The 285,199-nt window shown below is 44.6% G+C and overlaps 10 protein-coding genes, 2 long non-coding RNA genes and 3 pseudogenes across 19 annotated transcripts; 6 read left to right on the forward strand and 9 right to left on the reverse strand.

Annotated features, from left to right (window-relative positions):
* Positions 1–932: 932 nt before the first annotated feature.
* Nup43 (nucleoporin 43) lies at positions 933–11,480 on the reverse strand. Its single transcript, XM_005065877.4, has 8 exons — positions 11,308–11,480; positions 10,863–10,985; positions 9,828–9,905; positions 8,441–8,621; positions 7,099–7,234; positions 5,617–5,768; positions 3,793–3,915; positions 933–1,258 (listed from the first exon to the last, which is right to left on the reverse strand). Exons 1-8 carry the CDS (start codon positions 11,425–11,427, stop codon positions 1,032–1,034), a joined length of 1,140 nt encoding a protein of 379 aa, XP_005065934.1. The 5' UTR covers positions 11,428–11,480; the 3' UTR covers positions 933–1,031.
* Positions 11,481–16,211: 4,731 nt separating this feature from the next.
* On the forward strand, positions 16,212–45,136 carry Pcmt1 (protein-L-isoaspartate (D-aspartate) O-methyltransferase). Of its 4 annotated transcripts, none has more exons than XM_040758195.1 (8): positions 16,212–16,461; positions 26,361–26,465; positions 27,877–27,908; positions 33,248–33,352; positions 35,381–35,501; positions 36,139–36,224; positions 37,873–38,042; positions 43,532–43,683. In XM_040758195.1, the coding sequence occupies exons 1-8, from the start codon at positions 16,227–16,229 to the stop codon at positions 43,542–43,544; spliced, it is 867 nt and encodes a 288-aa protein (XP_040614129.1). In that variant the 5' UTR covers positions 16,212–16,226; the 3' UTR covers positions 43,545–43,683. The 4 variants fall into 4 exon arrangements, with proteins under 4 accessions (XP_040614129.1, XP_040614130.1, XP_040614132.1 ...); XM_040758196.1 differs by having other exon boundaries at positions 37,873–38,089; positions 43,532–43,669; XM_040758198.1 differs by lacking the exon at positions 37,873–38,042 and having other exon boundaries at positions 43,532–43,674.
* Positions 45,137–48,069: 2,933 nt separating this feature from the next.
* Lrp11 (LDL receptor related protein 11) lies at positions 48,070–73,014 on the reverse strand. 2 transcript variants are annotated; one of them, XM_005065878.4, is made up of 7 exons: positions 72,203–73,010; positions 66,804–66,961; positions 64,796–64,937; positions 61,267–61,392; positions 59,417–59,626; positions 54,990–55,085; positions 48,070–50,000 (listed from the first exon to the last, which is right to left on the reverse strand). In XM_005065878.4, exons 1-7 carry the CDS (start codon positions 72,759–72,761, stop codon positions 49,846–49,848), a joined length of 1,446 nt encoding a protein of 481 aa, XP_005065935.1. In that variant the 5' UTR covers positions 72,762–73,010; the 3' UTR covers positions 48,070–49,845. The 2 variants fall into 2 exon arrangements, with proteins under 2 accessions (XP_005065935.1, XP_040584072.1); XM_040728138.1 differs by lacking the exons at positions 59,417–59,626; positions 61,267–61,392 and having other exon boundaries at positions 72,203–73,014.
* Positions 73,015–81,263: 8,249 nt separating this feature from the next.
* Positions 81,264–128,928, forward strand: LOC121144489. Its single transcript, XR_005881855.1, has 3 exons — positions 81,264–82,097; positions 126,492–126,704; positions 127,596–128,928. It is a non-coding gene; the product is annotated as an uncharacterized LOC121144489 (long non-coding RNA).
* On the reverse strand, positions 92,635–98,356 carry LOC121144486 (UL16-binding protein 1-like). Its single transcript, XM_040758284.1, has 5 exons — positions 98,106–98,356; positions 96,972–97,316; positions 95,581–95,883; positions 94,919–95,052; positions 92,635–93,811 (listed from the first exon to the last, which is right to left on the reverse strand). The coding sequence occupies exons 1-4, from the start codon at positions 98,197–98,199 to the stop codon at positions 94,940–94,942; spliced, it is 855 nt and encodes a 284-aa protein (XP_040614218.1). The 5' UTR covers positions 98,200–98,356; the 3' UTR covers positions 92,635–93,811; positions 94,919–94,939.
* Positions 119,048–125,466, reverse strand: LOC101833380 (retinoic acid early-inducible protein 1-epsilon). The gene is made up of 6 exons (XM_040758283.1): positions 125,327–125,466; positions 124,147–124,380; positions 123,606–123,881; positions 122,727–122,969; positions 120,783–120,920; positions 119,048–120,335 (listed from the first exon to the last, which is right to left on the reverse strand). The coding sequence occupies exons 1-6, from the start codon at positions 125,418–125,420 to the stop codon at positions 120,292–120,294; spliced, it is 1,029 nt and encodes a 342-aa protein (XP_040614217.1). The 5' UTR covers positions 125,421–125,466; the 3' UTR covers positions 119,048–120,291.
* On the forward strand, positions 120,775–120,916 carry LOC121132935 (annotated as a pseudogene).
* Positions 128,929–170,704: 41,776 nt separating the features above from the next.
* Positions 170,705–174,202, reverse strand: LOC121132896 (retinoic acid early-inducible protein 1-epsilon-like). Its single transcript, XM_040728380.1, has 4 exons — positions 173,939–174,202; positions 173,107–173,307; positions 171,186–171,323; positions 170,705–170,748 (listed from the first exon to the last, which is right to left on the reverse strand). Exons 1-4 carry the CDS (start codon positions 174,189–174,191, stop codon positions 170,705–170,707), a joined length of 636 nt encoding a protein of 211 aa, XP_040584314.1. The 5' UTR covers positions 174,192–174,202.
* LOC121132936 lies at positions 171,178–171,324 on the forward strand (annotated as a pseudogene).
* A 21,138-nt stretch (positions 174,203–195,340) lies between the features above and the next one.
* On the reverse strand, positions 195,341–203,447 carry LOC121144488 (UL16-binding protein 1-like). The gene is made up of 5 exons (XM_040758288.1): positions 203,344–203,447; positions 199,214–199,447; positions 198,674–198,949; positions 198,052–198,186; positions 195,341–196,959 (listed from the first exon to the last, which is right to left on the reverse strand). Exons 2-4 carry the CDS (start codon positions 199,356–199,358, stop codon positions 198,074–198,076), a joined length of 534 nt encoding a protein of 177 aa, XP_040614222.1. The 5' UTR covers positions 199,359–199,447; positions 203,344–203,447; the 3' UTR covers positions 195,341–196,959; positions 198,052–198,073.
* Positions 203,448–215,084: 11,637 nt separating this feature from the next.
* LOC101833648 (UL16-binding protein 1) lies at positions 215,085–216,122 on the reverse strand (the record flags this gene model as incomplete). The annotated part of the gene is made up of 2 exons (XM_040728381.1): positions 215,795–216,122; positions 215,085–215,395 (listed from the first exon to the last, which is right to left on the reverse strand). Coding segments are annotated over exons 1-2 (639 nt in total), but the record flags the coding sequence as incomplete, so codon positions are not given.
* Positions 216,123–227,133: 11,011 nt separating this feature from the next.
* Positions 227,134–236,901, reverse strand: LOC121144485 (retinoic acid early-inducible protein 1-epsilon-like). 2 transcript variants are annotated; one of them, XM_040758281.1, is made up of 6 exons: positions 236,428–236,901; positions 232,264–232,497; positions 231,724–231,999; positions 230,853–231,095; positions 228,405–228,542; positions 227,134–227,906 (listed from the first exon to the last, which is right to left on the reverse strand). In XM_040758281.1, exons 1-6 carry the CDS (start codon positions 236,585–236,587, stop codon positions 227,863–227,865), a joined length of 1,095 nt encoding a protein of 364 aa, XP_040614215.1. In that variant the 5' UTR covers positions 236,588–236,901; the 3' UTR covers positions 227,134–227,862. The 2 variants fall into 2 exon arrangements, with proteins under 2 accessions (XP_040614215.1, XP_040614216.1); XM_040758282.1 differs by lacking the exon at positions 232,264–232,497 and having other exon boundaries at positions 236,428–236,900.
* LOC121132937 lies at positions 228,397–228,532 on the forward strand (annotated as a pseudogene).
* A 9,096-nt stretch (positions 236,902–245,997) lies between the features above and the next one.
* Positions 245,998–256,475, reverse strand: LOC106023027 (UL16-binding protein 1). 3 transcript variants are annotated; one of them, XM_040758286.1, is made up of 7 exons: positions 256,374–256,475; positions 255,688–255,821; positions 249,906–250,154; positions 249,431–249,562; positions 248,916–249,038; positions 247,834–247,968; positions 245,998–246,741 (listed from the first exon to the last, which is right to left on the reverse strand). In XM_040758286.1, the coding sequence occupies exons 2-6, from the start codon at positions 255,785–255,787 to the stop codon at positions 247,856–247,858; spliced, it is 717 nt and encodes a 238-aa protein (XP_040614220.1). In that variant the 5' UTR covers positions 255,788–255,821; positions 256,374–256,475; the 3' UTR covers positions 245,998–246,741; positions 247,834–247,855. The 3 variants fall into 3 exon arrangements, with proteins under 3 accessions (XP_040614220.1, XP_040614219.1, XP_040614221.1); XM_040758285.1 differs by lacking the exon at positions 256,374–256,475 and having other exon boundaries at positions 255,688–255,947; XM_040758287.1 differs by lacking the exon at positions 256,374–256,475 and having other exon boundaries at positions 248,916–249,035; positions 255,688–255,945.
* On the forward strand, positions 256,335–261,704 carry LOC110340097. The gene is made up of 2 exons (XR_002381871.2): positions 256,335–256,466; positions 257,644–261,704. It is a non-coding gene; the product is annotated as an uncharacterized LOC110340097 (long non-coding RNA).
* Positions 261,705–285,199: the final 23,495 nt, after the last annotated feature.

Here is a 285,199-nt window from a genome sequence, read left to right on the forward strand (position 1 = left end):
GATGTGCAAATTCTGGAAATAAACTTGACTCATGTAACCATGTATTGATGAGCTGGGGAATCTTGGTGTGTGATGATGCTAGTTTTCAAGGGGAATGTGATGGGTATATCCTAATGAATGCTGTGAATGTTTCTCTTATTGGCTGGTGAACAAATGCTGATTGGCCATTAACCAGGCCAGAGGTATAGGTGGAGTTACCAGGAGAATGCTGGGAAGAGAAAGGCAGAGAAAGCAGCCATGTAGATGCTGGAAAGATAGGACACCAGGAATTCTCCAGTAAGCCAAGACTACGTGGAGTTACTTATAAACCCATTTCTATAAATGTATGTAAGAGATAGCTGGCCAATGAGAAGCTTAAGCCATCAGCCAAACAGATTACAATTAACATAAGCCTCTTTGTGTCTAGAGCTAAACGTCTGTGGGCCCAGGCAGAAACAGGAAAGGTCAACAGGTAATATCCTTTGAAATAGCTGAATCCCACGCTACCCTGTGTGCATAGCAACCCACCGTATGCTTGTTTCTGTTGGCTAGTTGGTTGTTCTGTTTTGTTTTTAAGATAGTCTTTGAGTGTTTTCCTTGAACATGTATGTGCCTTCAGAAGTCAAAAGATGACTGATCTCCTGGAACTGCAGTTACAGATAGCTGTGAGTCACCTCGTGGGTGCTGGGAACTGAACCTGGGTCCTCTACAAGAGTAGCAAGTGCTCTTAACCACTGAGCCATCTCTAGCCCCTGGCTACATAGTTTAATTCATATAATTCTGCTTGGATTCTACATTGTTCTGTTTTGTAGAATTGTTAAGTTAAATGAAGGCATGTGTTGAACAGCACTGGAACACCCGATGTCTATAATCTGAAGATCTTTTGCCACCAATCATTGATGAGATTCTAATCTTATTGGGGAGGAGTCAGCCAACAAGCCAAAACTGGGCACTGACATTAGCAACAGTTTACTGTTTCCTTGCAAATACGACACTTCCTTATGACTGGACTTTGCACATGATGGAGTGGATAACTTTGGGTTCTTATACTTTCATGAAAATAGTTGTCTGGTAACATAAATAGCTTCTGCATCAGTCCCACAAACAAGACAGGGACCTAAAACATCCAAACTGTTTACAGATAGAGTCCTGCTGGGAAGCAAGCTTGTGATTTCAATGCGGTCTTTGGCAGGATCTGTGCTGAGCCAGGAACTTATTAGAGACTGGTGAACACTGGCCTGGTTACTTATGCTATGAGACAGGAAAGTACTTCTTCCTCCTGTGGGAAGAAAAGAGAGGGGGAAAGATGTTAAGACCATCTTATGATACACCAAGTTGCAAGGCAACTCATAATATAAAAATATTTACTGGGGCTCAGGGTTAGAGTCCATGACTATAGTGAGAAAGCAGGACAGTAGGCAGGCAGAAGTAGCCCCGAAGCAGTAGCTGAGTTTCCGTCCTGATCCACAGGCAGACACAATTGGGAATGGCCTTTGCTTTTGAAATCTCTGAGTCCACCACCAGCGACACACCTGCCCAACCAGGCCACAGCTCCTAAACCTTCCCAAACATTTCCACCAACCGAAGGCCAGTCATTCAAGTATATGAGCCATTCTCATTCAACCCACAAAGACTAACTTCCTACCACTAAACATAAAGCTTCTGTTGATTTCTTTTTTCTTTTCTTGTTTGTTTTTCAAGACAGGGTTTCTCTGTATTGTTTTGGAGCCTGTCCTGGAACTCGCTCTGTAGACCAGGCTGGCCTTCAACTCACAGAGATCTGCCTGCCTCTTCCTCCCGGGTGCTGGGATTAAAGGCATGCGCCACCACTGCCCAGCTTAAAAGGCAATAATTCTAATTTATTTAACTCTATTAAATCAGGCTTATGTGGGGAATGAATAAGCACAAGATGAAAAATAAATTCTATTATGTTATCTTTTTATTTTATTTTTGTTTTGTTCTTTGAAACAGGGTCTCTCTATGTAGTCCTGGCTGTTCTGAACTACTTATGTAGACTAGACTGGTCTCAATTCAAGAGATTTGCCTACCTCTGCCTCCTGAGTGCTGGGATTAAAGCAGTATATCACCATACCCAGTTTCTATCATGTCATCCTAAAATTTTTCATTACACCGCGTGTGTACATGCATGCGTGCGTGCGTGCATGCGTGCATGCAACCCCAGTATTTGGGAGGCAAAGGCAAGTGGATGTCTGTGAGTTTGAGGCCAGCCTGGTCTACTGAGCAAGTTCCAGGACAGCCTCCAAAGCTAGATAGAAACACTGTCAAAAAAAAAAAAAAAAAACCCAAAAACAAACAAACAGTGTGCATGTATGATGCCACAACCAAAGGGGAAAGAAAAAGATTCATTTTATTTTTAATCATAGGTTGTCTGTGTTTATACTTGTGTGTTCACGTATGGATCGAGGAGATGAGAAGGCATTTTGTAGGAATCAGTTATCTCCTCCACATGGGTTCTGGGACTCAAACTCCTAACCCACTGAGCCATCTCATTTGCCATATGTCACCTTTTGAACTAAAAACTTATTCAGTGTTAGCAAATACTCCAACATTTGAAGAGAAAGTATGGATACCAAATTTGTGGTCTTAAGGAAAAACAGAAATTTAGTTGTTCCCTATTTTTCTGTTTATAGTTTTACTCTAACCCTGAAAATCTCAGAGAGGTACCAAAAACAAACAAAAATAAGGAAAAAAGCATCCAAAATGTACATAGAAATATAAGTTCCTCGCTTGGGAGGCAGAACTCTGAATTCAAGGCCAGCCTGGTCTACATGGTGAGTTTCAAGACAGCCAGGGCTACATAGAGAGGACCTGTCTCAAAACAAAGCCAAATAAAAGAAATATAAGTTCCTAGTTTATATGAATGAATTTATAGGGGTCCAAGAGACGGCTCAGCTGTTAAGAACACATACTGTTTTGCAGAGGGCGTGGGTTCAGTTCCCAGCACTGAAGATAAGTGATTCACAACCACCTGTAACTCCAGCATCAGGGGATTTGACTTCCTCTTCTGGTCTCTACTGCCAAGTACGCTCATACACACACACACATGTAAACACACAGCACATAGTAAAAATAAATGCATCTTTGCTTTTGCTTTCCCCTTTGGTTATTTTATGTGTATGGGTGTTTTGCCTGCATGTATGTCTGTACACCATGTATGTGCCTGGTACATGGAGACCAGAAGAAAGCATTGGATCCCCTGGAATTACAGATGGTTGTGAGCTGCCAAGTTGATAATGGGAATCGAAACCAGGTCTTCTCGACTTTTAACTGAACCCTCTGTCCAGCCCCTCCTCTTCGTTTTGCTGTATTGTGTTTGTTTTGAGACAAGGTCTCATGTAGCCCAGGCTGGCCTCAAACTCAACTCTGTAGCTTAGGATGGACTTAAACTGATTATCCCGTCTCCACCTTTCAACTAATGGGAGGTTCCACTAAGGCCTGTCTTGCCCTTTCTCTTTACCCTGCTAATGATCCTCTACACGGTAATTTTGTATATTTTTGCAGCTATTTCCTGTTTTATTCTACTGTGGCCAATGCTTTTAACCACTGAGATGTGTGCACTAAAGACATGGGCTCTGTGGGCACTGCACATATTGGATCCCTGGAACTGGAATTACAGACATACATGCAGGCAAAACACTCATACATGTGAAATAAGTGAATCTAAGGTAAATAAGAAAATGTGGGTCAGTTTGGTGGTATAGACCTTTATCCCAGCACTGGGGAGGTAGAGGCAGGCAGATCCTGACTCAACTTGAGATTTAAAAGATCCTGAAGCAGCACCAGGAACTTTACCTTGATGAAAGAGAGAAGACTTTTCTGGTCCATTTGTGGAGGCATCCCAATGCCAAAGGGACCCATCTTCAGAACAAGTAAACAGATGCTCCGGGTTGGATGGGTGGAAGTGAACCTCCCACACTAAAAGACAGAGGGAATCAAGGTTAAACAACAGTTACTGACTTTCTAACTCACTCCACAAGTAGTAGTTTTTTTCTATTTGCACATCATAGTCACCAAAAGGATACATTCTGTCATTTCTTTACTTTTGAAGCCTTTGATTTTCGACTGACTTACAGTTTATAGGTTCCCCAGATCATCTGTACATTGTTATCTAGTAGTGTGATCCCAGCAGCAGGGCGACAGAAGTTGGGCTTGAACTCCTATATATACCCTGCCTCTGTCTCCTAGTTGCTAGGATCATAGATGCCTGGCTGAACATTTCTTAAACTGGGTCAAGCTGCAGCACTGCTTTCTTGTATTTCTATTAGAGCAAGGGCCACAAGAGGGCATCAGATCCCCTGGAACTAGACTTATCATTAGAAGTTATAAGCCAGCGCTGGGCGTTGGTGGCACACGCCTTTAATCCCAGCACTCGGGAGGCAGAGGCAGGCAGATCTCTGTGAGTTCAAGACCAGCCTGGACTACCAAGCAAGTTCCAGGACAGCCTCCAAAGCCACAGAGAAACCCTGTCTCGGAAAAAAAAAAACCAAAAAAAAAAAAAAAAAAAAGAAGTTATAAGCCAGCATGTGGGTGTTGAGAATATGGGTTCTCTGGAGACCCATCTTTCCAGCCCCTTGGGTGGGTTTGTTTGTTTTAAAGAATTAAATGATAAACAGAGTTCCTATCCCAAAAAAGCAAACATCAAACAAAAGCATCATTGGAGCTTGCGCTAATGCTCGGGGCAGAGCACTTCCTGGGGCCCTAGCTCATTCCCCGAATGGGGAATGGGAATCTATTTCATCAGAGTGGTGACTCATGAAGCTGAGGCAGGAGGACTTGGTAGGGTAGAGTCCAGTTTGGGCTACACAGTAAGTCCCAGGCTAATCTGGGTTACCTATCTCAAAACTCCACAAAATTAATTAGCTAATGAGCAAATTGGCAAATAGTAAGTGACATTTTTATACAGAACAATCAGTAACCTAACAACACATACTATAACAGCTTGCCCCACTGATTGTATTTCTAAAAAGGAAAAAAAAACCTAAGAATATCAGCTCAGGCCGGGCGTTGGTGGCGCACGCCTTTAATCCCAACACTTGGGAGGCAGAGGCAGGTGGATCTCTGTGAGTTCGAGGCCAGCATGGTCTACAAGAGCTAGTTCCAAGACAGCCTCCAAAGCCATAGAGAAACCCTGTCTCGAAAAACCAAAAAAAAAAAAAAAAAAAAAAAAAATCAGCTCAGTAAGATAATCGTACAGTAGCTGGGTGGTAGTCTTGGTGGTACATGCCTTTAGTCACAGCACTTGGGAGGCAGAGGCAGAGGCAGACAGATCTCTGTGATTTCAAGGCCAGCCTGGTCTATATAGTTAGCCAAGGCTACACAAAGAAATCTTGTCTGGGAGTGGGAGAGCATATACTTCTAGATACGATGAAACATTAAAGAACTTAAACACAAAAAAAGGATTATGTAGCTTACACTATATAGATATTAAGAGCTTTGATGTGCAGCCTGGTCTACAGAGCGAGTTCCAGGACAGCCTCCAAAGCCACAGAGAAACCCTGTCTCGAAAAACCAAAAAAAAAAAAAAAAAAAGCTTTGATGTGAAATGATCCCTATGTAGCAGTATATAAACGCTGTTAGTAACCCAACAGAAACTTTCCGCATTGCCACAATACTTACTTTCAGCCTCATGAGCCTTAAGTAAAGACACGGGCATGGTCCCTTGTCTAACATCCCAGATACTCAACATCCCGTCCTGGCCACCAGTAGCTACAACATGCTGCTGGTTGGGATGTCTGTCAACACAGTGAAGTGGTACTCGGTCACCAGTCCTTTTAAAGAAAATGGGACAATATCAAAGATGTGGGAAAGGACAATTGATCTTTGCATAACAAGAAACATTTCATTTTACTAACCAAATGATAAACTTATGTGGAAAGAGATACTAAATCTTAGTGATGCCAAAAAAATTTAACTAAATTAAATATATTTATAAACAATAAAATTTTAGAATTAAAGGCTACAATTACTCATTGTTCAATTTGGAAACACAGGAAACAAAGTAACAGTGGTAAGATATGTAAGAGAGATTTCCTTTTTTTTTTTTTTTTGGTTTTTCGAGACAGGGTTTCTCTGTGGCTTTGGAGGCTGTCCTGGAACTAGCTCTTGTAGACCAGGCTGGTCTCGAACTCAAAAAGATCCGCCTGCCTCTGCCTCCAGGGTGCTGGGATTAAAGGCGTGCCTCTGCCTCCAGGGTGCTGGGATTAAAGGCGTGCGCCACCAACGCCCGGCCTAGAGAGATTTCCTTTAAAAAGTATGTGCCAAGCTGAAGAGCTGACTTAGCAGTTACTTGGCAGGTGCTATTCCAGAGCCCCGAGTTCAATTCACTGCACCCAGTATTTGCAATCATGTGCACATAGCCACACAGACACAACAGAATAGCTAAAAAAAATTTTAAATAAAAATATGTATCAATTACACCAACTGTTTTCTATGCCTATGTTCTTAATTTGTTTTTTTGTTTTTGTTTTTGTTTTTGTTTTTAAGTCTGATACTACATTCTAGTTTCTTGAGAAAGTAACAAAGGTTACACATCTACAACGGGTGATTTCTGCTCCAAAAAGCTATTTTGAATTGCATTTTTTCCTACCATCCCATCTACAGTGTATTTTACTAACTACCAATACAATTATTTGATAAAGAGCAACAAGTTCTCTTAAACAATATATACTTCAAACACATAAAGGCTCTGAATCAATACAACAAATACTTCTAAATTTAGGATGGTAGAATCAACTCCATCATGTTATCCTTGCTTTATCAGTTTAATCAGGGATCAGTGTCTCTGAAATGCAAAGCTGGGGGACTGCAACGAAATGGCTCATCAATTAAGAGCATAGATTGTTCTTCCAGAGGACTTGGGTTCAATGCCAGCACCCACAAGGCAGCTCACAACAGTCTGTAACTTCAGTCCCAGGACTCCAATGCCCTCTTCTGGCCACTAGGGGTACTACATGCATGTGGTATACATATATGCAAGCAGGCAAAACACACACACACACACACACACACAAACACACAAATAAAAATACAAAGTTGATTGCAATAACCAATCAAACATAACTTTGTATCACACTACTGAAATGACAAATTGAAACTTACAGTGACAATATCTGACAGGGCTCACTTCCTTGTTGTCTGAAATCCCATATTTTTAACTGTCCAATTGAGTTTACTGTAACAATCTCAGGAGTTCGAAGGAAGGTTACAGCATGGAGTGTACTGCTGTCGGCATTATCTGCAAGTTTTAAAAATGGTAGTGTGTGTTAACAGGATCCTTTTAGAACACATCCCCCTGCTGGTTGAAGTATCATTCTAATGACAGCATACTTTATTCATGGAGAAATGTATAGTAAAATACATATCTAGATGCTTTCCTCTTCTCTCTGGTAGAGAGCACCACTCACAGAACAGCTGTTTTCTGAATTTAGGGCTGATTTACCATTTTCTTTTTTCTATTTTCTTAAAATTGCTACACTTATGTTTGCCCCTTGGTTTTACAAGACGGGGTTTCACTGTATAACCCGGCTGTCCTGAACTCGCTCTGTAAACCTGGGTAGCCTTGAACTCACAGACATCTGCCTGTCTCTGCCTCCTGGGTGCTGGGATTGGAAATGTGAGCTACAACTGTTTTGCTTTTTATAATGCCCACCCCTTGGATTTTCTGCAGTGTTTAGATTTGAGGCACATGATACGTACTTCCAAACTTAACCTGTGCCATTTCTGTACATTGTCAGCAGGCAATAGCCCTTAGCAATAAAGTGATATAACTCATAAATTAAACAATTAGACCAAAGGACACAGGAAACTGATGCCTGTGTGCAGTCTTTAGGATTCTAATCCAAGAGGTTTGGGTGGGGACTAGGACTCTCCTCAGACAAGTCTAAGGGAAGCACAGTGAGTACCATTTCACTAGCACAGTGAACAGAACACCACTGGAGTCCATCAGACCCCGCTCAAAGGCTTCCAAGAGCTACTTGTTTGCCACCTGAAGACACCCAACCTCAAGTTACCCTGCAACTCAGGTACTCTGCAGTCTGATCCCAATTTTCTTTCCTAGCTTCACCTTTCATCTCTGCACTGACAAATCTAATGTCAGCTCACCATATACTTGGTCATCTGCCATCTGGTTTTACCCTGGCTCCATGATGTTCCCGCTTTTCTGGAGTATATTTTAGATTATTTATGGTACAGAACCAAGAATATGTTAACTGCCACTTGTTTCATAATTATGTGATAATCCCTTCTAGTTAAAACTAAAACTCCACCACTTACTATATCTTTCTGCTCTTGTAGCAATTATTTACACAGTCCTTATCCACACGCTATCTTATAAAGGGGCCCTGCCATGTATAGTTTCCCACTCTTCAAAAACTTAAAAATCACATTTACTTAGTTCAATTACTATGTGATGGACAGACAGAAGAAATAGGATTTCTCTCACCTATAGTTCTTACAGCCTCCTTATGATCAACTCTGAAGAGATTTATTCGACCATCCTCTCCAACAGTAACAATTTCTGGGTTGTCGCACACAATCCCTGTACATGGTGCCCTGCTATAGGAAGGGCTGCCAGGACCCGAGTGGTGGTGAGCTGCGGGCCACTGCTGATGGACTGACAGAGTCTAGGCATCAGAAATGAGCATATCATCAGTCGGAGCGAAGTTCTAAAGGATGAGCCCTTCTTCCCAGGGTTTTTTTTTTGAGACAGGACTTCCAAGTGTTTGGGATTATAAGTGAGCCGCCATGTCTGCCCAATAGTAGTATTTTTCAATTGTATGTCTTGTCCTTGTAGAAGAACAAAGTTATGAGCATGTGTGTGTGCCTGCCTGAGTTTATGGGCACCACACCTATGCTGGTGCCTGCTCAGGCTAGAAGAGCACATCAGATCCTCTAGAGTTGGAGTTATAAGCTATTGTGAGGTACCTAGTGTGGGTGCTAGGGATGGAACCAGGCTCCTCTCCAAGAGCAGTACACACTCTTAACTGCTGAGCCGCCTCCCCAGCCCCAAGAGAAAGGCCTTTAGGTCATGGGTCCTCTGAAGACCTGGCTTCTACCCATTAGAAACAAAACAGCTGTTCTGCCCTCCTTTTGATATTGGAGCCAGAAGCTGAGCATGCGTGCAAGCCTGTGTGCTCACTTTCTCCTTTCAGCTCTATGGAAGACTATGAAAGGAGCTGACAAAATACTATAGGGGAATTACCACCAGCAGATGTTACTGCTAGAGCTAATAAACAGCTTACTTAAAGGATGTCCAGTTTCCATAGACACGTACATAAGCATGATGTAGACTTTATCAAAAAGCACTATGGGGCTAGGGCTGTAGCTCAGTCAAGAATGCACACTTTGACCCTCGTCAGCCTCTAAAAATGGGCAGCATCCTCTCCTATCATGACTTCTCTTTTTTATCGTGTGTGTGTGTGTGTGTGTGTGTGTGTGTGTGTGTGTGTGTGTGTGACAGGGTTTCTCTGTATTGCTTTGGACGCAGTCCTGGAACTCACTCTGTATACCAGGCTGCCTGGAACTCAGAGATCTGCCTGCCTCTGCCTCCAGACTACTGGGATTAAAGGCGTGCACCACCAATGTCCATCATGACTTCTCTGTAAGCTAGGGTTGTGTTGTGTTGCCCAGGCTAGTCTTGAGCTACTGTGATCAAACATTCTTTTTTTCTCAACCTCTGGAAATATGGGAGTTCCAAGAACGTGCCCATGATCGACTCTCTTCATGTTTAAACACTGTAAAACACTGTGAACTCATTACATACAATCTTCTGTAAGCCTCCTCATCAATAATTAAGATACAAGTTCACTTTCCCAGTGAAAGCTCTTTACCTGGTTATTTGGATGGTGAAGAAACACTGTTACACACCCTGTTGACGAAGCAGCTACAATTCTTTCCTGGTCAAAAAACTGCACAGAAAAACTCTGCTTATTATTATAGATTTGGAAATATTAACCAGAAAAAAGTCCATTACTTCAACTTGACTAATAGTAAATCCTGTAAGGATTTAAAGAAGCAAGCAGCCTGAAAAAAATAAAATGGGTTAACATCTGAAAGTAAGAAATTGTTATATAAACTAGGAATATTTTCATGAAGGATAAATAGGAAGCTTAAAATTTTACTCTACAATTTTAATTTGGGGCTGCAATGATAAAAGTATGGAAATGTGTCATTTGTAAGAGTAGGCAGCTTTTTACTGAGTAAAATGCATGGCATCTGAATGAGGGAGGGAGGCTCTCTGGTGCCCAAACTCATCTAATTTCCACTAAGTTGTTAGAGAAACCATAGAAGAACAATCCTGCACAATATTTTCCATTCATGGTCAAAAGGTAGCAGTCTCATCTGTGTGATTAGTGAAGTAGTGAACAGAACTTGAGGGCTGGGATACATACACTCAAAGGTAGAGAGTACTTCCCTAGCTCATCCCCATCACAACGTACGATAAACCCTGACTCACAGACGTGCAATGCAAATTAACATACCTGTATAACACTCGCCAAACAGCATTTGGCAAGTAGATGGGCAAATATTGGGGTTTTTTTTTTGTTTGTTGGTTTGTTTGTTTTTTTAAGATAAGGTCTTACTTTATGGCCCAGGGTGGCCCTGTGATCCCTCCTGCCTCTGCCTTCCATGGGCTGGAATTAGAGGCTTGCACCCCCATACCGGTTTGGGCAATTAATTTTAAAACTGGTTGACACGAATTCACTTTCCCAACGCCATTTCTGTCACTGCGTGCCTAAACAACGATGTGGCAAATTACAATTCAGATCGTGTCCTGTAAGCCAGGGATGAGAGTAGACAAGCTATACGGTGCTAAATGTATGCTCAAATTTCCAAAGCTGGCTTTGGGGTCAACTCAGATTCACCTGCAAATCCATGACATCACCATGATGTCTGATATCGCACAGTAATTGATGGTCTCCTTCGAACCCTCCGTCAGGATCCAGATTTCCAAAATCTCCAATAGACCACAGTGAAACGCAGTTTTCCTGCAAAGCAGAAAGTTTTATCTTGGGGTGGCGCAAACGTCAACTCCAGGAAAGCAAAATTAAGACTGCCTTTCGGGCGACCTTGCTCCAAAAGCATCTCAGACAAACGATATGCTAAGATCTGAAAAGATGTGGCTCGTTTCGGACGGTATGTCTACAGACTTGGTGAAGGTTTAAAGCCAGACACGAGGCTCAAATACACCACCAGGGCTCTCAGGTAGCGGGCAGCCAAGCAGGAGACTGGCAAGCCAGAAGCTGCTTTCGTGCGCTGGCGCGAGGGGCGTGGAGCAGAGCAGCCGGGGACCCGCCCGGGACCGGGTACCTCATTGTCCCAGGAGCCCGTAGCGAAGGTCTCTGCGGTCTGCAGGCTCCCAGAAGGCACTGGTCGCCAGCGAGTTTTGCTAATTTTCTGAGACACGAACTTAGCATAAATTTCCTCCATGCTGAAATCTAGAAGAAGCTTCAGCAGAAAGCACACTGCGCGCTCCTCAGGCCCGCCCCTTCCTGCGCGGTTCTGATTGGATGAGACCCCACGGGAAAGACGGTGGCTGCAGACAGCCAATTCTCTACAGCAGGAGGACGCGCCAGCCTCTGAACTGAAGTGATGCTCACTCTTGGAAGTACCTCTGAACAAAGAAAGACCCGGCTCCTAAAACTTTCAGTAAAAATGACACACTCCTAAGGCGAAGTCAATCTAAGAACACTGACAATATATTATTTGTGCAATAATCGTGTAACGTCAGAAGAATTTTTTAACATTTAGTTTTTTGTGTTCATTATAAAAACTTTATTATGAAAATGTTGCAAGTAAAAAAATCATCACACACCAATTGTTTTTTTTTTTTTTTTTGAGACAGGGTTTCTCTGTGGCTTTGGAGGCTGTCCTGGAACTAGCTCTTGTAGACCAGGCTGGTCTCCAACTCACAGAGATCCACCTACCTTTGCCTCCGGAGTGCTGGGATTAAAGGCGTGCGCCACCACCGCTTGGTTCACACACCAAAATTAACCTGACCCAAAGACTATACAATCCAATGAACTTCCATACATTAGCTCAGCCACACAGAAGCTGTAGAGCTTCACATTGGATTTTATGCTTTCACAAATATATATTTAACTTTATTATCGAATATATTTTATGCACTATCCACCTCCAATCTCCCCCCCCCAAAAAAAACATGACAGATTTAGAGCTAGGAAAACAATTACACTTATTATTCTTTTGATACATCTTTAAAAATATTTTTTAACTTTTTGAAGATTTTTAAATTGTGTGTGTGTGAATATTTTGTTTGCATGTATGTTTGTGTGTATTGCATGTGTTCATGCCTGGTGGTAAGGACAGAAGAGGGGGTTGGAGTCCCTGGAACTGGAGTTCCAGAAGGTTATGGGTACTGGGAAATGAACTCAGGTCCTCTGGAAGAGCAGCATGTGCTTCTAACTGCTGATCTACCTCTCCCGCCCTTAAAATAACTTTATTGCTACTTTAAGTTATCTATATGTAACTGTCTGCATGTGTGTATATGCATGTTAGGGCAGGTGCCTGAAGAGGCTCTGGACATCCTGGAGCTGGAGAGATAGGCAGGTGTAAGCAATACCCATGCGGGAGCTGAGAAGCCAACTCTAGCCTTTTAACTGCTGAGTTATCTCTCCAGACTTGTCAAAGAAAAATCTAAGAGTAAAGTTTTGTTTTTTTTTAATGCAGGAGGAAATATCTTGTACTGGCCATGAGCACTTAGTTGAACTTCATTGCACATGGAAAACGTTTTTAAACCTTAGGACTGGAGAGATTGCTCAGTCACTAGCAACACTTGCTCTCGAAGAGGCCTGGGTTCAGTTCCCAGAACCTACATTGTTGCTTCATTGGTACACACATGGTGCACGGGCATGCACGCATGCAGGCAAAAACATGGCCAGGCATGCTGGCACAAGTTCAATCCCAGCAAGCAGGAGACAAAAGCAGGCAGATCCCTGTCAGCCAGCCTGGTCTACATAAGGAGTTCCAGAACAGCCAGAGCTATATATATATAAAACACACACACACACACACACACACACACACACACACACACACACACACAAAATTAACCTTGAAAGAATGTTTAATCCCCTAAATTAGGACTGAGTGTACAGTTCAGGATGAGGATTCCAGATCCTGGATCAGAACTACAGCAACAGGAAAAGCAATCCTTCCTTAAATTATCCTGAAAGTATCTTCACTAAGGTAGCAACTTAATATCTTTTTTTCTATCTTTCTTTCTTGAGACAGGGTTTCTCTGTGTAATAGCCCTGGCTGTCCTGGAACTCACTTTGTAGACCAGGTTGGCCTCTGCCTCCCAGGTGCTGGGATTAAAGGCTAGTGCCACCACTGCTCAGCCCAACTTAGTATCTCACCAGCACAATTTAGTATCCTAACTTCTTCTGCCTCTGAACTTAGTATCTTAACTTCTTAAGCCTCTGATTCAAAATTGACACACCCAGGAGAGCCTGGAATTAGAATCTAGAACTGTAGTTTTAGTTCTTTTCTTTTCTTTTTCTTTTCTTTTTTCTTTCTTTCTTTCTTTTTTTTTTTTTTTTTTTTTGGTTTTTCGAGACAGGGTTTCTCTGAGGCTTTGGAGGCTGTCCTGGAACTCACTCTGTAGACAGACCAGGATGGTCTCCAACTTACAGAGATCCCCTTGCCTCTGCCTCCTGAGTGCTGGGATTAAAGGCGTGCGCCACCACCACCCAGCGTTTTAGTTTATCTTTATGTGTATGGATGTTTGCCTCTGTGTGAGTATGTGCACCATGTGTGTGCCTGGAGCTCAAGGAGGTCAGAAGAGAACGCAGGATGCCCTTGCAACTGGAATTACAAAAGGTTCTCAGCCACCATGTGGTTGCTGGGAATTGAACCCAGGTCCTCTGGCAGAGCAACCAGTGCTCTTAACTGCTTCCTCATCTCTCTAGGCCCTCTGGTTTTGGTATATATTTTTCTTGCTCTATAAACCTGGTCAAATTACTTATACATGTCATTAATAATGTGTTTTCTGAGAACTGTGTCACCAGGCCATGAATACCCATTCTATGTTATCTCTGTGCTGTGCCTAACACCTATAATATCCCACCACTCCACACTACTGCTCATAACCCTGTCCACTCTTCAAGGATCAATGCCTTTGTGTACTTTTTTTTTTTTCTCCAGCCCACGTTAACTGGCCCAGCACAACTATCTAGAGATTCTAGACCATTAATGACACTTATAATTCCCCTCTGTTGTTTGTTGTTGATGATGGTGCTGGGGATGGAACCTGGCAAGTCCTCTACCATATCCCCAGCCCATTGGTGTTCTTCCAGCTGTAGATTTCATGACTAGACTGTAAGTCCTGTAAGCATTTTGCCAGATCCGATAGGATGGACAGGGATGGATTCTGGCACTTCGGAGCCAAAGAATACTGAGTGTTACAGTTTGGATGGAAAGGTATTTTGGCACTCACGAGTCACAGAATACTGAGTGTAACAGCTCGGGTGGAAAGGTATTATGGCAATCAGGAGCCAAGGAATGTCACAGATCACAGTAAGCATAGCAGCTTACAGCCCTGGTTCAGGGAGAGGCTTCCCCAGTGTATCAGCTCTGTTCCAGCAAGAAAGGGTTTCACCGGCAAAGTTGTTTTTTTGTTTTGTTTTTTGTTTGTTTTTTTACGAGACAGGGTTTCTCTGTATTGTTTTGGAGGGGTCTGTCCAGCCCTGCCTCGAACTCACAGAGATCCGCCTGCCTTTGCCTCCCGAGTGCTGGGATTAAAGGCGTGTGCCACCACCGCCAGGCTCACCGGCAAAGTTGTTACAGTTCCACTCCAGTCCCCCAGAGAGCGGAGTGTAACAACTTCAAAACTGCGTTGGCAGTTTTTAAAAAGGTGCTGTGATATCAGAGTTATAGATTCTAAAGAAGTCGAGTTTCTGCTCTCATACAATATGCCAGTCACCAAAACGATGGGTTTTGCAAGAGACAGTTTATGAGGTGTCCAATCATTCACAAATGGAAAAATCAAGTCTCCTAACAGCCTCACTTAACCAGAGATTGGGTGTTAAGTCTGGGGTGTGGGAAAAGATGACTGGATTAAACTCATCTGTAGCCATCATGATCCACACAGGAAAGCAGTGTCAGATGAAAGTACCTAACAGTAAGGAGGTTCTAGACTGAACTTTTACTCAGACAGGAAGATGGTACTGGATAGGAAAAAAAACGAAGACTCATTGCTTTATTCTTAACATTGAAGAACACTGACATAGTTACAGGATCCATAAAAATTATGAACATTTCAGATGGTAAGCAGGGTAAGTGTTGCATTTGACGAAGTTTGGTAAGAACAGTAATTTGGAAATTGCTCCTGACGGCACAGCACAGCACCGATGTCTTAACAATATTTACTTCCTGAAAGTTTACAGGAGTGATGGCTATGTCTCAGTTTTAGTTAGCAGTATTTTCTGTCAACTTCTCAAAACCTAGCAGAGATGCAAAGAATAAAATTAGGGTCCAGCCTAAGGGTGTCATTTGTGAGGCTTGGTCAGTTGAAACTCACACTTGGGTAGGAAGAACACTTTCACTATAGGATACTGTAGTGTTTTGTAACCAATTTTAACTTTCTGCTAGTCTTGTTTCGAACCAGAAAAACATCCCTGCCCCCAAGCCTGGGTCACGATATTCTCCCACCTTGATTTTGCGCTTTCGGAGCTGAAAACAAACCAGCCTCTGCCTCACCAGCACCGTCCTTGTGACTTGGGGCTGGAGAGGGCCTCTGCCCTTGGGCTCTGTTAAAATGATAATTCTGGCCCCATCACCAGAAGCCTTGACTCTACCAGCCTAAATGTTAGTGCACAGGGTTGGATGAGGCAGGACGGAGTTGGCCCACTATCTAGCAATCTGGACAGCCATAGGAGCAGACCCGCCGCTCGCAACAGCTGACCGAGCGGCGACTGCGGAGCCCGAAGCGGCGGCACACGTCGGACCCGCCACCCCGCCGCCGAGCTGGGTCAGCGGGAGCCGCAGCCAGGAACGAGTCCCACGGCGCAGGGCGCCACCCCGCCGGCAGCAGGAGCAAGCCTCGGCAAGGGGAACCCAGCAGCGTTGACTCGCCCGACCTCGCCACGGTCACCGAGCGCTGGCCGCCACCCACCGGCTACCCCTCTCCAAGGGCTCCCCCGCCCCCGGCCCCGCCCGGCCGCACCCCGGGCTGCGCGGCGTCACAGAGCGCATGCGTGCCGCGGGGCATGCCGGGAGCGCGCAGTGGCGGCAGCGGCAGCGGCAGCGACGGCAGTAACAGCGGCCGCTCGAGCGGGGACAGCAGCGGGGCGGTGACCGTGTGGGAGGTGGTCTCACTCCTGGGGAAACTGCTGGGGACCGTCGCCGCGCTGAAGGTGGTCCTGTACCTGCTCCGGGTGTGCTTCGCGATGGCCTGGAAATCCGGCGGCGCCAGCCACTCGGAGCTAATCCACAACCTCCGCAGTAAGTGCCACCCCCGCCCGGCGTGGGCCACGGAGAAGGGCCGGGCCTGGACGCTGTGTCCCCCCACCCCCCCTGACCGTCCGGAACGTTCGGTCTGCACCCCTGCGCCTGCTGGAGGGCGTCTGTGAGCGGTTGCACCGGGAGTCCCGGCCGGCGTACGTGTGCGGTCTCCTCCCCCGGGACCTGTCACTCGGCGCCGCCGTGGACGGCGAGGGGAGAGAAGCCAAACGGGGGCTGCTGCGGGTGGGACGGGGCAGTGGCCTCCTGGCGGGCTTGCGGGGACGGGGTGCGGCTGCGGCACAGGTGGCGGGGCTGTCGCCGGAGTTTGCCCTCCGCCCGGCGAGGGGCGTGACTTCGCGATGGGGAAGTGCGGGCTTGTATTCCTGGCGACGGGGCTGGCACCCCGAGGGGTCACCACTCTCACTCAGCTGGCGGGTTCTCTCCCTGCCCTCCCCGGTGGATTCCCTGCCAGCTTTCTTCTGCCTCCCCCGCCCTCTGATTTTTCCTTTGGAGGGAGATGCGGCTGTCTGATACCAGCCGGGGGAGGGGGAGGGCGCTCGGGGTACTGCGGTTACGGGTGCGTGCTGGGAGCCATTCCTCAGGCTGCTGTCCCGAGCGTGGGCTCTCTGCGGGGGGCCGAGGGAATTGTCTGTTAGGGCGTGCTGCTCCTCAGAGACTTTGTTTGGAGCCTTTGGAAGTCCTAAATCCAGCAGACCATTGTGTACATAAAATGTGCTTTTTTTTCAGGACCGTCCATTGGGTACTTAAAAGCGTGTATGGAATGGAAAGGTTTTTTGTTTTGTTTTTAAGAATAGCATTCTCTGTTGTTATTGTATTCCTTCCTTTGATGATAGTTTTAGGGTAGAATGAGTGCTGTGTCACGTACCTTTTTAAATTGAAAAAAATAGTGTCGTCTGGTTTAGAGACCAAGGCAAACTACAAGTTCATAATCTCACTGCGATCAGAATTCACAGATCCTTTTGCCACCTCTTTTGAAATGATAATCATAGTCTGCCAGATGATGTTCTTAATTTTCCTGTACTTTTTTTTTTAAAGAAAAGCCTTTCATGTATTTGTCCTACCTTTTAACTACTCATGCTCACCTCGAGGGGTGGAACCATAAAAAAAATAATAATTTCTCAGAGTCAGTACTTATTCCCTCCCCCCAGGAATGCAAATTCATTGTCCATTATATGCCAGAATCTCTGTAGGAAACAAAAGGGTGAATGAGAGAAATAACTGGGACTGTCTGGCACTTAATATATTCATCATTGCATTATAAAAATAATAGCTAAATGGAAATTAGATACTTAGTGCTTTGTGATGCTTGAGTTTAAACCTGGGCTTTTAGACAAGTGCTCTCCCATGAGTATCCTGCCAGCCTCCAAAATTAAGAGCTTCTAGTTGAAGCCTTAGAAATGTGATCATACTGATACTGAAGTAAAGGGATCAGCAAATTGGAAGTCGGGGTTACAGTTTTAGGTTTTACTTTTGTTTTTTCTTACAAAAATGTGTTCATGGTTTGCTTAGTTTTAACGTTGTAATTTATTGAAAGTGCTTACTTTTTCTTTTGTATTTGAAGACAGAAATACCATTTGATAGTTGAAACATCATTTGTACACTTTGAGACTGGTGATACATTTCTTGTCATTCATTGGCTTATGTTGTGGTAACTGTTCTTTGGTAAGTTTGAACAGTTCTCCAAAGCTTGAGCATGCCTTCCAGTCCCGGGTCATTTGCAGAGCTTGTTCAAATACTGGGACTGGAGACTGTGTAACTAACAACAACAACAACAAAATTATTTTTTTGTTTTGTTTTTTAGAGACAGGGTTTCTTTCTCTGTCCTGGAACTGGCTTTGTAGGCCTCAAACTCAAAGATCCACCTGCGTCTGCCACCTGAGTGCTTGGAGTGCAGCTGTAAACCCAGGGATTACATAGAGGCAGAGAACTGAAAATTACAAAGCTAAATTGTGCCACTGTTTCAGCTTTGTCAGTTACATATTTTAAAGTAAAGCTCTAGAAAGTCTGTAGTTGAGCTTTTTAGAATCCTTTCATGGCTGACTCAGTGCTCCTGGGTAGATGGTGGCAAACTTTTCCTCCTGCAGGCACTCTGGCCAGGGCAATTGGGCTGCCACCAGAGCCCTAGAATGTTGGGCGGCCAGAAGGCAGTGATCCTTTTGTGACTGGACCCCTTCCAGCGCTGCCTTGTTGGCTTGCAGAGTCTTCCTTTTGCTTTGGTTTAAGAGGGGCATTCTCTTCTTGTTTGGATTTCAGTGTCCTTCTTTTGTTTGCTTGTTTGTTTTGATTTTGGACACAGGGTCTCTCTATATAACAGTTCTGGCTGTCCTGGAACTCGCTTTGTAGGCCAGGCTGGCCTCGAACTCACAGAGATCTTTCTACCTCTGTTTCCTGAGTGCTGAGATGAAAGGTGTATACCACCACCCAATGTTATCTTTTAGCATTTAAAATGCTACACTGGTCACTTAAAACAAGATGAGCAACACCTCTGCTCAACTTGTTTTTGTTTGTAAAAAGAAAACAAAAAACCCTCAATGCTATTCCTTAATGTATAGGTTATTTCTACCTATGTTTTTTTTGTATTCTTGCCTGTTTCATTTTGCAAATACAATATTTGTATGATTGTCAATCAGCCAATGAATACTTGAGTGCTTCCTCTTTATTTTTATTTTTGATAATTTATTTTTATTTTATGTGCATTGGAGTTTTTCCTGCTTGTGTGTCTGTGTGAGGATATTCGAAGTCCTGGAACTGGAGTTTCAGACAGTTGTGAGCTGCCATGGGAATGTTGGGAATTGAACCTGACTCTTCTAGAAGAACAGCCATTGCTTTTAACCCTGAACCATTTCATGAGCCCCATGCTTCCTCTTTATTCATTTAGTTATAAATTGTTTCAGGACGCGGTCTCCTTATGTTGCCCATGCTAGCCATAAATCTTTGGGCTTGATCATCCTTCAACCTGCATGCTTTGGGATACCTTCTATGTGCCAATCACTAGGGACAAAGGGAAGAGCAAAACAAATAGACATCCTTCTTGTAGCTTTCTTCTACAGCAAGCAGCTAAGTAAATAGTACCTCCTAGGCTGACCTTTGTAAAGCATGGGGCAGTGGTTTGTAGTTGCAGGAGAGGATGCCTCACTCGTATATCCTTTGAGCAAAGGTGAAGTGGTGAACCAGCCATGAGGATGGAGCTGCGGTGTGAACAGCTCAGACAGAGTTGCAAGTGCTAGGTTTGGATATGTGTGGGAAAAGACTGGGGCCAGGTCCACTATATGACCCCCGAGTTGTCGGCTTGGCTGCTGGGATGCTTTGCTATTTTCTGAGTTGGAGTGACTGACTGACTGACTGACTGACTGACTGAGCGAGCGAGCGAGCAAGTGAGTAAACAGCAGATTTTATTTTGGTTTGGCTTTGCAGAGAGAGGAGCAGATCAGGAATTTTGGCTGGGGGGAGAACAGATTTGATTGGTATTTGAATATATAAGATTGTGATAATTTATAATTGTTGGGTCCTAAAAACATTTACTTTCTGTTGTTGTTATTGGTTTTTTTTTTTTTTGGTGTTTTGAAACAGTCTCATGTAGCCTAGATTGTCCTCAAACCTGCTGTGTAGTTGGCAGTGACATTGCTTTTCCAATATCCTGTCTGTACTTCTGAAGTGTCAGGTCCATCCCCCACCCCCATCCCCAGGGTAAGGTTGACTCTAGGGCCCCGTTCATGCTAAGCAAGTGCTGTACTACTGTGCTCTTACACGATATTTAAGATGAAATTAAGCTGTAGAAAGAGAAAGTTACATTGTATTGTTATGCGTATTTGTACTAGTAATTGTGTTTGCTGACTGAGGTGCTTTAGTGGTGACAGTGTAAACTAAGGATCCTCAAACAAGAGTATGGAGAGCAAAAGAGTTGGCATGTTAGATGATACTTTCATGGAACTGAAGGGTCCAGTTTAGCATAGGGATTAGCTGGGAATAATAAAATACTTGAAGAAATATGTAGAAGAGGGTAAAGCGGGTGGTAGATTTGGACTCGTTATAAGGAAGAACTGAACAGAGCTACCCTAACCATCAAAAGTTTGCTTTGAAGCCAGGTGTTGGTAGGACATGCCATTAATCCCAGCACTTGAGAGGCAGAGGCAGGCAGATCTTCGAGTTCATGTCCAACCTAGTCTACAGAGAAACCCTGTCTCAAAAAAGAAGAAAAAAAGTTTGTTTTGAACAATGATACTTTCTGTCACTGGGTGTACTGAAGCAGAGGATGACTGACCACTTCACTGTAAGGGACCCTACATAGGACTGTGTTGCCAGATTTGAATATACACCAGTTCTAAGAGGAACATTCCAAACCCAAGATTGCGTGGTTTTAAAAGAACATTAACAATTGCATAATACTTGTGGAGTATGTATGTTTCAGGAGCCAGGCAAAGAAGTAAACATTTTAACCCTAACTGCCCATTTACCTACTTTTATATATAGATGAAAAGCGGCTGAAGACACTTAGCCTTCTCCTTTGGGAAGCAATGTTGAAACAGTTTACTTTTACAGACCAACTGAAGCCGACAGGTACAGAGAAAAACAGTGTAGGTTTGAATAGCATCTGGCACTTAGATAACACACTTTGTCTTGCTTGCTGTTACATAAGCTTTGATTAGAGTGCAGTTTTACATCCAGTATCTTCCAGACTATATCCTCAGTGTGTCCTGAATCTACCTCATTTATCATTCTGGATAAGAAGTACAAGTTGAAAATCCTGTTTGCTTGTTGATACTTGAGAAGAAATGCAAGTGGCTATTAACTCTTATAAACTAATAAAATGGGATAGTAGTTCTTTTATTGAGACCCCACCTGCCTTGATCTTTTAGTGCTGGGACTCAAATTCAAGGCTTTCACATACTAGGCAAGTACTCTACCATTGAGCTACATCCTCAGCCCTTGAGGTGAAACTTTGTAATAAGCAAGAAAAGTTTTACCAGGTTTGAAATCTGTATAATTCACATCTACACTGGTCCTCCTCATTTCTCCAAGGTTTACTTGTACCTCATTAAAAAAAAGTTTCTATTGCACCCTCCCACGCCCAGCAGTCCTTCAGATGCCTTTCTTAGTCACCCCTTTGCTGTAGTGTCAATGTTGGGCTTCCAGTACTGTTAACGGTTCCTTGATAATCAGTTACAAGGAGGAAAGGTTTATTTGGGGTTTGTTTTTGGGGGGTCTCAGTCCATGCCTCTGTTTGGCCCTGTTGTTTTGGATTTGTGTTAAGACAGCACCTCATGGCCAAATAGAGCCCTCAGTTCATAGCCAGGGAGAGAGAGAAAGAGAATTTGAGAGGGAGAGAGGAGAGAGAAAGAGACCAGGGTTCCACCATTCTTCAAGTACCAATGACCTGAAGACTTGCCACTGATCACCACTTCTGAGGTTACAACCACTTCCCACTGTTGCCAAGCTGGGACCAAGATTTTGGGGGAAATTGCGGACCCAAACTGTGGCATTCTGCCCCTGGCTTCTCAAGGCCCATGTCTACCTCATAAAACAAAATACATTTAGTGTTTCCAATCTTCACTGTTCTGGCAATGCTCAGAGTCCAAAGTCTCTGAGACCAAAAGCAAACTTAGCTGTGATTCCTTGTCAGAAATTGAAAATGCATGTCATGGTCTTCTAAAATACATTAGTAGGACAAGCAAAGGCATATACTTACATTCCAAGGGAGTAATTGGGGCACAGAAAGATGGGATGGGATCAGACAAACCCAAGGGCAGCGCCCCAGCAGGGCAAACATAATGTATCTGGTGTTCAGGAAGTTTCCTAACAAGATGTGGACACCCAAGGATTTGGGTAGCCCCACCTACAGGTTTTTGTTTCCTCCCTCTTTCAGCCTCTTGCAAGTATATGCACTGCCTGTAGTTTTTGGCAGGTGAGGTGATCCATGTTCGTAGCAATTCTGACTTTCCAGAATCTTCACTGCAGCCTATACTTCACTTCCTCAGTTTCATTATTTTTACATAGTTGAGGTCTCCTTGCAGGGACCCCCAACTCTGCCACAGATTGTCTGGCTTCCTAGTTTTCTTTTGTATTCTTAGAGGAGATCTCTACCATTACATACTTTTAATTCTTTAAAAAAGACTTATTTATTTAGTGTCTGAGTGTTTTGTGTGCATATATGTATGGGCACCGTAGTGTGCCTTGTACTTATGCAATCTGGAAGAGAGTTTAAGATCTTCTGTTACAAGAGTTACAGACATTGTAAGATGCCGCTGGGCTGGGACCCACACCTCTGTCCTCTGCAAGAGCAGTAAGTGCTACTGAGAAACTACCGAGTCATTTCTCCAGGACCATAACTTGGAATTCTCAGTGCCTGGAAAACGATCATAACCATAATGCCAAGGTCTGCCTCAATGTACAATGGAACCAACTGATGTCCATCCATGGGTGGTCTTGCCACAGGTCCAAACAATAGGGCAAATCAAATGTGGATTGAATTCTTAAACACTGTGAACCAAAATATACCTGTCCATAAATTAGCTTAGGTACTGACTGAAACACTAGAAAGCTGGCAAATAGAAAACGGTATTGCATTCACTGTAGGGCAACTGACTACAGCTAGAAAACGGTATTGCATTCACTGTAGGGCAACTGACTACAGCTCTGCCTGAAGTAATGCAATACAGTCCTGGAAACTTGCTCATGGGAAGAACTGGAAAAGATGGAAGAAGCAAACTAGAAAAAGCTTAAGATGCTGAAAGCACAGTTTAGCAGGTGATTCCGGTAGAGGCTCAGAGGACTAGACTACTGATTACATTGCAGACAGTAAATGCTATGCAGATGAGGTTCCTATGGAAACAATTCTATTGGCAGTTGGGCTAAAGTCACCCTTGTTAACCTGTGGGAAGCAGACTACATTTTGCCCTTGCCCTGAGACTGGGACCCTGAGCTTAATCAACAGACCAGTTTATCTTTTATAGGAAATTTCAGAGCAAAAACAGCTTTTAGCCAAATTTACAGCAAGATGTAGGAGAAAAAGAACAGAGCAGAATGATTTGAGGAACTTGTAGTTTGACCAGAGGAAATACCTATAAAAGTATACCTGTAAGAGAAATACCTACAAAGGTTGCTTTAAAAAAAAAAGAACACCATTAAAACTAAACCAAATGCTTTACATCAGAACAGTATGCATCTCAGGAGTCAGTAAGACCCTACCCATTACAGTGGAAATTTTATTTCAAAAACTGTCCGTGCAGGGCTGAAACAAAAAGAAAACAATTTAAGCCGGGTGTTGGTGGCGCACGCCTTTAATCCCAGCACTTGGGAGGCAGAGGCAGGCAGATCTCTGTGAGTTCGAGACCCGCCTGGACTACCAAGCGAGTTCCAGGACAGCCTCCAAAGCCACAGAGAAACCCTGTCTCGAAACACCAAAAAAAAAAAAAAAAACAAAAAAAAAAAACAAAAACAAAAAAAAACCCAAAAGAAAACAATTTAAGGGGGGGAAAATCCCACAAAAAATATTTCACAAGAGGCTGGGATTTTAATCCCAGCACTAAGGAAGCAGAGGCAGGCTGATCTCTCTGAGTTTGAGGATAACCTGTTCTTAGGGCAACATAGTTGCAATTCGTTTTGCTAAAGTTGATAGTATAGTTTATCCTGAAAAGTGAGTCTGTTCCACCAACTTTAAAGAGAGACCAGAGGACCACCCTTGGTGTTCCTTAGATACTATTCGCCTTTTTTCTGAGACAGAGTCTATCCATTACTGACCTAGAAGTCACCAAGTGGGCTAGACCGGCTGGGCAATGAGTCACTGGGATCCATCCACCTCTCTCTGCCTTCCTGTGGATTATAAATATTGTTTCCCATCAAATCAGTGGTCTTCTATCAGTTGTGAAGCGTTTGAAACAATTATTTATTGCTTTTTAGTTTTGATGCCTTTATTGTGCTAAGAATCCATTGTCAAATCTGAAGTTTTGAAGACATAGCAAATATTTCTTTTTAAACATTTTACTTTAGATGTATTTTGAGTATTTACCTGCATGTATGCACTCCATGTGCATGCCTGCTGCTTACAGAGGTGAGGAGAGGGCATCAGATCCCCATGGAATCCAATCATGTGGGTGCCAGGAATAGAACTGGTTTTCTGCAAGAGCAGCCAGTGCTATGAGCCACCGAAGCATCTCTGGCTCCTCATCGTCTTTTCTTCAATGAAGGTTATACTTAGGTGCGGGTTTTATTTTGTTGTTGTTTTTTGTTTTTCCTGAGACAGGGGTTCTCTGCATAGTCTTAGCTGTCCTGGAACTCACTCTGCATACCAAGCTGGCCTCGAACTCAGAGATCTGCCTGCCTTTGTCCCTCGAGTGTTAAAGGGTTAAAGGCATGTGCCACCACCTTAGGCATATTTAAGTTTTCTTTTATCATTGAATTGTCTTGGAACTCTAGACCTAATGACTTGTAAGATGTTTGTTGAAGCGAGTGCTGTGATCTTCCAAACACTAGACACATGTTGATAGGTTATATAGATTGACTGAGAAAAGCAGGCTTACCTTAAGGGTCTGGAGGCGGGTCAGGTGCCAGAAAAGTCTCTGGCCACACAGACAGTTGTCATTTTTAAAAAGTGGCATGTGAGAGACAGATATGCGACAGAGCTTGGGTGGAGGGTTTTTTTTTTTTTTAATTGGGGGAAAGTGAATGGGAAAAGGAGGGAGGGGAGAGGAGACCAGCCTCTGGGGACAGGAATGGCAGAAGAGGAGAGAGACGGACACACACACACACACACACACACACACACACACATACACACACACACACACGGAGACAGAGAAGCAGAGAGAGAAAGAGAAAGGGACAGACAGAGGTGGGGAGAGAGATAAAGAAGGGAGGCGGCGGGCTCTTTAAAAGGAAAGGTAGTGAATGTGCACTGGTGGTGCTCTTAGTGGCTGCAGCTGAGGGCGGATCCTGTTAGAACTCCAGGGGCAGATCAGTACAGGTGCCTGAGTACTGACAGTCACCAGGCTAGAGAAGGCATGTGGCTGCAGCTTTCTGGGAGGTTAGCAGGTTAGGGTCCTTCCCTTGGAGGAAGGACTGTGCTAATCTTCCAGGTCCCCGGTGCTGTCTGTGAGCACAAGGCGCCGTGCCTCCCGCAGTACCTACACTGTGCTTCTTTGGGGAACGATTTCGCAGTGCTTAGTGTGTGTCTTTTGCCTCCTTTTTCTTTGGTATTCTTTCTGGTAGGATGATGCTGTAGGTTATGTTGGTTTTGTTTCTCCCCTTCTTGATCTCAGGTTTAGGGTTTTATTGTGTTGGCTTTTTTAAACAGTTGTATAACCAACATTGACTTTCCAAAATTGAAAGTTCTACAGTTGATGAGTAAATGACATTAGTTTGCATAAATAGTTAAGCTACACATGATGCTTTAAATGAAGTCTCATTTTAGAGGAGCTATTTATAGGCTGAGCAGTAGTGGTGCATGCCTTTGATCCCAGCACTCAGGAGGCAGAGGCAGGAGGATCTCTGTTAGTTCTAGGCCAGCCTGGTCTACAGAGCAAGTTCCAGGTCAGCCATGGCTACACTCAGAAGGGGGTGAAAAAAAGCTACTTATAGTTTCTAACCCAGGACTCTGCTGAACCTCAGCTTCCGGTGTCTTGACTGCTGAATACTCCTGCTGTGTGACCCACAGTCATCAAGTGACTGTCACCTCACCTGTTCTGTCATTGAGTCAGCCCGTATACATTACTGAAACCCTTCTCATTTTCTCCACCTGACTGCTGTCATTGGCACCAAGTGGCCAGTGCCTGCATCATGGCAGACTTCTGGTCTTGCCTGCTTTGTCTGTACTCTGCAGTGCAGCCAGACGGAAATGCATCTGATATCACATCTGCTTAAAACACCTGTCTCATTCATTTCAGAAAATGGAATCATCAAGACAGATAAAGTATTTGAAGTGATGCTGTCTACAGACCGCTCCCACTATGCAAAATCTAACCCTTACATGGATTCTCCACAGTCAATAGGTAAGCTTTAGTAGTTATGAAAAGTTATATTTTCTTCAGTTCTTCTGTGATTTTATGAGTAGGAAAAGAACAGTGTACAGCTATGAATTATAACCCCAGTAACTGAAAGCTCTATTTTATAATACTAACCTACCCTTTGTGACAAAATGCATCTTTTTCTATGTCTTTAAAAATGTGTTGTGTGAGTCGGGAAGTTTGGGAATTTTTTTTTTAAGGAAAAACAAAACTTTAATGAAAACTTAAGAGTTCTAACTAAGTGCTGAGTTTAACTGAGGATCCTTATTTTGAAATTGCCTATTAGCATTGATTTTTAACATCAGTCATTATTGACTTTTCTGCTTCACTGGCCCCGATGCTGTGGCTTTCCTTTGTCTCTAGAAAGTTCCGTACTTAACTCCTTGTCCTGAAGCAGGTTTTGCTGAGCTGCTGAGCCTTGGCAGTGGGCGCCTTTGAGGCTTAGAAGTGCCTCAGGGTTCTGTGGGCCATCTGCCATGTCTTCTTTTGAAGCACTGTGACAGTCAGCAAGAAGATCCTGGGGAGCTTCTGAACCCCAAGGCACCTGCTACCACCGCTCAGTGAAGATTGCTTCAGAAGCAGAAGCAGGTAAATCACCCTCGAGACGCTAACACCGGAAGGAAGAAAAACATGGACTAAACACAAACACAAGACAGGAGTTAACCTCTGGACAGCAGTATAGGACACCCTGAAGTGCTTCACTAGTCTCTGAGCTAGTTGTCTGACTTTTAAAGTGCTGTCCGGAGTGTGCAACTAATTCTGCTAAGATATCACATACTTACTATACTTACAAAAGTTTTTCTTTTCATAAACCTGAAGAAAATAAGAGAGAAGAAATCTGTCAATTCTCAGTGTATGGAAACCCTTCCTGGTACAAGCCTGTAATCCCAGCTCCTTGGGAGGCTGAGGCAATATGAGGCTGAGCTCAGGGCTTGCCTGGGCTCATTCAGAACCTTTTAAACAGAGAGGAAGAAAGGAGAAAGGGCCCAAGCTGGCACGATGGCAGGTGCTTGTAAACTGGACCTTTGGGAGGTGAAGGCAGGAGGATCAGCTGTTGAGGGCTGGTCCAGACGCAACTCGGCTCTGGGAAACCTTGTCTCAAGCAGCAGCGGTGGTGCTGGTGGGCTGTCTCTCCTTTGTCAGCCAACCACTCAGAAGACATCTTTAGAAGTAGAGGGGCTGGTTTACTAGCCGAGCACGTTTGCCTTTGATGGGAATGTGTTTTCTAACAAACTTTGCTTTGCTTTAAGCTCATAAAAAGTGAACAAGATTGTGAAAAACTGTGGCTGCTAGAAAAGGAGCTACATGCATTGGATGGCTTGTGTGTGTAGCTGAGTGTGTCAATCCTCTTCTTGTGTGTGTAGCTGAGTGTGTCAATCCTCTTCTTGTTTTGTAGGTTTCCAAGCTACAATCAGCGCTCCTCACATGGTGAGTTAACTTTGTTCACTTGGTCATCACAGGTCACATTTTACCTGGGTGACAAACTTCATTTTTTTTCTTTCTTTTTTTGAGACAGTGTCTCACTGTGTATCAGCCTGGCCTCAAACTTACAAAGAGCTAACTGCCTCTGCTGTAACTCCCAAGGGCTGGGATTAAAGGTGTGTACTATTATGCCTGGCTGAACATCTTTATACTTGGTACTTAGAAGAACTTTTCTTGTTAGAAGCTGCCATTATTAAAGGTTTCAGTATCTGTTGTCAGCACCTATAACAAAACAAGTGAACCTAGCAAAAAGCTAAGTAGGGAGTGTTTTCCATGATTCGCAGGCTTTGCCCTGTGTGGTTCTTCCTGGAATGATGTGGGCAAATGTCTGTTCACTGCAGTCGGGCATCGGCAGCAGACCAAGAAACAATTTCAGCCAGCCCACTTGGTAAGCCAGTGAGCTTACTGGGTTTATGTAGAGACTTAGAGGATCTTGGTGACTCCAAGGCCACTGTGTCACTGCAAGAGCCACCCCAGGATGGGTTGTAATGCTCAAAAGCCACATGTAGAAACCCTTCGTGATCTTCCCAGAGCTTTCAGAGCCCTCCCTTCCCCTCCAGAGGGAGTGTTCCCACTCAGAGGAAGTAGCTACAGCACCATCGTGTGGGGATCTCCAGTTTCACCGTTGATTTGGAAGTCTTTAGGGAGGAGTGATGGACAGCAGGTGTAAAGACACTTGACTTTGGAAAGACCTGTTTAAGATCTGGTGTTTTTGATCTGTTGAAAATTTTGTTGGGTTTTATATATCAGTTTCTTGGATTGGTACTACATTGGATTTTGGTAAAGAAAATAGTAGCATTTTGATTCTTTTCAAGTATTTGGGTAGGAAAAGCTCATGTGTAAGTTTATTCCTAAATAAATTCTGGTAATACGTATGTATTTATACTGTACTGAAAATACTAGAAGGAAAATACTTATAAAAATTGAATATAAACATTACAAAAATACAGAAGACAAACAAAATTATATATCTTTATAAAAATTTTTATTGCATTATTTCTCTTCGGTGTGTGGAAGGGCATGTTGGGAGGGGTCAAGGACAACTTTCATAGATCTTATCTGTCTTTCCACCATGTAGGTTTTGGGGATTGAATTAAGGCTGTCAGGCTTGGCAGCAAGCTCCTTTACCTGCTGAGCCATCTTGCCTACCCTAAATATGTCTTGTAATTCAAGAGTATAGAGCTTTTAGAGTTGGATATGGTAGTCCATGCCCTTGGGAGGTTGAGGCAGGAGGATTAAGTTTGAAGCCAGCCTTTGCCACATAGTGACAAGGTATCTTAGAGTTTCTATTGCAGTGAAGAAACACCATGACCATGGCAACTCTTTTGTTGTTGTTGTTGGGTTTTTTTGTTTGTTTTTTTGAGACAGGATTTCTCTGTGTAGCCCTGGCTGTTCTGAAACTCACACTGTAGACCAGGCTGACCTGGAACTCACAGAGTTCCTGTCTCTGCCTCCCCAGTCCTGGGACTAAAAGCTTGAGTCACCACCATCTAGTCCATGGCAACTCTTACAAAGAAAACCTTTAATGGGGTGTCAGAGTTTCGGTCCATTATCACCATGGTGGGGAACATGACAGCTGGAAGTATGGTGACATGCAGGCAGGCACGGTACTGGCAAATTCTTGGATCTTGATAGGTAGGCAACAGGAAGTGGTCTGCCTCACTGAGTGTGGCTTGAGCATATGAGACCTCAAAGTCACTTCCTTCAACAAGACCACACCTACTCCAACCACTCTATACCTCCTCATAGTGCCACTTCTTTTGGGGACCATTTTCCTTCAAATCACTACACAAGGTCATCCTGAACTGTGTAGCATGACTAACTCAAAAAAGGGGGGAAGGTTGTAGAGAAAATGTTAGAAACTAAGCTAAAAGGAGAAAAACTGAGAAATATTTACAATACATATGACAAAATAGGAAGAATTTCAATAAATATAACAAATACATGTTTTTATGTGTATCCTTGAAATTAATTAGTAAAAGACCAGTAAGTCCCACAGAAAAATAAAGGACAAGATTGATATTTTTTTTTGTGAAAGAAATACAGTATTATTGACTAATAAATAAAGGAAACATCATCTTCATGGAAATTTAGTGTATTTCAAATTAGTGCTAGTAAAGGATCATATTTCATCAGTCAGGTTGCTGGAGATCAAAAATTTTAATACTTTACATTGGAAAAAGGAAAGTGTGTGTGTGTGTGTGTGTGTGTGTGTGTGTGTGTGTGTGTGTACAGTAAAATTGTGTTTGGAAGGCTGTATGGCTGTAATACATATTTGTCTTAGTTACTTTAAAAATATTTTTTTATTTTATTGTATGTGTAAGTGTGTGCATGTAGTTGTACTATGTGCATACCTGGTACCCTCTGAGGGCAGAACTGGACTCTGAGGCGGCCATGAACCACCATGTGGGGTACTAGGAACTGAACCCAGGTCTCCTGTAGGAGCAGCAAGTGCTCAAGCTCTGAGCCATCTCTCTAGCTCCTTAGTTACTTCTCCATTGCTGTGACAAAGCACCACGACCCAGGCTATTTATAAAGGAAAGCATTTGCTTTGAGGCTCATGGTTTCAAAGGGTTAGTCTATGATTCGTAGTTGGGAGCTTGGCCACAACTGTATAGGGAGGGATGGTGCTGGAGCCATAGCTGAGAGCTTACATCTAAGCCACAAGAATGATGGGGGCAGGGGGGCACTTGATGGGGTTAACTGGCAATGGCCTGGGCTTTTGAACTTGAGAGCCTATCTAGTGACACAGCTGCTCTGCTCTCACAAGGCTGTGCCTCCTGATTCTTCCCAGATAGCTCCAGCAACTGGGAGCATTATCCTTCACACCACCACAGTACTATAACAAAAACATGATTTTATTCATTTAACTTTACTTTTAGGAATTGAACTTACAAAAGTAAAAAATAAACATAAAAAAATAATTCAACTTACAGCTAGGCAGTGGTGGCACCCGCCTTTAATCCCAACACTCAGGAGGCAGAGGCAGGAGGATTTATGAGTTCAAGACCAGCCTGGGCTACAAGAACTAGTTCTAGGAAGCTACAAAGCTACACAGAAAAACCCTGTCTCGAAAACCTTAAAAAAAAAAAAAAAAAAGAAGAATTTAACTTACAGATAATTCTTTTTTTTCTTTTGTTTTTTAGTTTGTTTTGTTTGAGTTAGGGTTTCTCTGTGTAACAATCCTGGCTGTCCTGGAACTTGCTTTGTAGACCAGACTGGCCTTAAACTCACAGAGATCTCCTGCCTCTGCCTCGTAAGTACAGGGATTAAAGGCATTAGCCACTACCAAGCGTCCAGATAATTCTTTAGAAGATTTGTTTGTTTGTTTTTGAGGTAGGGTAACCTAAGAACCATGTTACTTCTTTGGGGAACAGGGTCTGAGAATAGCATTAACAAGCTCTCCTTGTAGCAAGGCCCTGGAGACCCTGACCCATTTTGCAAAGCCTGTAGACAGTTGGTTGCATAATTCTGAGCATGACTCCAGGAACATATGTGCTGCCTGCTCTCTTGCTTTCACTATGCCAGTCATATTGCTGGCTATCTTTACTTACACTTTCTCAGATAAAATAGCTATTGCAAAAGGATAACATCCCCCTTATGACTCTCCTCTGAGTGAGCCAGAGGGAATGTTGTTAAAAATACAGTGTCCTGATTCAGCCCCTAAAGCCTCCTGATGCTTCAAGTGTGATAATGAATCCAGGTTTTTTACAAACTGGATGTTGTCTTTCCAACATACCCTGTAACTAGCCTGAAAGAGTCCCAGTATTTCATGAAGTTTAGCATTACAAATGTGCGTAACTGTTCTAGAAAGAATAGAATGATTTTTGCCACAAGAGTGTAGGAGAAATGCAAATAAAATAGATGATACCAAGAGTTAATGGGAACAGTCTAGAGGCAGGGATTGAAGCAGAAACATAGAATCCCACAGTTCTCTCACAGCTGCCAGTACCCTGAGAAGTTGAGAAGAGAACATGAGAACAAGATATAAACAATGCCAACTGTTAAGAGTAAGTTTCTAAGTTATGTTGCTTGTAGGATAAAAGGAAAAACCTGGTATGTCCCCAAAGGAGATGGAGTGGTACAGAGTGTAGAATGAATTGATCCAGCTTCGGCTGGTGAGGTGACCCTACCAAATGTAAATATTAACCACTAGAGACAAAATTGTCTCTCATCCGGCATGACACTTTAGCCGCAAATGCTGCCAACTGGGCACACTGTTCACCTGTAGGTGTGCCTAGTTAGGAAGCTTCCTTTGTAGCTTGCAACATTGCTTATGCTTCTAACATTAGAGCTAGAGATCAAATGGGTAATGGTTGCCTGGTGGGAATGTTGGGAGATGGAAGGGAAAAGAAGCAAAGGAATAAACTGGTAATTACTATAACCATTTTTAGAAAATTAAAGAAATCTGATTGTAAAAAAAAAAGAAAGAAATCTGATTGCAAAACTGTTCATGTAAACCATTGCAATTGTATAAATAAAAACAGTCCATGCTGTCCAGGGGCCACTTGTTTGTAACAGGTGGTCACAGTTCCTTTGTTTGGCCAACTTCACACATCTGTCCCAGGTCATCAGACCATTTTGGAGGTGTGGTTCCAGAAACAGGGTTTTGCCAGGTAGCCCTGGCTAGCCTGGCCTGGAACTCACTATGTAAACTAGGTTGGCATTCTGCCTCCTGAATGCTAGGATTAAAGGCATGCAACACCATAACCAGCACTTTATATGAAGTTTATAAAGCGTGTTATATTACAGCCAAGTCTGATGGCATCATTACATTTTTTTGCTATAGACGATTGCAACTAAAATCTCTTCAGTATTGATATTTGTTATAATGCATTAATACCTGAATATAGTCTAAGCTATAAAAAGAACATGCTCTTTAAGTATTGAATTTTCCTTCAAAAGCAAAATAATATTTGCTTGTTCATGCACGGAATGAATATTTTTCCAGAAAAATTACAAGAAACTGCCAATGTTGGTTGTCTCCAGGGAACAAAACTGGACAGTTGGGAAGGGGTTGAGGGCTTTTTCCTGAAAATCCCTTTTTTCAGTCTTTTGACTTTGAATTTTAATTTATATAGCAGTCATCTAAAGTTACAGGAAAACTATAAATGTAGGAGGTCTATTGCAACAGAACTCTCTTAGGTAATCACTGTAGTGGTAGAAAGCTCCCGTGTCTTTATAGATGATAAATAGAAACTTGGGTAGAAAGTTAACAACTGCTTATGGAAGTGGTGTGTGGACTTGAAGAAGAAATGACGATTTGGCTAATTTCCTTTTGGCAGCATGCGTATGCACTAGAACTTCTGTTTGACCAGCTCCACGAAGGCGCGAAAGCCCTCGATGTAGGATCTGGAAGCGGAATCCTCACCGCATGTTTTGCACGGATGGTAAGAACTTTAATCTTCCTTGTGAACCTAATAGCAATATATTAAGTGATTTAGCTGTGGTTCCTTCTTACTAGCAGTTTTAATTTTTGTTTTTGTTCTGTTAATACGCTAGTTTTAGCCAGGTGGTAGTGGTGGTGGTGGTGGTATGCACCTTTAGTGCCAGTACCCCGGAGGCAGAGGCAGGCAGATGTCTCAGTTCAAGACCAGCCTGGACTACAGAGTAAGTTCCAGAACAAACAAACATACAAAAAGATGATAATTTAAATTTAGGATTATATTTGCAAGTGACAGAACATTTAAACCCAAAACTGTAGAACCCAAAGACAGTTTATTTAGCTTGTCTAATGGAAAAGCCTAGGGGCTTCCCTGGCTTTTTATGTAGCTAGATTTAGAAAGCTAGGCTTTATTTTATTTATTTATTTTGCTTTTGAGGAAAGGGTCTCTACATAGCCCTGGCTGTCCTGGAACTCACAGAGAACCGATGCTTGTGCCTCCTGGGATTAAAGGTGTGGCCACCATGCCAGGCCAGGCTAGGCTTTGTTACTGGTTGGTTTCTCTCTGGGTGTTGATTTATCTTTACATCTTTTTACATGTCAGCTTCATAATTTCACAGCCTCTATGTGATTTCAATATGGCAGCCCAGTGACTCAAACTATGTTCTGCTAAGGTCTCATCTGACAGGAAAGAATGGAGCAGCCCTGGTTTTCAGTCCTCTTGGATGTTTCTTAAGGTTGCAGGAAGAACTTTTCCCATAGGCAAGATGCTGGCAAATGCCGTGTTCACTGTACTTGAATGCTGGGATTAAAGGCGTATACTGCTGCACCTGGCTTCTGTACATACATATTTTCATAAATAGCAGTAGAATTGGATATAGAAATTCCATGTCACCATTTTATTAAATTTTTTTTTTGAAACAAGACCTCACAATACAACCCAGACTTGCCTCAAATTCACTATGTAGTCAGACTGGCCATCTCCTGTCTCAGTCCCCCAAGTTATGGGATGATTGGCGAGTATCATAGTGCCTGACTTTTAAAAACTTTTTATATAATACCTGATTCTTAAAAATGTAATTTATTTTATCTTTTGGAGACAAGATCTAGCTGTATAGCCTGGCTCAGTATTTAAATAGTTTTTAAATTACCCCTTTCAACTAGAGTTCATACAAATTAAATATTGTTAGCTAAATCCTACCTCAAAGTTCTGGTTTGTTTTTTTCAAGATAAGGTTTCACTGTGTAGTTTTGACTGTTCTGGAACTCACTATGTAGACCAGACCAGGCTTGAACTCAGAGATCTGCCTGTCTCTGCCTCCCAGGTGCTGAGATTAAAGGTGTGTGCCACCACTGCCCAGCAATAATATATTATTTTTTTTTGAGACAGGATCTCACCACATAATTGTGATCAGAATTCACTGTGTAGAACTCACTGATCTCCCTGCCTCTGCTTCTCAAGTGTGAGGACTAAAGGCATTTGAATTGAATAAGAAGATCTAGATTTAAAAATTAGAAATCTAGCCTGGTGGCATATGCCTTTAAACCCAGCACTCAGGAGGCAGAGGCAGGCAGATCCGATCTCTAAGTGTACAGAGCAAGTTCTGAGACAGCCAGGGCTATACAGAGAAACCCTTGTTTCAAAAAAAAAAAAAGGAAAAAAGAAATCTAAAAAGGATGCAGTTTTCTTAGTATTATAAGGTTTTGTAATTTATTTTTAACTGTGTATGTGAGGGGGGGTGTTTCCAGACAAGGTTTCTTTGTATAGCTTCGAACTCACAGAGATCCTCCTGCCTCTGCCTCTGCTCTTTATTTTAACTTTATAGTTGCTTAAATAAAATTATTTAAAAAGTTGCATATAATAATTATGATAAACAGAGTTTAAATTAATGACTTAAACTTTATTTTTTGGCTTAAACTGTTTATTTTTTTATTTCTTGTTGCAGAATAGGATTTTAATTAAGAAAACATTTTAAAGGCACCCTAGAAAAGCAACTTTAGCCCTGCAAACTCTTGAACTACCTTTTGTTTTCCAGGTTGGACAAAGTGGAAAAGTCATAGGAATCGATCACATTAAAGAACTAGTAGATGACTCAATAAATAATGTCAAAAAGGACGACCCAATGCTTCTGTCCTCGGGGCGAGTACGACTGGTTGGTGAGTAGCAGAAAACTTAGTGTTTCTTTTTCAAGTGGATGCAAGCTGAGCAATGCTTAAAGCTAGAGCTGTTACCCTATTGAAATATGGAGTATAAAGAACAGCTTATTTTTGTCCATTTTAATGAATACAAAGCATTGCATTGCTTTATGATCTTCACTTGGTGTTTTCCTTCTCATCATTGGGGTTGACTTCGTTTTCATGTTTACCCATTTGCATTTCCCTCGTCAGATGTCTGTTCACATAGGCAGTTGTGTATATTTCCTTTGATACAGGTGTTCTAGTAGTTGGTCGTTTGTTACTTTACATATATTTCTTTCCCACTTGGTGGTATGCATTTTCATTTTATTGCCACCTTACTTGTTTTTTGTCCCTGCTCTTGATCAAACCCATGGCCTTCCACGTGCTAGGTAGGGTTCAGTATCACTGCGCTACTCTAACCCCCAGCCTTTGTGCTAACAGAAATTCTCAGTTGTAATGTAGGTAGGCTAACCATTCTTCCCCCAGTGCCTTCTATCTTAAGGATATATGAGGTCATGAAAGTCTCTTCCCCGACTCAGTTTTCAGCCTCCTCTGTTAGAATTGTCCACACCAAGTGTGACTTGTCCTGGTTTTCAGAGTGTCACTTCTTTTCCAGTGGGTGATGGAAGAATGGGATATGCCGAAGAAGCCCCTTACGATGCCATTCACGTAGGAGCTGCAGCCCCAGTTGTGCCCCAGGCAGTGAGTTGGGATTCTTTTTAATTTGTGTGTTTTAGTCCTAAAACGTAAAATATTTATGTAGCAATGTAGTGATGAGTTCCAGATGAGGTTCAGAATATGCTTAGACCGTCATACATCTGAGTTAAAGCTAAGTCCTAGTAGTTTCTTAGGTAGAAAAGAAAATGTCTGTGAGAGTATTTTGCCGAGTAGTCAAGGAGGCATATGTGATGGAAACTGGGTCTGAGAGTCATCAGAGCCTCCTGCTCAGAACTCAGGCTGTCTTCATGCATCCTAGTGTCATGCAGTTCAGTACAAATGGGACAGCAGGAATCTGGATATTAAGAGCTCAGTCCTTATTTAGACTTGAAGAATACAAGTGATGCTAAGAAGATGTAGATAAGCCAGGCATTGGTGGTGCTCACTTTGATCTCAGCACTCGGGAGGCAGAGGCAGGCGGATCTCCGTGAGTTCGAGGCCAGCCTGGTCTACAGAGCGAGTTCCAGGACAGCCTCCAAAACAATACAGAGAAACCCTGTCTCGAAAAAACCGAAGAAGAAGAAGATGATGATGATGATGATGATGTAGATGAAAGGATTGTTTGGGTTTGGAGCAAGCCTGGGAGTGGAGGAAGAAGTTTGTTATTCTTCATTGTAACTGTTAGAACTCAGAAAAACAGTATTCAGGCGTTCCTTAAAAAAATTAAAATGGAAAAAATAAGATCTGGTGACCATATTTTAACTGAAAGCAACCTTCTCTATCCCATCCAAACTCAGGCTTCTTGCTGGTTTTGAATAGCATAAGGTTGTATTATTCAAAGGGTAACATGTGACTTAACCATTTTCAGACCGGAAGGTGTCTGGTTCTACGTTCATAGGATTATCCTCATGATGACACCAAAGGAGCCCAGCCCTACCTTCCCACTCTGCTGGTGCCAGGAATCCTAAATGCAGTCATGACATTAGGATTCCCTTACCATTGTTCTCAGTAATGCCCTAGATTCCACAGTAATAGGATAGCAGTTCCTTGTTAATTTTCTGTACTTTTCCCTTCTCCGTCTCCCCTTCCACAAAGATCTGGAACACACTACACTGGCATTAGAATTCTCTGTTGCAGTTGGTTCTGCCCAAGCATATTGGGCTCTTTACTTATGCCAGGTGCTCTGTCGGGCTCAGTGAGAACAAAGATGAATGCAACATAGACTACCATCAAATAGCTTGTAACTTAGTAGGGGAGGCTAAGAGATAAATGGTTAAGAGGGGAGTTGGTTACTATGTTCAACAAACAGGGAATGAAAAGTGCTGTTTTGGATGAAGGGAGGTGCAGAAAGTTGAAAGAGCAGCATTTAAGTTTGCTGTCACTGAGTGCTACTGAATCCATGCAACGAAGGGAAGCACAGGCCCTGTGATGGGATGCTCAGATGTGGGTGGGGTGCAGTGTGTCATAGATGCCAGCACTGTGCCACTTGTAAGAGACTTGAGGCACTGTGGCTTTTGTTATGCTGGAGGGATCCTGGAATCAACCCCCAGGGACACTGGGAAGTGACTACATGAAGCATGTCTCCACTTCTGTCCCCGGGTGTTGAACATTGTTTACAGTGCTGTCGCATGACTGTGGCTGTTGCACGTCTGTAACTTGGTGTGTATGTGGGGGTTTTCTTTTTTTCTTCTAGCTAATAGACCAGTTAAAGCCTGGTGGAAGATTGATATTGCCCGTCGGTCCTGCAGGAGGGAACCAAATGTTGGAGCAGTATGATAAGCTACAAGATGGCAGTGTCAAAATGAAGCCTCTGATGGGGGTGATATACGTGCCTTTAACAGATAAAGAAAAGCAGTGGTCCAGGTGGAAGTGATTTTCTCTTCTGCTCTTTCTTCTTCCGCACATTCAAGGTGAAAGGGTGTGGACTTTAAGACTTTAGACTGCAAGGGCTCATTTTGGTGGCTTCCTTCATGCTACTCCATTAAAGCATCAGAAACTCATCACATGAAATGTGTGACAAGTGGTGCATGGTCTGTTCTTTCAGTTTGACTGGTACCCTTAGAAAAGGGAGGGTGAAAAGCTGGGGAGGGGGGGTGCACACCTTTAATCCCAGCACTCGGGAGGCAGAGACATTTGGGTCTTTGTGAGTTCAAGGCCAGTCTGGTCTATGCAGCGTTCCAGAGCAGCCAGAGCTACACAGAGAAACCCTGTCTTGAAAAACCAAAAAAAAAAAAAAAAAGGAAGGGGCACTTTTCCTGCATATTTGTAAGTCATGTTTATAACTGCTCTAATAGGTATTGAAGTAAATGCTTTGATCTGGGAAGAGGCCACCATTTCTCACCTTGTTAACTCTCTAATACCACTGGGACAGGGAGAAAGGAAGAGTTGGAAAGGGAAAAGATGTTTGTCCTTGTTTTCAAAGAATGTCAGAGCCCTGGAGAGGACGCTCTAGCGTTTGGGTTGATTTCTTTGGGTCAGTTCCTAGATGTGCAGCATGGTTGCAGAGCCACCATAAGAAGTAAATGTGTCAGCATGCTCTAGATTAGGCCAGACAGCTGAGCTCTTTCTGCTACGTTTGGGGAGAAGAGAGACTGCAGAAGCTGTGCAGTGAGTTCCCAGGCTCAGCCTGCCTGGAGGACATGCAGACAGCCCCGTTCTCACAGCTCTGTTCTCACGCTGCATTGCACGGCTCATTAGAAAGCTACTGCCTGCCTCTGCTCAGTGTCACAGCATCAGCTGAATGTGTCCTTGGACTGTGTCTCCCCATGGAGAGACGCGAGGACAGGGTATTGGAGTGCTGTGGCTACATGCTGGAAACTGATGCCCAAGTGAGGGTGGTTGGACGCTGTCTTTGCCATAGAGCCTTTCTAGTCGACAAGCTTCTTATTTCAAGAGGGGTTTTTGGTTTGATTTTGCTTTTTAAATAAGTAGCAATTGTAAGAACAACAGAACTCTTAATTTTGCTTTCTGTAATGAGGACAGGCTTCTTTTTTTTAATATCATTTTTTATTTTAATTTTAAATAGCTTGTTTTACATGTCAATCCCAGTTCCCTCTCCCTCCCCTCCTCCCGCACTCCCCTCCCCCCCCCTCCTACCCTATTGCCAAATCCTTCCACATAGGGGATATCTAGAGTCTGTCATTTTACTCTGGGTAGGGTCCAGGCACTCCCCTAAGAGTCCAGGCTGAGAGAGCATCCCTCTTTGTGCTATAGGCACACGAAGACAGTTTGTATACCAGGGATAGACACTGATCCACAGCTCAGGTTGCCCAGGCCTTTTCGCTGACACTCACATTTGGGGGGTCCAGATCAGTCCCATGCTGGCCTCCCCACTGTCGGTCTGGGGTCCAAGAGCTCTCCCCTGTTCAGATCAGCTGTCTCTGCTGGTTTTGCCAGCCCATTCTTTGCCAATTTGCTCATCACTCCTCTCTCTCTGTCACTGGGTTCCTTGGGTTCAGTTCAGTGATTAATTGTGTGTTTGCCTCTGTTTCCATCAGTCACAGGATGAAGGCTCCCGGATGGTTATAGACATCAAGTTCATTACCAGGAATGGGCATTCGAGGTGGTCTCTCCACTATTGCTTAGCTTGCCAATTGGTGTTATCCCTTTAGATCACTCGAGGTCACTCTGGTGCCTGATCTGTATTCGATCCTGTGATTCCCTCTTCCCCCTATTCTACCCTCACCCCCTCAACTTCCTGTTCCCCCATGACCAACTCTCTTCCTCTTCACCCCCTCTCTTCTTCCCAGGTCCCACTCCCCCCCCATCCCTCGCCGTGTTCCCCATCCATTCAGAGGATCTTGTCTCAATCCTCTTCTCTTGGGTACTATGCATATATGCATATCTTTTAGGTTCTTTCCTGTTTCCCAGACTTTCTATCAGTGGAAGTGCAGACTGGCACTATCCTGATCAATGTCTAAAATCCATATATGAGTGAGTACATACCATGTTTGTCTTTTTGCGACTGGGTTACCTCACTCAGGATGGTTTCTTCCAGTGCTATCCATTTCCCTGCGAATTTCAAGATTCCATTGGTTTTTTCTGCTGAGTAATACTCCATTGTGTAAATGTACCCCCTTTTCTCTATCCACTCTTCAGTTGAGGGGCATCTAGGTTGCTTCCAGGTTCTGGCTATTACAAATAATGCTGCTATGAACATAGTGGAGCAGATGCCCTTGTTGTATGAACTTGTCTCATTTGGATATATGCCTAAGAGTGGAATTGCTGGGTCTAGTGGTAGATTAATTCCCATTTTCCTGAGGAATCTCCATACTGATTTCCAAAGAGGCTGTATGAGTCTGCACTCCCACCAGCAGTGGAGGAGTGTTCCTCTCTCTCCACATCCTCTCCAGCATAAATTGTCTTCGGTGTTTTTGATTCTAGCCATTCTGACAGGAGTAAGATGGTATCTCAGAGTTGTTAATGCCAGGGTGAGTTCCCCATGTGCTATAGCTCAAGTGTATGATGCCTTCAGGAATAGGATTTTACTGACAGTTTCTGGAAAAGGATGAAGAGTCATGGCAACAACCCTTAGCAAGCAACCCCCCCCCACTTCTTCATAAAGAGATTCCCTTCTTTCCAATTACATATGCTTTAGAATCCCCCTACCAACAAAACAAAAACCCTGCATCTTCCTGGTTCAAATTATTGTGTATTTACAATATTAGAAAGTCTATTAAAATGTTAGGAAACAGAAACATTTGTGGATTTGAGTTATTTCCTTGTAGTACCTCTCATTTGTTCTTTTTTATTTTAATTTTTATTGCTTATGTTTGAGTGTTATGTATGTATGTATGTATGTATGTATGTATGTATGTATGTATGTATGTATAACACATGTGTTCCTAATGCCAAGAGGCCAGAAGAGAGCATCAGATCCTCTGGAACTAGAGTTACAAAGGGTTGTGAGCCTCCATGTGTGGGTTCTGGGGATCCTCTGCAAGTGTTCTTGGCCAATGAGCCATCTCTCCAATCCTCATTTGTTCTTTTTTTTTCCCCAAGACAGGGTTTCTCTGAGTAACTTTGTAGACTGGGCTGGCCTCGAACTCACAGAGATCTGCCTGCCTTTGCCTCCCAAGTGCTGGGATTAAAGGTGTGTATCACCACTGCCCGGCTCCTCATTTGTTCTTATATAACAATATGTATGATTCAGTATTACTAACATGGAGCTATTAAAACTTAATATAACAGCCGGGTGGTGGTGGCGCATGCCTTTAATCCCAGCACTCGGGAGGCAGAGGCAGGCGGATCTCTGTGAGTTTGAGGCCAGGCTGGACCGACAGCCTCCAAAACAATACAGAGAAACCCTGTCTCATAAAACCAAAAAAAAAAAAAAAAAAAGTTAATACAACAAGCTTACATGGTTGTAACCTACTTACTATATTTAACATAGATAGCCATTTTACAGAACAAGTTTGGGCATACTGCTTTTTATTGTAAGTGATCTGCTCTGTATGCATCAGATAAGAATAAGCAGAATTTTGAACACTGGGGAAAATTTAGTAACTAAAAGTTTAATGGATTTGAGAAAATTATGATGCATGGATGTTGTCTATGTATTCGCAGCAAATGTTAGTACCCTAAAATTTAAAATTCCAGTCTATGAGACTAATTTCTTTATTGGGCAAATGTGAGCAAACTCCAAATGTGCCCCAGTAGTAGATCACTTACCTAGCATGCGCAAGGCCTTAAGTTTGATCCCCAGTATGTCCCCAAAAGTAAAAACTCAATGAAGAGGATGTTTGGAAATGTATTATGTTGTTGATGGGCATTAGGATTTACTTACTAATTATTTAATGCCTTGCAAGAAGTAAACACAAGTTTTATACTTTAGTATCCTAATACATGACTTAAAAGGCACAGGTGTGAATAAAACAAGTGAATCCTCTATAGACTCTAATCTTAACATTTGCATGAATTGTGGTAAAGATTGTTTTGTGCTAATTATAATAGTGTTATAGATGACTGTATTAGGAGGGAAGAGAGTGGATAATTATCATGTAAAAGATAATCCAGGGGCTGGAGAGGCGACTTGACTTATAAAGTGCTTGCTGTGCAAGAATAAGGGCTTGAGTTCAGATCCCTGGCACTACATCAAGCTGGCTGCGGTGGCATGTCTGAAACTCTGGCACTAAGTGGATAGGGGAATGGAGAAACTGGGAGTCCTGTGGACTTACTGGCAGGCCAGTGTTGACACTCTAGATTCAGAAGTAGATTCCACATAAAAACTAAAGTGAGAGTGACCGAGGGAGACACCAGGCACCAGCCTCTGTGTACACCATATACTCACCCTCATATACACTCCAGTAATGTAACAAAAAGGAGGCTTATTAGAGAATTTTTTTTCTTGCACCATTTATAAAAGACAGCTTGAAAGGCACACTATTTGGTAAGCCCTGAACACAGCACCTCCTTGGGACATGAGCGTTCTCACTCCATGTCTCTTCCATGCCCACAGCCTTTACAAAGCACTCGTCTTCGGTGTCAGAGGAGTGCAGAGCTGAGCTTCTGCCCATCGCCAGTTACCGGCTCCCCGTTCGCTGTCACACGTCTCTCTACACGTGTCATACGTTCCCCCGAGCCATTTGAGAATTAGCTGCAAAAATCACACTTCTTTATCCCTGACATACTGAGTGTTAGCGATGCTTTTGTCACCCAAGGTGCCGTCAGATGACACATTTGGGCTTTCTGATGCTTTTACTTATTTTTCCACACTCAGTGGCTTCATTGAGGTAGAATTTGAGTGCCATACAGTTTCCTTTAGATGGCATTTTTATTTCTTCCCTCCCCTCATGGCAGTTGCTAACCCAGTGCTGCACATGGCTGAGCGAATGATTTCTTTGGAACTGATGAAGCTGCCTTATGGAATCAGCTGACAGGTATAAGGTGCCACAGACCGGCTTTTCTCCAGAGAGGTGGGGCCGCTGTTGGCCAACTCTACAAGTGCTAACAGACTCTTGAAGCAAAACTCTATCCCATGTTGTGACTCGAACACTTAAAAATTTGAACTCTAAATGTTTAAGCTGTCATCTTAGAATAAATAAGTAGATTAAGCAAGATGATCCTAGACAGAAGCCATGGTTTTTTCTGAATTTTTGTTGCCTCAAAGAAAGAAGTGTTACCATTAAGTTTAATCGGTTTAGGCTTTGTGGTTTCCTGCTGTGTTGCGGAGTAGCATGAAAGATGCCTGGGGTGGCTGATAGGCAGTTTTGCTTTGGCTTGGAGTTGTATGCGCTTTCTTCCTCTGACTGTGCCGCTTGGGATCTGCATATTCCACTGACTTGAGTGTTAAATGGTTCGGGTGCCAGTTCTCAGCACGTAACTCCTAATTACACTTTCCTCTTTCTCCCCAGGGATGAACTGTAACAGCAACGTGAGCTTGGCCAGTCTGTACCATTGCAGTGGATTGCTCGTCTCGGTCCTTACAGCCTCTGAAAATCAACAGCATCACAGCTTGTTTTGGACTTTGTTAGACTCTTATTTTCAGCATGAAAATGTGTGGTTTTGTAGGACTTCCTAATTCAAAGAGGCGCAGAGCCAGGCTGGTAGAGGAGAGCTGTCTGCAAAGTATAACTTTGTGTGTTAATTTAACATGCCCATGTTTTACTTTAAAAGAATTGAAGGAAAGGGTTCTCCACATGCAAAGCTTGGTTTTCGAATTAGTTTTGAAGAGTGGCTTTGCTTTTCTTGACACTTAATTCTGTTCCAATATTAATTTATCAGACTTCTTTTGTGCATCAGATAACACCACCATTCACAAGTTTAGATTTCTTGGTAGCTGAGTCTGTTAGATGCTACCAAGAAAATAGAGATGAGCTTTCTTTTTAAAGCCTTTGATGTGGTGTCATAGGATAGCATGTTGTAGATACAATCAGCTGCTGTTACCTTAAAACTAGGTGTTTGTAAATACTGAAACTTAAGACGACGGCAGGTGGTGTCCCGTAAACACTCAGCTGTTGAGATTGGACATCTCTGATGTAATTTTCCTCTCTTTAAAACTGATAGGAGGTTGTAGCTTAATAGTGTTTTCTGTTTCTAGTTTGCTGCTGATACTGTATCTGCACCTAACACTCTGTGTAAGCTGTTGCTAGTATCTGCACAGTTTACACAGCGCTGCTTTGCCAAATAAAATTAAAAGCAAAAGAAGCGTTGATGGCGTTTGAATCTAGAAGAACAGAGGTCTGCTAGGTCCAGATGCTGCCCACAATCATGGGGCAACTCTCCTGCTGCTGCGCTTTGTGAGCTCCTGGGAGGTAAATATGGATAGCATTAGTCCGTGGACATGGTTGTATTCCTTCAGGACACAGACTGTGTGTTCACTGTTCCTCACTGCCTTCCCAGCCCAGGGCTCGCTATGTGATAGCTCTGTGGTAAGTGCCCAAGGAGTGAGTGGCTGAGTTTAGTATCAAGAAAGAACGTGGTTGAGAGTACACATACCAAAATCTATGTTTCATCTATAAATAGACTCATTTAATAACTGCAGAGTGTGGATCTGTGAAGCAATGGCACTTTGAGGCTCTTATTTAAATGCAGTTTTATATTTTCTAAGAAGATATTAGTTTTTTGTGAAGATTCTTGAACTTGAGGGACGATTACCAGCTTCTGATGAGGGGGCCTGGCGTCCCCAGCAGAGCCTTCCCTCCCATGTGACGGGCACGTGGTTCTGGTACATGATGCTTAGTATGAGAGAAACCCTTCCACACTCTTCAAGTCTTACTTATTTAAGTCAAGCAGACGTCATCTCACAAGTGTCTTCTTGGCTGAGGTCTCAGTCACAAGAAACTAGCATTTTTTGTGGTTCCACAGACTTGAAAATCTTACCCAGCTTCAGTTTGCTACTGGTTGTGGCTTTGGAATCCTGGCAGTGAACTCTGGTGCCCGGGATGCATGGTCATTTGAAGTATGTGTAAAGGTCAAGTGTTCTTTCAGGCTTTAAAGTAAATAAATTCTTAAACATACCTACTAGTCTGGATCCTTGGTAGTCATTACAACTTACTACATGCAGATCCCTACACTAGCTTTTGGAATAGAAAAAGTCATTCTACTCCAGTAGTTTTCAGTCTAGTTTAGTGGACCATCATTTGTACAGAAAACGCTGTGCCCAAGTGTTGTTCTTGGATGTTACACTTTTAGGAGGTGAAATTTTAGGATGTTGGATTAAACAGCTCATTTTAACCAGAGCATCACTAAGTGGGTAAAGATAGAAGTAATCATTTTAATGAAATCTGAGCCTTTAAAAAGAGTTTTATTTATATATGTATATTGGAAAGATAAAAAATTTCTGATATTTAGTATGCATAATTTCCAAAGCATTTTATTGTCTGTAATAGAAATTGTGCCTGTATATAACATAAAGGGCAATGAAGATCCTTCAGGAAGTTCTAGGCTAGTGTGATCTTGTGAAATAAAGTTTTCCCTATAGATCTGATCTTACAAAAAGCCAAATCTAGCTATCAGACTTTGGTGGCAATAAGCTTATGTTGGGTTTCAGTTTTTATTAAGGGCTGCTGCTCTTTCCCAGCCAGGAACAGTACAAAACAACATCTGTGGAAAGTAATTCATAACTACTGTTCCTGTGAATCCTTAAAACTCATTCCCTTAGTAGCTGCCTTTGTTTTTTGGCTTTTGTTTTGTTTTGGGGGGTTGCTTGCTGCCAAGCCTGAGGACCTGAGTTTCAGCCTCAAGACCCAGATGGTTCTCTGATCTCCACACGCATGGTGGCACGGTGGCATATGCCTGAACTCCCGGCCCTGGGAGGCCGAGGTAGGCGCATCACAAGTCTTCCTCAGCTACAGAGTAAGTCTGAGGCCAGCCTGGACTCCATTAGACCCTGCCTGCCATTAACAAAGAAAAGAAAAAAGTTCCCACAGTGCATCTCCTTACTAAAACACTAACTTAAAATTCAGTGGATTCTAAAATAGAGTTTTTTTTTGTAATAATTTCATAAACTCTTCAAACTATTCTTAGTGTGTGATTAACACGTTGGAGTTTATAAGGCCTTTTTTTCCTCTCTAGAAGAGGTAGATTTTCTAGTTTATAATTTAGTATGCCACTAAAGTAACTCATGCCCGTGTGGTAACCCACAATAATAAACAAATAGCAAGCATGGGTTATTTTATAAATTGTTCTGGAATTCAACAGGCTGATAACTTGTTTTAGGTAAGTGCTAAAATTCTTGCAGCATCTAAATCATTTCTTACAGCTACAGTGTTCCTAATAGCATATCGTGCTTTGTGAAAAGGGCTGTGACGAGTTTGGCTGCATCTCTGGATTTCTGCCATTTTTCAGAAAGATGGCAATATTTCAAGGCTGTCAGTAGAAGGATCCACTTGAAAGGGGACTGGCCCAAGGGAGCTTGTGACTGTGCATTATAATATAATAAAATGGAAATGAAGCTTAATAATTTGTTCATCGTGAATTCTTTTAGTCTCCTTGTTACAGGAGCTGGTGGCTCCTCTTCCCCACCAGCCCCAAGGCCTTCATCTTCCTCAATGGTTTTGTGTTTGCGTCTGATTGGCCAACACCCCCTCCCTGCCTGTGGGGCAGATGTCAGCATGATTGCCATTACTCTCTCAGCACTCACAGGGCTCTGCTGAACTCTGGGAGCCTCTGAGGTCTGTCTCACTTTCCTCTCCTTACCTGCTTTCTGCCATTCAGTGTGTGAGGCCGGCCCTTCAGGGGCTGCTGAATCTGAAGAGTTTATTTAGACAGTCCAACAGGATGCACATGACACACATGAACACTGTCAAGAGGCCTGTGATGGCAGACAAAGGACATTCTAATTGTGAGTGACTTGAGGCACCCTATACATTCGGCTGTATCTTCCAAAATAAGCTTCCAAAAGCTTGGCTTTTTCTTTCCTTTTTTTTTTTTTTTTTTTCCTTTTTTTCCCCTGTCACTATTGGTTTAAGCATTTGTCCTATTCTCATTATTTTACAAGGATTTTGACCTAAAATTACATAGAGCTGGGGAGAGCACAGTTGGTAAGTGCAGCGTGAGGTCACAGCTGTGACCACACCACACCGCACTATGATCTTGGCTCTGGTGGACAACAGAGGTGGAGAAAGCAGGCCAGGACGGTAAGGGTGGTCTTACCGAGCGTCTCACTGTGCATCCTACAAAGTAAAAGCTGGAGACGACTTGGCCTCAAATTGAGACATTCATAGTTCTGGTTTGTGCTCTGCACAGACCTCTGTGTGATAACACATTTAGAGATAGCAGTCTAGTAAATCAGTAGAACTGTTTTAAGAACACAGAGGACTCAGTCTATGTGATGTTCATATGAGGAATCCAATCAAAGCCACCAACAGGGTCTACCTTGGCCAGGCAACTTGAGGGGCAAATGGAATTATGAACCTGTTTGGGCTGAGGGAAGATACAGTAAAGATCAAAATCAGTAAGTGGAAGGTGTTAGTTTTAAGTCATTACAAAGAAGAGATGGTTCCCACCAAGAAGACTATATTTGGGACATGAATGGCATCAAACACCAAATTGGCTTATGGAAAGTGGGGAGTATGTTGCTTGTCCCGACAACCAAGTTGACAAGTCAGTTTTAAGATAATGTGTAGGCTTAAGGAACAGCCGTGAAACACATTTAAGAGGTAAGCTGTGGCCACTGTGTCCCTTTAAATAGTTCGTGAGTTGTAGAGACAGACCTTGAGTCAGTCACTGAGATGGCTCTTGAGGGTCTCACCCAGACTTCCAATAAGGAATATTAGGTAGGGCTCGATCTTCTCCAGACCTTCATGTGGCTTGGGGCGACTCCCTTTTCTACAACCCTCAGTTTCCTTCTTTGTGGAAACAGTTGGTATGTTTAAACCCAAATAATATACTAATAGTTTGGGCAAATTCAGTAACATACAATTTACAATAAAGGAGCTTTTTAAAGGCATAAGAATAAAATAGTTTATTAAAGGTGTAGTACATACAAGACATCTTTTCTCAAGTACTTCAAAACAATAGCAATACTAGACTGTAGTTAATTCCTTTGTATATAAAAGAAGTGCAGGAAGAAACATGCCTTATCGGTTTCTAGTTTACTAGGTATGGCTGTAGGTTACGCCCTCTATAAAAACGAGCCGCATAGCATCAGAGCACAGATAAGTTTACACAGTTCATCTTTCAGATACCATTGTTAACACTTACGCCAGTGCTCAGCCAAAGGCTAAAGTTAGAGTTTCAAGAAACAAAATCAAATATTTGTTTTTTCTAGAACTACCCATTATTACATTTTGATAGGTTATATCCCCTCACCAAAATCCAGCCCCTTGCTAAAGGAACTACATACTTCACATTCAGTCTAAACGGATAAGACTACAGTGTTTTTCAATGATTGCCAAAAAATAGGGACATCATGATTATAAATGGGCACCACACTGTGTGGTCCCCAGAGTAATCTCCCGAGTGTATAACCCGGCATCGAGTGATGACGGAAAGTCTGCCTTTACTGCTTACAGACTTAAAAGGGAGATGCTAAGCGCGATTCTAATTTCCTGTAAAGCTGAGTTTGTGCAAAAATGCTTTCTGCTCTGGGGATGCATCCTGACGTTAGCTGATTGTATGTTATAACATCCTAATAACATAAAAGACAGCGAAGGCAGGGGTGTCACTCTGTGGTAGGGCATTTGCCTAGCACAAACAGGCTTCCAGGTCCCACCTCCAACCCTGCAAAACAACCGAAGGGGAAGCATACTTAAACATGGCGACAGTCTTACAAACACCATACACAGACATCAATGTTTTGATTGATAATTCGCACTTTCTCATCAGCAAGGCTCAATGTTGAAAGCCAGTGCATATATAAGCCAGTCACTGTACTTACACCGTGAAGCAGCATTGAACAGATGAGACATTAATTGTCCTCACTCGCTTATTCCATGGCTAAGCTTTTATTCGCTTTTGCCTGCCCAGTCCCCTGCTGCCACCTTGATCTCCTTTCACAACCACCTAGAGTTGCTCCTAACCAAAGGGGGTTCTGCAAAGGTCACCCAAACATGGCGGCCACCACCATGGTCTGATATCAGAAGCGTGGAGTGGGGTGGGGAACCCATATTCCTCTCCAGCAGGACTTCACTGACCTATTCGGAATGTTCAGAACATACAGACCCGCTATGGGTGACATCTCACTGAGTGTAAATCCACTTAAGCTGGGTGTTGGTGGCGCACACCTTTAATCCCAGCACTCGGGAGGCAGAGGCAGGTGGAGCTCTGTGAGTTCGAGGCCATCCTGGTCTACAGAGCTAGTTCCAGGACAGCCTCCAAAACAATACAGAGAAACCCTGTCTCGAAAAAAAAAAAAAATCCACTAAAGATCCCTTTTCAAAGACACGTGGCAGAGGCAAATAAAATGGAGCTCGTGAGAAGACGGAACACAAGGGGAGGTGCCTGGGCCAGCAGTTGGCACCTCACAAACGAAAGGCGGGCACTGCCCTCTGTCACCTCGTAGTATACTGACTTTCTGTCTCAGCATACTATACACTTCAATCTCATGAATTCCTCTCTACCTTTTGTGACACTTAATTCCCAGGAAAATGGTATCATGATAAATCAAGGTTTATAACTGCAGTATCTTCTAGCACAATTTAAAACAAAAGGTCTTAAGGATAGAGCCCAAAGAACAAATTGTAAGTGAAGCCCACCCTCACCCCCAGCTGTTTAAGTAACTTCATCACAGATACATCCCATTGATGAGGTAGTCAGATTCCTCAGACGTAATGGGACGGGCCTTCTTAAGTTTCTGCTTCACCATTCGGAGCCGGCAAGTCACCATGAGGAGTAACAAAGCCGTGATGGCCAGACCCAGTGCCAAGGGTAACACTGCACCTGTGCAAGGTTTGGGAGGGGAAAACACTGGTCAGTGGTTGGCAGCAGTGACAGCTGGTCACTGTATGTGAGCAACTGGCATGCATTAGTTGACCCTATTTGAACAACTCCAGTTGGTACTAGCATTAATTAATGCTGCTTTTCTGATAAAGGTGCATAAAGGTCAATTCCCCTGTCTACTTATGTATTGTAGGTCTAGTCTTATACCAAGAGCTCTTAAAAACCAAAGTCTTTACCAGGTTCCTGCAGAAGTTTCCTGCCATGGGGAGTAAATGCCACTGCAATGAGATCACCCTTATCTCCAACTATCCTAGAGACTTCAACCATGAGAAATGTTTTCACTAGAATCATCTGACATTTGTGGGTTCACACATGGGCATCTCCTTACTAGCTATGTCTAACTCCTGATTTCAGGTTCTGGTAGGGCTTAAGATAATCATTTCCAGGGCTTGAGAGATGGCTCTCGTTGCCATTCAGAGAACCAACCCAGCTTCAATTCTTAGTACCCACAAGACAGCTCACAACCATCTGTAACTCCAGTTCCAGGGGATCTGATGCCGTCTTCTGGTTCCCATAGGCACCAGGCACACGTGGTGCATAGGCACATATACAGGCAAAACGCCCATAAATTTTTTAAAATTAATTTTTAAAAGATTTATTTATTAATTATGTATACAGTGTTCTGCCTGCATATCAGAAGAGGGCACCAGATCCGATTATAGATGGCTGTGAGCCACCATGTGGTTGCTGGGAATTGAACTCAGGACCTCTGGAAGAACAGTCAGTGTTCTTAACCTTTGAGCCATCTCTCCAGCCCCTTAATTAATTTTTTAAAATCAGGAATCCTACTGTCTTCCAGTAGACTTTGTGTGTGTGTGTGTGTGTGTGTGTGTGTGTGTGTGTGTAAAATAATAAAAAGGGGCCATGAATTTTTTTGGGGGGGGAGATCCATGGGAGAAGGGAGTATTGTAAGTATGTTTTAATTAAAACTAGAATTGTAAAAATATCCTGGTGTAACTTGGCCACTGTTTTTTTCCTTTGGAGCTAGATGGACCTGGGCGGCAGACCAGAGTAGCCTGTAGTTTTCTAGAGTCGACACAGCATGGCAGATCTGTCTGGGATCAAACTCAGCAGGCTCTATTCTTAGTGCCCTCTACCCGGGAGTAGGGCCAGGTCTGTGATGATCATGAGGCTATTTTTAGTTGCACCTTCTTGCAGCTGGACAAACTAGAGGAGCCAACATCTCCATGTGTAACTGTTCTGAAACATTTCAATCTGCTTATTTATTCTCTGTTGATGAATAGCATTTCATGTGCCAGACACTGGCCTGAGTGCTCACAGAAACACCCCAAGGATAAGCTAATACTAAATGCCAGCTTTATAGCTGAAATAAATGTGCACAACCACGTGAGCAGGGAGTAACATTGTAGCCATTTTACAAACAGTGGAAACTGGGGCATCTAATACTTCCTGTGTCATACTGGGTGCAGCACCCCCCACCCATCCAGGACAGAGCCTGTGGTCTAGTCCCTGCAGTGCTGGTTTCTCCAGGGTGGATGTGAGAACATGTGTGAGTAACTTAATTCTGAAAGGATAGACCACCAATGTACGACAGAACTGTGTTTAAAATCTAATGGTGGATCGAAGTGTCTGGCTGGTAAGATTTTTGCTAGAATGATTTGGATCTTTTGTGGGAGCTCAATTTGGGGGAGGAAGGAAGATAAAGTTTGTTACATGTATGTACTTTGGAGCATTTTCTGATTGACATGCCTGTAAGGCAGTGGTTCTCAACCTTCCTGATGCTGTGACTCTTCAACACAGTTCTGAGTGTTCGTCTCTGGGCATAGCTGCATGTAGGTGGACCTGCCTGGAGATGGACAGAGGAGCAGTCTCGCATATTCCTAATGGCTTAGGTGACCCTTTCATTCAACCCCAAAAGAGTCACAGGCTGAGAACCACTGCTGTAGGGACAGGTGAAATGTCCCCTTAGACTCTTGATTATCTTGTCTAGATACATTGTAGCTGCTACAATGAAGTGAGATCAATAGATAGAAAGGAAGAAGAGCCGGAGTAGACTCCAAAGGGCAAGAGTCAGAAGACAAAGATGCAGAAAGCCAACAGAAGGAAACGCCATCACAGGAAGTAGTTCTAATGAATGGGATGTTCTGATGGGCTCAGGGTGGAGCCTGGAGAGATTGCTGGCTGGATTCGCAAATGGAAATTTACTTACAGCAGACAGGGCTACGTTCTATTTTGTGCATTGAAAAAGACCAGATTGTTTGCCGACACATAGGGTATGAACCAATGAGACTAACAGATGATGGCAAGATGCTCTTGGAGAAACAGCACCATCAGGATTCAGGACAGGTGGCCTTGGAGAGAGGGAGGAAAGGGAGAGAGGGCGGGGCAAACACAAGTCTGTTTGAGGGCAGGTAGCCAAGGTAGTTCTCTCCAGGTAGCCTTAACTTTTAGGCATTAAAAATTGGCCCCAGGAGTGGCTGGCCTTACCTTGACATGACCTAAAGCTGATTTCATACTAGGAGCTTTTCAAAGTCTAGGTTAGCATCCTACAAGGACTATCCTTGTCTCACACACACACAAACACCTAAAATGTAGTACCTGCCAGAATACTGAAACATATTTCTTTTTTAAATTAAGTTGCATGTATGTGCGTTTGTAGGTGCTCATACCCATTTTTATGTGTATCTGTGTGTGTGTGTGTGTGTGTGTGTGTGTGTATACATGGTCTTGCAAGTGCAAATACATGTGTGTGGAGACCAGAGGTTGACACTGAATATCTTTCACTATTTGCTCCATCTTATCTTTTGAGACAAGGTCTCTCATTGAACCTAGAACTCATCTATTGGCTAGAACAGCTGCCCACTGAGCTCTAGGGACCACCCATTTCTATTACCTTCAGGGCTAAAGTTACATATTTGTGTGACTAATGCCCAGCTCCTTTGTGAATGCCACAGACCCAAACTTAGGTCCATGTTCCTGTACAGCAAGCATTTTACAGGCTGTAGTGGCTCAGACGTTAAGAGCACTGATTGCTCTTACAGAGATCCTGAGTTCAAGTCCCAGAAACCACATGGTGGCTCACAAACATCTATAGTGAGATCTGATGCCCTCTTCTGAACTAAAGATGTACATGTAGATAGAGCACTCGTGTACATTAAAGAATTATAATAAAAAGGAAATGACCCTCCAAGGGAGTGGCACTATTAAGATGTGTGTCCTTGTTGGAGTAGGTGTGGTGTCACTGAAGGAAGTGTGCCACGTGTGGAGCTGGGCTTCGAGGTCTCAAGCTACTGCTCAGTATCTCAGTCCACTTCCTTTTGCCTGTATATCAAGATGTAGCCAGCACCATGTCTTCCTGCATGCCACCATGCTACCTGCCATGAAGATAAAGAACTAAACCTCTGAATTGTAAGACAACACCTCAATTAAAAGTTTTCCTTATAAGAATCGTGTCTCTGCGCAACAATAGAAATCCTAAGACACTGGCTGAGCCATCTTCCCAACCCCTCATTTTTTTTGAGACAGGATTTTGCTACATAGTCCACACTGGTTGGTCTCACATTTGTGAACCTCCCTCTGCCTCTGCCTCCCAGGGCTGTAATCCTATTCTTTGCTGTTTAATTCTTATTTGATATAGCTTCTTCAATACTTTCAGTTTGGGTAATTTGAAATTATTTTTCCCCCAGCTCCTTCTAAAACACAGTGGCAGAATTGTCAGTAACCAGCTAGAGTGAAGCCTCTCTTTTTCATATCCGTGCTTAAACAAGTATTAAAATGTCTTAATAAATTCCAACTCTGTATCATAAAAACTAAGATGATGAATTATCTATTCTGTTTGTATGAACTGGAATGATAGTCAAACCACCTTATCAACTAGAATTGTTAGCTTAACAACTCCATTAGAACCGAGACTCCAGAGACATGTGGCCATGGGCTCTAGAGGGAGTCTGGCTTCTCTCTCCATGCTGACAGGTGACAGGGAATCTTATTCTAACATTCTGAGACAAGCCAAATCCAATAGACCAGCAGACTGCAGGAGATGCAGACAGCTGCTTGACATTTGCATTGTGCTTAGGTATCAGTTGTTGAAGAATTAAATTTGGTATTATCCAGTCATAAAAAGGCCACAAGGAATATTCTAGTGGGAAAAGACAGCTTTGTTCATGTTTAGATCAATAATTTAGGGTTATGTTTTGTTCTGCTAGGTCGTTTTGCTGACTTAGTGTGCAGGGTTCAGGAGTAAAGCCTTTCTCAGGACTTTCAGGGGGGGTCTTTCCAGTTAAAAGCAACCCAAATGGTGAAGCTATCCTTCCACATGTCGGTGTTCCAACCTGCTTCCTGTGCTTCCCACCTTCCTGTCGTGGTCTGTCATTAGAGCACAGACTCTCTTCCTTACTCTTTTACCGCACACATAATTCGATCTTAACAGCCACCATCTGTAACCAATGCAGCAGACTCAACACTGTGCTGCATTCACCCTCCACAGCCACCCTGTGAAGTAAGACTGGTTACTGCTGTCACCTCCCATGAAGTCACTAGATTCCAGAGACAAGAACCTGACTGTGCAGAGCCAGAATTTGATCCATCCTGGAACTCGCTCAGATAGACTGTGCTATCTGATCCATCCTGGAACTCGCTCAGTAGGCCAGACCGGCCTTGAACTCAGAGAGGCTCCTGGCTCTGCCTCCTGTGTGTGGGGACTAAAGGTGTGTGCACCATGCCTGGCTGAGCCGGTGTTCTTAACCTCTGTGACACAAGTGTGACTTTTCCTACAGAGTGATCCCTGGAAGGGTGTATGAAAGACAAAGTGAGATCCAAGGTCTTTGGTGGCCACTGTCAGGGTCACCAGGATGTGACTTTAAGAGGAGAAAACAGCTCTGGTCCCTGGAGCTCCGCCTGCCATGCAGCCAGAGCCTGGGGATTCTGTGGACCTCACTGCTCTGGGGTGTATCCCAGGCAAACACTGACCTGCTTCTGGGGCTGGGTGTTCCCCTCGTGCTTGATCCCTCTTGGACTGGAAAATGTAACTTCCTTCTTCTTGGTTCCTTCCTGAGGAATTACCGTCTATGAAAAGTAAACAGATAATATGTTAAAGGGACATTAAAAACTTCAGAATTGGCATGGAATTACAGCTTTATTTACCTTTTAATTTAGGTACATATCTGTCTGAGTGCATGATGTGTATGTGGGTGCCCACAGAGGCCAGTTGTGAATTCCCTGATCTGGGATTCAGTCTTGGCTTCTCTGGTTAACCACCAAGTAATTTCTCTGGCCCCTTATTTATTTATTTATTTGTTTGTTTTTTTTTCGAGACAGGGGTTTTCTGTGTCACAGCTCTGGCTGTGCTAGAATTCACTTTGTAGACCAGGCTGACCTTGAACTCACAGATATCTGCCTGCCTCTGCCTCCCGAGTGCTGAAATTAAATGTGTGCACCACCTCACCTGGCTCCCTTACCCACATTTTAAAAGATAGACTTAGAGAATGGAATGGCAGGATTTATTTTTAAATTAACATGGGCCAGTTGGGCATGGTGACTCATGCCTTTAATTCTAGGACTCAGGAGACAAGGGAAGATGGATCTCTGTCAGAGACCCCGAGAGTCTGATGGCTTGGAGTTAGATGATCTGCTGGAGATGAAGGATGACTTAGCACCACTTTCGGCACTGGTTCAAAACTTCCAGAATCTGACCTTGTTGATTCTTTTTGCACATTTAAACACAGTGGGAAATGTTTCCATGTGGCACACACTAAGTAGAATCTAGGAGTTGGCTAACTTTTTACCACTGAGCTATGTCCTGGTACCCTTTGTTCATTTTCATTCTGAGGTACCCACCAAAAAGCTTTGAAATGGCTCTCTCCAAATGGTCCAGAAGTCATTTAAACAACCTTAAGTTGATTATCATGTTTTTTTTTCTACTGATGAGTGAAGGATAATAACATTCCTGGGGCTGGGGTTGCAGTACATGGCTAGGTTAGCATGGCCACGCTCTGCTTGGTTTAAGTCCCTGGAATCCCTACCTTACCAGCCCCCAATCACTGCTTAGGAATATTCAAATATCTTCCTGTAGGATATTGTTCTAAGATCATCATCTCTCCCTGTGTCCAAACAGAGGGTACGTAAATGAACCCGCTGATTGGTTTAAGTGAGTTTTTCCATAGAAGTCAACAAGTCAAGGAAGGAGGGCCTACACCTCTCAAAATCTCAGGGAAATAACCTTTGACTATCCTCATTCGCATTAGGGTTAGATGAGGGCTAGGTGGGTCAGGAGGGCACTGAAGATGGGTTGCTGAAGACTAAGGAGTTTCTTAGAGTAGTTACTAATGCAGGGACGGACAGACAGATAGGCAGATGGATGGATGGATGGAGGAGGCAATAGTGGAGGTTCCAAGGAGACTGCAGTATCCAATACCACAGATGGCAGGGTGGGGATCTGAAGAGGACCAGTGGTCTTGTGGCAGGAGAGCCTCTTATGACTTTAAAAACAATCATTTATCTGCATTTCATGTGCTTTGCTGTTCTGCCTGTGTGTGTCTGTGCAGGTGTCAGACGCCTTGGAACAGGAGGTACAGACAGTTGTGAGCTGCCACACAGGTGCTGGGAATTGAACCTGGGTCCTCTAGAAGAGCAAGCAGCCAGTGCTCTCAACCACTGAGCCATCTCTCCAGCCCCCTCTTATGACTCTTTAAGGCTGGGGGACTTTCCAGCCGGGGCCCCAAGCCAGGCTTTCTCGTTCTCAAACAGAAAGCAAGGAGGTAAACATTCTGCCAGTGCCTTAACAGCAGTGCCATCCGATGGGAACTCACTTCCGGGGGGGGGGAGTACTGATGGAGTGACTCAGTAGGGTGCCTGTAGGGGGTACTGGGAAGAGCGCACTCTAACATTACATTCTTGGAGTCCGTGATGGATGAACCTCCTCACACTGGATATTCCAATTGTTTGGGATGGGTTCCCACCACCGTCTTGGAAGGATACAACTTTTACAGCTGTTCCATAGACCACATTCCCACAGGTCCTAACTACCTTACTAGAACTGTGATCAAATAGATTCCCATTGGTTGCCCCATCACACGAAATGTGAGAACTCTAGACAAGACCACTAAGAAGGAAACCTTTAAGACAAGTCCTTAGTCTCCCCCCTCCACCCCCCCCATGGCACCTTCTAGGAGGTTGGCCATTCAAGACGAAGCTGACTATCTCTTCCCAGCTGTCAGAAACTCATTGAAGTGCACGATGAACACAAGCTTCGAATGTTCTGTGAGAAGTGCGTGGCCACCCAAGAAGCCGCTGATGCTCTGGGGGAAGAGAGGAAGGCCCATGTGGTGTGAGTCAGTGGCGGGAACCGCAAACAAGGGTTTCCCGTGAAGCAAGATGTCTTGACCCATGACAGAGAGCCCCTGGTGTTGAGTACAGGGCAATCTCATGGCAGATCTCGGAGAATTGGATAGAGGAAATGCAAGCCGTCTGTTCAAGGATGCATTGCGGACACCATCTGAGTGTTCTCGACACATGTTTTTGGTTATTAAGAAAAAGGGGGAGGGGAGAAGGATATTCCTGGCTGGCAGATACGACTGTGCCTCAATGGTTGGTGCTCCAAAGAGCTAGCAGAGGGCTTTCGATCTCTCTGAAGAAGATGATGCCCACCAACATGTTTCCTGAAAGACCTTAAACAAAGCCCAGAACCAAAGCACCCGAGATTCAGCACCTATTAGCCTACATGTCCTGAAACTCAAACAGTGATACACTGCTCTAAAGAAATAATGCGTGAAGAAAAACAAACGTGAGGCTGCTGGACATTCTATACTCATGGTCAAGAGGATGAAGGAAGCCAAAGCAAAGCCCCGGGAATGGAGGCTGTCCTTGTCGAGAGCCTCTGCTTCTGAACCGAGACAAAAGTAAGTCTGGACGAGTAACAAGTAAATGATCAGACTGGAACCCAAAACAAATAACTCAGTCCTTAAAGCTAGTAGAGTAGCTTACAATGAATAAGACCCTGAATTGGACTCCCAGCATTATATAAATAAGTGAACAAGTGCCCTTAAAATAAAGACCCTTTATATAGCTGTTACCCCAAAGGTAAGCTAAGGCTTGAGGCTTTGGTGTACTTCGTGGAGGAAGAATGCCGCACCTGTATGCAGAACATGTTTTGGGTTGTGAGCTTGTTTCAGCCCAGTTCCTGGAAGGACTTGGCTGATCTGCTACCACCCACAAATTCTTGAGTTCCCAGTAACCAGAGCCCATGTAAACGGACGCACAACACTCCTTTATGCCACTCTGCAGGCCTGGAAAACGGCTTCCTTCCTCCCAGGTAGCCTGGATGCAAGAAGACAGTCTTATTCATCGGTGACGTGGACCACACAGAGAACAGACCCTTCAGCTGCAACCACAGTCAACGACAATCCAGCCATTGTGCCATGAGATGCTGAGCAAACACAGCCCACACTGGAACTCTGTGCTCCCAAACGCCGGGAGCTAGGGACATTCTGAACACGCATTCAGTGTGTAACCAAACATTTATACATGCCCCATACAATCTTTAAAAACCAAACCCTGCATTTGAGGCTGAGGGTTCATTTCAGTGGTTCAGTGAGTGTTCTGTATCTATAAAGTGCTGAATTTAATCCTCAGCATGCACGAAAAATGGTGCCTGTATTGAACACATACAGAGACTTTTTTCTTGTCATTAGTCCCTAAAAAAAAAAAAAACCACAGTGTAAGAGTTATTTACTTAGTACTTGCATTATATGAGGAATTGCACGTACTTTGGAGATGGTGTGCAGCATACAGGAGGATGTGTGTCAGTCACATGAAATTATAATGCCATTATTGTTTTTTATATTCATTTGGATATATGTGGGGAGTGGCATACATGTATGCCATGGCCCATGTGTGGAGATCAGAGGATAACCCGTAGGATTCGGTTCTCTCCATCAGGTGAGTCCTTGGGGTTGAACCCAGGTCGTTAGGTTCTGCAGTGAGTGCCTGGACTCACTGAGCTGTCTGAATGTCCTGTATTGCTACTTTGACAGATGGGGCTTGGGCATTTCAAACTTTGCTTCTCACAGGCCCTGGAACCGATCCCTCAGGGACATCAAGACATCAAGGGAGGACTGTTTTGATGTGACATTCCTTCCCATAAACCAACACTTGGTTTCTTTTCAGTGCTGGAATCAGATCCAGAGGCTCTGGGCTCTAGACAAGTGTTCTTCAAGTGACCTACAACCGCAGAGCACCTTCATTGCATTAGGACAAATGGCAAATTTTTCATTTCGGTTTGTATCATTCTCCTTTGGAGCACATCTCCTTAGTGGTCTTCACGCATGAAATATAACTTATAGTCATACAAACAACAGAGAACAAAGACTATTCATGGACAACTCGTTTTGAGTCCTTACCCGGCATGACTGGAAAGATTTGACTTTCTGGTGCCTTCTGGGTGGAGTGAATCCTCTTTTCCGACTTGGGTACAGTAGCTGGTTGGTTTTGGGAAGTGACTTTCTGGGGCTTTTCAAACCAGGGGTCTCCTTCCCCTTCACTCAGTCCGGTGGTCCCTGGCTGGGCAGAAGTAGCCACTGTGTGCGCCACCATCCGGCGGTCGAGGCCCACTGTGGAAGAACTCCGTTACTTGCTGGGTTTCTTTTTTATTTAATATTTGTTGATTTATTTACTTATTTATGTGTGTATGTGTGTGTGTGTGTCCATAGAGGTCAGAGGAAGGTACTGGAACTGGAGCTACAAAGGGTTGTGAGCCGCCATGTGGGTGCTGGGAATCGAACCTGGGTCCTCTAGAAGAGCAACCAGTGCTCATAGCCACTAAGACATCTCTCCAGTCTGACTTGCTGGGTTTCAGTCTCTCTCTCTCTCTCTCTCTCTCTCTCTCTCTCTCTCTCTCTCTCTCTCTCTCTCTCTCTCTCTCTCTCTCTCTCTCTCTCGTGTGTGGGGGTGTGTACATTGTGTATGGCAGCCAGAGGATAACCCTGTTGTTCCTTAGGTGCCATCCACCTCTGTTTTTGAGACAGATTCTCCTACTGGCTTAGAACCCAGAACTTATCAAGCAGGCTAGGCTGGCTGACCAGCGGCCTCCTGGAATCATCCTGTCTCTGCTGCCTCAGTACGGGATCACAACCACAGACCTCCACACTTGCCTTTTTCACACGGACACTGAGGAATTACCAACTCAGCCTTGGGTTTCTTTTCTGAACTTCAACTGAGACTATTGTATCTGCAGTTGATTAAAAATCATGGCTACTTGAGACTAATGTCCACTCAGCTAAGACATGCCGAGCCCAATAAAACCTATTGCTTACTTTTTAAATGGGCAATGTGTTCTTTCCTCTTTTAGTAGCTCTCCTAACATGGACAAAGACAAATACAGCCTTTTTTTTCTGCCTCTCTACTTTGATAGCAATGGGGGTTGAACCTTAGACCTCACGCATATGAGGCCAGCTCTAAACGGCTGAGCTACTCCTCAGTTCCTAAGCCTCAGGTTTTGGGATTTGCTTTTTGTTTCTTTGTTTCTTCCTTTCTTACACCAGCGTTTCAGTTAGCTGCTTCCTACAGCTCTTCTTTCTTGTGGTGTACTCTTAAGTACATGACTCTCACAAAACTGACTTAGAGCTCCAACTCAGCCATACCCCAGTGGGTCATAAACGGTCCTTTAAAACTGTAAAAGCAGCGCCAAACGTGGTAGAGGCACTCGCCTATAATCCCAGAACTTGGAAAGTTAAGGCTAGAAGATTGTGAGTGTGAGGTCAGCCTGGGCTACATGGCAAGTTTGTATCAGGGAAGGGGGGAAGGTGTATCACACACTACATGAGGTCAGAGGGCAACGTGTAAGAGTCAATTCTGTCTTCCCACCACTGTGGGTCCTGGGAATTAGACTCAGGTCATGAGGCTTCAGCAAGTGCCTTTATTCACTGAGTCATCTTGCCAGCCCTACCTACTTCAGGTTTTCAAAAGTGCATGTTATGCAATGCTTTAAAGATAATGAAAACCCTTGGAAGTTATAAAAATAATATGCAATACCAAAAAGTTGTCATCTGCAACTCAGACAATAACCTCAGTGAGTTCTCAAGCAACTCAGACAATAACCTCAGTGAGTTCTCAAGCATAGCTTTTCTGCAGAAAGTCATGCCTAAAGCACGCAGCGGCAGAACACAGGGTTCCCATTTTAACCCCAGAACACAGACATGCCTGTGCCGACCCTTCCAGATCCCTGCCTGATAAGGCCATGTAGCTGACTCACAGTTTTGACAGAAGTCTTCGTCAGACCCATCTGGACACTGCCTTACTCCATCACAAGCCAAGGTGATGTCAATGCAGCAGCCATTGTCGCAGAAGAAATGGTATCTCGAGCAAACACTGTAGCATCCTGTTTGTGAACAAGTCTCAGGTCACAGGGCTGCTGAGACAGCTAACATCCCCTGTCAAGGTGACCAGGGAAAGGGATCTCAAAGCAGGGCAAAGTGACAGTGATGAGTAGGACATAGAGAGCTGGCCCCTCCATCGCTCACCCACGCCAAACTCTCAGGGCTGCCCCAGCACTCTCTGTCTGAAAGTCGTTCCCCAAGCCTTTGTTGCCCTGGCTCATTTGCCAGCAGCTCATCTTGCATCCAATTCACTCATTTATCCGTCACAGGACCTCTTTGTCAGGTGAGTCACCTGACACCATCCCGGCCCTTTGCAGACCGTGCAAGCAACACCATTTTATATGTTCTGTGTCTTGAATTCTTTTTTTTTTTAAGTAAGACATTTTCCCCCCTGAGATTACCACTGACTCTCACATGTAGATGACCGGGTTGCTAGTGTTGTGGAGGATGATCTGTATGCAGCTACTGGCTGGTGTGAATATACTTTTGTGAAATAATGGCATTATTCCCTCTTGGAACTTTCAATCTGCAGTGAGATGCATAGGAACTACAGGTATTTTCTTGAAAGGCATTTTTCTCTACCCTTGATTAAGCCAAGTTTGCTGAGTAAGAATCATGTGGGGGCTAGAGAGATGACTCAGCAGTTAAGAGCACTGACTGCTCTTCCAGGGGACCTGGGTTCAATTTCCAGCACCCACGTGACAGATGACAACTGTCTGTAACTCCAGTTCCAAGGAATCTGACACCCTCAGACATACAGGTAGACAAAACACCAGTGCACATAAAAACTAAAAATAAATTTAATTAAAAAAGAGGTAACTCTCGGGTGATAGATATGAAAGTTATCCAGTTAGAAGCAGGTCTGAAGGAGTCCTACAATTCGATGGTGACAGGATTGACTGACTAAATGGCTCACTAACAGTGAATGCTAAGCATTGATGGCGTGCACAAATGCAATCTGACACTTTATTGAAAAGCAGTCAATGAAAAGACTAGAAAGTGAGTCTCTCTGGGTGCAAGGTGATTGGAAGATAGCTTGATTCCAAAGGAGAAAGAAAGTAAAGAAACAATGGCAGAAGCTGCCTAGCAGCAAAGATCCTCCACCCCGACAGAAACTTAGACCTGCAGAGTCAGCAACAGCCACCAGGGGGAGCAAACGGAAATGAGGGGCTGTAACTAAGCAACCTTACACATGTGACAGGAAAACCCCGGATTGCAGGGCTTTCCTTCTGTGTAGTTTTAACAGACAGATTTGCATTTATAATTAATATTTTTTTCTGAAATAGTCGTCTCCAAACTTACTAAACATTTGAAATTCACTCATAAATAATATGCATGCACTCTTGTTCTGAAACCCTGTACCCAAGAGGGGCTGCCGGACCACTGCGTGGGTGAAGGTGCTTGTCCAAGCCTGAACACATGAGGGCCATCCCAGGAACCCTTATACTGACCCAACGCCCTGCAACGTCACTGACCTTCTCACATACCTGTGAAGAGCAGGCATACACACCACATGTACACACAGGCACACACAGAGCATGAGACATCACACGCCTTCTCAAATACACTGAAACTTTCCAGAAGATTGAAAACGAATGAAAAAAATCAAAGTTTAAGTGTCTTATTTTCCTGCCCTAAAGAATAGTCTTCAGCATCGGGCGGGTGGGGTTTGTCCTTGTTTGAAATCACTGTTCTAGCTCATACTGAAGTGCTCTCCAGCCAGCTGTCTGAATAGATGGCGCGCACACACACTAAAGGAGACAGACACACCTGTCCAGTCCCCACCTCTGATTTCCACTGTTTATACTTGGTATTTCATGGCTCCATGGCACACTCTCTGGTTGAACAAATAAGTGATCAGGTAGGAATTGTACCACACTCACTTTTTTGTTGTTGTTTCTTGTTTGTTTTTTTTTTCAAGATGGGGTTTCTCTGTGTAGTCCAGGCTGTCCTGGAACTCACTCTGTAGTCCAGGCTGTCCTGGAACTCACTCTGTAGCCCCAGCTGTCCTGAAACTCACTGTGTAGTCCCAGCTGTCCTGGAACTCACTCTGTAGACCAGGCTGTCCTGGAACTCACTCTGTAGTTCAGGCTGTCCTGGAACTCACTCTGTAGCCCCAGCTGTCCTGGAACTCACTGTGTAGTCCCAACTGTCCTGGAACTCACTGTGTAGTCCCAGCTGTCCTGGAACTCACTGTGTAGTCCAGGCTGTCCTGGAACTCACTCTGTAGACCAGGCTGTCCTGAAACTCACTCTGTAGACCAGGCTGTCCTGGAACTCAGAGATCCACCTGTCTTTGCCTCCTGAGTGCTGGGATTAAAGTCGTGCATCACCATACCCAGCTTCTGTGAAAATATTTTAGTGAGGCTTTTCAACTGACTCATGAGCCCTGCATATTTTAGTCTACTTGTACTCACTTACCACACATTTTTCATTATTATATTTCTTAAACGATTTATTATAGGAACTACTGATTAGTAAAGTCTCCATTCTGTCCTGTGATATGCTTCTCCTCCTTGCTTCCCATATTTTATTTTATATTTTTATTTTTTGGTTTTACGAGATAGGGTTTTTCTGTATTGTTTTGGAGGCTGTCAGTCCAGCCTGGCCTCAAACTCACAGAGATCCATCCACCTGCCTCTGCCTCCCAAGTGCTGGGATTAAAGGCGTGCGCCACCACCGCCCGGCTCCCATATTTTATTTTTAATTGATGGAATGGAAAATAATAGTACATAGTGCACAACAGTATGTTTGGTATATGTCTGTATTATAGAAAGACTAATGCAAGTCATTTACTAAATTCATCACCTTACCTACTAATTTCCTGTGGTAAGGACATTTAAGCTTAGTCCTTGGCAATTCTAGAATGTACATTCCTATCAGTCATGGTCCATGCTCTGCAGTGGAGGTCCCCAGAACTCACTCCTTCTGTCTAACTGGAATTTTGACAAGCATTTCCTATACAAATGACCCCAGAGTGAGTGAGCACCATTCTTCCCTCTGCTCCCATTGGCCGGACTGTTTAAATGTACACCTTAGTCGCACACTTCAAACACATACGAGAAAGACCCTCTGTCCTTATAGAAAATCCTCTCCTAGACAAGCCGGGCACTGTCTTGAACAAGGTCAAAGAGGGAAGGTCAGCTCACAGGACCAGATAGTTAGGCCCTGAGAATAACCTCTACATTCTAACCAGTGGGGCCAAATTGTCCTCAACACAGAGCCTGTGTTTGCTATTATAGTGTTAGCAAAAACTTTCAGCACGGAAAGTACGATGGAAGAGCCCATGACATGCTGTGAACCTGGCTGTCACCGGGATGTAAAATCCCACAGACACCAGCCTCCCACGAATGGGGGGGGGGTTTGGCTGGCCATGGGGAGCTCAGTGGAAGGGCTTTCTCCTCACCTCCCGTGGAATAGGTCCTGGGAAGCACACTCACGGACACATTGTCAGAGTTTCTCTGGCCCACTGTGTCAGTCACAGTCAGCTGGAAGATGTACGCTCCTTCCTTCAGGTGGGACAGCTCCAGGAGTCCTGGCTGAGGCACCTGTCATACAGACATGTTCAGGGAAGAGAGCTGAGCACAGGGTCCGGGAACACACGTGAACATGTACACCTGCCCCCATCCCCACAACAAATCATTGGCTCATCCTTTCTCCTTAGAAATGATATATAAGCTGGTCAGTGGTGGCGCACGCCTTTAATCCCAGCACTGGGGAGGCAGAGGCAGGCGGGTCTCTGAGTTTGAGGCCAGCCTGGTCTGCAGAGTGAGGACAGAAATTACTTCTGATGTACAAATTAACCAAAAAGCTGAGATGTAAGGGAGACAGGAAGGAAGTCCTGCACAGGTTCAGCCGGTCACTTACATAAACACAGGATGGGGGACGCCGTGACGGCGGCTGCCATGTGGAAAGATGAAGCAGGCGGTGGGAAACCGTGCTGAGAGCAGGCTCAGCACGAACGCATCGTATGTCACAACTGCAAACACATCGTGCCACTAGCTTCACTAACAGGTGTTGAGACAAATGTTCAGATCACACGAGGGAGCAGAGGGTCAGAAGGGACCACAGCATGCGGGAAGAATTCCTTTAAGGGTTTCAGATGTGTGAAGGATACACATCTAAGAAAATCCAGGGGCTGGAGAGATGGCTCAATGGTTAAGAGCACTGACTGTTCTTCCAGAGGACCCAGGTTCAATCCCCAGCACCCACACGGCAGCTCACAGCTCTCTGTACCTCCTGTTCCAGAGGACCCAACACACATGGCAAAACACCAATGCACATTAAGAAAGAAAGAGAGAGAGAGAGAGAGAGAGAGAGAGAGAGAGAGAGAGAGAGAGAGAAGAAAATCCATATCAGGCTAGAAGGCAGATGGTCTGGCAATCAGTATAAGAGATTCTATGCAGAATAAAAAAGATTTGATCAGCATTTTCCAAAGGGAAGCCCTGGTGCCAGGCATAGAGGTACAGACGGAGCTGATGAACAGTGCGTTAGGACACTGGTCAAAACCCCTTTGGGTATCAGTTATCCTGCGTGTCAGTTACTTATATTACCATTCATAACAGTAGCGAAGTTACACTCAGGAAGTAGCAACAAAATAATTTTATGTTTGGGGGTCAACACAACATGAGGAGGTAAGCCAAGCAGTGACGTCACACACCTTCAACCCGAGGACGTGGAAGGCAGAGGAAGGCCGATCTCTGTGAGTTCAAGGCCAGCCTGGTCTACAGGACAATCAGGACTATGCAGAAAAACCCTGTCTCAAGAAACCAAAAAGAAGGAGGAAAAGGAGAAGGAGGAGGAGGAGAATTCTTTACATGATAACATTCTATTATTAGCTTTCTCTTTCTATTCATTTATTTCATGCTTCCTAGCCAGGAACTTGTGATGTAGTCTAGGCTGGCCTTGAACTTGTGATCCTTCTGTCTCACAACTCCTTGAGTACTGGAATTTCAAGCATGTGCCATTACACTTGGACACTGCCCAAATCTTATACTAAAAAACCAGAATTATTGAAACACAGTGTAAGTCTTTCCCCTGGAGCTGAAGGAGCAGGACCCTGGCAAGCTTCAAAGCCAATGATTGAGACTGTTTATTAAGCACAAAAGGGAGTTTACAGAATAAAGTATTTTTAGGATAATTGATTTTATAATTTCTCCATTTTATGCATGCTCTGTCTGTTCACAGGCATTCAGGGAATATGAAGGACATTACAGAAATCCACTTCTCAGAAACACCAATTTTTGTTAGCAAGAATGACAAGAATTGCCAGGTGTCGTTGGCACACACCTTTTGTCCCAGCACTCAGTGGGTGAATCTCAAGGTCAGCCAAGTCTATAGATGGGAGTTCCAGGACAACCAGAACTACACAGAGAAACCCTGTTTTGAACCCCCCCAAAAATCACATGAATTACCTTCATGTCTACTGACGGGTCACCCTGCTTCAACACCCACTCATAATGGACAATAGCGTGGTCATCTGTGCTTTCTCGGCCGTCCAGAATCACCCCATCTGTGGGTAGATGCAAGACCACATCCTTCCCGGCCTTGCTAAGTGGCGGCTCGTCCTCACCTGTGAAAAAGAACAGAACTCAGAGGCATGACTCTCAGATTTCCAACCCACCAAGAGCAATTATCTAGTTTGCAGACCAGATTAGTCCATCCAAAAAACCTCAAAAAGAATAAACATCAACTGAAATCTATCTTCCTGTTAAATTCCATCACGTCCCCTTTAAACACCCAGCAATAAACCAGCAATCGGTTCTGACATGGGATTTTAGCATGGGGAAGAGGAAGTATGGAGTGCAGCTTAGCTGTTCTCAGTAGCTATAGAAAACTAATAACACATTTAAAATGTTTTTAATGATTTATTTCTATTCTATGTGCATTGCTGTTTTGCCTGCATGTATGTCTGTGTGAGTGTGTCAGATTCCCTGCAACTAGAGTTACAGATAGTTGTGAGCTGCCATGTGGGTGCTGGAAATTGAACCCGGGTCCTCTGGAAGATCGGCCAGTGCTCTTAACTGCTGAGCCATCTCTCCAGCCCCCAATAATATTTTTTTTAAAAAACCTTCTAAAGTTTTCCATGGAAGTGTCAGGAAAGCACTGAATTATTTTGCTTGCCGTGAAACAAATTAATCCTGCCTCCCCTGAAGGAAAGTCATGATAGTCACAGACTTGTTTAAGTGGGCCATAGATGTGATTTCTAAGCCCAGGGAAGCCTTCAAATCCTAACTTAACCTCTGATGATCTCTGAAATAACAATTCCTCCTTAGCTCCAGTCCAGGCTAATTATACTGTAAAATGTATTTTGAAACAAACCAGAGCTTATCTACACAGAAGCATTCCTGGAAGCAAACAGAGGGCCAAACTCAGCAAGAACAAGATAAATGTTGATTTTTGAATTTCCATTATAAAAAATGTGATTGACCATGTACATCCTATGGAAACATTGATTTCCCTTGGAAACTAAACACAGCTGGTAAGACAGAGGCAAAACACGGCTCAGAGCAACTGAGACTGAGTGTCTCAAGGTGGGATTTGCTCTAGAGAATGATAATGTTGGCTGGCCTCATTCACAACACACCACTGTGAATGGAACCTTCCTGATAAGACCTTCTGAATCTGTGCCATAGTGCAAAGGCTGCAGATGGACTGAGAAATAAAGAAGGACCTGCAGACGGGGCAGGGAAGGGGGCTGCAGGGAAGAGGGGAACACAGGAGGAGAGCCAGCTGCGTTAGTTTGTTTTCATTTCCTGGGCTGGAGAATCGATCATTTGTTTTTAAATTGCATCACGCCAGAGTAGAAAGGAAGGAAGGAAGGCAGGGATGGAAGGAGGGAGAGAGGGAGGGAGGGAAGGAGGAAGGAAGGAAGGGAAGAAGGAAGAAAAAGAAAGAAGGAAGGAAGGAAAATGGAATGTAAAAAATAACAAAAAAGAAGAGAAAGAAAGAAGGAAAGGAAAGGAAGGAAGGAAGGAAGAAAGAAAGAAGGAAAGAAAGAAAGAAAGAAAGAAAACATACCCACCATTCCAGTAGAAGTCTCATGTTCAGTATGTGGAGTCCAGTTTTTCCCATATGACACTGACGATCACATACAACTGTATTTACATAATTACGGCTGCTGCCATTTACTGGTGTGTCCTTTGCACCACGCAGCATGCTGAGAGCTCTACGGGCCTCACCTCACTGTCAGTCTGAAGCAGGCATTATGAGTGGCAGACGTGGGCTCAGAGAAGCTGAGTCAGGTGCCTGATGTCACACGCCAGTGGTAAGCCTACATCGGATGCTCCTAAGTCACAGGCTGCTTCCGCTACACTTTTTCATTATCTTAATAATTTATAGAGTTGAAGCCATTAATGCATTGCTCTGTTCCACCCGTTAATGTTTATTCAGACATCTTAGCAATGTCAATGAAATTACATAAACGCCACAACTTCCATTTTGACTTCTTTTTTAGATTTCTGGGATCACACTCAGAACCCGTATCCTGCCAGAGTCACCCTTCCTGCATCCATTTTTTTCTTATCCCCCAAAATTGGACATTTATTTTTTTCACCAACTTTATCACTATAAATAATGTCACAGTAACCTTATTTTTGTGCATACTATTTCTCCTTTAAAAATAAAGCCTAAAACAGTGGTTCTCAACCTGTGGGTCGTGACTCCTTCAACAAACCTCTATCTGCAAAAAAAAATCTTTACATTACGATTCATATTATTTTTGAAGTAGTAACAAAAATAATTTTATGGTGGTGGGGGCGGTCACCACAACATATGGAACTATATTAAAGGGTCACAGCATTAGGGAGGTGGAGAATCACTGTTCCAAGAGAATGAGTATTTTAAGCCAGGCATTGGTGGCGCACGCCTTTAATCCCAGTACTCCGGAGGCAGAGGCAGGCGGATCTCTATGAGTTCGAGGCCAGCTTGGTCTACAGATTGAGTTCAAGGACAGCTTCCAAAACAATACAGAGAAACCCTGCTTTGAAAAACAAAACAAAACAAAACAAAAAAACCCCAAAACAACAACAACAAAAAAGAATGTGTATTTTAAATCTCCAATAAATTATTTCCTAGTAGGTTTCCAAGAGATTGGTACCAATTTACACTGTCAATGATCATGACTATATAGTTTCTCACATGCATGCCAAACTAAAAAATGTATTTTGTTTACAATTTACTAAGTGTAAATTGACATTTACTTTTGATCACCCCCACTCCACACCACCCCACCTAATCCCTGTCTTTTTGGTGGTACTGGTAACTGAACCTAGGCCCTCAAATATGCTAGCTTAATGTTCGGCTGAAAAGCTGTTTGCACAGTCTCTGACTGTCTTTAATGTTGGATATTTCCCATGTTGCTTGTCAACCATATTTCCTCTCTAGGGAACTGTTTACTCAAATCCTTTGCTCGTTTACTTTTGTCAAACAACTCTCAGCTCTATTCAGGAAACATGGCCTTATTTATTGACATGAGCTTCCACACACCTGCTATACCATATACACACCAAGTAAATAAATGATGTAAAAATAAATAAATATACATCTGGGATTTGTGTGTGGTTAGAGTTGTAAGTCTCAATGCATTTTCTCCAACATTGTCAACAAATAGTCTTAGTTTTATTTATGAACTATAAGTGATTGCTCCTAACGCCAAAGAGAGAAGATGAAAATGTGAGTCAGATCCTTGGAGATGAGTCAGCTGCAGACAGAGGATCAGCCCTGAACAGGAAGGTCAGTCCTTGCTTTGTGCTTGAGCACAGGCAACAGAGGGGGGTCTGCCTGGGAGACAGCAGAATTCCACCTTAAGACAGCAGAATTCCACCTTAGGGCTTTGGTTTCTCTCCATGGAAAGGGTTGCCTTTCCAAGCTCTACCCAGAGATACTGGGTTTCAGGCTAGTCTATCCAAAACAGCACAAAGGTTCTGGTCCCTAGATACTGGAAGACTGTATTCTCAGCTCCTTAAAGATCCTAAGAACTTCAGCTTCCACCCCACAGTCCTCTTTCCTGGATCTGTCTCTCCAGTCCCACCAGCCAGCCAAGTAAGAAACTATATCACAGACACCTGTACCACCTCGATAACTCACAAGAAACGTCCACGCTTGGTCATTATGACAATCTAGGCTAGAACACAAGCAAGCCACAAAGAAAGTCCCAAGATGATTATCTTGGGATGGGAGAAGCCTAGACTCAAACCCTAGGACTCAGGGCTTCAAGCATTCATTTTTCTTCAGATGTTCTAGCAGGTAGGTTCTGTCACGTCAAGAGAGCTCCACACTCATTCCTACTCATTCCTGTATTCTCCCACCATCCCTGACAGCTACCTCATTAGGCCAGCTGTTGGTGACAGACCCTCAGGGGCTTTGAGAAAAAACACTTAGTAAAGCTGAACACAACACAGCAAACAACTTGCTGAGAGGTCCTCAGGCAAGTTGCTTTCCAGGTCAGCTTTCCACATGAACAGGGTTTGACCTTTGAGCTGTTGTGAGGACAGAGTGAGTTCATGTGTGTAAAGAGCTCAAATTAGCTTTTAACAGCAAACTCAATAAGCATGACCAATATATACTGGCTGATGGGTAGTGCTATAAATCTATTCTATACTATGCCATCCAGCCTTCCCCCATGTCTTCCTGAGCCTTTAACACACCCCAAACGAGCCGGTCACAACTCCGTACAAGGCTCTTGGCTAAGTCACTTTGACTCTTTAGCCTCTAACTCCACATGCTCACGAGAGTCACAAGAAACGAGGAGAAGAAATAATATATGAAGCCAGAAAGGAAAGCTAAAGTAGTCTTAGAAACACAGAGAACGCAAAGGGTTCTGTAAAACACCCTTTGCCCTCCATGCAGGGCTCACAAATGCAGCCTGTGAGCCTAGGCCGCACCTTCAGCATCCCCATGCTGCTCAAGACCTGAGGTCTGGGCTTGTCAGTGCTCTCCAGAGAGGAGGCCAGGGAAGAATAAAGAAGGGGGAGTGTGTGTGTGGGGGTGGACTGCCGTTGTTTCCGGTCTTACTCTTAACCCTGTTGACTTTTCTTTCCCGGGACTTTAAGAAAAGCTCCCGTGGCAATGACAAGTTTCTTCCAGATGAGCACAAAGAACCTGGGGATTTGTTTCTGTGATCCCCCCCCCAGCACCTGCATTTTATAAAACCACAGAATCGATAAGCTGTTGAGGTCTTTTAAAAGAGATACGCTTTACACAGTATCCACCCTGTATCCAGCGCTCAATCCGGCCCTAACCCTCAGCGCACGGCTGGCCCTGCTTAAACTCCGCTCATAACCAAAAAGGTCACGAATGTAGGAACATTGATAGGAAAAGGGGTGGGAGAGAAGAGTGGAGGCAGAGTGATAAGTTTTCCTTCATATTTTTTTTTTTTTTGTCTGAAGGAAGTATGTTCAGGCAGAGAGCCAAAGCAGGAAGCAGGGGGTACGTGTTAGGCACAATTTTGCATCTAATCAAATCTTGTCCTTGCTATTTCCTGCCGTAAAACGCGCTTTATAAAACACATGAGGCGAAATAGAACTAAAATAATCATTATTGGGGAAAGGGAGCTCTGAGATATCCTCCTAAACAGAATTTCCGCCAGTCCTCTCAGATCCGTCCTCGACCTTCTGCTTTTAGATTTCCCTGGAGAGGCAGCCCACCACACCTGCTTCTGCCCATGGTCTGGACTTTCTCAGCACCCATCCCTAAGTCTGAGAAACGTGAGCCACTTTCCCGGTTATCCGCAGCTGCAATCCTCTGGAAGCAAAGGGTTTTGCATGCTTGGTAGCAGATGTCTGGTCGGGGGCAAGACACTCGGGGAGCTTACCTGGCCCGGGCGAAACCCCGGCGGTGTCCCCGGTGCGGCTGAGAGTGTAAGTACGGTACCCCCGGAGCGGCACGAACTTGCAGACGTTGCGGCCCCGCGCCGTGCAGTTGAACAGGTAGCAGCGGGGCGCGGGAGTGGGAGAGGGCGAGCTGGGCCCCCGGGGCAGCTGCACCACGGCCACGGTGCATCGCGGCTCGGAGCAGCAGGCCGCCACGCACTGCCGCCAGCCCCGCACGGTCCCCGGTGAGCGCAGGAAGCTGGCTCCCGCCGCGATGGAGTCCTGGGTGCGGATGATGGTATCGGGGACGGCCCGGTAGACCGCCGTACCGCCCGCACCGGGGCAATCCTCCCGCGGGCCCCCGAGCAGCTCCGGTTCTAGCTCCTCGCGGGGCCGTGCCCGCTGCAGCTGCCGGCGAAAGTCCTGGAGCAGCCGATCGACCCCCGACGGCTGAGCGGCGGGTTCTCCGGGGCGCCCGCTGGGCAGCCAGAGGCAGAGCAGAAGCAACCCGCACAGCGCGCGGTGCCGGGAGCCCGGGCCCGGTCCTCCCCGGGCGGCCATGGCACGAGCGCGGCCTCAGAGCACGGCAGCCCCGGGGCCTGGCTGCTGCACGGAGGTAGCGGGCGTGCGAGCTTCGAGAGACATCGCGCGGAGCCGGGCGAGCCTGTCACGACCCTGGCCCTTCTACCGGGTTGCCGGCTTTCGGCGCCTCCGGCTTTGCTCCGGCCTCGGAAGCGAACCCGGGCAACCAGCGGCCTCTGCGTGGATCAGCACCGGCGAGCGGACAGCGGCTGCGGCGGGGCGGAGCCTGGCATGCAGGGGCGGTTCCCGGGGCGGGACTTCCGCGGGCCGGCAGGTCACCAGGGGTGCGGAGGAGGCGGGGACTCCTGGAACGGCCTGGCTGCTCCATGGAGTGATCTCATCCTGGGCAGTGTTAGATGTTTGGCCCTAGCAGGACTCCTTAACCAACCAGACTTGTGCAAGGCCATACACAGCTCACAAGGTGGAGCACTTGGGGCTGGAGGAGAGAGTCAGTCAGTCCATTAGTCTAAAGTCAGGAACTACTCCAGAGAGCCACAGGCACAGCCAGGGAAACTGTATCCAACTTAGTTGCGTTATGCATTATTAAAGAAATTTGGACTATGGTAGGTAATAAAGGAAATAAAACATTTACCTTCAAGTTCAAATTTGCCTTTTATTTTTTATTAGAGAGCTTAAACATCAGAGATGTAGCAATGGAAAGCTGAACTTGAAAATTCATCTATCAAGCTACCAAAGATCCCCCTGCCTGGCCCTAGGGCAGTCTTTCTGTTTTTTTCAGAGAATGGTGGGTTTTGTGTTTTCCAATTATATGGACCATTTGTTGACAAGAAGACATGAATCTTGTAAAGAAAAGAGAGGAACTTTCTCTTTCTTCTGGGTTCAGCTCAGGGGAACATTTCTCCTTCCCGGGGCTGCTTAGAACAGACATGGAAAGCAGGGAGAGCTCACCCAGGGAACTATTTCCCCCTCTCCATGTGCTTTCCACTTTCATGTCAGAGGGGCCTGGATGAGAAGCCTGGCCTCTCCTCACCTCCACAAAGACCAACCCTGACCGTGAGCAGGAGTCAAACAATGAACCACAAAAGTGCTCCACTCAGGGAGAGGGACAGGTGGAGGGTTTCTGTTCTTGTTGTTTTTCTTTTTCTCTCTTGGTGACTTAGCAAAGAAGTTTCCAGGCTCCCAACAGGAGAGGCGCAGGATTAAGTCAGGGTGTTCACACACCAGAGAAAACCACTGGTCAATACAGTGAAATAGAACTGACCGAAACACACACACACACACACACACACACACACACACACACACAGACACAAACACACACAGACACATACACACACAGACACAAACACACAGACACACACACAGACACACACACACACACACACACACACACTGGTGACCACCACACATTCATATACCAGAAGAGACATGGAATATAGTGATGTCTCACACTCAGGACATTAGACCGGTGGCCTTGTCAGACCTCTCCTACAAGTCCAAAGAGAGGGCGCCTTGACCAGACTTACCTCTGGAAGTGACAGACTTTCTAATTTGTTTCCTTTTGGGGTGGAGACATCAGACTCCTGTGAAGCACTAGGCAGCAACTGATCAAAGGGAGCCCTGGGGACCTGGAACTCAGACTGCACACCCTCTAGGATAGTGGTTCTCAACCTTCCTAATGCCATTACCCTTTAATACAGTTCCTCTGATTGTGGTGACCCCCAACCCTCAAATTATTGTTGTTGCTCCTTCATAATTATAATTCTGCTCCTGTTATAAATGGTAAGGTAAATACCTGATATGCAGGATATCACATGTATGACCTCTTTGAAAGGGACCTTCAAATGCCAAAGGGGTAGTGATCTACAAGTTGGGGACCACAGCTCTAGGATCTCCTTGGCCACCACATCCCTTCCTTCTCCAAGGGGCTCTGGTGTCTTCAGGTCTTGCTGTACTATTCCCGTGGGACTTCCAGCAATGTTGTGGGACATTCACCAGAGAAGACCACTCAGATGCAGATTTAAGTCAATAGAAACTCATTATTAGTGGTCAGCAACTGCACCGGCTGTTTGGGATCCCAGTGCAGCACCAAGCCTTTCTCAGGAAGTGTGTTTAAGCATGGAACCACGTTCTGGATTGACTTCAGTTAACAAGAACGGCTAGCCAGATGTGGAATTACAAAAGCCAAAAAGCAAGGTTAGCACTTTCAGAGAGTATCCCTTAACCATGCACTTGGATGGATTAGGCCTTTGGTTTGGCTTTGGCAGATGGTGCTGTCTATGTGCTGAGTACAGGCTGCATGGTGCTCCCATCATGGAGTTGGTTGTGCTAAACACTGGGGCCCTGTTACAGTTACCAGTGACAATTTCTTTTTCTCCTCCTCCTCTTCCTCCTTCTCCTCCTCTTCCTCCTCCTCCTTCTTCTTTTGAGACAGGGTTTCTCTGTATTGCTTTGCAACTTGCTCTGTAGACCAGGCTGGCTTCGAACTCACAGAGATCTGCCTGCCTCTGCCTCCTGAGTCTGGGATTAAAGGTCTGTGCCAATGCCTGGCAACCACTGACTTCTACTAAACAACTAGTCCTCTATTTCTGTTTCATATCATTAGTTGTTACAAGTTTCCTTTAGTGATACCTGAGATATTTGATTATTGCCAGTTTACTTAATGTCACTATAGTTTACAAATTAATATGTGGGAAGTAGTCAAATTTAAAGTTCTAATACTTTGATAACATAGCATTACAGCTTAAAATCCAAGGATCAGGCAGGGGTTGTGGTGCACACCTTTAAGCCTGATGCTGGGGAGGCAGAGGCAGGTGCATCTCTGAGTTCCAGGCCTTGTCTATACAGTGAGACCCTCCTTCAAAAGATATTTTCAATAGTGAATTTTACATGTTGTACTTTCCATATTTTAAGGGTCCTTATTTTATCTTACTTTTTTATTGATAGTTACTGTTGATATTCTGGCTTGTCCCTCTCCCTGGGGCCTGGGCAACCTGTCCCTGTCCCTGTACCCAACTCCTCTCCTTCTCCTGACCCCAGGTTCCTCTTCAACACCTGCCTGTCACTCCACACTAGCCCTCTCTTGGGCCCGTGCCTTCGCCTTAGGGAATTCTCAATAGAGGAGTCTAAAATGGCTGAGAAGCACTTGAGAAAGTGCTCAACATCCTTAGCCATCCGGGGAAATGCAAATCAAAGCAACTCTGAGATACCATCTCACTCCTGTCAGAATGGATAAAATCAAAAAGACCAATGACAGTTTATGCTGGAGAGGATGTGGTGAAAGGGGAACACTCCTCCACTGCTGGTGGGAGTGCCAAATCGTACAGCCACTTTGGAAAGCAGCATGGAGATTCCTCAGAAAAATAGGAATCAGCCTACCACAAGACCCAGCAATTCCACTCTTAGGCATACATCCAGCAGAAGATTTTAAATCCCCACCCCGGACCATCGCCAGAGTCTTCCACAGTAGACAAGGTGTGCTAGCCCCTGTTTGGCTGAAGTGTCTTCAGGTATAAACACAGGCTGGGATTTGGGTATCTCACTGACGCTGCTCAGGGACTGTAGCTTGAACCTACCTCTGATGCTGCTTCTGGGTCTCTATCTCTCTCTTTTTAAAAGACCCTTATCGTATCCAAAATTCAAGAACCTACTCAAACACATATCCACAGAAGGGCAAATTTTCAGCTTTGAAGTAAAAACTAGGTGTAATAAACCCCGGGACCTTGAACCCAATGCCAGTTTTTGAATGTTTTGGAGTGTTTACAGATACTTACTCTCTACCCTCCACCAGTACAACACATTGTAAGTTAGTGCCATTGTTGCATCTAGGGATCCCAGCAGTGCTTTGTTTTATTTCAGCATTTTAGTGGTCTAGCCTGGGAACCTATCGTTTATAAGATTGCTGCTATAGGAAAACCACGTGATATTCCGAAGGCTGAACTCACCGATGAGGCTGAAGAGATGTTAGAAGCATCACTTGGCCTTCAGATGACGAATCATCGTCATCGTCGTCATCATCATCATCATCATCTATAATTACCAATCTCTATGTCCCTACCCCACCACAGGCTGCCGGGAACAAATCTAGAGGCTTGTGCATGTGGGGGAGCACAGTTATCACTGAGCTACATTTCCAGCTGAGCCCTTCTTACCTTGCCAGGGGAGGAATGGGTTCTCTGTCAGAGAGCGCATAGCAGAGACCAGAGCAATAAGGAGCACCAAGTTGGCAGAAAGCACTGAAGGAAAATGAGGGAAGGTGCAGTGTGCAAGGGCCTCACCGCCATTAAAACATTTTTAAATGCTATGTGGTGTGTGCGCACATGCACAAGGCATGCGTGGTGGTGTGCACGTGGACGCCAGAGGGAAGCTTGGGGCTTTGGTGGCTTCTTCCACCATGTGGGTCCCAGGGACTGAGCTCAAGTCCTGAGGCTTGGCAGCAGGTGCCTTCACCTGCTGAGCCATCTTGCTAGCCCAAGGGCTTCATAATCTTGACCTTCATCCTTGATAGGTTAAACTGAATTAGAGACACAGGGCAAACAGGGTGGGCAACAGTAGACTGGAGGGCAGGCCAAGGTCTCACAGGGAAGTGACCAGGCCAGTTTAGATGCCAGAGGCAGCTATGGAATTGATCCTGTGGAGATAGCAAGATGAGCCCTGTGGACGCCCGAGGACAGGAAGGGCTCCCTGACAGGAGCCCGCAGATAAGGCTGTGATGTCCTACAACGTTGCAGAGTAAGGACCAGGAAGTGGAATAGGGAACCATGTACCAGCCTGCTAACCAATGGTGGCTGGGTTCCCAGGTGGGAGTTTTTTCTAAAAGTCCAAGGAAAAGATACCAGTGCTTATTTACTGAGCCATGGGGACCAAGGTGCTTTTGGAGTGGAGATCAGTAAGTGGCGATGGTGATGATTGTGTAGCAAGAGATGAATCTGGTAAGTGAGCTCCAACCTCAGAAACCATTCTAGAGCCAACTCCAGCAAGAGTCCTCTGCTGGCCACATAGGCTGGGGCATGTGTTCACACATGCTGTGGTGGTGTGAATGGGTGCCCCCTACAGTCTTGGGGACTTGCAGACTTGGTCCCCAGGAGGTGGCTGTTGGGGAGGGTTGGTGGTGCAGCCTTGCTGGAGGAAGCATGTCACAGGTTGGGGTGGGAGGTGGCTTCTAAGATAAGTCTTGTGCTGCTTCCAGCTCACTGTTCCATGCTTTTGCCACAATGCCTGCTGCCTGCGGCCATGCTGGGCTCATCCCTCTGGAACATAAGCCATGGTCATGGTGTTTTATCCCAGCAAAATTGCACTCGCTCCAACCTAGGCCTGAAGTTCTCTGCCTTCTTCTGAAGCTGCTTCTGGGCTCTCTAGTACTTGCTTTTAAGAACTATGTTTCACTACAGTATTAAAAAAAAAAACAAAAAACCTTGTCTCTTGTTAGTCTTCATAATAGTCATGGCCCAGTAACTGGACACAGAAGTCCTTCAAAAGCCCTATCCTAAACAAGGCAACTTGATTTACAAATTACTCAGAAGAAAGTGTCTTTTGGGCTAAGACTTGAATGGGAGGCTGTCTGTCTTAACAACTAGTTTCCTGTGCAGTGCATCTCATCTTGCCGTCAGACATTAACCTTCTGTGAAGTTGCACTGATTGTCCAACTGTGGGTGGAGACCTCTTGGAGATCTGATACCCTGGATGCTAGACATTTACGTTACAACTCTTAACAGTAGCAAAAGTGCAGTTGTGAAATAGCAATGGATATGATTGTATGGTTGCAGTCACTGCAACATGAGGAACTGTATTAAAGGGTTGCAGCATTAGGAAGGTTGAGGACCCCTGGTCTACAGCAGAGTGCTGTGTGTGTGTGTAGTGTGCTCCCTCGTACCATCAGGTACTTGATTTTATAAACAGACTTGAATGTCTGAAGCTCCCAGGTTATCCAGGAGTGATACTAGAAAGGATCGAAATTGATATTTCTAGACATACTCTGCCCTACTTTTTGCTGTGTTTCATTGGTTGGAAGCATGGGTGTTAAGCTGTGAAGTGGTTGTTTTACAGGTTTGGCAAGATTTTACTGCTGATACTTTGAACCCAAGGAAGAGCTGACTTGTTAGAAACAAAGCAGGGAGTGGACATCAATAACCTAGGTCCTCTGCACAGTTCGCCCTTGGGGCTCCTTTCATCTTTAATCTGTCTGTGGGACAAAGCCTTGTGTGACTTGTCACTTGTGGCTTTGTCTTTCCTCTTGCTGCAACACTGTTGGGAGCAGAGAGAAGAGAGGAGCCTCCTTAGACTCAGAATTAATTAAGCAACTTCCTCTTTTTTGAGAAAGTGAAAGTAAGACGTTTTAGAGGACAAACCCGGCTGTAGAAGGAGACTACACTGACCAGCCTAGTTTCAGAGAAGATTCCAGACCTGTCTGAGTCCTGCAAGCTGTGCAGATTCAGCTCTGCTGCTCTGTGAGGTGTGCTCTGCAGTGATGAACCTGCTGTGAATTCATCCCAGCTCCTGTAAGTGATTCCTCCCCCCATTCCTGTTAGTAACCCCACAGAAAACACAGAGGTTCTCCAAGTTGGACCTTCCTGCTGTTGGTACTTTGGTCTGTCATAGGTTCCCATGCTGAGGTGTGTGTGTGTGTGTGTGTGTGTGTGTGTGTGTGTGTGCATCTTCCCAGGTAAAGTCTCTTGTACAACAGCAGTTATCCTTAGACTCAATAAGCTTATGTGATCATGTCTTGGCTTTGATATCAGCAGACAGAGTGGAATAGTGTGACAGGCGTTGTCTGCACAGCTACTGTCATCCTGGGACTGTGGATGCTGGCTTTGTACAAGTTGCTCTGTAGAAATGTAGAAAGGATGAACTTTACAAAGATAACCACTAATGTCTGAAGCAGCGGTGCAGAACAGGAGGGAAACTGAAGAGGAGGGCTTATGTGGTAGTTTGAAGAATGGCCTCATATTAGAATGTTAAGTCATCAGAGAATAGCACTACTTAGAAGGATTTGGAGGTGTTCTTGTTGGGGTAGGTGTGTCCTTGGGGGAGAAAGTTTGTCATTGCTGGTGGACTTTGAGCTTTCAAGAGCCCAAGCCAGGCCCCGTGTCCCCCTCTCTTTCTGTGCCTGTGGACTCGGATGGAGAACTCTCAGCTGCTTCTCCAGCACCACGTCTGCTGTGTGCTGTCATACACCCTGCTATGATGACAATGAACTAAACCCTTGATACTGTAAGCCAGCCCTAATCAAATGCTCTCCTTCATAGGAGTGGCCATGGTTTGTTCCAGGCTGCCGGGAACAAATCTAGGGTCTTGTGCATGTGGGGAAAGCACAGTTATCACTGAGCTACATTTCCAGCTGAGTCCTTCTTACCTTGCCAGGGGAGGGATGGGTTCTCTGTCAGAGAGCGCATAGCAGAGACCAGAGCAATAAGGAGCACTAAGTTGGCAGAAAGCACTGAAGGAAAATGAGGGAAGGTGCAGTGTGCAAGGGCCTCACCGCCTTTAAAACATTTTTAAATGCTATGTGGTGTGTGCGCACATGCACAAGGCATGCGTGGTGGTGTGCACGTGGAAGTCAGAGGGAAACTTGGGGCTTTGGTGGCTTCTTCCACCACGTAAGTCCCAGGGACTGAGCTCAAGTCCTGAGGCTTGGCAGCAGGTGCCTTCACCTGCTGAGCCATCTTGCTAGCCCAAGGGCTTCATAATCTTGACCTTCATCCTTGATAGGTTAAACTGAATTAGAGACACAGGGCAAACAGGGTGGGCAACAGTAGACTGGAGGGCAGGCCAAGGTCTCTCAGGGAAGTGACCAGGCCAGTTTAGATGCCAGAGGCAGTTATGGAATTGATCCTGTGGAGACAGCAAGATGAGCCCTGTGGACGCCCGAGGACAGGAAGGGCTCCCTGACAGGAGCCCGCAGATGAGGCTGTGATGTCCTACAATGTTGCAGAGTAAGGACCAGGAAGTGGAATAGGGAACCATGTACCAGCCTGCTAACCAATGGTGGCTGGGTTCCCAGGTGGGAGTTTTCTAAAAGTCCATGGAAAAGATACCAGTGCTTATTTACTGAGCCATGGGGACCAAGGTGCTTTTGGAGTGGAGATCAGTAAGTGGCGATGGTGATGATTGTGTAGCACGAGATGAATCTGGTAAGTGAGCTCCAACCTCAGAAACCATTCTAGAGCCAACTCCAGCAAGAGTCCTCTGCTGGCCACATAGGCCGGGGCATGTGTTCACACATGCTGTGGTGGTGAGAATGAGCGTCCCTACAGTCTTGGGGACTTGCAGACTTGGTCCCCAGGAGGTGGCTGTTGGGGAGGGTTGGTGGTGCAGCCTTGCTGGAGGAAGCATGTCACAGGGTGGGGTGGGAGGTGGCTTTTAAGATAAGTCCTGTGCTGCTTCCAGCTCACTGTTCCATGCTTTTGCCACAATGCCTGCTGCCTGCGGCCATGCTGGGCTCATCCCTCTGGAACGTAAGCCATGGTCATGGTGTTTTATCCCTGCAAAATTGCACTCGCTCCAACCTAGGCCTGAAGCTCTCTGCCTTCTTCTGAAGCTGCTTCTGGGCTCTCTAGTACTTGCTTTTAAGAACTGTGTTTCACTACATTATTAAAAAAACCTTGTCTCTTGTTAGTCGCAGCATTAGGAAGGTTGAGGACCCCTGGTCTACAGCAGAGTGCTGTGTGTGTGTAGTGTGCTCCCTCGTACCATCAGGTAGCAGTACTTGATTTTATAATCAGACTTGAAAGTCTGAAGCTCCAAGGTTATCCAGGAGTGATACTAGAAAGGATCGAAATTGATATTTGTAGACATACTCTGCCCTACTTTTTGCTGTGTTTCATTGGTTGGAAGCATGGGTGTTAAGCTGTGATGTGGTTTAGCAGAACAAGATGTTCCTCCTAAGGGAATAGAAGACGTGTAACAGGTTTGGCAAGATCTTACTGCTGATACTTTGAACCCAAGGAAGAGCTGACTTGTTAGAAACAAAGCAGGGAGTGGACATCAATAACCTGGGTCCTCTGCAGAGTTGACCCTTCGGGCTCCTTTCATCTTTAATCTGTCTGTGGGACAAAGCCTTGTGTGACTTGTCACTTGTTGCTTTGTCTTTCCTCTTGCTGCAACACTGTTGGGAGCAGAGAAAAGAGAGGAGCCTCCTTAGACTCAGGAATTAATTAAGCAACTTCCTCTTTTTGAGAAATCGAATCTAAGAAGTTGTAGAGGACAAACCCGGCTGTAGAACAAGACTCTGACTAGCCTAGCTTCAGAGGAGAGTCCAGACCTGTCTGGGTCCTGCAAGCTGTGCAGATTCAGCTCTGCTGCTCTGTGAGGTGTGCTCTGCAGTGATGAACCTGCTGTGAATTCATCCCAGCTCCTGTAAGTGATTCCTCCCCCCACTCCTGTTAGTAACCCCACAGAAAACACAGAGGTTCTCCAAGTTGGACCTTCCTGCTGTTGGTACTTTGGTCTGTCATAGGTTCCCCTGCTGAGGTGTGTGTGTGTGTGTGTGTGTGTGTGTGTGTGTGTGTGTGCATCTTCCCAGGTAAAGTCTCTTGTACAACAGCAGTTATCCTTAGACTCAATAAGCTTATGTGATCATGTCTTGGCTTTGATATCAGCAGACAGAGTGGAATAGTGTGACAGCGTTGTCTGCACAGCTGTTGTCATCCTGGGTCTGTGGATACTGGCTTTGTACAAGATGCTTTGTAGAAATGTAGAGAAGGATGAACTTTACAAAGACAGCCAGTGATCAGGCCCCAACCTGAAGCAGAGGTGCAGAGCACAGGAGGGAACCTGAAGAGGTGGGCTTATGGCTGGTTGAAGAATGCCTCATATGATAACAATGAACTAGACTCCTGAGACTGTAAGCCAGCCCTCGTCAAATGCTCTCCTTAAGAGTGGCCATGGTTATGTTGTCTCTACACAGCAATGGAACACTAACTAGGACACCTCACATCTCTGCTCTCCTTTGTGTCTCAGGTTGCTCAGCTCGGACTTTCACAATCCTTCCCTCTTACCCAAGCTCTTACATTCTGCAGGTTTTTAGACTTTGCTCTTAATCTCATCTTTAGGAGTCTGGCTTCACCAGAAACTCTTGATTGAGAAGAAGCCCAGTGGTGGAGTCCTCAGTGCCAAGCTGGACACAGGGTCCACAACTGAACTATGGATTGCGTGTCATCAGCACTTGAGTTACTTCTCCACTTGCCCTCTGTGGCACACACACTTTTTTTCTAGACTCTGCTTGGCCTCACTCACTGCCACTGCTGCTCTTGGTGGTCGTCCCATGACACTGGCATCTGCAAAATGCTGGGTCTTCTGCTGCAACTGCACTTTCACTAGTAGCCTATTCTGGGTTGTTTGCATGGACTCTGACTCTGGCACACATTGCCAAGCCTCAGCTGCTCTCCGTGTCCCCTTCACACCTTCAAAAATAGCACCACCTGGGTGGATCTTACATTACCAAGTTCGGCTTTCTGCACAGGATACAACCTTGGCCATGTCTGGAACACAGCCTTGATGCTAATTCTCAGGAAACACTTTCCAGAAGACCTCACCTAAAGATGCTGGTCTCTTCATAATCACTGCTGATTTCTCAGCTCCAGCTGAGCAGCATGGAGTCCCCCAGCAAAGCAAAGGTCTCACTTTAGTGGTTCTGGTACCTTGTTAATCACAGGTGATTCCTCAGCCCCAGCTATCCAGAACCATTGATTCTTAATTAAAATGACCCAGTAGAGTTAGCTGTTTTGGGAATTCATTCTGCCAATAGCTTTGGGGTTCCTGACTTAGGGCCTTAGGGTGTGGCTTCTTAAAAGGAGAGAGACAGAGGTGGATGCTCTCCTGGGGTGTGAAGACTGGATCAGGTGGCCTGAAGCATCATGTGGCTGCTTCCCAGCTCCCTTAGGCATAAGAGATATAAATCTTTATATATATATAAAAAGATTTATAAATACATATAAATGAATATATGTGTATTTGTGGTTCTTGCCACAGTCTGTTTTGCTAGACTTCTCATTCTGGCCTGTATTGTCTGCATGATCTCCACATTCCCTTTTTTTTGGTTTTTATGAGACAGGGTTTCTCTGTATTGTTTTGGAGGCTGTCGGTCCAGCCTAGCCTCGAACTCACAGAGATCTGCCTGCCTCTGCCTCCCGAGTGCTGGGATTAAAGGCATGCACCACCACCGCCCGGCCGCTCTCCACATTCTTATCTTCCAAACTCTTAAAGAATGACGATGTCCCCGTTTGTCACAACACTGCCATACTATCTTGGTATCAACTTGTCTTAGGGTTACTATTGTTGTTAGGAAACATCTTGACCAAAGGAACTTGGGGAGGAAAGAGGTAATTTGGCTTCCATTTCTAAGGCACTGTTTATCATTGAAGGAAATCAGGATAGGACTCTAACAGAGCAGGAACCTGGAGTCAGGCTGATGCAGAGGCCATGGTGGGTGCCGCTCACTGGACTGTTCCTCATGGCTCACTCAGTCTGCTTTCTCATAGAAAAGGACCACCAGCATGGGCGGGGCCCTCTGCCATCCATCAGTCATTAAGACCATGACCTACAAGCTTGCCTGATTTTATGGAAGCATTTTTAAATTGAGGTTCCCTCCTGTCAGAGGAATTTAGCTTATGTGGGGTTGACATAATACTACCCAGAACATACCTTACATTTACCACTTTTATTCAGTATTGCTGTATTATCTGTCATCTTTGTTAGAAGGACCCGTGAATCCCCTTCACCGCTTCAATACTACTTTGCTACAAATGGTGTCATAACTGGTCATTACAATCCATGGTCATTAACACAATATGTTTAGCTTCTTGATTAGGAAACATTTAACTGTGTAGTGAAGTTTACTGTAAGACCTTCCTTGTGTTTAATAATTTTCAAGCACTTATATTCTTTTTAAGAAATTTATTAGAGGGTCGGAGAGATTGCTTAGTATTTAAAAACACTGCTCTTGGAGATCTGGGTTCAGTTTCCAGTACTCACAACCATCTATAACTCCAGTTTCAGGAGATCTGATGTCCTCTTTTGGCGTTTGTAAGCACCAGGTACACATGTCACATACACACAATCAAAATACTCATACATATTAAAAGTAAAAATCAATCATTAAACCATGTATTAGCACATTAATCACACATAATACTAGGGTTCACTATGATGCTTTTGCATGTGTGTGTGTAAGATATTTTAGTCATATCAACTCTTCTGTTACCTCTCGTGTCTCCTTCCCACTCCCCCCAGATTTCTCCTAATTATTTCTCCTCTACTTTCATGTGAGGCTTTTTTTTCCAATTGTGTTCACCCAATGATTCCATCTGTGGTTATTAAAGAAGTAAGCTTTATTTAAAGAAGTATTTATTTAAAGAAGTATTAAAGGAGTAAAGAAGTAAGAAGTGAGTGGCTATTTATAAGAACCTGGGCTCCTCACTAGTGAACACACCACTGAACACAATGTCTCTCCCTCCAGCACCATTCACTGCAGAGAGATCCCAGGGCCCCTGGAGCCTCATGAGCCCCTCTCCCTCCATGAAGGGAAGGGTGACAGTTCTGCTCTTGTGCAGGGATCATGCAAGTCCTCAGAGCCGCTGAGAGGTCAACAGTTGACAGCCATGTCATGGAGGGAAAACAATGTTCTCTTGCATCTTTCCCACCCTCTCTGAGAGACTCCTGACTCCTGGGTGGGGTGATGTAGATGTCTGGTGTAGCAAATCCTTTCACTCCCTTGCCTCCGGCTCATCATCCTGGGACAACATTTCGGTGGCCTGGTTGGGGACCTCTGCATTTGTCTGCCAGGCATCTCTTTCTTCTGTGGCTTGTGGCAGGTGATGGAACACTTCATGGGCAGCTGAAGATTTCTGTCTGGAAAGGTTTTGCAGTGAGATCCAAAGCTTCAGATGTTTGTCTGGAAGTAGTTAGCTTTTTACCCCACAGAGAAGTCAGCAAGTCACTGCTTAGCTTGTACCCTGATGAACCATGACCCCTGACAAATGGGGGTCATTTAGAGTCCCCGGTCACCCAACCCCTTCTCAGACTGAACCATTTCTGGGGTACACAGTCACTCAGTTGCCTGTGGTACAGAGGGAAGTGAGACATTAAGGATAAATGCCCAGTTGATTGCGTGAAAATACCTTTGCCATTGATTTTGGAATGAATGCATGGTAAGGGTCCCTCTTAGGGTCATGACAGGAGTGCATGCAAGTGAGGTGTCTGGAGGCTTGCTAAATTCAGTTCTCATGTCTGAGAAGACAGTATATTGAACTTGTAATCATACTGTCCAAACTTCAGAGTTGGAGGGATGGAAAGATAGCTCAGTGGGTAAGGCCATGGTGTATAAACATGAAGACAGTAATTCACACCTATGATACCCAGCGGGACATCTGTCCCAAGTCCTCAGCTGACTAACCCTACCAAGAACCAGAGTGAGACCCCAGCCTGCTCCTTACCTGCTTGTGCCCGACATTTCTTCTTCACATACCTGCAAATGCAAATGCAAATGCAGATGATGATGATGGGGATGGCTACTGCCATGGTGGTAGATTTACTGTTGTTGGAAAAATGCGGGGTATCAAGAGACTGGGTGACAGGTAGAAGCTGAGTGAAATCTGGGCCTCTTGATGTTGGTCCTTAAGAGAAAAAAATCAGGAAGTTATGGATAAGACTAAAAACACATCTCCAACAGCACCTTCTCTCCCCAGGCAGTCTGAGGAACTCATGTGTAATAAACCCAGAGCATAGAACCCACCGAGGACTGGGAAACCTGCAGCTTTGGCACTGCATTTGAAGATACTATGTGGGGAGGGGCGCCAATCCTGGGGCATGGGATACACCCTCATCTGGGGTCAGAAGAATGGACAGAGGACAGATCTGTTGTCACATTCGTGAGCTTGTGGCATGTTGCACCTGTCACACTGAATGCAGCAGACCTGGGTATTAGATACAGGCCAGGTTGAAAATATTTAGTTCCTGTCATTTACAGAAAGCTCAAACGTTCTCTTTCCTACATGAACACCAGTATCTGATGCTATCTCCCCAGGAGTTAGACCATATGGGCTTGGGAGCAAGGGAAGTTTTCAAATCTATCCAGAACCATTGTCAGTCAGGTATGAGCACAGATTGCCCCCTGGCGGAACAGAGCGTAAATGCACTTGATTAGTGGGGACTTTGGGAAGGGGCGATAAACCCTTATTAAGATTCAAATGGAAATGAAACATCTTCTGTTACAAATCTGTAACAAATCACAGAACTTGGTAGACTGAGGGAGAGAAGGGATTGTTGCAGATTCTACAGTGTGGGCCGCAGCGCGAAATCCTGCCTTAAGAGAAAACAACTACAGAATGAAAGGTGGAAAAGAAAAAAAGAAAAGGAGGAAAAAATTCTAAGTTGCTTGGTTGTGGCTGCCTGTGGCGTTGCTGTCTCCAGAAGCGTGTATTGTGATCTTTTGGAGAATACCGTGAGACGGTGGGAAAAAATAAAATCCAAGGACAAAGAGGTCCCAGATAGTGGAGGGCTTGTGAGAAATGGCTGGGGAGTGCAGAGACCAGCATGCTCTGGGCCCAGGGAGCTGTCTGAAACTGCCTCCCAGAGGGGTCTGCACTGGTGACTCGGTTTAGGCTTGGGGTGATCCCTGTGGTTCTGAGAGCCTCACTAGCTCCTCCCTCTTGTCCTTGTCCTCCTTATATCTCTTCCTCGCCCTCCCGCAGTGACTTTTCCCGTAACTGTCAATCTGCTGAAGACCATGGGGAGGGTGAGGACCAGGGAGCCTGGGTGTCATCTAAATTATAAGTAAACAAAAGTGCATGTAATATAGTCTTGATTTGTTTTAATCAGTTACATTTAAACCACTGATAAATATTATTTTAAAATCGATATTTTTACAAGTATGAATATACAGAGGCCTTGTACAATGCCACTAAACAGTTTATGTTTGATGTTGCAATGTTTTAGTTGATAGCAGTTTAGCCTTAAATATGATGCTCTAGGTGGATCTTCTCTGTCAAGGACATCAGTGGTCAGGTGTGGATATCCAGGCTTTTAAGGCTTTAAGAAAAAAAAGCCTAAATTTTGTCGAGAATTTCATAATAGAAGGTAAAACAGTTAGGATCCACCAAGAGTGGGAAAGGTACATAAGTTACAGGGTTAGAGACAGATTTCTGATAAGAAATGGAATACTTTGATATAAGAAGGGATTTCTATGATGAGTTTTGTTTTTGTTTTTAATTTTTTTATTACTTTAATATTTAAATAGCTTGTTTCACATGTCAATCCCAGTTCCCTCTTCCTCCTCTCCTCCTGCACCCCTCCCACCATCCCCCCAGCCTATCCCCACTTCCTTCCACATACGGGATATCTAGAGTCTGTCATTTCACTCAGGGTAGGGGCCAGGCTCTCCCCTAAGAGTTCAGGCTGAGAGAGCATCCCTCTTTGTGTTATGGACACACGAAGTCCTTTTGTATGCCAGGAATAAACACTGATCCACTGCTCAGGGTCCCATAGGTAGCCCAGGCCTCCTCACTGACTCTCACACTCAGGGAGTCTGGATGAGGTCCTATGCTGGCCTCCCAGCTGTCAGTCTGGGGTCCAAGAGGTCCCCCTTATCCAGATCAGCTGTCTCTGTTGGTTTCGCCTGCCCATTCTTTGCCAATTTGCTCATCGCTCCTCTCTCTCTATCACTGGGTTCCGTGGGTTCAGTTCAGTGTTTAATTGTGAGTGTTTGCCTCTGCTTCCATCAGTCACTGGATGAAGGTCCTCCCGCCGTGTTCCCAATCTGTTCAGGAGATCTTGCCTCATTCCTCTTCTCTAGGGTACCATGCATATCTCTCTTGGTTTCTTTCCTGTTTCCCAGACTCTCTGTCAGTGGCATTGCAGACTGAAACTATCCTGACCCATGTCTAAAATCCATACATGAGTGAGTACATACCATGTTTGTCTTTTTGTGACTGGGTTACCTCACTCAGGATGGTTTCTTCTAGTACCATTCATTTACCTGCGAATTTCAAGATTCCATTTTTTTTTCCTGCTGAGTACTACTCCATTGTGTAAATGTACCACATTTTCTCTATCCACTCTTCAGTTGAGGGGCATCTAGGTTGCTTCCAGGTTCTGGCTATTACAAACAATGCTGCTATGAACATAGTGGAACAGATGTCTTTGTTGTATGAATATGCATCTTTTGTGTATATGCCTAAGAGTGGAATTGCTGGGTCCTGTGGTAAATTGATTCCCATTTTCCTGAGGAATCTCCATACTGATTTCCAAAGTGGCTGCATGAGTTGGGACTCCCACCAGCAGTGGAGGAGTGTTTCCTTTTCTCCACATCCACTCCAGCATAAACTGTCATTGGTGTTTTTGATTTTAGCTATTCTGATAGGAGTAAGATGGTATCTCAGAGTTGTTTTGATTTGCATTTCCCTGATGATTTAGGATGGTGAGCACTTTCTTAAGTGTCTCTCGCCCATTTTAGACTCCCCTATTGAGAATTCTCTATTTAGTTCTGTACCCCACTTTTTAATTGCATCCTTTAGTGTTTTGGAGACTTGTTTCTTGAGTTCTTTGCAAATTTTGGAGATCAGCCCTTTGTCAGATGTGGGCTTAGTGAATATCTTTTCCCATTCTGTGGGCTGCCTTTTTGTCTTGTTAAGTGTGTCCTTTGCTTTTACAGAAGTTTCTTAGTTTCAGGAGGTCCCGTTTGTTAATTGTCGATTTCAGTGTCTGTGCTACTGGTGTTATGTTGAGGAAGCTGTCTCCTGTACCAATTCGTTGAAGAGTATCTCCCACTTTCTCTTCTAAGAGTTTCAGTGTGGTTGGATTTATGTTGAGGTCTTTTATCCATTTGGACTTAAGTTTTGTGCAAGGCGATAGACATGGATCTATCTCCAGTCTTCTGCATGCCATTATCCAGTTATGCCAGCTTTCCTTTTCCCATTGTACAATTTGTCAAAAATCAAGTGTTCATAGGTGTGTGGGTTAAAATCAGGGGTTTCAATTCGGTTCCAGTGGTCTACCTGCCTACTTTTGTGCCAATACCAAGCTGTTTTCAGGACTATAGCTCTGTAATAGAGCTTGAATTCAGGCATGGTGATGCCTCCTGAAGTTCCTTTATTGTATAGGGATGTTTTGGTATCCTGGGCCTTTTGTTTTTCCATATAAAGTTGATTATTGTTCTTTCAAGGTCTGTGAAGAATTGTGCTGGAATTTTGATAGGGTTCGATTTGATTCTTTAGATTGCTTTTGGCAAGATTGTCATTTTTATTATGTTGATCCTACCAATCCAAGAGCATGGGAGATCTTTCCATTTTCTGGTATCCTCTTTGATTTCTTTCTTTAGAGACACAAAGTTCTTGATATACAGATCTTTTACTTCTTTGGTTAACATTATCCCCAGATATTTGATGCTGTTTATGCCTAATGTAAAGGGTGATGTTTCTCTGATTTCTTTCTCAGCTACTTTATCATCTGTATATAATAGGGCAACTGATTTTTTTGAGTTAACTTTGTAATCTGCCACTTTGCTGAAGGCATTTATCAGCTCTAGGAGTAACCTTGCAGAGTTTTTTGGGTCACTTATGTAAACTATCATATCATCTGCAAATAGTGACAGCTTGACTTCTTTTCCTATTTGTATCCCCTTGATGTCCTTTTGTTGTCTTATTGCTCTAGCTAGAACTTCAAGTACAATATTGAAGAGATATGGAGAGAGTGGACAGCCTTGTCTTGTTCCTGATTTTAGAGGAATTGTGTTGACTTTCTCTCCATTTAGTTTGATGTTAGCTGTTGGTTTACTGTATATTGCTTTATTATGCTCAGGTATGTTCCTGTTATCTCTGATCTCTCTAGGACCTTTATCATGAAGGGGTGCTGGATTTGTCAAAGGCTTTTTCAGCCTCTAGTGAGATGATCATGTGGTTTTTCTTTTGTAGTTTGTTTATATGGTGGATTACATTGATAGATTTTCTAATGTTGAACCATTCCTACATTCCTGTGATGAAGCCTACTTGATTATGGTGGATGACTTTTCTGCTGTGTTCTTGAATCCGATTTGCTAGTATTTTATTGAGTATTTTTGCATCGATGTTCATGAGGAAAATTGTTCTCTTTCTTAGTTGTGTCTTTGTGTGGCTTGGGTACCAAGGTATTTGTAGCTTCATAAAAAGAGTTTGGCAGTGAGCCTCCAGCTACTATTGTGTGGAACACTTGAGGAGTATTGGAATTAGCTCTTCTTTGAATTTCTGGTAGAATTCTGCACTGAAGCCATTGGGCCTGCACTTTTTTTGGTTGGGAGACTTTTGATGACTGCTTCATCATCAGAGAGGGTGATGGTGGCTACAGTCCATGCATACGGTCTTGACCCACTCAGTCCTCTCTCGTTAAATACCTTTGAGCTAGCACCAGTAACTGGGACCTACTTACACTTTCAATTTTATTGTAACTTTTATAATTGCTTTCTAATATCTGGTGCCTACTGGGTGACAAAAAATAATTTTAGCTGTTGTCTTTAATCTTTCAAAAATTATGTATTGAGTATAGTTTAAAGTCTCCTTGGTCAGTGTTGGACAGGAGGGAAAATCCATTTTGTCCAGGCTGAAGTGTCTGACAGGGATCCCCGTGTCACACCCTGGGGTTGTTTTCTTTCTTTCTTTCTTTTTTTCCTCTTTTTCAGAAAATGGCAGGTTTTGAGTTTTTCAATTTATGTGGACCATTAATTGAGAAGAAGACATGAATCTTGAAGAGAAAGGAGTGGAACTTTCTCTTTTCCCTTGGGTTCAGTCAGGGGAACTTTTCTTCTTCCCGGGGCTGCTTAGAACAGACATGGAGAGCAGGGAGAGCTCACCTGAGGAATTATTTCCTCCTCTCTGTGTGCATTGGACTTTCACTGCAGAGGGGTCTGGATGAGAACCCTGGACCTTGCTCACCTCCACAGAGATCAACCCTGACCATGAGCAGGAGTCAAGCAGTCAATCAAGCATGTGCTCCACTCAGGGAGTCAGACAGGTGGAGGGTTCTTGTTTCTGTTGTTATATTTGTTTGTTTGTTTCTCTGTGGGTGATTTGGCAGGACCAAAAAATATTTGTGTCCCCTACAGAGGAGTACAACTCTTAAGCTAGGGTGTTCTCATACCAGAGAAAATCTCTGTAATCGAACTGACAGAAACACACACACACACACACACACAGACAGAGAAGAGAGAGAAGAGAGAGACAGACAAGGCAGAGAGAGAGAGAGAGAGAGAGAGAGAGAGAGAGAGAAAGAGAGAGAGAGAGAGAGAAAGAGAGAGAGAGAGAGAGAGAGAGAGAGAACCTGAAGACAACCATGGGTGACCACCACACATTCATGCACACGAACAGATGTGGAATCCAGTCATATCTCACAAGGTTCCTGACACTGCTCCAGTGGCCTTGTCAGATCTCTCCTGTGTGTCCAAAGAGAGGGCGCCTTAACCACACTGTCCCCCAGACTTGATAGACAAGGCGACTTTCTGATTTGTTTCCTTTTGGGGTGGAGACATCAGACTCCTGTGAAGCACTAGGCAGCAACTGATCAAAGGGAGCCCTGGGGACCTGGAACTCAGGTTGCACACCCCCTAGGACAGTGTTTCTTAACCCTCCTTAATGCTGTGACTCTATAATGTAGTTCCTCATATTGTGTTATTCCCCAACCATAAAATTATTTATGTTACTCCTTCATAACTGTAATTCTGTTCCTGTTATGAGCCGTAATGTAAATATCTGATATGAAGGGCATCTGGTGATTGAGACCCACAGCCCTAGGAGCTCCTTAGCCATCACATTCCTCCCTGCTCCAATGGGGCTCTGAGACATCCGGTGTCTTAAGGAAATGCTCTGGGATCTCCATGGGACTTCCAGCAATGTTGTGGGGTGCTAACCAGAGGAGACAGCTCAGACGTGGATTTAAGTCAATAGAAACTCTTTATTAGTGGTCAGCAACTGCACTGGGGTTTACAATCCCAGTGCAGCACTGAGCCTTGCACAGGCAGAGATTTTAAGCACAAAAACCCATGTTGTTGGGAGACAAACTTTAGTTAACAAGAGCAATTAGCTAGAAGTGGAGGTACAGAAGCTAAAAAGTAGGGTTAGCGCATTCAGAGACTGTCCCTTCACCATGCACTTGGATGGATTAGGCCTTTGCTTTAGTTTTGGCAGGCAGTGCTGTCTGTGTGCTGAGCTTTATAGTCTGAAGGTTGCTTCCATCATGGAGTCAGCTGTGCTAAGGTCTGGGGCTGTGTTCCAGTTGCCAGTGACCTCTACTAAACAACTAGTCCTCTATTCCTGTTTCCTATGCTTAGTTGTTATAAGTTTCCTTTAGTGATACCTGAGATATTTGATTATTGTCAGTATACTTAATGTCACTGTAGTTTACAAATTAATTTGTGCAAAATAGTAAATTTTAAAGTTCTAATACTTTAATAACATACCATTAGAGCTAAAAAACCAAGTATTGTGCAGAGGTGGCGGCACACGCCTGAATCTGGGGAGGTGGAGGTAGGTGCTGTCCAGTATGCATGTGTGCATTGCTGGACTGCCTAGTACATGTCACATTTTATGTGATGAAATATACATTTCTATCATATACACTCATATAAAAACATACATTTATTATTTTGTTCTAGAGAAGGCTGCCTAGTACATGTGTAGTTGTAATAAATATCTATTAAAAAGTAAATATTCTTAACAGAATTTAACTCACAGCCAAATACCATTAGGCATGGTAGGGCCTTACTAATATGTCTCACACTGACCTCTATACTGAGAAGTTATTTACACAAGGGTAATAACTTCATACTCTCACTAAGGAGATCTGTTTATACCATTCCCTATGCTAGGGATGGGTAATAACCACATTCTTCTCCAGATCTCTAGTTCAAGTTGTTCCATGCAGGGCAAACCCACCAGGGAGAACCAAGGAAACAGAACAAGGAGATAAGACAGGGCCCGAGTGACTGGCACAGCATGAAAGAACATGGAATCCGTGTCAGCAGCATCAAGGTTCATCTGGTTGAGGCTGAGGAGAAGGGAGAGGGGCTGCACCAGACGAACTGTCACAGCATTCACTGGAGCTTCTGCACCCTGCAGCAGGGAAACACGTTTTGAAGGGGCTGAGAGAAGCCTGGGTCAGTTCTCTGGGTGCCCTGGCCCTGTCATCACCACCCCATAGCCTCTGTCACTGAGGGCCATTCCATTCCCTCCTCCATCCCCCTGCGCCCTCCCTCCCTGGATCCTGCACTGTCTCCCCCTCCTTTCCCATGTCCCAGAGGCAGCCCAGGCTGTGCTGCAGACCTGGGGTTCAGAATGAAGGGGCAGTGACCAGCTCTGCTTCCTGATGCAGGGCCTGATGGGAGGGGCTGCAGGAGCAGGAGGACCTCTATCCAGAAAGGGTTCTGAGACCTGGTTGTCCAGTCCTCGAGTGGGGATGCAGACATGCTTTCCCTTTCATTCTAAAACTCTCAAAGATGAGAGTGGTGTCACAACTGTGTGACTGTCCCTGCTCCACCTTGTCCACCTGGGCAGTCCAGATGGGATCAGTAGACCCCAGCCCCAGCTCAGTCCCTCCAGCCTCAAGTGCGGACACTGCTCCAGGGGTCTGGAAGCTGCTGCTGCTGAATTCATTTCTGTCTTATGTGTATGAGTGTGAGCCTGCACGTCTGTAATTGCACCGTGTGAAAGTCTGGGGTCTGTGCAGAAGAAGGGGGGATCCCCTGGAGATGGGGCTGAATGGTTGTGAGCTGCCAAGTGGGTGATGGAAATGGAACCCTGTGTCGATACATGAGCAGCATGTGGTTTCGACACTCGGCCATCTGTGCATTTATATCTTCTTTATCTGTGACTGTGGGTTGGAATCCTCTTCCATCTACACATTGGGGTTAACTACCATTTTTAAAAAATTCCTGCGCTCTCCCCGTCTGTATCATGGGACCCTCCTGATCAGGAGCCTGCTGTGTCCAGGTACATGTTGTATTCCCTCTCATTTCCCGCTTCTCTGTGTCATGATTCCTGATTAGTCAAGGCTGAGCATGCACAAGCTATTGCTAGCAGGTGACATGGACTCCAGATCTCCTGCTTCCTTTCTCAGTAAGATGCTATAGATGACGGACAAGGTTAGGACTCCAGGAATTCACTGCTTCCTCACTCTTCAGCTTCTGTCCCTCTCCCCACTCCCAACACTGTCCTCAGTACCTTCATTGCCAACGATTCTCCTCAGGTAAGAAGCAGGAGGGAGCAGGTGAGGATTATCAGTAGGACAGAGATGCTGGGCTTGATGGCCAGTGACAAAGGCTGCTGGTTCACAACTTTCACACCATTTGGTGAGGCTGAAGTGGAAACACAAGTTGAGTCCTTGACCAACCTCAAGTCTGAGGAAATCTCATCTTAACTTCTGGGTCCTCAGGTGATTCAGCAACACACAGAGTTCCTTCCCTGTTGCTATGCAACAACTGTTTGGGTTGGTCCTGAGTAGGAAGGGAGAGGGGATGTCCCTGACCTTGTTAGGGGAAGCCATGTTAGGGGAAGCAGGGTAATGGTGGACACTCTTATTCCCTCTGGAAGGAGAGGAGGCATGAGGATGACCTGTGAGGATGCTGTCAGGGAAGAAGGAAGATCAGGTGAGATGAAAAGGACAGTGATTCTAGAATGAGGAAAAGGACAGGAAGTAAATGGATTCTTAGACTGTGACAGCCTTCGAGAACCACAGTGAGTAAACAATGTAATGACTGATGGAAAAATGGCCACTAACCCAAGAACTCAAGGTGTTAGATTATTACACACACACACACACACACACACACACACACACACACACACACCATCTGCAGAGAGCTTCCTCCCATTCCTCCAGCTACCTGTAGTCTCCAGGTTTTTTTCCATTTGCAACTTGATCTCCTGAAGCCAGGACTGCAGCTTGATCTCCTGAAGCCAGGCCCTGCAGTCCCCCTGTGAGGTCACTTTTAAGAAGGCTGTCACAGCCCTGTCTTCCTCCCACATCTCTTTCATCCACCTGGATCCAGGACCAACTTCAGTCAGTTTCCCAGTGCTTGAGTCAAAGTGCAGCATTTTGTGTCCATCGAGGTCAATGTCCCAGGATGCTTTGAAAAGTCCATCTCCTTCATGCCAACAACACATCCTGGCATCCAGAGTGAGGGGCTCTGTGCCCATTGGAAAGAGATCAGCCTGTGGCCTTGATGAACCCTGTCTGCCCACCGTCTCCCTTCCCAGCCTCTGGCCTTGCTTTTCCCTCCACATTTTAGCTTTGCTGCTGGACCTCTTAGGTGTGACTACCAGTCATTCATTATTTTTCCTCCATGGAAACAATGAATGTCCTTAACCTGCCGCAGATCCTGTTCTTTCCTGCAGGGGCCATGTAATATGGTCTTTTATTTAGTGTGTAGCAGTGGGGATTGAACCTAGGGCCTTATGCATGCTAGGCAAGCACTCTAACCCTTAGCTACATCCCCAACCCTATGATGGGGACATGTAACGTGTAGTCTTCCCCACCAGCTGCCTGGGCCCTGGCACAGTTGCAGTCCCCAACTAACACACAAGACACTAGATTAACTATGGAGCTGTTGGCCGTTTGCTTGGTTTCTTACTGGCTAGCTCTGACTTAAGTATTTAGCTCATAATTGTTAATCTAAGTATTTCTCTTACCAGAGAAAGGGTCCACACCTCTTACTCCTCTGGCGGCCTACACCGTGTCTATCTGTGCCTCTCTTTCCTAGGCCACCTCTCCCTACTGTTGATATTACAGGATAGTTTACACCTGTTAGTGTTAGTTTTCAATTATTTTAGTGTTGGGATTGGAAGGAGGTGTTCAGAGTTGGGTATTTCTTTCAGATAAGCCTAGGTTTAGATGGGATAGATGTTTATGATATTTTATTCATTGACACAAGTTAGTTTTGTTTTAAGACTGAAAGGGAAATTGTAGGAAGAGACATTAGGACTGCGCTGCTAGCCATGACCATTTTGGACATGGCTAGAGGCGCATATGGATGTGGTAATGAAAGGGCGGTGAACTGTGTCACTAACCACGCCCACTTTGGGTGTGGCTGGAGGCTCATACAGAGGTGGTAATAAAAGGGGATGCAGGAGAGACGCATGGTCTCTTTTTGGCTTCTGTTCCTGCAGCAAAAGCTACTGACTCACCTTGATTGCTCATTTTCTCTTGTATAATAAACAGTTACCTATACCCTCATCAAGTGTGCTGTTTATTGTTACAGGGCCATTTGAAACGTACCTCTGATTTCATTAGTCATACGAGTCATTTCTGCTTTGAACAGGTCAATTCCATCTTTCAGAGTGTCAGCTTGTGGTTTCCAGGTCTTTGTGGCCATCAGTCTGTTCCCCAGAGGGCCAATGGCACGGCAGTTGTAGTTACTGTCACAGTAAATGAAAACCTCCCCATTCAGTTGGCCTTGGACTGTGTGCTGCCATGGTCCAGACCCTGACTTGTCAACAGTGAAGCCATAGCAAAGAGCAGCAGCATCTGTGAAGGAACCATGAAGTGAGGTCAGGGATGCAGAGCAGGGGCTCAGGGACAGTCCCTGCCTGTGGGACAAGTAAGTCCTCTGGAAGGGTGTATCTAAAAAAAGAAAGGAAGGAAGAAAGAATGAAAATAAAGACTTGAACATCTTTGCTGGTTAGCTCCAATAGCTTGAAACATCGTCGAGTCACTTAAGAAGTGAGTGTCTATTGAGGGATTGTTTTGACTGTTAATGATATAGGAATTTCTAGTCACTGTGGGTATCACCATTCAATGGAAAGTTGATCTCTGACTGGATAAGAAATCTAAGCCCTAAACCCAGGACCTCCTCCTGCTGTTTCTAGCTGACCCAGAAGTCACAGGCAGCACAGAACCCAATGCTGGCTGGGAAACCTGCATCTTTGTCATTGCATTTGAAGACATTCTGGAGGATGGGGACCAACACTTGCGCATGGGATACACCCTAATCTGGGTCAGAAGAATGATGGAGGGCAAATCTGCTGTCCCCTTCCTCAGCTTGTAGCTTCTGAGTCTGTCACACTTAATGCAGAATTGAGTATTGATGCAGGATAGATAAAGTGAGCCTGGCCAGGTGGAAGATATTTAGCACCGACCTTTTCATAAAAAAGATAGAAGACAATGCCCTCCTGCCTAAATCAACACTTTTGTCAGATGCTCCTCAGGCATCTTGCCCTTCTGATTGGTCCCAGTTGGTGACTTTCTTGCTCCTCCCCTAGGCTTCGTAGGGGCAGAACTGGGACTGTGTGCTGAACGGCTTTTCAGATGGTCTGGGAGCTTCTCGGAGGATGGCTACCCAGAGATTCCACAGTGCTGTTCCCTCCACACCCCCACTTCCTGCACCCCTCCAGTTAGACCATGACAACTCACCCGAGGTCCGAGTGCACCACGGAGAGATCAGTAGAAGAGAAAAGCACAGAGCCTTGGTGGAAAGAGAGTGCTTGGATGCTCCATTGTTTGCCATGCCCTGAGCAACAGGTTTAGTGACCTGGGCCTTGGAGAGAAGTCCTGCCTAGAAGGACTGGAGAGAGTTCTATAAACACTCAGTGATGACCTGCCTACAGAATCAGCTTGGTTTCTGGCTGGGCACTTCACTTTTTAGACATTTGCTGAGGCTAAGTGGTACGGGCTGCTGTCATCCAATCCACAAGTTCAACTAGTTCTATAAACAGTGCTGATCTGCCTGCAGAATCATCTGTAGGCGTGGTTCCTGGCTGGCCACTTTTTAAACATTTGCTGAGGCTAAGTGGTGCGGGCTGCAGTCATCCAATCCACAAGTTCCTAAACTTCCTGGCTCCTCCCGGGCACCAACAGGCTCTGTGCTCTTTTTCTCAAGCCAGGCTCAAAGGTCAAGGTGTTTCCTTTTGGCCTGAGGCTATAAAGGGACATGAGTGTACACTCAGACTAGTCAAGTGAGGAGTTTCTCTCCGGGGTCTTTGAGGGACACCTCTTTTAGCTTCAGACACACCACTCTTCTCACTGCCCTCTTTCTGGTCCCCTCCCCCCACAGTCTCCAGCTGGCCCTTCTCCACTTCCCACCACCTCTCCTCTTCTTCCATCTCAATCCCAGACTCAGTTTCTCCACCAGGTGCCTTCCCCTCAACCCTGTCCTCCCTCCTCACTTTAACCGTTGTCCTTATTCTTGTCCCCATGTCACATCACTCCCCATCCACTTACAGCTCTCTTCAGTCTCCCCTCCCCCCACTCCATCTCCTTCCTTTACCCCCACCCCACACAGACAACAATCACTGTCCTGTCAGCAAGGCTGTGCCTTTCTCCTTAACCCTGTGACACTGCACCCCAAGACCTTTAGGAAAGTTCAGGTCCTGGGGCCTGTAGAGAAGGCTCAGAGGTGAGGAGCACTGACTGCTCCTCCAGAGGATCCATGTTGGGATTCCATGCCCTCTTCTGCATCGTTCCCTGACCCTTAGGTCTGGGAGAGTTTTGAAGGTGTGTCCCTTGGGACCGGGCGGCACAACTCTGCATATTGACGGGTTGTGGTTTTCTCTAGGGGTCTCCAACCTTTGCAAAGAGAAGTTTCCTTGATGGGGGTGAAGAGTACATTTACCCCCGTGTTTAAGGACAAATGTTCATAGATTGTTGTTAGAGAATATGCTGGTTTAGTAAATTAGTGTTTGTAGATTCTCCTCCAATAACCACGACTTCAGCACTAATTAGTTAACAAGGTTTCCAGTACCAAGCATGCTATCCCTCTTGCTGAGCAGGTCTTAATTTCAATGAGAGAGCTGCTGGTTACCACCACTAGTGAACCTATAGGGTTTCTGTGACTTGCTGCCCATTGATGTGTCATAGGCATCATACCTGTGTGGGACTGTTGACTGCCTCCCTCCTTTGGAAGCTTGCATGACACTTTTTTTATTTAAATGTCCTTTCTCTGCTTTGTTTATTTAAATTAAAAACAATATTATTTTACATACTGTAACATATAATCTTCCCGCCAGCTGCCTGAGCCATGCCAAGCTGTCTGAACCCCAAATAACACACAGGACATTATATTAGTTATGAAGCTGTGGGCCACTTGCTATGATTTCTTATTGGCTAGCTCTGACTTAAGTATTTAACCCATAATTGTTAATCTAAGTATTTCTCTTACCAGAGAAAAGGGTCCAGACCTCTTAAACCTCTGGCGGCCTACATCGTGTCTACCCGTCTCTCTCTTTCCCAGAATTCTTCTCAACTCCTAGTCCCACCTATCTTACTTCCCTATTGGCCAACAGTGCTTTGTTCAACAACCAATAAGATAAGCACATACACAGGACTTCCCCCATCAACATACCAATCCCAGTTCCCTCTCTCACCCATCCTCCCAAGCCACCCACCAACCCTCCATCTCACCCCATATCCACTTCCCAGGGAAGGAGAGGCCCCCCATGGGGAAATCATCAAAGTCTGTCAAGTCATTTGGGGCATGATCTAGGCCCTGCCCCTTGTATCTAGGCTGAGGGAGTATCCCTCCATAGGTAATGGGCTCCCAAAGTCCATGTACTAGGAATAAATACTGGTTCCACTGACAGAGGTCCCATAGACTTCCTAGGCCTTCTAACTGACACCCACATTCAGGGTGCCTGGTTTGGTCCTATGCTGGTTTCCCAGGTGTCATTCTGGGGTCCATGAGCTCCCACTTGCTCAGGTCAGTTGTTTCTGTGGGTTTCACCAGCATGGTTTTGACCCTTTTGCTCATCCCTCCTCCCTCTCTACAATTGGATTCCAGGAGTTTGGCTCAGTGTTTAGCTGTGGATCTCAGCTTCTGCTTCCTTCAGCTACTGGGTGAAGGCTTTAGGATGGCATTGAAGGTAATCATCAGTCTCATTATAGAGGAAGGACATGTAAGGTAGCCTCTCCGCCATTGCTTAGATTCTTAGTTGGGGTCATCCTTGTGGATCCCTGGACATTTCCCTAGTGCCAAATTTCTCTTTAAACCTATAATGGCTCCCTCTATTCAGGTATCTCTTTTCTTGATCTCTTACTCTATTCTTCCCTTGCCTCCATCTTCCTGATCCCTCAAGTTCTCCTCCAACTACTCCCTCTCCTGGGTTAGAACTGCTGTAATCAGGGAGGCTCCAGCAAACAGCCAGAGGGACAAGGGCCTAGTCACCATATACCTCCTGTGGCCTTCTGAAAGACAAGGAGCATCTTGCGGTGCTCCTTTGTCATGGTTATATTATCATGAGGTGCCTTGTCCTTTAACAGGGAGTACAGAGGTACCAGGTCTTCTGTGGGATTGACACCCAGGGTCTCAGTCAATTAATCTCCCCCATTAAGCGCTGGAGCTGGGTCAGGGTCATAGATTCAGGCACCACCAGAACAGGCTTAAGTGGGCTAGCCTGTGTCACCATGAGGTGTGACCAAATACTTTGAAGGGAGGCACCTTTTGAACCTTTTCTGGGGCCACAGTAAACCCCCCTCTTTAAGCAATTGGAGCACCTGGGTCACAAAGCCCTCCAGATATGCTGGATCCCGATGACCCAAAGTTAAATCACCCATATAAGCATATATTATTGAATCCTTTGACTTTAGCATAGGCCTTAAGAGAGTAGGAAGACACTGTTGACAGAAGGTCGGGCTGTTAGCCATCCCCTGTGGCAGCACTACCCATTCAAAACGTTGATCAGGTTTGGAATAATTAAGTGAAGGAACAGAGATGGAGAATTTATCACATTCCTCTGGATGTTGCGGTATAGAAAAGAAGCAATCCTAATATCAATGACCATAAATGCATTTTCTGTGGGGATAGCAGGAGTCCAGGGCATGCCCCTTAAGGGGGTGCCCACCAGTTCCATCCTCTCATTTATCTTGTGCAAATCTTGGAGCATGTGCCAAGCCCCAGACGCCTTTTGAATTACAAACACCGGGGTGTTCCATGGGCTCATAAGGGGGCAGATATGTCCGAACCTTGACTGTTTGTCCACTAGCTGGTTGAGTGCTAGTAACTTAGGTTTAGTCAACAGTCATTGTTCTACCCATACGGGTCTTTTCCAGTGCCCATCTGATAGGTGGCACTTGGGGGGCAGTGGCCTTTATGATTGGGAGTACGCTGGGATAGACTCTGTAGTTGTGGAGGCTTAAAAAAATCCTTCTCTGTGACCTCCTTTAGGTAATTTCCAACCCTTTGTGCCTCTTCCTTTTCCTTATAAAAAGCCTGATGATCTGTGGTCACAGCAGCGTCCATTTGGCCCAGCGTGTCCTGTCCCAGCAAATTGTCAGTAAGGCCTTTGACCACTAAGGGGAGTATCTTTCTAGGCTGGCTCAGCACATTAAGGTCACTGTTTCTCTGGATTGGGAGTTAACCCCCACCCAGAAAAACCGAGGGCCCAGTTGCAAGCTCCCAGTTGGCAGATACTTCCTCCTTGGGAGTACTGTCCTGTCTGTCCCTGTGTCTATCAAGCACTGAAACTTCTTTCTGCCTATAGAAATGGTAATTTTTGGGCAAAGTCCTTCAATCAAGGGGACAGTCCAGTGAGCTTGTGTTGTTGGGGTATGACACCTTCCAATCCTACCTTTAGAGAGGCTTCCTCCCTTTTGTAATGGGGCTAGAGGCTACCCCTCCTCTAGTTTAAAGGCTTCCCCTCCAAGTCAAATTTTGATCTATAGTCCTTCTCCCAATGGTGTCCCCTCCTGCACTGAAGACATGGGGTGGAGGGGGCTTAGCCCCTCCTGGTCTGCTAGCGGGGATGTGGGTGTTGAGAACACTCTCTTTTAAAATGTCCCTCCATCCACGTCTAAAGCATGTCCCTTTTCCCAGTGGCTTCAAGGACCCTTGACCCTGGGTTGCCAGGGCCTGGGTGATGGCCTCTGTCATGGCAATCATCTGTGCCTGTAAGGCTAGGACCAGAGACTGGGATTGGTGTTGCTGGGTACCTACCTATTGGGATGGTACCACCCATCTGTTCAGGGAACTGTTTTTTAATCCCGTGCAGGCCATTTTAAGGTCCCCATTCATCCCTTCCCATACCAGCAGTTGGATAAATTGTTCTCTGCGGTCCTCGGGTGGCAGCTTGCGCTGAACGCTCTTTTGGACCCAGTCTATAAACTCTGCTGAGGGCTCACTGGGCTTCTGCTTCACCTCAGCTATGGGGGCATCAGTAAGCTCATCATCCAGCTTAGCCCAGGTGTTCAACCCAGCATTTAGCTGATCCTGAGCCAGCTTTTCTAAGGCCTCTAGCTTCTCAGGGGCCATAGGCCATTGCCCCACCCAGACAGGTTCATTTGTTTTCCATTTCAAGGGTAGTGCTTCTGGTTCCTCTGTAAATCTGGTAGTTGTATTCTGTTTATATAAAGCCTGTATGGTTGGTGTCTGCTTTCTGTAGTGCCTTGCAATATAGCCATGAGCTTGTTTATGGTTCATATCTGATAGTGGAGGAATGTTAATCTGGGTAGTCCATTGCTGTAATAGATCATGGCGTCAGAGATTAGTCACTATATCTACCACATATGATCTCAGTCTTCCTTTTTGTCCTTCTGGTCCTATACACTCAACCCATCTCGTGCTCTGTTTTACCTGAGATACGGTTCCAATCCCTAAGAATTGAACATTTACCTCCTACAGAGGCCATCTTGAAGGCCAAGATTTTTGGGTTATAATGGTAACATCAGTATTCTAAGTATTTAATACTCTCATCTTTAGAGGTTATCTGAATGGCATGTGACCTGCCTTCCAGTAACAATGTTCTATCTGCTAGCTTGTCATTATCCTCAGACATGGAACAAATTCTTTCTGTTAGTTTTCCAATCTGATGTTCCTGTCTTTGTATTTTACTAGTCAAGTCATCAGACATGGAGCGAATTGTTTCTGAAAGTGTGGTGATGTTACCTTGCATTGTTCCTGTTTTGGTCATTAAAGCAGTGGGCATGGAACAAATTCTGTCTCCTAGGCCTAGGCAATCTATGGGGCCTTGAGTAGCAGATCAGTATTTATTCCTGGCATAAAAACAGACTTTGGGTGCCCATCCCACAATAATGGATGTTTTCTCAGCTTGGACTCTTGGGGGGGAGGGCCTAGGCCCTGCCCTGAATGAAATGACAGACTATGGACAACCCCTTGAGGGCCTCATCTCCCTGGGAATGGAGTGGGGATTGGGTGGGGGGCTGGGGTACCTGGTGGGGGTGCAGGGGAGGAGGGAAGGGAGAGGGAGCTGGGATTGACAGGTGAAGCAAGCTTGTTTCTAATTTAAATTAAAAAAAGAAAAATTCTGTCTCCTAGTTGGTCATTTTCATGTCCCATATTTTGCATTCTGTTTGTCAGATTTCCATTGCCATTTTCAATGTTCTGAATTCTTTTTTTTCTAAGTTCTCATGATTTGCTTGTAAGATGTGAATGGTTTGTACAGATTCCTTACTTTCACTCTACTCTCAAACCCTTTCTTTAAGGACATTATATGGATTATAAAACTAATCACCATTATTAAGAATAGGTGTATTGTGGGTAAGACATAATCCTCTTCGAAAATCCCATCCATACAAGACACAAAAAGATTCCTTACGTCCTGCATTGTAAGATTATTCACCATTGGTATAGAGCAGTTAATCTTATTTATTATTAGCTTAAAATACGAAGAATGCAGCCCCTACTTTCAGTAGAAACATGTTGCTCTTTAATTTCCATGCTCTCTTTTCGCATGTAGGTCTCAGCTTGTAGTAACTCGTCTGGCCAAAAGGTGGCGCGGGTGTACTGCTAAACAGCATGTGGCTGCATGATGCAAGATTCTTTCTAATTAGCAATACCGTGTGATTTTTAAGCAAAACGTTCAGCAAATTCAAATCAAGTGAATTTTTTTTCAGAAAAGGAGAAAGAAAAGGATTGCATGAATCGTGGGGTCCCACTGAGCCTGCAGGTTCCAGGGACTGCACAAATAGGCAGCATAGCATGCGAGTAGTGCTGACACCTTTGAGCTAGCCAGTGGCCCCATGAACTGCAGGAGAGAGCCAGAAGAGGGATGTCTGCATAGAAGGTGCTGAGCGGCTGGCAATGCGCACTGGCTCCCAGGAGCTAAAAAAAAAAAAAAAAAAAAACAAAAACAAAAAAACGGGGATGGGGGCAGGCCAGCAAGGAAGTGATTGCAGTCTAGCTGGAGGGGGGATTGAGCACAACGACCTTGGCCCAGACACCCGGCCCCGCCAGCTGGGTGAAACCTGGTTCCCCAGGTCCTGTGAAAATGGACACCAGAATGTAGCAGCACAGACTAAGATGCACGGGACTTGGTTAAATATTGGTTAAATTTATACCGGGAGAAGTCACTTTCATTAGAAACCAATGACCCACAAGTTCCTGCTCCGAGGATCCACACCCAGGCTGCTCTCTGTGACCCGACCAGAACCGAGAGAGAGCACGAGCTGGGGTCTCAGACCCCAGAATTGGCCTTCTCCTGTCAGTTAGCATTGCACCAAATCTGCCACAGGAGATTGAAGACTAGTCTATTAAAGGATCATTTCCTTAAAGGAACACGTATCCATTGGGCACCAAAATTATTCACCGTAAAATAGAAAAGGAGATGTTAGAACATTAATCGCTTCTGGCTTTGCCTTCCCTGCTGGAGGTGTGCAGGCTCCTTCTGTCTCCTTCTTTCCCTCCTCCCCACGGCCTCTCCTACCATCCTTTTGTAATCATTGCCACATTTTCTTCCACGTCTGCTCTTGCTGCTCCTACCCCTCAACTTTTACATTCAATCCCTTTGATGTCCTGAGGTTCTTTCTGGTCCCATTAGACAGGTCGGTGGACTTGAACATGAACTATCTGTAGCCCACGACTCTCACTTTAGTTGTGAACTCAAAGCTGACACGACCCACACATTGAATCGGATAATGACGAGGTGATCATCATTGATGTGTAAGAAAAGTCCATTTAGGAGCTGGGTCACTGCATGGACAAGGCTGGAGAAGAAAGGAATCATAAGGGCTGTTGGCACCTGGGCTTGGAGGAAGATGGGCCCAGAGCACCATGAGAGGAAAAAACCCTCCAGTGCAGTTGGAAAATGATTTGTCCCGGAAGCATCAGCAGCTTCCGGATAACCCCATGCTGAGGAAGATGATGAGGAAGTAAAGAGCAGTGCCCTGTGAGGACAGGGGACACCGCACCTTCAGGGGCCAGAACTCAAACCAGTCAGGGAAGTCTCAGCGCTCAGCACCAACTGCTAATGAGAGAGAGAGAGAGAGAGAGAGAGAGAGAGAGAGAGAGAGAGAGAGAGAGAGTTCTACAGTGCCAACGATCCATGACAATTTATGCTTCAGAGCTTCTTTACTATAGAAAGGGATTGCTATGTCTCAAGGAAGTTCCTAAATGGAGGATCACAATACAGATTCTGTGGTCAGAAGCAAGCTGGTGACACAGGACCACAAAGAAACATGTATCAATTCTTTTTTACTGTTCTCAAGTTTAATTTTAAAATTTGATGTTTCCGTGTGTGTGTGTGTGTGTGTGTGTGTGTCCATGTGCATGTAGGCCAGAAGGCAACCTCAGATCCCTTGGAGCTCGAATTGCAGGCTGTCTGGTGTTGCTTGTAATGAATGCTGGGAACCAAAGTGGCTCTTAGCAGCATACTGAACCCTCACACCAGAGTCTCTGATCATGGAGTATCAGTGACCACAAAGCCTCCAGATTATCTCAAGGTGGGTCTCCCTCCTACTAGGTTGCTAGGACATTAAGTAGACAGGCCCAATATGCAGAGAAGAGCCTCAAAAGAATTCACTACAGTGGCACAGTTAGTGAGTCACTTGGACCGTCAGAGATTCCACAGCAGCAAGAGACTTTGTCTCACACAGTCTCCCGAGTTCCCTGTATAGTACACTTAAAAAAAACCACCCCCTGGAAGATGTGTCAGAGATTACTTGTCCACTAATCTGTCCCCATGAGTTATGTGAACCAAAGAACACACTATACAGCAGAGGAGAGAGTAAAGTCACACACTGAGAAGCCACAGGCATTTCACTGTTATCTCTGAATCACAAACCTCAGACATGGGGAAGATGGTCTGGTGTATGGGCATCAATACTGTGACACTGCATATACCTCAATCTGTGTCACAAGCCTAGGTCAGAGGCCAAATCTGATCTCCCATTCATGGATGGAATGTTTGATGAAGAGACAGACATAGTATGGCTTCCCAATCTCGAAATATTTACTACCTGACTTTATAGAAAAACTAAATGAACCCCATCATCTGACGCTGCCTCCCCAGGAGCTGGAATAGAAGAACAGCCTGGGGTGCAGGGCAGAAGCTTGCATATGCTCCACTCCAGCGTTTAACTGTCCTCCCTGGTGGACATGGTGCCAATCCCTCTGCTCTGGGTTGTGTGGTGAGTTGGGTTGGGGTTGCTGGAGAGCATCCTCAGTTGGGGTGTACGTGCTGACAGCTAGTGAAGGAGGGGCTTAAAGCTCTGTTCTGGGTAGAGTAGTGAGGCCAGGCAGGGAGAGGAGGTGAGCTGGGGGGCGGGGCCCACCAAGTGGGTGGGCTGCAAATCTCCGTGTGGTGGCACAGGCCCTCAATTCCTGGGTTTACGCAAGTTTGTGGTTCAAGGCCAGCTTGGGCCACGTGGTGTGGTCAAGGCTAGCCTGGGCTGCAGAGTAAAGCCCTCCCTCAAAAGACCAGAGGTTTGGGATGGGGTGAGAATGTGTGGAGCAGCTGCTGGTTGCATGTGTTGTGTGCACCCAGAGAAGTTTAAAAGCAAAGATCTCAGAGAATGCCCGAGAGCTAGTTTTGGTACAGAATGAAGGGTTGGGTGGAGGGGTAGAAGGACCTTGAGACCTCATGATCTTCTAGAGAGAGTCTTGAGCTGAGGAAACCCTGTCCTCCCACACTGCTCCTCTGTGAGGCCCCTCCCAGTCTGATGCCAGAACTCACTGGTAGCCCCGAACACAGAAAACTTTGTGTTACCCCCTCTGCCATGTAGGATCCCGGAAACTCATGGGCTAGCCCTGAACACAGACTAACTGTATGATTTCCAACCCCGCATACTGCCCCACCCCTCCCCACGAGATCACTGGAACTCACCATGCAGCCCTGCATACAGACAGACAGGACAGACAGCAGGGAGAGAAGCAGGGTCAGCAGGCATGGATGCCCTTGCTGGCTCCGTGGTTTCTTGTCTAGACTGATGCGATGTGCTTTTAGTGACAGGGAAGGCTCGGTCAGTCTCTGCCCACAGCTCAGCCCAATGAAAGACTGTGAAACTTGGGCAGTGGATAGGAGGGAAATTTTCCTCTTTGGTGTAGTCATAACAAGTTCCTATTTCTGGTTTGGTCTGGAACCTTCAGAGTCACTCCAGGGTCCCTGCAGGCTGATCCCCACTCCCTGTGGTTTTCCATGTGGCCCCTCCCTTGGTTCAAGTCATAGTGCTGGCTGAGGCTGGGGGAGGTGGTAGAATGGGCAGGGTAGGGCTGGGCACCGAGCAGCAGGAGCTCCAGGCTTCTGAGTCCTCAACACCCAGATTCTCATTCACCAGCCAACCTGGACAGAAAGCAAAGAAAGTGGCCACAGGCAGCTGAATCCAGAAAGGGAAGTTACCCTGGAAAAGGACACATGGGTTTGTGGGGTTTCCCTGCTCCCTTCCCCCAGCACCCTCTCACAGGCAAGCTCCCCCTTCCCCCACTCACTTGCCTCTTGCTATGTGTGGCCTAGGGATCCTTTTACTCCTCTCTGACTGTGGCAATCCATCTTCTTGACCCCTTCCTGCCCCTAACTTCATCTCCACCTCCAGGCTCCTTATATTAGTCAGGATCCTCTAGAGTAGCAGAACTTATAGAATGAATCTCTCTGTCTCCGTCTCTCTCTATTTCTCTCTCTCTCTCTCTCTCTCTCTCTCTCTCTCTCTCTCTATATATATATATATATATATATATATATATGTGTGTGTGTGTGTGTGTGTGTGTGTGTGTGTGTTGGAATGACTTACAGGCTCCAGTCCAGTTAATCCAAAAATGGCGGGCTCTGAATGCAAAGTCCTGTCGCCCAGTACTTACTCAGTCCTCAAGGCTGGATGTCTCTGCTGGCCTTCAGTGTGTACTGGAATCCTGAAGATGCAGGCTTTAAAGTCAGGGAAGGAAAAGATGTGCTGGCAAGGTGAGGACCAGCAGGAAAAGAGTTAAGATTCCTTCTTCTGTGTCCTTACACAAATTTTAGGCATCAGGTAGGTCCCATGTTAAAGGTGTGTCTTCTTGCTGCAAGATCTGAACTAAAGGCATGTGACTTCCTGCTTCAGAGGTCCTGATGAGAAGTGACTCACCCACCCAAAACCAAGCAAAACATCTCTCACTGGTGTGCCCTCATTTCTGGATTGTAGTTCATTCCATATATATTCAAGTGGACAGCAAATAGCCACCACACCCCGTAGTCTTTTCTTTTTGTATGTCTTATGAGAACCTAGCAGGTTTGGCCCCCAGAAATCCAGATAGGGTATCTCAGAGAGGGGGCCTATCTGCTAAGTCACCTGTCCTCTTCATCAGACAGACTGCCCTAGCTACATTTCACCTTAGTTGCTTTGACTGCCTTAGTTACTTAGTTACATTTGCTGTGACTAAACACTGTGACGAGGCATCTTAAGAAAAAAAGCATCTAATTGGGCTCCTGCCTTCAGAGAGCTAGAGTCCATAATGGAGAGCATAGCATGGCAGCGAAAAGAGCAGAGATCACATCTTGATCCTTGAGTAGGAGGGTGGGAATGGTGGAAGTCTTTTGAAATCTCAAAGCCCACCTTCAGTGACACACCTCCTCCAGCAAGGCCACAGCTCCTAATCCTTCCCAAATAGTTCCTCCAACTGGGGAACTAGTATTCCAACATGGAGTCTAGGGGGCCAATTTCCATTCACACATACACACACGCACACACACACACACACACACACACACAAAGGTGGAGAGACCCCGGGGGTTGGACTCTAAGCAGCATACTCTCAGTCTCTTTAGAGGAGGAGGTTCCTTCCTCTGTGCTTTCAAGGAATGTCACATTGACAGCAAGAGCTTTGCCCATCCCTACAGATGGCACCATTAAGAGTGGAAAGAGAGCAGAGTCTTTCAAGGCTCTAAAATTAACTGTTGGGTCCTTTAGCTGATCATAAGTTGGTTTGTGGCACTTTCATGTCCTTAAACATGCAACCAGAAAGGGATTAAAAAGCAATAACAACATCACAAAATAAAATCCCATCATCTACCACTGGGATTCTCACTCCTCCTGGTGTTTCAAGCACCACAAAGAGTCAGTTAAGTCACCAGCTTAAGGCCATGGAAAACCCTAACCAATTCCCATAGGCTCTAAGGGAATGTTCTTCTCCTGGGTGTCAGCAAACAGGATCAGGGAGTACCAGACACCTGTCTTCCACAGATTAGACCTCATCATCTTCATATCCTAATGCCTTACTGCCAGGTCCTAATGCTGGAGGTGATTGTACAGTGGCATGACACAGGCTCCCCTACAGAGAAGCTTCTGGTCTAGCTGACATCATTCTTGCTGGCAGCCTGCAGTGGAGACACAGAGCACAGATGTTAGTCATCAGTGGGGTCCTTACATCTCTGCTGTCCTGTGGGTTGACTTCCCTTTCGTGTCTTAGATTGCGTAGTTGACACTTTCCTAACCCCCTTTCCTTCAAGCTCTGACTTCTGGGCTCCTTAGACCTTGCTCTTACTCAGGTCTTGAGGAGTCTGACGTCAACCACAGCTCTTGGTTGAGAACAGGCCCAGTGGAGTCACCAGTGAGAACTGTGAGTGTAAGCTGATCACAGGCCCAAGGTTGAACTACACAGACCATCACAGTGTTCAGGAGTTCATGTTCTGAGAGACCTTGCAGGGCCCCCTTACACATGCTGCTGCTCCCTCTAGCACAGTAGGAGAGGCTGAGGCTTCTTCCATAGCTACTGGATGAAAGCTCTAGGGTGGCATATAAGGTAGTCATCAATCTCATTATCAGGGAAGGGTGCTTAAGGCAGCCTCTCTGTTATTCCTTAGATTGTTAGTTGGGGTCATTCTTGTAGATCTCTGAATATTTCCCTAGTGCCAAATTTCTCTCTAAACTTATAATGGCTCCCTCTATTATGATATCTCTTTTCTTGCTCTCCTCTATTTTTTCCCCCAACTGAAGCTTCCTGCTCCCTCAAGCAAGACTGGCTTACTTCACTCAGGATGGTTTCTTCTAGTTCCATCCGTTTGCCTGCGAATTTCAAGATTCCATTGTTTTTTCCACTGAATAAATACTCCATTGTGTAAAAGTACCAAATTTTCTTTATCTATTCTTCAGTTGAGGGATATCTAGGTTGCTTCCAGTTTCTGGCAATTACAAAGAATGCTGCTATGAACATAGTTGAACAGATGTCCTTGTTGTAATAATGGGCATCTTTTGGGGATATGCCTAAGAGTGGAATTGCTGGATCTTGTGGTAGACTGATTCCCATTTTCCTGAGGAACCACCATACTCACTTCCAAAGTGGCTGTACAAGTTTTCACTCCCACCAGTAGTGGAGGAATGTTCCCCTTTCTCTGCATCCTTTCCAACATGAACTGTTGCTGGTGTTTTTGATTTTAGCCAATCTGACAGGAGTGAGATGGTATCTCAGAGTTGTTTTAATTTGCATTTCGCTGATTGCTAAGGATGTTGAGCACTTTCCTATGTTCGTTCAATCATTTTAGATTCCTCTATTGAGAATTCTCTATTTAGTTCAGTCTCCCACTTTTTAATTGGATTCTTAGGTGTTATGTTGACTAGCTTCTTGAGTTCTTTGTATATTGTGGAAATCAGCCCTCTGTCAGATGTGGGGTTGGTGAAGATCTATTCCCATTCTGTGGGCTGCCATTGTGCCTTGTTAACTGTGTCCTTTGCCATATAGAAACTTCTTGGTTTCAGGAGGTCCCATTTATTAATTGTCAATGTCAGTGTCTATGCTGCTGTTGTTATGTTCAGGAAGTGGTCTTCTGTACCAAATCATTCAAGGGTACTTCCTAATTTCTCTTCTAAGAGGTTCAGTGTGGATGGATTTATGTTGAAGTCTTGATCCATTTTTTTTACATTTCTCATAGAAAACTCATTCTTTTTTTCTCAATGTATGTTTTTATTTAAATTAGACAGATGAATGCTTCACATGTCAATCCCAGCTCCCTCTCCCACCCCTCCTCCCTTGGCCCTCCACCAGCCCCCCTGCAGCCCCCCACCCAACCCCCATATCATTCTCCAGGGAGGATGAGGAACTCTTTGGGGGGGGATATCCAGAGTCTGTCATTTCATCTAGGACAGGACCTAGGCCCTTCCCCATATGTCCAGGCTGAGAGAGCATCCCTCTACGTGGAATGTGCTCCCAAAGTTCATTCATATGTCATGGTAAACACAGATCTACTACCCAAGGCCCCAGAGATTTCTGAGGCTTCCTCACTGACACTACATTCATGGAGTCTGGATCAGTCCCCTGTTGGCCTCTCAGCCTGTGGTTCAAGAGCTCCCCATTGTCCGGTCAGCTGTCTTTGTGGGTTTCACCAGCAAGGTCATGACCCCTTTGCTCATCACTCCTCCATCTCTGTCACTGGGTTCCAGGAGTTCAGTTCAGTGTTTAGCTGTGGGTATCTGTCTCTGCTTCCATCAGTCACTGAATGAAGGTTCCAGGATGGCATATAAGGTAATCATCAACCTTATCATCAAGGAGGGGTCATTAATATAGTCTCTCTACTATTGCTTAGTTGGCCATTTGGTGTTATCCTTCTAGATCTCTGGAAATTTCACTAGTGTCATCTCTCTCTTCAAGGCTATAATAACTTCATATATCATGGTTGTCTTTAATCCATTTTGACTGAAGTTATGTGATAGATAATGGATCCATCTGCAATCTTCTACATGCCAGCATCCAAGTTTGCTAGCACCATTTGTTGCAGATGCTTTCTTTTTTCTGTTGTATAATTTTAGTATCTTTGTCAAAATCAGGTGTTCCTAGGTATGTGGGTTAATGTCAGGATTTTCAGCTTGATTCCATTGGTCTACCTGTCTATCTTGGTGCCAGTATCAAGCTGTTTTCAGGACTATAGCTCTATAATAGAGCTTGAGGTCAGGGATGGTGATGACTCCAGAAGTTCCTTTTTTTGTACGGGATTGTTTCAGCTATCCTGGGTCTTTTGTTTTTGCATATAAAGTTGAGTTTTATTCTTTCACAGGCTGTGAAGAATTGTGTGGGTATTTTGATGGGGATTGCATTGAATCTGTAGATTGCTTTTTACACGATTGCCATTTCTACTTTGTTGATCCTATCTATCCAAAAGCATGGGAGATCTTTCGATTTTCTGGTATCTTCTTTAATTTCTTTCTTTAAAGACTGAAAGCTCTTGTCATAGAGGTCTTTCACCTGTTTGGTTAGAATTACTTTATGTTGTCTGTGGCTGTTGTAAAGGTTGATGTTTCTCTGATTTCTTTCTCAGCCCATTTCTTGTCTGTATATATTAGGGCTACTGATAGTTTTTAGTTAATCTTGTATCCTGCCACTTGGCTGAGAGTGTTTATCAGCCATAGAAGTTCCCTGGTAGAGTTTTTTGGGTCACTTATGTAAACTATCATATCATCTACAAATAGTGAAAGTTTGACTTTTCTCTTTACAATTTGTATCCCCTTGATTTCCTTTTGTTGTCTTATTGCTCTAGCTAGACCTTCAAGTACAATATTGAAGAGATATGGAGAAAGTTGACAGCTTTGTCTTGTTCCTGATTTTAGAGTAATTGCCTTGAGTTTCTTTCCATTTAGTTTGATGTTGGCAGTTGGTTTACTGTATATTGCTTTTACTATGTTTATGTATGTTTCTGTTATCCTGGATCTCTCCAATACATTTATCATGAAGTGGTGTTGGATTTTGTCAAAGGTTTTTTTCAGCATCTACTGAGATGATCATGTGGTTTTCTTTTGCAGTTTGTTTATATGGTGAATTACATTGATTGATTTCCTTATGTTAAACCATCACTGCATCCCTGGGATGAAGCCTAGTTGATCATGGTGGATGATTTTTCTTATGTGTTCTTGGATTCTATTTGCCAGTATTTTATTGAGAATTTTTACATCAATGTACATTAGCCATATTAGTCTGTATTTCACTTGCTTAGATGTGCCTTTGTGTGGCTCAGATATCAAGATAATTGTTGCCTTGTAAAAAAAAAGTTTGGCCATGAACCTTCTGCTTCTATTGTGAGGAACAATTCGACGAGTATTGGTATTAACTTTTCTGTGAATTTCTGGTAGAATTCTGCACCTAAACCAACTGAGCCTGGACTTGTTTTTGTTGGGAGACTCTTGATGACCGCTTCTATTTTATCAGGGGTTATAGGTTTGTTTAAATTGCTTATCTGTTCTTGATTTAATTTTGGTAAGTGATATCTATCCAGGAAATTGTTCATTTTCCTTAAAGTTTCCAGTTTTGTCGAGCACAGTTTTTCACAGTATGATTGTCTGGATTTCCCCTGTGTCCATTGTTATGTCTGCCTTTTCATTTCTGATGTTGTTAATTGGCATGTTTTCTCTCTGCCTTTTGGTTAGTTTGGATAAAGGCTTGTCTATCTTGTTAATTTTCTTGAAGAACCACGTCTTTGTTCCATTGATTCTTTGTATAGTTTTCCTAGTTTCTACTTTATTGATTTCAGCCATCCATTTGGTTATTTTTTGGCATCTTCTCCTCCGGGGTGAGCTTGCTTCTTATTGTTCTAGGGCTTTCAGTTGTGTTATTAATTTTCTATCTTTCCTCTTAACACTGCTCTCAAAGTGTCCCATAAGTTTGGGGATATTGTATCTTCATTCTCATTGAATTCTAGGAAGTCTTTAATTTCTTCCTTTATTTCTCCCTTGACCCAGCAATTGTGCAATTGCACATTGTTCTATTTCCATGAGCTTTTAGGGTTTCTGCAAATTTGTGATGTTGTTGAATTCTAACTTTAAAGCATGGTGGTCTGATGAGACACAGGGGGTTATTCCAATTTTTTGTATCTGTTGAGGTCTGCTGTGTTGCCGAGTATGTGATCAATTTTAGAGAAGGTTCAATGTGTTGCTGAAAAGAAGGTATATTCTTTTGTGTTTGGGTGGAATGTTTTATACATGTCTGTTAAACCCAATTGGGTCTTAACTTCTGTTAGTTCTTTGTTTCTTTGTTAAGTTTCTGTGTGATGGTCCTGTCTAGTGGTGAGAGTGGGGTGTTGAAGTCTCCCAATATAAGTATGTGATGTTTTATGTGGGATTTGAGTTTTAGTAATGTTTGTTTCACAAACATGGGTGCATTTGTATTTGGGGCATAGATGTTCACAATTGGGACTTCATTTGGATGCATTTTTCCTGTGATGAATATGAAGTGAATTTCTTCATCTCTTTTGATTGATTTTAGTTTGAAGTCTAATTTGTTAAATATTAGGATAGCTATGTCTGTCAGTTTGTTTCTTGGATCCCCAAAATCTTTTCCCAATCCTTTACTCTAAGGTAATGTCCATCTTTGAAGTTGAGTTGTGTTTCTCCTATGCAGCAGAAGGATGGATTCTGCCTTCGTATCCATTCCGTTAGCCTGTGAAGACCATTGCTGGAAATTCAGGACCACTGAATATTAATTCTTGTTCGTTTTGGACTTGCTATTGGTGGTGGAATTGTGTGTGTGGATTTACTCTGCTTTTTCTTTTGACTTTTGGTGAGGTGGGATTATCTATTGCCTATGTTTTTGGGAGTGTAGTTAGCTTCCTTGGGTTGCTGTTTTCCTTCCAGTTCTTTCTGTAGGGCTGGACTAATGGATATGAATTGTTTTAATCTGGTTTTGTCATAGAATATATTAATTTATCTATCTATAGCGATTGAAATATTGCTGGATACAGTAGTCTGGATAAGCAACCATTGTTACTCAGTGTTTGTAGAATATCTATCCAGGACCTTCTGGCTTTCAGAGCTCCATGGAGAAGTCAGGTGTAATTCTGATAGGTTTGTTTGAATACGTTACTTGGCATTTTTCCTTTTCTCCTCTTAATATTCTTTCCTTATTCTGTATGTTTGGTGTTTTGATTATTATGTGGTTAGGGTGTTTTTCATGGTCCACTCTATTTGGTGTTCTGTAAACTTTCTGTACTTTCATTGGCGTGTGTTTCTTTAGGTTGGGACAGTTTTCTTCTAGATTTTGTTGAATATGTTTTCTGCACCTTTGAGGTGGGTTTCTTCACATTCCTCTATCCCTGTTATTCTTAGGTTTGATCTTTTCACACCTTTGAGGTGGTTTACTTCACCTTCTTCTATACCTATTATTCTTAGGTTTGGTCTTTTCATGGTGTCCCATATTTATTGGATATTTTGTGTCAGGGATTTGTTGGACTTAAGATTTTCTTTGGTCAATGAATCTGTTTCCACTAGTGTATCTTCCATGCCTGAGATTCTCTCTTCCAACTCTTGTATTCTGTTGGATATGCTTGCATCTGTAGTTACTGATCATTTACCCAGCCTTTTCTAATTCCAGCATTCCCTCAGACTGTATCTTTTTTATTATCTTTATTTCAGCTTTCAAACCTTGCAATGTTAAATTTTTGGTTTGTCTTTTCCTCCATTTCTTGAAATTTTTTTTGTTTGTTTTGTTTTTCCATTTCTTTAAAGGATTTTCTCATTTCTTCTTTTAGGGTTTCTATCATCTTCATGAAGTTGTTTTTAAGGTCATTCTCTTATGTGTCGTCTATGTTGGGATGTTCAGCCTGGGAGACAGGACAGAAAGACCTGTCACCTGTAGGAATTGACTGTGGTGGCTTGAATAGGTATGACCCAAATAGACTCATGTGTTTGAATGTTTGCCCATAGGGAGTAGCACTATTATGAGCTGTGGTCTTGGGAGAGAAGGTGTGACCTTGTTGGAGGTAGGTTTTGAGTTTTTAGAACTTCAGGCTGGGTAAGTGTGACTAAGTCTCCTCCTGCTGTCTGCAGACCAAGATGTAGAACTCTCAGGTCTTCCTCAGAACCGTGTCTGCCTGCAAGCTGACATGTCATGCCTTGATGATAATGGACTAAAGCCCTGAAACTATCAGGGAGCCCCAATCAAATGTCTTCTCTGATATGAGTTGCCCTGGCCATGGTGTCTCTTCATAGAAACAGAAACCCTAACTAAGACAGTACCAAAGCTGGTTCAGCTGTGAACTGAAGTATTTGCTGGAGAAGTGGTCTTCACTGCCTATGGAAGTGTGTCTCTGGGAGGCAGATAAAAAATCATACAAGACAGGGATTCTGACTAGAGAGCATTAGGCATTAAAAGGAGACTCCTCATTGAGCCCTGCTTACATCTTAATAGCGCTTAGAGCAATGGTCCTTCTTGAAACTTCCATGCTCATCTGGACACTCGTGGCTTTGGGGCTGACCTGACTCAGGTCACAATGGATGAATAATCCACAGAGAGTTGGTCAGAATGCTGGGATCTGTGGGATGTGATCTGAGGTTTGCTTCTTTCTTTCTGTTCTGCTTTATTTCTTACTTAACTTTGCTAAACAATTCCTCATGAGTCGGGACCTCTCACAGATGAGACCATGTGCCTAGCCAGCCCTCTTACCTCTGACTCTTCATCTCCCTGGATTGGAGGTTTCCCTCATTCTAGCCCATGGGTCGGGAGTCACCTGAACAGTGTAAGGTTACACTGTGGTATGCAATAGGCCCTGGGTCAACAGAGCAAGCTTAGTGTCTGTTCAGGAGTCTCTGGCAGGGCTGATGAATTTTATTACATCACCAAGTGGTTTTACTTCATTGACAAAAATTTGTGTATTTCAGATTACTTTGCCAAAGGGTTATTTTCTTCTAGGATTCCATTAATAAATGGAATCTTTCAATGAACATGCTATGTCAGAAATGTAGGTGGACATTTTTGTTTCATTCTACAATATCAGTATTTATTGCATAATAATGAATTAATAATCCTACATCTTTTTTTGCTAAAATTTGTCAAGTAATTCCAATTATTTTGATAGGTGGTCATTGGCAAATATGGGTTATTTTATTCCAATATTTATTACTAATTTTAACTGTCAGATCTTATATTACACATCACAGTTATATATATATAGAAATGTATGTATACTCATGTATGTGTATGTAAATATACATGTCTGTGCATGTATGTTATCTGTATGTATATGTGTGTCTGCCTGTGTCCATGTATGTGATATATGTGTATAAGTTATGGATTGGTTATGAAGGTTTATATATATCATATGAGTGCATATGTGTGTACATGCATGCAATGTATGTGTGTAAGTGGAAGGATTAACAAATCCACACATAGAAGCTTCACTAAAGTCCCAGGTAGAGAGCTGGTGCAGAGGTAGTTGGTGTCTCAATATATTTAGGAGCCAACTGGAGAGCTAGGGAGTAAAGGGGCTCAGCCAGGTTCAGGCTTGAATGGAACTGCAGGGGGTGAAGTGAGGACCATGGGGGGGTAGGGAGGGAGGGACCCAGTTAGATAATGGACACACAGCATGGTTAGGAATAGACACATGTGCTAGCCCTGAGCTGAAGCACAGAGGACATCAGTTCTCTGCTTGATGGTCTCTTGTTGCTCACAGGGGAGTGTGTTGTGAGGTGAGTGATGGGCATCAAGGTAGTTGTGTTAGGTTGTGTTGTGGAATATTATTTCAACTGTGTAAAGATGTGTTACATTTGTTTATGTTGCAGAATGTTACCTTAACTATTTGAAGATGGGTTACATTTGTTTTTGTTGAGGAATATTTAACTATGTGAACATGTGTTACATTTGTTTCTGCTGCCATGGTTAATGATGTAATGATGTGTTACATCTTTGTTTATGCTGCATTGCTTAATTATGTAAAGATATGTTCACATTGTCTGGTTAAGGCAACTGATTATTTTTGTGTACTAAAAAAGTTGAATTGCTAATAGCTTGGGCAAAGAGGGACAAGCAGGATGGTGGGCAGAGAGAATAACTAAGAGAAGAAATTTAGGTTCAGCGAAGAGGAGAGAAGGGGAAAAAGAGGTGGGATTCACCCAGGGTCAGAAGCCAGGCAGCTGTCCCCAAGCCACACATGGAAACAGCATGAAAGTAAGATATACAAAGAAAAAAAATGGTAAAAAGCCCCAAGGCAAAATCAAGTTAATTTAAATGATAAGAGTTACCAAAGATAAGCATCCGTAACTAATAATTATTCTCCATGTCATGGTGTGGGAGCTGGTTGTTGTCCACGCCCACCCAAGCCTGTCACAGGTGGCTCTTCTTGTGGGTCCAGGCTTGGGTGCTGCTCCTACTTGAGGTTGGGACATTTGACAATTTCTCAGGTCTGATTGTTCAGATGTTGTCTTGTTTAGGCTTTCTATTGCTGTGAAGAAACACCATGACAACAGCAAGCTGGGGAGGAAAGGGTTTATTTGGTTTACACTTCCATGTGGTATCCATCACATAGAACAGAAATACAAGCAGGGCGGCATGGAGGCAGGAGCTGATGCACGGGCCATGGAGGGTGCTGCTTACTGACTTGCTCCCCACAGCTTGTTCCGTTGATTTATTATAGAGCCTGGGACCATCAGCCCAGGGATGGTACCACCCACAGTGGACTGGGCCCTCTCCTCTTGTCAGCATTCTTTCCCTCCCAGCCTGGTTCCACAGCTGTGTCAGCCCCAAATGAACACTCATAGTCTTATATTAATTATGATTTGGTTGGCTGGCAACTAGTGTTTCTTATTTGCTAGCTTTGTTTTAATTATTAACCCATTTCTATTAATCCATATATTTCCATGTGGTCTTGGCTTACCAGGGAATGCCGGGCCTACAATTACTGTGCCTGCTACATGATGACTGCTCAGCATTCCAACAGAGAAGAGAGCAATTTGCTGTTTGTCCCAGCTTATATCCTGATTCTGTCCAGGTATCTCACTTCCTGTCTGGCCCATCAGCCAACCAGTGTTTTATTCACTAAGGAATAAGAGAAACATATACACAGAAGAAAATTCTCCATCACTCTGCCATCAACTACTATTTAAGGAAATGCCCAATAGCTGGATCTTATGGAGACATTTTCTCTATTGAGGTTCCCTCCTTTCAGATAATTCTTGCTTGTGTCAAGTTGACATTACATATCCAGCACAGATGATTTTGAAATGCCCTCATGCTCATGTGTGTAATTGATTTTGATATGTGTATGAGTGATGTCTTTGACTTTTAGGAATAAGGCATTTATCTGACTTTGTCTTATGGCTGGTGCTAGACAGAAGGCATGTGTAAGTGTACAGGAGATGGCCAGGCATCAACTTGTTGCTTTTAAAATGGAGTCACCTTGAGGAAAACCCAGGATAAAAGCCATCATTTTACACAATAAGGAGTAACCTAGCCCAGGGAGTAGCCTAATCTCCTCATGGTGATAGTCTAAGAGTGAGAAAGGGGACAGGAATAAAGTTAGATGGAGTCTCTGGAAACAATGACCTGTTACATCTTGAGGAAGAGATAGAGGAGGCATGGAGACGGTCAACTTAAATATTTCACACCATGTTTGATCAGAAGTCAAACGGTAGATTCCCAACATCATCAGGTGTCTTTCTTTCCTGGCTGTGATGCAGAAGAGGAGTAGCAGCGGCAGCTGGAGACAGTGAGTGTAGATCAGACTGCAGATGAGGATGCAGGGGAGCATTGCAGAGAAGCACCTGGTAACAAAAGGGGGTCAGTTAGAGTGGGCACCTGCATATCTGCAGCCCACTCTACTCCATTTCAGATGCGCGATCTCCCCACTTCACAGACGTGCACTTCATCGTGTGTGTGTGTGTGTGTGTGTGTTTGTGTGTGTCTTTACTTTAATCCTTTTTGCTCTTTTGTCCTTCAGATGGAAATGAGGTTTTGACATGTGAAAGGTCCCCAAATATCTATATTTGTAGTTTAGCTTTCACTTTACTTTTAATGAGTTTTTGTGGTTCTTTTCAGACAAGGCAATGGTTTCTGGTCCAAGTTTTCTTGGAACTTCATGTGTACCACAGGCTCTTTATCCCTGCTTCTCAAGTGTTGAGATCAGGAGCATGTGCAATACTACCCAGAGTTTACAGTTTATAAAAACAAACAAACAAACAAACAAACAAACAAATGTCTTGAATGCTTACCTAGTAGGGGATACATCACCATCATGTTTGTGGTATTCTCAGGGTGAGGTTCACCCATTGAACTTGGGGTGTGCTGACCCTTGCAATTTCCCCAAATTTGGGAAACTGGACTGAAAAATGTGTAGTTACAGCTCTCTCCTAGTAGAAAAATTAAAAAGAATCATATTGAAATAATTATACCTACTCAAATACTGAAAAAGCAAAATAAAACACAGGGTTTCATATTAACCGATATTAGATGTAAATCTTTTTAACTAGGCATGGTTATAGGGGAGATTTGACATAATAGAAAATCAGTCTCTTGGCCATCTCCATCACACTTTGTATGCTACCTCTAGACTGCAGATGGCAAAATGTAATGATGTTGGTGAGGAGAATGAGCTTTGTAAACATTTTTTGCAATTCCAAAGGACACCAAGATTAGCACTGAAGTTTCATGTGCACTGAAGTCTAGCAAAGAAAGCGGTCAGGTTATATAGGTTCTCTTTTTGTTTCGCTTTGTTTGTTTTTTTTGATTGGCTGCTTGTTTCATCAGGATCTCACCATGCAGTTCAAGTTGGCCTTGAAATTGGTGATGCTTTTGCCCCAGCCTCTTGAGTGCTGGAAGTACAGATATGTATTGCAGTGCCACCTGGTAAATAAACTTTTTTTATTCTGTTTTTGTCTTAAAGACTATCATAAAGGCACAGCTACTAATGCATGGAGTATGACACAGGCATAATATTTAGTGCCATTCTCCAATAAGATTTATTTAGACATAAACCTATGTATAATAATAATAATGATGATGATGATGATAAATTGTAATAATAATTTCTAGTCTTTCTTTCTGTGAGATTGGGTCTCCTCTTGTAGCTGGAACTGACTTTAAACTCACTACACAATCAAAGATGGCTTTTTATTCCTGATCCCCTGGCTCCACTTCCCCAGTGCTGGGATGCTAGCTCTAACTCCCCATGTTCATGTAGTGCTATACCAGGAAGTGACAACAATTGCCACTGATAGCATTTTGGCTAACCATATGGTGTTACACTGGAAACATTAGAGTGAGGAACAGAGTCTTGTAGGTGTTTAAATGACAGCATCAGACATAAATTCTAAGTTCAAGGAGTCTCCATTCTGAAAGTTTCTATATGCTGCCCCTCTAGGTGTGCAGTCCTGCTGCTCACATACCCATGTTCTTAGGTAAAGAAAAGTGCTCTTTGAATGCTTGAGGACAAAATAGGGAAACTGAGTTGAGAGATGTCTTTATTAAGATCTTGGGCGTCTTCCTGATGAAGAGAACTGTGGAGCAGTGTCACTATGGTCACCCTGCTGTGCCATAGCACACCACAGGCTGTGCCAACTCCTTGTCCTAGGGTCACTGAAATGTCTCTGTGGGAAAAGAGCTTTTGGTACAGACGTGATAACCTGAGCTGAATCTTTGGAACAAGAGGGACAGATGGAAGAACCAACTCCACAAATTCTTGTTCTTTTCCTGTGACGTGAACAGCTTCAGCACACGAGAACTTTACCAGAGCAATCACACTGCCCAGGACACACACTGGCCCAGGATCTCATGCTCTCTATGTATTCAGTCAACTGCTCGCTGCATGGAGGGAGGTGAGCAGGAAAGAGTAAAATGGGGAGTCCTAATGAGTGTGTGCAAATTACTTCACATGGAGTGAGTACATGGCAAGTGTCAGGGCAGTGGCACAGGCAAGTGGGGCATTCGGGAGTGTGTTTCCTTCAGTTCCTGGTGTCTGAGCAGAAGACATTGTAGGGAAATGGCAGGCAGACTGTGAAAGGTTGGAGGGATGAGAAGATGACTCAGTGGTTAAGGCTCTGCTATGCTAGCATGAAGACCAGAATTCACATCCCTGATACCCAGTGGGACACCTGTTACAAGTCCTCAGCAGACTAACCCTGCGAAAAACCAGAATGGGACCACAGCTCCCTTCTTACCTTCTTGGGGATGACATTTCTTCTTCAAATATTTGAAAGTGCAAATGCCAATGCCAATGCCACTGCCAATAACAATAGCAACAACAATAGCAATAACAAAGAGGATGATGGGGATGGCTACTGCCATGGATTCTCTGTTTTCATGAAGCTGCCTGATAGGTGGAAGCTGGGTGGTGTTCATGGCACATGGATGCTGGGTGGCAGATGCAATCTCTGTGATGTTTGCGGTTCTTGATGTTGCTCCTTTAAAAAAATCAGAAAAATTCTGGATAAAGTTTCAAACACACCTCCATCAGCACCTCCTCTCCCCAGACAGCCCGAGGAACTCAGGTGTAATAACTGTTTTTCAATTCCTGAGCAGAGTTTTGTGTAAGATGTCCTTGAGGTTTACTTAGTTACCAAAGAAAGCAAATGTCTATTAAACCATCAAACAATGTGAGATATTTACTGTGGTGAGAACTTTCTGGATGTTGGCTCAATTGTTGTTTAATTGCACCAGAGAAAGATACTGAAGCCTTTCCAAGTATTGTGGACCTGGAGGAAGGGCAGCTCTGAGTGAGGAAGGAAAGGCTGGACGTTTACAGTGAAGGCTGGACGTTTACAGTGATACTCACAGACTTGGGCCACTAGCAGGCCATGCAGTGCCTGGACCATTGATTAATAGGGAGTGAGAAACATTGGGAGATGAGATGGGAAAGAGGAAACCCTGTGGTTATCAGTGGGGAGACCATCAAGAAATCACGAATTCAGTCTATTGAATCCTCCATTATGCACACATGCTGACATCTACACAGGGAAGTCACCAGACTTTTCAAGAGAATTGCCATGCCTTCCCAACCCTCTGGAGGTTTCCTTGTGGTAATCTACCTAACTACTTACTTGGCATTTCCTTCTGGTGCTTTAAGAATTCCTCAAGGCAGTGTCTGGAATCTCCCATGGAGAGCATTGCTAGATCTTGTGCTAGTTCTGCATTATTCTCCCAATTCTCTAGGACACCTGTGGCGTTATAGTTAATCACTTCCCATTTCTTGTTGTTTTGATTATAGTGGACATAGAAGAAGGAATGCTGTCCATCAATGGTGAAGTTCCAGGAGGCATCAATGCGTTGTCCATGTTTATATTGAGATACCATGGTGCCCTCCATGGCGTGATGGCCTGCACATGAGACACAAAATGGTCATCTCCTCCCTTTATAGAGCCATCACCCCCTCAGAGGTCAAGTCTTCCTCTGCACCCTCAGGACCTGCTTTCTTTCCTTCCAGACTTATCATTTCTTACCCATTGGGTACCAAGTCCTTCCAGCCTGGGGCAGGATTCATGTCTTTTATGCTAATACAGCCACAGCCACCTTCCCACAAGGGCTCTGTCCTTGCTGTCTCTTATTGATACCCTCTCTCTTTGCATCCTGTCCCTTACTTACCCCTGGTCAGCACTGCCTCCTTTTCCATGAGAAGTAGCTGCTTCCTCAACTCTTCTCCAGTGTCTTTTAGTTTTGGGTACAAACCTCCACATGTCTTAGCAGCATTTACCGCCTTTCCTCCGTTACTATGGTGAAGTAAAGTCATTCCATCTGCCGTGCACTGTACTTCCCAACCTTCCTCTCCATCTGTGGGATGAGACTTGATACTGAAGTCGCATCTGAGATAGTGAGTACCTGTGAGAGATACGTGACTGTGAGGTACGAAGGAATCATGGTTCTGTGACATCTAGATTCATCCTCACTGGCAAAGTGCAGGGAGTCAAGGCCTCTAGTCATCACCACAGTGGCGTAGGAGGCAAGGGCAGAACCTTCCACATACCACACCCAGTACCATTGCCAGGATCCGTCATAGTCGCCCCTGATTAGCTGAGGAGCTAATCCACAGAATGTCTCCCGGTGGGAAGGGACTGAAAATGGATGGGAAAGTAGGAGGGGCAGGGAAGGGAGCAGAGCAGGCAGCTGGTTGAAGAGTCAGATGGGACCAAAGCTGAGCTTGGTGGTAGAAATCCCTAATCCCAGCCCTTGACAGACCTAGGGAGAGAAGGGAGTGTTGCACATTCTTTAGTGTGAACCACGGTGTGAAATTCTGCCATAAAACAAAGCAAAAGCAAGAATAAACGGGAGAAAGTGAAAAAGAGAAAGAGATCCGTGAAGCATCTGTTGTGATCTGCTTGAAAAATACGGTGGGAAGCAGAGAAAGTAAGTTTTGCGGCAAAGAGGTTCAGGAATGGTGGAGAGCTTGTGCAGACAGCCCTGGGAAGAGTCTTCAGAACACACACTGCCAAGGGTCTCTCACTGTGACCACCACCTCAGGGTCTCCTGACTCGGTTTAGGCTTCCTGTGGACCCCAGTTCGGCTGAGAGCTGACAGCAGCACCAGGATTCCCCTCTGGCATCTTGCCCTCCTTATTTGTCCTCCTGGTAATATAACTTTCATGCAGCATTCCTTGGCTGGGAAAGTGGTGGGGCGGGCAAGGGAACATGTGTCAGAGGCTGTTTCCTAGAGGAAGACATTCACCTTGTGATTCAATAAGCTGGTATTTTCCCCGGATTCTCGCCCATCCCTGCTTCGAGCGCCCTCCTACTCCCTGCTGCCCTCCAGTTAGACCACAGTAACTCACCAGCGGGCCACATCAACTCTGAAGAAATCAGTAGAACGGAGATGCTCAGAGCCTTGGTGGAAAGACAGTGCCAGGCGGCTGAGTCCATTCCCATACCATGAACAACAGAACAACAGGTTTACTAATGGTGTCATCGGAGAGAACAGCAGGCAAACAGCCTTAGTCCCTCCCTTTGGGAGGAGGAGACTATGATCTGAGTGGAGCACTGCTGTCTGTCATCGTCCAATCTCCAGGCTCATAAAGCTGGTCCCACCCCACCGCATGCTGCTCAACCTGAAGTAGTTTACAAACCTGAATTCCAAAGCCCTGCCTTTTTTTTTTTTTTCATCGTCGCTGCACGGCCCACAGACTGAATGGGGCATGTGTACTCTAAGGCCATCAGACCATAGCAACTTGGAGCCACGTCTTACCTGTGGTATTTGGACAGACAGACAGACAGACAGACAGGGATACACTGAAACTGAAAAGTGACATCACCTTTCCTCTTTTGAGTCATTAAAAACAAAACCTATTAGTCGTTGTACGTCATGCGTCTCTTTTCCTCATCCTCAGGCAAATGCAAACTTTCCTGAAGGCCTGTGCTCCCACTGAGGCTAGAGCACTCGAAGGCACCAGGTTTTGTTTCTGTTGCAGATTAAAATTAGACTTCTCTTTGACTTACAGCACTAAGCCACTGATGCTAAAACTTCTCCTACCAGTTGTAGTTTATTGTTCTGTGTGTAAATCTTATCTGCCTTGCTGACCCTGAGAAACTGAAGCCTCACATTGTATTTTACAAAGAATTATTGCTGTAAAAGTGTATATGTATACCTGTACACCCAAGCACTGGGGGAAGACCAGATATATAGAGAAAAAGAAACAGAAAAAAGAGCTAGAGAGAAAAACGACAAGAATCGGAGAGACAAAGAGGTGCAGAGATAGTTAGACAGAGAAACAGATCAGCAGGAGACAAAGAGAGAAGAATTAAGAACATGCAGAGAAGCAATTGTGTGTGAGTCAGTTTCTTTTTCCCTCAGATAATAGTTCCCTCCCTTATTTGTAGTTCCTATTTTGAACCCTGAGTGAAAATTTTGGAAGCTGGCCTTTTAAAGTTTTCCATATTTATGCATCTTGACACTTTATGACTTCTAATTTTATGTAGGATGACCACACCTTTCTTCCTTAGACCCAGGAAATAAGAAACTTCCCGTGGTTGAGAAAGTGAAACCAAGAAGTTTTAGAGGACAAACCAGGCTGTAGAAGGAGACAACAATGACCAGTCTAGCTCATATAAGATTCCAGATCTGTCCGAGGCCTGCAAGCTGTGCAGATTCAGCTATGCTCTTCAGTGAGGTGAGCTCTGCAGTGATGAACCTGCTGTGAATTCATCCCAGCTCCTGTAAGTGATTCCTCTCCCCACTCCTGTTAGTAACCCCACAGAAAACCCAGTGGTTCCCCAAGTTGGACCTTCCTGCGCTTGTGCTTTGGTCTGTGTTAGGTTCTGATGATGAGGTGAGTGAGTGTGTGTGTGTGTGCACGCATCTGCCCAGGTAAAGCCTTTGGTACAACAGCAGTTATCCTAAGACACAATAAGCTTGTGGGATCATGTCTTGGCTTTGATATCAGCAGACAGAGTGGAATAGTGTGAGAGACTTTGTCTGCACAGCTGTTGTCATCCTTTGTGTGTGGATGCTGGATTTGTAAAAGATGCTTTGAAGAAATGTAGGAAAGGAGGAACATTACAAAGACAACCCTGATGTCAGGCCCCAGTCTGGAGCAGAGGTGCAGAGCACAGGAGGGAAACTGAGGCAGTGAGCTTATGTGGTGGTTTGAAGACAGACCATCATAGGCTCACATATTTGAGTGCTAACTCATCAGGGAGTGGCATTACTGAGAAGAATTTGGAGGTATTCTTGTTGGGATAGGTGTGGCCTTGTTGGATGAAGACACGGGGGTCCCATGTTTCCCTCTCTTCCTGTGCCCGAGGATCCCGATGGAGAACTCTCAGCCTCTTCTGCAGCATCATGTCTGCTGTGTGCTGTCATACTCCCTGCTATGACAACAATGAACTAAACCCCCGAGACTGTAAGCCAGCCCTAATCAAATGCTCTCCTTCACAAGAGTGGCAATGGAACACTAACTAGGGCAGCTTACATCTCTGCTCTTCTTTGGGGATGACATCAGTTTTCATGTCTCCAGTTACTCAGCTGGGACTTTCATGACACTTCCCTTTTCCTGAAGCTCTTACATTCTGCAGTTCCTTAGACTCTGTTTTTAATATGGTCTTTAGGAGGCTGGCTGCACTAGAAAGTCTTGATTGAGAAGGGGCCCAGTTTTGGAGTCCCCAGGAGAACCTGGACACAGGATCCATGATTGAACTATATGCTGCACACCGACAGCTTCTCCACTCCATGATCTGACACACAGCTTGTCTTCTATCAACTGGCTGGACCATTCACTGCCACTGCTGCTCTTGGTTGTCGTCCCATGACACTGGCGTCTGCAAAATGCTGGGTCTTCTGCTGCAGCTCCACTTTCACTAGTAGCCTATTCTGGGCTGTTTGCATGGACTCTGACTCTGGCACACATTGCCAAGCCTCAGCTGCTCTCCGTGTCCCCTTCACACCTTCAAATTTAGTTCGGCTTTCAGCCAGGATACAAACTTGGCCATGTCTGGAACACAGCCTTGATGCTGACTCTCAGGAAATACTTTCCAGAAGACCTCGCCTAAAGATGCTGGTCTCTTCGTAATCACTGCTAATTTCTCAGCTCCAGCTGAGCAGCATGGAGTCCCCAGCAAAGCAAAGTCTCACTTTAGTGGTTCTGGTACCTTGTTAATCACAGGTGATTCCTCAGCCCCAGCTAATCAGACCCTTTGACTCAGTTCATTGGCACAGTAGCATCTGCTGTCCTACTCTTCCACACGGTTTTCTTCCACGCTCCTAAAGAATGCTCCAGTGAACTCTCAACATGAGATGATTCTTCTAGTCTACAATTCCAAAGTCCTTCTACAATTCTACCCACAAACCATGACCAGGTCTGTCACAACTCTGCCACACTATGCTGGTGTCACCTTGCCTCAGGTAGGGCAACTATTGTTGTGAGGAAACATCATGACGAAAGGAACTTGGGGAGGAAAGAGTTAATTTGGCCTCGACTTCCAAGTCATTGTTTATCACTGAAGGAAAGCAGGACATGGCTCTAACAGGGAAGGAACCTGGAGCCGGGTTGATGCAGAGGCCATGGTGGGTGCTGGTCACTGGACTGTTCCTCATGGCTCATTCAGCCTGCTTTCTCATAGAAAAGCACCACCAGCATGGGTGGAGTCCTCTTCCATCCATCAGTCATTAAGACCATGACCTACAAGCTTGCCTGATTTTATGGAAGTATTTTTTAAATTGAGGTTCCCTCCTCTCAGAGGATTTAGCTTATATCGGGCTGACATAAAAGTACCTAGAACATACCTTACATTTATCACTTTCATTCAATATTGCTGTATTATCTGGCATCTTTGTTAGAAGGAACTTTGAATCCCCCTCACCAAGTTTAAATAGTACTTTGTTTCCAATGATGGCATACCTGGCCATTATAACCACAGTCATTAAAACAATGTGTCCACTCTCTCCATATTTATTCAATATAGTACTCAAAGTTCTAGCTAGAGCAATAAGACTGTAAAATTAGGTAAAGGGGATACAAATTGGAAAGGAAGGAGTCAAACTATTACTATTCACAGATGATATGATAGTATACATAAGTGATACCCAAAACTCTGCCCAGGAACTCCTATAGCTGATAAACACCTTCAATAAGGTGGCAGGATACAAGATTAACTAAAAACAATCAGTAGCCCTCTTATATATAGATAATAATTGCACTGGGAAAGACATTAGAGAATCATCATTCTTTACAATAGCCACAAACAACATAATATCTTGGGGGTAACCCTAATCAAACAAATGAAATACCTGCATGACAAGAACTTCAAGTCTTTAAAGAAAGAAATTAAAGAATATACCAGAAAATGGAAAGATCTCTCATGCTCTTGAATAGGTAGAATCAACATAATAAAATGACAATCCTGTCAAATGTAACCTACAGATTCAATACAATCCCCATCAAAATCCCAACACAATTATTCACAGTCTTTGAAAGAACAATACTGAGCTTCATATGGAAAACAAAAAACCCAGAATAGCTAAAACTATCTTGTACACTAAAGGAACTTTTAGAGGCATCACCATCCCTGACTTCCAACTCTACTAAAGGGCTATAGTAATAAAAACAGCTTGGTCTTGGCATAAAAACAGACAGGTTGATCAATGAAATAGTATTGAAGACCCTGACATTAATCTACACACCTATGAACACCTAAACCCAGCGATACCTCTCTTGGACATTTCCCCAATAATAGCCAGAACCTGGAAACAACCAAGATGTCCCATATCCGAAGAATCAATAATGTAAATGTGGTACATTTATAGAGTATTACTCCTCTGTAAAAATGATGGCTTCATGAAATTTGCATGCAAAAGGATGAATCTAGAAAAAGCCATCCTGCGTGAGGTAACCCGGACTCAGAAAGACAAACACAGTGTGTATTTTCTCATAAGTGGATATTAGATGTAAAACAAAGGATAACCAGAAAACAATCCACAGCTCAAGAGAAGCTAGGTAACAAGGAGGACCCTGAGAGAGACTCATGGGTCACCCTGGGAAGGTGATGGTGGAAGTCCTGTGTATATGTCAATAAAGCAATGTTGGCCAATAGGGAAGCAAGATAGGTAGGACTAGGAGTTGAGGAGGATTCTGGGTAGGAGAAACACAGGGAGTCGAGATGTAACCGCCACGGGGTAGGAAGCCCAGAATTTCTCCGGTAACAGAAATACTTCGATTAACAATTATGGGGTAAATTCTCAAGTCAGAGCTAACCAGTAAGAAACAAGCAAGGCCAACAGCTTCATAATTAATATAGCCTCCTGTGTGTTTATTTGGGACTGATGCGACTCTGGAACCAGGCTGGCTGGAAGGCTTCCCTTTACATATTGGGGATCAGGAGTGGGATCATAAATTTCCACGTAGAATGACAAAAGCTTTAAAGGAGTTTTAGAAACAGAAGAATGGAGAGAAGCACAGATTTTTGGTAGCAGCATTTTGTCAGGTGGGCTCTGTTTTGCTAGCGACAAGCAAAGACTCATGCGGCTTGCTTAAGGGAGTCTTCCTGACTCGGCATAAAAAAACAAAACAAAAACAAGGTTCTTTTAAGAGGCTCTGCTAATGATTGAAAGGTGTGTACATGCAGCTGGAAGTGGCAGTGACCACATCTCTAGGCCGGCAGCTTTTGCTAGATGTCAGCATGGACTGAGGCTGTAAGCTGGAATCACGCTTATGCCCGCCATCTTGGAAAAACTGCAGTTTAAACAGCTGCGGTTTTAACAGACAAGACACGTGGCCAGAAAAACATGAAGATATCCAGTAAAGTCAGACTTGGATGAAGAAAAACCTCTAAAGGTTTACAGTGTGTTTAAAAATATACATAAGATTGAGAGAGAAAAAGAAACGGCAAAGTGGTAAATAAGTAGAGAAGCCGGCTGTGTTAGGTAGGTACTGCATGACCGTAGGATTGTTGCAGAGGCAGAGGCTGGCAGATTTCAAAAGAGAAACCCTGTCTCAGAGAAATAAATAAAGAAATAAAAGTAAATGAAATACAGTATTAATATAGATAAATAAATAAGCCATGTAAAGATGGAAAATACACAGAAAGTCTGGATAGTGTATGCTATTGTGTTTTTCAGTTTTTGATTGCTCAGGAAGGAACAACTGCTAAAGTACACTTGATTATAAATGCTGCTGAGTTAATCCAACTTATACCAACTTATACCTTTTAAAAATGCCTTGACTTCAAAATTTAAGTATAAGGATATGTGACTTTGGAAAGGAGTTTTTGTCTATGTTTCTACAGAAAATGAAAAGCTGAGGATTCCTTCCAGGCTTCTGTGGTTTGATGAACCAAGACCCCCGGAAGCAGTGGGCCAGGTGTTCCAACAATTGAGACAGCTAAGATGATGGAGCTTTACAGACCATGAAAATAAGGACTTACACAGGTTTCTGAGTTTCATAATGATCCCCATGGTATGAACAGCGCCCCCTTCCAGCACAAAGCAGTTTGGAATGAGAGACGTCCTAATTCCCATCTTGTTTATAAATCTTTGTTTTCATGTAAATGGGATTGTTTATAATTGGTTAATGATCACAACCAATCTCTTTTTAAAGAGAGCTTGTTTCACATGTCAATCCCAGTTCCCTCTCCCTCCCCTCCTCCCGCACCCCCCGACCATCCCCCCCAGCCTCCCACCCTACTGACATTTCCTTCCTCATAGGGGATATCTAGAGTCTGTCATTTCACTCAGGGCAGGGTCCAGGCACTCCCCTAAGAGTCCATGCTGAGAGAGCATCCCTCTTTGTGTTATGGACATACCATGTCTGTTTGTATTCCAGGGACAAACACTGATCCATTGCTCAGGGCCCCATAGTTTGCCCAGGCCTCCTCACTGACTCTCACACTCAGGGGTTCTGGATCAGTCCCATGCTGGCCTCCCAGCTATCAGTCTGGGGTCCAAGAGCTCTCCCCTGTTCAGATCAGCTGTCTCTGCTGGTTTTGCCAGCCCATTCTTTGCCAATTTGCTCATCACTCCTCTCTCTCTGTCACTGGGTTCCTTGGGTTCAGTTCAGTGATTGTGTGTTTGCCTCTGCTTCCATCAGTCACTGGATGAAGGCTCCCGGATGGTTATGGACATCAAGTTCATTATCAGGAATGGACATTCGAGGTGGTCTCTCCACTATTGCTTAGCTTGCCAGTTGGTGTCATCCCTTTAGATCACTAGAGGTCACACTGGTGCCTGATCTGTCTTCTAAACTATGATTCCCTCTTCCCCCTATTCTACACCCCACTCAACCTTCCTGTTCCCCCATGACCTGCTCTCTCTTCCTCTTCTCCCCCTCTCTTCCTCCCAGCTCCCACTCCCCCCCACCTCTTGCCGTGTTCCCCATCTGTTCAGAGGATCTTGCCTCATTACTCTTCTGTGGGGTACCATGCATATATCTTAGGTTCGTTCCTGTTTCCCAGACTCTCTGCCAGTGGAAGTGCAGACTGGCACTATCGTGATCCATGTCTAAAATCCATATATGAGTGAGTACCTACCATGTTTGTCTTTTTGTGACTGGGTTACCTCACTCAGGATGGTTTCTTCTAGTACCATTCATTTACCTGCGAATTTCAAGATTCCATTGTTTTTTTTCTGCTGAGTAATACTCCATTGTGTAAATGTACCCCCTTTTCTCTATCCACTCTTCAGTTGAGGGGCATCTAGGTTGCTTCCAGGTTCTGGCTATTCCAAATAATGCTGCTATGAACATAATTGAGCAGATGCCCTTGTTGTATGAATTTGCCTCTTTTGGATATATGCCTAAGAGTGGAATTGCTGGGTCTTGTGGTAGATTGATTCCCATTTTCCTGAGGAATCTCCATACTGATTTCCAAAGTGCCTGTACAAGTTGGCACTCCCACCAGCAGTGGAGGAGTGTTCCCCTCTCTCCACACCCTTTCCAGCATGAATTGTCTTTGGTGTTTTTGATTTTAGCAATTCTGACAGGAGTAAGATAGTATCTCAAAGTTGTTTTGATTTGCATTTCCCTGATGGTTAAGGATGTTGAGCACTTTCTTAAGTGTCTCTCAGCCATTTTAGACTCCTCTATTGAGAATTCTCTATTTAGTTCTGTACCCCACCTTTTAAATGGATCCTTTGGTGTTTTGGAGACTTGTTTCTTGAGTTCTTTGTAAATTTTGGAGATTAGTCCCCTGTCAGATGTGGGGTTAGTGAATATCTTTTCCCATTCTGTGGACTGCCTTTTTGTCTTGTTGACTGTGTCCTTTGTCTTACAGAAGCTTTTTAGTTTCTGGAGGGCCCATTTGTTAATTGTTGATCTCAGTGTCTGTGCCACTGGTGTTATGTTCAGGAAGTGGTCTCCTGTACCAACTCGTTGAAGAGTATCTCCCACTTTCTCTTCTAAGAGTTTCAGTGTGGTTGGTTGGATTTATGTGGAGATCTTTGATCCATTTTGCCTTCAGTTTTGTACAAGGCGATAAACATTGATCTATCTGCAGTCTTCTGCATACCAATACCCAGTTATGCCAGCACCATTTGTTGAAGATGCTTTCTTTTTTCCATTGTATAGTTTTAGCTTCTTTGTCAAAAATCAAGTGTTCATAGGTGCGTGGGTTAAAATCAGGGTTTTCAATTTGGTTCCATTGGTCTACGTGTCTTATTTTTGTGCCAATACCAAGGTGTTTTCAGGACTATAGCTCTATAATAGAGCTTGAAGTCAGGTATTGTGATGCCTCCTGATGTTTCCTCATTGTAGAGGTTTGTTTTGGCTATCCTGGGTCTTTCGTTTTTCCATATAAAGTTGATTATTGCTCTTTCAAGGTCTGTGAAGAATTGTGCCGGAATTTTGATAGGGATTGCATTGAATCTGTAGACTGCTTTTGGCAAGATTGCCATTTTTATTATGCTGATCCTACCAATCCAAGAGCATGGAAGATCTTTCCATTTTCTGGTATCCTCTTTGATTTCTTTCTTTAAAGACTCAAAAGTTCTTGATATACAGGTCGTTCACTTCCTTGGTTAACATTATCCCCAGATATTTGATGCTGCTTATGGCTATTGTAAAGGATGATGTTTCTCTGATTTCTTTCTCAGCCACTATATCATCTGTATATAATAGGGCCACTGGTATTTTTTTTTGCATTAACCTTGTATCCTGTCACTTTGCTGAAGGTGTTTATCAGCTCTAGGAGTTCCCTTGCGGAGTTTTTCGGGTCACTTATGTAAACTATCATATCATCTGCAAATGGTGAAAGCTTGACTTCTTCTTTTCCTATTTGTATCCCCTTGATCTCCTTTTGTTGTATTATTGCTGTAGCTAAAACTTCAAGTACAATATTGAAGAGATATGGAGAGCCTTGTCTCGTTCCTGATTTTAGAGGAATTACGTTGAGTTTCTCTCCATTTAGTTTGATGTTAGCTGTTGGTGTATTGTATATTGCTTTTCTTATGTTCAGGTATGTTCCTATTATCCCTGATCTCTCTAGGACCTTTATCATGAAGGAGTGCTGGATTTTGTCAAAGGCTTTTTCAGAATCTAGTGAGATGTTCATGTGGTTTTTCTTTCGCAGTTTGTTTATATAGTGGATTACCTTGATAGATTTTCTAATGTTGAACCATCCGTGCATTCCTGGGATGAAGACTACTTGATCATGGTGGATGATTTTTCTGATGTGTTCTTGGATCCGATTTGCCAGTATCTTATTGCGTATTTTTGCATCGATGTTCATAAGGGAAATTCGTCTATAGTTCTCTTTCTTAGTTGTGTTTTTGTGTGGCTTGGGTACCAAGGTAATTGTAGACTCATAAAAAGAGTTTGGCAGTGAGCCTCCTGCTTCTATTGTGTGGAATACTTTGAGGAGTATTGGAATTAGCTCTTCTTTGAATCTCTAGTAGAATTCTGCATTGAGGCCATCTGGGCCTGGGCTTTTTTTTTTTGTTTGGGAGACTTTTGATGACTGCTTCTATTTCATTAAGGGTTATAGGTCTGTTTAGATTGTTTATCTGTTCTTGATTTAGTTTTGGCAAGTGATATCTATCCAGGAAATTGGCCAATTCCTTTAAATTTTTGAATTTTGTGGAGTACAGATTTTCAAAGTATGCCCTGATGATTCTCTGGATTTCCTCAGTGTCCGTTGTTATGTCCCCCTTTTCATTTCTGATTTTGTTAATTGGCATGCTCTCTCTCTGTCTTTTGGCTAGTTTGGACAGAAGTTTGTCTATTTTGTTGATTTCCTCAAAGAACCAATTCTTTGTTTCATTGATTCTTCTCAATGTTTTCCTGGTTTCTACTTGATTGATTTCAGCCCTCAATTTGATTATTTCCTGGTGTCTGCTCCTCCTGGGTGAGTTTGCTTCTTTTTGTTCTAGAACATTCAGCTGTGCTATTAATTTTCTAGTGTGACTGTTCTCCAGTTTCTTCATGTGGGCACTTCGTGGGCACTATGAACTTTCCTCTCAGCACTGCTTTTAGAGTGTCCCACAAGTTTGGGTATGTTATGTCTTCATTCTCATTGAATTCCAGGAAGTCTTTAATTTCTTTTTTATTTCTTCCTTTACCCAGGGGTGGTGCAATTGTGCATTGTTCAATTTCCATGAGTTTGTAGGGTTTCTGCGATTTGTATTATTGTTGAATTTAATTCTAATTTTAATGCATGTTGGTCTGATAAGATACAGGGGGTTATTTCAATTTTTTTGTATCTGTGGAGATTGCCTATGTTCCCTATTATGTGGTCAATTTTAGGGAAGGTTCCATGTGGCACCAAGAAGAAGTTATATCCCTTTGTGTTTGCGTGGAATGTTATATAGATGTCTGTTTAAACCAGTTGGGTCATAACTTCTATTAGTTCTTTTGTTTCTTTGTTACGTTTCTGTCTGGAGGTCCTGTCTAGCGGTAGGGCAGAGTGTTGAAGTCTCCTACTACTAGTGTGTGAGATTTTATGTGCGATTTGTATTTGTGAGTGGTTATCTTCGTGGGGTCTAGGTTTTCCTTCTAGCATTATCTGTAGAGCTGGATTCATGGATATACATTGTTTAAATCTGGCTTTGTCATGGAATATTTTGTTTTCTCCATCTATGGTAAGTGAAAGCTTTCCTGGATATAGTAGTCTGGGCTGGCATCCTTGTTCCCTTAGCCTTTGTAGGACATCTGTCAAGGATCTTCTGGCTTTCATAGTTTCCATTGAGAAGTCGGGTGTAATTCGGATAGGTCTGCCTTTATATGTTACTTGGCCTTTTTCTTTAGCTGCTCTTAATATTTTCTCTGTATTCTGTAGGTTTGAAGTTTTGATTATTATATGGCGAGGTGACTTCTTTTTCTGGTCCAGCCTATTTGGTGTTCTTGTATTTTCATAGGCATACCCTTCTTTAGGTTAGGGAAGTTTTCTTCTATGATTTTGTTGAATATGTTTTCTGTACCTTTGAGCTGTTATTTCTTTGCCTTCTTCTATACCTATTATTCTCACGTTTGGCTTCTTCACGGTGTCCCATATTTCCTGGATAATTTGTGTTAGGGGTTTGTTGGTTTTGAGACTTTGTTTGGTTGACGACTGTATATCTTCTAATGAGTCTTCAAAACCTGAGATTCTCTCTTCTATCTTGTATTCTATTGGTGATACTTGCATCTGTAGTTCATGAGCGTTTACCCAGCTTTTCTATTTCCAGCATCCCCTTGTTCTGTGTTTGCTCTATTGGTTCTATTTCAGCTTTCAAGACTTCAACTGTTTGAGTTGTTTCCTTCATTTGTTTGGTTGTTTTCTCTTGGTACTCTATAGATTCTTTGAAAGATTTGTATAATTCTTGAATTCCCCCTCCCCCATTTCATGGATTTTTTTGTTTTTTTTTCTTCTATTTCTTTAAGGGATTTCCTTGTTTCCTGTTTGAGGGTCTCTATCATCATCATAAAATAATTTTTAAGGTCTGTCTCCTCTGCTTCGTCTATGTAGTGCTTTTCAGGTCTTGCTGGCGTTGGTTCTCTAGATTATGGTGGAGTCATGTTGGTCTTTCTACTGCTGAGTGAGCTCTTCTTTTGTCTCCTTCCCATCTCTTCTTCCAGTGGGTGCAGGTGGGGTCTTTCTGTCTCCACCGGCCTCCTTCCTTCCTGAAGCTGAAGCTGGGGATGCTGACACTGAAGCTGAAGCTGAAGGTGGGGTCGCCGGAGGTTGGGGATTGGAAGGGCTGATGTCTTTCCTGTGTGTGTGTCTTCTGGATGCCAGGAGCAGCTTCCAGAAGATCGAAGGGATGGGTATTAGGCACGGGATGGGGAGTGTCCCCTACCCCCCCAGGAGACCCAAGCTAACCTGAAGCTGGTATCCGTGGAGGTTGGGGCCTGCCCTTTCTGATTCTTGAACATTTAATTGTATTGTGAAATTCACTATAAAACCTGCTCTATGTTTAATAATATTCAAGTGTTTATATTCTTTTTAATATTAATTTTTATTTAAGTTAAAAAATCTTATTTTACATACCAATCCCAGTTCCCTCTCCCTCCCATCCTCTCATTCCACCTACCATGTCCCCACCCCACTCCCCATCCACTCCTCACATTTATATTCTTTTTATGAAATTTATTAGAGGCCTGGCGAGATTGCTCAGTAGTTAAGAGCACTTACTGCTTTTGCAGAGGACCTGGGTTCAGTTCCCAGTACTCATAACCAAATGCATCTCCAGTTCCAGGAGATTTGATGCCTTTGCAAGCACCAGGTAAACATGCCACACACATCCATACACAGGCAAACTACTCATAAACATTAAAAGTAAAAACCAATCTTTCAACAGCATGTTAGCACATTAATTACACATAATTGGTTACACTATACTGTTTTATTTATTTTATAAAATATTTTTGTCATACCAACTCTTCTGTTACCTCCCATGTCTCCTTCCCACTCCAGGTTGTTTCCTCTTTTTAAATACTCCTGCTCTCCTTTTATGTGAGTTTTTTGTCCCAATTGTGTTGACCCAATGATTCCATCTGTGGTCATTAAAGAAGTAAGAAGCGAGTGGCTATTTATAAGAACCTGGGCTCCTCACTAGTGAACACACCACTGAACACAATGTCTCTCCCTCCAGCACCATTCACTGCAGAGAGATCCCAGGGCCCCTGGAGCCTCATGAGCCCCTCTCCCTCCATGAAGGGAAGGGTGACAATTCTGCTCTTGTTCAGGGATCATGCAAGTACTCAGAGCCGTTGAGAGGTCAACAGTTGACAGCCATATCATGGAGGGAAAACAATGTTCTGTTACATCTTTTCCTCTCCCTCTTTGAGAGAGTCCTGACTCTTGGGTGGGGTGATGTAGATGTCTGGTTTAGCAAATGCTTCCACTTCCATGTCTTGGGCTCATCATCCTGGGACAACATTTTGGTGGCCTGGTTGGGGACCTCTCCATTTTTCTCCTTGGGCATCTCTTTCTTCTATGGCTTGTGGTAGTTGATGGGGCAGTTCTTGGACAGCTAAAGATTTCTGCCTGGAAAAATTCTGCAGTGAGATCCAAAGCTTCAGATATGAGTGTGGAGGTAATTAGCTCTTTACCCCACAGAGAAGTCTGCAATTCACTGCTCAGATTGCTGTACCATGACCCCTGACAAATGGATGTGGTTTAGAGTCTGAGGTCACCCATCCATTTCTGGGGTCAACAGCCACTCAGTTGCATGTGACACAGTGTTGGAAGTGAGACAGAAAGTAAATGCTCAGTCCTAGTTGATTGTGTGAAAATACCTTTGCCATTGTTTTTGGAATGAGTACATGGTAAGGGTCATGCCAGGAGTGCATGCAAATCAGGTGTTTGGAAGCTTGTTAAATTCAGTTCTCATGTCTGAGAAGAAGATAGTATATTGAACTGGTAATCAGACTGTCCAAAGGTCAGTGTTGGAGGGATGTGGGGATGGCTCAGTAGGTAAGGCCCTTTGTATACAAATATGAAGACAGTAATTCACACCTATGTTACCCAGTGGGACACCTGCCCTAAGTCCTCAGCAGACTAAGCCTACCAAAACCAAAGTAAGACTCTAGCTTGCTCCTTACCTCCTTGTAGATGACATTTCTTCATCACGAACATGAAAATGCAAATGCAAATACAGATGATGATGGTGATGGCTATTGCCATGGTGGTAGATTTACTGTTGTTGGAAGAATGCTTGGTATCAAGAGGCTGGGTGACATATGGAAGCTGAGCGAAATCTGGGGCCCTTGATGTTGGTCCTTAAAAAAAATCAGGAAATTATGGATAAAACTAAGAACACATCTCCGTCAGCACCTTCTCTCCCCAGGCAGCCTGAGGAATTCATGTGTAATAACTATAAGGTCTGGAGTAGGGATGAGCAGAGTTCTGTGTATGATGTCCTTGTAGAGTGCATTTCATTACTGAAGAAAACAAATGTCTATGGAACCATAATACAATGTGACATATTTACTGTGGTGAGAACTTTCTGGATGTTGGCATGATTGGTGGTGTTTAATTGTTGCCAGAGAAAGATAATGAAGCCTTTCCAGGTCATGTGGACTTGGAGGAAGGGCAGCTCTGAGTGAGGAAGGAAAGGCTGGACGTTTACAGTGATGCTCACAGACTTGGGCCATTAGCAGGCCATGCAGTGCCTGGACCATGGATTAATAGGGAGTGAGAAACACTGGGAGGTGAGATGGGAAAGAGGAATCCCTGTGGTTATCCTTGGCTCCTCAGACAGGTAGGCCACCAAGAAATCACTCTATCAAATTACTCTATGATCTTCCATTATGCACACATGCTGATGCCTACATAAAGAAGTCCCCAGACTTTTCAAGAGCACTGCCATATCTTTCCTATCCTGTGTACATTTCCTGGTGATAATCTACCTAGCTACTTACTTGACATTTTCCTCCAGTACTTTAAGAATTCCTGGAGGCAGCGACCAGAGTCTCCCATGGAGAACTTCTGGAGATCTTCTAGTTCTCTGTTAGTCTCCCATCGCTTCATGGTACCTCTATCTTCATCGTGAGTGGCTCCCCACATCTTGTTTATTGGAGAAAAATGGAAAGAATACTGTCCACTCATGCTGAAGTTCCAGGAGGCATCAGTGAGTTGTTCTCCGTTATACTGAGATATTGTGATGACCTGTGAGGTGTGATGACCTGCAAATGACACACAATACCATCGTCTTGTATCCCTTAAGAAGCCATCGCCACTCCAAGGTCAAGCCTTTCTCCACATGCTGAGGGACCCGTGTTCTTTCCTCCTTAGCTTGCCATCTCTTACCCATTGGTACCACGTACTTCTAGCCTGGGTCAATATTCTGCCCTTTTGTGCAAAGCCTTCCACAGCTCCTTTCTGCCTGCTCAGCCCTTCCTGTTTCTAACTGGTACCCTCCATCCATGCATCCTGTGCCACACTTACCCTTGGTCTTGACTGCCATTGTTTCCATGTCAAGTAGCTGCTTCCTCAACTCTTCCAAAATGTGTTTCAGGCTTTCGATCAAATGTGTCCATGCTTCAGTGGAAGCTACCTCCTTTCCCAGGTCACCCAAAGGTGTGGCTTTGATGTTATCATAATGAAGGAAAGGCACTCCATTCACTGAGCACTGCCCTTGAGACCACGGCTTTTTATGTGTGGAACGAGCCTTGACAATGAAGTTGCAACTAAGAGAGTTCGTATCTGTGAGAGAAACATACAAGTGAGGTACAAACAGGAAGTAGAAAGTCACAGGACTCATGGTTCTGTGACACCAAATGATACCCAGAATCCCTGTGAAGGGCAAAGGACAGGAAGGGAAGCCTCTAGTCAAGGTGTCTACCACCTTCTGGACCCTTATTTCTATGCCATCTTTGACTCTTAGGTTCGCAGGACCCCTGAGATACAGTGTCACCAGGAAGATTTACCTCACAAGTACTTAGAGTGAGTCTCATCAAGTGTTGAGGAGCAAAATATATCAGATAGCATCTGTGTTCATGGGACTAAAAAGCCAGTGAACACCCAGGGAAAGGAGGCATCATAGGACACCTGGTGATTTCAGCAGGAGCCTGGGTGTTCAGGAGAGGCTCCTGGAGTAAGGCTGCACTTGTCATGGAAAGGGGAGCTGCACCTGTAAACACTGTGCTCACCCGTGTCCCTGTGTCCCCGTGTCCCCAATGGGCCCTTCACACAACACTGTTGGGCATCAGATCTCAGATTCTCCCATTCAAACCACAGCCCTGACTCATTCTCAAGAAGTGGTCTCTTGTCTGTGACCTGCTTGAAGCCTGATCTCTCTCCCGTTCCTCAGGCAGGTGTCTCCTAGCACACCTATGGGTCCTGGTCTCCCGACTTTCACTAACAGCAGAAGACATAACATCCCAGAGCTGCTGAGTTCAGTAGACTGCACCAACACACAGGGAGGACCTAGTGAGAATGCACTCATATGTTCTCCTGTGTGTGTGTGTGCGCGTGCTCACGTGTGTGTGTGTGTGTGTACACTGAAATCTAAAATAAGTAATAATGTTAAAGAACTTTTTTCAAGTTTGCAATGTAATTACACTAAGAAATACAAAATACATGTTTAAAAAACCTCTTTCCCTCTGCTCCCTCCTCCAATCTTCCCCTATGAGCTGTACGGCTGGAGAGTGGGAATCTCCTTTCCTGTCTCGTTCCTCCAGCTTCCTCTTCCCTCCTCTTTTCTGCCTCCTCTACCACCTGTTTTTTCCTGTCTCCATGGTTTCCCCCCACTCTACTGTCCCCTTCCTTTCACTCCTGAGGCTCGAATTTGTTCTTGAATAGCTGGGATTCCTTGTCACTCAGTACACTCTCTGGAAGAAATTGGTGGACATGAACAAGGGCCTTGCATAGCAGATAACTAGCTTTGTGGCTTGAACTAAATGTCACAAACTCAGCACTTGATGGATCAGATAGAAGAAGCATTAGTTATATCCAAGAAATATCCACTTTGAAGTTTGATGAAAGGAAACAGTTCTGCTAAAGCAGGAACAGGGAATTATTAAGGTGCTTTAAAGAAAGCATCCTGATTTAATAACTTCCAAATATGTACCAATAAATAATAATAATAATAATATATAAGAAAGTATTTAGTTTTAGCAAGGAAACATTTTTATAACCTCCTATAAGTGTGTCACAGTGGTATTGATTAGACATGGTCTCTAAGAGCCTTGGCACTCATCAAGTAGACTAAACAGGCTTGCCACTGACCCCAGGGTTCTCTCCTGCCTTTGCCTTCTTAGTACTGACAATAAAAGCACACAGCACCATATCTGGCTCAGTTACAGGAATTCCAGGAATCTACCCTGAGTCATCCAACTCTTTCCAAATCAGCTGTGTCGTCACTCTTTGTACACAGGACTTTTAGTAGTCAGAAAATGAGGATTTTCTGGAGACAGTGCCCATGAGCTCTAGGGGTGGCTTGCAGAAACCTGGTTAAAGGCTGGTCCATGGGGCGGTTCTTCCAGCAGCATCAGGTAAACAGGCCGGCTTCCCGGCCTGTGCTCCAGTGCCGGCAGATCCCCTGGGACCTGCACAGAGCTCCCAATCCCGGCGGGAGCCAAGCACCCCAGACTCCGGATCTTCGCTCACACCAACGAGACCAGGAAAGGAGAGGAGGCTGGGAGACCAGCGAAGCGGCGGTTCTTCCAGCAGCATCAGGTAAACAGGTCGGCTTCCTGGCCTGTGCTCCAGTGCCTGCAGATCCCCTGGGAACTGCACAGAGCTCCCAATCCCGGCGGGAGCCAAGCACCCCAGACCCCGGATCTTCTCTCCCACCAACGAGACCAGGAAACCAGAGGACCCAGGGAGACCAGGGGAGTAGCTGTTCTGGATCAAGTACAACAGGACCCAGCATAGGGTCTAGGGGACCAGGTAAGAGGATAAGCGCCCCAGATTCCTGTTCTTCTCCACCCACGGGACCAGCATTCGGACAAGGAATAGAAGAACCACCAGATTATTGGACTTGCTAGCACCCACCAAAAGGGAACGCTGGTCCCCAGACCAGTAAGGGGCTCTTTCTGTACCCACTAGAAGAAGAGATGGGAAAGAGACAATACAAAAACACAGTCAGCAACAGAAAAACAAATATGACACCGCCAGATTCTAGAGACTCCACACCAGCAAGACCCCAACATTCCAATGCGGACGAAGCAGATGAGAACGACCTTAAAAGCACTTTCATGAAAATGATAGAGGCCCTAAAAGAGGATATTGGAAAATCCCTCAAAGAAATGGAAGAAAAAACAAACCAAGAAATGCAAGAATTGGAAGAAAAAACAAACCAAAAAAGGCAGAAAATGGAAGAAGAAATGAAGCAAAAAATGCAAGAAATGGAAGAAAAAACAAAGCAAAAAATGCAAGAATTGGAAGAAGAATCATACCAAAAAAGGCAGGAAATGGAAGAAGAAACAAAGCAAAAAATGCAAGAAATGGTAGAAAAAACAAAGCAAAAAATGAAAAAAATGGAGGAAGAAACAAACCAAAAAAGGCAGGAAATGGAAGAAGAAACAAAGCACAAAATGCGAGAAATGGAACAAAAAACAAACCAAAAAATGCAAGAAATGGAAGAAAGAACAAACCAAAAAATTCATAAAAGGCAACAAACGGACGAACAGATAAACAGAAAATTGCAAGAAGCAATGCAAACACTGCAAGGGTTGAAAACTGAAATAGAGTCATTAAAAAAAACACAATCTGAAGAAAGGCAGAAAATAGAAAAGCTGGACAAACAGACAGGCACTACCAATACAAGCATTACCAACAGAATAGAAGAGATGGAAGAGAGAATCTCAAGTGTTGAAGATACGCTAGGAGAAATGGATTTATCAACCAAAGAAAACCTTAAATCCAACAAATCCTTAACACAAAACATCCAGGAAATATGGGACACCATGAAAAGACCAAACCTAAGAATAATAGGTATAGAAGAAGGAGAAGAAATCCAGCTCAAAGGGGCAGAAGGCATATTCAACAAAATCATAGAAGAAAACTTTCCCAACCTTAAGAAAGACATGCCAATGAAGGTACAAGAAGCCTACAGAACACCAAATAGAGTGGACCACAAAAAAAATCCCTCGCCACATAATAATCAAGACCCCAAACATACAGAATAAAGAAAGAATATTAAGAGCAGCTAAGGAAAAAGGTCAAGTAACATATAAAGGCAGACCTATCAGAATTACACCTGATTTCTCCATGGAAACGCTGAAAGCCAGAAGGTCCTGGATAGATATTCTACCTACACTAAGAGACCATGGATGCCAGCCCAGACTACTATACCCGGCAAAGCTCTCAATCACTATAGACGGAGAAAACAAGATATTCCATGACAAAACTAGATTCAAGCAATATGTGTCCACTAACCCAGCCCTACAGAAAATTTTGGAAGGAAAACTCCAACCCAAGGAAGCTAACTACAACCAGAAAAACATAAGCATTAGAGAATCTCTCTCTACCAACAGCCAAAAGAACAAAGGGGTGAAATTCAACACATAATTCCACCAAAAACAACCATCGCAAATCGAAGAAGGATGAGCAATCATTGGTCATTAATATCCCTCAATATTAATGGCCTTAACTCACCCATAAAAAGACACAGACTAGCAGATTGGATTCGAAGACAGAACCCTTCCTTCTGCTGCATACAGGAAACACACCTCACCCTTAAAGACAGACATTACCTGAGAATTAAAGGTTGGGAAAAATTTTTCAATCGAATGGACCCAAGAAACAAGCCGGGGTAGCAATCCTAATATCTAACAAACTAGACTTTAAAATAAAATCAATCAAAAGAGATGAAGGAGGTCATTACATACTCATCACAGGTGGAACCCACCAAGAGGAAGTGTCTATTCTGAACATCTATGCCCCAAATACAAAGGCATCCACATTCGTTAAAAAACATTATTAGAACTTAAATCTCATCTAAAGCCCCACACAGTTATAGTGGGAGATTTCAACACACCACTCTCACCACTAGACAGGAATACCAAACAGAAACTCAACAAAGAAGCAAAAGGGCTAATAGAAGTAATGACCCAACTGGGATTAACAGATATCTATAGAACATTTCATCCACATAAAAAAGAATATACCTTCTTCTCACCACCACATGGAACCTTCTCAAAAATCGACCACATACTTGGCAACATATCAAACCTCAGCAGCTACAAAAAATTTGGAATAACTCCATGCATCTTATCAGACCACCATGCTTTAAAATTAGAATTCAACAACAACACAAATTGCAGAAAACCTACAAACTCATGGAAATTGAATAATGCTCAACTGCACCATCCCTGGGTCAAAGAGGAAATAAAAAAGAAATTAAAGACTTCCTCGAATTCAATGAGAATGAAGACACAACATACCCAAACCTATGGGACACTTTGAAAGCAGTGCTACGGGGAAGTTCATAGCGCTAAATGCTCACATGAAGAAACAGGAGAACAGTTATACCAGAGAATTAACATCACAGCTGAAAGCTCTAGAACACAAAGAAGCACACTCCCCCAGGAGGAGTAGACGCCAGGAAATAATCAAATTGAGGGCTGAAATCAATAAAGTAGAAACCAGGAAAACAATACAAAGAATCAATGCAACGAAGAGTTGGTTCTTTGAGAAAATCAACAAGATAGACAAACCTTTGTCCAAACTTACCAAACAGCAGAGAGTGAACACGCAAATTAACAAAATTAGAAATGAAAAGGGGGACATAACAACAGACTCTGAGGAAATCCAGAGAATCATTAGGTCATACTTTGAAAACCTGTACTCCACAAAATTCGAAAATTTAAAGGAAATGGATGACTTCCTGGACAGCTATCAATTGCCAAAACTAAATCAAGAACAGATAAGCAATTTAAATAGACCTATAACCCCTATGGAAATAGAAGCTGTCATTAAAAGTCTCCCAACCAAAAAAAGCCCAGGTCCAGATGGCCTCAGTGCAGAATTCTACCAGAAATTCAAAGAACAGCTTATACCAATTCTTCTCAAAGTGTTCCACACAATAGAAGCAGAAGGGTCTTTGCCAAACTCTTTCTATGAGGCTTCAATAACCTTGATCCCCAAGCCACACAAAGATACAACTAAGAAAGAGAACTTCAGACCAATATCCCTCATGAATATTGATGCAAAAATACTCAATAAAATGCTGGCAAATCAGATCCAAGAACACATCAAAACAATTATTCACCACGATCAAGTAGGTTTCATCCCAGGGATGCAGGGATGGTTCAACATACGAAAATCCATCAATGTAATCCACCATATAAACAAGCTAAAAAACAAAATCACATGATCATCTCACTAGATGCTGAAAAAGCCTTTGACAAAATCCAACACCCCTTCATGATAAAGGTCTTGGAGAGATCTGGGATAACAGGGACATACTTAAACATAATAAAAGCTGTATACAGTAAACCAACAGCCAACATCAAACTAAATGGACAGAAACTCAACGCAATTCCTCTAAAATCAGGAACAAAACAAGGCTGTCCACTCTCTCCATACCTTTTCAACATGGTACTTGAAGTTCTAGCTATTGCCATACGACAACAAAGGGGGATCAAGGGGATACAAATTGGGAAGGAAGAGGTCAAACTTTCCCTGTTTGCAGACGATATGATAGTTTACATCAATGACCCAAAGAACTCTACCAGGGAACTCTTACAGCTGATTAACACCTTCAGCAAAGTGGCAGGCTACAAGATCAACTCAAGAAAATCAGTAGCCCTACTTTATACAGATGATAAAAGGGCTGAAAAAGAAATCAGAGAAACATCACCCTTTACAATTGCCACACACAACATAAAATACCTTGGGGTAACGCTAACCAAACAAGTGAAAGACCTGTATCGTAAGAACTTTGAATCTTTAAAGAAAGAAATTAAAGAAGCCCTCAGAAAATGGAAAGATCTCCCATGCTCTTGGATAGGTAGGATCAATGTAGTAAAAATGGCAATCCTGCCAAAAGCAATCTACAGATTCAATGCAATCCCCATTAAAATCCCAGCACAGTTCTTCACAGACCTTGAAAGAACAATAATCAATTTTGTATGGAAAAACAAAAGACCCAGGATAGCCAAAACAACCCTGTTCAACAAGGCAACGTCCGGAGGCATCACCATCCCTGACCTCAAGCTCTATTATAGAGCTATAGTCCTGAAAACAGCTTGGTATTGGCACAAAAATAGACAGGTAGACCAATGGAATCGAATTGAAAACCCGGGTATTAACCCACACACGTACGAACATCTGATCTTTGACAAAGAAGCTAAAAATATACAATGGAATAAAGAAAGCATCTTCAACAAATGGTGCTGGCATAATTGGAGACTGGCATGTAGAAGAATGCAGATCGATCCATGTCTATCGCCATGCACAAAACTTAAGTCCAAATGGATCAAAGACCTCAACATAAATCCAGCCACACTGAACCTCTTAGAAGAGAAAGTGGGTGGTACCCTTGAACGAATTGGTACAGGAGACAGCTTCCTGAACATAACACCAGTAGCACAGGCAGTAAGATCAACAATTAATAAATGGGACCTACTGAAACTGAGAAGCTTCTGTAAGGCAAAGGACACAGTCAGCAAGACAAAAAGGCAGCCCACAGAATGGGAAAAAATATTCACTAATCCCACATCTGACAGAGGGTTGATCTCCAAAATTTACAAAGAACTCAAGAAGCAAGTCTCCAAAACACCAAAGGACCCTATTAAAAAGTGGGCTGCAGAACTAAATAGAGAGTTTTCAATAGAGGAGTCTAAAATGGCTGAGAGGCACTTGAGAAAGTGCTCAACATCCTTAGCCATCCGGGAAATGCAAATCAAAACAACTCTCAGATACCATCTCACCCCTGTCAGAATGGCTAAAATCAAAAACACCAATGACAATTTATGCTGGAGAGGATGTGGTGAAAGGGGGACACTCCTCCATTGCTGGTGGGAGTGCCAACTGGTTCAGCCACTTTGGAAATCAGTGTGGAGATTCCTCAGAAAAATGGGAATAAACCTACCACAAGACCCAGCAACTCCACTCTTAGGCATATATCCAAAAGATGCCCATTCATACAACAAAGAGGTCTGTTCCACTATGTTCATAGCAGCTTTATTTGTAATTGCCAGAACGTGGAAGCAACCTAGATGTCCCTCACCTGAAGAGTGGATAGAGAAAATGTGGTACATCTACACAATGGAGTACTATTCAGCAGAAAAAAATAATGGAATCATGAGATTCGCAGGCAAATGGATGACACTAGAAGAAACCATCCTGAGTGAGGTAACCCAGTCACAAAAAGAGAAACATGGCATGTACTCTCTCATATATGGATTTTAGACATAGATCTGGGGAGTGCCAGCCTACAATCCTATGGCCAGAGAGTCTGGGAAACAGAAACTTTATTTAGTGGCTGATCGAAGAAGAGGCAGACTCCCTTGGTTAAGTACTGAGCTGAACTCAAGAAAGCCAGTAACAGAGAGGGAGGACTGATGATCAAAGGGATTAAGACTGGGCTGGTTTAACCCCCAGAAACAGCTGACCAGACAAAGGTTAACTCTTGAATCCCAGGCATTAGCCTGGGAAGCCAGCATGGGACTGATCAAGACCCCCTGAATCTGGGTGTCAGTGAAGAGGCCTAGGGAATCTATTGAGCCTTGGGCAGCAGATCAGTACCCATCCCAAGTATACACATGGACTTTGGACTCCAATAGAACAATGTGAGGTGCACTCTCACCCAGAACTCTTGGGAAAGGGTCTAGGCCCTGCCCTATGTGAAATGACACACTATGGACACCCCCATGGAGGGCCTCACCCTCCCTGGAGAAATGAGAGGATAATGGGGGGGGGGGAAGGGAGGGCACGGGAGGAAGGGAGGGAATGGGAGAGGGACCTGGAACTGACTTGTGAAGCAACCTTGATTCTTATCTAAATTTAAACTGGAAAATAAAATTAAAAAAAAAAGGCTGGTCCATGGTGTTCTGTGGGATGCTGGGGCACCCTGGTGAGAAGCACAGTGATAATTACCAGAGAGAAGGGCACCAGCATTGCTGGAAGCTCAGGGATGATGATGGCCCAGGGCTGGTGTGAGTTTAATAAAATGTATTTCTAACTTGGCATCCCAGCAGTAAGGTACAGAAAAATCCCATGAGGTAGAGTTGTCAGGAGGCAGGACCAAGGACTGATGAGTAACAGGGACCCATCTTGAACCCTAACTGCTTAAGTGGGTCATAGCTTAATAATAAATATAGTTAGATTGTTAGCAAACCCATATGTGGCTGGATTTTATTAATTAAAGACAAAACATGATTAGGGAGCTGAAAGCTGTTGTCCTATGAAAACCCCAGGGTATAGCAATATTTCATTTATGATCTCACAAATAAAAGCTTGCCTGAAGATTGGAGTGCAAAGCTAGCCACATTAGTTAGCCATAAGGTCTAGGCAGGAATGGCACAAATTTTAATCCCAACAACCATACTAATTAGCCATAGAAGCCGGACATGGTGAATGGAGCCTGTCTTTAATCCCAGTCATTGTGAGGCAGAGGCAGGCAGGATCTCTAAGTTTGAGGCCATTGTGGTATACACAGCAAGTTCCAGGACAGTCAAGGCTACACATAGGAACCCTGTCTCAAAAACAAAAACAAAAACAAAAACCAAACAAACAAAAAACAAAACAAAAAACACACACGCACACACTAAGGGGACATCATGTACCCATTGCTGCAACTGAACCATTGGGGCCAGAGAGGTGGAGCAGCCGTTAAGGGCACTGGTTGCTTTGCAGAGGACCCGGGTTTGGTTCTCAGCAACCACTGCTGTGTTATGCTCTTTCTGTATGATGTGAATATGCATTGCTTTCATGAGTTGTTAAATAAAGCTGATTTGGATTATTTCCAGGGAGAAGAAGGCTGTGTGGGGAAGCCAAATGGAGGTTCAGGGAGAGGAAGGCAGAGTCGGGCAGTTACCAGCAGCCTCCCAAGGAGCAAAGTGTCAAAATGTCAGTCAGCCAAGACCATGTGACAATATACAGATTAATAGAAACTAGTTAATTGAGATGTAAGAGCTAGCTAGTAACAATCCTGAGCCACCCACAAACAATTATAATTAATAGAAGCCTCTGAGCGGATATTTGGGAACTGGTGCACAGGAGAGAGTCCTCCACCTACAAACCACATGGAGGCTCACCTACCTGTGAATCCATGTCCCGGAGACCCGATGCCCTCTTTGACCTCTGAGGGCTACAGGCACATACATACATGCAGTCAAAACATAAACTAAATCTAAATAGACAATTTAAACCAAACCACCTCAAAGACAGACCTAGACTGTCTTCCCAGGAGGACAGATCAGGTCCCATCAGTCCAGCACAAGTAGTCATTCTTTCTGTGCTTCTGTGGATGAGAAAGTTTCTGTTCCACCCAAATATCTGGCAAGAATTTCCACATGAAACCCGACAAAAGCTTAAAAATGGTTCTGAACACACAGAACGGAAGCCACACTGGACTTCCTAGTCTCTCAGTCTCTGCTGGCCATGGTGCCCTTTAATCTGAGCATTGGTAGAGGTAAGAACTCTAGTGCCCAGGTGCTCTGCTTCTCTAACCCTTCACCCTTCAGGTCCTGACAGCTGACTCCAAGTTTTTATTAAGAACAGAATTCCTGTACAAGTCACCTTCCCTGGGCAGGAGTCAGGCCCCCCCCCCCAGCAGAGAAAATACACTGCATATCAGTGCAGCTCCTGGCATGGTACCAGACCCAAGGGTAGGCCAGTAGAGATGCCTGAATACTAACATTCCTCTCTTTTTATTTATTATAAAAAGTGAGATATTAGAAAGGGGTTACAGGTGGGTGGGCATGAGGATGCCATGTTCTCATGACTACTTCCTGCTGACCTGCGTGGCATTGTTCATCTTTGGGGGACCTGGGAATGATGGGGTGCTAACCACTTCCTGTAGTAGCTGTCTGTTTCACTTCACTGTTCAGGCTCTGTGGAACCATCAAGGTCCATCCTGGACCTGGCAAAATGCTGTTCTTGGAGGATTCAAACCTACTCCCTAGGTCTTAGCACCTGATCATTTCCCATCACCTCAGCCTCACCCAGACATGTTTGGTAGTCTGGCGCCTCCAGCTCTATGGCCAACAGCTGGTAGTCCTGCAGCAATAGCTGATAAGAAATGCAATGCTGGAGAGGTTGTGGATCTGCAGGTTGGGGAGCGTTAGATAGCGTGTAATGCAGGAATCAAATCTGCTATCCTGTCCTGCTTGTGTCCAGACCCTGTATATTGTACAGCAGTAACTTTTCCTGTCACTTCTCCTCTCTCTGTCAGGGAGGGCAAAGAGTGGGACCCTGTCTTGAAAGTGCCATTGCCCAGAGACAAGCTGGAGAGAACCCTGTGGCTTAGGGGACAGGGCACTACATACAGCCATTATGGCTAACTAGGACTCAGGGTCCTCCATGCTGGGTCCCAGGATCCAGGCTCCCCCAGTCAGATCACCTGAACTCATCTGCATCACCTCACAGTCCACCTGAGGAGCAGCAGAGCCTGGGTGCTGTGGTTGCCTTGGTGACTCCAGCCCAGGCCATGGCTCCTTTCTTCAGACCTTGCAAAGCCTGAATTTAGCTCTGCTGCCTCGAAGACAACTGCCGCTGTTCATTCACTTGAAGTTTCCTGTTTAGACCTAGACAAACCCAGCCGGTCCCTCCCAAGCTCCACCACTGAGACATCTCTCCCCCTCAGGTTACATGTTGAAATGAATTACCTGATAGCAATATAATAAAAATTATTACTCAGGATGGCTATGCTAACTGTATAGACTTGAACCAAAATTATGTCATATGTCTTTTGATTTCCCCGTTAGAATGCTTGTGAACTTTGGGTCTGATTAATTTTGGTATGTGATTTTTTTTTTTGCAAATTTTTTTTAAAGAAGCAGTTTCTGTGTAGTCCTGACTCTCAGGGAATTAGCTCTGTAGACCAGGCTGACCTCAAAACTCCGAGATCTGCCTGCCTCCACCTCCCAAGTACTATGATTAAAGGCAAGCACCATCATGATTGCCTATTTGCAAATTTGTTTTTTCCTTTTTTTAAATAATGTTTTTAAAAAAAATTCCATGCCATTTCTTTATAGTAAACTTTTAATAAACTTATTCTGTTTCTAAAGGTCAAAAAGTGATCAGATACGGCCTATGTCTTGTGGCTTTTTATGAGAAAAACCTAAACCACATCAAGAATTTTAAAAATGTAAGTAAGACAGAAAGAAACATGAAATTTAGAGAGAGAGATTGGGGTAAAACGCCACAACATCAAAGAGGGTATAAAGTGTGTGTGAAAGTTTACTTAACAATGCACAGGGGTGGCCGGGCGGTGGTGGCGCACGCCTTTAATCCCAGCACTCGGGAGGCAGAGGCAGGCGGATCTCTGTGAGTTCGAGGCTGGGCTGGACCGACAGCCTCCAAAACAATACAGAGAAGCCCTGTCTCGAAAACAAAACAAAACAAAAAACAATGCACAGGGGTTGTGTGTGGTGGTTTATGCCTGTATCCTCAGCACTTGGAAGGAAAGCAGGCAGATGTCTGTGAGTTTGAGACCACCCTGGTCTACATAGTAAATCCCAGGACAGTCAGAGCACAAGGTGAGCGAGCCTGCCTCTCATAAAACAAAACAAAGCAAACAGCAACAACAAACGGAAAATAAAAAAAGAAAAATAAAGGTGGAGGTTAAAGAACAAACATTGTTGGGGAAGACCATTGTTTTTCTTTTCACTGAGTTTTTAGGCTCTTAATTACTTAAAAACTGGAGTTTAAACACAGTCAAGTTACTTTTGGTCAAGCTTTAAGTGTTCTAGGATGCCTGAATTTCAAAGGACTATCTGTTCCTTTTTTTCTTTTTTTAAAATTTAAATTAGAAACAATCTTATTTTATATATCAATCCCCATTCCCTCTCCCTCCCATTCTCCCATGGCCCCCACCGACCCGCATCCCGTCCTTCTTCTGTTCCATAGAACGGGTGAGGCCTTCTATGGAAAATCATCAGTCTGTCATATCATTTAGGGCAGGGTCTAGGTTCTCCCCTGTGTGTCTAGGGTGAGACAGTATCCCACTGTGGGGCATAAATGTTGTTTCATTACCAGGGCCCCCATAGACTGCGCAGGCCTCATAACTGACATCCACGTGCAGGGGGCCTGGATGCTTCCTATGCTGGTTTCCCAGCTATCAGTCTGGGGTCCGTGAGCTCCTCCTTGTTCAGATCAACTGTTTCTGTGGGTTTCCCCAGCATGAACTTGAGCCCTTTGCTCATCACTCCTCCCTCTGTACAACTGGATTCCAGGAGTTTGGCTCAGTGTTTAGCTGTGGGTCTCTACTTCTGCTTCCATCAGCTACTGGATGAAGGTTTTAGGATGGCATTGAAGGTAGCCATCAATCTCATCATAGAGGAAGGGCGTTTAAGGTAGCCTTTGCACTATTGCTTAGATTGTTAGTTGGGGTCATCCTTGTGGATCCCTGGACATTTCCCTAGTGCCAGATTTCTCTTTAAACCTATAATGGCTCCCTCTATTCAGATATCTCTTTTCTTGCTCCCCTACTCTATTCTTCTCTTGATTCTATCTCCCTGATCCCACAAGTTCTTCCCCTTCATCCCCTTCTTCCTATACCCCCGCTCTTTCCCCTTCTACAGGTGTTGATTTATGTCTCTCTTAGGGTCCTCCTTGCTTCCTATCTTACTGGGTTTGTGAATTACAGGTTGGTTATCCTTTGCTCTATTTCTAATATCCAGTTTCAAGTGAGTACATACTATGCTTTTCTTTATGGGTCTGGGTTACCTCACTCAGGATGGTTTCTTCTACTTCCATCCATTTGCCTTTGAATTTCAAGTATTCATTATATTTTTTCTGACTGAATAGTACTCCATTTTATAAATGTACCACATTTTCTTTATGCATTCTTTGGTTGAGGGACATCTAGGTTGCTTCCAGGCTCTGGTTATTACGAATAATGCTGCTATGAAAAATGTTAAACAGATGTCCTTATTGTATGTATGTGCATCTTTTGGGTATATGCCTGAGAGTGGAATTGCTCGATCTTGTGGTAGAGTGATTCCAATTTCCTGAGAAACCTCCATTCTGATTTTCAAAGTGGGCACACAAGTTGAAACTCCCATCAGCAGTGGAGGAGTGTTCTCCTTTCTCCACATGCTCTCCAGCATAAACTGTCATTGGTGTTTTTGATTTTAGGCATTTTGACAGGTGTAAGATGGTATATCAAGAGTAGTTTTGATTTCCATTCCCCTTTTGTTAAGGATGTTGAGCAATTTTTAAAGTGCCTTTCATCCATTTTAGATCCCTTTATTGAGAATTCTGTATTTAGTTCTGTAACCCACATTTTAATTGGATTATTTGGTGTTTTAGTGACTAGCTTTTTGAGTTCTTTGTATATATTGGAAATCAGTCTTCTCATATGTGGGGTTGGTGAAGATCTTTTCCTATTCTGTGGACTGCCATTTTGTCTTGCTGACTATGTCTTTTGCCTTACAGAAGCTTCTCAGTTTCAGGAGGTCCCATTTATTAATTGTTGATCTCAGTGTCTGTGCTGCTGCTGTCAGGTTCAGGAAGCTGTCTCCTGTACCAATTCCTTCAAGGGTACTTCTCACTTTCTTTTCTAAGAGGTTCAGTGTGGCTGGATTTATTTTGAGGTCTTTGATTCATCTGGACTTAAGTTTTGTTCTTGGTGATATATATGGATCTATGTGCCGTATTTTACACCTCAGCATCCTGTTATGTCATCACCACATGTTGAAGATGCTTTCCTTTTTCCTTTGTATAATTTTTATCTTCTTTGTAATATGTGTGTGGATTATATTCTGGGTCTTCAATTTGATGCCATTGGTCTGCCTGTCTGTTTTTATGCCAATACCAAGCTGTTTTCATTACTATACTCTATAGTAGAGCTTAAAGTCAGAGATGGTGATTCCTCCCGAAGTTCCTTTACTTTGCAGAGATATTTCGGCTATCCTGGGTATTTTGTTTTTCTATATAAAGTTGAGTATTATTCTTTCAAGGTCTGTGAAGAATTGTGCTGAGATTTGATGGGGATTGCATAGAATCTGTAGATTGTTATTGGTAAGATTGGCATATTTACTATATTGCTCCTACCTATCCAAGTGCATGTGAGATCTTTCCATTTTCTGGTATCTTCTTTAATTTCTTTGTTTAAAGACTGAAAGCTCTTGTCATACAGGTCTTTCACTTGTGTGGTTAGAGTTACCTCAATATATTTTATGTTATTTGTGGCTATTGTGAAGGTTGATATTTCTATGATTTCTTTCTCATCCCATTTATCGTCTACATATAGGAAGGCTACTGATTTTTTTTAGTTAATCTTGTATCCTGCCACTTTGCTCAAGTTGTTTATCAGCTGTAGGAGTTCCTTGGTAGAATTTCTCGGGTTGATTATGCAAGCTATCATATATCTGCAAATAGTGAAAATTTGACTTCTTCCTTTCCAATTTGTATCCCCTTGATCTTCTTTTGTTTTCCTATTGCTCTAACTAGAACTTCAAGTACAATATTGAAGAGATACGAGAGAGTGGATAACCTTGTCTTGTTGATTTTAGAGGAATTGCATTGAGTTTCTCTCCATTTAGTTTGATGCTGGCTGTTGCTTGCTATATTTTGTTGCATTATTATGTTTAGGTATGTTTCAGGTATCCGTACTCTCTCCAAGATATTTATTATGAAGGGGTGTTGGGTTTTGTTGATGTCTTTTTCAGCATCTGGTGAGATGATCATGTGGTTGTTTTTTTTTCAGTTTTTTTATATGGTAGATTACATGTACAGATTTTTGTATGTTGAACCATCCCTGCATCTCTGGGATGCAGCATACTTGATCATGGTGCATGGTTTTTCTGATGTTTCCTTGGATCTGAATTGCCAGTATTTTATTTAATATTTTGGCATGACATTGATGTTCATGAGGGAGATTGGTCTGTAGTTCTCTTTCTTAGTAGTGTCTTTGTGTGGTTTGGGTACCAGGGTAGTTGTAACCTTGTAAAAAGTGTTTGGCAATGACCCTTCTGCTTCTATCGCATGCAACAATTTGAGAAGTATTAGTATTAGCTCTTCTTTGAATTTCGGGGAGAATTATACAATGAAACCATCTGGCCCTGGACTTTTTTTTTTTGGTTAGGAGACTTTTGATGACTGCTTCTATTTCACTAGGGGTTATAGTTCTATTTAAATTGCTTATTTACTCTTGAGTTAATTTTGTCATGTGATATGGATCCAGAAAATTGTTAACTTCCTTTAAATTTTCCAGTGTAAGGAGTACAGGTTTTTGAAGTATGACCAGATGATTCTCTGGATTTCGTCAGTGTCTGTTATGTTCCTATTTACATTTCTGATTTTGTTAATTTGCATGTTTTCTATGTTTTGGTTAGTTTGGATAAAAGTTTGTCTATCTTGTTGATTTTCTTGAGGAACCAACTCTGTATTACATTGACTCTTTGTATTGTTTTCTTTGTTTCTGTATCATTGGTTTCATCCCTCAATTGATTATTTCCTGGTGTCTACACCTTCTGGGTTAGTATGCTTCTTTTTGTTCTAGAGCCTTCATGTGTGCTGCTGTTAATTCTCTAGTGGGACTCTTCTCCAGTTTCTTCACGTGGGCATTTAGTGCTATGAGCTTTCCTCTTAGCACTGCTTTCAATGTGTCTCATAAGTTTGGGGTTTGTTATGTCTTCACTTTCATTGAATTCTAGTCTTTAATTTCTTTCTTTATTTCTCCCTTGCCCCAGGAGTGATGCAATTGAGCATTGTTCAATTTCCGTGAGTTTGAAGGCTTTCTTCAATTTGTGTAGTTGGGGAATTCTAACTTTGATCCATGGTGATCCTATAAGATACAGGGGGTTACTCCATTTTTTTGTATCTGTTTAAGTTTGATATGTTGCCGAGTAAGTGGTTGATTTTAGAGAAGGTTCAATGTGGTGCTGAGAAGAAGGTATATTCTTTTGTGTTTGGATGGAATGTTCAATATGGATGTGTGTTAAACCCAATTGGGTCATCACCTCTGTTAGTTCCTTTATTTCTTTCTAAGTTTCTGTCTGGTAGTCCTGTCTAGTGGTGAGAGTGGGGTGTTGAAGTCTCCCAGTATAAGTGTGTGGGTTTTTATGTGTTATTTGAGTTTCAATAATGTTACTTTTACGAATGTGGGTGCCTTTGTTTTTGGGGGTACAGATGGTCAGAGAGAGAGAGAGAGAGAGAGAGAGAGTTCTACAGTGCTAATGATCCCTGACAATTTATGCTTCAGAGCTTCTTTACTAGAGAAAGGGATTACTATGTCTCATGGAAGTTCCTAAATGGAGGATCACAATATGGATTCTGTGGTCAGAAGCAAGCTGGTGACACAGGACAGCAAAGAAACATGTATCAATTCTGTTTTTACTGTTTTCAAGTTTAATTTTAAAAATTGATGGTTCTCTCTCTCTCTCTCTCTCTCTCTCTCTGTTTGTTTGTGTGTGTGTGTGTGTGTGTGTGTGTGTGTGTGTGTGTGTGTGTGTGTATGTCCATGTGCACGTAGGCCAGAAGGGAACCTCAGATCCCTTGGAGCTCGAGTTGCAGGCTGTCTGGTGTTTCTGGCAATGAATGCTGGGAACTGAACTGTCCCTATGGGAGAGCAGCAGGGGCTCTGCATCTCTCAGCTAACTTAGGCCCAAACATGCATCATCCAAAGTGGCTCTTAGCAGCATACTGAACCCTCACACCAGAGTCTCTGATCATGGAGTATCAGTGACCACAAAGCCTCCAGATTATCTCAAGGTGGGTCTCCCTCCTACTAGGTTGCTAGGATATTAAGTAGACAGGCCCAATATGCAGAGAAGAGCCTCAAAAGAAATCACTACAGTGGCACAGTTAGTGAGTCACTTGGACCGTCAGAGATTCCACAGCAGCAAGAGACTTTGTCTCACACAGTCTCCCGAGTTCCCTGTATAGTACACTTAAAAAAAACACCCCCTGGAAGATGTGTCAGAGATTACTTGTCCACTAATCTGTCCCCATGAGTTATGTGAACCAAAGAACCCACTATACAGCAGAGGAGAGAGTAAAGTCACACACTGAGAAGCCACAGGCATTTCACTGTTATCTCTGAATCACAAACCTCAGACATGGGGAAGATGGTCTGGTGTATGGGCATCAATACTGTGACACTGCATATACCTCAATCTGTGGTCAGAGGCCTAGGTCAGAGGCCAAATCTGATCTCCCATTCATGGATGGAATGTTTGATGAAGAGGCAGACATAGTATGGCTTCCCAATCTCGAAATGTTTACTACCTGACTTTTATAGAAAAACTGATTTAAACTGATTTCTGCCTAAATGAACCCCATCATCTGATGCTGCCTCCCCAGGAGCTGGAATAGAAGAACAGCCTGGGGTGCAGGGCAGAAGCTTGCATATGCTCCACTCCAGCGTTTAACTGTCCTCCATGGTGGACATGGTGCCAATCCCTGTGCTCTGGGTTGTGTGGTGAGGAGGGTTGGGGTTGCTGGAGAGCATCCTCAGTCGGGGTGTAAGTGTTGACAGCTAGTGAAGGAGGGGCTTAAAGCTCTGTTCTGGGTAGAGTAGTGAGGCCAGGCAGGGAGAGGAGGTGAGCTGGGGTGCTGGGCTCAACAGCAAACCAAGTGGGTGGGCTGTAAATCTCTGTGTGGTGGAACAGGCCCTCAGTTTCTACGTTTACGCAAGTTTGTTGTTCAAGGCCAGCTTGGGCCACATGGTGTGGTCAAGGCTAGCCTGGGCTGCAGAGTAAAGCCCTCCCTCAAAAGACCAGAGGTTTGGGATGGGGTGAGAATGTGTGGAGCAGCTGCTGGTTGCATGCGTTGTGTGCTCCCAGAGAAGTTTAAAAGCAAAGATCTCAGAGAATGCCTGAGAGCTAGTTTTGGTACAGAATGAACGGTTGGGTGGAGGGGTAGAAGGAACTTGAGACCTGGACTCTTCCAGAGTGAGTCTTGAGATGAGGAAACCCTGTCCTCCCACACTGCTCCTCTGTGAGGCCCCTCCCAGTCTGATGCCAGAACTCATTGGCTAGCCCCGAACACAGAAAACTTTGTGTCACCCCCTCTGCCATGTAGGATCCGAGAAACTCATGGGCTAGCCCTGAACACAAACTAACTGTGCTTTCCAACCCCTCATACTGCCCCACCCCTCCCCACGGGATCACTGGAACTCACCATGCAGGCCTGCATACAGACAGACAGGACAGACAGCGGGGAGAGAAGCAGGGTCAGCAGGCATGGATGACCTTGCTGGCTCCGTGGTTTCTTGTCTAGACTGATGCGATGTGCTTTTAGTGACAGGGAAGGCTCAGTCAGTCTCTGCTCACAGCTCAGCCCAATGAAAGACTGTGAAACTTGGGCAGTGAATAGGAGGGAATTTCTCCAATTGGTGTAGTCATAAGAAGTTTCTATTTCTGGTTTGGTCTGGAACCTTCAGAGTCACTCCAGGGTCCCTGCAGGCTGATCCCCACTCCCTGTGGTTTTCCATGTGGCCCCTCCCTTGGTTCAAGTCATAGTGCTGGCTGGCTGGGGGAGGTGGTAGAATGGGCAGGGGTAGGGCTGGGCACCGAGCAGCAGGAGCTCCAGGCTTCTGAGTCCTCACCACCCAGATTCTCATTCACCAGATAAATTCCTGGGGAATCCTCTGCAGCCAACCTGGAGAGATAGCAAAGAAAGTGGCCACAGCCAGCTGAATCCAGAAAGGGAAGTAACCCTGGAAAAGGACACATGCCTTTGTGGGATTTCCTTGCTCCCTTCCCCCAGCACTCCCTCACAGGCAAGCTCCCCCTTCCCCCACTCACTTGCCTCTTGCCTATGTATGGCCTAGGGATCCTTTTACTCCTCTCTGACTGCAGCAATCCATCTTCTTCACCCCTTCCTGCCCCTAACTTCATCTCCACCTCCAGGCTCCTTATATTAGTCAGGATTCTCTAGAGTAGCAGAACTTATAGAATGAATCTGTCTCTCTCTATCTCCATCTATCTCTCTATCTCTATCTATCTCTCTATCTCTCTATCTCTCTATCTCTCTATCTCTCTATCTCTCTATCTCTCTATCTATCTATCTATCTATCTATCTATCTATCTATCTATCTATCTATCTATCTATCTATATTGGAATGACTTACAGGCTCCAGTCCAGGTAATCCAAAAATGGCTTGCATCTCTCACTGGTGTGCCCTCATTTCTGGATTGTAGTTCATTCCATATAGAGTCAAGTGGACAGCAAATAGCCACCACACCCCATAGTCTTTTCTTTTTGTATGTCTTATGAAAACCTAGCAGAAATCCAGGTAAGGTATCTCAGAAAGGGGCCTATCTCCTAAGTCACCTGTCCTCTTCATCAGACTGACTGCCCTAGTTACATTTCACCTTAGTTACTTTGACTGCCTTAGTTACTTAGTTACATTTGGTGTGACTAAACACTGTGACAAGGCATCTTAAGGAAAAAAGCACCTAATTGGGCTCCTGCCTTCAGAGGGCTAGAGTCCATAATGGAGAGCATAGCATGGCAGCGAAAAGAGCAGAGATGACATCTTGATCCTTGAGTAGGAGGGTGGGAATGGTGGAAGTCTTTGGAAATCTCAAAGCCCACCTTCAGTGACACACCTCCTCCAGCAAGGCCACAGCTCCTAATCCTTCCCAAATAGTTCCTCCAACTGGGGAACTAGTATTCCAACATGGAGTCTAGGGGGCCAATTTCCATTCACACACACACACACACACACACACACACACACACACACACACACACACACACACACACACACACAAAGGTGGAGAGACCACACCGGGTCTTGGACTCTAAGCTGCATACTCTCAGTCTCTTAAGAGACTGCTGTCCTGTGGGTTGACTTCCGTTTTGTGTCTTAGGTTGCATAGTTGACACTTTCCTAACCCTTCCCTTTTCCTTCAAGATCTGACTTCTGGGCTCCTTAGACCTTTCTCTTACTCAGGTCTTGAGGAGTCTGACGTCAACCACAGCTCTTGGTTGAGAACAGGCCCAGTGGAGTCACCAGTGAGAACTGTGAGTGTAAGCTGATCACGGGCCCAAGGTTGAACTACACAGCACATCACAGGGCCCCCTTCCACATGTTGCTGTTCCCTCTAGCACAGTAGAAGAGGCTGAGGCTTCTTCCATAGCTACTGGATGAAAGCGATAGGATGGCATATAAGTTAGTCATCAATCTCATTATCAGGGAAGGGTGCTTAAGGCAGCCTCTCTGTTATTCCTTAGATTGTTAGTTGGGGTCAATCTTGTAGATCTCTGAATATTTCCCTAGTGCCAAATTTCTCTCTAAACTCATAATGGCTCACTCTAGTATGGTATCTCTTTTTGCTCTCTTCTATTTTTTCCCCAACTCAATCTTCCTGCTCCCTCAGTCTTTTTTGTGACTGGCTCACCTCACTGAGGATGGTTTCTTCTAGTTCCATCCATTTGCTTGCGAATTTCAAGATTCCATTGTTTTTTTTTTCTACTGAGTAATACTCCATTGTGTAAATGTACCACATTTTCTTTATCCATTCTTCAATTGAGGGGTATCTAGATTACTTCCAGGTTCTGACTATTACAAAGAATGCTGCTATGAACATAGTTGAACAGATGTCCTTATTGTATGAATGTGCATCTTTTGGGGATATGCCTAAGAGTGGAATTGCTGGATCTTGTGGTAGACTGATTCCCATTTTCCTGAGGAACCACCGTACTGACTTCCAAAGTGGCTGTACAAGTTTGCACTCCCACCAGTAGTAGGGAGTGTTCCCCTTTCTCCACATCCTCTCCAGCATGAAATGTTGTTGGTGTTTTTGAATTTAGTCATTCTGACAGAAGTAAGATGGTATCTCAGAGTGGTTTTGATTTGCATTTCCCTGATGGCTAAGGATGTTGAGCACTTTCATATGTTCGTTCAATCATTTTAGATTCCTCTATTGAGAATTCTCTATTTAGTTCAGTCCCCCACTTTTTAATTGGATTCTTAGGTGTTATGTTGACTAGCTTCTTGAGTTCTTTGTATATTGTGGAAATCAGCCCTCTGTCAGATGTGGGGTTGGTGAAGATCTATTCCCATTCTGTGGGCTGCCATTGTGCCTTGTTAACTGTGTCCTTTGCCATATAGAAACTTCTTGGTTTCAGGAGGTGCCATTTATTAATTGTCAATGTCAGTGTCTATGCTATTGTTGTTATGTTCAGGAAGTGGTGTTCTGTACCAATTCGTTCAAGGGTACCTCCCAATTTCTCTTCTAAGAGGTTAAGTGTGGATGGATTTATGTTGAGGTCTTTGATCCATTTTTTTTTTCATTTCTCATACAAAACTCATTCTTTTTTCTCAATGTATGTTTTTATTTAAATTAGAAACATGAATGCTTCACATGTCAATCCCAGCTCCCTCTCCCACCCCTCCTCCCTTGGCCCTCCACCAGCCCCCCTCCTGCCCCCCACCCCATCCCCATATTATTCTCCAGGGAGGATGAGGAACTCTTTGGGGGGATATCCAGAGTCTGTCATTTCATCCAGGACAGGACCTAGGCCCTTCCCCATGTGTCCAGGCTGAGAGAGCATCCCTCTACGTGGAATGGGCTCCCAAAGTTCATTCATACGTCATGGTAAACACCGATCTACTACCCAAGGCCCCAGAGATTTCTGAGGCTTCCTCACTGACACTACATTCATGGAGTCTGAATCAGTGCCCTGTTGGCCTCTCAGCCATCAGTCTGTGGTTCAAGAGCTCCCCCCCTTGTCCGGTCAGCTGTCTTTGTGGGTTTCACTAGCAAGGTCATGACCCCTTTGCTCATCACTCCTCCATCACTGTCACTGGGTTTCAGGAGTTCAGTTCAGTGTTTAGCTGTGGGTACCTGTATCTGCTTCCATCAGTCACTGGATGAAGGTTCTAGGATGGCATATAAAGTAATCATCAACCTTATCATCAAGGGGGGGGGGGGGGTCATTAATATAGTCTGTCCACTATTGCGTAGTTTGCCATTACTAAGTTTGGCGTTATCCTTGTAGATCTTTGGAATTCTCACTAGTGTCAGCTCTCTCCTCAAAGCTATGATAACTTCATCTATTTTGGTTGTCTTTGACCCATTTTGATTCAAGTGTTGTACATGGTGATAGATAATGGATCCATATGCAATCTTCTACATGCCAGCATCCAGTTTTGCTAGCACCATTTGTTGCAGATGCTTTCATTTTTCTGTTGTATAATTTTAGCATCTTTGTGAAAAATCAGATGTTCCTAGGTATGTGGGTTAATGTCAGGGTTTTCAACTTGATTCCATTGGTCTACCTGTCTATTTTGGTGCCTGTATCAAGCTGTTTTCAGGACTGTAGCTCTATAATATAGTTTGAAGTCAGGGATGGTGATACCTCCAGAAGTTCCTTTTTTTGTACAGGATTGTTTTGGCTATCCTGGGTCTTTTGTTTTTGCATATAAAGTTGAGTTTCATTCTTTCACAGTCTGTGAAGAATTGTGTGGGTATTTTGATGGGGATTGCATTGAATTTGTAGATTGCTTTTGGCAAGATTGCCATTTTTACTGTGTTGATCCCATCTATCCAAGAGCATGGGAGATCTTTCGAATTTCTGGTATCTTCTTTAATTTCTTTCTTTAAAGATTGAAAGCTCTTGTCATAGATGTCTTTCACCTGTTTGGTTAGGATTACCCCAAGATACTTTATGTTGTCTGTGGCTGTTGTAAAGGGTGATGTTTCTTTGATTTAATTCTCAGCCCATTTCTTGTCTGTATATATTAGGGCTACTGATTTTTTTTAGTTAATCTTGTATCCTGCCACTTGGCTGAAGGTGTTTATCAGCCATAGAAGTTCCCTTGTAGAGTTTTTTGGGTCACTTATGTAAACTATCATATCATCTGCAAATAGTGAAAGTTTGATTTCTCCCTTTACAATTTGTATCCCCTTGATTTCCTTTTGTTGTCTTATTGCTCTAGCTAGAAGTTCAAGTACAATATTGAAGAGATATGGAGAAAGTTGACAGCCTTGTCTTGTTCCTGATTTTAGAGGAATTGCCTTGAGTTTCTCTCCATTTAGCTTGATGTTGGCTGTTAGTTTACTCTATATTGTTTTTATTATGTTTATGTATATTTCTGTTATCCTGGATCTTTCCAAGGCATTTATCATGAAGGGGTGTTGGATTTTGTCAAAGGTTTTTTTCAGCATCTACTGAGATGATCATGTGGTTTTCTTTTGCAGTTTGTTTATATGGTGAATTATATTGATTGATTTTCATATGTTAAACCATCCCTGCATCCCTGGGATGAAGCCTACTTGATCATGGTGGATGATTTTTCTTATGTGTTCTTGGATTCGATTTGCCAGTATTTTATTGAGAATTTTTACATCAATGTACATAAGGCACATTAGTCTGCATTTCACTTTCTTAGTTGTGCCTTTGTGTGGCTCGGGTATCAAGGTAATTGTTGCCTTGTAAAAAAAAGTTTGGCCATGAACCTTCTACTTCTATTGTGAGGAACAATTTGATGATTATTGGTATTAACTCTTCTGTGAATTTCTGGTAGATTTCTGCACTGAAACCAACTGAGCCTGGGCTTGTTTTGGTTGGGAGACTCTTCTATTTTATCAGGGGTTATAGGTCTGTTTAAATTGCTTATCTGTTTTTGATTTATTTTTGGTATGTGATATCTATCCAGAAAATTGTCCATTTGCCTTAAATTTTCCAGTTTTGTGGAGCACAGTTTTTCAAAGTATGATTGTCTGGATTTCCTCTGTGTCCATTGTTATGTCTGCCTTTTCATTTCTGATGTTATTAATTGTCATGTTTTCTCTCTGCCTTTTGGTTAGTTTGGATAAAGGCTTGTCTATCTTGTTAATTTTCTTGGAGAACTAAGTCTTTTTTGCATTGATCTTTGTATTGTTTTCTTAGTTTCTACTTTATTGATTTCAGCCATCCATTTGATTATTTCTAGGCATCTTCTCCTCTGGGGTGAGTTTGCTTCTTATTGTTCTAGGACTTTCAGTTGTGTTATTAATTTTCTCTCTTTCCTCTTAACACTGCTTTCAAATTGTCCCATAAGTTTGGGGATATTGTGTCTTCATTCTCATTGGATTCTAGGAAGTCTTTAATTTCTTTCTTTATTTCTCCCTTGACCCAGCAATGGTGCAATTGCACATTGTTCAATTTCCAAGAGCTTTTAGTGTGTCTGCAAATTTGTGATGTTGTTGAATTCTAACTTTAAAGCATGGTGGTCTGATGAGACCCAGGTGGTTATTCCAATTTTTTTGTATCTGTTGAGGTCTTCTGTGTTGCTGAGTATGTGGTCAATTTTAGGGAAGGTTCCATGTGTCACTGAGAAGAAGGTATATACTTTTGTGTTTGGATGGAATGTTTTATACATGTCCGTTAATCCCAATTGGGTCATAACTTCTGTTAGCTCTTTGTTTCTTTGTTAAGTTTCTGTCTGATGGTCTTGTCTAGTAGTGAGAGTGGGGTGTTGAAGCCTCCCAATATAAGTATGTGACGTTTTATGTGGGATTTGAGTTTTAGTAATGTTTGTTTCACAAACATGGGTGCATTTGTATTTGGGGCATAGGTGTTCACAATTGGGACTTCATCTTGATGCATTTTTCCTGTGATGAATATGAAATGAGTTTCATCATGTTTTTTGATTGATTTTAGTTTGAAGTCTAATTTGTTAAATATTAGGATAGCTATGTCTCTCAGCTTGTTTCTTGGGTCCGTAAAATCTTTTCCCAATCCTTTACTCTAAGGTAATGTCTGTCTTTGAAGTTGAGGTGTGTTTCTCATATGCAGCAGAAGGATGGATTCTGCCTTCGTATCCATTCCGTTAGCCTGTGAAGACCGTTGCTGGAAATTCAGGACCACTGAATGTTAATTCTTGTTCTTTTTGGATTTGTTATTGGTGGTGGAATTGTGTGTGTGGATTTACTCTGCTTTTTCTTTTGGCTTTTGGTGAGGTGGGATTATCTATTGCCTATGTTTTTGGGAGTGTAGTTAACTTCGTTGGGTTGCTGTTTTCCTTCCAGTTCTTTCTGTAGTGCTGGACTAGTGGATATGAATTGTTTTAATCTGGTTTTGTCATAGAGTATATTAATTTCTCTGTCTATAGCGATTGAAATATTGCTGGGTACAGTAATCTGGATCGACAACCATTGTTTTAAAGTGTTTGTAGAATATCTTTCCAGGACCTTCTAGCTTTCAGAGCTTCCATGAACAAGTCAGGTTTAATTCTGATAGGTTTGTTTGAATACCTTACTTGGCCTTTTTCCTTTGCTCCTCTTAATATTTTTTCCTTATTCTGTATGTTTGGTGTTTTGATTATTATGTTGCCAGGGGCCTTTTTTATGGTCCACTCTATTTGGTGTTTTGTAAACTTTCTGTATTTTCATTGACATGTATTTCTTTAGGTTGGGACAGTTTTCTTCTTGATTTTGTTGAATATGTTTTCTGCACTTTTGAGGTGGGTTTCTTCACTCTCCTCTATCCCTGTTATTCTTAGGTTTGATCTTTTCACATCTTTGAGGTGGTTTTCTTCACCTTCTTCTATACCTATTATTCTTAGGTTTGGTCTTTTCATGGTGTCCCATATTTATTGGATATTTTGTGTTAGGGATTTGTTGGACTTAAGATTTTCTTTGGTCGATGAATCTGTTTCTTCTAGTGTATCTTCAATGCTTGAGATTCTCACTTCCAACTCTTGTATTCTGTTAGATATGCTTGCATCTGTAGTTCCTGATCATTTACCCAGCCTTTCTGATTCCAGCATTCCCTCAGACTGTATCTTTTTTTATTATCTCTATTTCAGCTTTCAAACCTTGCAATGTTAAATTTTTCGTTTGTCTTTTCCTCCATTTCTTGAAAATTTTTTGTTTGTTTTTTTCCATTCTTTAAAGGATTTTCTCATTTCCTCTTTTAGGGTTTCTATCATCTTCATGAAGTTGTTTTTAAGGTCATTGTCTTCGGTGTCATCTATGTTGGGATGTTAAGCCAGGGAGATAGGACGGAAGACCTGTCTGAATTGCCTGTGGTGGCTTGAATAGGTATGGCCCAAATAGACTCATGTGTTTGAGTGGTTGCCCATAGGGAGTAGCACTATTATGAGCTGTGGTCTTGGGGGAGAAGGTGTGACCTTGTTGGAGGTAGGTTTTGAGTTCTTAGAACTTCAGGCTGGGTAAGTGTGACTAATCCTCCTCCTGCTGTCTGCAGACCAAGATGTAGAACTCTCAGCTCTTCCTCAGAATTGTGTCTGCCTGCAAGCTGACATGTCATGCCTTGATGATAATGGACTAAAGCTCTGAAACTATAAGGGAGCCCCAATTTAATGTCTTCTCTGATATGAGTTGTCCTGGTCATGGTGTCTCTTCACAGCAACAGAAACCATGACAAAGCAACAGAAACCAGTTCACCAATGAACTGAAGTCTTTGCTGGCAAAATGGTCTTCACTGCCTATGGACTTGTGTATTCCTGGGAGGCAGATAAAGTCACACAAGATAGGCTTTCAGACTAGAGCATTAGGCATTAAAAGGAGACTCCTCACTGAGCCCTGCTTACATTCTAATAGCGCTTAGAGCAATGGTCCTTCTCGAAACTTCCATGCTCATCTGGACACTCGTGGCTTTGGGGCTGACCTGACTCAGGTCACAATGGATGAATAAACCACAGAGAGCTGGTCAGAATGCTGGGATCTGTGGGATGTGATCTGAGGTTTGCTTCTTTCTTTCTGTTCTCCTTTATTTCTTACTTAACTTTGCTAAACAATTCCTCATGATTCAGGACCTCTCACAGATGAGACCATGTGCCTAGCCAGCCCTCTTACCTCTTCATCTCCCTGGATTGGAGGTTTCCCTCATTCTAGCCCATGTGTCGGGAGTCACCTGAACAGTGTAAGGTTACACTGTGGTATGCAATAGGCCCTGGGCCAACAGAGCAAGCTTAGTGTCTAGCAGAAGTCTCTGGTAGGACTGATGAATTTTATCACATCACCAAGTGTTTCACTTGAGTGACAAAAATTTGTGTATTTCAGATTACTTTACCAAAGGATTATTTTCTCCTAGGATTCCATTAATAAATGGAATCTTTCAATGAACATGCTATGTCAGAAATGTAGGTGGATATTTTTGTTTCATTCTACAATATCAGTATTTATTGCATAATAATAAATTAATAACCCTACACCTGTTTTTTTGCTACAATTTGTCAAATAATTCCAATTATTTTGATAGGTGGTCACTGGCAAATATGGGTTCTTTTATTCCAATATTGATTACTAGCTTTAACTCTAATATCTTATATTACACATCACAGTTTTATATATATATATATATGTATACACATGTATGTGTATGTACATATACATGTCTGTGTATGTATGTTATCTGTGTGTATATGTGTGTGTCTGCCTGTGTCCATGTATGTGATATATGTGTATAGGTTATGGATTGGTTATGAAGGCTTATATATATCATATGTGTGCATGTATATGATATGTCTGTGTACATGCATGCGATATATGTGTGTAATTTATGGCATGGTCATGGAAGGATTAACGAATCCACACATAGAAGCTTCACTAAAGTCCCAGGTAGAGAGGTGGTGCAGAGGTAGTTGGTCTCTCAATATATTTAGGAGCCAACTGGAGAGCTAGGGAGAAAAGGAGCTTAGCCATGTTCAGGTTTGAATGGAACTGCAGGGGGTGAAGTGAGGACCATGGGAGGGAAGGGGAGGGACCAAGTTAAATAATGGACACACAGCATGGTTAGGAATAGAGCTGAAGCACAGAGGACATCAGTTCTCTGCTTGATGGTCTCTTGTTGCTCACAGGGGAGTGTGTTGTGAGGTGAGTGATGGGTATCTCGGTAGTTGTGTTAGGTTGTGTTGTGGAATATTATTTCAACTGTGTAAAGATGTGTTACATTTGTTTATGTTGCATTGTTTAATTATGTAAAGATATGTTCCTGCCTCACCTTGTCTGCCTAAGGCAACTGATTTTTTTGTGTACTAAAAAAGTTGAATGGCTAATAGCTTTGGCAAAGAGGGATAGGCAGGGTGGTAGGCAGAGAGAATAACTAAGAGAAGAAATTTAGGCTCAGCGAAGAGGAGAGAAGGGGGAAAAAGAGGTGGGATTCACCCAGAGTCAGAGGCCAGGCAGCTGTCCCCAAGCCACACATGGAAACAGCATGAAAGTAAGACATACAAAGAAAAAAAATGGTAAAAAGCCCCAAGGCAAAATAGGTAAAGAGAAACAAGTTAATTTAAATTATAAGAGTTACCAAAGATAAGCATCCATAACTAATAATTATTCTCCATGTCATGGTGTGGGAGCTGGTTGTTGTCCACGCCCACCCAAGCCTGTCACAGGTGGCTCTTCTTGTGGGTCCAGGCTTGGGTGCTGCTCCTACTTGAGGTTGGGACATTTGACAATTTCTCAGGTCTGATTGTTCAGATGTTGTCTTATTTAGGGTTTCTATTGCTGTGAAGAAACACCATGAGAAAAGCAAGCTGGGGAGGAAAGGGTTTATTTGGTTTACACTTCCATGTGGTATCCATCACTGAAGGAAACTAGAACAGAAATACAAGCAGGGCGGCATGGAGGCAGGAGCTGATGCACAGGCCATGGAGGGTGCTGCTTACTGACTTGCTCCCCACAGCTTGTTCCATTGATTTATTAAAGAGCCTGGGACCATCAGCCCAGGGATGGTACCACCCACAGTGGACTGGGCCTTCTGCTCTTGTGAGCATTCTGTCCCTGCCAGCCTGGTTCCACAGCTGTGTCAGCCCCAAAATGAACACTCATAGTCTTATATTAATTATGATACTGTTGGCTGGCGACTAGTGTTTCTTATTGGCTAGCTCTGTTTTAATTATTAACCCATTTCTATTAATCCATATATTTCCACGTGGTCTTGGCTTACCAGGGAAGGCCGGGCCTACAATTACTGTGCCTGCTACATGATGACTGCTCAGCATTCCAACAGAGAAGAGAGCAATTTGCTGTTTGTCCCTGCTTATAACCTCATTCTGTCCAGGTATCTCACTTCGTGTCTGGCCCATCAGCCAACCAGTGTTTTATTCACTAAGGAATAAGAGAAACATATACACAGAAGAACATTCCCCATCACTCTGCCATCAACTACTATTTAAGGAAATGCCCAATAGCTGGATCTTATGGAGACATTTTCTCTATTGAGGTTCCCTCCTTTCAGATAATTCTAGCTTGTGTCAAGTTGACATTACATATCCAGCACAGATGATTTTGAAATGCCCTCATGCTCATGTGTGTAATTGATTTTGATATGTGTATGAGTGATGTCTTTGACTTTTAGGAATAAGGCATTGATCTGACTTTGTCTTATGGGTGGTGCTAGACAGAAGGCATGTCTAAGTGTACAGGAGATGTCCAGGCATCAACTTGTTGCTTTTAAAATGGAGTCACCTTGAGGAATACCCAGGATAAAAGCCATCATTTTACACAATAAGGAGTAACCTAGCCCAGGGAGTAGCCTAATCTCCTCGAGGTCATAGTCTAAGAGTGAGAAAGGGAACAGGAATAAAGCTATATAGAGTCTCTGGTGACAATGACCTGTTACATCTTGAGGAAGAGATAGAGGAGGCATGGAGACGGTCAACTTAAATTATTCACAGCACATTTGGTCAGAAGTCAAACGGTAGATTCCCAACATCATCAGGTGTCTTTCTTTCCTGGCTGTGATGCAGAAGAGGAGTAGTAGCAGCAGCTGGAGACACTGAGTGTAAATCAGACTCCAGATGAGGACTCTAGGGAGCATTGCGGAGAAGCACCTGGTAACAAAAGGGGGCCAGTTAGAGTGGGCACCTGCACATCTGCAGCCCACTCTACTCCATTTCAGATGCGCGATCTCCCCACTTCACAGACGTGCACTTCATCGTGTGTGTGTGTGTGTGTGTGTGTGTGTCTTTACTTTAATCCTTTTTGCTCTTTTGTCCTTCAGATGGAAATGAGGTTTTGACATGTGAAAGGTCCCCAAATATCTATATTTGTAGTTTAGCTTTCACTTTACTTTTAATGAGTTTTTGTGGTTCTTTTCAGACAAAGCATTGGTTTCTGGTCCAAGTTTTCTTGGAACTTCACGTGTACCACAGGCTCTTTATCCCTGCTTCTCAAGTGTTGAGATCACGAGCATGTGCAATACTACCCAGAGTTTACAGTTTATAAAAACAAACAAACAAACAAACAAACAAATATCTTGAATGCTTACCTAGTAGGGGATACATCACCATCATGTTCGTGGTATTCTCAGGGTGAGGTTCACCCATTGCACTTGGGGTGTGCTGACCCCCGCAATTTCCCCAAATTCGGGAAACTGGACTGAAAAATGAGTAGTTCGAGCTCTCTCCTAGTAGAAAAATTAAAAAGAATCATATTGAAATAATTATACCTACTCAAATACTAAAAAAGGAAAATAAAACACAGGGTTTCATATTAACTGATATTACATGTAAATAAGCATTCTTATAGAGGGGAGATTTAACATAATAGAAAATCAGTCTCTTGGCCATCTCCATCACACTTTGTATGCTACCTCTAGACTGCAGATGGCAAAATGTAATGATGTTGGTGAGGAGAATGAGCTTTGTAAACATTTTTTGCAATTCCAAAGGACACCAAGATTAGCACTGAAGTTTTACGTGCACTGAAGTCTAGCAAAGAAATCGGTAGATTATATAGGTTCTCCTTTTGTTTCGTTTTGGTTTTTTGATTGGCTGCTTGTTTCATCAGGATCTCACCATGCAGTTCAAGTTGGCCTTGAAATTGGTGATGCTTTTGCCCCAGCCTCTTGAGTGCTGGAAGTACAGATATGTATTGCAGTGCCACCTGGTAAATAAACTTTTTTTATTCTGTTTTTGTCTTAAAGACTATCATAAAGGCACAGCTACTAATGCATGGAGTATGACACAGGCATAATATTTAGTGCCATTCTCCAATAAGATTTATTTAGACATAAACCTATGTATAATAATAATGATGATGATGATGATAAATTGTAATAATAATTTCTAGTCTTTCTTTCTGTGAGATTGGGTCTCCTCTTGTAGCTGGAACTGACTTTAAACTCACTACACAATCAAAGATGGCCTTTTATTCCTGATCCCCTGGCTCCACTTCCCCAGTGCTGGGATCCTAGCTCTAACTCCCCATGTTCATGTATTGCTATACCAGGAAGTGACAACAATTGGCACTGATAGCATTTTGGCTAGAGCATATAGTGTTACACTGGAAACATTGGAGCAAGGAACAGAGTCTTGTGGGTGTTTAAATGACACCATCAGACATAAATTCTAAGTTCAAGGAGTCTGCATTCTGAAAGTTTCTATATGCTCCCTCTCTAGGTCTACAGTCCTGCTGCTCATATACCCATGTTCTTACGTAAAGAAAAGTGCACTTTGAATGCTTGAGGACAAAATAGGGAAACTGAGTTGAGAGATGTCTTTATTAAGATCTTGGGTGTCTTCCTGATGAAGAGAACTGTGGAGCAGTGTCTCTATGGTCACCCTGCTGTGACATAGCACACCACAACCTGTGGCAACTCCTTGTCCTATGGTCAGTGAAATGTCTCTGTGGGAAAAGAGTTTATGGTACCTGAACTGAATCTCTGGAATAAGAGGGACAGATGGAAGAACCAACTCCACAAATTCTTGTTGTTTTTGCTGTGACATGAACAGCTTCAGCACACGAGAACTTTACCAGAGCAATCACACTGCCCAGGGCACACAGTGGCACAGGATCTCATGCGCTCTATGTATTCAGTCAACTACACCCTGCATGGAGGGAGGTGAGCAGGAAAGAGTAAAATGGGGATTCTAATGAGTGTGTGCAAATGACTTTACATGGAGTGAGTACATGGCAAGTGTCGTGGTGGTGGCACAGGCAAGTGGGGCATTCGGGAGCTTGTTTCCTTCAGTTCCTGGTGTCTGAGCAGAAGACATTGTAGGGAAATGGCAGCCAGACTGTGAAAGGTCAGTGTTGGAGGGATGAGAAGATGACTCAGTGGTTAAGGCTCTGCTATGCTAGCATGAAGACCAGAATTCACATCCCTGATACCCATGGGACACCTGCTACAAGTCCTCAGCAGACTAACCCTGCGAAAAACCAGAATGGGACCACAGCTTCCTTCTTACCTTTTTGGGGATGGCTTTTCTTCTTCAAATATTTGCAAATGCAAATGCCCATAACAACAACAATAGCAACAACACAGAGGATGATGGGGATGGCTACTGCCATGGATTCTCTGTTATCACGAAGCTGCCTGATAGGTGGAAGCTGGGTGGTGTTCATGGCAGATGCAATCTGTGTAAAGTTTGGGGTTCTTGATGTTGGTCCTTTAAAAAAATCAGAAAAATTCTGGATAAAGTTTCAAACAAGACTCCACCAGCACCTCCTCTCCCCAGACAGCCCGAGGAACTCAGGTGTAATAACTGTTTTTCAATTCCTGAGCAGAGTTTTGTGTAAGATGTCCTTGAGGTTTACTTAATTACCAAAGAAAGCAAATGTCTATTAAACCATCAAACAATGTGACATATTTACTGTGGTGGTGAGAACTTTCTGGATGTTGGCTCAATTGTTGTTTAATTGCACCAGAGAAAGATACTGAAAGTTTTCCAAGTGATGTGGACTTGGAGGAAGGGCAGCTCTGAGTGAGGAAGGAAAGGCTGGACGTTTACAGTGATGCTCACAGACTTGGGCCATTAACAGGTCATGCAGTGCCTGGACCATTGATTAATAGGGAGTGAGAAACATTGGGAGGTGAGATGGGAAAGAGAAATTACTGTGGTTTTCAGTGGCTCTCATGAGAAGAAGACCATCAAGAAATCACAAATTCAGTCTACTGAATCTTCCATTATACACACATGTTGACATCTACACAGGGAAGTCACCAGACTTTTCAAGAGAATTGCCTTGCCTTCACCACCTTCTAGAGGTTTCCTTGTGGTAATCTACCTAACTACTTACTTGGCATTTCCTTCTGGTGCTTTAAGAATTCCTCAAGGCAGTATCTGGAATCTCCAATGGAGAGCATGGCTAGATCTTGTGCTAGTTCTGCATTATTCTCCCAATTCTCTAGGACACCTGTGGCATTATTGTTAATCACCTTCCATTTCTTGTTTTTTTGATTATAGTGAACATAGATGAAGGAGTACTGTCCATCAATGGTGAAGTTCCAGGAGGCATCAGTGTGCTGTCCTTGTTTATACTGAGATACCATGGTGCCCTCCAGGGCGTGATGGCCTGCAAATGAGACACAAAATGGTCATCTCCTCCCTTTATAGCGCCATCACCCCCTCAGAGGTCAAGTCTTCCTCTGCACCCTCAGGACCTGTTTTGTTTCCTTCCAGACTTATCATTTCTTACCCATTGGGCACCAAATCCTTCCAGCCTGGGGCAGGATTCATGTCTTTTATGCTAATACAGCCACAGCCCCCTTCCCACGTGGGCTCTCTCTTTCCTGTCTCTTATTGATACCCTCTCTCTTTGCATCCTGTCCCTTACTTACCCCTGGTCAGCACTGCCTGGTTTTCCATGAGAAGTAGCTGCTTCCTCAACTCTTCTCCAGTGTCTTTTAGTTTTGGGTACAAACCTCCACATGTCTTAGCAGCATTTACCACCTTTCCTCCGTTACTATGGTGAAGTAAAGTCACTCCATCTGCCGTGCACTGTACTTCCCAACCTTCTTCTCCGTCTGTGGGATGAGACTTGATACTGAAGTCGCACCTGAGATAGTGTGTGCCTGTGAGAGACACGTGACTGTGAGGTACGAAGGAATCGTGGTTCTGTGACATCTAGATTCATCCTCACTGGCAAAAGCGCAGGGAGTCAAGGCCTTTAGTCATCACCACAGTGGCATGGGAGGCAAGGGCAGAGCTTTCCACATATCCACACCCAGTACCATTGCCAGGATCCGTCATAGTCGCCCCTGATTAGCTGAGGAGCTAATCCACAGAATGTCTCCCGGTGGGAAGGGACTGAAAGACACTTAATGGATGGGAAAGTGGGAGGGGCAGGGAAGGGAGCAGAGCAGGCAGCTGGTTGAAGAGTCAGATGGAACCAAAGCTGATCTTGGTGGTAGAAATCCCTAATCCCAGCCCTTGACAGACCTAGGGAGAAAAGGGAGTGTTGCAAATTCGTTAGTGTGGACCTCGGTGTGAAATCTGCCATAAAACAAAGCAACGGCTAGAATAAACGGGAGAAAGTGAAAAAGAGAAAGAGATCCGTGAAGCATCTGTTGTGATCTGCTTAAAAAATACGGTGGGAAGCAGACAAAGAAAGTTTTGCGGCAAAGAGGTTCAGGAAAGGCGGAGGGCTTGTGCAGACAGCCCTGGGAAGAGTCTTCAGAACATACACTGCCAAGGGTCTCTCACTGTGACCACCACCTCAGGGTCTCCTGACTCGGTTTAGGCTTCCTGTGGACCCCAGTTCGGCTGAGAGCTGACAGCAGCACCAGGATTCCCCTCTGGCATCTTGCCCTCCTTATTTGTCCTCCTGGTAATATAACTTTCAGGCAGCATTCCTTGGCTGGGAAAGTGGTGGGGCGGGGCAAGGGAACGTGTGTCAGAGTCCACTACCTAGAGGAAGACGTCCACCTCGTGATTCAATAAGCTGGTATTTTCCCCGGATTCTCCCCCATCCCTGCTCCCGAATGCCCTCCTACTTCCCGCTGCCCTCCAGTTAGACCGCGGTAACTCACCAGAGGGCCACATAGACCCTGAAGAAATCAGTAGAACGGAGATGCTCAGAGCCTTGGTGGAAAGACAGTGCCAGGCGGCTGAGTTCTTTGCCATACCATGAACAACAGAACAACAGGTTTACTAACAGTGTCCTCGGAGAGAAGAGCCTACAAACAGCCTTAGTCCTTCCCTTTGGGAGGAGGAGACTATGATCTGAGTGGAGCACTGCTGTCTGTCTTCGTCCAATCCCCAGGCCCATAAAGCTGGTCCCACCCCACCGCATGCTGCTCAACCTGAAGTAGTTTACAAACCTGAATTCCAAAGCCCTGCCTTTTTTTTTTTTTCCATCATCGCTGCAAGGCCCACAGCCTGAATGGGGCATGTGTACTCTAAGGCCATCCGACCATAGCAACTTGGAGCCACATCTTACCTGTGGTATTTGGACAGACAGACAGACAGGCAGACATGAATACACTGAAACTGAAAAGTGACATCACCTTTCCTCTTTTGAGTCATTAAAAACAAAACCTATCAGTCGTTGTACGTCATGCGTCTCTTTTCCTCATCCTCAGGCAAATGCAAACTTTCCTGAAGGCTTGTGCTCCCACTGAGGCTAGAGCACTCGAAGGCACCAGGTTTTGTTTCTGTTGCAGATTAAAATTAGACTTTTCTTTGACTTACAGCACTAAGCCACTGATGCTGTAGTTTATTGTTCTGTGTGTAAATCTTATCTGCCTTGCTTACCCTGAGAAACTGAAGCCTCACATTGTATTTTACAAAGAATTATTGCTGTAAAAGTGTATATGTATACCTGTACACCCAAGCACTGGGGGAAGACCAGATGTATAGAGAAAAAGAAACAGAAAAGAGAGCTAGAGAGACAAAATACAAATCGGAGAGACAAAGAGGTGCAGAGATAGTTAGACAGAGAAACAGATCAGCAGGAGACAAAGAGAAAGAATTAAGAACATGCAGAGGAGCAATTGTGTGTGAGTCAGAGTCTTTTTCCCTCAGATAATAGTTCCCTCCCTTATTTGTAGTTCCTTTTTTGAACCCTGAGTGAAAATTTTGGAAGCTGGCCTTTTAAAGTTTTCCATATTTATGCATCTTGACACTTTATGACTTCTAATTTTATGTAGTATGGCCACACCTTTCTTCCTTAAACCCAGGAAATAAGAAACTTCCCATGGTTAAGAAAGTGAAACTAAGAAGTTTTAGAGGACAAACCAGGCTGTAGAAGGAGACAACAATGACCAGTCTAGCTCATGTAAGATTCCAGACCTGTCCGAGGCCTGCAAGCTGTGCAGATTCAGCTCTGCTGTTCAGTGAGGTGAGCTCTGCAGTGATGAACCTGCTGTGAATTCATCCCAGCTCCTGTAAGTGATTCCTTCCCCAACTCCTGTTAGTAACCCCCAAGAAAACCCAGTGGTTCCCCAAGTTGGACCTTCCTGCTCTTGTGCTTTGGTCTGTGCTAGGTTCTGATGCTGAGGTGAGTGTGTGTGTGTGTGTGTGTTTGTGTGTGCACGCATCTGCCCAGGTAAAGCCTTTGGTACAACAGCAGTTATCCTAAGACACAATAAGCTTGTGGGATCATGTCTTGGCTTTGATATCAGCAGACAGAGTGGAATAGTGTGAGAGACTTTGTCTGCACAGCTGTTGTCATCCTTGGTGTGTGGATGCTGGATTTGTAAAAGATGCTTTGAAGAAATGTAGGAAAGGAGGATCATTACAAAGACAACCCTGATGTCAGGCCCCAGTCTGGAGTGGAGGTGCAGAGCACAGGAGGGAAACTGAGGCAGTGAGCTTATGTGGTGGTTTGAAGACAGACCATCATAGGCTCACATATTTGAGTGCTAACTCATCAGGGAGTGGCATTACTGAGAAGAATTTGGAGGTATTCTTGTTGGGGTAGGTGTGGCCTTGTTGGATGAAGACACGGGGGTCCCATGTTTCCCTCTCTTCCTGTGCCCGAGGATCCCGATGGAGAACTCTCAGCCTCTTCTGCAGCATCATGTCTGCTGTGTGCTGTCATACTCCCTGCTATGACAACAATGAACTAAACCCCCGAGACTGTAAGCCAGCCCTAATCAAATGCTCTCCTTCACAAGAGTGGCAATGGAACACTAACTAGGATAGCTTACATCTCTGCTCTTCTTTGGGGATGACATCAGTTTTCATGTCTCCAGTTACTCAGCTGGGACTTTCATGACACTTCCCTTTTCCTGAAGCTCTTACATTCTGCGGTTCCTTAGACTCTGTTTTTAATATGGTCTTTAGGAGGCTGGCTGCACTAGAAAGTCTTGATTGAGAAGGGGCCCAGGTTTGGATCCCCAGTGAGAACCTGGACACAGGGTCCATGATTGAACTATGTGCTGCACACTGACAGCTTCTCCACTCCATGATCTGACACACAGCTTGTCTTCTATCAGCTGTCTGGACCATTCACTGCCACTGCTGCTCTTGGTGGTCGACCCTTGACACTGGCGTCTGTAAAATGCTGGGTCTTCACCTGCAACTGCACTTTCACTAGTAGCCTATTCTGGGCTGTTTACATGGACTCTGACTCTGGCACACATTGCCAAGCCTCAGCTGCTCTCCACGGCCCCCTCATACCTTCAAAAATAGTGGATCTTACACTGCCAAGTTCGACTTTCAGCACAGGATACAACCTTGGCCATGTCTGGAACACAGCCTTGATGCTGACTCTCAGGAAACACTTTCCAGAAGACCTCACCTAAAGATTCTGGTTTCTTCGTAATCATTGCTAATTTCTCAGCTCCAGCTGAGCAGCATGGAGTCCCCAGCAAAGCAAAGTCTCACTTTAGTGGTTCTGGTACCTTGTTAATCACAGGTGATTCCTCAGCCCCAGCTACCCAGAACCTTTGACTCTTGGTTCTTTGGCACAGTAGTGTCTGCTGTCCTACTCTTCCACATGGTTTTCTTCCAAGCTCCTAAAGAATGCTCCAGTGAACTCTCAACATGAGATGACTCTTCTAGGCTACAGTTCCAAAGTCCTTCTACAATTCTACCCACAAAGCATGGCCAGGTTTGTCACAACTCTGCCACACTATCCTGGTGTCACCTTGCCTCAGGTAGGGTAACTATTGTTGTGAGGAAACATCGTGACCAAAGGAACTTGGGGAGGAAAGAGTTAATTTGGCTTCCACTTCCAAGGCACCGTTTATCACTGAAGGAAGTCAGGACAGGACTCTAACAGGGCAGGAACCTGTAGCTGGGATGGTGCAGAGGTGGGTGCTGCTCACTGGACTGTTATTGTGGCTCACTCAGCCTGGTTTCTTATAGAAAAGGACCACCAGCATGGGTGGGGCCCTATGCTATCATCAGTCATTAAGACCATGACCTACAAGCTTGCCAGATTTTGTGGGAGCATTTTTAACTTGTGGTTCCCTCCTCTCAGAGGAATTCAGCTTATCTGGGCTTGACATAAAACTACCCAGAACATACCTTACATTTATCACGTTCATTCAATATTGCTGTATTGTCTGGAATCTTTGTTAGAAGGAACTGTGAATCCCCCTCACCAAGTTTCAATAGTACTTTGTTTCCAATGATGGCATACCTGGCCATTACAAACCACAGTCATTAACACAATGTGTTCACTCCATATTTATTCAATATAGTACTCAAAGTTCTAGCTAGAGCAATAAGACAACAAAATTAGGTAAAGGGGATACAAATTGGAAAGGAAGGAATCAAACTATCATTATTCACAGATGATATGATAGTATACATAAGTGATCCCCAAAACTCTACCCAGGAACTCCTCCAACTGATAAAAACCTTCAATAGTGTCACGGGATACAAGATTAACTGAAAAATTCAGTAGCCCTCCTATATATAGATAATAAATGCGCTAGGAAAGAAATTAGAGAATCATCACCCTTTACAATAGCCACAAACAACATAATAAATCTTGGGGGTAATTCCAATCAAACAAACGAAACCCCTGTATGTCAAGTACTTCAAGTCTTTAAAGAAAGAAATTAAAGAATATACCAGAAAATGGAAAGATCTCTCATGCTCTTGGAAAGGTAGAATCAACATAATAAAAATGACAATCCTGTCAAACGTAACCTATGGATTCAATACAATCCCCATCAAAATCCCAACACAATTCTTCACAGACTTTGAGAGAACAATACTCAACTTCATATGGAAAAACAAAAAACCCAAAATAGCTAAAACAATCTTGTACACTAAAGAAAATTTTGGAGGCATCACCATCCCTGACTTCCAACTATACTAAAGGGCTATAGTAATAAAAACATTTTTGTATAAAAACAAACAGGTATATCAATGGAATAGTATTGAAGACCCTGACATTAATCCACACACTTATGAACATCTAGACTCAGCGATACCACTCTTGGACATTTTCCCAATAACCTGGGAAACAACCAAGTGTTTTTTGATCCAATTGTGTTCACCCAATGATTCCATCTGTGGTTATTAAAGAAGTAAGCTTTATTTAAAGAAGTATTTATTTAAAGAAGTATTAAAGGAGTAAAGAAGTAAGAAGTGAATGGCTATTTATAAGAACCTGGATTCCTCACTAGTGAACACACCACTGAACACAATGTCTCTCCCTCCAGCACCATTGACTGCAGAGAGATCCCAGGGCCCCTGGAGCCTCATGAGCCCCTCTCCCTCCATGAAGGGAAGGATGACAGTTCTGCTCTTGTGCAGGGATCATGCAAGTCCTCAGAGCCACTGAGAGGTCAACAGTTGACAGCCATGTCATGGAGGGAAAACAATGTTCTCTTACATCTTTCCCTCCCTCTCTGAGAGACTCCTGACTCCTGTGTGTGGTGATGTACATGTCTGGTGTAGCAAATCCTTTCACTCCCTTGCCTCCGGCTCATCATCCTGGGACAATATTTTGGTGGCCTGGTTGGGGACCTTTGCATTTGTCTCCATGGGCATCTCTTTCTTCTGTGGCTTCTGGCAGTTGATGGGACAGTTCATGGGCAGCTGAAGATTTCTTCTTGGACAACTAGTGCAGTGAGATCCAAAGCTTCAAATGTGAGTCAGAAAGTGGTTAGTCCTTTATCTCAACAGAGACTTCTGCAAGTCACCACTTAGCTTGTACCCTGATGTACCATGACCCCAAAAAATGGAGATGGATTAGAGTTTGAGGCCACCTGACCATTTCTGGGGTCAACAGCCACTCAACTGCATGTGACACAGTGTTGGAAGTGAGACAGAAAGTAAATGCTCAGTTCTAGTTGATTGTGTGAAAAAACCTTTGCCAATGTTTTTGGAATGAGTACATGGTAAGGGTCATGCCAGGAGTGCATGCAAATCAGGTGTTTGGAAGCTTGTTAAATTCAGTTCTCATGTCTGAGAAGCACACAATATTTTGAACTGGTAGTCAGACTGTCCAAAGGTCAGAGTTGGAGGGGTGGGAAGATGGCTCAGTAGGTACCAGGCCCTTGGTATACAAATATGAAGACAGTAATTCACATCTATGACACCCAGTGGGACACCTGCCCTAAGTCCTCAGCAGACTAACCCTACCAAAACCAGAGTGAGACCCCAGTTTTTTCTTATCTCCTTGGGGATGACACTTCATGAAAATGCAAATGCAAATCCAAATACAGAAGATGATGATGGGGTTGGCTACTGCAGTGGTGATAGATTTACTGTTGTTGGAAAATTGCCTGGTATCGAGAGGCTGGATGACACGTAGAAGCTGAGTGAAATCTGGGGCCCTTGATGTTGGTCCTTAAAAAAATCAGGAAGTTATGGATAAAATGAAAAACACACCTCGGTCAGCATCTTCTCTCCCCAGGCAGCCTGAGGAATTCATGTGTAACAAGGTCTTGAGTAGAGAGGAGCGGAGTTGTGTGTATGATGTCCTTGAGAGTGTATTTCATTACTGAAGGAAACAAATGCCTATGGAACTGAAATACAATGTGACATATTTACTATGGGTAGAACTTTCTGGATGTCGGCATGATTGGAGGTGTTCAGTTGTTGCCAGAGAAAGATAGTGAAGCCTTTCAAAGGGATGTGGGCCTGGAGGAAGGGCAACTCTGAGCAAGGAAGGAAAGGCTGGGCGTTTACAGTGATGCTCACAGACTTGGGCCATTAGTAGGCCATGCAGCACCTGGACCATTGATTAATAGGGTGTGAGAAACATTGGGTTGTGAGATGGTAAAGAGGAATCCCTGTGGTTATTGTTGGCTCCTCAGACAGGAAGACCACCAAGAAATCACTCTATCAAATCTTCCATTATGCACATATGCTGATGTGTTCATAAAGAAGTTACCAGAATTTTCAAGAGAACTGCCATGTGTTTCCTAACTTGTGGTCGTTTCCTTGTGACAAACCACACAGCTATTTACTCCAGTGCTTTAAGAATTCCTGGAGGCAGTAACCAGAGTCTCCCATGGAGCACTTCCTGAGATCTTGTACTAGGTCTCTGGTAGTCTTCCATCGCTTCATGGCACCTCTGTCTTCATCGTGAGTGACTCCCCACGTCTTGTTTATTGGAGAAAGATGGAAAGAATACTGTCCACTCATGGTGAAGTTCCAGGAGGCATCAGTGAGTTGTTCTCCGTTATACTGAGATATTGTGGATACCTGGGAGGTGTGATGACCTGCAAATGACACACAAAACCATCGTCTTCCACAAACCCTTATGGAGCCATCGCCACTCCAAGGTCAAGCCTTTCTCCACATGCCGAGGGACCCGTGCTCTTTCCTCCTGAGCTTGCCATCTCTTACCCATTGGCACCATGTACTTCTAGCCTGGGTCATTATTCTGCCCTTTTGTGCAAATCCATCCACAGCTCCTTTCTGCCTGCTCAGCCCTTCCTGTTTCTAACTGGTATCCTCCATCCTTGCATCCTGTCCCACACTTACCCTTGGTCTTGACTGCCATGGTTTGCAAGCCAAGTAGCTGCTTCCTCAACTCTTCCAAAATGTGTTTAAGCCTGTGGATCAAATGTGTCCATGCTTCAGTGGAAGCTACCTGCTTTCCCAGGTCACCCAAAGGTGTGGCTTCATTGTTATCACAATGAAGGAAAGGTACTCCATTCACTGAGCACTGCCCTTGAGACCACGGCTCTTTATGTGTGGAACGAGCCTTGACAATGAAGTTGCCACTAAGAGAGTTCGTATCTGTGAGAGAAACATACAAGTGAGGTACAAACAGGAAGTAGAAAGTCACAGGACTCATGGTTCTGTGACACCAAATGATACCCAGAATCCCTGTGAAGGGCAAAGGACAGGAAGGGAAGCCTCTAGTCTAGATATCCACCAGCTTCTGGACCCTTATTTCTATGCCATCTTTGACTCTTAGGTTGGTAGGACCCCTGAGATACAGTGTCACCAGGAAGATTTACCTCACAAGTACTTAGAGTGAGTCTTATCAAGTGTTGAGGAGCAAAATATATCAGATAGTATCTGTGTTCCTGGGACTAAAAATACAGTGAACACACAGGGAAAGGAGGCATCATAGGACATCTGGTGAACTCAGCAGGAACCTGGGTGTTCAGGAGAGGCTCCTGGAGTAAGGCTCACTTGTCATGGAAAGGGGAGCTACACCTGTGAGCACAGTGCTCACCCCTGTCCCTGTGTCCCAACTGGGCCCTTCACACAACACTGTTGGGCATCAGATCTCAGATTCTCCCACATCAAACTGCAGCCCTGACACATTCTCAGGTTGAGGTCTCTGTCTGTGACCTGCTTGAAGCCTGATCTCTTTCCTGTTCCTCAGACGGGTGTTTCCCAGCACACCTATGGCCCCTGGTCTGCCGACTTTCACTAACAGCAGAAGACATAGCATCCTAGAACTGTTCTGTTTCTGGTCAGCAGACTGCACCAACAATCAGGGAGGAACTAGTGGATACACACATAAATTCTCTTTTGTGTATGAGTGTGTGTGTGTGTGTCTGTGTATGTGTGTATGAGCACTGAAATCTAAACTAAATAATATTTTAAAGCAACTTTTAGTAAGTTTGAAACATAATTACATTTAAAAAATGCAAAGATGTTAAAAACAACCTTTTTTCCTTCTCCTTCCCCAAATCTTCCCCTATGAGCTGGATTGCTGGAGAGTGGGGAGCTCCTTTCCTGTCCCCTTCCACCAGCTTCCTCTCCACTCCTCCTCTCTGCCTCTTCTATCACCTGTTTCTTCCCGTGTCCATGATCCCCCCAACACTCTACCGTCCCCTTCCTAACACTCCTAAGCTTTGAATTTGTTCTAGAATGGCTGGGATTCTTTCCCACTCATTATACTGTCCTGGAAGATTGGTGGACACTCACATGAGCTCTCTGGAGCACACTAGCATTGTGGTTTGAATTAAAGGTCACAAACCCCTAACTTTAAAGTGGACCCCAATGATATATGTTCCAGCTATTTCTGAGAAAAATCCAGTTAGAATGCTGATGAAATTTTTACCAAAGCAGGAACAGGGAATTATGGTGGTGATTTAAAGACAGCATCCCTGATTTAAAATTTATCTAATTAATAATAATAATAGCCATGGTATGTTGCTTTTGGTAGAGTGTTTTTATCACATTAACAGAAAGAAACTAGAAAAGCACAGGCCAGGTCCCCTGGACATGAGTGCTCCAGGGATGTCTTCCTGGAAGTGGTCAGAGGACAGCCCACACCACAGGACAAGGAAATCGAGGCTGCTGGAATCTGGCAATAGAAGAGCAGTGATCACAACTCTCAGAGAAGAGCATGTGTCAGAGTGGACATGACAGCAATGATGGGAAAAGTCTCTGTGTATATGTAAATAAAGCGCTGCTGGCCAATAGGGAAGCAAGATAGGTGGGACTAGGAGTCAAGGAGGATTCTGGGAAATGTTGTCAAGTGTAGAGGGTCGCTCTGTGATCTCAGGAAGAGAGGATGCATGAGGCTGTGTCCTTGGTAAGATAAGCCCTTGTAAAAATATATAGATTAGCAATTATGGGTTAATACTTCAGTCAGAGCTAGCAAATGAGAGACCATAGCAAACAGGTAACAGCTTCATAATGAATACAGTGTCTTGTGTGTTATTCAGGGACTGAGACAGCAATGGGACCTAGGCATGGCAGGAAGAATCCCTTTACACAGCAAACATTTCCTGGGGAGTGTGCAGAGTCCATGCTGCTCTGTGGGATGCTGGGGCATCCTGCTGAGAAGCACAGGGAGAAGATATCGCCCTTGCTCAGCAATGATGGCTCAGGACTGGGATGGTGTTAGGAAGCTGTATCCCTGGATCCCAGCAAACATAGAATGGGAAAATCCCTTTAGGTGAATTGGTCAGGAGGGAGTGACATCCAGGACAGTGGTTCACTGATGAGTAAGGAGGACCCTGCTTAAGGGGGCCATGGCTAACAGAACACAAAAATCCTGAATATAATAGATGTTTAGCCAACGCAGATGTGGTTGGATTTTAATAACAAAAGACAAGCAGATGAACAGGAGTTAACAGTGGCCATCCCAGGGCTCCTGTGGTCACTGTTTAAGGCTGAGCCGTTGGGGCTGGACAGGTGCACAGAGGTTAAGGGCACTTGTGGCTTTTGCAGTAGATCCTGGCTCACCCCCAGCGACAACCTGGTAGCTTACAACTGCCTCCAACTCCAGTTTTAGCGGATTTTATGCTCTGTTTTGCCCTCCAAGAGTACCAAGCACACATGTAGTACCCATATTATGTACCCATATTATGCAGTCAAGATCTTATGCACATAAAATAAAGTGTATCTCACAAACTTTAAAACTGCACTGTGTCAGCAGAAACCAATTGCCTTCTTGGGAGGACAGATCAGGTCCCAACAAGGAGGGACCTCTCAGCTCCATAGCATGAGCAGTGATTCCTTCTGTATAGCTTCATTACTGCCTTGTCACTCAGGTATGGACAGCTAGATGGCACAGTGACTGTTGGGCCTAAGAAAGGCTTGGATGTGAGGCCCAGTGTAAGCTTCTGAGCCTGACTTGAGTTTAGCGACCTGTCTCTAACCTGTAACCTCCACGTGGGGGTGACTCAGCCAGATCTGATGCAAGATTGCCCCCTGCCTAGCTACCTGCCTGCTTGGTGGAATACTATTGGCCCTTAACTCCTCACGTCACCTTACCCTATCCCAAGATTCCCATTCCCTACCTCAGTCCTATATAAGTTCCTGTGTGTTGGAATAAATCGAGATCCTGCTTTGACAGACTCCCGACTCAGTGTGGTTTTTTCTCCCTGGTAACTAATGGGGGGAGGGTCTGAGTTGTCCACACTCACCATCCCGCTCAGCCCCCGGGAAGAGGCCGGCTGGACCGCCCCCCCCCTCTACCTGCAGGGAGGACCCTGCACGGTGACTGTCCTGTTCCCAGATGGTTGTGGATATCTTATCTACAGAAAGTGCCTGTGGTTATTTCTCAAGTAAGCTGCCACCTCTCCCTCAGCAAGCCTCTCAGGCTTCAAGAAATGCCCCCTATGAGTCATGAGATACAGGAAATCACCAAGCTCAGGCCTCCTCTTATCATTGCTAGCTCACCCAGAAGTCATAGGCATCATAGAACCCACTGCTGCCTGGGAAGCAAGCAGCTCTGGCAGTGCATCTGAAGACGCTCTGGAGGACAGGGAGTGAGATTTGCACATGGCATATAGCCTAATCTGTGGTCAGAAGACTGGACAGAGTCCAAAGATGCTGTGCCATCCGTAGCCTGTTGCCTTTTGTTGCTGTCACACCAGATGCAGAGACAGATATCTTGAGGCTTGCCAGGTTGGAAGAAATTTAGTGACTTCATTGAATGACAGAAAGAACCCACTCCTGTCTACTGAAGACCAGTATCTGATGCCATAATCCAAGAGGCAGGCAACACGGGCCTGGAAGCAAGGACAGAATCTCCCATGGGGTCCAAGCAAAACCACTGCCAGAGTTAGTAGACAAAGTAGTCCTGATTAGCTGAGGTGTCTTCAGGCCGAAGCACAGATTGCCCCTGGTGGATCAGGGGCTAAAGGCAGTTTGGGAAAGTTTGGCTAGATGGGAAGGGGAGGGAGGTGAGCAGGCTGATGGTGTAAGTATTCCTTTGGGATTGGAGCTGAGCCTGGTAGTACAAACCTGTAACCCAGCCTTTGGAAGACTGAAGGAGAAGGGATTGTTGCAAATTCTGGAGTGTGTGCTTAAGTGTGGAATCCTGCTTACCTTGTCCCTGGAAGCATCTTTTGTCATCTGTTAGAGAATACCTTAGGAATTGTGGGCAAGAAAGTCCAAGGGCAAAGAGGTCCCAGGAGTGTAAAGGGAGGCTTTTTCCTTGAGAGAAGTCTTCCCGCCAGCCTGGTTCCAGAGCCGCATCAGTCCCAAATAAACACACAGGAGGCTGTATTCATTATGAAGCTGTTGGCCTTGCTTGTTTCTTACTGGCTAGCTCTGCTTTAAGTAATTACCCCATAATTGTTAATCTAAGTATGTCTCTTACCGGAGAAGTTTCCGGGCTTCCTACCCCATGGCGTTACATCTCGACTCTAATGTTTCTCCTTCCCAGAGTCCTCCTGGACGCCTAGTCCCACCTATCTAGATTCCTATCCGCTCAACAGTGCTTTATTGACATAAGACTTCCCCAACACAGGATGGTGTCTGGCTTGTGAGGAATCCCAGGGAAGGCATTCTTCAAAACATAGCCTGCCTTGCCTTGGGTCCAGGGGAGCTGTCTGAGCCTGCCTCCCTGCACTAGTGAGTGTGTTTAGGCTTCAGCTGGTCACAGTGGTGCTGAGGGCTTCACTAGATAGCTCATTTTTCCTCCTGCTATTTCCTTCCTAGCCTTTTGGGAAACTTTTTCCATTCCTTCAGTGCTGAAGACAATGGGTGAGGTACCCAGTGAGGACAATGGCGCCCAGACTTAAGGCTCAGCGAAGCCCAGGAGCTTCCTGTGAGGAGACTTCCTGTGTGACCTTTTTTTTTTTTTTTTTTTTTAGCTCAGCAGCCCTATGCTTGCCTTCAGCTCCCCAATCAAGTCCCTGTAATTCACCGGCCTGCAGGGTAATTCCCAGACAGCTCCCTAGAAGGAAAAGGGACAGAACTATGCACAGATTGCATCTGGGGGCTGCAGCCTTTGCCATTGCTAGTTCCAAAGACCTGGCTACCGACGGGTGTGGCTGGATCTATGGAGAGAATTGGGGAGTCCTCAGTACCCGCCCAGCAGCGGACCCCGGCAGAGATCCCCAAAGTTCTGGGCTGCTCATTCAGGCCTCCCCTTTCCTAGCTCCTGTCTTTTCCTCCGTCTCTTCTGCTATCTCTCAGGGGCTCTGTGACTCTGGTCGTCCCTCCTTGTGGAACGCAGACCCCATCGCACTCTGGAGCTTGGTTGGCTGCACTCTGAACTGAGAGGCCAGGACACTGTTGTCCTGGGCTCCCACACCCGATGGTCCCGACATTTCACTCATCAGCACCTGAGCCCTTAGGGGCCTTGGGCAACAAAACCAGGAAAGATAGAGACAGAATAATGTCCATGCCTCGAGCTGGTGTCTCCGCAGAAGGGACCCCGAGTCTGCCAAATTTTTAGTGGACCACAGCTCTGCCCTGTCCTGTGCCCACCCACAGCCACACCCCATGGCATGGGAGGCAATCATGTCATCTTCAAAACAGGTGCCTCTGGTTTATTGTTCTAGAAGTTTGTTTCTCCTTTAGCTTCATGCACACCCTTAATCTCCCTCAGACCTCCAGCCTGCTCGTCTCCACTTCCTCTTTCTAAGTTCCTCTCCTTCCCACACTCATTTCCGCTCCAGGCGCATTTCCATCACCCCTCCTGCCGGGTCGGGTTTGCTTTACCTTTGGTCAGTGTTGCTCTGCCCCCAGCCCCTTCTTAGTCACCTCTGCGCCCCCAGCCCCTCCCCCACTTCCTCTCTTTACTCTCTCCCTATTGAAGACACTCGCTCTTATCAGTTAAGTTGTGCTTTTCTCCTTAACTCTGTGACACTAGTACCTAAGACCTTCAGGAAAGTTCTGCTATCAAAAACCAACAAACAAAAACAAAACCCTTTTTCTACTTAAGAGCAGCTTCTGGGGCCTGGAGAGATGACTCAGAGGTTTTGGAAGACTGAGACAGTAAAGCTCACTACTTTCTGTCTTTTTGTTGTTGTTGTTTAATGTAGCCCTGGTTGTTCTAGAGCTCACTCTGTGGATCAGGGTGACCTCGAACTCAGAAATTGCCTGCCTCTGCCTCTGGAGTACTGGGGTTAAATGCATTTGCCACCAGGCTTGGCTGTTCACAACCTGCAGCTGCAGATTCAGGAGATTGTGTGCAGGCTTCTGTCACTGATGCAGACTCTGCCCATGGTGCAGGGCTACACACACAGATAAAAACTCATAAGCACGAGGTGAAAGAGAATGAACCTTGGGCTTTGTGTTTTAGAAGAGGCTTCTTCATAAGTCAATGTTGGAAAATTTGTGACTCTGCTGCTACTTTTTTTAAGTGTGTTTTGCAGGTGAATTTTGTTGGTGAAAGTATGTGTGTGTGTAAGACAAAAGGAACCACAGTCTTCGCATTGTATTTTGTCTTCTAGTGTTGGTGTGAGGATGAGGATTGTTTGCCTACGGATGTGTGGTTCTCAGTTGTGTGAGGAGGCCCAGGCATGCCCATTTCTAACAAGTGTCTGGTGGTTCCTTGCCTGCTAAAGATAAAGAACCTCCATTGATAATTTAATTTAGAGGCCTCGTAGAACAAAACATGAGCCATAGATGGGAGAATCCCCATTGAACCTGGAGCTAGGTGGCCTGTGGTACAAGACGGAGACAGAAGCAGGAGAGATCTGGTCAGAGCCAAGGTGAAAGGCAGCTAACCAAGTCTTAAAGTTGTCCTCTGACTTCTACTCGTGCTGTGGCATGCACATGCTGGTGAACACAGACACATACAGATACCCACAGACATAAACATACAGACACAAAGACACACATACATACACAGAGACACACACACAGACATATACAGATACACACAGACACAAACATACAGACACACACACAGACACAAAGACACACACACATACACAGACACAGACACAGACACACACACACACACACATACACACACTACACAGGCACAAATAAAGGAGAAAAAGATGGAGGTTGTGGTGGTTTGAATGAGCATGGTACCCATAGGTTCATGGGTTTGAATGCTTTCTCCCCAGTCAATGGAAATGTGTGAGAAGGATTACAAGGTGGTGTGTCCTTGTTGAAGGTGTCATAGCCTTGTTGGAGGTGTCATGGCCTTGTTGGAGGAGGCGTGTCATTGGTGGTGGACTTTGAGCTTTCAAAAGCCCACTACAGGCCCAGTCTCACTCTCTGTGTGTCTCCAGCTGCTGAGTCCCATGCAAGCTCTCAACCACTGCTCATCCACTGTGCCTGCCCGCTACAACAATCCCCACCGTGATGGTCTTTTCTAACCCTCTAGAACTGCACATAGGCCCCCAGTAAATCGTTCATTTTATAAGTTGTATTGATCCGTGTGTTAATCAGAGCAGTAGAACAGTAACTAAACAGAAGACTTCCAACATTGATCTTTTGCCTCCACACACGCACAAACATATTTATACATATGCAAACATACACACACATGATAGAAGTACAAATGGTCAATTTATATTTAAGCAGAGTTCAACATCCTTTGTATTCAGAAAAACACAAAACAAAACATTGACATTCCATCTCACCCTAGTCAGAATGCCTGTCACCAACACACAAATAATGAGGGGACAAGGGTCATTAGCTCAGGTAGGAGGACCCTTCCTCCCTGGTGCTGTGCCCTCTGTCCCTTCAAGCCTTGTTGTTGAATCACCAAAACCCATGAGCTGGTACAGTGGGATCAGAGCCAGGGTGCAACTAATGAACTTGGTAACCTTGGCCGAGCCAAGGGTTTCTTTCTCTAACCACAAGGCAGATGTGAAGGGTGCTGTGAATAGACGGTAACTTCCTGAAAATGAGATTCATGGAAATTACAGAGCAGACAGTTCTGGTGTTGTGTGTCATACTCCTTCACTTTTTCTCTTAGAGGTTTTATGGTTCCATCAGCTTCCACGACAGTCTCCGGGAGATTCAGGTTCTTTCCTGAGACCAGGGCATAAGCTGAGCAGCCTGGGCTCTGTGACTCTGGTGTCCCCAGTTGTCCCTCTCCATGTACGTGGGCCCTTCCCACACAGACTGGCTGCACTCTCTGAGACCCTAGGCAGATGAAGCCCGGCTGAAAGTCAAGGAACGAAGTGGATGCTTGTGGGCTGTGAAGAAGTCACTTCCTGTGTCCAGAGAGGAAGTGCCAGGGACTACCTGTGGGGTTTCTTCACATCCCTGAGTTCCTGCCCCAGGTTCCCAAGCTTTGCTGGTCTCACCTCCCACCGCCCCCTCCCTCCCCTCTGTCCTGTCCTACCCCTGCTGTCTAGATCCCTGACCTTGGCAATGTATAAGCATCATTGGTGTTACTGGCTTTGGAGGCATGAATGATAACAGATTGACTGCCTGGTCTACACAGCAAATTCCAGTCCAGACAGAGGTATATTGTAAGAAAGAAAGAAAGAAAGAAAGAAAGAAAGAAAGAAAGAAAGAAGGAAAGAAAGAAAGAGAGAAAGAAAGAAAACTACCCTGACAACAGTACAGGAGACATACCATTTCTCCAATCCAAATCCTTAAGGATATTTATTTTGTTTTTTTAAAGATTTATTTATTATGTATACAGCATTCTCCTTGCATATATGCCTGCAGGTCAGACAGTGTACCAGATCTCATTACAGATGGTTGTGAGCTACCATGTGGTTGCTGGGAATTGAACTCAGGACCTCTGGTAGAACAGTCAGTGCTCTTAACCTCTGAGCCCTTAATCTCTCCAGCCCAAGGATATTTATTTTGTAGTAATCACCATAACACATATGAAGTGCCTATCTCACTGTTACCTCGGGGGAGTTAAATTTTCTCGTGCTAAATACTGTTATCTACTTTATGTTGCTAACTTGAGGTCTCAAGAGATAATGGCATTACATAATGGCTGTGTTCAAAAGCAACATATTACTGTCATAAGTGTTGAATATCTGGGATTCCAAAGGAAGCAAATGTTTATAACTGAAGTGAGAAACACATAGCAACATGGTAATTGAGAGTATTTTAATTCCTTGGTCTCATTATTTTTACTTGTTTCATTTTGAGAGTTCAAGACTGGCCTTGAACTCACAGAGATTCACCATTTTTTTTGCTTTCCTAGTACTGGGATTAAAGGCAAGTGCCCCACACTTGGCTTAATTTCCCCACTTTCAATGGTAGAAAAAACTGCTAGATATCAGCAAGGAAACTGGACTTGGACCTCTACTATGACCCCAAACTTGGACCTATATTCAGACCCCAAACTATCGGTAGAAGACAGCCTATGTTACTCTTTTTTTTTTTTTTTGTCCGTGCTAGCTTGGTTTTTAAAAACACCTTATTTACGTGCACATGTGTCTATGTGAGGCTGCCAGATTTCCTTGCGCTGGAGTCATGGAAAGCAGCCAGTGCTTGCAGCTGCTATGCTCTCTCCACGGCCCCACCCATGCAGTTCCTGCATTCTGTACCTGCAGCTCCACTGGCAATAGGTCTTGAGGGTTCTCTTTTCCTTCTCCTCACGCATACTTGATATTTGCCATCTTCGTATATAGTTTTGTGTCAAGTCTATATCTTTTCTGTTGCACCCTTCCCCCATGGGGGTACTGCTGACTGCTTGTTACTAGGAGCTGTTAGCTAAACATTTCTCATCCCCTCCACCCAGTAACACCTGCTTGTAAGTTCCTGTTTTCTCTCCTTTGTCTAAATGCTAATTTTTGTTGTGGGTCCACCTTTTGCTGGAGGGCCCTGGGAATGTAGGCTTCTGCCTTGGTGATTTTCCACCATGCCTGCCTTTGGTATATAAGGCTCCATCCTTGTAATAATAAACGCCATTCTCCTTGTAAGAATGAGCTACTGTCTTTGTCTTTAATTCATATCCTTAGCCCTTTGCCTTGGGTCGTTGTGAAGTATGGTAGCGCCGTAGCCGCAAACACACTGGAGGCACACTACACTTTTCTTTTAGACTAAAAGGGGAATTGTAGAGAGACTTCTAACTAACCACCTATGGCACTGACCTCGCCCATTTGGGTGTGGTCACAGGTATGTACATGAGCTTGAGGATTTTAGTCTGGGGTCAGTGACAAGCTGCTCTCTCTTGTTTCTGCTCAGGGCACAGTGAACAGACAGGGAGGATCGTTGGAGCCTCTTGAGTTGCTATGAGTTTTGTTTATGCTGATGTGGAGGCCTTGTTGTCTTGGTGTCCTCCATCCCCTCTGACTCCTACACTAATTCTGTCTCCTCTCTCCATGGGTTGCCTGAGCTCTGAGAGGGTGGATTTGTTGGACATATCTAGTTTAGCACCGAGTATTCCAAAGTCTGTCACTATCTGTGTAATAACTGGCTGTGGGTCTCTATATTTTACAAGGCATTATTAAACACAGTATTTTTATCCATTGAGATTGTTATGCCTGCATACCTGTATTTTGATCATATTTATGATCAACATTTTCCCCTCACTGCTTCCAGATCAACTCTCACCATCTCCTAACTTTGTAAAAAAAAAAAAAAAAAGGAGTCCTTTTCTAGAAACTGGAGTTAAGGCTCAGTGGTTAAGGTCGCTATCTGCTCTTCCAGAGGACCTGGGTTCAATTCTCAGCACCTGCATGGTGGCTCAAACTGTCTGTAACTCCAGTTGTAGGGGATCAGATATCTCAGTCTTCTACCAAGAATGCACACACAATGGTGTACATACCTGTGTGCAGGCAAAACACCTATTAACAGATAACAAAAGTACACACTAGAGAATATGAAACAACAACAAGTCTTTAAACTAAAGAAAGAAAAATTTACTACTATACACACGGAAACAGGCATTCCTTTTTCTTCATGGTTCCTGAGCATTGGGGTCAGGGAATATGATATAGATGTCCCACTTGTGGAATCTTTGTTGTCAATCTGAGGCATAATTCAATGTTATCTTTTGATTGAAGGCAGAGTCTTTAGCTAGGAGATATTCTTCTGACAGCCAGTAAGACACCAACATTTTGCTGGGTGTCTGTAAATGTAACTGTGTCATCATCAGAGAGGGTGATGGTGGCTACAGTCCATGCATACGGTCTTGACCCCCTCAGTTCTCTCTCGTTAAATACCTTTGAGCTAGCACCAGTAACTGGGACCTACTTATACTTTCAAAAACTTTTTTAACTTTTATAATTTTTTTCTAATATGTTGGGCCTACTGGGTGACAAAGGAAATCATTTTAGATGTTGTCTTTAAACTTTCAAAAATTATGTATTGAAAGTAGTTTAAAGTCTCCTTGGTCAGTGTTGGACAGGAGGGAAAAATCCATTTTGTCCAGGCTGCAGTGTCTGACAGAGATCCCCCTGTCCAAACCTGGGACTGTTTTCTTTCCCCCTCCCTCCCTCCCTCCCTCCCTCCCTCCCTCCCTTCCTCCCTCCCTCCCTCCCTCCCTTCCTTCCTTCCCCCATCTCTCTTTCTTTTCTTCCTTCCTCTTCCTCTTCTGAGAATGGTGGGTTTTGAGTTTTCCAATCATATTGATCATTTGTTGAAAAGAGGACATAAATCATTCAGAGCAAGGACTGGAACTTTCTTTTTCCATCTAGGTCAGCTCAGGGGAACTTTCCCCCCTCCCAGGGCTGCTTAGAACAGACATGGCGAGCAGGGAGAGCTCACCCGGAAACTAACTCCTCCTCTCTGTGTGCATTCTACTTTTATGGCAGAGGGGCCTGGATGAGAAGCCTGGCCTCTCCTCACCTCCACAGAGACCAGCCCTGACAATGAGCAGGAGTCAAGCAGTCCATCAAGCATGTGCTCCAGTCAGGGAGTGGGGCAGGCGGAGGGTTCTTGTTGTGTTTGTTTGTTCCTCTCTGGGTGACTTGGCAGAATCAAAAAAGATTTGGGTCCCTTACAGAGGAGCACAGGTCTTAAACCAGGGTGTTCTCACACTAGAGAAAGTTTCTCTAATAGAACTAACAGAAACACACACACACACACACACACACACACACACAGAGAGAGAGAGAGAGAGAGAGAGAGAGAGAGAGAGAGAGAGAGAGAGAGACTGAAGACAACCGGTGGTGACCACCACACATTCATGCACCTGAACAGATGTAGAATCCAGTCACATCTCACAAGGTTCCCAACACTGGGCCAGTGGCCTTATCAGATCGCTCCAGTGTGTCCAGAGAGGGGGCACCTAAGCCACACTCACCCCCAGACTCGATAGACCAGGCTACTTTCTGATTTGTTTCCCTTTGGGGATGGAGACATCAGACTCCTGTGAAGCACTAGGCAGCAACTGATCAAAGGGAGCCCTGGGGACCTGGGACTCAGACTGCACACCCTCTAGGACAGTGTCTCATAACTGTCCTAAATCCTTCCTTTAATACGGATCCTCACATTGTGCAGTCCCCAACCATATTATTTTTGTTACTCCTTCATAACTGTAATTCTGTTCCTGTTATGAGCCGTAATGTAAATATCTGATATGAAGGGCATCTGGTGATTGAGACCCACAGCCCTAGGAGCTCCTTAGCCATCACATTCCTCCCTGCTCCAATGGGGCCCTGAGACATCCGGTGTCTTGAGGAAATGCTCTGGGATCTCCATGGGACTCCCAGCAATGTTGTGGGGTACTAACCAGAGAAGACAGCTCAGACGTGGATTTAAGTCAATAGAAACTCTTTATTAGTGGTCAGCAACTGCACTGGGGTTTACAATCCCAGTGCAGCACCAAGCCTTTCTCAGGCAGAGATTTTAAGCACAAAAACCCATGTTGTTGGGAGACAAACTTTAGTTAACAAGAGCAATTAGCTAGAAGTGGAGGTATAGAAGCTAAAAAGTAGGGTTAGCGCATTCAGAGACTGTCCCTTAACCATGAATTTGGATGGATTAGGCCTTTGCTTTAGTTTTTCCAGGTGGTGCTGTCTATTTGCTGAGCTTTACAGCCTGAATGTTACTTCCATCGTTGAGTCAGCTGTGCTAAGGTCTGGGGCTGTGTTCCCGTTATCAGTAACTTCTATTAAACAACTAGTCCTCTATTCCTGTTTCCTATGCTTAGTTGTTACAAGTTTCCTTTAGTGATACCTGAGATATTTGATTATTGCCAGTTTACTTAATGCCACTGTATACTTAATTTGCGTGAAATAGTCAGTTTTAAAATTCTAATACTTAGTAATCATTAGAGCTAAAAAAGCAAGAATTAGGCAGAGGTGATGGTGCATTCCTTTTAGCCTGATCCTGGGGCGGTAGGGGCAGGGGGGTCTTTGAGTTCCAGGCTAGCCTAATCTACATAGTGAGGCCCTGCTTCAAAAAATTATTTTCAGCAGTGAACTATATATTTTATACTGTTCATACATTAGGGTTCATGTTGTTACACTGTGTGCGTGTGTGTGTGTGTGTGTGCGTGTGTGTGTGCATCAGTGTGCGAGTGCTAGTGCACTTGTGTACAAGTGCGGGTGTGGAGTCAGAGGAAACTTGTGTGAGTTCATCCTCCTTCCATCACAGGTCTGGACGTGCAGAAGAGACTTCTCTGAGAGCACAGGAGAGCTGCACTGACCCAGAACCTGCATCAGGAGGATGTGCACCCAGCAGCACCAGATTTCCAGGACCTTCCAGCTCTCACTGCCAGACTGTCACTGCAGGGGCAGCCAGCATGTAGGACTGAGCAGGCCAGTGTGCGTGTGGCCATTGCTGGACTGCCTAGTGCATGTCACAGAAACTCACCTATAATAGTGATAATAGTGTAAACCATCACATATCATGTGATGAAATGTCCCTTTGTACCATAAATACTCATATAAAAACGTACATTTCTTATTTTGTTCTAGAAAAGGCTGCCTAGTACAGGCATGGTATTAAATTTTCTATTACAAAATTAATATTCTTAACAGAATTTAACTCCCTGCCAAATATCTTGGGGAGTGAGGGGTTTTCCTAGTCTGTCTCACACTGACCTCTTTACTGACAAGTTATTTATACAGGGTAATAACTTCTCACACTCACTTAGGAGATCTGGGTATCCCGTTCCGTAGGCTAGGGATGGGTACATGATCATGTTCTTCTCCAGATCTCTAGTTCAAGTTGTTCCATGCAGGGCAAACCCACTAGGGAGAACCAAGGAAACAGAACAAGGAGATAAGACAGGGCCCGAGTGACTGGCACAGCATGAAAGAACACGGAATCCGTGTCAGCGGCATCAAGGTTCATCTGGTTGAGGCTGAGGAGTAGGGAGAGGGGCTGCACCAGACGAACTCTCACAGCATTCACTGGAGCTTCTTCACCCTGCAGCAGGGAAACACGATTTGAAGGGGCTGAGGGAAGCCTGGGTCAGTTCTCCTGGGTGCCCTGGACCTGTCGTCACCACCCCACAGCCTCTGTCACTGAGGGCCATTCCATTCCCTCCTCCATCCCCCTGCGCCCTCCCTCCCTGGATCCTGCACTGTCTCCCCCTCCTTTCCCATGTCCCAGAGGCAGCCCAGGCTGTGCTGCAGACCTGGGGTTCAGAATGAAGGGGCAGTGACCAGCTCTGCTTCCTGACTCAGGGCCTGATGGGAGGGGCTGCAGGAGCAGGAGGACCTCTATCCAGAAAGGGTTCTGGGACCTGGTTATCCAGTCCTCGAGTGGGGATCCAGACATGCTTTTCCTTTCATTCTAAAACTCTCAAATCTGAGAGTGGCATCACAACTGTGTGACTGTCCCTGCTCCACCTTGTCCACCTGGGCAGTCAAGATGGGAGCAGTAGACCCCAGCCCTAGCTCAGTCCCTCCAGCCTCAAGTGCGGACACTGCTCCAGGTGTCTGGAAGTGGCTGCTGCTGAATTCATTTCTGTCTTATGTGTGTGAGTGTGAGCTTGCACGTCTATAAGTGGCTGTGCGAATGCCTGGTGTCTCTGGAGAGGAAAGGGCAGGATCCCCTGGACCTTGAACTGTATGGCTGTGAGTTGCCATGTGGTGCTGGGAATAGAACCTGTGTCTGATGCAAGAGCAGCTTGCCACTGGACCATGTCTTTGTTTATGTTCTTTATCTGTGTCTGTGGGACGGAATCTTCTTCCACCTACATATTAAGAGGAACCACCATTTCCTTTTGTGTTCCTGTGGTCTCCCCATCTGTATCATGGGACCCCCTGATTAGGAGCCTGCTGTGTTTAGGTACATGTATTCCCTCTCATTCCCTGCTGCTCTGTGACGTGATTCCTGATTAGTCAAGGCTGAGCACGCACAAGCTAATACTAGCAGGTGGCATGAACTCCAGATCTCCCGCCTCCTTTCTCAATAAGATGCTGCCATTTAGGAACAAGAGTAGGACCATAGGAATTGTTTCCTCACTCCTCACCCACCTGTCCCTCTCCCCACTACCAACACTGCCGTCAGTACCTGTCATTGCCAAGGATTCTCCTCAGGTAAGAAGCAGGAGGGAGCAGGTGAGGATTATCAGCAGGCCAGAGATGCTGGGCTTGATGGCCAGTGACAAAGGCTGCTGGCTCACAACTGTCACACCATTTGGTGAGGCTGAAGTGGAAACACAAATAGAGTGTTTGACCAGAACCTCAAGTCTGAGGTCATATCATCTTACTGTGGTGAGAACTTTCTGGATGTTGGCCCAACTGTTGTTTAATTGCACCAGAGAAAGATAGTGAAGCCTTTCCAAGTGTTGTGGAATTGGAGGAAGGGCAGCTCTGAGTGAGGAAGGAAAGGCTGGACGTTTACAGTGATGCTCACAGACTTGAGCCATTAGCAGGCCATGCAGTACCTGGACCATTGGGTAAATGGGAACAAGAAACATTGGGAGGTAAGATGGGAAAGAGAAATTCCTGTGGTTTTCAGTTCCTCTCATGAGAAGAAGACCACCAAGAAATCACGAATTCGGTCTACTGAATCTTCCATTATGCACACATGTTGACATCTACACAGGGAAGTCACCAGACTTTTCAAGAGAATTGCCATGCCTTCCCAACCCTCTGGAGGTTTCCTTGTGATAATCTACCTAACTACTTACTTGGCATTTCCTTCTGGTGCTTTAAGAATTCCTCAAGGCAGTGTCTGGAATCTCCCATGGAGAGCATTGCTAGGTCTTGTGCTAGTTCTGCATTATTCTCCCAATTCTCTAGGACACCTGTGGCGTTATAGTTAATCACTTCCCATTTCTTGTTGTTTTGATTATAGTGAACATAGAAGAAGGAATGCTGTCCATCAATGGTGAAGTTCCAGGAGGCATCAACGGGTTGTCCGTGTTTATATTGAGATACCATGGTGCCCTCCATGGCGTGATGGCCTGCACATGAGACACAAAATGGTCATCTCCTCCCTTTACAGAGCCATCACCCCCTCAGAGGTCAAGTCTTCCTCTGTACCCTCAGAACCTGTTTTCTTTCCTCCAGACTTATCACTTCTTACCTATTGGGTACCAAGTCCTTCCAGCCTGGAGCAGAATTCAGCTCTTTCATGCTAATACAACCCCAGCCCCCTTCCTACATGGGCTCTGTCCTTCCTGTCTCTTATTGATACCCTCTCTCTTTGCATCCTGTCCCTTACTTACCCCTGGTCAGCACTGCCTGGTTTTCCATGAGAAGTAGCTGCTTCCTCAACTCTTCTCCAGTGTCTTTTACTTTTGGGTACAAACCTCCACATGTCTTAGCAGCATTTACCACATTTCCTCCGTTACTATGGTGAAGTAAAGACATTCCATCTGCCGTGCACTGTACTTCCCAACCTTTCTCTCCGTGTGTGGGATGAGACTTGATACTGAAGTCGCATCTGAGATAGTGTGTATCTGTGAGAGACACATGACTGTGAGGCAGGAAGTAGGAATCGTGGTTCTGTGACTTCTAGGTTCATCCTCATTGGCAAAAGGGCAGGGAGCCAAGGCCTCTAGTCAAGGTGTGCTTGGACCCTCATTTCTGTTCTCCTTCCCCAAATCTTCTGCCATAAGCAGGACTGCTGCAGGTGGGCACCTCCTTTCCTGTCCCCTTCCTCTAGCTTCCTCTCCCCTCCTCTTCTCTGCCTCCTCTACCACCTGTTTCTTCCTGTCTCCATGGTTCTCTCCACTCCACTCACCCCTTCCTACCACTCTTAAGGCTTGAGTTTGTTCTAGAATGGCTGGGATTCCTTCTCATTCAGTACATTATCCTGGAAGATTGGTGGAAATGAATTTCAGTCCTCTGGAGAAGAGAACTAGCTTGAACTAAAGCTGACAAACTCAGCACTAGGTGGATCACATAAGCATCAGTTATGTGTAAGAAAAATCCACTTACAAGTTAGATGACAGGAAACTTTAAATCATCATGAAGGTGATTTAAAGAAAGCATCGTGATATAATAACTTCACAAAACGCACCAATACACAATAATAACAATAAAAATAACAATAAGTGTGTCAGAAGGAAGTATTTGTACTCAGAACTCCAGACTTTAGCAAGGAAACATTTTAATAATCTCCTACAAGTGTGTCACAGTGGTATTTATAAGACAAGGTCTCTAAGAGGTTTGGCACTAACCAAGTAGGCTAGACAGGCTTGCCACTGACCCCCGGGTCCCCTTCTTCTTCCTTCTTAGTACTGACAATAAAAGCACACAGCACCGTTCCTGGGTCCATTACGGGAGTTCCAGGGATCAACCTTGAGTCCTCCAAGCCTTTACCACTCAGCTATCTCCTCATGCCTTGGACTCAGGACTTTGTGTAGTCAGAAATCCTCCAGGATTTTCTGGAGACTGTGCCGATGTGCTCAAGGAGTGGCTTGTAGGAACCCAGTCAGAGGCTGGTCCATGCTGCTCTGTGGGATGCTGGGGCACCCTGTTGAGAAGCTCAGTGAAAATGACCAGGGAGAAGACACCAGCCTTGCTGGAAGCTCAAGGACGGTCATGGCTCAAAAGTGTGGGTGGTTACAGGAAACTGTATTTTAACATGGAATCCAAGCAGCATGGTACAGAAAAATCCCATCAGGTGGAGTAGTCAGGAGGCAGGATCACTAAGGACAGCGGTCTATTGATGAATAAGGGGGACCCATCTTGAACCCTAACTTCTTAAGTCTGTCATGGCTAAGAGAACACAAAAATAGTAAGTATAGCTAGATCATTAGCAAACTCACATATGGCTGTATTTTAATAACTAAAGAGAAAACATGATTAGGAAGCTGAAAGATGTTGTTCCATGAAAACCCTAGGTTATATTGATATTTTGTGCATGATCTAACAAATAAAGTTTGCCTGAAGATTGGTGAACAAAGCTAGCCATAAGGTCTAGGCAGTGATGGCACAACCTTTAATCCCAGAAACCATACTTATTAGCCATGGTGAATGTAGCCTGCCTTTAATCCCAGTCTTTGGGAGGCAGAGGCTGGTGGGATCTCTGATTTTGAGGCAATTGTGGTCTACACAGCAAGTTCCAGGAAAGCTAAGGCTACACATAAGAACCCTGTCTCTAAGACCACACACACACACACACACACACACACACACACACACACACAGTGGGAATATCATGTGCCCATTGATTAACCAGAACCATTCGGGCCAGAGAGGTGGAGCAGCCTTTAAGGGCACTGGTTGCTCTTGCAGAGGACCCGCATTTGGTTTTCAGCAACCACTGCTGTGTTATGCTCTTTCTGTATGATGTGAATATGCATTGCTTTCATTAGTTGGTAAATAAAGCTAATTTGGACTATTTCCAGGGAGAAGAAGTCTGTATTGAGAAGCTAAATGGAGATTCAGGGATAGGAAGGCAGAGTCGGGCAGTTACCAGCACCTCCCAAGGAGCAAAGTGTCAAAATGTCAGTCAGCCAAGACCATGTGACAATACACAGATTAATAGAAATTAGTTAATTGAGATGTAAGAGCTAGCTAGTAACAATCCTGAGCCACCCACAAACAATTATAATTAATAGAAGCCTCTGAGCGGATATTTGGGAACTGGTGCACAGGAGAGAGTCCTCCACCTACAAACCACATGGAGGCTCACCTGCCTGGGACTCCATGTCCCGGAGACCCGATGCCCTCTTTGACCTCTGAGGGCTACAGGCACATACATACATGCAGTCAAAACATAAAATTAATCTTAAAAGCAATTAAACCTGGACCACCTCAAAGTCAGACCGGAACTTTTTCCCAGGAGGACAGATCAGGGCCCAAGGAGAGCCACTATTCACTTCAGCACAAGTATTGTCATTCTTTCTGTATTTCTGTGGATGAGAAAGTTTCTGTCCCACCCAAATATTTGAGAAGAATTTCCACTTTAAACCTGACAAAAACTAAAAAAGGGTTCTGAACACACAGAACGAAAGCCACACTGGGCTTCCTGATCTCTCAGTCTCTGCTGGCCATGGTGTCTGAGCATTGGTAGAGGTAAGAACTCTAGTAGCCGGCTGCTCTGCTACTCTAACCCTTCACCCTTCAGCTCCTGAAGCTGACTCAGAGTTTTTATTAAGAACGAATAGAAGCCGGGTTGTGGCACATGCCTCTAATCCCAGCATTTGGGACGCAGATGCACACGGAACTATGGGAGTTCGATGCCAGGCTGACCCGAGAGCCTCCAAAACAATACAGAGAAACCCTGTCTCGTAAAAAGAAAGAAAGAGAGAAAGAAAGAAAGAAAGGAAGAAAGGAAGGAAGAAGGAAAGAAAGAACGAATAGAATTCCTGTACAAATCACCTTCCCTGGGCAGGAGTCTGGCCCCCACACCTACAGCAGAGAAAATACACTGCATATCAGTGTGGCTCCCGGCATGGTACTGGACACTGGCTTGTGTCCCTGGACTATTAGAAGTCCCCTCAAGCCTCAGGCCGGCATCGTGAGGTGAAAAGAGAATCCCAGGAGGTTCCTGTGAGGAGGCTGGGACCTTCCTGACTCAGTCCAGTAGTCCAGTGTCCCCTTCCCTCCGGCAGTTAATTCCCTGGAACTCATCAGCTAGCTTAGTGTTCCTCAGACAGCTCAAAAGGCAAAGAATTTTGAGAAGACTGCATCTGGGAGCTGAGGCCTTTGCCATGGTTCCTTTCTCGAGACCCGGTTACAGTCAGACTTGACTGGAGTTGTAGAGAGAATCGGGGAGTCGTCGGTACAGCTGAGTGTGCCACTATGAATCCATCCGTGTGGAGACTGCAGTTCTGGTCTCCTGGTAATTTCCAGTTCACTGGTGACTACCTAACCCGCAGATTCGTTCCCCTTGTCATTCCCTCACCATACTGGCTTGGCTCCAAGGTGCAGTTCCCTTCCTCACTGCTGCTGCTGCAAGTATTACCCTGCTGTGGCCACTGCTGCAACCGCCCCTGCCCGATGCCCACAGGCCACCTCCAGGCCACCACCTGGCAATGGACCGGGTGAGGACCTGACCCCGCCTAGCCTCAGCCCTGCAAGTGCCCTGCTGCCTACAAGTCACCCATCTGCCCCCAAGCCTGCAAACTTGGATATCGCTCAAGTTCGGGCACAAGGAGTGTGCGATTATGAAATGATCAGTGTCGGGACTCCTGTTCTGGTCTCCCAGGAGTTTCCAGTACACTGCTGGCTACCTGGCCCGCAAATTGTTTCCCCTTCTCGGTCCCTCTGCGCTCCCCGCGCCGGCTTTCCTCCTAGACACTGCTCCCGCGTCCACGGGAGCCAGGCACTGCTGCTCCTGCGCGGTTTCCAGTGAGTCACCAACCCGCCACCAACCCTACCCGGACCCGCGGCACTGCCCTACCTCGATGCCTACAGGCCACCTGCCCTCCTTGGAGCCGCACCACAGGTCCTGGATGCCTTAGCGCTCGCCCTGCTGTGCTAGTCAGTGCCAAGCCTCTCTCAGGATCCTCCACTCAGCGCATGTCCGCTTAATTTCGGAAGTTTGGTTTGTTCAGAAGCCACCGATGATGCAACCAGCTCTGCCTGCCAAGTTCACTTGTTGGTTTCCTTCTGAGTCCTCTCACCTCCAGCTCCTTCTGGCTCAGCCCCGCCCTTCTGAACCATCCAGCTCAACCCGCCCTGCTTGCTTCAGGGCTCCCCTTCCTTTGTTGGCCCAGAGGCTGCACTGCTCCATCGCACTCCCTTTTTGCTCTCTTGCAAAGAAGGCAGGACTGTGGAACTGCGGCTAGGATGCTGTTGTCCTGGGCTCCCACACTCCGAGGTTCCTTCATCTCAATCACCTACAGATGGGTCCTCAGGGGCCGTGAACAAAAGAATCAGAAAAGATAGAGACAGAGTAAAATCATGGCCTTTCAGCAGGTGTCACAGCATTTTGTAGCCAGAATCAGCATATGCTATATATGGGGCCACTCGCCCCAGACCACGCCTGCTTTGTTATCTGGGAATCCCAGTTCTTCTGTGCCTGGCCCTTTCAGACGCTGGCCACTCAAAAGGAATCTCTTGTAATTTAAGGAAAGCAGCGCTCAAGAGAAAGATGCTATGAGACAAGGTTCAAGCAGAGGGTTTTATTTTTATTTTTTAATTAGAGAAAGGGGTCATAAAAAGGGGAGAAAGTGGAGGGGGAGAGCTGTCTCCAGAAACAGGATCAGCAAGAGAGAGGAGAGAGGAAAGAGGGGAGACATGGTAAAGAGAGGGGGAGACAAAGGAAAGCTGGAGAGAGGGAGAGCGGGAGAGAGGGAGAGAGGAGAGAGAGGAGAGAGAGAAGAGAGAGGGAGGACAGAGAGGGAGGAGAGAGAGGGAGGACAGAGAGGGAGGACAGAGAGGGGGAGAGGGAGAGAGAGGAAGAGGGAGAGAAATGGGAGGCAGGCATGACCCTTTTATAGGGGAACATAGTGAATGTGCACAGGTGCTGCTCTTAGTGGCTGCAGCTGATGGTGTATCCCTATTTGTTACAACTGAGCTCTAAGCAGTAGGGAAAACGGCTCCCCCATTGCCTGAGCCCTAGGGCTAGCCTACACCAGTACTTAGTGTCTGCCCCCACTGTCACCTCCCCTGTTCTGAACTGGTCTGGGAATAATTAAAATGGGCCCAACTTCTAGTCCAAGAAAGAATATAACTAAGGATAAAGAACTTTCAGGGAGACTGTTGAGATCCCATCCTTCCCCCCAACACAGGGTGTCCTTTGTGTACTCCTGGCATTCCTGGAACTCACTTTGTAGACCAGGCTGGCCTCAAACTCAGAGATCTCCCGGTCTCTGCCTCCCCAGTGCTGGGGATAAAGGCATGCACCCCCACTGCCTTCCTTGAACTCCCCCATTCTTACAACTCATAAAAGACAAAGACTATATTTAGACTGTGACATGATCTTAGGGACATAAACACGACTATGACAACAGTGTGGACTCTCCAGCCAGGGCCCTCTGCTCCTACTGTAATTCCTCATGGACATTACATCATTTTATCAGAGTCGAAAGACTAATTTGTCTCTCTTCCTTTACATCCTGATAAGAACCATTTTTTATGCTGTTTTCCTGACCCAAACACCATACAAAACAACATACCTTTAAGCCTAATACTGCTGGAGGCAGAGGCAGGTGGATCTCTGAGTTCCAGGCAGCCAGGTCTACATAGTTACTTCCATTCCATGATGTGCTACATAGTTAGGCCCTGCCTCAAAAATTAATTTGTTTTCAACAAGGAGCTGTACATTTTATACTGTCCACACCTTAGGGTCTTTATGTTGTCACTGTGTGTGTGTGTGTGTGTGTGTGTAAGGACATTCTTCTCATACTTAGTCTATGAACACATTTTATCACAAAGTGTTTTCTTTTTAAGTTTACGTTTTTCAACAAATTTTTATTTATTTGACTATTTCACATCAATGCCCCCAATCCTTCTCATTTCTCAGTTAATCCATATCTGCCTCTCACCCCTGTCCCACAATGTAAATTTGAAAAAAATCAAAAATATTAATAAAATGTAAACAAACAAATGCAGAAACAAAGCAGAAAACCCACTTGCTCCCTGTCTTTCCTGTCTCTCCACCATCTCTTCATCTGTCTACTTGGAGTAAACTCTATGTCTGAACCCCTTTATTTGCGACTCTTCATTATATAGTAAGCTGTTGGTCAGGTTTAAGGGCCCCTGGCTTCTTGTACACCATCAATACTGGACCCTCACTGAAACTCCTCTCTGATGTCCTGCTGTTCCCCCGAGACATGGAGATCCTATGACTATGGTCCATCAGGACCAGTCCCTTCATGCACTCTGGCAGGTCATGGATGGGGTAGATGCTGGGGTGGGCCAACACAAAGTCCTGATGTGTGCCTGAATTGGTCTGTCTGGGTCACTGGTATCATCTCCCTCAGGCAAGTGGTGGAGTCAGCCCTTTCATGCCCCTGGTGAGGGATGGGGGCCAGCTTTCCCAACAGCAGGGGCCCCCTTTCCTATGAGGGGCAGAGCAGTTCTCCAGTGTCTGGTCACTGGGACTAGCTCTCTCAGGACGATTAAGGGGCAGCGCAACTCTCCCATGGGAGTCAGGACCAGCTTTGTCTCAAAGCCAGTGAGGGGCAGGGACAGCTCAGCATGGCCCTCAGACTTCAACATTCATGGTTTGCATGGGCTCCTGTGTTAACCTGGCAAATGGACATGAAGAGAGACCTCAGGTGCAGCAGGACCATGAAGTCATAATGTGGTGCCCAGCAGGTGCTCGGGTCTGGATATCATCCTGGCTCCAAGAAGCAGTGCAGGTCACTCAGATCTTTATGGGCTCAGACACAGAGTGGGTCCCAGACTTCACCATGACCCCAGCCCCAGGGGATGTCCAGACTCCATACATCCACATGGATTTGATGGTGACAGGAGACACAGACATTAGCACCGACTCTTGCTGCAGTAGGGCAAGGGATCCATACATGGCCCTTGGCTGCAGCTGCTTAGATAGGGATGCCAACATGGCCTTGTATGGCAGCACAGGCCACTGAGATCTGTATGGCACTGGAGACAACATGACCCTCAGTCCCCAACATGGCCGTAGGTAGTGGCCCAGACCTAGACATCAGCACAGCCTTTGGTGGTAATAGATTCACGAACATCCACAGAGACCCCACCAAAGCAGGGTCACTGACCCAACATGGTCCTGGCTGTCCCCTGTGACTGGATGTCCCCATGCCCCCAGGTGACAAGCAGGCCAGCTACAGCAGTCAATTCATTACCACTTTTGCCTCTTCAGCTCTGAGTCTTTCCATACTACACGAACCATTCTGCCTCTCTCTCTCTATATATATATATTCGCTCACCATTATGGCGCATGATCACCTAAAGTCCAATGATGCCAGATGGTCCCGTGGTTGTCTTCTACCCACCCAGGCCAAGCAGCGTCTGTTAGGCCTTTGAGTGTCCTCCACAGGCCTTGGCCTGGTGGTACCCGGCAGGCCCTTGGTTGTCTTCTACAAATCCAGGTCAAGCAGTCATGAATTGAGTTTTGACACCTGATGTGTAAGGGTGTTTTGTCTGCATGTATGTATGTGTGCTGCATGTACATGCTAGTTGTTCATGGAAATCAAAAGTGCTGTCAGAACCCCTGAAATTGGAGTCACAGATGATTGTGGACACCATGTGGGTGTTGTCTTTGAACATTAGTACTCTGGATGTGTGACCAGTGCCCTTCATCACTGATATACCTCTGCAGTCTACCCATCATTTGTTTATTGTTTACAACACACATCTCAATGTATCATGATAACTTAGGTCATCAGGAAAATCTAACCTGGGTCAGCTCACAGCACTTTTTGTTTACAAACTCTAGCAGGACCAAAGAGATGAGTGCACAGCCTTTGATATCCATTTGTCCTTTGGATTTAACAATGAAGTCCTTGCTGATTTGACAATTACATCACGGTAGCTGTCCACATGCCTGGGAGGTTTGACTCAGTACATGCAGTTGAGACATGTTTAAAACACATTTTCTGAGCATGAGGAAAGAGCATGTCACAGCTAATTCTTCCAGAGGGGGTGCTGCTCCATCAGGACTGGGCCACCTGTGTGCCTGTCTTCTCCCCCTCCTCTGTCTCTCTATCTCTGTCTCTGTCTCTGTCTCTGTCTCTGTCTCTGTCTCTCTCCCTCTCCCCCTCTCTCTCTCTCTATATATATATACCCGTGATAAGACAGACAGACAGACAAACAGTACACTGAAACTGAAGAAATCACATCACCTTTCCTCTTTTGAGTCATTAAATGAAAACCTGTCAATCATTGGATGTCATCTGTTTCCCTTCCACTATCTGTCATTTGCAAACTTTCAGAACATGTCATGTTTCTGTGAGTTGTGCTGTCTAGCAATGCTCCCTGTGTGACGAGGTGAAATGTTGGAAGGGAACAGGCCTCGTTCTCTCCGGAATCCGCACATCTCCATCCACACCCTTCAGTCATGGCTCATGCTCCCAGAACTGAGCTCTTAGTATCTGCATGGGGATCACTACTGCATCTGTCCACCCCTGGGGAATTCTGCATGCATGTCTTTGATATATGTGCACAAGGGTGTTTTTCATGTTCACCTTCAGCTGAGTCAAATAATATTTACAGTTGCTTCTCTATCAGAAATTTCTGTTTAGTGGGGTGAAAAAGTGATGTTTCAATTATTACCTATACTATAATACTCCTCCATATCTCAAGTCACTTAAATGATATATGTTAGAGTTGTAATATAATAATTATTAATATATAATTATATTGTATATTAATACATTGTCATGTTATATAGTAATACATAATTATATTAAGTGATATATTACAGTTGCTTCTCTATCAGAAATTTTATTTTCTTGAGTTGAGAAAAGGATTTTCCCATCTTTCCCTACAGCATAGTGTTCACACATCTGCAGAGTCTCTCAGTGTCAGACCATTTAGTTTCAAACATATTTGTGTCTGGGATGCTGTCTCTATGTTTCCTTTAATTTACCTTTCCACATTTATAATGATTGCATAAATATGACCTTCTGATTTAGAAAACGCTCTGAGTGGCCACCAGTGTGTCCCTGTGGTTACATTATTGTCACCCTATCCTAGAAGGACCTTGTCACTTTGCTCCTCTGCTTGTTGCCCACACTGCAAGAGCTGACTTCTCATGACATCAGGTGAGATTTATCCGCATTATCAGGCTCCAAAGAGTGTTCAACCTGAAAGCTTCTCACCGTTGCAGAAACATCCTGCTCATCTCTTTATTGGAAGCCTGGGTTACCAGAGCTGGTCCAAGACTCCTGCTAAGATGTTCTCCCCAGTTGCTATAGGATTAAGGTTTTTAAATCCTGGTGTTTGTTTTTTCTCATGCTAAAATATTTTCCAGTTTTTCTATTAATTTCTTATTTAACACATAGCTATATGGAAGCATTTCTTTGACACTGAAATGTTTGAGGATTTCCCATATATCATCTTGCTAATGATTTCATATTTATTGCTATTGTGATCAGACAGCATTTTTAATTTAAGTTTTTAATTTCATACTATGGATTTTATGCTGTGTACTGTAGTTGGCCTTTCCTATTCCTTGCTCTTCTGTGGCCCACCACCCAGCTCCCAAATAAATACCCAGAGATTTATTCTTTCCTATGAATGCCTGGTCTTACATTGGCTTGTTTCTAGGCAGTGTTTTAAAATTATTCTATTTCTATTCTATATTCGTGTCTTTACTTCTTACTCCATTGCTGGATTCAGGATTCTTCTGATGGCTGAATCCAATCCAAAGCTGCACCTGGTGTTATAATGTCGAGAATGAATTGGCTTTGTCTTGCTTTAGATTCTTACTGTAGTTTATTCCTCTCTGTAACAAACTTGGCATTTACTTCCCACAGTCTAGCTCCATCTGATCGTTTACCGAGACCAAAATGCTCCCTTGCATCTGGAGTTTCACTCATTTGATTTTCTAGCTATGTGTAAACCTGTTCTCCATTAGCATGTCCTGGTTTATTGATTCCATTCCTTAGCTAATTTTGAGATCTTTCCCCCATTATCAGGTCCTTGTTCCTTTCTCCAGAGTAATTGCAGAGATCTGCCTTCATGCAATTATCCGTATTGACAGGCATTTGGTCAGTGTTTAGGCTTCAGGCATCAGAGTCCCATCTAAGACTTTCTCAGATATCCAAGGACATAGAGTTACTACACGTCCACAGTTTTTGATTCACAGCTGCCTAGATGAATAGAAATTGTAAGCATGCCCTTGCTTTACCTCACTAGCAGATAGAGAAGCAATAACCTAAGCAATCTGTGCAGTTAAAGTTGCTCAACTTCTTGTGTTAACACAAGATTTCAGCTCAGAGATGTACTATTCCCTCCTGTTTCCCCTGAGAAGATAATGACAAAGGTAATCAGCCCATTTGCTCATCCTCAGAGAAATGTAAACTTTTCTCAATGTCTGTGCTGCCACTTAGGCTAGAGCACTGGAAGGCACCAGGTTTTGTTTTTTGTGCAAATTAACCTTAGAACCTCTCTTTGATATAAGTAAGTGATGCTAAAAGTTTCTCCTAACATGTTTAGTTTATTGCTCTGTGTGTAAATCTTATCTGCCTTGCTGGCCTTGAGAAACTCAAGCTTCACATTGCATCATAAAATGAGTTATGCTGGAGACATGGCTTGGTGGTTAAGAGAACCGACTGCTTTTCCAGAGGACGCGGGTTCAATTCCCAGCACCCATATTGGCAGCTAACAACTGTCTGTAACTCCAAGGTCTGACACCTTCACACAGACATACCTGCAGGCAAAACATCAATGCACATAAAATAAAAAAAATAAATTATAAAAAAAACAACAAGAAAAGCTGGACGGTGGTGGCGCATGACTTTAATCCCAGCACTCGGGAGGCAGAGGCAGGCGGGTCTCTATGTGTTCGAGGCCGGCCTTGACCGACAGCCTCCAAAACAATACAGAGAAACCCTGTCTTATTGTTGGAAACGAGTATGTATATGTATATGTATATGTATATGTATATGTATTTCTTGCTTCTTTTTTGAAACCTGAGTGAAAATTTTAGAAGCAGACTTTTAAAGTTTTTGATATTTATGAATCTTGAAACTTTATGACTTCTGATTTTATGTAGGGTGGCCATACCTTTCTCATATAGACTCAGGAAATATGAAACATCCTGTGTTTGAGAAAGTGAAACTAAGAAGTTTTAGAGGACAAACCAGGCTGCAGAAGGGGACGCCACTTACCAGTCTAGCTCAGAGAAGAGTCCAGATTTGTCTGAAGCCTGCAAGCTGTGCAAATTTAGTTACACTGGTGAGTGACACCAGCGTAGAGGTGTGCTCTGCAGTGAGGCAGCTGCTGCGAATTCATCCCAACTCCTGTAAGTACCTCCTCCCCCCCACTCATATTAGCAACACCAAGGGAAACCAGGAGGTTCCCCAAGTTGGACCTTCCTGCTGCTGGTACTTTGGTCTGTCATAGGTTCCCATGCTGAGGGGAGTGTGTGTGTTCATGCATTTGCGTGTGTGTGTGTGTGTGTGTGTGTGTGTGTGTGTGTGTGTGTGCAATTCCCTAAAGTCTCTGGTACAACAGCAATTATCATAAGACTCAATAAGTTGGTGTGATCATGTCTTGACTTTGATATCAGCAGACAGAGTGGAATAGTGTGAGAGGGATTATCTGCACAGCTCTTGTCATCCTGGGTGTGTGGATGCTGATTTGTAAAAGATTATTTATAGAAATGTAGAGAAGGACGACCTTTACAAATCCAACCACTGATCAGGCCCCAATCTGACACGGAGGTGCAGAGCACAGAGGGAAACTGAAGAGGAGGGCTTATGTGGTGGTTTGAAGAATGGCCTTAGAATTGAATGCTAAGTCATCTGGGAGTAGCAATACTTAGAAGGATTTTGAGGTATGTTCTTGTTGGGGTAGGTGTGTCCTTGGGGGGAGAAAGTGTGTCATTGCTGGTGGACTTTGAGATTTCAAGAGCCCAAGCCACGCCCCATGTCCCCCTCTCTTCCTGTGCCCGAGGATCCCGATGGAGAACTCTCAGCTACTTCTCCAGCACCACGTCTAGTGTGTGCTGCCATTCTCCCTGCTATGATGACAATCACCTAAACCCCCCGAGACTGTAAGCCAGCCCTAATCAAATGCTCTCCTTCATATAAGCGTGGCCATGGTTATGTTGTCTCTACACAGCAATGGAACACTAACTAAGACAGCTTACATCTCTGCTCTTCTTTGGGGATGACATCAGTTTTCATGTCTCCAGTTACTCAGCTGGGACTTTCATGACACTTCCCTTTTCCTGAAGCTCTTACATTCTGCAGTTCCTTAGACTCTGTTTTTAATATGGTCTTTAGGAGGCTGGCTGCACTAGAAAGTCTTGATTGAGAAGGGGCCCAGTTTTGGAGTCCCCAGTGAGAACCTGGACACAGGGTCCATGATTGAACTATGTGCTGCACACCGACAGCTTCTCCACTCCAAGATCTGACACACAGCTTGTCTTCTATCAGCTGTCTGGACCACTCACTGCCACTGCTGCTCTTGGTGGTCGTCCCTTGACACTGGCGTCTGCAAAATGCCGGGTCTTCTGCTGCAACTGCACTTTCACTAGTAGCCTATTCTGGGCTGTTTGCATGGACTCTGACTCTGGCACACATTGCCAAGCCTCAGCTGCTCTCCATGGCCCCTTCATACCTTCAAAACTAGCACCGCCTGGGTGGATCTTACACTACCAAGTTCGACTATGGTATGGCTATGGTGTCTGGCCAATGAGTCTCAGGATACAACCTTGGCCATGTCTGGAACACAGCCTCGGTGCTGACTCTCAGGAATCACTTTCCAGAAGGCCTCACCTAAAGATGTTGGTCTCTTTCCTCTTCGTAAACAGCTCCAGCTGAGCAGGTTAGGGTACCCCAGCAAAGCAAAGGTTTCACTTTATTAGTTCTGGTACCTTGTTAATCACAGCTGATTCTTCAGTCCCAGCTATCTTGAACCACTGATTCTTAATTCAAATGACCCAGTAGAGCTAGCTGTTTGGGGAATTCATTCTGCCAATAGCTTTGGGGTTCCTGCCTTAGGGCCTTAGGGTGTGGCTTCTTAAAAGGAGAGAGACAGAGGTGGATGCTCTCTTGGGGTGTGAAGACTGGGTCAGGTGGCCTGAAACATCATGTGGCTGTTTCCTAGCTCCCTTAGGCATAAGAGATATAAATATATCACATTCTTATCTTCCAAGCTCCCAAAGAAAGCTCTAGTGAACTCTCAACACAAGATAACTTTACTAGATCACAGTTCCAAAGTCCTTCTGCAATCCTCCACTAAGACCTTCAGTAAAGTTCTGCAATCACAAAACTTCTTCCAGTTAAAATCAGGTTCTGGGGCCTGGGAGAGGACTCAGAGTTCAGGAGCACCCACCGTTCTTTGGGGGACCGAGGTTGGATTCCTGGTACTCAGAAATCCCACCACCTTCTGTAAGTGCAGTTCCAGGGGACTCATGCAGGCTCCTGGCCACCATGGGCACTGCACACAAACGGTGCAGAGAAACAAACAGATAAAGCTCTCAGAAACATCAGATAAAAATGAATGCTTATTTTATGTTTTACAAGAGATGTTTACATAGGAAAAGTCCAGATGCTTGGTAGTAGAATTTTGACTTTGCTGTTACTTTTTTAAAGGGTAAGTTTGCAGGTGGACTGTATGTTGGTGAAAGTGTGTGTGTGTGCGTTGCACTTACAATGTTGGTGTGGATCCGCAGGTTCCATTACCTTGCTTTAGGACACAGGTCTTTCACTGGTCTCAGCTCTCTGAGGTGGCTATGTTGTCTGGCCAATGAGGCTCAGAAGCCCCAGCTCAACCCAGGCTCTATAACTACAATGTCCTTGAACTCATTCTGGAGCCATTTTCCAGAGGTTTCTTTTCCCTTGGGAGTCCCTTGCTGGTGACTTAGAAATCATTTGACACAGTATTGTCACATCAAGCCCATGGATCTGTCCACCCCTGTCACATCAGGCCCTGGGAATGATTTTGTGAATCTGTTGTCACTTTTTTTTTCCATGTGTGGTATGCTTTTGCAGGTGCATTGTGTGTTAGTGAAGGCACTGATTGTGTCTGTGGAGGTTGGGTTGTGCCAGGAAGGATTTACCTTTGGGTATGGATTCACTGGTGCCATCAATCTTGTGGATTATTCCATGTGAATGATTGGGAATCCCAGTGCAATCCTGTGTCAAATGACATCTTCAGTTGAGTGAGACAGACCCCTGTGCAGTGCACACCCCTCACACACTGGCTTGGGACCTTTCTGCAGGCAATTGGAACAGCTGTGCCCCTAGGAATATCTCTATTATGGGAACTCTCTGAAGAAAGAGCCACCTTCTATGTCCTTTGAGTTTCTTGCTGGAGTGCTCACAGTGTTTTCAAGGAATTGCTTAGGTATCGAGGAGTCTGTTGTGCTGGCTGTTAGCTGCACCTGTGGTTTCTTTCTTACTCACTTTTAAGTGTGTATTTGTAGTATTTTTAGGATAAAGTCGCTCAAAGTATGTCATTTAAATTGACTTATAAGTAAACAAAAGTGCATGTAATATAGTCTTGATTTCTTTTAAACAATTACATGTAAAACATCGTTAAACATTATTTTAAAATGGATTTTTTTACAGGTGTGAATATATAGGAGCCTTGCACAATGCCACTAAACAATTTAACTTTGATGTTGCAATGTTTTAGCTGATAGAAGTTTAGCCTTAAGTATGATGCTCTGGGTGGATCTTCTCTGTCGAGGATATCAATGGTCCTTTGTGGATATCCAGACTTGTGAGACTTTAAGAGAAAAGCCTAAATTGTGTGGAGAATTTTATAATAGAAGGTAAAACAGGAAGGACAAGAAGAGTGAGAAACATACAAAAGTTATAGGTTTAGAGAGAGATTTCTGATAAGAAAGGGAATACTTCAGGTAAGAAGGGATTTCTTTTTTGTTTTTTTGTGATGTGGTATTGTGATGACGGCAGAGAAAGTGTTGGGTACAGAGGGTCATGGGGCAAGGCTTAGGAGGGTGGAAGAAAAAGGAGCAGTGTGTGAGAGGATGTGCTGTGAGGAGAGTAACTCCTCAGCCTGTGTAGCAAGGAGGTTAGGCATGAGGACACGGTCTGAGATTTCACAGCACTTATGGAGAAGAGGACAGGGGGAAGATAGAACCTGTGACTCAGAGGGAGGTGGGAGTGGGGAGCAGGAGACAGGAGCTGGGGCAGGAGAATTCTTTGTAATTTTATGTTTAGGTGAGGGTAGTTGGGTCCAACCAAGCACAATTAATGACATGGGTGAGAAGCCAAATGAATGATGGAGAAAATGGCCACTAGCCCAAGAACTCAAGGTAGTTAGAATATCACATACATACACGCACACACACACACACACACACACATACACACAGACCCTCACACAGATACACACATAGATACAAACACAGACACACACACAGATACACACATAGATACACAGACACTCACACAGACACACATAGATGCAAAACAGACACACACAGAGACACCCCACAGACACACACACAAAATACACACCCACAAAATACACACACACACTGACACACACACAGAGACACAGACACAGACACACACAAACACACACACACACACACAGACACACACCCCTCTCATCTGCAGAGAGTTTCCTCCCATTCTTCCTGTTACCTGTAGACTCCAGCTTTTCCTCCCAGTGTAACTTGATCTCCTGAAGCCAGGCCCTGCAGTCCCCCTGTGAGGTCACTTTTAAGAAGGAGGTCACAGCCCTGTCTTCCTCCCACATCTCTTTCATCCACCTGGATCCAGGACCAACTTCAGTCAGTTTCCCAGTGCTTGAGTCAAAGTGCAGCATTTTGTGTCCATCGAGGTCAATGTCCCAGGATGCATTGAAAAGTCCATCTCCTTCATGCCAACAACACATCCTGGCATCCAGAGTGAGGGGCTCTGTGCCCATTGGAAAGAGATCAGCCTGTGGCCTTGATGAACCCTGTCTGCCCACCGTCTCCCTTCCCAGCCTCTGGCCTTGCTTTTCCCTCCACATTTTAGCTTTGCTGCTGCATCTCTTAGGTGTGACTACCAGTCATTCATTATTTTTTCCTCCATGGAAACAATGAATGTCCTTAACCTGCCACAGATCCTGTTCCTTCCTACAGGGCTCATGTCATAGTTCTTTTATTTAGTTTGTAGCACTGGGGATTGAACCTAGGGCCTCCTGCATGCTAGACAAGCACTCTACCCCGAGCTACATCCCCAGCTATTAGAAACTCACCGATGATTACATTATTCATACAAATCACTTGCTTTTGATCAGGTCAGCTCCATCTTTCAGAGTGTCAACCTGTTCTTCACAGATCTTCCTGGCATTCAGTGTATTCCCCAGAACACCAAAGACATGGCAGTCATTGATACTGTTGTAGGAAAGGAAAGTCTCTTTTTTCAGTTGGCCTTGGACTGTGTGCCGCCATGGTGCAGACCCTGACTTGTCAACAGTGAAGTCGTTGTAAACAGCAGCAGCATCTTTGAAGGAACCATGAAGTGAGGTCAGGGATGCGGAGCAGAATTCTGCATTAAGTGTGACAGACTCAGAATGGGACAAGCTGAGGCAGGGGACAGCAGATTTGCCTTCCATCATTCTTCTGACCCAGATTAGGGTGTATCCCATGTGCAAGTGTTGGTCCCCATCCTCCAGAATGCCTTCAAATGCAATGACAAAGATGCATATATTCTGGGTCAGAGAGAAACAACAGGAGGAGGTCTTGGGTTTAGGGCTTAGATTTCTTATCCAGCCAGAGACCACCTGCCTATTGAATAGTGATGCCCTTAGTCGCTGGACATTCCTACATCATTAACAGTTAAAACATTGCCTCAATAGACACTTCCTTCATAGGATTCTAGGATGAATCCAACTGATGGAGCTAACCAAAGAGGATGTTCAAGTCTTTATTTCATTCTTTCTTCTGCCCTTTATTTTTTCATTCCTTTCTTCATTGGTTCCTTTCTTTCTCCCTACTTTTTGTCCACTCTGTACTTGCCTTTTTACGGCATTATTCCAGAAGGACTTACTTGTCCCACAGGCAGAGACTGTCCCTGAGCCCCTGCTCCACATCCCTGACCTCACTTCTTGTTTTCTTCACAGATGCTGCTGCTCTTTGCAAAGGCAGGAAGATGATCTAATACCCAGGCTCCTAAACGTCTAACCACCTCCAAGGCACCAAACAAGGTCCCCACCCTTGCTTCTTTATTGACTGAACCTGCCCACAAAGTGCTAAGAGTCTTCGGGAAGCCCCTGAGAGTAACTTGGAGTCATGCCAAGGAGTATGTTAAATGTCCTTGTCACACACATCCTTTAAGTTCACCCACACCACCCTTCTCACTGCCCTCTTTCTGGTCCCCTCCCCCCACAGTCTCCAGCTGGCCCTTCTCCACTTCCCACCACCTCTCCTCTTCCTCCATCTCAATCCCAGACTCAGTTTCTCCACCAGGTGCCTTCCCCTCAACCCTGTCCTCCCTCCTCACTTTAACTGTTGTCCTTATTGTCCCCATGTCACATCACTCCCCATCCACTTACAGCTCTCTTCAGTCTCCCCTCCCCCCACTCCATCTCCTTCCTTTACCCCCACCCCACACAGAGAACAATCACTGTCTTGTCAGCAAGGCTGTGCCTTTCTCCTTAACCCTGTGACACTGCACCCCAAGACCTTTAGGAAAGTTCAGGTCCTGGGGCCTGTAGAGAAGGCTCAGAGGTGAGGAGCACTGACTGCTCCTCCAGAGGATCCATGTTGGGATTCCATGCCCTCTTCTGCATCGTTCCCTGACCCTTAGGTCTGGGAGAGTTTTGAAGGTGTGTCCCTTGGGGCTGGACGGCACAACTCTGCATGTTGACGGGTTGTGGTTTTCTCTAGGGGTCTCCATCCTTTGCAAAGAGAAGTTTCCTTGATGGGGGTGAAGAGTACATTTACCCCTGTGTTTAAGGATAAATGTTCATAGATTGTTGTTAGAGAATATGCTGGTTTAGTGATTGTAGATTCTCCTCCAATAACCATGACTATTTGTAGGCCAGGGATAAATGATACCCAAGGCCCCATGAATTACCTATGGCTCCTCACTGACACCTACATTCAGGGTAGTCCCATGCTTTCCACACAGCCATCATTCTGGAATCCACGAGCTCCCCCTTGTTCAGTTCAACTGTTTCTGTGGGTTAAACCAGCCCAGTCTTAACTCCTTTGCTCATCAGTTCTCCCTTTCTGTCAATGGATTCTAGGAGTTCAGTTCAGTGTTTAGCTGTGGGTGTCTGACTCTGCTTCCAACAGTAGCTGGATGAAGGTTCTGTTTCCCAGAGTCTCTGGCCTGGTATTGTAGGCTGGCACTCCCCTGATTCATGTCTAAAATCCATAAATGAGTGAGTATATACCATGTTTCTCTTTTTATGACTGGGTTACCTCACTCAGGATGGCTTCTTCTAGTGCCATCCATTTGCCTGCAAATTTCAAGATTCAATTGGTTTTTTTTTTTTTTGCGCTGAATAGTAGTGCATTCTGTAACTGTACCACATTTTCTCTATCCATTCTTCAGTTGAGGGGCATCTAGGTTGCTTCCAGGTTCTGGCTATTACAAATAATGCTGCTATGAACAGAGCGGACCAGAAATCCTTATTGTATGAATGTGCATCTTTTGTGTATATGCCTAATAGTGGAATTGCTGGATCTTGAGGTAGATTGATTTCCGTTTTCCTGAGGAATGTCCATGCTGATTTCCAAAGTGGCTGTATGAGTTGGCACACCCACCACCAGTGTAGGAGTGTTCCCCATTCTCCATATCCTCACCAGCATCAACTGTCATTGGAGTTATTGATTTTAGCCATTGTGACAGGAGTAAGATGGTATCCTAGAGTTGTTTTGATTTACATTTCCTGGATGGCTAAGAGTACAGGTTTTCAACGTATGACGTGATGATTCTCTGAATTTCCTTGGTGTCCATGGTTATGTCCCCCTTTTCATTTCTGATTTTGTTAATTTGTGTGTTTTTGTTCTGCCTTTTGGTTAGGTTGAATAAATGTTTGTGTATCTTTGTTGATTTTCTTGAAGAACCAACTCTTTCTTTTGTTGTTTCTTTGTATTTTTTTTTGCTGCTACTTCATTGATTTCAGCCCTCAATTTGATTATTTCCTGGTGTCTACTCCTCCTGGGGTAGCTTGCTTCTTTTTCTAGAGGTTTCAGATGTGCTGTTTCTAGAGTGACTATGCTCCAATTTTTGCATGTGGGCACTTAGTGCTATGAGCTTTCCTTTTAGCATTGTTTCAATATGTTCCATAACTTTGGGTATGCTGTGTCTTAATTTTCATTGAATTTTAAGTAGTCTTTAATTTCTTTATTTCTTCCTTGACCCAGGAGTGGTGCATTGAGCATTGTTCAACTCTCACGGAGATTTTCAATTTGTGTTGTGTTTAATTCTAACTTTAATCCATGGTGATCTGATAATATACAAGGCCTTACTCCAATTTTTTGTATCTGTTGAAGTTTGCTTTGTTGCCGAGTATGGGGTCGATTTTAGAGAAGGTTTCATGTGCCACTGAGAAGAAGGTATATTCTTTTGTGTTTGGAAGGAATGTTCTATAGATGTGAATTGAATCCAGTTGAATGATCACGTCTCTCAGTTCCTTTATTTCTTTAAGTTTCTGTCTGGTAATTCTCTCCAGTGGTGAGAGGGTGGTGTTGAAATCTCCCTGTATAAGTATGTGGGGTTCTATGTGTGATTTGAGTTTTACTAATGTTTCTTTTATGAATGTGGGTGGGTCTGTATTTGGGATATAGAAGTTCAGAATTGAGAGATCATCCTGATGGATTTTTCTGGAGACGAATAGGAAATGACCTTCTTCATCTCTTTTGATCAACTTTGCTTTGAAATCTAATTAGTTAGATATTAGGATAGCTACACAAGCTTATTTCTTAGGTTCATTTGACTGGAAAACCTTTTCCCAATCCTTTACTCTGAGGTAATGTCTGTCTTTGAAGTTGAGGCGTGTTGAGATGTGTTTCATGTATTCAGCACAATGATAGATTCTGTCTGTTAGCCTGGATCTTTTTATAGGCGAGTTAAGACCATTGATATTGAGCGATATTAATGATCATTGATTGTTGATTCTTGTTTGGTTTAGATTTGCTCTCCTTGGTGGCATTGTGTGTGGATTTCCTTCCCCCTTCTTTCTATTTGGTTAAATGGGATTCTCTATTGCCTATGTTTTCGTGTGTGTAGTTAACTCCCTTGGGTTGGAGTTTTCCTTCCAGTACTTTCTGTAAGGCTGGATTTGTGGATATGTATTTTTTAAATTTGGTTTTGTCATGAAATGTCTTGTTTTCTCCATCTATAGTGACTGAAAACTTTGCTGGGTATAGTAGTCTGGGCTGGCATCTGTGGTGTCTCAGCATTTGTAGACCATCTATCCAGGACCTTCTGGATTTCAGAGTTTTCATTGAGATGTCAGGTGTAATCCTGATAGGTCTGCCTTTATATGATACTTGGGCATTTTCCTTTGCTTCTCTTAATATTCTTTGTTTATTCTGTATGTTTGCTGTTTTAACTATTATGGGTCAAGAGGTTTCTTTTATTGTGGTGCAGTCTATTTGCTGTTCTGTGAGCATCTTTTACATTCATAGGCATGTTTTTCATTAGGTTGGGATAGTTTTTTTCTATGATTTTATTGAATATGTTTTCTGCATGTTTGAATGGGTTTCTGCAACTTCTTCTATACCTATTATTCTTAGCTTTGGTCTTATCAGGAAGTCCCATACTTCCTGGAAATTTTGTGTTAGGGATTTGTTGGACTTAAGATTTTCTTCAGTCCTTAAATCTATTTCCTTTTGTGTATCTTTATCACCTATGATTCTCTCTTCCATATCTTGTATTCTGTTGGTCATGCTTGCATCTGTAGTTCCGGATAATTTACCCCCTTTTCCATGTCCAGAATTCCCTTAGTCTGGATTTATTTTATTGTCTCTATTTCAGCTTTCTAGGATTGAACTGTTTGTGTTGTTTCTTTCACCTCTTTGATTGTTTTTTCCTTGGCTTTCCTTGCTTTCTTTAAGAAATTTGTTCATTTCTTGCATGTTTGTTTGCCTTTCCTTCATTTATTGCATTTTTGTTTTTTTCTTCCATTTCTTTAAGGGGTTTTCTCATTTCCTCTTTGAATATTTGTACCATCTTCATACATTTGTTTTTAAGTCCATGCTCTTCTGCTTCATCTGTGTTGAGATGTTCAAGTCTTCCTGGTGTAGAATCCAAAGTCTCTGGTATTGTCATAATGGCATTACTGTTGTTGAATGTGTTGTTTTACTGTCTTCTTCCAATCCCTTCTTCCACTGGGTACAGGTAGGGTCTCACAGTCTCCCACTGGGCATGGGTCCAAGGCTCCCTCCTGGTGGGTTCAGGCTGGTCCAAGACTCCAATGGTTGCAGTTGGTGGATGGTTTGTTCTGCCCCAGATCTCTCTCCTAGTGGATGCAGGTAGTTCTAAGCCTGCAGTGCTGGCAGACTCTGTATGGTTTGGTCTTCAGGCATGGGACTGCATGGTATGATTTGGAACTCTGAAAGCTAGTACTCCAGCAAGGAGACTTTAGGCAAGTTCCAGCTAAGGGGTCCCCGGACCCTCTTTCCGAAGTACATGGTGTCTTCAGCAATAGGGACTTAAACTTCTACCTCTGGGGATAAACAAGGGCAACAGCAGTAGGCTGTATATTCTGGGAGCCTCTTGACAGCCTGTTGGGGATCCCTGAGCAACAAGTCAAAAGAGGCCTTCTCTTCCCTGGCATTGGTATTTGTTTGGAGGGAGTGCCATCAGCCCACATGAAAAACAGATCACTAAAAGCATATATATATATATATATATATATATATATATATATATATATGTTGGGCCTAAAAAGGCTCTGATGCCAGGCACAGTGTAACCTCCTGAGAGTGGCTAGAGTTGGCGACCTGTCTCTGGCCTGTAGGGGGTGACTCAGCAAGGCCTGATAGAAGACTGCCACCTTGCTAGCTACCTGCCATCTTGGAATATTCTTGGCCCTTACTCCTCATGTGACCTTACCCCATCCTAAGATTCCCATCCCCTACCTCAGCCCTATATAAGTTCCTGCCTGTTGGAATAAATTGAGATCCTGCTTTGACAAGTCTGCTGACTCTGTGTGTATTTTATCCCTGGTGACTAATGGGGTGAGGGTCTGAGTTGCAGGCACTCACCATCCCATTCAGCCTTGGGAAGATACTGGCTGGAGCGGCCCAGTTGGACTGGCCCTTCCGTGTTCTACCTGCTGGTGGACTCCGCAAGTATAGTCATACAATGAAGTACATTTGTTATATTTTTATGTAAATAATTAACAGTATTAATCCTCCTGGCTTTTCCACCCAACCTATTGTTATTTTACCTCCCTATGTCTTCTCCCGCATTTACCTCTGTCCCCTCCCGTAAGGAGACCTCATTTTCCATCTTCCCCTATCAGCTCCACCGTATCAGTCTGATATTCCCCTTCACCCTCCTCCCACCCTCTTCTGCACTGGCCTCCCTCACCCTCCCTAGCATACCACCCTCCCTTGTCCCTACCAGATTATGTAACTCTTGAGTGATCTTACTAAGCTCACACTCAAGACTCTAACTCTACCCACTGTTGACCATGTTACACTTTTTGGATGTTCAGTCTGCAGCTCTCCTTTGTCAGGGACTCTAACTAGGTATGAGATTCACTAACAGTCTCGGTGTCTGGTCACGGTGACAATCAGGGGCATCTGCAGTTCCCAGACAAACAAGGCTTTTCAGTCACCTCCTCTCTCTAATGTGGCAGGTTGATCTATCTTAACATCCTCCCACAGGACTGGAGGTCACTAGAAACTGTGAATTGAACCCATCACGCTCTCACAGGCCCAATTGTAGTCTAGCTACAAGGCCTCCCACTGTGGATTCATCTGTGAACAGAATCTCCTCTACTCTACTCCTTTGAGCCTCTTGGAGATCTGTTTCCTCTTCCAGTGAAGCCTTTGCAAGGTGTTTTGTTCATGGTTCACAGCTACAATATCTCTAACTAGGATGACTGTGTGTGTATCGTGTGTGTGTGTGTGTGTGTGTGTGTGTGTGTGTTTGTGTGTGTGTGTGTGTGTATAAGACAAAAGAAACCACAGTCTGTGCATTGTACTTTGTCTTCTAGTATTAGGGTGGGAATGAGGGTTTTTTTCTTACAGGATGTGTGGTTCATACTGTGTGTGAGGAGGCCCAAGCATGCCTGTTTCTAACACGTGTCTGGGGTTTCCTTGCCTGCTAAAGATAAAGAACCTCCATTGATAATTTTACTTAGAGGTCTCTTAGAACAAAACAAGAGCCGTAGATGGGAGAATCTCCACTGAACCTGGATCGAGGTGGCCTAGGGTCAAAACAGTGGCAGAAACAGGAGAGATCTAGTTAGTGCCAAGGAGAAAGGCAGCTAACCAACCCTTAAAGTTGCTCTTCCAGAGGACCTGTGTTCAATTTTCAGCACCTACATGGTGGTTCAAACTGTCTGTAACTCCAGTTGTAGGGGGTTAGATGTCTCCAGTCTTCTGCCAAGAATGCTGAACATGGTACAACATACCTGTGTGCAGGCAAAACACCAGAAACACATAATAAGAGTACACACTAGAGATGAATACTCATCAAATAATAACATGTCTTTAAACAGAGAAAGAAGAACTTACTACTATAAACATGGAAACACGTATTCTTTTTTCTTGATGGTTCCTCAACCCTGGGGGCAGGGAATGTGATATAGATGTCCCATTTGTCAAATCTTTGTTGTCAGTTGCAGACATAATTCAACCTTATCTTTTGATTGGAGGTAGAATGTTTAGCTAGGAGGTAGTATTCTATCAGATGGTAAGACACCAAAATTTCTCTGGGTATCTGTAAATGTAACTGTGTCATCATCACAGAGTTTGAAAGCGGCTTCATTTCATGCATACGATCTTGACCCTCTCAGTCCTCTGTTGGTAAATACCTTTGAGCTAGCTCCAGCAACTGGGATATACTTACTAATTTTTTGTAACTTTTATAACTTTTCTAATATCTAGGGGCCTAATGGGTGATGAAATCATTTTTGCTATTGTCTTTACTCTTTATATAATTATGTATTGAATATAGTTTAAAGTCTCCATGGTCAGGAGGGAAAGTCCATTTTGTCCAGGCTGCAGTGTCTGGCAGGGATCCCCGTGTCACACCCTGGGGTTGTTTTCTTTCTTTCTTTCTTTCTTTCCTCTTTTTCAGAGAATGGTTGGTTTTGTGTTTTCCAAATATGTGGACCATTTGTTGACAAGAAGACATGAATCTTAAAGAGAAAGGACTGGAACTTTCTCTTTTCCTTTGGGTTCAGTCAGGGGAACTTTTCTCCTTCCCGGGGCTGCTTAGAACAGACATGGAGAGCAGGGAGAGCTCACACAGGGAACTATTTCCCCCTCTCCATGTGCTTTCCACTTTCATTGAATAGGGGCCTGGATAAGAAGACTGGTCTCTCCTCACCTCCACACAGAGACCAGCCCTGACCATGAGCAGGAGTCAAGCAGTCCATCAAGCATGTGCTCCAGTCAGGGAGTGGGGCAGGTGGAGGGTTCTTGTTGTGTTTGTTTGTTCCTCTCTGGGTGACTTGGCAGAACCAAAAAAGATTTGGGTCCCTTACAGAGGAGCACAGGTCTTAAACCAGCCTGTTCTCACACCAGAGAATGTTTCTCTAATAGAACTTTCTTTGTTTGTTTGTTTAATAGCCCTGGCTGTTCTAGGCCTGACTCTGAGGATCAGGGTGGTTTTCATCTCAGAGACTGCCTGCCTCTGCCTCTGGAGACATGGGATTAAATGCTAGCCTATTTAGAGGAGGTGTGGCCTTGTTAGAGGAGGTGTGACATTGTTGGAGGAGGTGTGGCCTTGTGAGAGGAGGTGTGGCCTAGTAAGAGGAGGTGTGGCCTGGATGGAGGAGGTGTGTAGTTGTGGTGGACTTTGAGCTTTAAAAAGCCCACTACAGGCCCAGTCTCACTCTCTGTGTGTCTCCAGCTGGTGAGTCCCATGCAAGGTCTCAACCACTGCTCATCCACTGTGCCTGCCCACTACAACACTCCCCACTGTGATGGTCTTTTCTAAAACTGCACTTAGGCCCCCAGTAGATCGTTCATTTTATAAGTTGTATTGATCCGTGTGTTAATCAGAGCAAGAGAACAGTAACTAGACAGAAGTCTTCCAACATTGATCTTCTGTCTGCACGCATGCATATTTAAACATATGTAAACATGTACACATGTGCAATAGAAGCACAAATGACTAATTAGTATTTACAGGCAATTCAACATACATTGTATTAAAAAAAACTCAAAATAAATCACCTTACAATAAAATCACACAGCGCCATATCTGGCTACGTTACAGGAATTCTAGGAATCTACTCTGAGTCCTCCAAACCTTTACAAATCAGCTGTGTCCTCACTCTTTGGACACAGGACTTTTAGTATTCAGCAAGCAGCCAGGATTTTCTGGAGACAATGCCCATGTGCTCCAGGGGTGGCTTGCAGGAGCCTAGTCAGAGGCTGGTCTATACTGCATGAAATAGAAAACCCAGAACTTCTAAAGCTGGTACTGAAGGGCATGTGTAAAAAGTCTCTGAGAAGTCCATGTGCCAAAGAGGATGTGATATGAAATGTGTCCACTCTGTTCATAGAGGAGCATGGAGGACTCTTGCTTGTCATACATGGAAAGGATGCCCAGGGAGAAGGTCATGAGCCTCTGCAGATGTCCAGGGAGGAAAACTACACATGGCCAGGCTTCGGGATGGCCGATGATATTGCTGAAATGAGCTGCCAGTACACATGGCAGAAAAATCCTGATGTAATAGACCAAGTGGAGTGGGCGTGGAACAATATCATGGAGGGACGATGGTTCAGATGATATGTAAGGTGTGTGAAACCCAGGCTCTGACCTCAGGGTAGGGTGCGGACCCAAAGTGACCCAACATGTAGATTCTTCTGGCAAAGCTATGGTCAGCCAGTCACATGTCAGATCATGATGACTTCACCTCTGTGTGTGTATTTCAATTAATTTATTTATGGTCATACATGTGTAGATGAGGGGTTAAGTATAGGAAAATGGAAAACTGAAGAGTGGCTACACCATTGATAAAAAATTGTCTCCCCTCCATCAGCAGTTATTGGAGTTATACACCCAGGGATCCCTGGACTCTCATTAGCCCCTCTCCCTGCATGAACGGAAAGTGGATAGGTCTGCTGAGCAGGGACCATGCAAATTCTCAGAGCTGCTGAGAGGTCCATAATGCGACAGCGATGGATGACTGCAAGACAGCGTTTCATATCAACCCACCCTTCTTATCCTTACATCCTTTCTCTTCCCTTCTGTGACGTGGTTCCTCACTCTTGGATGGATTGATATACATGTTTGGCCCAATAAATGCCTTTGCTCCATGCTTTGGGCTCATCCTCCTGGAATAACATTTTGGTGTCCATGTGGGGGAACTCTGTTCTCTCTGCTTGTGGTAGTTGTTGGAGCAGTCCATGGGCAGTTGAAGATTTCTCTCTGGGGAGAATTGCCAGTGAGATCCAAAGGCTGGCAGGATGTAATTTGGACTGCCTCTATTTGTATTAGGTCAGGATATAAGCTAATGAGCAAATTCAGACTTCTTTGCAAGGGTTTAGGGATAAGTTGTTGTCAATTATGAGCTGTCTTATGGTGAAAGAGTGAACTCATTTCAGGAGGCCCAAACATTCTGTAAGAATCTTCTCATCTCTCTCATTTCCCTATTTACAGTTGTTATTCTACAGCATGGGAGGGAAAGGATGCCTGGCTGACAGCATTTGTGTCTGTCATTTTCACTTATGGACAGACATACTGATGGAAGGGCCTGTGGGTTATCAGGTTTTTGCTCTCTGCAGGATGGTGAGTCCCCTTTCCCTCCAGTTAGGGTTTTTGTGGCTATGATGAAACACCATGACCAAAAACAAACTAGGGATGAAATGCTAGCTTCGTCATGTTGATATAAAACTAGCCAGAACAATGGAAGCCTTGTCAACTTGACACAAAAACACTTTCCTTTCTATGTAACACTTTTCCTTTCTTACTTATCCCGAAGATGGCATGACAATATTAATATCTCACTAAAAATGACTGAAAATGTCCAATGGTCTTTACCAATTCAAACACTTTAAAACTTCAGTCTCTCTACAAAATCTAAAATCTTTTTAAAAATTGAAATCCTCTTTCAAATTCAAAGTCTTTAACTGTGGGCTTCTGTAAACATAAAATTAAATACTTTTTCATTTCCAGAGGGAAGCACTAGGCGAACATCACAATCTGAACAAAGCAAAATCAAGTCAGTATTCAATGTTTGGAATCCACTCATGATCGTTTAGAATCTTCCGACTGGTTTGAGTCTCTTCTCTAGCTCTGCCCCCACAGTATGTATGTACAACTTGTCTTCTAGATTTCAGGATTGGGGTTTGCTGTCTTTGATTTGATGCTTCTGTTCTCCACCTCCAGGGAGATCCTATGTGATATGTTTACATGACAAAAAAATCCCATCCTCACAGGATTTAACTTTAATTGGCTGATAAGTAAGCAAGGGACTAGGCTTAGTTCAAATTTCTTTTAATTCAGAGGATACAAACAAATCTCCTACACTGGAGTATTTTAAATAAGTAAAGAAAAAAGTAAATACCAGCATTATACCAGCATAACATAGATGAAGAGAAACAAGTACATTTAAATTATAAGAGTTAGTGACAAGTGAGTGTAACATAAGTCTCAGCATCTATAACTAATAATTAGTCTCCATGTCATGCTTTGGATGCTGGTTGGTGTCCAGCACAGATGGTTTTGAAATGTTCTCATGCTCATGTATCTAACTGATTTTGATATGTATATAAGCGATGTCTTTGACTTTTAGGAATAAGGCATTGATCTGACTTTGCCTTCTGACTTTGCTAGACATGTCTATGTTTACAGAAGATGCCCAGGCATCAACTTGATGCTTTAAAAATGGAGTCACCTTGAGGAAGACCCAGGATGAAAGCCATCATTTTACACAACAAGGAGTAACCTAGAGCAGGGAATAATCTGATCTCCTCATTGTCACAGTCTAAGAGTGAGAAAGGGGACAGGAATAAAGCGAGATAGAGTTACTGGTGACAATGACCTGTGACATCTTCATGAAGACACAGAGGAGGCATGGAGACAGTCAACTTAAATATTTCACACCGCATTTGATCAGAAGTGGAATGGCAGATTGCCAACATCGTCTATCTTCCTGGCTGTGATGCAGAAGAGGAGGAGCAGCGGCAGCTGGAGACAGTGAGTGTAGATCAGACTCCAGATGAGGACTTTGGGAAGCATTGCGGAGAAGCACCTGGTAACAAAAGGGGGTCAGTTAGAGTGGGCACCTGCACATCTGCAGCCCACTCTACTCCATTTCAGATGGGCGATCTCCCCACTTCACAGACGTGCATTCATCGTGTGTGTGTGTGTGTGTGTGTGTGTGTGTGTGTGTGCGTGTGTGTGTGTGTGTGTTTACTTCAGACCATTTTGGCATTTTTTCCTTGAGATGGAAATGAGGTTTTGACATATATTTAAAAAGAGACTGAATAAAATCAAAAGTGGTCAGCCAAATATCTACATTTCTGAGTCAGCTGCCTTTTATTTTTACTTTTAATGTGATTTTGCGGTTTTTTAGAGACATGTCTTGACCAAGCTTGCTTGGATCTTCCCTTGTACGCAAGCGTTTACCTCAGCTTTCAAGTGCTGTGATCACAAGTGTGTGCAATCCTACACAGAGTTCACAGTTTATAAAACAAACAAAAAAACAAAAAACAAAACCCAAACAAAAACAAATGTCTTGAATACTTACCTAACAGGGAAGACATCACCATAATGTTAGTGTTATTCCCAGGTTGAGGTTCCCCCATTACAATTGGGGTGTGCTGACCCCTGCGATTTTTCCAAATTCGGGAAACTTGGGTGAAAGATGTGGAATTCAATCTTTCTCCTAAGGAAAAAAAATACTTATCTTGAAATCATTGTACCTACTCAAATACTAAAAAAGCAAAATAAAACACAGGGCTTAGTATTACCTAATATTAGATGTAAATCTTTTTTACTAAGCATGCTTATAGAGGATGTTTTGCAATAATAATAGAAAATCAGCATCATGGCCATCTTCATCACATTTCTGTGTGCTTGCTCTAGACTGCATATGGCAAAATCTAACAATGATGGTGAGGAAGATGAAATTTGCTTTCCTTTTGTAAACAGTTGGCTCAATTCCAAAGGACACTAAGATTAGCATTGAAGTTCTATGTGCACTGAAATCTAGCAAAGTAATCTGTCAAATTAGATAGGTTCTTTTTTTATCATTTTTTGGGGGTCTGGATTCACTGTTTGGATCCTGGATTCATCAGGATCTCACTTGCAGTTCAAGTCAGCCTTGAACTTGGTGATCCTTTTGCCTCAGCCTCCTGAGTGCTGGAATTACAGGTATGACCTTCACTGCCACCTCTTCAATAAACTTTGTTAATTCTGTTTTTGTCTCACAGACTACCATAAACATACTGCTACTAATGCGTGGAGTATGAGGCAGGAATATTATTTGGTGCCATTATCCAATAAGCTTTTTATCAAGACTTGAATTCATATAGAGTAATAATGATGATGGTAATGATATAAATGATAACAATAATTTGTCATCTTCTTTCTTTTTTCCTTCCTTCTTTTTTTGAGATTGGGTCTCCTCTTGTAGCTGGAACTGACTTTAAACTCACTACACAATCAAAGATGGCCTTTTAATCCTGATCCCCTGGCTCCACTTCCCCAGTGCTGGGATCCTAGCTCTAACTCCCCATGTTCATGTATTGCTATACCAGGAAGTGACAACAATTGGCACTGATAGCATTTTGGCTAGAGCATATAGTGTTACACTGGAAACATTGGAGCAAGGAACAGAGTCTTGTGGGTGTTTTAATGCTACCATCAGACATAAATTCTAAGTTCAAGGAGTCTGCATTCTGAAAGTTTCTATATGCTCCCCCTCTAGGTCTGCAGTCCTGCTGCTCACACACCCATGTTCTTAGGTAAAGAAAAGTGCACTTTGAATGCTTGAGGACAAAGTAGGGAAACTGAGTTGAGAGATGTCTTTATTAAGATCTTGGGCGTCTCCCTGATGAAGAGAACTGTGGAGCAGTGTCTCTATGGTCACCCTGCTGTGCCATAGCACACCACAGGGTATGCCAACTCCTTGTCCTAGGGTCACTGAAATGTCTCTGTGGGAAAAGAGCTTTTGGTACAGACGTGATAACCTAAGCTGAATCTCTGGAACAAGAAGGACAGATGGAAGAACCAACTCCACAAAGTCTTGTTCTTTTGCTGTGACATGAACAGGTTCAACACAAGAGAACTTTACAAGAGCAATTGCAATGCCCGGGCACACACTAGCACAGGACCTCATGCTATCTACATGGGACACTTCCTGAGCCTAAGATGTCATGAGCCTCACCAGGTGCCAATGGTCTTCTTGTTCCTCGCTTCCTCTTCACGGTCATGGGGACGCCAAAAATGACTGGTTTAATGATGCTTTGGACGATACATCTTTCCTTACATGGAGTCTGAGTGGTAGCTGCAAGCTGTGTAGCATCTTGAGGTTGTGATTCTGACTGGGGAGCAGTAATTTTACGTTTCTGTCTACAGTTGTATCTCATTGCATCCTTTAGGCAGGGCAGGTGCAATACATGCCACTCTCCATGCTAATCTATAGTCCCTTTAGATGTTGCTTGTGTCCAGGTGTTTAGTGAGTCAGCACAGTCAGCTTGTGGTTTCTGTAAGTCAGTCTCGACTCTGTACCGAAGAGTTTGATCACAGAGACTAATCCCACCAAACCTCTGTGAATACACTCCGGCCTCACTTTCTCTTTAAATAAAAATGTCAGTAGCCACTCAACTACACCCTGCATGGAGGGAGGTGAGCAGGAAAGAGTAAAATGGGGATTCTAATGAGTGTGTGAAAATCACTTTACATGGAGTGAGTACATGGCAAGTGTCATGGTGGTGGCACAGGCAAGTGGGGCATTCGGGAGCTTGTTTCCTTCAGTTCCTGGTGTCTGAGCAGAAGACATTGTAGGGAAATGGCAGCCAGACTGTGAAAGGTCAGTGTTGGAGGGATGGGAAGATGACTCAGTGGTTAAGGCCCTGCTATGCTAGCATGAAGACCAGAATTCACTCCCTGATACCCAGTGGGACACCTGTTACAAGTCCTCAGCAGACTAACCCTGCGAAAAACCAGAATGAGACCACAGCTCCCTTCTTACCTTCTTGGGGATGACATTTCTTCTTCAAATATTTGAAAGTGCAAATGCCAATGCCAATGCCACTGCCAATAACAATAGCAACAACAATAGCAATAACAAAGAGGATGATGGGGATGGCTACTGCCATGGATTCTCTGTTATCACGAAGCTGCCTGATAGGTGGAAGCTGGGTGGTGTTCATGGCACATGGATGCTGTGTGGCAGATGCAATCTCTCTGATGTTTGGGGTTCTTGATGTTGGTCCTTTAAAAAAATCAGAGAAATTTTGGATAAAGTTTCAAACACACCTCCATCAGCACCTCCTCTCCCCAGACAGCCTGAGGAACTCAGGTGTAATAACTGTTTTTACAATTCCTGAGCAGAGTTTTCTGTAAGATGTCCTTGAGGTATACTTAATTACCAAAGAAAGCAAATGTCTACTAAACCATCAAACAATGTGACATATTTACTGTGGTGAGAACTTTCTGGATGTTGGCTCAATTGTTGTTTAATTGCACCAGAGAAAGATACTGAAGCCTTTCCAAGTGATGTGGACCTGGAGGAAGGGCAGCTCTGAGTGAGGAAGGAAAGGCTGGACGTTTACAGTGATACTCACAGACTTGGGCCATTAACAGGCCATGCAGTGCCTGACCATTGGGTAAATGGAAACCAGAAACATTGGGAGGTGAGATGGGAAAGAGAAATTCCTGTGGTTTTCAGTGGCTCTCAAGAGAAGAAGACAACCAAGAAACCACGAATTCAGTCTACTGAATCTTCCATTATGCACACATGTTGACATCTACACAGGGAAGTCACCAGACTTTTCAAGAGAATTGCCATGCCTTCCCGACCCTCTGGAGGTTTCCTTGTGGTAATCTACCTAACTACTTACTTGGCATTTCCTTCTGGTGCTTTAAGAATTCCTCAAGGCAGTGTCTGGAATCTCCCATGGAGAGCATTGCTAGATCTTGTGCTAGTTCTGCATTATTCTCCCAATTATCTAGGATACCTGTGGCGTTATAGTTAATCACTTCCCATTTCTTGTTGTTTTGATTATAGTGAACATAGCAGAAGGAATGCTGTCCATCAATGGTGAAGTTCCAGGAGGCATCAATGCGTTGTCCTTGTTTATATTGAGATACCATGGTGCCCTCCATGGCGTGATGGCCTGCACATGAGACACAAAATGGTCATCTCCTCCCTTTATAGCGCCATCACCCCCTCAGTGGTCAAGTCTTCCTCTGCACCCTCAGTACCTGTTTTCTTTCATCCAGACTTATCATTTCTTACCCATTGGGTACCAAGTCCTTCCAGCCTGGAGCAGGATTTAGCTCTTTCATGCTAATACAACCGCAGCCCCCTTCCCACGTGGGCTCTGTCCTTCCTGTCTCTTATTGATACCCTCTCTCCTTGCATCCTGTTCCTTACTTACCCCTGGTCAGCACTGCCTCCTTTTCCATGTGGAGTAGCTGCTTCCTCAAGTCTTCTCCAGTGTCTTTTAGTTTTGGGTACAAACCTCCACATGTCTTAGCATCATTTACCACCTTTCCTCCGCTACTATGGTGAAGTAAAGTCACTCCATCTGCCGTGCAATGTACTTCCCAACCTTCCTCTCTGTCTGTGGGATGAGACTTGATACTGAAGTCGCACCTGAGATAGTGTGTGCCTGTGAGAGACATGTGACTGTGAGGTACGAAGGAATTGTGGTTCTGTGACATCTAGATTCATCCTCACTGGCAAAAGGGCAGGGAGTAAAGGCCTCTAGTCATCACCACAGTGGCGTGGGAGTCAAGGCCTCCAGTCAAGGTGTGCTTGGACCCTCATTTCTGTGCTGTCTTTACTGTCTTATGTTGGTAGGACCACTGAGATACACAGTGTCACCAGGAGGTTTTATCTCACAGGTATCTTTAGTGACTCTTATCTAGTGTTGAGGACTAACATATATCAGATAGTATCTGTGTTCCTGGTACTGAAATTCTACTGAATACACAGGGAAAGGGGCATCATAGGACACCTGGTGAACTCAGCAGGAGCCTGCGTGTTCAGGAGAGATTCCTGGAGTAAGGTTGCACTTGTCATGGAAAGGGGAGCTGCACCTGTAAACACCGTGCTCACCCGTGTCCCCGTGTCCCCAATGGGCCCCTCTCACAACACTGTTGGGCATCAGATCTCAGATTTTCCCAGTTAATCCACAGTCCTGACTCAATCTCAGGAAGAGGTCTCTGTCTGTAACCTGCTTGAAGCTCCAATCTCTCCTGTTCCTCAGGCAGGTGTCTCTCAGCACACCTATGGCCCCTGGTCTCCTGACTTTCACTAATAGCAAAGAAGACTGTCCTGGTCAGCAGACTGCACCAACAAACAGGTGGGACCTAATATATATATATACACTCCTGTGTGTGAGCACTAAAATATAAAATAAATAATAATTTTAAAGAACGTTTTCAAGTTTGCTATGTAATTACACTATAAAATGAAAAAGACATGTTAAAAAACAACCTCCTTCGCCAAAACTTCTTTTATGCACTAGACTGCTGGAGGTTGGGGACCTCCTTTCCTGTCCCCTTCCACCAGCTTCCTGTTCCCCCCACTGGAACACCTGACCCAAATGTGACTTCCTAGGACAGATCAGGTCTCAACAAAGCGACCATGCGGTCCAGCACGGACGCCGTCATTCTTTCTACACTGTTTCATCACTGCACTGTCACTCCTGAATGAACCCTAGATGCTACTGTGATTTGAATGAGTCTGTCCTCTATAGAATAGTATCTCTGGATACTTCATCCCCATTTGGTGGGGATGTTTGAATGGATTTAGAAGGTATGGCCTGGAAGTATTCACTGGGGATTTGGATTTGAAACCCGTTCCCATTTCTTCCTCTCTGGACCTTGCTTGAGGTTTAAGATGTGATCTCTCAGCTGGGCTTGGTATCCCATGGCTCTCAACCCAGCACTTGTGAGGCAGAGGAAGGCAGATCTTCATGTGTTTGTGTCTATTCTGCTCTACATAATGATTTCTAGGACAGCCAGAACTATATGGTGAGACTTTATCTCAAAATTCCAAACCAGCTGGGTGGTAGTGACACACTCCTTTAAGTCCGCTCTGGGCAATAGAGGGAGTTTCCAGGATGAGCCTGGACTGTTTCACAAAGGAACCCTGTCTCAACAAACAAACAAACAAAATGTAGTTCATGAGGAGGTGTGCTACACACACACACACACACACACACATACACACACACACCACAAAAATCAAACAACAACAAAAACCCCAAACCAAACTAGAAATATGTGGGCTCCAAAGTTGCTGCTCCAGCCACCATGCCCTCCTGCCGTCACGCCTCTCAGCCCAGAGGTGATGGACACTTGTCCCTCGGAAACAGAAGTTCACCAAACCCTTCCTTCTCTGTGGCCATGGTGTTTTATTGCACCAATGGAAAAGCAACTAATACCACTAGTATATAAGTATCAGAGTCTTCAGAGGACAGACTGTCACTAGTATATAAGTATCAGAGTCTTCAGAGGACAGACTGTCACTAGTATATAAGTATCAGAGTCTTCAGAGGACAGACTGTCACTAGTATATAAGTATCAGAGTCTTCAGAGGACAGACTGTCACTAGTATATAAGTATCAGAGTCTTCAGAGGACAGACTGTCACTAGTATATAAGTATCAGAGTCTTCAGAGGACAGACTGTCACTAGTATATAAGTATCAGAGTCTTCAGAGGATAGACTGTCGCTGTTAAGTCTGTTCATCTCTGCACTTGAGGCTTGCATCAGAGACAATCCATCCACAAAGAGCATGGCTAGACCTGCCTCCAGGGCCCTGTGACCCAGGACAATCTGTCATCCTCAGACATCAGCTCTCGAAATGTCCCTGGTTGGAGTTCACAGCAGTGTCTCCCTGGGGAACCATCTTGCTTGGCCAGGAGCAGGTCTGAAACACCTATAACGGGGAACTGTACTCTGTTTCATTGTGGCTCCTGGCCTGGTACTGGGCCCTGACAGAGAGAGAGCAGCCTGTGGTCCAGGGCTATCAGAAGTTCCATCAGGCCTCAGGGAGACCTCACAGACAGGTGTCAGTCAGACAAGATGTCCAGAAGTGAGACACCACCGCAGGGACATGACGAGTCCCTTGTGTGTTGGAAGCTGCCTAGCAGGGAGAGACAAGGACTCTTGTCTGACAGAACATCTCCTGTTCCCCAGAGGATTGTGGAGATACTATCTCACCTAGAGAAATTTTGCTGAAATTAGTTCTCATGTAAGGTACTAACTCTCACTCAGCAAGCAGCCCAGACTTCAAGGAATCCACTGGACAGCAGTGAAGAGATGAAGAGGTCCTAAACCCAGGACTTCCCCAGTCATTTCTAGCTGACCCAGAAGTCACAGGCAGCATTGAACCCACTGCACACTGGGAAACCTGCATCTTAGGCATTACATTTGAAGACACTCTGGGGGGAGGGTCCCCAATCCTGGGGCATGGGATACACCGGAATCTGGGTCAGAAGAATGGACAGAGCACAGATCTGCTGACACATTCGTGAGCTTGTTGCCTTCTGCATCTGTCATACTGAATGCAGACCTGAGTTTTCAATGCAGGACATATACGGTGAGGCTAGGTTGAAAATATTTAGTTCCTGCCACTTACAGAAAGCACAAACCCTGTTTCCTACATGAACATAAGTATCTGATGCTATCTCCCCAGAATGTAGACTATATAAATTTGGGAGCCAGGGAAGCTTTCAAATCCCCTACCTAGGACCATTGTCAGAGTTAGGCATGAACACAGATTGCCCCCGGTGGACGAGAGCGTAAATGCACTTGATTAATGGGGACTTGGGGAAGGCTAGACACACCAATTGGAAAGGGTTATAAGACATCTGAAGATTTAAATGGAGATGGAAATATCTTGTGGTACAATCTGTAATCCCAGAACTTGGAATACTGAGGGAGAGAAGGGATTGTTGCAGATTCTAGAGTGTGGGCTGTAGCGCGAAATCCTACCTTAAAATAAAACAACTACAGAACGAAAGGAGGAAAAGAGAAAAGAGAAAAGAGGGGGAAAAAAGTTCGAAGTTTCTTGGTTGTGGCTGCCTGTGGCGTTGTTGTCTCCGGAAGCGTGTATTGTGATCTGGAGAATACCGTGAGACGGTGGGAAAAAATAAAATCCAAGGACAAAGAGGTCCCAGATAGTGGAGGGCTTGTGAGAAATGGCTGGGGAGTGCAGAGACCAGCATGCTCTGGGCCCAGGGAGATGTCTGAAACTGCCTCCCAGAGGGGTCTGCACTGGTGACTCGGTTTAGGCTTGGGGTGATCCCTGTGGTTCTGAGAGCCTCGGTAGCTCCTCCCTCTTGCTACCCTGTCCTCCTGTTCATGTAGCCCTTCCCGGCCCTGGGACAGTAACTTTCCCCTAACTTTGTCAGTTCACTGAAGACCACGGGGGAGGATCGCGGGGAGGATCAGGGAGCCCAGACTTAAGTCCCCATGATAGAGAAGAGAAGCCGAGGAGGAGCCTCCTGTGGGGGACTGGGACCTTCCTGACTCAGTAGCCCGATGCTCCCCTGCCCAACCTCCTCTGGTTGAGTCCCGGCAACTCACCAGCCTTCAGCGAAGTTCCCACACCGCTTGGTAGAAAGAAAAGGATGCAGATTGGGAGCAGATAGAGTCCGGGGGCCACAGCCTTTGCCATGACTGCTTCCTGAGATCCGGCTACCGCCGGCTGTGGCTGGATTTGCAGAGAGAATCGGGCAGTCCTCATTCCCGCCCCGCAGAAGCCTCTGGGGAGAGCTTTGCGAAAGTTCCGGGCACCTGGGCCTCCCGATTAATTCAGGCCCCCGGTGCTCCAGTCGGGCGCGTTCCTAGTTCCTCTTTTCTCCCACATCTCTTCAGAGATCCCCCAGAGCCTTGCAGCTCTGATTCTCCTTTCAGTCTGCGATTTCCTTCAGAGACTGGCACAGGGAGCACGTGACCTGAACTGAGACTTGAGGGCTCTGTAGGTCAGGGCTCTCAAGTCTCATAGTCCTGTCACCTTACTCACCTCCAGCTGCGCCCTAGGGGACTGTCAGTGACAGAATTAGGAAAGATAGAGGACAGTAGAGTCTGCCCTGATGATGGTTGCCTGCAGAAGGCACCGGAATTTGCCCAAGCCCGCCCACATCAGCCTTTCTTGCACCACCCAAGAGGCTGCCCTAAACTTTGCTTTAGCCTTGTCCCCTGTTTACCCTGATTCACACACTCTCAGTCTCCCTCTAGACACTCTCTCTGGCTTCCCTGGGACCTGCAGCCTGCGATCCCTGACTTCCCCTTCCTCTCCTCCATTCCAGACTCATTTGTCCCTCAAGGTCCCTTCCCCATCACTGTCTAAATGTCCTGCACCCTCAAGTTCCTGTCCCTCTGCTTTCCCCTGTCTCCCCTCCTCTAATCCCCCCAGCAACTCTCCCTTCCCCTCCATTTCCTTCCTTTTGCTCTCTCCCTGTTTAAGACAATTGTTGTCTGTGCAGAGGGAAGTCTACTTTTCTCCTTAACTCTGAAGCTGGAACTTAAGACTTTCAGTAAAGTTATACGGTCACAAAACTTCTTCGAATGAAGGGCAGCTCCTGGGGCCTGGAGAGAGGACTCAGAGGGTAAGAGCACCCACTGCTCTTTTGGGTGACCCAGGTTGGATTTCTGGCACCTTCTGTAAGTGCAGTTCCAGGGGACTTATGTAGGCTCCTGGCCTCCGTGGGCACTGCACACAAATGGTGCAGAGAAACACACACAGATAAAGCCCTCAGACACATGAGATTAAAATGAATGCTTTTTCGTTTTGAGCCTACCCTTCAATGGCTGAGCCATCTCCTGCCTTTAATCCCAGCACTTGGGAGGCAGAGGCAGGCAGATCTCTGTGAGTTCAAAGCCAGCATGGTCTACAGAGTGAGCTCCAGGACAGGCTCCAAAGCAATACAGAGAAACCCTGTCTTTAAAAATAAAAAATACCAAAGAGATGTAAAATATAAAATGTTGAGAGACATAAAAAGATAATTTGATAATGCAAATTATAATAGAAAATGAATTAGGTACAAACTTTTTGGACTCAACAAGATAAGATAGATTTTGGGGTATTTTCTCTGAATTTTGTCAAATGTAAATGGGCTAGACATTGCTGGTGTACTTCTTGCCTGCATATATTGTATATAGTTTTTGTACTTATTGTATATAGTTTTTCTTATATTACTTACAGCCTTTTTATCAGACAGAAACAGGGAAATGTGGTGATATTTGGTTTATGATCTGATAAATAAAGCTGGCCTGAAGATCAGAGCTCTTTTCCACTAGGTTATTAGGTGGATAGGTCACAGTCAGACTTGATGTCCAGAAGTGAGATATCAATGCAGGGACCCAATGATTCCCTTGTGTGTGTGTTCAGAGCTGCCTAGCAGGGAGAGACAAGGGTTTCCTTTGTTTTTGTTGTTGTTGTTCTTTTGAAACAGGATTTCTCTGTGTAGCTTTGGAGCCTGTCCTGGAACTAGCTCTTGTAGACCAGGTTGGTCCCAAACTCACAGATATCCTCCTGCCTCTGCCCCCCTCAATGTTGGGATAAAGGCCATCACCATCACCACCTCGCTGAGACAAGGACTCTTGTCTGACAGAAATCTCCTGGTTGTGCAAATCTCAGCTTAGAGGAAGGGAAGATGGTTTCCCCTCTCTCTTAGCAAGCATCTCCCACTCAGGAATGTTCTTATTCCAGGGGACTGCAGAGAACAATGGGCACAAACACCAGACACCTCCTATCATCTCTGACTCAGAAGCCTCAGACAGCACAGGACACATTCCTGACTGTTTAGCACACAGCTTTGGCATCACTTGGAGAGAGGGCTCAGGGGAATGGGTACCAATACTGGGATACAGGATGCAACCTAACCAGGGGTCAGAAGACTAGTACAGAGGCCAAACCTGGTCTCCTGTTGAACCCCAATCTACTGAGCTGGTTTCACTCTGAAAGTGGGATGGAGTGTTTGTTAGGGAGCCAGAGTGATGTCAAGTTGTAAATATTGTTATGTGCTCTTTAATAAAAGCTATGCAGTGTCCTCCAAAATAAACACCACTTCCTGCTACAGTCTCCCCAGGAGCTGCCTGGGATGGCCTGTGTGATTTACACGTTGCCCATATACCCAACTTAGGTTCTAGGGGTGAGGGTGGATGGATTCCTAGGGTGTGTCCTCAGGCACAGGTATGCAGCGTCAGCTGGTTGAGGGGTGACAAGGGACCTCCCTCGGTGTGGGGAAAGGGACTGTAAGGGTGGTGACCTGGGTGCTGGTTGAGTCATGAAGTGTACAGTGAGGCTGTGGGTGGAGACCTCTGGGAAGGCTGCTGGAGGGAACTGGTGCAAGCTGGGAACCTGGATTATACAGTGTACTCGGGGTGGGGGTGGGGGTGCGGCAGAATGAGGAGGATAAATGAAGAATTGAAGAGGGGACTGGTGTGACTCCTGATCCTGGGAGAATCTATGGCTTTAGAGTCAGTGGCTGTGGGTGAGTCATACTCAACTTGCATTTTCTCTAGTCCTGTCTCACCGTCCTGCTGTAACTTTGTTTTTTCCTGAAACTTCTCAGCTCTTCTGAGAGCCTCTGAGGGAGAGAGGGTGGGGTCTGGACTGCAAAGTTGTGTAGAAGGAGCCCTATGGGGTTGGGGGATGAGGGTGGGGGGCCGAGGAGGGCCAAGGGTCGTGCCCTCTCTGTCCCCTCAAGCCCCGTTGTTGAATCACCAAAACCCATGGGCTGCTACAGTGGGAGCAGAGTCAGAGTGCAATTAATGAGCTTGGTAATCAGGGCAGCTCCAAGTGTTTTTTTCTCTAACCCACAAGGCAGATGTGAAGGGTGCTGTGAATAGACGGTAACTTCCTGAAGATGAGATTTATAGAAATTTCAGAGCAGACAGTTCCGGTGTTGTGTTTCATACTCCTTCACTTTTTCTCTTAGAGGTTTAATGGTTACATCAGCTTCCAGGAGAGGCTCCAGGTTCTTTCTCTGAGTTCTGGGCAGAAGCTGAGCAGCCTGGGCTCTGTGACCCTGGTATCCCCAGTTCTCCCTCTCCTCGGGGCCCCTTTCCACACAAGCCAGCTGCATTCTTGGAGCAGGCAGAAAGTCAAGGAATCAAGTCGGTGCTTTGGGCCCCTGCAGCAGCCACTTCCTGTGTCCAGAGAGGAAGTGCCAGGGACTCCCTGTGGGGCTTCTTCACTCCCTGAGTTCCTGTCCCAGGTCCCCAAGCTTTGCTGGCCTTACCTCCCACTCTCCCGCACCACTGCCCTCTCCTCCCCTCTGTCCTGTCCTACCCTCACTTCTAGAGCCCATCCAGGTCCTTTCCTTCTTTTGAGGCCCAGCTGTGCGGGCCCCTGCTCTGCTGACAAACCTCAACCTCTCACTGGCTGCTCCCTTCTTTCCCCCTTTACCTTCCCCCTGTAACCCCTCACCCTCACCCCTTTTCTCTCCCCCAGGCCATCCTCACCCCTGCTTGACCTTAGGCAGGCTGTGGTGTTGTCTACTGACCTGTCCTTTACCCCACTCTCATCCCTGTCTCCACCTCCTGGGTTTTACCCTCTTAGCTCTCTCTTCCTGCTCAAACCTCAGCTTCACCTCACCCTCACTACCTTAGATCCCTTCTCCTCTTCCCCACTCCCCTGCTACACGCGCTACCCCATCCCCAGGATTCCCTTGTCCCAGCCATGCCCTTGCCACTTCTGACTGGCTTCACGTGTCTCCTCCCTTAGTGTTGCTGAGTCTGACACACCTCTGCCTGGATTCCAACCTCAGCCCTCAGCCCATCCTCTGCATTGACCCCCCCCCCAGCAGCCTGTCTTCCCTTTGGTCCTCCTCATCTTCCTCATCATCCCCCTCCCCATTCCTGTTTCTTCACTGCCTCCCCTCCACACCTCCCTCCCAACTCTCCCTCCTAATAAACACTCCTTTCCGCTTCCCCTTGGAAATCACTCTGTCCTTCTCCCATCCAGGCTCCTCTCTGACCCCCATCATTCTTCCCATTATATCCCTGTCCCAAGTTTCTTCTTACTCCCTGCAGTCCCCTATCCCGAACACTCCTGACCTTCTGTAACCTGCCTGGTAGAAATGTGGATATTCCTGCCTTTAATCTCAGCAGTGAAGAGACAGAGGCAGGAGGATATATATGAGTTCAAGGCCAGCCAGATCTACAAATTCAATTTCAAGCCAGCCAGGGCTACACTGTGAGACTCCGTCTCAAAAAACCCAAAAGTACAAACTAAACAAAAACAAAGAAAATGAAACAAAATAGAAAGAATGAAATAAAGAAATGAAGATGTCTTGTGTCTCTCAGTCTGTCAGATTATGGGAATAATGGACACCAAGGAAACCAGGATTTCCCAAGGAATCTCATGCTGGGGAAGGAAAAGGCTCCAGCCAGAAGGGCATCTTGTGTCCTGGGAAGAGATGTCCCACAGTTCTAACAACCTGTCAGACCACTTTTCAGGCCAAGGGTGGGACTGAGCCTAGGTCACAGGAGGGCAGGACCACAGATGACTGGGCCACTTGGAGGCACTAGCTTGGCTTTCTTTTTGGACCACTGGGATGCACTAGCTTTGGCTTCTTTTTGAACCATATCTTACTGCAGCACCTCAAGACACTTGGGTGTTCACTTCATCCCTTCGTTCCTCCTTCCAGTGTCGCACGATTGACAAACTGACTTCATTCACAGCCTCCACCCAGGAGACTGAGACATTCACAGTCTCCACCCAGGAGACTGAGACAGACAGGGTCTGAGAGACCCGCCGTCCTCACAGAGCCCATTATTCCTTGCTTTGGGCTTCCTTAGTCCCTACAGATGCACAATGGTGCAAGTGTCATCAGTGTGTTACTGGCTTTGAAGACATGATTGACAGCCTGGTGTACATAGAAAATTCCAGTTCACACAGGACCATATCACAACAACAACAACAAAACCAATCACAGTACATGAGACATACACTTTCTTCACATCCTTGAGATAGTTATGTTTTAGTAGCCACTAATGCATATGAGATGCCTATTTCACTGTTACCTTATGTTACATTTTCTAGTACTAAATATTGGTGAATGTTTTCATAGGATTATTAGTCATTTGCATATCATGTAAGATAAATATCCTTCCAAGTGCTTTTCTCATATTTCAGTTGCTTTTGTTGCTTCATGTTGTTCACAGAGGTCTCATGAGATAAAGGCAATATATTATGGCAAAAGGATATGCTCCGCAACAACGTGTCAGCCATGAGCATCTATTCAGAGCTCCTGAATGAAGCAAATGTTTACAAAGGAAGGCAAAAGTCCACAGCAACATGGTAATTGAGATTTTTAACTCCTTGCCTTCATCATTCTTATTTATTTAGTTTAGTTTCTTGAGATAGCTCACGGCTGGCCTTTAACTCACAGAGATCCAACTTCCTCTGCCTTCCTAGTGCTGGGAATAAAGGTGTGTGCCCCACACCTGGCTGGATTCCTCACTTTTGTTTGTTTTTTTTTTTTTTTTTTGGTTTTACGAGACAGGCTTTCTCTGTTTTGGAGGCTGTCGGTCCAGCCTGGCCTCGAACTCACAGAGATCCGCCTGCCTCTGCCTCCTGAGTGCTGGGATTAAAGGCGTGCACCACCAACGCCCGGCTGGATTCCTTACTTTTAATAATGGAAAAACAGACATCAGTAGAAACAGGGTTTGGATCTGTACTGTAGACCATTTAGATCCCAAACTATGCATACAAAAATACAACATTTATTATTTTCAAGTATCCTTAGACTATTTCCCAGGATAGACCTTGCTAAATATGAAATGCTTAATTAAAATTAACATTAATACAACATAAAGTATCTTCTCCAAATACAAAGGGACCAAACCAGAAACTTGAAGAAAATAGAAAAATCAATAAGGGCATAAAAATTAAACATGATATTTTTTTGTTTTGTCATTTCTGCCACGCAACTACATAGGCTGGTTTGTCACAGAATGACAAGCCCATCCAAGAACCTCTAGGAACTGGTACTGTGGCACTGCTGAGGGGGAGGGGCTATGGCCCAGGAAGAGCATTTGAGTAGCACTCATGGGGACCTGGAAGGAGAGGAAAGGAGAGCCCTTTCTTTCTGGAGCAGCAGATGTACTCAATGATGGTCTGTGAGTTCTCAGTTAGCATTTGAAGTAGTTTTAATTTTTTATTATAAAACCATTTTTAAATTTAAATATAACTTGATCACATTCTTCCCCTCCCCCAGGTTTGTTCAGATCCTCCCCTTCTACTTACTCATCCAAAAGTTCTTTCTGAAAAAACAACCCAAAACCCCAATACAACTACAAATGCCAAAAACCTAGGAAACAAATACAACATCAATCATCCAAAAAGACAAAACAGCAACAAGCCCCCCAAAGCACCGAACTGTAACCAAATAAAAACACACACACACACACACACACACACACACACACACACACACACACACACACACACACCCATTACTTGCTGGTCAGCTACTCCAGAACATATGATCTGCCCTGCAGTGCTATTGACATCCAGTGTGATTTCCACTGTAGAAAACAAGTCTTCCCTGTCCCAGCAGGTATAAATGACAGTTCTGCTGTTAACCTTTATCATAGTGGCTGGATTTATACTCATTCATTCATTCATTCAAAGAGACTATCAGAAGATAAAACCAAAACTATCACGTTGAAGTAAGATAACACCCAGAAGGGAAAGAGCCCAGGAGAGGGCGTAAGAGAGATAAATTTGCTCACATGGCTAGGAGTCCTATACAAACACTACATCTGAAGTCATAATATAAGCCCAGGGGACCTGGTGCTGACACCTGCAGGCCCCTGCATGCTGCTTCGGTCCCTGGGGGTTGCTATGAGCTTCACTCATGCTGATGCTGATGTGGGGGCCTTGTTTGCTTCCTGTCCTCCCCCTGTCCCCCCCTCTCCTCCACTCTTTCTGTCTCCTCTTTCAAAGGGGTTCCTGAGCTCTGAGAGGATGGATTTGTTGGAGATATCCAGATTAGTGCTGAGTGCTCCAAGGTCTCTCACTCTCTGCATAATGACTGGCTGTGTGTCTGTATATTATACAAGGCATTTTAAACAGTATTTTTATCATTTGAGATTGTTATGCCTGCAAACATGTGTCTGGACCATACTTATGGCCAACACTCTCCCCTCACTCCTTAGAGATCCACCCTCACCACATCCCAACCTGCGTCTTCGTAGAAAAAAATTATTTTAAGGAACGATGAGAAACAGCTCAGTGGTAAGATCCCTGCTCTTCCAGAGGACCTGGGTTCAATTCTCAGCACCTGCATGGTGGCTCAAACTGTCTGTAACTCCAGTTCTAGGGGATCAGATGTCTCCAGTCTTCTGCCAGCAGTGCATGGACATAGTGTACACACCTGGGTGCAGGCAGAGCATCCATAAGCATACCATAAGAGTAAACATTAAAGTGAATTATATAAAATAATGATGAATCTTCAAAGAAAGAAAAACTCACCACTATAAACACTGAATCAGGCATTCCTTCTTCTTGATGGTTTCTGAGCAGGGAATGTGACATAGATGTCCCATTTGCAGAATCTTTCTTGTCAATCTGAGACATAATTCAACTTTATGTTTTGATTGGAGGCAGAACTTTCACCTGCGAGATATTCTAACAGAAGATAAGACACCAACATTTTGCTGGGTGTCTGAAAATTAATTGTGTCATCCTCAGAGAAGGTGATGGTGGCTTCAGCTTGTGTAAAAGGTCTTGTCTCAATCAGGTCTCTGTTGTCGAATACCTTTGAGATAACTCCAGCAACTGGGACCTCCTTATACTTTTAATTATTTTTAAGTTCATAATGTTTTTCTAATATATGGCTTCGACTTGGTGATGAAATAATTGTAACTTTTATCCTTAATCTTCCTACAATTATGTATTGAAATTTGTCTAAAGTCTCCTTGGTCTGTGTGGGTCAGAAGAGAAAATCCATTCTGCCCAGGCTGCAGTATCTGGCAGTGATCTTCCTGCCAGGCCTGGGGGCCATTTTCTTTTTTCTTTTCCCAGAGAATGACAGGTAATGAGTTTTCCAAACATATTGACCATTTGTTGAAAGGAGGATATAAGTCATGAAGAGAAAGGAGTAGAACATTCCTTTTCTTTCTGAGTCAGCTCAGTAGAACTTTTTCCCTCCCCTGGGCTGCTTGCAACAGACATGGTGAGCAGGAAGAGCTCTCCCAGGGAACTATTTCCCGTCCCTGTGTGCACTCCACTCAGATGACAGAGGGCTTGGATGAGAAGCCTGGCCTCTCCTCACTTCCACACAGAGACCAACCCTGACCATGAGCAGGAGTCAAACAATGAACCAAGCATGTGCTCCAGTCAGGGAGTGGGACAGGTGGAGGAGGGGTTTTGGTTCTGTTGTTTGTTTCTCTCTGGAGGTCCCAACAGGAAGGGCCCAGGTCATAAGCCAGGATGATCTCACACCAAGAAACCCTTATTCAATGGAGAGAGGGAGAAATTACAGAAACAGACAGACAGAATTACACACACACAAAGAGAGAGAGAGAGAGAGAGAGAGAGAGAGAGAGAGAGAGAGAGAGAGAGAGAGAGAGAGAGAGAGAGAGAAAACAAGCAACACCGGACCAGTGGCCTTGTCCAAAGAGAGGGCACCTTAACCACACTGTCCCCCAGACTTGATAGACCAGGCGACTTTCTGATTTGTTTCCTTTTGGGGTGGAGACATCAGGCTCCTGTGAAGCACTAGGCAGCAACTGATCAAAGGGAGCCCTGGGGACCTGGAACTCAGATTGCACACACCCTAGGATAGTGGTTCTCAACCCCCCTTAATGCTGAGATTCTATAATGTAGTTCCTCATATGGTGTTATTCCCCAACCATGAAATTATTTGTTCCTCCTTTATAACTGTAATTCTGCTCCTGTTATGAATTGTAATGTAAATATCTGATATGAAGGGCATCTGGTGTGTGACCCCTTTGAAAGGACACTTCTACCCCCAAAGGGTTGAGACCCACAGCCCTAGGGCCTCCTTGACCATCACATTCCTCCCTGCTCCAAGGGGCTCTGATACCTCTGGTGTCTTCAGGTCTTGCTGTACTATTCCTGTGGGACTTCCAGAAATGTTGTGGGGTATTCACCAGAGAAAACCTTTCAGTCATGGATTTAAGTCAATAGAAACTCTTTATTAGCTGGTCAGCAACTGCACCGGCAGTTTGGGATCCCAGTGCAAGCCTTAATCAGGCAGAGCTTTTAAGCACAAAAACCCATGCTGTTGGTGAACAAATTTCAATTGACAAGAAGAGTTAACCCGAAGTGCAACTCCAGAAGCTGAAAAGCAAGGTTAGCACATTCAGAGACTTGCCCTTAACCATAGACTTCGATGGACTAGACCTTTGTTTTAGCTTTGCAAGGAGGTGCTGTCTATGTGCTGAGTTTTACAGCCTGAATGTCACTTCCATCATAGAGTTAGTTGGGCTAGGGTCTGAGGCCCTGTTACAGTTATCAGTGGTTTCTATGAAACAATCTCCATTTTTTATGACTAGTTGTTATAAGTTTCCTTTGGTGACGCCTAAGATATTCGATTATTGCCATTTATATACACAGGAGTAATATCTTCACACTCTCACTAAGGAGATCTGGGTATCCCGTTCCCTAGGCTAGGGATGGGTACATGATCATGTTCTTCTCCAGATCTCTAGTTCAAGTTGTTCCATGCAGGGCAAACCCACCAGGGAGAACCAAGGAAACAGAACAAGGAGATAAGACAGGGCCCGAGTGACTGGCACAGTGTGAAAGAACATGGAATCCGTGTCAGCGGCATCAAGGTTCATCTGGTTGAGGCTGAGGAGAAGGGAGAGGGGCTGCACCAGATGAACTCTCACAGCATTCACTGGAGCTTCTTCACCCTGCAGCAGGGAAACACGTTTTGAAGGGGCTGAGGGAAGCCTGGGTCAGTTCTCCTGGGTGCCCTGGACCTGTCGTCACCACCCCACAGCCTCTGTCACTGAGGGTCATTCCAGTCCCTCCTCCATCCCCCTGCGCCCTCCCTCCCTGGATCCTGTACAGTCTCCCCCCTCCTTTCCCATGTCCCAGAGGCAGCCTAGGCTGTGCTGCAGACCTGGGGTTCAGAATGAAGGGGCAGTGACCAGCTCTGCTTCCTGACGCAGGGCCTGATGGGAGGGGCTGCAGGAGCAGGAGGACCTCTATCCAGAAAGGGTTCTGGGACCTGGTTATCCAGTCCTCGAGTGGGGACCCAGACATGCTTTCCCTTTCATTCTAAAACTCTCAAATCTGAGAGTGGCATCACAACTGTGTGACTGTCCCTGCTCCACCTTGTCCACCTGGGCAGTCCAGATGGGAGCATAGACCCCAGCCCCAGCTCAGTCCCTCCAGCCTCCAGTGGGGACACTGCTCCAGGTGTCTGGAAGTGGCTGCTGCTGAATTCATTTCTGTCTTATGTGTGTGAGTGTGAGCCTGCACGTCTATAAGTGGCTGTGCGAATGCCTGGTGTCTCTGGAGAGGAAAGGGCAGGATCCCCTGGACCTTGAACTGTATGGCTGTGAGCTGCCATGTGGTGCTGGGAATAGAACCTGTGTCTGATGCAAGAGCAGCTTGCCACTGGACCATGTCTTTGTTTATGTTCTTTATCTGTGTCTGTGGGACGGAATCTTCTTCCACCTACATATTAAGAGGAACCACCATTTCCTTTTGTGTTCTTGCGGTCTCCCCATCTGTATCATGGGACTCCCTGATTAGCAGCATGCTGTGTTTAGGTACATGTATTCCCTCTCATTCTGTGCTGCTCTATGATGTGATTCCTGATTAGTCAAGGCTGAGCACGCACAAGCTAATGCTAGCAGGTGGCATGAACTCCAGATCTCCCGCCTCCTTTCTCAATAAGATGCTGCCATTTAGGAACAAGAGTAGGACCATAGGAATTGTTTCCTCACTCCTCACCCACCTGTCCCTCTCCCCACTACCAACACTGCCCTCAGTACCTGTCATTGCCAAGGATTCTCCTCAGTTAAGCAGCAGGAGGGAACAGGTGAGGATTATCAGCAGGCCAGAGATGCTGGGCTTGATGGCCAGTGACAAATTCTGCTGGTTCACAACTTTCACACCATTTGGTGAGGCTGAATTGGAAACACAAGTAGAGTCTTTGACCAGACCTCAAGTCTGAGGTAATATCATCTTAGCTTCTGGGTCCTCAGGTGATTCAGCAACACACAGAGTTCCTCCCTTGTTGCTATGCAACTACTGTTTAGCTCGGTCCTGAGTAGGAAGGGAGGGGAGGTCCCTGACCTCAAAAGTCCCATGCAGCCATGTTAGGGGAAGCAGGGTAATGGTGGACACTCTTATTCCCTCTGGAAGGACAGGAGGCATGAGGAAGAATGACCAGTGAGGATTGTGTCAGGGAAGGGGGAAGACCAGGCAAGATGAAAAGGACAGTGATTCTAAAATGAGGAAACAGACAGGAAGTAAATAGATGTTCAGTTTGTGACAGCCATTGAGAACCACAGTGAGTGAAAAATGTAAACACACAACTAATGAGACAGGAGAGAGAGAGAGAGATGAAATGATTGATGAAAAAAATGGCCATCATCCCAAGAACTCATGGTATTTGAATTGAATTATTATATCACACACACACGCACACACACACACACACACACACACACACACACACATACACACACACACACAGTGGAATAATCCTCTTGTACACTGTAAATATTTGACTGGAATTGGTTTAGTAAAAACTGATTGGCCAGGCAGGAAAAATTGGTGGGGCAAAGACAGTAAGGTAATAGGAAGGAGAAGGGTAGAGTGAGGAGTTGCCAGCAGATGCAGAGGAAGCAAGATGACAATATTGTACTGAGAAGAGGTCCCAAGCCGTGTGGCTAAACATAGTAAAGAATTATGGGTTGGCTTACGTGTAAGAGCTAGTTAGTAGTAGATATGAGCTATCGGCAAAACATTTGGGAAGCAGCTGCTGGGTATTTGGGAGTTGCTGTTAGGACAGTAATTTCTGCACGCACACACCCTCATTTGCAGAGAGCTTCCTCTCCTCCCCAGTTACCTATAGGCTCCAGCTTTTCTTCCCTGTGTGACTTGAACTCCTCAAGCCATGACCTGCAGTCTCCTCGTGAAGTCATATAGAAGAAGTCTGTCACATCCCTGCTGGCGAATCCTTTCTCAGCTGCTTCAGCCCCAAATAAACACACAGAGATGGTATATTAATTATTAAACTGTTGGCCGATGGCTAGGTCTTCTTATTGGCTATCTCTCTCTTAATTATTAACCCATAACTTCTAATCTATGTATTTCTACATGGCCTTATCTCACCAGAGAACACCTGGCATGTCCTATCTTCCCAGTCGATACATGGGGTATCTCAGAGTCTTCTCTCTGCCTGCTCCCCAGAATTCCCCTTCCTCGCATAGCCCCACCTATCTTACTACCTGGCTTTTCTGGCTATTGGGCAAACAGTGTTTTATTCATCAACCAACGAGAGTGTTGTATACAGAAGAACATCCCCCATCACATGTCTATCTTTCTCCCACATCTCATTAATTTATCTGGATGCAGAATCACCTTTAGTCAGTTTCCCAGTGCTTGAGTCAAAGTGCAGCATTTTGTGTCCATTGAGGCCAATGTCCCAGGATGCTTTGAAATGTCCATCGCCTTCATGCCAACAACACATCTTGGCCTGTAGACTGAGGGGCTCTGTGCCCATTGGAAAGAGATCAGTCTCTGACATTGATGAACCCTGTCTGTCTACCTACCCCCTTCCCTTTCCAGCCTCTGACCTTGCTCTACCCTCTACATTTTAGCCTTGCCGCTGGACCTCTTAGGCGTGGCTACCAGTCATTCATTTGTTTTTCATCCATAAAACTAATAGATATGCCTAAGCCATCACAAATTCTGCTCTTTCCTATAGGGGGTCATCTAACATGTGGCTTTATTCAGTGTGTAGCAGTGGGGATTGAACCTAGGGCCTCATGCATGCTAGGCAAGCACTCTACCCCTGAGCTACATCCCCAGCCCTATGGGGCCACTTGAAACTTACCTCTGATGTTATTTGTCATGTGAGTCATTTCTGCTTTGAACAGGTCAATTCCATCTTTCAGAGCGTCAGCTTGTGGTTTCCAGGCCATTGTGTCCATCAGTCTGTTCCCCAGAAGGCCAATGGCACGGCAGTTGTAGTTACTGTCACAGTAAATAAAAGCCTCTCCATTCAGTTGGCCTTGGACTGTGTGCTGCCATGGTCCAGACCCTGACTTGTCAACATTGAAGCCGTAGCAAAGAGCAGCATCATCTGTGAAGGAAGCATGCAGTGAGGTCAGGGATGCAGAGCAGGGGCTCAGGGACAGTCCCTGCCTGTGGGACAAGTAAGTCTTTCTGGAATAATGTTGTTAAAAATAATGAAAAATGTAAGTAAATTAATACATAAATAAAATCCCTGACTGAGCTTCCACGGCCCTGAGTAAAGTATGGTCAGTCATTGTCTCTTGCTTGAAATACAGGTCAAGGTGTGGCCAACCCCAGCTCTCCACCAGGACAATTGTCTTATCTGTCATCACAGGGTCTTGCTAGGGCCAGGCCCTGTCAGTTATGGCAGGGAAAGCCCAGGATGTCTTTCCTAGATCTGTGTGTGCTGGAGAATCTCCAGAAGCTGCCATGTAGACTGTGGAGACAGGATGGTGCCTGAGGCTAGTGGGGCAGAGTGGATCAGGGCGAGCATGGGACAGCAGGTGCATGGAGACAGATTTTACTGGTCTGCACTCTCATTTGAACATCCTTGCTGATTAGCTTTAAATGGCAGCCCAAGGTCACCTAAGAAGGGAGTGTCTATTGAGGGACTGTTGTGGTAGGCTATTAGTTTAAGGTGTTGCTTTTGTTTATGCTGCTTTTGTTTAACTCTGTGAAGCTGTGATTCTTTGCCTGTCGAAAAAAAAAACCTGGTGGTCCTAATAAAGAGCTGAATGACCAATAGGAGCAAGGATAGGCGGGGCTGGCAGACCAAGAGTGTAAGTAGAAGGCGAAAGGAGGAAGGAGGAAGGAAGGAACAGCAAGAGAACAAGAAGAGGACATGAGGGGCCAGCCACTTAGCCACCCAGTCACCCAGCCATAACCACAGAGTGAGAAGAAAAGTCAGACATACAGAAGTAAGAACGATAAAAGCCCAGAGGGAAAAGGTAGATGGGTTAACTCAAGAAAAGCTGGCTAGAAATAAGCCAATTAAGGATGGGCATTTATAACTGAGAATAAGCCTCTATGTGTGATTTACTTGGGAACTGGATGGCAGATCCTTCATAAAAGAAAAAGAAAAAATAGGCCAGAACAGGCTGTTTGGACTGTTAGTGATGTAGAAATCCCCAGCCCCTGTGGGCATCACCATTCCCTGAGCAGTGGTCTCTAGAGAAGAAATCTAGCTGTGCAGGAGCTCGTGGTCCAGACAACAGGCAGCATCCTCCATGGCTCCTGCTGTGCCTCTCTGGCTGTGAACTGAGCTCCTTGGTCATGGGCACTGCTGTGTGGAGTGGCAAGTGGGTCTGCCTGTGAGAACCTGCCTGACTTCCCTCAGTGACAGACTGTGGCTTAGAAGCAGAAGCCAAATAAGTCAGTCTCTCCCTTCCCTTGTTTTTGGTAGAGTGTGTTATCACAGCAAGAGAATACACTAGAACAACAGATACTGGATCTCCTAGATGTATCTCAGTGCTGCAGGGATGTCTTCCTGGGAGTGGTCAGAGGACAGCCCACACTACAGGACAAGGAAATCGAGGCTGCTGGAATCTGGCAGTAGAAGAGCGGGGATCACAACTCTCAGAGAAGAGCATGTGTCAGAGTGGACGTGACAGCAAACGTTTCCTGGGCAGTGTGCAGAGTCCATGCTGCTCTGGGGATACTGGGGCTTCCTGCTGAGATGCACAGTGAGGGTGACCAGGGAGAGGTCACCAGCCTTGCTGCAATGCCAGGGATGATGATGGCTCAGGGCTGGGGTGGTGTTAGGAAACTGTAATCCTGAATCCCAGCAAATATGGTTCAGAAAAGTCCCATAGGGTGGAGCGGTCAGGAGGCAGTGACAACAAGGACTGTGGTCCACTGATGAGTATTGTGAACCCACCTTGAAGCCTAAATGCTTAAAGGAGGTCATGGCTAATAGAACACAAGAATCTTAAATATAGAAAGATGTTTAGCCAACCCAGATGTGGCTAGATTTTAATAATTAAACAGAAAACATGATTAGGTAGCTAAAAGCTGTTGTCCTATGAAAATCCCAGGCTATAGAGATATTCCATTTATGATCTAACACATAAAGTTTGCCTGAAGATTCGAGAAAGCTAGCCATACAGTCTAGGCAGTGGTGGCACAACCTTTAATCCCAGCAGCCATACTAATTAGCCATAGAAGCCAGACATGGTGTATGGAGCCTGCCTTTAATCCTAGCGCTTGGGAGGCAGAGGCAGGCAGGATCTCTGAGTTTGAGGCCATCATGGTCTACATAGCAAGTTCCAGGACAGACAAGACTACACATAAGAACTCTGTCTCTAAAGACACACACACACACACACACACACACACACACACACACACACAGTGGGAATATCATGTGCCCGTTGTTGAAACTGAACCACTGGGACTAGAGAGGTGGCCCAGTCACTAAGGGCACTGGTTGCCCTTGCAGAGGACCCAGGTTTGGTTCTCAGCAACCACACATGGTGGCTCACCACTGCCTGTGACTCCATGTCTAGGGAATACAGTGTCCTCTTTTGACCTCTGAGGGTACCTGACACATACGTGGTGCACATACATGTATATGCAGTCAATACATAAAATAAATCTAAAGAAACAATTATAACTGTGACACCTCAAAGACAGACTCAGACCGCCTTCCTAGGAGGACAGATCAGGTCCCAAGACGAGCGACCATTCAGTCCAGCATACGTACAGTAATTCTTTCTGTATTATTTTATTACTGCCCTGTCACTCAGTTATGAGCTCCTAGATGCTACTGTCATTTGAATGAGCCTGTGTATGTTTGAATACTTTGTTGCCATTTGGTGGTAGCTGTTTGGATAGGTTCAGGAAGTATGGCCTGGCTGAAAGAAGCATGTCACTGGGGATTTGGATTTGAAACTCATTCTCATTTCTTCGTCTCTGGACCTTGCTTGAGGTTTAAGGTGTGGGCTCTCAGCTGGGCATGGTGTCACATGGCTCTCATCCCAGCACTTGGGAGGCAGGGGCAGGTTGATCTTTTTGAGTTTGAGGCTGACTTGTTCTACATAATGAGTTCTAGGACAGTTGGAAATACAAAGTGAGAACTTGTCTCAAAAAGCCAAACCAACCCAAACAACATTATTTCTCCGCTTGCCACCTCAACCACCATGCAAGCCTGCTGCCAGGCTTCTCTGCGTGAAATGATGGACTCTTGTCCCTGTGAAACTGTAAGCTTCCCCAAATCCTTCTGCATGTTACAGACTGGTTGTGGGGTTTTCTCTTGGCGATAGAAAAGTAACTAATACATCTACCTGGTCAATAATGAAGGTCTTGCAGGTCAGGCAGTCTCCCTTACACCTGCTCATCTCTGCTCTTCTAGCTTGAAAGTAGCAAGAGACAGTACATCCGAGGAGAGCATTGTTGTGGGATAATCTTTTTGCACACTGTGAAGATGTGTCTTTGCCAAGGCACCTTCTGATTGGTTTAATAAAAAGCTAAGCATCCATTAACTAGGCAGGAGGTATAGGCAGGACAGCTAGACACAGAGGACTCTGGGAAGAAGAAAGGCACGGTCCCTAGGAGATGCCAGCACTCAGAGGAAGCAGCACGGGCAGTACAGAGCAAAGGCAGAAAGCCACAAGGCAGAAAGCCAGTTAATAGAAATGGGTTAATTTAAGATATAGACCTAGTTAGAAACAAGCCTAAGCCATCGACCAAGCTTTGATAATTAAGAAGTTTCACCGTGATTATTTGGGACCATGGCAGGTGGAGCAGACAAATCCAACTATAGAGCATGGCTGGGCATGCCCATAAGGACCTAGGACTTTGGACCCAGTGTTGTCTTAAGCTAATTGATGATAGAATATCCAGTTCAGTCCCAGGGCAACATCATTTCCAGGTAGGGATGCTGAACTTCATGAGACCAGAGCAATTGAAGAGTAAAAGGCAACATGGGTACATTTCTCTCTCTTTGATCTTGATTATAAATGTGATGATTTAAGTTCCTCCTTATTTTCTTTAATAATGGAGCATAATGTAGAATTGGATGCTAAGTCAGCCTTCCCCCTAAAGGTCATGGTGTTTTGTCACAGCAACTGAAATGAAACCAGGCAGAAACTGGTCCCAGAGAAGTGGGGATTTTCTTCCCCTTGATAATCTGGTGTTTTGGGGACCAAGACTTGGGAATTTGGGGCTGGAAACTCTACTGAACACTCTTCTTGGAGTTTAATGGGCCATTCTTGTGGGTCCTTAGAAAATAAGAATTCTGACTAATGTGGATAGCGGAAGGCTAGTTCTAGAGGTTTCTGGGGGAAACAAGGAGAGTTTGAGGCCAGCCTGGTCTACAGAATGAGTTCCAGGACAACTTCCAAAGCTACAGAGAAACCCTGTCTCGGAAAAACAAGAAAACAAAATAACAAAACAAAAATATGGGATGGGTGTTAAGAAATGATTGTTAGTGTGATATTTGGGCTAGGGCTGAGGAATCATCTTTGATTAATAAGAGATCAGCACCCTTGAGGGACAATAGTTGTAGAGAACAAAGAGCCTTGTGTTCACAGACAAGCACTGGAAAAGTTAAACACACAGCTCACCTCTTCAAAGGACCGAGGTGCTGAGCTGCTCTTCCTGGAACACTAGACTGGTGTCATTTTACATCAGTGCTGTCTGATGAGACAGGCTCTGCCTTATCTTCCAGAATTTATGCGTTCACTTATCCAAGACATTCTCCCCTAAATCTTGAGCATTGCTTTTAGACCATAAAACCCACTCGTACGTGTGATGTCACCAGTGCTTTGCAGCAACCTTCTACGATATCTTAGGGCCAGGTCAATACTGACACCCACAGGCATTATGTTTAATTCAGTCAAGCTCCCAAACCCTAAATCTGGGCACTATCTCTGAGTCTGAGTCAACAGTACCCATTCTCATGAAAGAAGTCAGATATACTTTGTAACGAATCTCAGTGCTAACATGTCTTAAACTGTTGTGCAATTGGGACAGAGTTAATTGTTACCTGAATACATTTTTTTTTTCAAAATTGTGCTGTGCTTACATATTGCTAAAGTAAAATGATCTGGGCTAGACTCTAGAAGTCCTGGTCCAGCGCTGGCTAGAATAAAATTGGATTGAGCTATGAGTTTCATTCTTGTCTTGTCCTTTCCGGTGAGCCTGCAGGGGAATCACCACAAAGAGGAAAGTATTTCCCCAGAGTCAGCACATAGAGAACCAGATCAGTGGGGCCAGGTGGCATCTTAACCAAGCAGCTGAATTTGTAGGAGAACGGAGAAGAAAGTTGGGAGCATGCACAAAGCCTGGGTTCGGGAGACTGCTAACTTCCTAGAGGGTTTATACTGTGTGCCCCTCACCCCAGTCACAGCACTCTGTTTATGGATTTCTATCTGCCACCGGGACCTCCTATTTCTTCCGGCCCCGTCTCCCACTCTGCAGTATCTAAAGAGTCCTAGAGCAGGGTGATGAGGTGAACAACAAGCCTGAAGACCCAGAGGAGCCCGAAGAAGTGGTGGGTGACTGGAAAGGGCCGGAAGTGGTTCCAAGGGGAAGACTAGCTCTCCTAGTCACTGCGCCGTCCCCGCGCGCGCGCCCCTCCCAGTTAGATCGCAGGAACTCACCTGAAGCAGGAGGTGCGCATTCATCTTCCTGCAAGACCGAGGCGAGCATAACCAGAGCCAGAAGCCAAAGAAGGACCTTGCTGCCTGTAACCCACTTCATGGATCCTTATTCCTGGCAGCAGCCATGTATTGAGCTAGAGAGAGGGAGGGAGGGGGGAGAGAGAAAGGAGAGAGAGAAGAGAGAGAGGGAGGAGAGAGAGATGAGAAAGAGGAGAGAAGGGGGAGAGAGGGAGGGAGGAAGGGAGGGAGGGGAGAGAGGAGAGAAAGAAGAGAGGAGAAAGAGGAGGAGAGAGGAGAGAGGAAAGGGAGAGGGAGAGAGGGAGAGAGCGCGTGCGTGTACGTGCGCGCGCGCGCGTGAGCGCCTAAGTAATTCATGCAGATATGCAGATGACTGCCGATTTCTAAAACTATTTGGGCTGTGACTTCAAGCATTTTGTCTTTTTTTTTCTGCCCGCTGTCTCCGTTCCTAGTTCCATCTTTTCCTAGAACTTTCTGGGTGTGTGTGATGGGGTGGGGAGCTCCCTCCAGGGTCCCTGGGGCTCTGCCTGCTTCTTTGCAGACTTCGATGGTTCTTTTCTGTCCAACTCTGGCAGCGAACAGAGGTCGCGACGATGAACTGACTGACGCAGGTCTCCGGTGTCCCCCAGGTCCTCCCAGGGCCACAGAGGTCCCTTCCCAGAACTCACCTCCACCTGCCCGGACCGTCACCAGCAGAAGCAGGAGTGAAAGAATGAAGCTAGCGTCTCCCGCTGGGGCCACTTATAGCCTGAGGGAATCAGGTGATGCCTGGGCAGATCCTGCAGGATATCTCCCCCGCCCAATCTGACTCAGTGCCCTCTTCTGTTTTCTTCCTGGTTACAAAGGTTGCCAAGAGCTTTGATTTTCTTCTCACCTCCTCACTCAAACTTGCATATTCACCCTCAGAAGAAAGACAAAAGTCTGGCTTGTTTTATTTCTATTTTTTAAAAACGCCTAGAAGGTCTCTTTCCAATACTGGCCTGTCTGAAATCCACACGAGTAAAGACAGTTACAGCACTGTTGGCACTGCTGCGCACTTCCAGGAAGCTTGGAAATCTAAGACCTTCAGAAAAGTGTGTGAGGGGTCCAGAGATTTCCTTGCATATTATTCCTCAGTTCCCTGGGCTTGGAGCCCAGGAACCTGGCTGCCATCGGTCCCCAGGGACCTGCCTACCTCCCTTCTCTAACACTCACTCCCAAGTGCACGCCACCTCACTGGAAGCTTATAAATTTAATTTAATTTTTGGAATGTGAGTTCCAAGGACCAAGCTCAATTGTCACGCTTGCAAGGCAAACACTTCAATAACTAAACTTCTGCACCCTCTCCCTGTAGTTCCCCCCCCCTTTTTTTTTTAAGATTTCTTCTTCAGTGATTTTTTACAATTTGGTGTCCCTCCAGTTACTCATGCAGCCACTCAGCTAACAGCTAAATAACCTCAAGTTTGAGGCGCGGTCTTGAGTGGGAGTGAAATGTCTACACCTACAGGTGGAATCTGAGAGATCTCAGGTTGTGGTGGGCGGGCCCTGTTCTATAATATTTTTTTCTCATCACCATAGAGGGATTTTCAATCCGACCAAGCGGTCATGGACAGGACAGTGTTCCAGCTCCAGTGGTGGAAACTGGGGCCTGAGATGGTACAGACTAATTACTGTTAGTCACTTGCATAAATTCCTCCAGGAAAGCCTCACTCTTAGACACGTGGGAATTGAGCAGGGCAAGTTTTTAAACTGCCACATGCATTTTAAATGCTTCCATTTTTGAAAGCATTATCTGTGGCCCATACTCACTAAAATCCTCTCTGGGGCTGAGGCCATGACCACCTGGAGGCTGGGGTGAGTCTGACAGTCAGAGGAAAGACAGGGCGTGCAGGAGGCCAAACGTCTCTCATCTGGCTTTGCTTTCCCATTTCTAATGCAGCTCTGTTCTTGTTTCCCCAGGGTCCGGCCTACTTCACAAGCCTCAGGCTTGGATTGCCAAACCCTTTGCCTGGGTGGAAACAGCTTCCTACTGTTACCAGGAGTTCCTTGCCTGGTAGTGAGCTCTGCTGAGCCGAGGCCAGAGTCTTGACTTCACCACAGAAAAGAATTGCAGGATGAGCGAGCCAGCCTGGAGCAGAGTTCGAGTTAATTAAAAGAGAGGCACCTGGGAGGGAAGTCAGAGCTCAGGATATGGGCGCGATGCTCTGAAAATAAAGCCACTTAGTAGGTGCTGCCACTTACACACTTCAACAGGTGCCTAAGGACTTTTTTTTTTTTTTTTTTTGGTAAATGAATTCATGATGTGGTTCTTGGGTTCACTGGATGGAATCCAAGCTGGTTAGTAAAAGCCTAAATCAAAAGATAGGCAGGGTAAGTGCTTTATTTTATTTTTTTCATCTTGCTTGCAAGAGTCCCAGAAATACCAGGAAAGGAATCAGGACATACTGGAAGAGCATATGAGCCCGGGCTTTCAACATGACTAGTTACCATTCTAACGTTTTAATTTGAAAAGATCTCTCAACAAAAGAAACAAAAGAAATTCTGTCAGCAACCTTCACAGCAAGCAGTGGTTGTGATGGGATTCCTGACTCTCAGCTGGTGAGAGGTGCCAAAAACATTCAGGAGACTATTCCCCCCCCCTCTGTCTCTGTGTGCTGCCTGCTCCGGAGCTGCCCCTGCTCAGGGCTGAACCCACAGTCTTACATATAGCAATGTCTTCCCCGCAGACAGATCCCCAGGCAGTCCTGAGCCCTGATTGCCTCACGCTTGAGGGTGGGGGCCATGCGTTTCCTGCCATTCCCTATCACAGCCTCCAGATGGCCCTCCTGGATAGAGATCAGGCAGAACCCTCTGTGCTTGGAGTCTAAGGGGTTCAGTGTGCAGCTGTTTCCCGTTCTTGGCCCTAAGTAGAGGCAGGCCCTGGGCTCACAGTACAGGCCTTCCTTCCTTTCTTCCCCAGAGGCCAAGGACTGGGACTTGTGGTTGGCAGGTACGGATCCTCCCTTTGTAGAGACTGTGTGAAGAGAGAGTGTGTGTGTGTGTGTGGGGGTGTGCTTTGAGGGGCTGAGGAGGGTGGGAGTCTAGCCTACTTTTCTCAACTAATGGGGAAATGACTCAGTAGGTGGGCACACAGTAGTTCTCAGGTGTTCTTCCAAGTCCTCAATTCAGGTTAAGATTTCCCAGAATGCAGAGGTCACTAAGCCATGTATTCTTTAAGTTTCTCCCACTTCCTGTGTGGTGGCTGACACAGGACACACTTGTCATCCTTTGGAGGATGGCAGCAGTGACCACAGAAGTGAACTGAATGGTTCCACATCTCAGCTGTCGTGAGTATTGCATCAATAAACATGGATGTGCAAACATCTCTGTGGCAGGACTTTGATAATTTGGATGCCTGCCCATGAGGTACCTGGTTGTATTTTTCGTTTCTTGAGAAACCTCCATATTGCTTTCCATAGCGGCTGCGTGTGTGTGTGTGTGTGTGTGTGTGTGTGTGTGTGTCTGTGTGTGTGTCTGTGTTTGTGTGTGTGTTGTAGTTCTGTATACACTCAGACTTCAGCCCCTTGTCTGTATTGTGTTTGGCAAGATCCCCCTGTTCTGTGGTTTTCTCTACATTCTGCTGGCTTCCTTTGCTGTGCAGAAGCATATTAATTTCAAGCAACCTCATTGTGTCATTCCTACATAGGGAATATACCTTAGGAAATACTTATTTCCTGTGGCACATGAAAACTTTCATAAACACCTTGTATCTGCCTGTATCTTGTTCTAAGTCCCCCCAGCAGTTTCAAAGTATCAGGTGTTATCGTAAGGTCTTTGGTCCATTTCTAATTGATTTCCATGCAGTGTGAGAGATTCTGTCCTTTGTCTTAATGTGTAGAGTCTCTTTATCAGCCCCTATGTGGCATATAACATGGGCAAGCATACCTTCTGTTTAGGTAGAAGCCCTGATGGTGCCCTATACCCAAGGAGTCTGGGGTGACTAGTGGAAGCCCCACATCTCTGTCTCCCCAGACCACATCCCCTTCCTCCCTCAGAAAGCCCTCCAAGGAGCAGCCCCCCCCTCAGAGAGCCCTGCAAGTGTCAGCCCCTCCCTGGCTGCTGGAGACCATGCTTACAGGCTACTTAAGAGGGAGCAAGGTACCTGCTACATGCTCTCAAGTTCTCTCCCCTGCCTTCCCGAGAGAGAGCTCACATTAGCCCTGGATTTATAAATTTGGCTTGATTGCCTTATTACATCGGTGGTGGAGGATTCCCAATAACTGGGGGATCCAAAACTTGTCACCTCCTTAAGAATAAGTTCTAAAAACTGTTAATATATAAAAGAATATTACTTTATTTATTTTTAAGTGACAGATGTAACCCTTTATACTGTTATTAAAGTTTTCCCCCCCAGTCTTGTGTGTATGGGGGGAGGCAGCCCTATGTGAAATGTGACAATTTCCCACTGTAACTGTTTTTGAAGCATACAGTAATAAATAAAATACTGTGTGGTACTTATTTCTGCAATAAAACAGCTCGTCCTGTTGATATACCATGTAGTAGTTACATTTCTAGCAACTAAGGGTGGTGGGGTTGATTTTGCCTCCCCCGTCAAGGGTACAGTCCGCCAGGCTGGGTGTCACGGGGCAAGTACGGACAAACTTTCTCATCCGTACCGCCAGCTCATGAATAACGGCACCTATTGCTAATTATGAAAGCTGGGTCTATAGCTCAGGCTTGTCCCTAACTAGTTCTTGTAACTTAAATATTTTTAATCTACATTCTTGGACGTGGCTCGGTTACCTTTAACTCTGTGCAGCCCATCCTGCTTCCCCCGAGTCTGGCTGCCGTCTCCACCTTTCTTCCTGTCTGTCCCCAGGCCATTAGCTCTTTATTAAATCAATCACAACGACACAGCCAAGAACCAGGGTGGCTGCGGACATCACACCCATCGCTGGGAACTGGAGACAGAGAAATGCCAGTGCTTGGCTTTGATTTTGCTTTTTATCAGTCTGGGATCCCAGCCCAGGAGAGGTGCTTCAGGCATTTAGGGTGAATCACCTCACTTGATCTACTCCTGCACAGACATGCCTAGAGAGGCATCTTCTAGATGACTCTTCGATTGGGAAGATGACCCATCACAAACTAAGAACCTTCTTAATTTTTTACCTCTTTACTTTCATCTTAAGAGTGTCTTGAAGACCATGTTTTGTTAAATTAGTGTTTTAAAGGCTCAACCTAAGAATTTAAGTTATTATAAATCGATGGATGTCATAATTCATATTTATTGTGATCACTAAAATGTTTGTCCCTGTCACATCATCATCTCCTTATTGTGCACTTGGGGGTTTATTTCTCTATCTCTGGGCTCTGTTTCTATGCTGAATTTGTTTTGCTTGAAATGTTACCCATTCTATTTTGTTCTCATGATGGTTGTGACTGACCTATGACCCAGACAAACGTTGGTTCACATTATTATTTTTGCTTTACATTCGATTTTAAAAAGTACATTGTAACATGTAGTCTTTCTGCCAGCTGTCTGGGTCCCAAGCTGTCTCAGCCCCCAAATAACACACGAAACGCCATATTAATTAGGAAGCTGTTGGCTGTTTGTTTGGTTTCTTATTGGCTATCTCTGATTTAATTATTAATCCATAATTGCTAACTTGAATATTTCCACGTGGTCTTCTTTTACCGGTGAAAAGGGTCTGGACCTCTTCTCCCGTGTCCTATATCCTGACTGACTGTATCTCTGTTTCCCAGAATCCTCCTCAACTCCTAGTCCCACCTATCTTGTTTCCTTATTGGCCAATGGCGCTTTATTTAATCAACCAATAAGACAACATATACACAGTACTTCCCCCATAGTACATAGCTCATTTTCATATCCTTTTTGTGTGCTGTCTCCAGACCCACTTTCCTGTTGAATTATATAATTTGGTTAACTGTCATCTTATTTTCTGTTATTTTAGTGTGATCCTCCTCTCTCCCATTTTGGTGCACAATTGAAACTCTGAATAAATTAATTGGTTATTCATGTTGCTTGACTCCTGTCACATCTTTTTTTTTTTTGCTTTGTTTTGTTTTGTATTAGTGTACTTCCTACAGAACAATGTTTTCAAATTGTATCTTTATTGGAAAAATATATTTTAAGCACTCAATGTTATATATCTGTGCATATGTATCATAAAATATGTATTTTTAAATTTGCATTTGTCCTTTTGAGACAAAAAACAAACACCTGCCTCAGTCTTACAAGTACTGGGATTACAGGAGTGGGTCACTATCTTAGCTTGGTTTCCTGTTGCTGTGAAGAGTGACCACAGTAACTATAAAGGAAAACATTTAACTGGGTGGCTTACAGTTTCGAAGGATTTAGTCCATTATCATCACATTGCAACATGATGGTGTGCAGGCAGACATAATGCTGGAGAAGTATCTGAGAATCCTACATCTTGATCCACAGGCAACAGGAAGTGGTCTGAACGCTGGATGTGACTTGAGCGTATATGAGACCTCAAAGTCCACCCCCATGGGCACACACTTCCTCCAACAAAACTCTATCTACTTCAACAAAGCCGCGCCTCCTAATAGTGCCACTCCCTTTGGGAGAGCATTTTCTCTCAAACCACCATGGTCACCACATCCAACTTCAAAATATCTTAAATTTATTTTAGCAGGTAAATTCTGAAGCTCGTTTCTCAAATGTCTGTCCTTTGGTTATTTTATCAAACTTAGGTACTTTTGTGTGTCAACTTGACACAAGCTGCAGTCATCAGAGGAAGAAGCCTCAGCTGAGGAAATGCCTCCATGAGATCCAGCTGTAAGGCATTTTCTCATTTAGTGATCAATGGGGGAGGGCCCAGACCATGGTGGGTGGTGAAACACCTGGGCTGGTGGTTCTGGGAAGAGTGGATAGAGAAAATGTGGTACATTTACACAATGGAGTACTACTCAGCAGAAAAAAACAATGGAATCCTGAGATTTGCAGGCAAATGGATGGCACTAGAAGAAACCATCCTGAGTGAGGTAACGCAGTCACAAAAAGAGAAACATGGCATGTGCTCTCTCATATATGGATTTTAGACATAGATCTGGGGAGTGCCAGCCTACAATCCCATGGCCAGAGAGTCTGGGAAACAGAACCTTCATTCAGTGGCTGATGGAAGAAGAGGCAGACTACCACGGCTAAGCACTGAGCTGAACTCAAGAAAGCCAGTAACAGAGAGGGAGGTCTGATGACCAAAGGGATTAAGACTGGGCTGGTTTAACCCCCAGAAACAGCTGACCTGACAAGGGTTAGCTCTTGAATCCCAGGCTGATGCCTGGGAATCCAGCATGGGACTGATCAAGACCCCCTGAATGTGGGTGTCAGTGAGGAAGCCTAGGTAATCTATTGAGCCTTGAGCAGTAGATCAGTATTTATCCCGGGTATACAAATGGACTTTGGACTCCCATCCAACAATAAGAGATGCTCTCTCACCCTGAACTCTTGGGGGAGGGTCTTGGGATGAAATGACAGACTATAGACACCCCCATGGAGGGCCTCACCCTCCCTGGTGAAATGAGGGGATATTGGGGGGGTTGGAGGGAGGGCACGGGAGGAGGGGAGGGAAAGGGAGAGGGACCTGGAATTGACATGTGAAGCAACCTTGTTTCTAATTTAAATTTAAAAATAAATAATAAAAAAAGAAAATGAAAAAAGAAAAAAAAGCAGGCTGAGCAAGCTACATTGGGGCAGAAAAGGGTTTATTCGGCTTATAACCCATATTGCTGTTCATCACTGAATAATGCTGCAACGATGAACAGCACACTTGTTGAGGGTATAAATAACTGTTTATTGTAGAAATTACTCACAAGAGAAAACAGGCAACGCAGATGAGTCAAGTCTTTCGCTACCAAACCGAAAGTCGAAAAGAGAGCCGGCAGCTCTGCTGTTTAATTTTTTTTCATTCCTCTGTACACGCCCTTAGCCACGCCCAAAAGTGGGCCTGGCTAGTGGCATAGTTCTGCTGCCCTGTCTCTAGTCATGCCCAAAGTGGGTGTGGTTAGCGGCGCGGTTCCCTTTCGTTACCATCCGCATCTTTAAAGCGCCACGTGGCTAATGGTGGAGTCCTAAGTTTCCCCCTACAACTGAAGGAAGTCAGGACAGGAATTCAAGCAGCACTGGAACCTGGAGGCAGGAGCTGTGGCAGAGGCCATGAAGGGTGCTGCTTACTGGCTTGCTCTCGTGCTGTTGGAGAACTTGGTTTCAGGCTTTACAAAATCACTGGACTGAGGCTATAGTTGAGCAGTGGGCTAAGCCCCTGAACTGTAAGCCTGCCCCAATTAAATGCTTTCCTTTATAAGAGTTGTGGCCGTGGTGCCTCTTCACAGCCATAAGAACAGTGACTCAGATGTGTGGTTACATCTCTGTTAATTGATCTTTTCTCTGTTTAACTGCCACTCACAGTCTCATGGAGGTAGAGGTAGGTTTAATTACCCTCCCCCATTTTCATAGTCCGAACTTGTAAGTGTGGCTGATTCTTTTTCTTTAATTCAGCTACTCCTCATCTCTTGTTGCCCTGTGTTTTATAAAGCTTGAACTTAGTGAGATTATAATGTGCAGACAATACTTTAAATATATTTAGTTTGAGGGATCATCACTAGAAACATGGAGCTAGGTGTGGTCTTATACTTCTGTGATCTAAGCCCTGGAAGGGGTGGCTAAGGCAGAAGGATCATGAGTTCAAAGTCAGCCTGGGCTACATTGTGAGGTCTTATCCTGTTCCAATTAATTAATAAATAGCACAATCTTTAAAAGTAATAAATGGCAGCAGGGCATGGTGGTGCATGCCTTTAATCCCAGCACTTGAGAGGCAGAGGCACGTGGATCTCAGTGAATTCAAGGCCAGTCTGGTCTACATAATGAGTTCTAGGACAGCCAGGGCTATAAAGAGAGACCCTGCCTCAAAAAACAAAAGCAAAAATAATAAACAAAGCAGAAGAACGGCATTACTTCAGCCATAAGCTACCTACCAACCTGTGAGTTCTGTAGAGATTTCTATTTCCAAGTTGTACCATCTCTAGGTATGCAGTGGAGAAACTGTATTTTTGGTGAGCATGCTTTAAATTTTATACAAAATGAATTCTATAACGACACCAACTTCCCTTGTACTCCTTATCCTTTCTGTAGTTTACAAATCTCATGAAGCCAGCTCCTGTGATCCTAGATTGAAAATTATGATAGATAAATAAACCATCCAGTCCCTTTCATACATTGGACATACATGTTAATTTTAGGCTTTAAAAATCATTGTACTGGGGCTATAGTTCAACGGCAGAGCACTTGTCTAGCATGCTTAAGTCCCTGGGTTCAATCCCGGCTCCATAAACACAAACAAAGAAAGGAAGACAATCGTTTTGCAGAGCAGCCCCCTTTAAAAACTGCTCTCAGCTGAACTAGTCAGATGTTATGAGACATTTTTATGATTCTAGCAGAAGCTTAATGAATAATTTTAAATAGATTTGAATACTTAATATGCCTAATCCGTGTGAATTATAGTAACACTTTGCCTTTTGGGGGAAGTCACTGATTTTGATGCTAATATGCAGTAAGTACACCACCTTAGGAACCCATGCAGAGAGTCAGGAGAATTGTACTTTTAAAAGCACAAACCCTTATTACTAGAATCACCTCATGGGACGGCTGGCTGTTTGCTTGCCATGGGAGCATTTTTCTGCTTAGAAACGACATAATTGACTGTTCTGCTCTAGCCGGCAGACGCCACGTGACCTAGCAACAGCGGAGGAAGAAAGCCAGGAGATTTCTGCTAGAAATAAACTTCAAATCTTTTTTTTCCTAAAACATGTTGATGAAGACGTCCCTTCCTCCCAGCAAACTAAGAAGCAAGTCACAATGACAAACAACGTACCTTCTCTTGCCTTGCGTGGCCTGGATGATAATTTCACATGGAGTGGATCCATTTATCTGAGAGTGTATGACCACAAAAGCTAGCAATGTACTTTTTAATGCCATTGCTTTGCCTGAGAAGCAGGCATGTGGTGATTGTTTAACTTGACCTGTATTTAGCTAAGAAGTTGATGACTTTTATTTTCCTTTCTTTTACATTTTTTTTGTGTACTGTGAGGTATTTTCTTTAATATTTTTCTCTCACACAATGGTGAATGCTTTAAAAATGACTCCTAGAAAATGCCAAGAGACCTGAGACCAGCCCTCTCCCTCCTTCAGATCTGTTTCTCCTTTGTTTAATATCCAATGTCAATTTGGCAGGCTCCTCTATGTTCAGGTCTCTCAGCGTTCCTTGCCTGGCTTCTACAAGCCTCTCTGGTGCCTGAGAATTTTCCCACAATGGCCAATTATCTTCTCCCTGAGTGTTCTATCGGGAGAGTGGTCCAGCCCAGGGGTGGGGTGCTGCGCAAGTGGCGTCACAGAGGCTGGTGGCATCTCTGGTTGCTAAATACTCCTCCTGCCCGAAGGTGGGCCCTTCCCCGTGTCCAGAGAAGGGCTTGGCATCTGCACAGAAATTTCCCTGTAGAAACTGGTTCCAACCAGATGTTCCACTCCCTGAGCGCCGCATGGGTCCTGTTTCTAAGTTTCTTTCCCATAGCCCAGCGACAGGGCGACCAGTTTCAGTGTGTTGTCTGTCCAGTGACTCCTCAGTTTCCCAAGAGTGGGCCACAGAGACTGCAATGGCATCTGGCTCCCATGAAGTGGAAGGTACTAACCACACGGCACCAAGGAGAGAGGCTTTTCCCGAGCGTCTATCTTTCTCTTTGGGGGCTACTGCTGCCTAGGGTACAGCATTTTTTTTTCAGTTCTTTAGAATGTCTGTTATTGAAAAAGTGCAGATTTTCTAAGCTTCTGTTTCTTGCAGTCTGTAGTAACAGTTCCCTCTTAGTGAGAACAGGATGCTTCCTCAAATGAACCAGTCTCTTGGAGGCCTGTTATAAAGTATTTTTCCCTGTTTTGTCAAATTAATTCTCTCTCTCTCTCTCTCTCTCTCTCTCTCTCTCTCTCTCTCTCTCTCTCTCTCTCTCTCTCTCTCTCTCTCTCTCTCATCTCTTTCTTCCTTCCTTCTCTTTCTTTGGTTTGTTTGTTTTGTTTTTGGGACAGGGTTTCTCTGTTTATTAGCCTTGACTTTCCTGGAACACACTCTGTAGACTAGGCTGGTCTTGAACTCACCCCTGTGCCTGCCTCCCAAGTGCTGGAATTAAAGACGTGTATCACCACTTAATTAGAGTTATTTGGGTACCATTCCATTCTTTTGTAACTGTTTTTCAATTCCACAGATTATTTTCTAGAAACTCTACAAATTGTCCTGGGGTGTCTCCTGCCATTTTACTATCTACCCCCTCTACCACACTTCTGCCATGGTTACAGGAAACCGCCCAGCAACACTAGGAAACCACTATGATTAAGAAGTCACCACAGCCAGAAGCCACAGCTGCTGCTGGTCTGGACTCGTGCCCATAAGGATTTGCCCTTAAAGGATGCTGGCACCCCCAAAGCTGTGACCACAGTCTGGCATGACTGTTCCTGTGGGAAAATCACATCTCCATAACCAGGCTTGCCAGCCGGGGCAGCAGATGCCTGGCCTTGCTCCAATTCTGCCACATCTGATTGATGGAATCTGATTCTTATCAGGACATTGACGGCAAAGGAGTCAGGAAAGTGCAGTTTTAACTTCACTGTTTTTGTCATATAGGAAGAGACAGCAGAAAGATAACATGGGTGCCACACATGTTTGCCTCACTTTCCCTCCGTGTATACAATTATAAAACCTTCAGTTATAGTTTCAAAGGTGTGTAAACATTGGTATACCTTGCTTATTGGTTTATCATATGTGCATATATGGCCCTATATCTGCAGTTGTATACCTGTACACACGATCACTGTAAAGGCAGTAACAATAGTAGTTTCTAGCATGGGCTGTAGAGTCAGGTTGGGGTCAAAATCTCTGTTCATGTGATGTGGTTATGCATTTCCTCAGCATCTCTATTAAAGACTAATGCCCTCCCTAAATCAGGTATAACAACAGCACCTTCCCCAGAACACTATTGTGAAACCCCAATAATGCCTGAAATAGACTTACCATGGTGCTTGACTCACGGTAGGTATGCAGTGAATCATAGCTCTTTGTTTTGTGGTAACCAAAGATCTAGGTACTTAATGCTAGTGACTTCTACCATCTTGGTAAGTTACACCATTTTACTGATCTTGATTTCTTGTTTTTGTTTTCTCTTTTCCAGGTAAGTTTCTAATCTGTGAGATGGGTTATGTTATCCCAAGTACTTTTGTGGAGAAAACAAGCACTAGGAGTTACTTACTTAGGGGTGTGTGTGTGTGTGTGTATGTGTGTGTGTGTGTGTGTGTGTGTGTGTGTGTGTATGCACACACAAGCAAGTTTGCATGCATGTGTATGTTCTTGGAGGACAAATGGTCATTTGGGGTATTGTTCCTCAGAGCTATCCACTTTTTCAAAAATTTTAATTTTTGCATATTTATTTTAATTTGTGGGTATGTGGGCTCATGCCATGTATGTGTATATGGGGGGTGCAGAAGAAGACATCCATCCATTTCAGTTCTAGCTAGAATCACAGGCAGTTGTGAGCCACCCCACTTGGGTGCTGGGAACTGAACCAAAGCAAGATAACTGCTCTTCACTACTGAGCCCTCTCTCCACTCCCTTAGCCCCCCCTATTGGGGGGAAGTCCTGTGCATTTGTCAATAAAGCACTGCTGGCCAATAAGAATCTAGATAGGTGGGACTAGGAGTCCAGGAGAACTCTGGGAAGGAGAAACACAGAGGGTCAAGATGTAATGCCATGGGGTAGGAAGCCCGGAACTATTCTCCGGTAAGAGAAATACTTATGGGATAATTACTTAAGTCAGAGCTAGCCAGTAAGAAACAAGCAAGGCCAACAGCTTCATAATTAATATAGCCTCCTGTGTGTTTATTTGGGACTGATGCGGCTCTAGAACCAGGCTGGCGGGAAGGCTTCTCTCGAGGAAAAAGCTTCCCTTTACACCCCCCCCCTTATTTTTTTTGAGACAGAATCTTCCACTGGCTTGGGTCTCACCAGTTAGGTTAGACTGGCTGACTACTGAGCTCCAGGGATCTGCCTGTCTCTGATTCCCCAGCAGTGGCATTGTAAGTACTAATACCATACTCAGGGACTAAACTCAGGTTCTTATGATTGCAAGGTAAACACTTTACAAATTGAGTTATATCCTAGATCATTACTCAACAATTTGTGATAAAAATAAACAATGGCTTCTAGGCATTTAGATGAGAGATTAAGCAGCCCTAATCTAAAATCACAAAACCCAAATCTTCCAGGATCAAGTTGAGTCCTCACATTGTCACAGGCGGTAGGAAGACAACTTGGAGAGTCATTGTTCTCTACCAAGTGAATCTTGGGGCATGAACTATCTGCTGAGTTATGTTGCCAGCTCAGGTTAATTGCTTTTTAAAAAACAGACAGGGCCAAGTGTTGGTGGCGCACACCTTTAATCCCAGCACTCGGGAGGCAGAGACAGGCGGATCTTTGTGAGTTTGAGACCAGCCTGGTCTACAAGAACGAGTTCCAGGACAGCCTCCAAAGGCACAGAGAAACCCTGTCTCGAAAAACCAAAAACCAAACAAACAAACAAACAGACAAACAACAAATAAAAAACCTGGTTCCATATAATTCATACTGGCCTCTAACTTACTATGTAGTCGAAGATGACGCTGAACTTCTGATCCTCCTGCTTCTACCTCCCTAACGCTGGAATTGAGAAGTGTGTAGCACCACACCTCATTTTAATGGTGCTGGCGATTGTGCCAAGGACTTCATTCATGCCAGGCCACCACTCTACCAATTGTCATACAACCCTCAGCTCCACCAAAAGCCTTTATTAGCTGACCAGACACTACACTGGGTGTTTGGGATCCCAGCGCCATTGCGAGCCTTTCTCAGGATGAGCTTTAAGCAGAGAAATTCTGTCCTAGGTTGCCACACTTCAGCTACTGAAGCACAAGTCCAGAAGTCAAAAGACAACGTACCCAAAGACTTACCCAGAACTATGGGCTGTGATGGATTATGTCTTTCTTTTCATTTTGGCAGTTAGTGCTGACTACATGCTGAGTTTTATGGCATAAATTGTACTTCCATCATGGAGTCAGTTAAGCTGAGGTCTGGGGGCCAGTTGCAATTAGGTTAAATAATTAAAAGTGTGTAAAAGTGTTTAGAATTACTGTCCTTAAGACCTTTCATTTTCTCTAAGTAAATATCCCAGAATCTAAGTAACCCACGTGTTAGCATAGTGACTATTAGAGTCCTTATATTGATACTTTATTTTAGCAGACAGTAGTATATGGTTTTCCCCTAGGTCCATGACCTACCTAGTCTCAGGATCTTGGCCACTGAGTGGTGTTGTGTCGGGTTCCATGTCATAGAGAGGATGGAGTCGGCCTGAGTTCCAATCAGACAGTGGCTAGTCAGTTCCACCATTGTGTCGTGCAGGAATGTCACCATTGTAGATCGGAGGGAAACTGAACCATTTTTAACTGTTAGAGGTGATACTGTTTGAAAATCAGAACTATAAGCAACTTTCACAGAAGAAAGGACCTCATGAACCTGAAATTATGCCTAGGACTCTTAGACTGTCTCTTGGTGTCTGATTATATGATAATGATTTATATGTTGGCATATGCTCTGTGTCTCAGTTGAAATTACATAAAGGGAACAAATAAAGAGCTTTGTGGAGATGATAAATGACTTGATGTTTCACAAGTAAAGAAAAATAAAGGCAAATGAAGCCTCTCATAAATAACTGGTTTCCATCAACTACTCTCCCAGTCATTTAGAAATTACAGTTGGTGTGTGCGTGTGTGTGTGTGTGTGTGCACGTGTGTGTGTGTGTGTGTGTGTGTGTGTGTGTGTAGGTCATGGCACACACATACAGGTTACAGGACAACTTTCAGGAGTCAGTTCTCTCCTTCTGTCATGTGGGTCCCAGGGACTGAACTCAGGTCACCAGTCCTGGTCAGCAGCACCTTTATGAGCTGAGTCATCTCTTGGGCCCCACTGCTTCCATTTTTAATCCTTATCCTGTATGTTTAGAAAATTAGAGGTTCTTATTAGCTACGACCAGCTGCTATAAGGTTATAGAGAAAGGGGGTCTAACTCAGGCACAGAAAAAAATATTCCCAAACCTGAGTAGATGCAGCTACTCAAAATAGCAAGGTGCTTTTCACAAATCAACGATGGGTAGTGCAGTGGTTGCTACAAGATGGCATGTGCTTCTGCATAAAGTGAGTTCCTGGTCCTTCCATGCGGTTTGGGAAACTCACACACTACCACTTCGTGACGCACAGAGAAGATGCCTCCTTCTTTGCTGCTGTTTGTCTTTCATGCAATTCTTGGGTCAGGTGCTTGCTGTCAAGGGAGGAAGGCCCTGCCCCTGATGGAAAATGATCTAGCAATCACTATATTGTTCTTGGGTGTGGTGACACATGTCTGTAATCTCAGCACTCTGGAAGGTGGACGTAGGAGGATCAGGAATTCCAGGACAGCTTCAGCTTGTAAAAGGAATTCAAGACCAGCCCCAGAGATGTAAAACCCTGTTCCCCCTCCCCCCAAAAAACCAAACCAAAAACCCCCAAAAAACCCAAAACAGTAACAACAAAACGACATCAAAAGTCAATGCTTTACATCATTTCTCCTTGGTACATATTGCCAGACCTAAGCACGGCCTCAATACTTTCTCTTCGAGACCCACATGTCAGCTTATAAAGTGTGTGGATAGGAACGTAGATGAGGTGAATTTCATGCTGCTATTGGCTCCATCTCTGCTGAGTGGCAAGCATACAGGAAACCATGGTGGGCGGGTGCACTGGCACAGGAAGTCTATTTTAGTGAAAAAAAATTACGGACTAAATTAACTAACTCATGTTTATATGAAAACTAATCTAGCTGTACTGTGGATTAAAATGGCTGTTCATACAAGAACTAAAAACATGAAAAATTTCTCTCTTGCAGAGGGCTTCTTGGGGGGGGGTGTTTCTTTCTTTCTTTTTTTTTTTTTAGAGTAAAAATTGTCCTTAGTCATGCATTCTGTCTGTCTTGGCAAACCAGAGAAACACTAAGAAACCATGTACTTGTTTACCAGCTTCACTTGAGATCCAAAGGGAAAAAGGCACATAGAGAAAACTTGATTTCTATCTGGTATGAATTCCTGTGCCTTCTTCAGTTTGATTTTGGATGCTTCTTAGCCAATTAGAATTCAGAAAAGTCATGGGTTAGTGACCCAAGGAGGAACCTAGAATGAGCTATGACCCTACCCTCTTCTCTATAACCAATTAACCTGTGACACAAGCAAGAGAGTTAGTCTCTGCCCCTCAACAATACAGAAACATACTTTAATATTATTTATTCTTATGTGTGTGTGTGGTGTATGTATGGTGTAGTGTGGTGAGAGGTGTGTGTATGTGATTCTGTGTACATGCATGTATGTGTACCAGTGTGTATGTATGTGACTCTGTGTGTGTGCACAAGTGTGTGTGGTGTGACTGTGTGTGTGACTCTGTGTGTGTGACTCTGTGTATGTATGTGACTGTGTGTGTGTGTGACTCTGTGTATGTATGTGACTGTGTGTGTGACTCTGTGTGTGTGTGTGTGTGTGTGTGTGTATGTGTGCACATATCTATGCCATGGCAAGTGCTTAGAGCTCAAGAACAACCCTGTGAATCAGTTCTTTCCTTCTCCCTTTATGTGGGTCCCCGGGATTGAGCGCGGCTTGTCAGGCTTGTACATCAAGTGTCTCACCTACTGAGCCATCACACCAGCCCAGGTCAATGCATTAAGAAAAAAGAAGGAGCCATGACTAGCGGCCATACTTGCCCCTCAGGTTATTAGACAGATAAAACAAGATAAGAGCTGTGAAGTGAATCTTGGCCTGATGGATAGGAGGACACAGACAGACTAGGATCCAACAGTCGAAAGCACTAGGGTGACTGCGAGGCTGGCATAGTGATGAACAAATCTAACTTCAAGCCTGTGGTTAGAGCTTTCTCAAAGGGCTTCAACTGCGGAGCTTTGCTTTCCTCCCTGGCTGCTGGCTCCCTCCTAATTCAGCTGTTGGATGCTAGAAACACACTCTCTTGGTTGCCGGGGGGATGGACAAGAACAGGAAGGCGTCTTCTGAAACGTACTTGACTCCGTCAGGAAACTTGGGCCTGCCAGTGTAAGCGGCCCCAGTGGGACACGAGTGTTAGTTCTGTGCTAGTCATTTGCTCCCTAAGGCTCTCAGGAAAGTCACTGAGATGACATCGGGAATGGTGGGCCTGTGACTCCTCCCAGTTTAGGGATGACGGTACTGAAGCTTAGAGAAGCTAATGTTTTCTCTTGTGAGCAATCTTCTCTCCCACCCACCACCCTCATGCATGACTCATTCTTTGGTCACTGAGCTGGCTAGTTTCTGTTGACTTGAAACAACTTATATATAAAGAGGGACTATCAATCCATCAGACTGTCCTGTAGACAGATTGACTATTGTTTGATACAGGAAGGCCCATCTCACTGTGGGTGACGCTACCCGGGGTCAGATGGTCCAGGGCTGTATAAGAGAGCAAGCTGAGCAAGGGTTGAGGAGCAAATCAGAAAGCAGCGCTCCTCCATGGTACCCGCCTCTGTTTCTGCCTCAGTTGCTGCCCTGGTGTCCCTCCATGCACTGTGACCAGGATGTATCCAACAATCCTTTTCCCACCAAGCTGTCTTGGTCATGAGTACACAGCAATAGGGAACAAACTAGGATGGTCACCTATCTCGAGGTCTCCAGAGGAGAGACCCACCCCCTTCTGAGTGGTTCTGTGGATTAGATGAGGTTTCTTCGCTAGCCTCCGGAGTCTCTGTTTCTGATGAAGGTGTGCATCCTTTGATGGACTGAAAAGTCGATGTGAAAAGGGACTATTTGTTTACCTCTACGTGGTTGGAATGCCGCGAAAGTTTTGAATAGCAGAATGAGCAAATGTACAACTGAAAAGGGAAATAACACTTTTTTTTTAGCAAGTCCCCCGATGCCAGAGACTCACCATGCCTTGTGACTCCCTACTGCCTCTTACCAAGCTACCAAGAGTCTTGGTTTTCTCCCAGCTAGGCAAGGGATAAATATAACCGAGACAGGGGGAACTTGAAAGGGGAATTTCTCCGGATCCTGCCGTCGTTGGCGCTTGCCCAGGCAGGCCATTGAAGTCACATTTGAGCCTCAGTCTGGGAGGCTCTATTGTGGACCAGTGTCTTGTGAGCTTAAAGCCAGCTCATCTCTTGGTAATTACTTTCAGTCCCGCCCCCCTCCCCCACTAATTTCACACTAATGAGTCCCGAGTGCCCTTTACAAAGTCAGCTAGTGCGCTCTGAAAGTGGTGCCGAACTTAGAGACGATTTTAATGGGTCCTGAAGTGGTCTCTTCCGGGGTGGCCTCCCTGTGAAAGGCTCATAAACACTCTCATGCTGGGATTCAGCCTTCACGGCAATTGGGACAGTTAGCTTCTCACTCACTATTCACAGACCAAGAGAGAACAGCATTTAACTGCTGACCTCTGTGATCTTAGCTGAGGACAGTGGCCCAGGGAAGCATGCTCTAGGGCAGTGGCTCTCAACCTTTCTAATGCTGTGTCCCTTTAATACAGCTCCTCGTGTTGTGGTGGTCCCCAACCATAACATTATTCTTGTTGCTACTTCATAACTGCACCTCTGCTACTCTTAAGGATCCTAATGTACATATTTTCGGAGACGGAGGTCTGCCAAAGGGGTTGTAACTCACAGGTTGAGAACCGCTGTGCTAGGGTGAGTCACTATGCTTTCAAGTTGTGGGGTTCTTTTAAATGCAAATTTGGGAAGTATCAGAGATTAATTTACCACCTGTGTCATGGCTTCACCTGTGCTGGGAGGAGAGGCTGGTGACCCATAGCTTGAGGGCTGGGCTGCAACTTCACCTCTTGCATTTGGAGGATTATGAAGAGCCAATTCAAAACATCTTCAGCAAAATCACCCACGGTGCCTCTTAGGTGTGGTTGGGTTTGTTGAGGTTTGAACTTCCCACATCACCAGTATCCACTCTATGGGCCAGAGGGCCCGTTTATCCGTTTTACAAGCCCTTCACAGGCACTGCTGCATGTCAGTTTCCGTGGCCAGTGTGTTCCTGTACCTGACCTGTGGGAGTAGATGGACCCCACAGTTTCAAATGGCTGTGATTACTGCTTGTCTTAGAGTCACTGTCGCTGCGAGGAAACTCCGTGACCAGAAGCAAATGGGGAGGAAAGGATTTATTTAACTTATGCTTCCACATCACTGTTCATCATGAAAGGAAGTCAGGGCAGGAACCCATGCAGAGCAGGGGCTGACACAGAGACCACGGAGAGGTGCTGCTTTCTGGCTTGCCCGATCTGCTTTTTTGTAGAGCAGCTGAGGCAGCCACGGGAACAGCTACTCGGTTCTTTTACTTTCCATTGGCAGACAGCCATTGCTGGACCAGCTGGACCATAGCCTGTGAGCCACTTTCATCAAATCTACTTTCCCTAGCTTCCTCTGTTATGCATTCTATTAGTCTGTTCTAGAGAAGGCTGAGCATCGGCAACACTGAAGACACAGGGTGGAAGATACTCCCGAAAATGCAGGATGTGTGAGGTTTGGGCCTTCTTCCAGGAGCTTGTTTATAGTAAAGAAGAGCATTAGTAACAGAAACCACTTGAGAGCTAGGGAACACTTGTTCCTGCATAAATCAGTAAATCACCACGGTAAACCACCGGCTGCCTCAGAGGAGGAAAACCTGCCCTAGGGGGGAGTCTGTGGGAAGGCTGGTGTGGGGATGGACAGGGATGCCGTGGCATTGAACACACTCCCGGAAGCACAGTCTGCTTGGTGGAAGGGTCAGTATCCACAGAGTGTAGGAAGGTGAAGCTAGAAGGGGAGGGGGCTTGGCTCTGAGCCAGGCACAAAAGAGAACACCGAATTTAAATGTTTCCAGGATGACAGGGGAGAAGGGAGCAGCAAGGCAGGGATTTAATCTTAGGCTCCGTCTGACCCTGGAAACCTGATTTACTCGTTGGAGGTCTATGCAGCGGGTACAATGAAATACTCTGTAATTGGGAGACACATGGCAGACTTTTAGGAAACCCTTCATTGTCAGTTCAATTTGTAACTCATAACTTCCTTGAATCTCTAATGCAAAAGTCCCACAGTCAATTGGTTTGTGCAAGGGATGCCTGCGGAGGAGGCGACAGGTGTTTTCCATGGCTGGAAAGCTGACACACAGCCAACTGACTCTTGATTAATTGAGAGCTTAAGCTTGGTTTCATTCTTTTTTTTTAAGTGTGTGCTTGCATATGAGCATGCGTGTTCATATGCCTGTGTGTATGCACATGGGTGTTCATATGCCTGTGTGCATGCACATGTGTGTGCATATGCCTGTGTGTACGCATATGCGTGTGCATATGCCTGTGTGTATGCACATGCGTGTTCATATGCCTGTGTGTATGTACATGCGTGTTCATATGCCTGTGTGTATGCATATGCGTGTGCATATGCCTGTGTGTACGCATATGCATGTGCATATGCGTGTGTAAGTTGGGGGAGGCGAAAGCCCAAAGCCCTACTGTTTTCCATAGGACTCAGGATGGAGCAGGAAAAGGGGAGTCTCAGCTTCCAGGGTCCTAAGCACTTGGCATCTGGTGCATGACTTTGTGGGTCTCCTGGGTTATACTCCCAGGAGGAGTTAGCCAGGCCCCCACTCCACATTTGTAGGATCCTTTCTGATGGCAGGCAGCTCCTAGCTTCTGAAAACGTCTTGCCAAGGAACTTTAGAATGGAATCAGTTTGCTACTGCAATAATTATGATGATAACAATGATTTCAAATTCAAAATAAGCAAAAATGCTGAGGTTCTGGTACTCACAAACATAAAATTAAGAAGTGGATAAGTTGGACAATGCAGAGCTATCAACCCGATTGGGATAACAGAAAGTATAAAAATCCAGCCGCCCCCCCAAAAAAACAAAATACCCCAAAGTTGTTCTTTCTTGGAAACAAACTAGAGTAAAAGCTGTCCCTGACTGGCTTGGCCATTTCAACAAATGTTTTGTGTCTTGCTTTTTGGAAATAAAACTTTTATTAAGTGAGTGCTGCTTGTCTTGGTGTTGTGCTTTTCATGTTTTATCCTCCTTACAGTAAGTTTGGTGACCAGTGAATCCTTTTGTTTTTAAAGCAGGGTTTCAATATACAACTCTAGTTGTCCTGGAACTCACTATGTAGATCAAGCTAGTCTTGAACTCACAGAGATCTGCTTGCTTCTGCCTCCCAAAAAGCATATTATAAACCAAGAACTTTCACAGCTGATACTGAACTGTGCCATGTTTGCCCAGGTTGGGTTAGTCATGTTCTCTTTGGGGGACTCCTGACACTCAGGTAGGTGACTGACCCATAATTGTAAGCATTAACACCAAACTCCAAACTCCAATGACATCCTTCCCAGATACCCGAACAAAGGAAGGTCTTGAGTAGCCACTTGACAAGCTCAGGAATGATAGCTTTGGAGCATGCAACTGGATCCATTCAATCAATAAGCTATCAAATCCAGAGGTGGTGGATCATGACTGAAATCCCAACAGAGGTATGAAGATTGAGAGTTCCAAGTTATTCTGAGTTACATAGCAATTGGAAGCTAGCCAGAGACCCTGTCTCAACAAACTAAAAAGTAAAATAAAGCAAAATACAATAAACCAAAGAGCAATTCATTGCTGAATACTTCATTATAATCTGGATTGCATTGGATAGCATATGTGAAAAGCGTTTGTCTCCTGGGCTTATAATGGGCACTAGGGAAATGTTGATTTCCTTTCCTATACAAACTTTTCCTGGGACTTTTATATCATTTTTATTTGAATTGGCTTACATAAATTCCCCGGTGATTCCAGCATGTTTCCATGTAATCTACTTTACAAAGAGACTGGGGACAGAAATGGGCATCTGGAGTTTGGATAGAGTGCTCCTTGGCACTGCTATCTGGAAGAAGAGGAGTAGGGGGTCTCAGACCCAACTCTTCTGACTCCAGTCTTGCATCTCTCCCTTTGCTCCTCGATCCTGGCTCACCGGGGCCCCTGGGACCCATGTTCTTGCCATAGTTCCTTATTGGGAAGGGCTTCTCTTTGCCACCGTGTTTGAGACAGCATCATTTGTTTTTTCCTGTCTCCAATTAATGATCATTCAGACCACAAGTCCAGATGATGAAGAGTTATTTTCAGGTATCTAATTTACCGTAGTTTACTTTGGAGGTGATCTAATTTGGGTTTCTATTTCAGCCTACCCACACATCTTACGGTAAACCTGATGAAATGGCGTGGGAAGTAGAGCCACGCCTCACAGTATCATCTGAGGTCATTTCAGATGCCTGGAACCCTGCGACTTCATTTGGTCTAAGGAACCAGGAACCCTCATGAGCAACGTCAACGCTGCCACACTGCGTCTCCTTCTAATGTTTAGTTAGGCTTCAAAAGAATAAGGCAAAGTTTACTCATTGTTTAGGTTGTCAAGAGACATAGTTCCTTTAACTGAGCATCTCAGAGCAGGGGGAGTGAAAGGTTTTTGGTCATTGCACCTTTACAGTCTGATTTATGGCAGGTATTTCCATGAGGCACCGGATTGGGAATGTGGCTATATTGCTATATATAGTTGAAGCATGAGAACAAGCATGTTGCTAGGAAAGGCCCCGGGAGAGATCTTGAATGTGTAGTGTCCCCCACAGACTCATGTGTTGGAACACTTGGTCCCCTACTGGGGACGTTCTGGAACCTTTAGGAGTTGGAGCTTTGCAGGAGGAAGTGGGTGACTCAGGTGGGCCTTGATGTTTCCTAGCTCAGCTTCACTCCTGTCTTCACTCTGCCTCCTGCCTATGGGTGCAGTATGACCAGCCCTGTCACATTCCTAACACTGTGACTCCTCCACGATAGACTCTACCTCCTAGTACTCTGAGTGCAAATAAGCCTGTCCCCTCTTGAATTGCTTCTGATTGTATGTTTGGTCACAGTCGTAAGAGAAGTAACCAGCACAATTCCCTGTCCACAACTTCTTCTGTTCACCTAGCAAAATAATTAGTCACAAGCAGTCTAGCTGTAGAACACATGGCCTAAGACATCTGTGAGCTACATATAACCAAACATGATATCAAACAAGGTATCTTCCTTCCTTCCTTCCTTCCTTCCTTCCTTCCTTCCTTCCATAATGGTTTTTATTCTTTGAAGATTTCATATATTTGTTCAATGTGTATTCATTATATCTGCTTCCCTCCAACCCCCCACCCCTAAACCCACCTCCTCCAAGTTTCATGTCCTTCCTTCCTTCCTATTAGTAAGTATGGCCATGATGGAATAGGTGTGGCCTTATTAGAGGAAGTGTGTCACTGTGAGGTTGGGCTTTGAGGTCTCCACTGCTCAAGTTAGGCCTTGTGTGGCACACACTTCTGCGGCCTGCAGATCAAGATAGAGCTCTCAGCTCCTTCTCCAGCACCATTCTGTCTGCATGCTGCTATTTTTCCCACCGTGAGGATAATGGACTAAAACTCTGAAACTGTAAGCCAGGACCAATTAAATGTTTTCCTTTATAAGGGTTGTTGTGGTCATGGTGTCCCTCCACTGCAGTAGAATCCCAAACTAAGATGACCACCATAACCTTGTGGTCATGGAGTCACGTGGTTACAGCAGTGAATCTCTAACTAAGACTACCACCACAACCTCCCCTGTAACTATAACCAGGACCACCACATGGTTGCCACCATCACCTACCTCCAACTCTATTACATCCACCATCGGTGCCCCCATAACTACCTCTTCTGCCTCTACCTTTACCACCGTAGCCTCCTATTCCACCAAGTTTCCACCATGACCACAATTACCTCTACCCCCTCCTTCCCTCGCAACCCATAAAGTTGCCAGATCCACCGGCATGACCTCTCTGTGATACAGCAGACTCTGGATACACTTACATATAGTTTATAAACTCTCATTTATAAAGGGCCTTTTCCACTTCACAATTATGCCCATTAATAGTGTGCTATTTCTGAACAACAATCTTATCAACTGTGTCATGTTCATTAAAGGTTACACAAGCAAATCCTTTCTTTTTTTCCATTCTGGCTGTGTTCAAACATCTATAGTTTCCATCTTGTCATCCTTTTCAAATCAGTCTCTAATTGCATTCTTCTGTACCTTCTTTAATGCCCCAAACATTTTCTCCATTGCTAAATGGGCAACAGGCTTTACAGACTCCTCTCCAGAAATGACTCTGTTTGCTCCACCACACGCCCATCAACCTCCTGCGGTCCAGTACATTTTGCTGCGTCTGTCTTTCAACACAGTGTAAGCCACAAAATGAAGCCCCTGGAACATTTGGGGGGTCTCTCATTACTACATAGCCTGTAAGTGTGCCCAGTTTCTCAGAATGTTCTCTTAAACTATCACCCATAGTTTCAAAGCTCAGACCACGAGACAAACAGCTTCCCCAAGTTCTCTGGTTCCTTTGGAACATGACCCTCCATTTTGAGACCAGACTCACCTCTTCCATCTGGAGTTCAATATATATCTGTAGCTTTGTTTGTAATTGTGACCACGATCATATGTACAGAGGTTAAACACTCGGACAAGGAAGTTTATGTTGCAGAAGCTATCATATAAGCCAAGGCTGTTGGACGCCAAGGCCTGCTTGGTCTAGGTTACAACAATGAAGACACCTTGCCTCCTTTGTCTGTTGTTTGTTTTGAGGCAGGGTCTCTCTATGTAGTCCAGGTTATCGAGGCTTCCTCTTGCCTCACATTCTCAGAGGCTAGGCCTATAGGCATGTGCCACCATCTCTAACACATTCTCTTCTCTGGAAAATAATTTATTTTTCTACCTAGTAGAATCTAATTATCTTTAAAGTGACACATAGGTGTTTGTTCATGAGGGAAAAACCAGCTGTCTGGGGACAAGGCTCCTCTCTTCTTTCAACTAGGAAGAGACGAATGCTGAATTCACATTTCAGTGGTGGTGAAGTTTCTGTCATTCTTGGCAGCCTTCCATGGAAAGTAGTTTCCTTGGTAGCAGACAGCTGGAGTATGTGGGTGAGTGGGTCTACTGCAGGCCCCTCTGCCTGCAGACTCATGGATTTGTGTCAGGGTTCCTTAAAGGTGTTCCTGACTGTTGGGCACAGGTTATGACAAATTAGTGATAATGAAGCACTTCATTGAGTTAGAAGTAGCAAACAGTCAAACAAGCAGACAAGTCAGAACACAGAGGCAATGTCTGGGAGGAAGGTATAGATTCTGGTCCATTTATTTCCCTGGCTTTGAGTATACATGCCTAATAATCCCAGACAGATGAAATTCTATTAGTTTAAACAGCTTCCTAGACAAGGAGTTGTAACCATTCTCTGTTGGGTATCCATTTTAAGATTATAATCTAAATCTCACAATTGACAATCTTGAGCTCAGCTCTCACTAGCTGGTCTTCTTAGGTAGAATCAAACCAAGGGCCAGCTGCTTAACTGAGAGCCGTATTGTGCTGCCAGGGAAGAGAGATTACAGCATAGGAAGGGACTCATGGCCTCCCCGGAAGAGCTGAGGTTGAGAAACAGTTGCACGGAATTAGAAGTAAGTAGAAGGCCGAGTGCACAGAGTCCTCCATAAACCGTGGCTGTTAGAATTTCTGGGGTCTCCTTGAATGTTGTTTGTGTACCTTGTGTCTATTTATCTTGTGAAAATACTTATAAAGGAAAAGTTCTAGGTATGGCTAGGAATATGTAGCTCAGTGGCAGAGTGCTTGTCTTCATGGAAGGCCCCTCGGCTTCATTCACTGTATACCACCCCCACAAAGGACAGACAGAAAAGTGTTGTATACCTGCCTTTCAGGCAGAAATAAAGAAGAGGAAGAGGAAGAAACAGAATGATTTTGACTGCAGGGAGGACAAGGAAAGAACAGCTCCAAAGCCAGTGAGTGGGTTTGACATGGTGTGGGCAACACATTGGGAGCTATTTGGTCTGAGTGATGATGAGTCATAGTGGTCTGAACTCGCAAAGGCAGAAAAGCATGGGTTTGTCTTGATGATATGGAATCTCAGAAAGGATCCTGACATGGAGCCCTTGTCATACGTGGTATAAATCGTGACTAGTCTAAGATGCTGTGATGGTTTGAAAGAAAATGCCCCCCAAAGGGAGTGGCCCTATTAGGAAGTGTGGCTTTGTTGGAGGAAATGTAGCCTTATTGGAGGAAGTGTGTCATTGCAGGAGTAGGCTTTGGTGTCTCCTTCACTCAAGCTATGCTCAGTGAGATACACAGTTGCTTCTGCTGCCTGCAGATCAAGTGTAGAACTCTCAGCACCTTCTCCAGCACCATGTCTGCCCGTACGCCGCCACGCTACTTGACATCACAGTAATGGATTAAACCTCTGAAGTGGTGTCTCTGATGTCATCTCCTTCTCAGTAAGTGTCCCTTCCAGGGCTAGCCTGTTCTCAGTAAGTGTCCCTTCCAGGGCTAGCCTGTTCTCAGTAAGTGTCCCTTCTAGGGTATAGCCTGTTCTCAGTATGTTCCCTTCTGGGCTAGCCTGTTCTCAGTATGCTCCCTTGTGGGCTAGCCTGTTCCTGATGTGTGTCTCTTTCAGGTTAGTCTGTCTTCAAGGCCTTGTCTCCAGCCGTAAGTCATGCTGGAATGCCACACTGAGCCCCTCTCCCTTAGAGTCCCCTTGACCTCAGTTGGGGACACCTGTCCAATCCCTTCCTTTCACCTCACCCACTGTAAAAGTCTTGCTGATAATGTAGTGGAGAGAAACACTGGAAGTTCAAGTGTCCTTCCTTGCAATAACAAGGTAGGCCAGCCTCTTCCCCAAACCCCTCACAGAATGTACTGTGAGTTCTTCAGGGCCCGGTGGTTGAAGACTTATAGCACGCTACAACTTGACTGCCAACATCATCTTCCCTACACAATGGAGGTGCCCAGGGTAACAGTCCAAATGGCAGGTAAGCTTGCTTCATTTGTCTTAGACACTGAGTCATGTGGTCAGTAGTGCCGTACTACTCTATAAAAGCTGTCCCTCCAAGGCCCCTGTAGTGGGGGTTGACAGCCACCCTCACATTGCCCCAGGATCTTGTGTGACCAACAGCATTCCTCTTACCCACATTTTTCTAGTAATCCCCTGTCTGTCTCCCCTATTTGGCATGCCAACACTTGAGGACCTGGAGGCTGAACTTAGGCTCTTTGCAGAAATAACCTGACCCCTATCTCAGTGGATCAGGTTGACAACACAACACCTTGCCATCTTAGTGATTAAAACATTTTGCTCACAACAGTTATTTTTACTTTTGATTGTAGCAGTTCCTTTTCCCTTAATGCCCCCAACCACTCTCTTGCCCAGCTAAATTCCAAACTCCCCCTTGAGCGGGGCTGCTCTCCCTTTACTTGAAGCCAGACTGGCAATCTGAGCCTTGAAGAAAGCTTTAAAATCTTCCCACCTCAGCAGAGCTCTGGTGGTTTCTTTCTCTTGTTAAGCCTCACACTACTCACCTCATTTTTTGTTTTGTTTTGTTTTGTTTTTTGAGTCAGGATCTCTCACTGAACATAGAGCTCCCCAATTAGGCTGGCCCACCAGAAAACCCCAGGCATCTTTGTGTCTCTACAGAGCCCAGCGGAGCTTACAATTACAAATGTTTAGCACCACGTGTGGGGCTTTTCTCTACGTGGCTCCTGAGGATTGAATTCTAATCCTCGTGATTTACCATCTCCCAAGCCCTTGGCTCTTTATAAGCTGGCTTACTTCTGGTATTTGCCATAGTGATGTCAAGCTGATGAATTGAATTAGGCACCACGGATTCATTTCAGGCCACAGTGCCGTTGTTGATGAGCAAAGGGTAATGAGGGCAGAGGAACTTACCAAGGTTGTGGACACTGCCAGGCTCCTTAGCGTTATGACTGAAGGTCTCCCTCATCCCAGGGACTGCTTCCCAGTAGTGATTGATTCACTCGGTATGTGCTGGCTCAGTACACTCATCACTACTATTTGCAAACTGAACACACAATACTTTCATGAAGACATAGCTGTTGGGCCTCAGCCCCCATGGGATCTCTGTGCATTGCTTGCCAGCTGATAACCACAGGTGCATCCTGTTCTCTAGTCCTGGTTTACAGCCCCACCTTTGCCCACCTGACATCAACATCTAGCACGAGGAAAACACCAACTCTTATACCTGGGGTTTCTCCACTGTGCTGTAAATCTGTATATAAGGCTGCCCTCTCCTTGTAATAGACACACACACATACACATTTTCCTAGCACAAATGGCCGGATGGACATCTTGTCTTTTATTTAAATTTCTAGGCTTTTGCCTGGTACACTAGACTTGCTGGAGGCATTGGTGCAACACGTAGCAATTCTGTTATATGGAATTCCCCAGCAGTAGGAACATTTGAACATCCACAAATAGCCATTGTTCTTGGGATAGGAACATTGAGTCAGTAACCACACTGACTTCATTCATATCTTATGCAATCCCATGGAACGAGATGGGGTGATTTTGAGTAAATGCACAGGAAAGGACAATCTCAGATAGTTGTACCCAACTCTAAAGTTTTGATTTTTGAAGGGAACAATCCTTTAGCCACTCAATAGCATTTTCCAGAAATCAAATCACCTTGGTGGCGGTTTAGAATGTCATTATCCTACTTGCACTTGAGGAGCATAGGCAACACCTGTGTTTAGAACTGTGGTCAAAACATGGCGTCACCAGGGTTCCCTCCTGATTGATGGTATCAACGGAGATACCATCAGCAATCGGCTGCAGTTGGCTGCAAGTGCTAGCTAAATCATAGGCTTTCTCAAGAATTGTTTTGTTACTTTCATAGGAATTCCTCAGAGTGTGGCAACCCAGACCCAAAGCCTTTTTCCTTTGATAATCACGCTTCAGCTATCCAGAATGCTCTCTGTGAGTCCCTGCTGCGCTATCCTCCAGTTTTGATCTACTTTCATGCTTGTCCCGATCCTGTGTATTTGCAGTCTCCGGTGAGAGAACACACGACCCCTGCAGGCAAGAATCCTTGCTTCCCTGCTGTACCTGGCCGGAACAGCAGGGAGCCTAGCTTCCCTGTGTAGGGTCAGGCTTTCTGCTTGCTCCTCCGTGTGGTGATATCTTGTTTCTACAAACAATGCAGTTTGCCTGAAGATCATTAGTTAACCATATCACTTCCTGTCTATACAGACCTCCCGACCTCCATGGTTAACTAGTCCAGCGCCCCTTTCTGGCTTCCAAAGGGACTGCCTGCCCTGTTGTACAGAAAATAGCATATGTAGTCATACAACTCTACACATAATTGAAAATAAAAATCCTTAAAAAGTGAAAGCTCTTGCTTTTTCATTGACATTTTGAGCTTGTTTTGTGTGATGTTACATAGACTCTCAGTTGTTTAAAAAAAAAAAAAGAACCACAGTTTATACTCATGCATTTCATCTCATTTTTTGTTGTTGTTGTTGTTTTTTTGGT

This window comes from Mesocricetus auratus, unplaced genomic scaffold (genome assembly GCF_017639785.1).
Source record: "Mesocricetus auratus isolate SY011 unplaced genomic scaffold, BCM_Maur_2.0 Super-Scaffold_100018, whole genome shotgun sequence".
Taxonomy (NCBI): Eukaryota; Metazoa; Chordata; class Mammalia; order Rodentia; family Cricetidae; genus Mesocricetus; species Mesocricetus auratus.

Coding starts and splice junctions, on each gene's coding strand:
- Nup43 (XM_005065877.4), bottom strand. CDS start 11,427: ATGGAGGAAATTTATGCTAAGTTCGTGTCTCAGAAAATTAGCAAAACT. Junction 7,235..8,440: donor GGAGGCTGTAAGAACTATAG/GTGAGAGAAATC, acceptor TAAAACTTGCAG/ATAATGCCGACAGCAGTACA. Junction 3,916..5,616: donor TAAGGCTCATGAGGCTGAAA/GTAAGTATTGTG, acceptor TCTGTCTTTTAG/TGTGGGAGGTTCACTTCCAC.
- Pcmt1 (XM_040758195.1), top strand. CDS start 16,227: ATGCCGGGAGCGCGCAGTGGCGGCAGCGGCAGCGGCAGCGACGGCAGT. Junction 26,466..27,876: donor GGATTCTCCACAGTCAATAG/GTAAGCTTTAGT, acceptor CTTGTTTTGTAG/GTTTCCAAGCTACAATCAGC. Junction 33,353..35,380: donor CCGCATGTTTTGCACGGATG/GTAAGAACTTTA, acceptor TTTGTTTTCCAG/GTTGGACAAAGTGGAAAAGT.
- Lrp11 (XM_005065878.4), bottom strand. CDS start 72,761: ATGGCCGCCCGGGGAGGACCGGGCCCGGGCTCCCGGCACCGCGCGCTG. Junction 59,627..61,266: donor CGAAGACTTCTGTCAAAACT/GTGAGTCAGCTA, acceptor GTTCTTCCACAG/TGGGCCTCGACCGCCGGATG. Junction 50,001..54,989: donor ACACCCAGCCCCAGAAGCAG/GTCAGTGTTTGC, acceptor AACCTTGCACAG/GTGCAGTGTTACCCTTGGCA.
- LOC121144486 (XM_040758284.1), bottom strand. CDS start 98,199: ATGGCAAACAATGGAGCATCCAAGCACTCTCTTTCCACCAAGGCTCTG. Junction 97,317..98,105: donor GTGGTGCACTCGGACCTCGG/GTGAGTTGTCAT, acceptor TTCTTTTTTTAG/ATACACCCTTCCAGAGGACT. Junction 95,884..96,971: donor TATGACTAATGAAATCAGAG/GTACGTTTCAAA, acceptor CAATGGGCACAG/AGCCCCTCACTCTGGATGCC.
- LOC101833380 (XM_040758283.1), bottom strand. CDS start 125,420: ATGGGAATGGACTCAGCCGCCTGGCACTGTCTTTCCACCAAGGCTCTG. Junction 123,882..124,146: donor GGAGGCAGTGCTGACCAGGG/GTAAGTAAGGGA, acceptor TCTCATGTGCAG/GCCATCACGCCATGGAGGGC. Junction 122,970..123,605: donor GCACCAGAAGGAAATGCCAA/GTAAGTAGTTAG, acceptor ATTTTTTTAAAG/GAGCAACATCAAGAACCGCA.
- LOC121132896 (XM_040728380.1), bottom strand. CDS start 174,191: ATGGTATCTCAGTATAAACAAGGACAGCACACTGATGCCTCCTGGAAC. Junction 173,308..173,938: donor GCACCAGAAGGAAATGCCAA/GTAAGTAGTTAG, acceptor ATTTTTTTAAAG/GACCAACATCAAGAACCCCA. Junction 171,324..173,106: donor GAAAAGCCATCCCCAAAAAG/GTAAGAAGGAAG, acceptor TTTTTCTACTAG/GAGAGAGCTCGAACTACTCA.
- LOC121144488 (XM_040758288.1), bottom strand. CDS start 199,358: ATGTCTTTACTTCACCATAGTAACGGAGGAAATGTGGTAAATGCTGCT. Junction 198,950..199,213: donor CCAGGCAGTGCTGACCAGGG/GTAAGTAAGGGA, acceptor TCTCATGTGCAG/GCCATCACGCCATGGAGGGC. Junction 198,187..198,673: donor GCACCAGAAGGAAATGCCAA/GTAAGTAGTTAG, acceptor TTTCCACTTCAG/CCTCACCAAATGGTGTGACA.
- LOC121144485 (XM_040758281.1), bottom strand. CDS start 236,587: ATGAGGACTGCCCGATTCTCTCTGCAAATCCAGCCACAGCCGGCGGTA. Junction 232,000..232,263: donor GGAGGCAGTGCTGACCAGGG/GTAAGTAAGGAA, acceptor TCTCATGTGCAG/GCCATCACGCCATGGAGGGC. Junction 227,907..228,404: donor GGTGATGTCTTCCCTGTTAG/GTAAGTATTCAA, acceptor TTTTGTTACCAG/GTGCTTCTCCGCAATGCTTC.
- LOC106023027 (XM_040758286.1), bottom strand. CDS start 255,787: ATGAAGTGGGTTACAGGCAGCAAGGTCCTTCTTTGGCTTCTGGCTCTG. Junction 249,039..249,430: donor CACTGGGAAACTGACTAAAG/GTGATTCTGCAT, acceptor TTGGGGCTGAAG/CAGCTGAGAAAGGATTCGCC. Junction 247,969..248,915: donor AGAAAAGCTGGAGCCTATAG/GTAACTGGGGAG, acceptor TTTCCAATTCAG/CCTCACCAAATGGTGTGAAA.